This window comes from Mastigoproctus giganteus, chromosome 1, assembly GCF_048544385.1.
Source record: "Mastigoproctus giganteus isolate SK-2022 chromosome 1, ASM4854438v1, whole genome shotgun sequence".
Lineage (NCBI taxonomy): Eukaryota > Metazoa > Arthropoda > Arachnida > Uropygi > Thelyphonidae > Mastigoproctus > Mastigoproctus giganteus.
In genome coordinates this window covers 61726315-61984792 of record NC_143575.1, presented here as the reverse complement: position 1 = coordinate 61984792, position 258478 = coordinate 61726315, and the positions used below count along the sequence as shown (strand labels likewise).

The 258478-nt window shown below is 36.0% G+C and overlaps 1 protein-coding gene across 2 annotated transcripts; it reads left to right on the top strand.

Moving 5' to 3' along the window:
• The first annotated feature begins 16066 nt into the window (after positions 1 to 16066).
• Positions 16067 to 222378, top strand: Lnpk (zinc-ribbon metal-binding protein lunapark). Of its 2 annotated transcripts, none has more exons than XM_090380315.1 (9): positions 16067 to 16389; positions 49525 to 49566; positions 75916 to 76103; positions 96490 to 96670; positions 122011 to 122068; positions 126056 to 126136; positions 141902 to 142075; positions 195670 to 195822; positions 221898 to 222378. In XM_090380315.1, exons 1-9 carry the CDS (start codon positions 16363 to 16365, stop codon positions 222113 to 222115), a joined length of 1122 nt encoding a protein of 373 aa, XP_090236441.1. In that variant the 5' UTR covers positions 16067 to 16362; the 3' UTR covers positions 222116 to 222378. The 2 variants fall into 2 exon arrangements, with proteins under 2 accessions (XP_090236441.1, XP_090236436.1); XM_090380310.1 differs by having other exon boundaries at positions 126056 to 126238; positions 221898 to 222377.
• Positions 222379 to 258478: the final 36100 nt, after the last annotated feature.

The following is a 258478-nucleotide window of genomic DNA, read 5'->3' as shown; positions in this document are numbered from 1 at the left end:
AAGTAAAGCTAAGAAGGCAGCGATAGGCCGGTGAAGGCACTTCCCACTCACTGACTTCCTGCACGTTACTGGGGGATGTCACGTGACATCGCAGTATGTTGGAGCTGAAATGAAAAAAGAAACGGCAATAGGGAACAAAAAATAGATGAATACAATCGCAATTTTGTAAAAACAACATAAAAATTAACTAGACACAACTACTGATACTTCTCGCCCGTACATTACTAGATAAAGATTCTCATTAACAATGACAATTGCTCATGCACGTCAACAGAAATTCTGTTTTGGGCGGCTGTCCCACATCTCGCTAATATTAAGAGAACCTGATACTAAGAACTCGCAATTACTACGAAACAACTTCAGTACAAAAAAAAAAAAAAACGCACCTCGCACGCCGGCTCCCTTCGCAGACTAACCATGCGACATTCTCGCATTAGGGTTGAACACGGAATAACAAAAAAAAAAAAAAAAAAAAAGACCACGACGACTAAACAACAGCACGGCAAACAAAGCGAGTGATAATTTCGCGTTCATCAGAGGCGAATATGCATTCAATCAAACAATCAGAACCTCAAAATGAGGCAAATTACACATTCCCAATAATCAATCACAGAACTCGAACGGACAATCGGCCACGCCGCAATGCCAAGTACAGGGTTGCACCCGAGTTCTGGAATCAGCATTCTTTTCTTTATACAGTAGTATCTACCTGTTTGTTAAATCCTTGTAATCTTTTTAGTACTGTAAAAAGCTTACACAGAATTAATGAAACATTAGCTCATTTGTCATCAGTAACCAAATATTAAATCTTAATAACTACTCATTATTTAATATCTTTATTTGCTATACACCGCTCTATGGTAAAGTGTTCAGTAGTACTTTTATTTTGTAGAATAATAAATAAATTTTCTGTTTATAATCCGGGACGACCAAACGGTCAGAGGAGTTCACAATACTGTATAGATAGAATACAAGAAACAGCAGTCACGGGCTTGAACCCCGGTCACTCAAAGCACGTGTACTTATGCACCCTCGAGCCTGACCCCTAGGCTACGGCGGCCTAATTATATATGTATTTATTCTCATTGGGTAAGGGAAAATCCCGACGTCCTATTGCTGCATTAGGCACTCTTCACATTGCTAACTGGTCAGAGACTGACTGCTAAATCAGACCTACAGTTTCGACATACGTATACAAGGACTAACCAAAAATCAAATTTAAAAATAGCAGCTGATTATTTTTAAATATAGTTTCACGAAGGGAGATTAGTAACGATTACTTTTAATAACAATTTTATTGGTAGCAGCTTTATCACGGCACGTGGCTGAAAATAATTTGTGTGCTCACAGACAGTTCTGGGCCCACCTTTATTTTTATACTCTTACACAACCGACCTAGGGAACTTGTTAATCTATATATTTCCTCCCGTCCTCGTTTTTTTTTCCTTTGCTTAAAAAAAATGTAAACTACAGTCATTGGCAACCTAGTGCAGGATGGAAGCCGCCTCAACGATTCATGTTGAGGGAATGGACTACAGTACAATGTGCTACACTGGTTCAGTGCTGATTTGCAGATCAACCGTATTTAGCAGCCAGGGGCTTGAACCCAAAGAGCGTTTGTAACTGCACTCCCGCCCCTGACCATTCGGCTAGGGAGGCGGTCTTACTTCGGCAGGCGTTTATAAAATACAGGAGTAGGCTAATGTAACAAACTGTACTTAGCAGTCAGGCGCTTTAACCCCTGACTGCTTATACAATCGCAGCATTCCCCTACCATGCCTTGTAACTCGCACTAGTTATAATCGCTAACCTTCTACACCCTGTAATAAAGGCCTGTATACAAAGTGCATATCAACAGAAAGAACTTAGCGGAGTTTAGTCAGCCATGCATTTCTTTTTTTGACCTGCAGCTAATTGCATGCAATTTACAAACACAATGCACCTACTCCCGTAGCCTAGTGGTCAGGCGCGCGGGTGCATAAGTACACGTGCCTTGAGTGACCGGGGTTCAAGCCCGTGACTGCTGAATACGGTGTGTTTCTTGTATTCTGTCTATCTTGTGAACTCTTCTGATCATTTGGTCGTCCCGGAGTATAAACAGAAAATTTATTTATTTATTATTTTACTCGTCATGTCCTTAGTCATTTATGCATGCAATTTACAAACACAATGCATCTACCCCTCATGACCTTAGCGCAAAAAAACTAGCAGTGCCTAAAACGATTAATTAGATACGGATATCAAATTTTTTACACACCTACCTTCCCAAAATGTCCAATATATTCGTATATTAACATTTCTCTAACTAAAATATAAATAAAACAGTAAGATCGATATAGAAATTATGAATATTAATTCAACCTAACTGTGTAGTTTTTAAGGCAATTAATGTTTGTTTCCATGATGCGTGTAATTCGAAAAATTGTTTATTTAAAGTCAAATCATGAACAGTTTCAAGTGCTCATGTCTATTTATACACAAGAGAAGAAAACTGCAATTTTATCAAAAAATTAACAGGATATCGATCTATCCAATAGAATTGATGTACATAAGTATACTGTCCAATAGAAATGCTGCATTTCTTTCTGGCAACTACAGTATTCCATCCATAGCCTAATAGAGTATACTAATACAAAGTGTGGTTGGTGCGCGAAGAGATAAGTACAGAAATTGAGAGTAACTCCTTTTTATTATATTTTACAAAAGTATTGGTCCGCGACGGATTGGAAATAAAAGAAACTGCCCCTTCACCACAGATAGTTTGAGAAGCATTGCTCTAATATAGTATTATTCTATCATACGTGCCCAAATCGTGCATCGAAACTAGAGGCGTAACTAGGGTTAATGGTACCCCCCAGGGCGTTAAAAGAATGGCGCCCCTTGAAAACTGTTCTTTTGGAATTTTTGCATTTTTTAACCATAAAAAGGTATCCTCCAAATTTGGCGCCCAGGGCACGTTACCGCACCTTAGTTACATATTTTCTGTTTATACTCCGTCCTGGAGTATAAACAGGAAATATCTGTTTTTTTTAAAAATCTGTTTTTTTTTTTTTTTAACTAAGAAATACACAGACCCAGTAAAAGAATGTGTGAAATTTTATTTAATTCACCAATAATTACATATATTTAGTATTAATTTATCTAATAATAATTCTCAAAACATAAAAAAAAAAAAAAAAAAATTGGACAACAATAGGGATTGCTTACTAACTAACCAATCATATTACAGTATAAAAAATCTAGCCCTCTACCGCTTCCTTTGCTATTTCCAAAAGATAAAGTACACCATTTGAAAAATTTACAAAGTTAAAACTAAGGCCGTCTTAATGAACATATAAGTGGTAATTAAACCCAGACAAAGGACAGATTATGCAACCCACCTCACTAATAAACGTATAAATGAAACTTGGAGGTTAGTCTACTAACAGAAGCTTGAAGTGAATCGCAGTCTTCTGCGAATCCATGATATCTTTAAAAAAAAAAACAGTAATAATTTAAAACAGCAATGCATGTGTGAAAATTAAATTTAAAAAAAACGATAAAAACTTAATGGAACATTTAAAGAACACTAGCGAGTTTTCAATCTTAAACAATGCTTAATTGGCATTAAAATAATGCAATTATACCTTAAAAAGCCTTTATTCCAGACCTTTCCTCCTATTTTTTAATACGTTTATTTAAAAATAATTATTTTATTCAAAAACGTTTTATTACGATTCAAAAATTTTAAATTTACTTCTCTTTCTCTCATTAAAAGTTTCACAGAATCGAAAATAAATGTTTAAAACTTGTGCTATGTGCTTATTGCCGGGGAGAAAGTTCTGGTTAAGTGTATTCCAAAAACATAATCCTCAATGCTCTGTTTCTTATCTCTAGAGAAAAAAACTGACATGAAATTCAATCCAATGAAAATGAGAGGCAATGACTAAATTGTCCAATAGAAACTGCTCACTAGCAACTAAGTTTCACAGTATTCTCCACACATGCGCAAAGGTCATACGTTGAACCTCAAATTCATGTTAAGACTTAATTCTTAAATTATAAATTCGTGCGAATACGTAAATTTTTAACCATGTAACCAGAGATTAAATTATGTAATGAAACTCAATTATAGAAAGCGAATAAATCATAGTCAGATGAATAGAATAATTGTGCTATGAGTATCTCCCTCAAACTCCATCTTGGAGCAAACGTATGGCAGAGCATATACCTCCGCAAAAATTATAGTTCCTACAAAGCTTGCTTCGTAATGATTTCAAATATAAGTATTAATTTTTTACTGCATATAAATTAAATACTATATTTAATTCGTCTACAACTTCCAGAGAGAACTAATTATTGGGATTGGGCAGTCCCGATATACTGTTGAGGACCAATGAATTTTCAGTGTCATCAGTATAGTAACCTTCCGCATCTCTGAATTCTGTAGCCCTCAGATCTTATAATTATAGTTTACAACACTGTAGATCCATTAATCTGAAATATTTATGATTGGGTTAATTAAAACTAGATGCAATTTAGAAATAAAGTTCATTAAAATATTTTACTTTTCAAATTATGTGTTGCAATTGCATCAGAAATCCTATTTTGGGGAGGAGTAAATAAATTATAATTAAGTGTATGACAAAATTTTTTATACTATTCATACATTATAAAATTAATATCTTTCTATACATTAAAAGAAATTTTCTCCTAGTGATATTTATTCAGCCAATGGGAGAAGTGGGATGCGAGTTTCGTGGAAATACGTAACAGAAGCTTGCTTTACTGTTGTAAAACAAGTTTTAGCGTGATCATGATAGATAAACCTCGTGCAAGTGCTTTGTTTATCTAGAATAGCCACGCGGTATCATTTTTGATTTCAATATGTAACGTATTTATTCATAGCTGAAAGAAGAGACACACACAGTGTCGAAAGCTTCTGTAAGTATTTTATTCTATTAAAAGCAGGGGCGAAGCCCACTAGTAATAAATTATGTTAAATTTATAATGTGTGAATATCAGCGTAATTGTAATTAATTTTATGTCCGAGTTAATTTTGATACTGTAAAGATGTATTTCTATTTATAGCCAATAATAATTGTGTTATGACGCTCTTTGACCAACGAAATGCACGATTTCAAACTATTAGGTAATCAGAGAAACTTGAGTATTAAGATTCGTGTATTTGAAATCATAGCAACTCTTAAGAGCCTTTACTGCTCTGGGGTATCATTTTCTACTTATGCATATCCTCGGGACAACACTAATCTGAATTTGAAAAGTCTACACTCCACATCACTCAACCATCTACAGCTTCCTGAACGCTGAAAGGTCATATGGCTATTGTAATGTGATTTTATTGGTTATTAGAGATGAGCCATCTCCACTCATCGTTGAAAATAGATGCAGACATTAAAATCGATCTATTTTGCTCTGTTTCAGTCTTTCTTGAGTAATGGAAGCCAAAATACCCGTTAAATCTGCAGATAGAACAACTATTTCGTTGTGCGATTTATCCAGATGATTATTTATTTAATTTATCGAATACAATGAAACAATAAGATTTGACAGAGAAAATGGAGTAGATGGTTGGCTGTGCTATTCGGGTGACGTAAACGAGCACTGTTGCTGATGCTGCGATATATAATAATAATATGATCTTACTGTCACAAAAAGTACACATCACATTGTTATCTATTACGTTGTAAAATGGATTCTGATAAATAGCCATAGTTGCGAACTACTTTATTACGTAAGGTATAAATTGCATTTGTTAAAAGCTTACCACATCCCAGGGTGAGTATGGGCTTGGCACACCCAGGGTCCTGACCTAGATATCATCATTCTTCTCTTTCTACTTCTCTCAGGGTAACTTGGTAATTTTTTTTTTTGGCGCAGCATAAGCCTCAGGCTTCCTTGCACTATATGGCTAATAATAATTTACGATCTGTGTGCTAACAACCGGAATTTATAGTACTAACATTTGATTGGGGGATAGTGGATGAGACCAGATACGCACACGAATCAAAGAGATTTTAATGCTTCTGGTCTTGTCACTGTAATGAGCAAACCTAGGAATATATCGAAACCACTAATATGTACATTATTAGTAATAAATATTATTTTTTTTAATTCATTCACGTTCTGTACTTACAGCATATTATTAAGTGTAGATAAAATATAAAGCTGCTAATGGTTTTTGAAATTAATATGACCCAGACATATTTTTGTAAGGGACGTCAGTTCAACTCAGCCTCGTATCGAGGGAGTTCAACTCTCCCTCATATATGTGAGTAGTGTGCATGTTATGTTCTGGCTACCCAGAAGCATCAGTGACCTGGAGAGATGATTCTGGGTACTCGTCCACACCACGGGAAGTGGAGCAGTTCCGGTAAGGTGCGTAGCGTCTCAAAAGAGACTGATTCAACAGGTGTCGCCAGAAGGTGGGTCCATTCCAGAGGGGAGAAAAAAGAAAAGAAAAGAAAAAGACCGGTAATGCAGGTTATGGAAAAAAGAGAGAGAAAAACGAATTTTTTTTTTAATAATATAAAAAAGAAGGGAAAAAATAATAAATAAAAAAAAAACAAATAGAAAAAAATAAAAAAAAAAACTTAATTGGCTGTTTTGCAGTGAATGAGGACAACTATCAGTATAGATATATACACACTGATAGTTGTCCTTATTCGCTGCAATACAGCAATTTTATATATATATATAAAGAGAAACAAAAAAAAAAAAAAAAGAAATATGATCTAGAGGCAAAACAGTGTGCAATCACGAAATATTTCGAACGACTAGCAATAACGTAATCTTGAAAGATCGTACCAAATCAGTCCCCGGCCCCGTGGCTCTTCGAGAAATCCAAAGCTAGTTTAAACTAAAATAAGCGAATTACAGAGAAGGAATGCTCACTTAGGCCTACTTCTAACAAATATAGCTGCGATTTTAAACCTTCTTAGGTATATATATGCTATATATAACTTTATATATAAAATTTAGGTAATACTCCAGAGAACCCCTTACAAAATGACGTCGAGAAGAAGAGGGGGCAGCGGAGACATACGGTTTGTAACTGCGCCCACTCATGCGTTCCTCTTCTCGACGAGTCATGTGTCATAACAGTATGTCGGAGCTGAAAAACAACAAAATCAACGGCAATTTTTTCAGAGCAGCAACTAACATAAATGCAGTTTATTCCAGGAAGACAAAATGTCACGTAACATAACATGTCAGAGTTAAAATTAAGAAAAATCAACACAAAAACAGTAATTTCGCATTCAGCGTTCCACTGACGTCCGCCTGAAACGATGAGGGGGATGCGGTGAGTGGGTGGAGTCACAACCTGTCAATCACTGCTTACCCCCTTCTCACAGCCAATTAGAAGGATGTATCGTTAACTGGAATTCAACGAAAATTTAACTTTTATTACATTGGGCTTTTTTGGGAAGATTTGTCGAGCTATCCCAAATTTAATTGAAATCAGACCAATAGCAATCCGACAATTATCATTTCTTCACCCATTAGGCTGCATGCAATACCTCGATGAATTTTCCTGATATTTTATATTTTACACTTTTAGAAGACTGTCCAGCTCTTCCAGATTTAACTAAAATCTGAACAATAGAAATGCAGAAACTATGAAATATTTTTTCATACACATTACATCAATATACTGTATATGGCAGCGGAACCACTAAATGTTGTTTCTTGCTGTGCGCGCTGATTGGATGAAAGAATGGGCGCGTGGTGATATGCAGAAACGTAAGGTTGGGTGTAAAAGAAGGGGGTGGGATGAAATTTCGTTTTGCTTGTTTCTGGTGAGTTGATTGGCTATTAGGTTGTGTTTACGTGTCCTGTCAGGCTGAGCTATCTATCCCATTGGACAAAGCTTTTCGCCTCTATACAGTAGTGTGAGAGAGTGGGCAGAGTTTAACAGATATAAAATACACTGTATTGTAACTGAGAAAATAATATTCAGTGGAGTCCGGTAATCCGAGATAAATGGAATCCAGGCCATTTGGGATTATATGGAATAATAAAATAAAAAGCGCAATTTGTAATTTAATTTGTTAAAACTTATTTTAAAAACTCTTTAACCAAAAAAAAAAAAAAAACATATATATATATATATATATATATATATATATATATTAATTGAGATATGATGACTGCGCAGGCCAATAAAGTCTGGTGAAGTCATCGTCATGCTTCTGGAACTAATTCCGAATATCTGTGTTTTTTCACATGTACATTATCCTTCTGGAAGTAACCGTTATCAGATGAATAAACTGTGAAAAAAACTATTGGAAAAAATGTTCAAGTAAGCTGTGTCATTGATGAGATGTTCATCTTCCAGTACAGGAGAACCAAAATCTTCCAGGCAAACGTTTTTCACAATTCGCTCATTGGTTTATACTGCTGCAGCCATAACCGAGTCCTGGTGTTGACATGGAACAAATGAAATCAGATCTTTTCTCTAGATCAAAGCTGAAGCATTGACCTAAAGAGAATTAGATTTTTTTTTGATTTTTTTGTTTTTTCATTCCGATCTTTGTGGGCTGCAGAACAGTTAAATCCCCTCGCCCCAAGTGTGGGGCGAGGGGATTTAATCACGTCTAAATACTACTGATATGTAGTATTTAGACGTGATTAAAAAAGAAAAAAAAAAAAGAGAAACCAAAAATCACAGAAAAAGTACAATTAATCTTATGTTATTGACAAAAGTATAATGTCATGAAAGGCCCACTGACTGGGTGAAACAAATATCTTTCCAGATTTAATAATTTTTAACAGCTAACACAGTTAAGATATCACTTTCCTTTATTTTTCTCTCTCTCTTTTTTTTTTTTTTTTATTTCCATAAATTCCTAACAGTATGATTGTTACTTTCCTCCCGCCAATCAAATGACAGATAGTGTTGTCCCTGATAGGGACAACATGTGGGTGGGATTAGAGATCCAACGCATGCACACCAATAAGTGTAACAGGGTGCCTCCTTATGACCGTATAAAGCTCCACATCACTACATATTTGCAAAAACAGCTATTTTAATGAAAACCAGTTACTGTACTTTCGAATACAATCCAATGAAGCAGCAGATATGGTTGAAATTTCTTCTGTGTAACGCTATTGGAGAGATAGTGAGCATCTTACCACATTATGCGTTGTATATTTAAGCAGCCAAAACTATCTACCAATGAGCGTTACAAAGAACTTATTATTACAATTTATGATGAACATTTTATCAGTGGCAAAAGCCAGAAGGAATAATTTGTCGAATCGGGAGGATGGACTTTATAATTGTTCAGCCTTCTTGTTATGTTGATTTGATAATAAAGTTTCCATTCTAAAAAAAAAAAAAAAACAGTTTAATATTAAAAGTAATGAAGATATATTATAAACATAGTAATATTCCACTGAATTCTACGCTGTTGAAAGTGATTCCCTATTAATCATTGGGAATTCGAATGACCACCGACTCTGTATGATGCACCAATCAGATTGATGCTGGGAATGGCACTTTACCAATCAGAACTCGTCTAAGATTTTTCAGTTGAAAACGTACGCATAAACGCTACATAACCTTCTTGAATTATTAAGGTTGTGCTAAGTTACGAAATTTTCTACTCTACGCCACTGCTCGACTAAATGAACAGAACCCGTGCAGCTTGCAATGAAGTGGGACAATATTTAGTATGGTGGGGTACCATAATATAATGATGAAATGAGAAGACAGCGAGAAACTTTCACACACTGGTATAAGGGACATTTATAGGGTTTGTATTATCAAAAACGTCACATTACAGAAGTATTATTGTAATACTAAAAGGTCACATTATACGAGTCGATGCAAGACGCTTGAAAATATGGTCACATGACATCATTTAGGAAATATAGTTACATAACGAGGAGCAATATCCCAATTTGTGTGAAACGCAAAATAATGAATCAATGTATACTCCCACCATGACTTATGAAAGCGAAACTTGGGCAGTTAAAAAAATAATGGAAGAGAAGCTGAAAACTACACAGCGAAGAATGGAACGTATTATATTACGAATTAGACTGTTGGATAAGAAGGGAAGCACATGGATTAGACAGCAAACTCAAGTAAAGCACATTCTTATCAAAACTAAAGAACTGAAATTGACTTGGGCAGAACACATGATAACAGATGGACTAAGAAAATAACAGAATGGTATCCAAGAGGCGCTGGAAGACAACAACGAAGATGGATAGATTAAATTCAAGAGTTCTTGGGCGGTAAATGAATGGCCATTGCACAAAACAGAAAGAACTGGAACATTGCAATGGATTGAAAATGGCTGATGATGATGATGACAACAGTACAGCCTATGATCCCTTCCAACAGCTAAACAGGCCTGACAGCGATGAATCATGCTCGATATAAGGGTATCTATAAGATTCTGGGCAACAAATCCCATTCTTCCACCAGTCTACGGTGGTGGAAGAATGGGAATAGAAACAGATACTCAAGAAGTGACCGAGGATTTGGCTGTCGGAGTGCAATGCGACGCCCAAGGGCGCCCCATTTTGGTTATCGCGCTGGCCACGTCAGTCGCTGGATAACTTCAGCTTCAAGATATTCCTCCACCGCTTGAGCTCGATGTGAAGTGGCGTTGTCGTGAATGAAAAGAAAATCTGGGCAAACCGCACCCTAAAAGTCGCACATAGGGTTCGAAGATCTGTTCCCAGTGCAGTCATGGTACCCTATCAAAAACATGAAGTGGGGTGCGGCCGTTGATCATTATTCCGCACCACACGAGAACACCGCTTCCACCGTAAGTGTCCCTTTCTCTGATGTTAGAGGAGTGGTATCGCATTCCTCATTGTTTCCAGATGGGAGACAATGAGGGAGAAATAACGTCTAGAATCTGTTTGTAGACCAAAACGGGACTCATCAGAGAACAGAATTGTACCCCATTTGTGAGGGCTCTAAATCAGATGTTTATGGCACCAATTTTTGCAGAACTCTGCAGTGGTTTCCGGTTAATGGGAAAAAATTACTATATTAGCCACCCGTAATTTCATACAAATACCCGTATATGTATTATGTCTGTAAATTGCATGTGTTCTCTGGTCGATTGGCCTGCTTTTCTGGGCGAAAAATTCCAGTTTCTGGGGGGAAAAACCTTGCTATCTACGTCTGAGACCGACCGACTCAGCCACGCAGTGAAAAAAGCCCATTAAAGTTCCTCGTGTCATCGACGGCATTCGAACCCTGACCTTTTCCACCCGGTGTGGGGAGGACGGTGACGATACCACTGTGCTACACGCGCAGGGGTTAATGAGGTATATACCGCTGGATTCCTTGTGTTGAGTTCACTTGAACTGAGCCTGCTTAAGACAATCTGGTTGGAAATGTTTTCATCTGTGGCTGCTGCCACAAGTGAAAACATTTCCAACCACAGAGACAGTTGATGACAAGACATCGTAGAGGTCCGTCTTGCTGTTAGAATCAGATATTGGTCTGTTCTGGTTGACGTAGCTCTCCGGTGACCTTGAATAACTCTTCTTTTAATGGTCCTTGTCTCTTGAAACTGCTTCCATAGTGCCGAGACGACACTGCGGCCTCCGCCTGAGACTGCCCGGCTTCACATCATCCAACGGCCCCACCATCTCAAAGAATCATACAAATGACGACGACTTTCTATCCTCATTACTGGAGATGTGGCTATCCCTCTGCGCATGCCAAAAAAAAAAAAAAAAAAAAAGGGAATGAAGTGATGTGGTGGCAACCCGTGTTTTTTTAGGCATGTATAATTTTCATAATGCAAAGTGGTAGATCGATTTCTGTTGAATACTTGGAATTTGCATGCCAGGATGCCTAATAAATCAAATATTCGCCTTTGGTGACACTGTTTACAATAAAATATTAATGAAAAACATCTTGTTCTATTAATTTTGTTGAGCATTGGAGTAACGGATCGTAGAAAATTGAGTAAACCTGAAAGAGTATCACAAGTATGTAATTATTGTGCTGTATTAGTTGGGTGGGCCAGAGGAGTTTAGAAAAAAAAAAAAAAAAAAAAAAATGCAAGAATATTATCGTATTCCGTGGGAATTCCAAAACATAATTTGAGTAACTGAACTTTCTAATTGACCATTAGACTATGGTCTCGACCAGTATCGGCAAAAATTTTGTCTGTTAATTTTTAAAAGCTTGTCTTGTATAAATGACCAGAGAAGGCACACAATTTATGGACATAATGCACATGGGCTTAAGTGGTTACCTGAGGTACCTGTTTACTGACTCACTATGCTAAACAGAAGGAATTTTGACTACAAAGTAAATTTTCCAATTCGAAAAACGCTTATCTAGCTACGAATATTTTCAAACTTCTGTTGTCTGATCCCGGTCATACAATCGTTTCCATAAAAATTTCTCTCCATCAATGATGAGAGGAATTTTATTGGGCCTTTTTCACAATGTGACTGAGTTAGTCGGTCTCCGGCGAGGTAGCGTGGTTTTTTTTTTCCTCCAAAAACTCTGGTTTTTTCTTCCACAAACAGGCAGTATGGTCTAAGTCGCCGATGCGCCCAAAACATAAAACTGTGAATATACATTAAAAGATCGTTTCATGCCGAAAAAATGGGTTTCACACGGAATGCAAATTTATGAGGCTTAAGTCCTGATGACGTTTCCTATCTAACAAGTACACATTACAATGAAAAGCGAGCTTTGTGTCGTTTGGTGGACTAACCAATCACACCATTCTTTCAACTCTGTTATGGATATCAGGGAGGAAAAACTTGCTTATCGTTTGCTGAGTTAGGTTCCTAATGCGCTGTGAGATTTTGGACATCCTTGTAATAGAAAATGTTATTTTGTGTATTTGGATGTATATTTCAACTTTTGGTTGCTCCAAATATTGGATAGCCGTGGAAACGCCTCGTACTCATCCGTAAACACGCCATTGTTGGAAGGCCTGCATGGTTTTACCTCAGTAGCTCGGGTTTTTTGTCCGACGAATCAGCAAGCCAACCGAATTATTGAGGGTTCAATACCGGGCATGATATGGGAAACTCCTGGTGCCGTTTGATACTAAAAAATGATCAAAAAGTTCGGTAAATGAATTCGTAACTTGACATTGCGGCGTCATAGCAAGTTGTGACTTGTTGCAACATGTTCAGTGATCTATGAACGTTTGCTCCGTGGCTAAGTTAGTCCATTCAGGAATGAATAGAAAGACTCCTTTCCCGGGAAACTCGGGTTTTACGTCCAGCATAACAGGCAAAGTGACCAGAGAGCACACTCAATTTATGGAAATAATACACATGGGTAGATGAGGTTATTCTCATGTAACCCTAATATGCCAGTTTTTTTTATTTTTTATTTTTTTTTATTATCCATCTACAAAGTAACGCGTGATTGGCCCGTTTATCTTCAGTCGGTCTAAATAAGAAAGAGCTGAATGGAAGGTGTTTTATGTTTTTTTTTGCATAAAACAACGAGTTACAATGAGTGATTCATTAAACAGTGAATCTGTATAACATTTAGCATCAAACTAGCTTTTAAAAAGACTATATACGTCGCGCAAAGACTTTTTGGTGGTAGAAAAGTTGAAAGAGAAGACGCTTGTCCATCGAAAATAATCCTTGCGCTGGCCAGCCTTTATCTTCATGGACCAATGATTCGATTATTCGTGTTCGTTATCTGATCAGGAGTGATCTATTGCTAACTATCTGAGAAGTTGTTAGTAAATTGGTATTTCTTATGCTTATGGGATATGTCAATCACGCTTTGGAAATTAACGAGGAGTTTCAGACATGTTTGTACCTCGCATGTTAATTGATGATCACACAAAGTGGAGAGTTCTCGCATGTCAGGATCTTCGTGAAAGTGCTGCTGCTAACCAACGTTTTTTTTTTCATCATTCACAGTGACGAATGGTGGGTGTATAGGTATGACTCGGAGACAAAAACCCAGTCCTTTCAATTGAAGACCTCATCTTCTCCCAGGGCCCGAAAAAAAAAAGCAAGACTATCTTCATTAAATGTGGAAATGCTTATCAAATTTATTGGATCATAGAGTATTATGAGTTTGTTTCACATGGACAAATAGTGAGTCAAGAATATTACAAAATTCCATGGAGATTGCGCGAAGTTGTTGGGAGAAAACTGCTCGTGAAATGCACTTCGGGTAACAGTTGGCGCTTTCACTATGGCAAAGCTCCTGAGCACTAGGGGGTTTCCATTCCATATTATTTCTTGCGAAGTACTCCGGCACTGTGATATTCCGCAAACATCACTGAAAGGGATCGATATGGCGGTCGAGGTGTTCTTGTCTGGGGAAGCGTTATCTTGGATGGACGTACACAACTCCAGATACTGGAAGGCGGTACTGTAACTGGTGCATGCTACTGTATTGAGGTAATCGTTCCCCATGTGCGTCTGTTCCGAGGAGCCATTGGCCCCGAGTTTGTGTTTATGGATGATAACACCACACCCCATCGCACTGCAGCTGTTGATAAGCTTTTGGAAAGTGAGGACATTGTTCGTATGGATTGGCCTACCTGTTCCCCCGTCGATCTAAATCCCATCGAACACATATGGGACGATCTGGGGAGATGCCTAGCGGCACGTCCACACCCACCAGAAAATGTTCACCAGCTGAAGATGGCGCTGACAGAGGAATGGACAAGAACTTATCAACAACATTGTTCTAAGTATGGACAGGCGATGCAAAGCCTGCATCGACATTAAGGTGGCCATATCTCCTACTGAGGACCACCTTTGTTCCGTCTTTGGCAGTGATGCATCTGTATCATGGCAGCCAGTGCTATGTTGCCATTTTTGAAAGAAGTCCCCCTGTACAGTTTTGTTTCCGTTGTTGTGTCGTTGTTGTTTCCTTCATCATTTCTGTACCTCACGAGGTTCCTTTGGTATGCTTTTCCCATATCCAGGCCACTCCCATGAGAAGCTACAGGTGAAAACTTGACTGGTTCTAAAGTTTTGCATGCAATATATTAGCAATTCAAAAGAAAGCTATCAGCAGTACTTCCAGAAGTTGCAGAAACATTGTTATCGGTGAATACGATGTCAAAGAGACTACTTCAAAGGAGTATACGTCATCTATCCGGTTAGTTTCATCAGCATCTCCTTAATATTAGTTCATACCCCACACTGTTTGATCATACCTTCATATACTCTCGTGGATAGCAGAATCGATGTAATTACTGTCTTCTCCAAACCGGGTGGAAAAGATCTCAGTTGGAATCCCATGAATGACGCAAGGAATTTTTATCTGTCTTTTTCATTTCATCACAACATCTCAATTTAACTGAGTTAGTCGGTCTAAGGTGAGGGTAGCATAGTTTTTTCTTCAGAAAATAGAAAATCGACCACAGAACACATGCAAGTTACAGGCAGTATACACTGAGCGATATGGCTTTAGTCTTTGATGCTTCTAAAACCCTATTACAACAACATCTCAATGTTAATTCTATAGAACATGCTTTGGATGCACTTAGGAGATGTATTGTTACCCGCCAATCACATCCGCAATCTATCAAGGAGCGTATATGTATTTCGTTTGGGAAAGACTAGAGTTCGAGTCCCATCGATGACGTGATGAATTTTTATGGGACTTTTCAACAGTGGCTGTGTTAGTCGGTCTCATGCGGAATGGCATTGGTTTTTTTTTTTAACTCTGGAAAAATTATAATTTTCTGCACCATAAACAAAGTTATAAATTTAATTAACATTTATTTTATATATATATATATATATATATATATATATATAACTTACATTAGGTGGGTTTTCGTGCTATAAAAAATTTAAAATAATCCTTTGGCTGCATTGCAGTGTCAAAAAATCAAAAATATTTAAATATATATACCTTTGGGAATGACTGCTCAAATAACAGCTTTAATCTAGTTGTAGCTGCACCTTATACAAAGTTGTGCATAGATATTAGTACACGTAGTCGTTCCACTTCGTTTTCTTCTTTGCTGTTCTTTATTTTATTTTTTCTTTAATTTTACCTTTTTAAAGTATCTAGATTTATTTCCTGTTTCGTAGAGGGCGCGCTTTCACGAAATCTCTCTCGTGAAGCCGATTTCCGGCGGTATCGTATGCTCGATAAGTTTAACTTGCTGGTGTAATTTGTATGTTTGTAATTATGTGTTCTTCTTGATATATAGCCTAAATTATCCTCTATAATAAATGATGGATGAAAAACCAGTGCTGTAGTGAGATGGGAAGATAATTAAGGAGGAAGACGTATTTCGTTTACTTATATCTAGTTTTTTTTTTTTTTTATAATTTTTTTTTGCAGAGCGGGGCGTTTGTCTTCAACTGTGGAGGTTGTGTTTGTCATTTTCATTAGTTAACTTGTAAATAAGTGGTTTAGACATGGGAGTTATTCTTTCTCGACTCAGGGTAAGAAATGTATTAATTTATTTTATATTAATCTCCCCTTTTTATTGTATTTATCTGTAAAATAACATATTTTCATATGGCTGGACTTATTTGATTAAAACATTCTTTGCTTCAACGATCATGAGAGGGCATGTGTTCCGAGGTGTACCTTGCACGGAGATACGTGAGAATGGGCATACAGCCCTTGTGAGACACTCGCACAAAATATAAGCCTCCATTTTTAAATGTTAGGTGCATATTCTTTTTATTTACGACAACCAGTAGTGTAGCACTAAAGCAACTAACATTAGGAATATAAAAATTTGTTTATAAATTGATTTACTGATTAAGTTCTCGTAACATGAGGCTTTATACTTGAAGATTACAAATTAAGGAGAAATATATAAATAGCATTAATAGACAGGTTGTCATATTCAAGGAATAAATGTTGCGAACACAATCTCCCAAAGTTAATTAAATCAGTGTTATAATTATTTTATATAATTAACGTAAACTGTTAATAAAAGGTGAAAACATTGTCAAGCCAGGTATTGTATTAATATGCGCAAGTTCGAGGGACGCCTGCATTTATTAAGCTTTTACAGTTCATAATTCCCCTAATGTTATTTATTCCTGTAAATAAGAAAATACTACCTGTGACAGTATGGTGGATTTATTGCGTTTCCATTCATTTAGTTAAGATGAGTTTAATTCCTGTTGCAGACAAATGAATTTTTTTGTAATTCTATCCCCCTACCTACCCCTCTTCTACTTGGAGGGGCTTTGTTAGTCAGTCTCATACTGCAGGTATCCAAGCACTCCTTCCAGAAATTTGAATTTTTCCCTCTATATACGTACAGCCAAGTCTATAATACATACAACTTATCTACTGATGACACCACCATGGGGTTAGTTTCAACAGGAACTTTATTGTTGGTGGCTGGGATCATTTAATTCTTCCTTGCCCTGTGATTTTTTCGTAGTTGAAACCACCCACTTAATTGAGGAATAAAGTAAAGTATAGTGCTTACCATGGTATTTTTTTCCCACCGTTTCAGTATAAAATTCAAGGAATCTGTTGAATACAGTCAGAATGACTCTTGGTAGCATCTTGTGTATGATTCTTATGTGCTTGCCAGTCTAAACAGTGCCATGAATAATGTAATTTTACCTATAAATAAGACATTTATGTAGGATTAATATAACTATATCACCCTTGTTTCAGGTGGATAGATTATAATAAAATTACCACTGTGATGGTACACTTTTTTTTCTTTCTTATTTTTTTTTTAATGAAAACACTAAACATGAATGGTATTTGAACCTATAATACTTACTACACTGCATAACACAAAAACTGGCAAGGCTCTTCACAAAGTGCATTAGAAAAGGTGTGATGCCTAAGCAGTGGAATAATGCAATCATAGTTTTGCTGCATAAGAAAGGAGATAAGTCAGAAATTGGAAATTATAGACCAATTAGCTTGTTATCCCACATCTACAAGTTGTTCACAAGGGTCATTACTAACAGATTAGAAAGAATACTTGATGAGAATCAACTGAAAGAGCAAGCTGGCTTTAGGACAGGATTCTCAACTATGGATCACCTTCACGTAATATCACAGCTAATGGAGAAAGTAAATGAATATAAAACACCATTATGCCTGGCATTTGTGGATTATGAAAAGCCATTTGACTCCCTACAGCATAAGGCAATGTTTTGGGCACTGGAAAGACAAGGCATAGATACCCCATATATTATGATTTTGAAGAAAATATAGAAGAGTGTTACCTCCTTTATTAGACTAGACAAAGACAGTAGGAAATTTAAAATCGAAAAATGAGTTCGACAAGTAGACACAATATCTCCAAAGCTGTTTACTGCTGCCCTTGAGGAAGCTTTCAGAAGATTAGACTGGTCGCAGAAAGGAGTCAATGTGAATGGAGAGTACCTAAACCATTTACGATTTGCAGATGACATTGTGGTCATAAGCCACGATCCCAAAGAATTAGAGGACAGTCTTAATCAGTTATGCAGAGTTAGTAAGGATTTTGGACTAAAGATGAATATGGCTAAAACAAAAGTAATGATGAACAAGTATGCAACAGAAAGGGACATAATGATTGAAGGAGCAGTAATTGAAAAGGTGGAGTCATATACTTATCTGGGACAAGTTATTAGCTTTAATAATGATAAATGGCTGGAAGTCAAGAGAAGAATAAATTTTGGATGGATAGCATTCCTTAAATATAGTCACATACTGAAGAGCAATATCCCAGTTTGTCTGAAACATAAAATAATGAACCAATGTATACTCCCCACCATGACTAATGGAAGTGAAACTTGGGCACTCGCCAAAAGAATGGAAGAGAAGCTGAGAACTACACAGCGAAGAATGGAACGGATTATATTGAGAATCAGACTGTTAGATAAGAAGAGAAACACATGGATTAGGCAGCAAACTCAAGTAAAGGACATTCTTATCAAAACTAAAGAACTAAAATGGTCTTGGGCAGGACACATAGCTTGAAGACATGATGACAGATGGACTAAGAAAATAACAGAATGGTATCCAAGAGGAGCTAGAAGAAAACCTGGAAGACAACAGTGGAGATGGATAGATGAAATTCATGAATTTGTGGGTAGTAAATGGATGGCCATGGCACAAAACAGAAGGAACTGGAAAGTTGCTGGAGAGACCTTCATCCTGCAGTGGATTGAAAATGGATGATGATATGGCAAAGAGAGATTAGAAGTCGGGGTAATCCCTAATAGAGATGCACGACCTTGCTTTGAATTTGAAATCTGAGTATGATTGAAGATACTCAGATTTCAGTAGTTTTTTTTTTTTGTGTGAGAAGTAAGACAAGACTTAGTTTTAGAAGAATTGAAATTAACTAAGATTTCTTTTCCCCATTGGAGAATCACCTGGAGATCATTTAAGGAATTGATGGTCAATATTTGAGAAGTTGGCTGTTTGTGCATGGCAAGGTTTCTCAAACTGGAAAGTTACCTGCAATGTACTGTAAATTTGGTTTTTATTGGACTTGAATTGAATTTGGTTTTTATTTCCATTTTTAAAAATGTCAAATCAAAATAAAAATGCCATCTTTAACCTAGGAATTCTCCACCTCTTTACTGTGAATTTGGTTTCAGTTAGATTGGATGTAAACACAAAACTGGTTAGGAAGATTAGCAGAGGCATATGATGTGAGAAAGCAAGCTTATACAGCATCAGCCAAAACAAAAAAAAAAAAAAAAGTTCTGAGCCTCAATTATGATAATCTGATATAAAACTGTTTTTATTTTCTTTGTTTGAATTACATGGTTTCACATACCATTTATGATTGTACTTGTTTAATTTCTTATTCTGTAAGTAGCCTTCTCTACTTGCAGTATTACCCACTCTTCACTTAGACTTCTGTACTGGTTATGATTGCTACTCTACATCATGTGAAAAAATGATTGAATCTAAATTCCTTATCAATAAGAGGAACTTCTATGGGCTTTTTTTCATATTGTAGCTGAGTTATTCAGCTTTGGGCAAGTGTTGTATATATATATATATATATATATATATATATATATATGTATAGTTTTTCCTGGAAACTGATATTTCACGCAGCAAAAAAGTAGATCCACCATGGAATACACACAATTTATGGACAAGAGCCTGCCAGTTTTTCATTATCTTAATTTAGTTGCCGTGGCACTAATTCTAAATAGTTTGACTTTTGTGTAGGCTCTCTGCTGTGTTAGAGGTTCCATTGATGTATTCCTGTCTCACAATACCTATTAATTAGCATACCTGTTTTCACCATATCTTTCCATGTATTTATCCTTTCACTTTTTTTTTTTTTATTTCATAATAAAATACCGAAGTAGGTGAAATGGCATAGTTTTTGTTACATCTCATATTGAGAACAACTTTACAACAAGTTGCCTCTTATTACTACCTCGAATAAGCAATGCCTTCCGTGGCACCTCCGTAGCCAGGTGGACAGGAGCAGCAGTGCATAGCACACGCTTCTTGATTAGACCGCGGTTCGAGCCCGCGACCACCAAATATGGAGAATGCACAACGGTCAGGGAATAACCACCGCATATCCCCGGAGCAATATGGCCTTAGTTGCTAATGCTCCTAAAAAAAAAAAACTGAACAGCAATGCTTTCCCAGTAGAGAAGACTAATGTTACTTATTCTTGGCGGATGCCTCTACCTAGACTGCACCATTTTGAAGTTTGTTGGACTCTCATCGGTTGGTGACATTGGACATAAATTACTTTGGTTTTGGAAAAGCTGTAAACATAGACTCTCATAAGCATTTTGTGTACCAGTTCGAAAAAAGAAGAAATTGTGGGTACTTATTTTGTAGTAGTAGTTGTGAATGATGCAAGAAAGCAAGCTTATATAGGATCAGCCAAAAAAACTACAAACTTTACCCATTCATACCCTCCAAACATTTGTCTAGTTCTTCTTTGAATTTATTCAAACCATCCAATTCCACAACTGATGGAAACTTATTCCAACAGACAACTACCCACTGGCTGAAGGCAGACTTCCACACATCTGTCCTGCAATTATCCTTGCTCAGCTTGAATTTATATCCCCCCATGTGTGTAGTCTCAGCAAAAGGAAGAATGCCATTAACGTTTTGGCCATTCAAGGCCTTAAACTCCTCAATCAGATCACCCTGCAGTGTACTAGGCTAGTCTCCAGATGCTGCAGTTTGCAGCACTAAAGCCTTTCTAGGTAAGAGCATCACCCTTTTACTTCCTAGACCAATCTTGGCTGACCTTTGCACCTGTTCCAGCAGATCTATATCCTTCCTAAAGTGATGCCTCCAGACCTCACTTTAGGAATGATGGAAGGATGTAGATCTGTTCCAGTAGATCTACATCCTTCCAAGGTGTGGCCTAACCATGGCTTTGTACCGGGGGATAATCACCTCTTTATCCCTGCTAGCAAAGTTTCTATATATCATTGACAAAACCCCATGAACTGTTCTGGCAGCATGTGTGCATTGCTGGGAGAATTTCATATCTAACTGCACAGTTACCCCAGTTCCTTTTCATTTTCCACATACTTGAGTGTAGTACCACACAGTTGATAAGTTACTCTGGATTACTGGTACCCACATGCAGTATTTTGCATTTGTTAATGTTAAACTTCAACCGCCATTTCTCAGCCCATCAACCTAATTTTCCCAGAACTAGTTGTAGTAGCTGACCTTGATTACTGTCGTTAACCACTCTCTTCTAACCTTTGTATCATCTGCAAACTTAGACATGAAGCATAATATACCTTCATCAATATCATTTATAAATATTGAAAACAACAATGGGCCCTGCACTAAACTCTGTGGCTCTCCACTGATAACATTAGTTCACAAAGAGCAGTGCCCATTGATAACTGCTCTCTGTTTTCTTCCACTTAATCATCCCTTTATCTATAGCACTATCTTGCTCTTAATGCCACATTGCTCCAGTTTGTACAGCTGTCTTTTATGTGCAAAAGTATCAAAAGCCTTTCTGAAATCCAAGTACTGTATATAATATCAAAATTATTTTTTGCATCTAGTTCCTTTGTCATTGTATCATAGTAACCTATCAGATTGGTTAGATAAGGCCACCCCGTAACAAGTCTATGCTGTGACTGCAGTATAATTGCATTCCTGTCCAGATGGCCCTGCATTACCTCTTTAACCTAGTGACTCCGACATCCCTTGAATCCAAGGACTCATAATTATGGCAAAGGATTTGCTTACCTTCTTTGCTGCTTCTCTCAATATAATTGGATAGTTTCATTGCAGCCCAGGTGCCTTTTTTATGTTCAGCTTCAACCATTTCTATTCCACTGTCCTTTCAGTTATCACAAAGTCATTTAGCTCCCTGTTAGAATTTGATAACCTTCTAGCATCCCTTCCCCTTATGTGTGATTGTAGATGCAAAATACCTATTCAATTTGTCAGCAACCTGAGCAGAGTCATCAATAGTTAACCCATTGACATCAAGTTGTCCAATGTGATTCAATCTTTTCTACTGTTAATATAAGCATAGAAGTCTTTGCCAGAGACTTCTCATAATCTGCTTAGCTTGCCTAACCTCCTTTTTGATTTGATTGTAGACTAATTTATACATAGCATAGGCTTCTGTATCACCTGATAATTTATATGCATCCCATGCACTTTTCTTCTCTGCCACATGTCTCAATAGTTCATCTGACATCAATTTAGGCATAACAGTATTTCTTTGTTGGTATGAAAAGTCTAGTAGCTTCTATGATTACTTCCCTGAATGCTTCCCATTTAGAATTTGCTGTTGGTAACATCATCAGTTGGTCCCACTGCATAGAATTTAAAAACTGTTTGAGATCACTGTAATCACCAATTACGAAAGCAAAAGCCTTCTTCTTTACCCTTGACAGTAATTATGTCTTTAATTAAATTTCACATTGGTAAACTTTGATTACCGCCATGTAGTGGTTCTTTTACCTGTAGAATCTTAATGCTTGAAGAATCATTGCTGATAACCAGATCAAGAGTATTGCTTCCTCTTATGATTGGTATAGGGTTGGTTAGTTGTAAGAAGGCAAAATAGTGTTTATAATAAGGCAGAGATTTGCTTGGACCAGAGAATTGAGTGGCATCCCCTTGGGGTTTCTGTTCAGGGCAATTTTTTTCTGTTTTTTTTTTTTTTTTTTATTAGTGATATTAATGGTTGTGTTAAAAGTTTGAATATTGTAAAGATACATGAGAAAGGTATATTACAGAAGTACTAAAGTTAAAGATGTCTCTTGAAAGTTTAGTCACCATGCGGTTTCTGGGCAGATGTTTTGCTCCTTATAATTTATAGTTTTCCTTTATATTATTTTGGTATCTGAATCATACCTGGTGTTTAGGGGTTGTTTTAAAATACTAGCTGACATATATATGCATCAGAGTGATGTGCTATGAAGCCTGTGTGTCAAAGTGTTATAAAAATTTTGCTGATGATATCAAGGTGGGAAGGGCTGTTAATAGAAAAAAACAGTGTACATTGTTACAACAGTACCTATTTTATGAATATATTTCTTTTGAGATGGATGTGTTCCTTAGTTAGTGTGCATGGCCATAAGAAAAGAAGTTGTATCTTCAGGAATGTAGAGTATGAGTTGATCCATTGGCATCCCAGAAAATTACAACCATCATTTTCTCAGCAAATGCAACAATACAAGATTTCTCTGCTGATGAATTACTCATAATACACTTCCATTAGGCAGCCTGGCATTTGGCCTCCAGATTGAATAGCAGCAACTGTCTATCATCTGTGGCAATAATTGTGGGGAAAGCACCATTCATTGCATTATTTCACATTGAAATGATTGTTTGTTTGTTCTTGAGTAAGTATTGTGGGTATTCATTATTTTTACTCAAGAACAAATAGGCAATCATTTTGAATAATCTCTGGCTAAAACTGAAAGTCATCTATTTTCTCCTCCGTAACTCTCACTTCAACACAAGCAGTGTTATCCTTGGAATGGCTGGTGCACAGTTTTGGTTGACGTTTCATTCTTGCATAGTTTGTGTGGAATTGAGACAGCTTCACATATTTTTCACGTCAATCAGGCCTTCAGGATGCACTTTTGTATTTTCTGGTAAATACTGATAGGGCTTTCACGCACAGATACAAAAGTCTGATGACGACGTACTGCGCTTGCTTAGAAAATTATGCTGTTTTCACTGTCACACTATTTTGTTAGAGATGTTCTGAGTGGTTCTTCACTGAAATGTCTCTAACAACTTTCTGTGATATGCAAGTGCTGCCATCTTTTGGAAGTCTATCAAACAGTCAGTACACATTATACAAAGGAATGCCATTCATGTTCATAAATACATTTATGAAATGTGAATTAAGATACCTTAATAAACTGAATGCAGCTTGTACCAGTGATTTTCAAAAACCAAATAGTAGTATGCTGATTAACCTTTTCTAATTGCATTTACTTGTAATATACAAGTTGGCCTTTTAAAGTAGTGATTGAGATAGGTGTGCACCTATGATTAGGTATGACCCATTGCTTCACTGCTTTTTTTTTTATATTGTGAAGCATGGCGTGTAACTGGTAGAAAGTTGTATATGACCTCAAACAATGAATAGTATCTGAAAGGATTAGCTTTAAAATGATATTAATACAAAGAAATTCATGCAAACATTAAGTACATTTATTAGGATGGTTACAAGAGAAATGAAGAAGTTGAAACTAAATAACCACCATACCTTTTAATGACAAGGCAACATTTCAAAACTCATCTGAGTAATGTCATCAGGCCTGAAAGGGATAGCAAAGTTAGAATGAAAAATGAAAATTTACAATAAAACACAAATTTCAACTTACAATGTGGGGTATAAATTACAATTAATTAGAGAAATTTTAATACACAAGAAAATAGTGCATTGTATGTTAACCTTCTGTTGCTCACATCCTCACATTTTGCTCACATTTTAACAAGAACGCTTGTATGGCATCTGTGATCCCTTTTTTGTTTTAATTATGAAAAAAATAATTTTTAGCTTTTTTTACTGAATTGAAAATGGTGATGTATTAATTATGATTTGCCAAACCCAATTAAAAGATATTGAATGAAAATAAAGAAGAGAAATCAATAATGATAATAAAGAAAGTTTTATATCATATGTTTTAGAATTTTCCAAGTCATTAATCCCCAGAATGAAATGCAGATGTTTGCATGGCATCTGGCAGATGCAACATGGATATTTGTATTTTGTTGTCAACTGTTTGTGTTTAGCTGGAAAAATCAGTGAGAGAGCCCTATGGAAAGATTAGGCACCTGTCACTGGTGTTTAACAAATGCCTTATAGGAATAGAAGTTGCTTAGAAGGAAGGTAGACACTTTTGCTCATCTGGTGTCTGTTAAATACGAAGGAAAACTTAATGTCTCATAATTTATAGTATATTGAAATGAAAACAGAAAATACTTATAACCAGTTAGAGAATACTGGTATGCAGGAGGATTTGATTTCATTTTTAAATTTAAAAAAAGTGGTGTCCATCAGACACTACTTCCATGTTAACAATGGAAGGTTAATACAGTGCGCTATTTTCAAACAGTGCTCTTTTGTAATGTATCTTTGTAAAGATACATTACAAAAGAGCAGCAACAAAAGTACTGACATTATCTTGTCAGAGTTTAGTTCCTATGTAGTTTCTGGGTTCTCAGTTCCCTCCTTCTAGATTGGGCATCTGTCACTGTCCCAGCTGCTTTTGGGTTGGTTGTAGCCCTCTGCTCTCCAGATAAACTTTTCTGTTAGCAGATCTTTTGCTCCTTATAATGTATAATTTTCCTCTATTCAATTTTGGTATCCAGTTATACCTAGATGTGCTGAAATGTTCACTGACATGTATGTGCATCAAAGTGACATGCTGTGACACGTGTCAAAGTGAAGGGAAGAATCTGATAAAATGATAAAATTTTGAGGTTTCAAATTATGAATGGTTTATTCCATGTACATAAACTAACCTCAAAAAGAAAAAAAAAAAAAAAAAAAAAAAACAAATAAAACTGTATAGGAAGTCTTTACAGCACCATTGACATTAAAAAATGTATTGCTGCAAAAAGCACCAAGTTTGATCGGTTTGCAGATATCGAGCAGTTGTTAATTTCATGCACTTTTCCTCAACACTCATTTATTGACTGCTGAAGAATGGCCACGTGTTTCATAGAACATTTCTTGGGTGTTTACACATACATATCAGTAGCAGTGAATGTCTTAACTTCTTCCCCCACACCCTGCCTTACTTTTTACCATAGTGTTTACCCTGTGTTGGCAGAATTTTCTCTATACTGCACTTATTTTTAGTTACTTTGTTTTAAAACAATTTCTCTTAGCTTATTCTTGTGCACTGAGGTTTTTAACTGCATTCATGAAAACAGTGGTGAAAACTCACCCGTGGTTTGTCTGTCAACCTCTGTCAGGTGTTTTGTTGATAATGCCCATCTGGCTTACCTTTAATTTCAGTACTTTGTAATATATCTTTGTAATTAATGCACTTCTGTAATGTATCATTGTATTAACTCACAATGCACTATTTTTTTTTAAGATAAAAATACCTTTATTCATTCCTAATTTTAATTTACATTCCATATTGTAAATTTAAATTTATTTTGTTTTTTATTATTATAAATTGTAATTTTTCTTTCTAACCTTGTTATACCTCTTTGGCCTGATGACATTACTAAGTTGAGTTTGTCACCTTGTTAAGTGTCCGTATTGTGGTGGTTATTTAGTTCTCTTGTAACCACTTAAGTTTGCTTGTAGTTTAATAGATCTGTCTTTGTATTAATGTTATTTGCTGCATATCATCCACATTTCAATTAATTAGCTTTTAAATTTGTAAATAACTGAACTGCTATGCATTTTCATGATTATTTGGTGCAAATTTCTGTTTTTTTATAATATATTCCTCCCTTTGTGGAGGAATAATAATCATTATTATTATTCCTCCACAAATTATTATTAATTTGCATCATTATCATCACTGATAATGATGCAAATTAAGGATAATTTGCATCATTATCAGTGCAGGAATGTGAACACTGTTTCAATAGAAATCTGATCTAATATAAAAAAAAATTTCATTCTGATAGAGGAAAAAAAAAAGTAATATAATAGCAGTCTAATAGAAAACAGGAATTTTTTTGATTAGATTGTATCTCCCCCTTTAATTTCTTACTTAGAACAATATAGTTTTCTAATGTTTTGGCCAGTATATCTATAATTAGGAAGTTTGGATCAGAATTGCATCAAAAAAAAAATCTGCTTTTTTTAGTGTGAACCCAACCTAAACATAATCAGTGAAGGACATTATGTTCTTGTTTTTCTCTTTATGAGTTATAATCACAATTGTTCTGCTTTGTTTCTAATTCCGGGATGGAATCTAGTGCCCGCAGTTTTCACAGCAGGAACAGAACTCAAGATATATACTATAATTGTAAGTTACCTCATGCAGAAAATATGAAGCTATATTGCACAGATAATTATTTTTATAATTGGGTTGTATGAGGAAATATGAACTGCTTACATTCTTATCCTTGCTAAGCAAAAGTTCTTCCATTCAGTTAAGGATAATTTACAGTGCTTTAATGAGAAACTAATTTCATTTAAAAAAGTATTCAAAGTAAAAATTTAAGGAACTATAATTGGATAATTTCTTCTTTTTTTTTAACCTTTGAGTTTTTAAAATTTGTCAGTAATAGGGTTTGTAGAGAGGTAAAAGCAGGTAGCATGTACGTCGAGGTAAAAGCAGGTAGCATGTTGACTGAAATTAGATAACTTTTATCAGAAGGAAATGATAAAATTGTTGCTTTAGGGGCTGTCAAGGACACTTAGTATGATTATTTTCTGTGGAAGGTTCAAAATTCTTATTTGAATTATTTACTACTCTATATAATTTTAGACTTTAATCTGGTGATTGATATTTAATTTTTTTCTGTATTGGAAAAGTCAGGTTAATAAAAAAAATAAATTTTTAATATCAAGCATAATTCCCATAGGCTTTGATAACATCAGTGACATTGCATTTTCTACAAGTTTTTGGTTTATGCGGACTGGAATCTTGCTCCCCTCCTACTGTCAGTTGCAATTAGTTCTCTGCTTAAGCTAGAGTACCTTGCACTCTTGCTGTCAATTATTCTGAAACATTCTAAACTGTTCTCGATACTACTAGAATTTACACTGGTGTTCAAAGAAAGTGCATCACCTACGAATTTCACATTTTTAACCCTTTTTCGTGATGGTATATGTTACATTAATGGCTAGCATCACAAATAGAAATATAAACAAAAGATATTTATAATAGTTAAGTAAGGCAAAGCTAAGTAATATTTGACAGGTGCTCTCAAAAAATTCCAAAATCAGCATTTGCAACCTTGATACAACAGTTTTGGTAAACACAACAGTTATGGCTGAAATGTTATCAGAAGCCCTCAGTTTGCATCAGTTTATCATTTTAAATGGAAAACAAAATGAAAAGTTCACCAGGTGCAAACCAATATTTAGTTGAACTGCCTCTGGCCCTGATGACAGCAGCACACCGTCAAGGCAAGGCATTGACAAGATCAATTTCTTAAGAAAATCAGCTGATAGTTTGTGGTTCCAAACACGAATTATGACTTCCTGAAGTTCACAAAAGGGCTTTGGTTCCTTTCTGGCAACTGCAGATTCCACACGATGCTAACAGTTCTCTACAGGATTCAGGTCCGGGCTGTATCCTGGCCAGCTAACAGTTGTAATAGACCGTTTTTACAACTGTAACAAATGTAAACACATTACTGTCGAACCTTTAATGCAGAAATGAAGCTAAAGTAACTACAGAAGTGCCTACTTACACTTTTTGCGTGATGACAAGGAGCAGAGTCGTCCTGAAAGATGCAGTTACTTGGCAGGTTGAAATGGTCTCTAATGGTTGGCAGCAATTTTCCTTCCAGTATAACCAGGTATCCATTGGCATTTACGGAATCTTTTATAAACAGAAGGTGACCTACTCCGTGATACGAAATGCACCCCCATATCATTTGGCTGGTAGGGAATTTCACTGTAGACACCATACAGTCTAGATCGGTGTTTCCCAACCTTTTTTTTTACCATGCCCCACCTAAGTCTTTCTAAAATTCTGATGCTCCCTATGTAACGTTGGGAAACACCGATATACATATTTTTTATATTCAAAAATTGAATTATTCCCTAAATGAAGCCTAATTACAACTTGTTCAGGACACAAGACTTAGGTTTTAGGAAGAAATCATTAGGAAATTATTAAGAAAAAAACAGTAAGTAAATTTTAAAAACATATAATAGACAACTAAAATTCAAGTACAAAATAATTTATATGAAAGATTTTTCTATAATATTTTAATTTTTAGTAATTATTATTTAATTGTTTAATAATTTCAACATTACATGTGAAGTCACTTCTAGATGAGTGCACTAAATTTAGTGAGACCCTTGTGCTTGATGCTTCCCGCAGAGAGATTTTATATTGGGCTCCAATTTAGTCAGCTTCAGTCTCAAGTCTCCCCGTTTTGTGATATCCAGTCGATTTCTTTTCTTTAGTAACAAATCATTAATGGCACTAAATGCACATTCTGCTAAATATGAAGATGGAAACGGTAACAATAGCTCTCTTGCAAAGTTGGTTGAATTTGGGTATTTAATTTCTGTTTCATCACAAAGCTATGCCATCACTCCTTTTATATTGAATAAAGTTTTAACTGACTCATCATTTTGCATTTCTGAGAGTTCTTCTTGGTACTGCATTGATACATCAGACAAATCCACTAACATTGGTTGCATCATCCAGGTTGGAAAATCAATTTGTTTTAAATCAGAAAACCTTTCTTTTAAATCAGCGGACAGAATTTTCAGATGATCGACAATAACAAGTACAGCGGTATCAGTCACTTCACATTTTTGCATCAGCGAAACTGTTCCAAATTTTTGTTACAAATATATTTTTGACATAATTCAATAAATGTAATGAAACCAAATATCTTCGCTTTTGCGAAGATATTTGGTTTCATTCGATGGTAAATGTTTAACGGTCGATGGTAAATGTTTTACCATCGACCGTTAACAGATGCTTCATTTTAGGTTTGTCACTTAAAAAGTCACTAATAGTATCGAATAGTTCCATAAATCTTTTCAAGCAGTTCCCTTTCGAGAGCCACCTTACTTCAGTGTGAAGTAAAAGTCTCACATGGTCTGCATTTTGTTCTTCACAAAAAAGCTTGAAGAGACGCTCACATTTGGTATTAGCTTTAATAGCATTGACACACTTTATAACTGATTTTAGTACTTCATTAAGAACAGGCGAAATATTTTTAGCTACCAAGTTTTCCCTATGAATAACACAATGCACAAGAAGCATTTCTGGATTCTCATCTTTCATCAATTTTAAGCAGCCATTTTTCTTGCCCATCATATTAGGAGCACCATCTGCAGCACAAGATGTTATATTTTTCATTGGTATATTATTGTCATCTAAGTAATTTTTTAGCTTATTATATATATCTTTGGAGGTAGTGGTGCTCTCTAATGATTTTTACAGAATAACATTTCTTCAGCAAAATTACCTTTATCAATATATCTTACATAAGTTATCAGTATGGCTTCACTGTCTCTCAAAGTTGATTCATCCATTTGCACTGAGAATTTTCTTGTTTTCAGCTTTTCCAACAAGTTGTATTTCAATATCTTCACTCATTTCATCTATTCTTCTGCTAACAGTATTGTTATTGAGTGGCATAGCTTTCATGTCTTTGTCATCTTTTTCCAGAACTGTTTTAAGAAATGCCGATATTGATGGTTTGATTAAATTCTCTCCTTTTGTTATGATTTTTCCCAGATTTAGCAATGAGTAAAGAAATTTCATAACTAGCCTCAAGAGTACGATTGACAGTTGCAGTATGAGCAATAAACAGAGACTTTAATGTTGCTCTTTTTTTTTTTTTTTTTCAAAATTCTTCTTTAAAGTTTTAAAGTAATTTAAATCTAAATTTACACAAGCATATTATGTTTCACCTTCAAATGTGCCTCAAGACGACATTGATTCGTTGGTCAAGCATTGTTGGCATAAAAGACAAAAAGGTGACCTTTGATCGTGGACAGTGGGTATGAAACCAAATTTTAAGTATTCCTCTGAATACTGACGAACTTTTTTTTTACGCACTACTCATTTTACTGTGCAACTGAAAGAAATAAATATAAGATAAATCAAACACTAAAAATAAACTATGCATTAAAGTTAATTTTATTTTAATATATCAAAATGAAATATTAATATGCTTTTTGAATGAATAAATAAATCAAATTACTGAATTCGGCCTGTTAAATCTGTGGTCTCTGTGAACAAGCAGATAAGTATAATTTGTCAAAAATGAGATAAGTTTTTTCCATTTTTTTCCCAGCTCATGTATTAATGATCTTGGTAAAACACCACCCACCATTCCCAACACGCTCCATTCAATGCCTTTTGTGGTCTTCTGTCAAAAGGATGTTAGAAGGATTTTGACGAATATTGACGCTAAGAAAGCTCCAGGTCCCGATGGTATTTCTCCACTTGTTCTCAAAACCTGTGCTCCTGATCTTACTCCTATTCTTTGCCGACTTTTTTCACTTTCTTATTCCAAAGGTGTTTTTCCTTCTGCTTGGAAATTTGCTCATATCCAGCCAGTTCCTAAAAAGGGTGACAAATCCCTCTCATCCAATTATCGTCCCATTGCAATTACTTCTACTCTTTCTAAAGTAATGGAGAAATCAATTAACCGCCAACTCTTAAACTACCTAGAAACCTTCCGTCTGATCAACGATCGCCAGTATGGATTCCGTCAGTGTCGATCCACTGGTGATATTCTGGCTTATGTTACCCATTTATGGACTAATTCAATGGAAAGGTTTGGTGAAACACAAGTAGTTGCACTTGACATCTCAAAGTCTTTTGATCGTGTTTGGCATAAAGGTCTTCTAAACAAGCTTCCATCTTATGGTTTGCCAACTGTTTTTAGTAATTGGTTATCCAGTTTTCTCTCTGATCGCTCACTGAGGGTGATGGTAGATGGCTCTCTGTCTTCTAACTTCTCCACTAATGCCAGTGTCCCCCAAGGTTCAGTTCTTTCCCCCACTCTTTCCCTCTTGTATATCAATGACCTTCTTCCATTGACTGGAAATCCTATCCATAGTTTTGCCGATGATAGCACATTGCATTCAACTTTCCATTTTGAGAAACCTTGTCCTGCTCAATCAGCTTCAACTTCTCGAAAATCTGCTACCAATTCCTTAAATGCCGATCTTCAGGTAATTCTACAGTGGGGCAAAGACAACTTAGTTGATTTCAACCCTTCTAAAACTCAGTCTTGTCTTATATCTCGCAAAAAGGATTCTTCTGCTCCTATGCTTATCTTTAGTGACACTCCGATTTCTAGGAAAAATGATATATCACTTTTGGGGATTACCCTGACTTCTAATCTCTCTTGGCACAAGCACATTACAAATATTGCTTCCTCTGCATCTAAAAAACTTGGTTTTCTCTTTCGCTCTTGGCGTTACTTTTCTTCCAAACAGTTGCTCACTCTGTATAAATCCGCCCTGCCATGGAATATGGTTCCCACATCTGGGGTGGTGCCCCCAAAACCTCTCTCAGGCTTCTTGATTTCATTCAGAAGAGGGCAGTTAGGTTAATTAATGATTCATCTCTAACAGAGTCTCTCCATTCGCTTTCTCATAGACGTACTGTTTCTGCTGCATGCCTCTTCTACAGATACTTCCATGGGCACTGTTCTTCTGAATTGGCTTCTATAATTCCCGTTCTCTCTTTCAAAACAGTCCGAACACGTGCCGCCACCAGCCAACATCCATTTACTGTCCAACTTCAAACCCACAGAACCAACTTTTCATCTTCCTCATTTATTCATTCAACTGCCGTTTTCTGGAACAACCTTCCTTCATACGTATTTTCTGAAAATTACAATCTACAGAAGTTCAAGTCCAATGTCAACAAATATCTTCTTTCATCTTCTCAACCTCCAACCCAAGCACGGTACTAAGTACTATAGGTTCTAATACCTCTCGTGTTTGGGGTTCACATAAAAAAAAAAAAAAAAGTGCACTATAATAAAGTATTTATTATTTACTATTATGTGACATGCAGATATCTTCGTTATTGTAGTTTTAGCGTGAGTAATAAATATTTGTATATTCGAATATATGCGTGTTTACATGAGTGTGTGAAGTTTATTTTTCCTCTCCTGCAAATTCGAGTGTTTGGACTTATTTGCTTATTTGCTAAGACCGCAGAAATATACATATACAACAAATACATACCATTGTGTATCACGGTTCTTCATTAATAATAATTCTGTGCGCAGACAAAGTAATTTTTTATTTTAATCTGAGATCGCCAAACCTATCCAAATATACAGTCACGACGCCCAAACGAGCGTTTTTATGAAGGAATTACCTATTTCATATAACATGCAGAGTTTGCGGTAGGCTACAGTAGACAACCACTTTGCTTGCAATCGTCCAATACAGTACGTACTATTCGTTCACTAGGCATAGTAAGCAATACTCTCCGAGCAAATTGTAGTTGATATTACTCCAAACTTTCAAGTGCGGCTCTGTAGAAAGTACAACATTTAACGAATGCTTATTTCAAATTGAGATACCAACAATTCTTCTTTTGTACAAGTTAAATCATAGTAGGCGGTTGTTTTAAACTCTAGACAAGCGATTTTTGAATTGCCCCCCTGAACAATCAAATTTCCCCCATGTGGGGTGTGGACCCAAGTTGGGAAACACCGGTCTAGATGGTATTCTTCACCATGTCTATGGCAAATTGTTTGTCTTCCATCAGAACCATGCAGGTTGAATTTCTTCTCATCCAAGAAAATAACTGACTTCCACTGCTCAGGGTCCATTTGACATGCTTTTTACTCCAAATTAATCAGGCCTTTTTTAATTTTTTGTGTGAGGAGGGGCTTCTTAGGATGACAAGCTACAATTCCATTTTTGAAGAGGCATATTCTGACTGTTACTACACTTGCTACCACTCCTGTATGTTCTTCCCATTTTCTTTTCAGCTAAGACCAAGAAGCTTTACGGTTTTTAAGGCATATTTGCTTCAAAATGCGGTCCTGTTTTGGCTTAGAGACTTGTTTGCATCCAGGTCCTTTTTTCCTATTAGCAGAACCAGTATTCTTGAGTTTGGAAAGAAATCTACTCACTGTCGACTGATTACAAGACATGCTATAAACAGTATGATGCGAAGAACATCCTTCCTCATGGAAAGCAATAATAGTGCTCTTTCTTTGTGGCGCTAACTGCACGTAACTCGCCATCTTGACACATGCAAGGAATGACTGCAACTCTTGTAGAGCATACTTATACAGCTGAAAGTAACAGCTGATGTTGGCGCCTCCATAGCCAGGTGGGCAGGAGCAGCAGTGCATAGCACATGCTTCTTGATTAGACCGGGATTCGAGCCAGTGACCACCAAATACGGAGGATGCGGAAAGGTCAGGGAATGACCACCACATATCCCCAGAGCAATATAACCTTAGTTGCTAATGCTTCTAAAAACCAAAATAACTAACTAACAGCTGATGCAATATTACATCATCACCTACGCATGTCAATCTTATCTGATGCAATCTGTAAGAAATATTGCCATATACTTACGTCATTCGGACGACAATTACAATTTTAGGGGATGATGCACTTTTATTGAACAGAAGTGTAGATCTGGGCTGTGGACTGGAAGTGGAAAGTTCACCACATTATTCTCCTAAAACTGCTGTTACACTGACTGTGCTTTGTGATGGAATTATTATGTTGATAAAAATGTGCCCCCCTCCACCTCTAAAGAATTGCCATAGTGCAGGTGAGGAAGAATTGTTCAGAATGTAACAGTAGACAACATCATTCATGGTTTCATCAATGACCACTAATGGATTATGTCCAAACCACTTAAAACCTATAACATCACAGTACCACCACGAACTTCATTGTTAGTATAATACAGCCTGGGTGAGATCATGCTTTGAATATATGCCACAGTCAGGTGAGTCAGTGATTGGACTATATAGCATGATTCATGACCCCACATCACATTCTGTCATTGCTATAATGCTTTAGCTTAGACTCCTGCATCAGGTCGGGTACCCGTGCGTTACCTACAATGCAGGTTGGTTCTCAGCTAATTTTGTGGTTTGCAGGTTGGGTGTGGTGCCGGTTTTATAAATAATTCATTGCCATATGACATTGAAAGACTGGAATTAAAAGGTTCAATATAAAGAAAACAGTGGAAGGAAGACGATTTATTAAAATTATATCACAGTGAAACTTCCAAAACCAATTTCTGACAATGGTTTTTAATCGTTGAAGTGGTGGGAAATTTTTTTACCCCAAATCTTGCAGCTGTGGCTCATTTGAAGTTTAACATTGACAAATGCAAGGTGCTGCATATAGGGAGCAGTAATTCCAGATTAACATATCAAATGTATGGTACTACACTCAGAATAGTGGAAAATGAAAAGTAACGGGATAATTGTGCAGTCAGATATGAAGTTCTCCGAGCAGATAAGGTTAATGAGATACAGAAACTTTGCTAGCAGGGATAAGGAGGTGATTATCCCTTTGTACAAGACCATGGTTAGGCCACATCTTGAGACCTGTATAATAAGGATGTAGATCTGCTGGAACATGTGCAGAGGAGGGCATCCAGATTGGTGAAGGGAACATTGCAGCATCTCGAGACCAGGCACCTGTTAGGAGGTCTGATTGAGGTATTTGAGACTTTGAATGAATTGAGTAAGCTCAATGTCGACAGCATTCTTCCTCTTGCTGAGACTATGCACGAGGGGGCATAAATTAAAATTGTGGAAGGATAGTTCTTGATAGATGTGTGGAAGTTTCCTTCAGCCAGTGGGTGGTTGATTGGTGGAACAAACTTCCATCTGTTGTTGTGGAAATGCATAGTTTGAATAAATTCAAGGAAGAACTAGACAAATTCCTGGAAAGGATGGATGAGTGAGGTGTCTAGTTTTTTCCGGCTGGTTCTATTTAAACTTGCTTTCTTGCATCATTTGCCACTACTAATACTAATTTCATTCTTGTCATTCCTGCTGGCAATTTACTGAGTGAAAGTGTTTTCTGCAACTGGATTTCTAATCCAAGAAAAAAGAATGCAGCTAAACCAAAAATTGTTGATTATCCTCTTTCTGCATAGCAGAAATGTGTAACATCATGCTATGAATATATTTTCATTACATTTTCCTATTTAATTTTTGTGTATTATATACAATAAAAATATTAATATTGATAAATTAATATTTAATTAAAATAAAAACAATAAAATATTAATATTGTTGTTGACGATTGATTTTTGCATTATTATTTATGTGTAAAAAAAAAAGTAAGACATTTTTTAATATGTCCTTTTTTTAGTTTTTGTGTTGTGGATAGAAAAATACTGCTTGGGTTTCGTTGTGGCTCCAGTTACTGCAAGTGTGGGTCCGATACAATGGATCCATGCAAAACTATTCTGCCTTATGAGCAGCTGTGCAACCATAGTAACCCATTGTGCAAAGTGGTTTTCTGATGATTGTTGGCTCTACACTTACCCCAGCTCTGTCAATTGCCTCTCAAGTCAATACTTTTTCAAATTCCCCTTGCTATCTGTTTCGAATGTTGGCAGATTCTGGGGATCACTTGTGATGGTCTACCTGGCTTGGGATGAATGGTCACATTATTTTCTGTCTTCCATTGACATACAGTTTCAGTAGTTGACTTTGGATGTCCTACTTTTCCGCTGTCTGGTAAATGGATACGATTTCTGTGTGGCAACCATTACACCTCTTGTGCAGGGGTCTAGGTCTTTTTTTTTGTCATTAATTCTATTTGATCTATGTATGATTGAGTATGCATGCCTTTTATGACCTACTTTTAACTGATATTGCCATGTATCCTCTCGAGTGTACAGGTAGAGCAGTAACCTCAGTGATATATATATATATATATAGCTATAAGCCAATTTTTGCTACAAAATTCTCTGTGTTTACAGGGCTGCAACAGTGTGGACTGGTTTAATGAGCATTTTGGCAAGTTGTCCATCCTCCCATGGCTATCTTACTCACCCCAGTTGCACGTGTAAGATGTCTGAGAGCCAGTACCATCAAATACCTAGGCATCAAAATAATCCTCAAAGGTAGAGGTGCTTGTATGTTATTCATGCTTGCCTAGTAGGCATGAATAATACATGTTCATGTCATTTTTTTCAGTCATGACAATTAAATGAAAAACAGGCTTTCAGCAAAAGAGAGAGTTCAGTAATTTTGTTTTCATGTGGAAACAGCTTCCTCATTGAAAAAATGTCACTTTCATGTTATTCATCCTTCCCAATCACAGGTTAAGTATTTCGATGAATAGTGTTAACCTGAATACTTAATATTCTAACTTTATCATTTCAAAGAATATTTGTTTTTCTGACATGTATTAAAGTGAGAATATTTAGCTTTTCAAATGTCAGTTAGGCAAAAAAACTTTCAGAAGAAATCAATAAAAAATATAAACTTGTACATAGTAATGATTTTCTTCTTTCAAAAAAGAAAATCCATTTTTAATTTTTGAGTTTATACATACCTTTTAATATTTAGGATAACCATCTTGCTTCATTCTATAACAGCAGCTTTGTATGCTTTGATCCAATTTCTTGAATGAATTCTTTAAAATATCTGGATTTCGATTGGCAGGATTTTTTTAAAATTATCCATTTATAAAATATCAGTTTGCAAGATGGAATTGAGACTAAAACTCAATTTTTTTATGTTAATTCATCTAGAGTTATCACATGATGTTTCCAACAGAATCAAGAGATACTTTGAACCCAGTTCCTTATGGCTGTAGGATGTTGAGTGCACTCTGGTAAAATGTAAATTATAATGTTAACATCCCCAAGCATAACTGATATCTGTATATAAGTGTATTATGTCTGTAGAAGTGTGTGTGTTCACAGCCTGATTTGATGTTGTGCAGGCTGAAATACCTGCAGTAATTCAAGGGAGGAAACCTACTCTCTCCATTTGAGATCGGCCAACTACAGCATCCTTTGAACAGGACTGGAATTCCTCCAGTCACTGATGGGAATTGAACTCAGAGTGCTCCAAACGATGACAATGTATAAAAAATATTATCGGAATCCTTTTGTCTCGAAACTTGATTCTACAACATGTTGGATAGACTACTTGCATAGTTGAGACCCGCTAACGTCAGATCTCGATTACACAAGTTGTCTGTCCAACATGTCCTCTCCAAACAAGTGGCAAATGGTGAAACCACACCTACTGCCACAGAAGATAATGTACTCTGGTGCATATTTCCACGAAAGAGTCAAGTAATATTAAAAAGGTCATCAGATTTATTAGCTCCCACGTTAAGTTCATAAAATGAGGTGAGTAAGCCTTTACTCACTTTATTGCTAAAAAAATGTACATATGCATCCTTATGTATATCAGTAGCTTCAAATTATAGTAAAGAGACTGTCTTGTATTCTTCAGTCATGTGCTCATTAAGATCCTCAGAAATAGCTGTTGTATTTGTATAGTCTGAAATATATCAAAAGTGTTTATTTGAGAGTGGAATATTTTTTAGTTGTTGCGCATTAGTTTCATCCATCATAGTTGAAATTGCATCAAAAATTTCTGCAGATAATAGAAGATAATAATATTTTTTTAAAACTTACAGTTGTACAAAACAATTGAAGGATGCAATTGAAGCTTGAGGTGAAAGCATAGCAATTATAGAGTTCTCTTTTTATCTCAGTAATTAACTTCCTGACAAAACAGTCACTAGGTTTACAGGCAACCACATTTTGGTTCCGGTTGATGTCTTAATTTATTAGATTTCATATTATCTAAAGCAAGAATGCTTAGGATAACATGAAAAAGTATTCTGTAAAGACTGTTAAAAAAATAAGTCTCCAGAGGATGTACCTTACTATTTACAATTATACTTGTAAAGCCATGAGATAGATAAATGTCATAATAATTTATAGTTTTCAAGTTTTTGCCATATTTGTCTAAATAATGAAAATTTTTGAAGGTTTCGTCATGTTTCATTTTTTGTATTACTTCAAAATTTTTCCATCCTTACAGGTATTCAGAAACCAACTTGCCCCATCCTTACAGGTATTTAGAAACCAGTTACTTACTATCAGTAAGTAACTACACATAAACCCCATTCCCAAGGATAAACAGATTAACCAAACAGATATTGAATTCATGATGCAGCATGTTTTGACTGATTTATAGCTATCAAGAATGATGCCACTTATAGTCAGCTATTATGGTTGACACTGATAAACTTCTCTCAGATGCATTTGCAAAGGATGCAGATGCAATTTGACTAGTGATTTTTTTATGCAAGTTATTCTCATGTTTTTGTATAATCCTTAAATTAGTAATATCAGCTTGCATTGGTAGTGAACATTTCAGGAAAATTGATGATAGAAAAGCCAAAGGATGTTGATCTGAAACAATATAATTTCAATGTAAAGTAAATTGAAACAAGATACTAATTAATTTACTTGAAAATCTGAATTATAACTCTAAAATTCTGGTCTTTGAAGATGAAGCTCTTTCAGCAGAACTCAATTGTTTCAAGCAGATTTGATATGTTTCAAGTTTGCTTTTATAGGAAAAATATTTTCAACAAAAATACCCTAAACAGATATATATTTTACCCCAAGTTAAGCTTATTAATTAAATTGCAATGTGTAAAATTGCCCGATTTATTTCTAGATAGTTGCAACTATCATGGTTTAAAATAATCCTGCTTTTCGTAGTCATTGTCAAATGTTAATATTAAAAAAGCAAGTGAAATATACAGTTCCTAATAAGGGTTCAGAAACTTTTGTTTGTTAAGTCTACTACAAAAGGTTAAATACTTAGATCATCAGCGTGTACTAAGATGTCTTAGCCTGTGGCAGGCTAAAACATCTCCATTAAGCACAAACTAATCTTGAAGCTGTACATGGTTTTTGATTATGTTGTTGATAAATGGAAGAAATAATTCTTAAATGCCTTTTACAGACACTGTAAGAGCATTATGAAGAAATTATTATCTGCTGAAGCTGAGGTATCATATACAGTATATATATATATTAAACACAGTGTTCTATCATTTTATAACAATGTATATGAAATATTCAGTGAGGTTATGACTAGTAAGGTCAGGGTGTGTTAATGTGAAGGCTGAAGCAGCTCTTGTATAGGAAATGAGATTTACTAGGTCAAGTGAAAGTGTAGATATTTTTAGCTTGTGTCTCTACTCATTGCTTTAAATAAATGTTCTTGGACAGAAGCACCATAGTAGTTTAAAAATAGCTTAATACATTCTCTGTGTAATGTGTGTGTAGTGTTAGTATTTGATGTTACTAAATAATGAAAAATTAGGTTTGAAATATATGTAATGGCCAATGTTGGTGGAGGAGTATTGTGTGGAATTCATTAGAGAACTAAAATCAAGTAATCCTGAACATTTACTACAAAAAAAAAAAAAAAAAAAAAAAAAATTGACATATGTGTAATTATTTATTGGTAAAGAAACCTTAGCTACGTTCATCACTTGGTGTAATTATTTATTTATTTTAGTGTATATCTGTCATTTTTTTTGCTATTCTATTTCTGTTAATAGTTAACAGTTGTCACCAAATTTGAATGTTTTCCTGAATATGATGTGAAACTTTTAGTTATTTTTTAAAATTATTGGGGATGAAACTAGGTTTTTATTTTTTAGCTATAATACCGAAACAGTTTTTAATTCTTTTGTAACATATAATTTTGTTTTCTGATTTAGAAAAGATTTAATAAGATGGTTTAATATTTAAAAACATATTAACAGTGAGGCAAGTGTCAAATTGAATTTTTATGTGGAGTGGAAGGCTACAGTTAATATATTCTAGAGTTGTGTTTATTGTAATAGTTAATATAGTTATTACACAATAACAATCACAAACCACTTGTATAAATTTTGAATGTTTTCAAAAAATTTGAATTAAAAAGAATTAAAGAATATAAATATAGCTGTTGTATTCATGTGTCCATGAATATATGAATACAGTAAATAAGGCAAGTTTCCATGAGAAGGAACTTTCCATCTTGAAAATGACACTAAAAATTATCAAACCAGTATAATTTGCATATAAACAGAAACTAATTCCAACTGTCAACAAATAATTTCCCATCCCATAAATAAACTACAACAAGAAACTACAAACACATTGTATTTCAGTTACATTACTGATCTTAGTATGAATAATATAAAAATCACTAGATTTTTGTTCATGCCAAAAATTATCACAAAAAAAAAAAAAAAAAAAAAAAAGGAAAAGGAAAAAAAAAGAAAAAGCATTAAATAGTAAAATCAATAACACAATCAGAAAATTAATGACACAATCTTGTACACAACAGCTGGGGACCTTAGGAAGTTTGGTGATAGAAAAGCCGAAGGATATTGTTCTAAAATAATGTAATGACAATTTAAAGCAAAGTAAATTAAAAGCAAAATAGTAATTAATTATTTTGCAACTTCAGAATGTATATACATTTTTGGGGCTGGAGATCTTCCAAAAAGTAGAATGAAACAAGTAGAATTGCTATGATTTTTTGAGTGAACAGAAAAAGAAGGCAGTGAAGGGAGATGGAAATAACCAAATGACATTAGTTATTATTTGTGCAGACCAGTCTTTCAGTGACAGAGTTCAAATTTCACATTATACTCATGTTCTTAGTTGGGATTTTAAAAGGAAGTGAGGTAGACATTCAGCTCGCTAGTAGCAGATTTAGCTTCCCTTATTAAAGGTACCGACAGGATGCAGGATATGTCTATCTGCTTTTTATTCCCATTTTGAATTAGTAATTTTATTCTCATTCCTGTACTAATTTAGTTATCTTTGAGTTTATAATTTCTGTGCTGACATTCCTTGCACATGTAATTCTGTGTAATTTTTGTGTTGATGTATCTTTGCATTTTACTGGATTATAAAATTACCAGTAGATCTCTCTCTCTTAATTTTGAAACTTAGACAGTTTGGACTTAAGTGCCAAGCATTCTTTATTCATGGGATCTTCTATGCTTTGTGTCAAGCTCTTGACAAGTACAAATCATTTTATTAGGTTTTTAGTTCAGTTTTTATCATTATTATCATGTTTCTCTATTAACCAAATGTTTAGCACATTATTGCCTTTTTTTGCTTTCTGGCTATTAAACAGCAAAAACAACATAGGTTCTCTCTCAGATCCTTGACCACCACAACTCAATCTCATCTCCATCACTCTGTCTATAGCCCTCTCTTTTTCTCTTCAGCTATATCTCTTAAGGCACCTCCGTAGCCAGGTGGGTAGGAGCAGCAGTGCGTAGCACATGCTTCTTGATTAGACTGGGGTTCGAGCCCGTGAGCCACCAAATACGGAGGATGTGGAAAGGTCAGGGAATGACCACCGCATATCCCTGGAGCAATATGGCCTTAGTTGCTAATGCTCCTAAAAACCAAATAACAGCAACATATATCTCTTAAACTCCCCCCATTCCTTGGTATATGCCCAGTCCAATTTTTCTTTCTTTTTCTTATAACCTTGATCATGCTTCAATTTGTTTCTAACCTCTTCAGTATTTCTAATCCTATTTATTCTTTTTAGTCTCCTCCACATCCTTTTTTTAAAAGCTTCAATTCTTCTAATATTGCCCTTCTTTGGTACATGTAACACATGATGCTCCATACAAAACATTTAACTAATAGTTTCTTCAACTCGATACCCACTGCCTTGTAAATGTGAGGTGTGATCAAAAATTTTGAGGACAACTGTTATTTAGGAGATGATGAAGCTTACCAGCTGTTCAGATGGATCTTCTTTGAAGTAGTCTCCTTGGAGGACATAAGATATAAAGATTCCACTGCTTCTGCAACTCTGGAAGCATTTCTGGTAAGCTTCTTTATGAATTGCTAATAGTTCCTGTACCATGATCTGAATAATATCATTAGTCATTGTAAATCTGTGACCTTTTAAGGGAGACTTTAAGCTTGGGAGACAAAAAAAAAAAAAATCATGGGGAACCACACTGATGGAGTACTTTGCAAGAAATAATTCTTGAATGGAAAACTCCAGGTGTGTAGGGTATTGTCATGATGCAAGTGCCAATTCCTTGAATCCCACTTTTCCAGCTGTTTTCTCTAAGTAGCATTACACAATTGTTGTGGAATTATTTTGTAGCATTCCTGTTTTGCTCTTTGACCATGTGGGACAAATTTATAACAAATTATCAGCCCTGTGAGTCAAATTTCATAAACATGAATTTTCACATTTGTTCTGGATTGTTGGTTTTTTTTGGGGGGGGGGAGGGGGCTTGGTGGAGTTTTACTTCGAGAAAATATCCTTTATGTGTGGGTCATAGTCATATGCCAATGATTTGTCACCACTGATGATGGAAGAAACAAAATTTGGGTCTGCAGCAGCACATTCACAAGATCCTAACATGCAAGAACTTGCTGATCTCTGTGATCATCAGCAGGCCTGGCATTAGGGATGCACAAGTGAGGCACTTGCCACAGGCAGCATCTAAAATAGTTGCTGCACCGTTAATAAAATATGTTTTACATTTAACATTCAATACGAAATTTCTACTATCTATCTACCCCAATTCTTTCTCTCTACCTGTTTTACAACTCAAAATTTTGAAAATATGTCTAAATTTAGAAATTATTAATAAACTATTAACAAATGCTTTCTTTTAATGGTTCTGCAGAGGCTTTTCTTTGGGGGCACGGGTAAATTTACGAGGGATTTTTTAAGTCGTTAGTAATTTTCTCTGGGTTAATCCTGCAAACTGAAATGCTAGATGCGCTACTGCAGATATGTGTGTTAAAATATGATATGATTAGACACTGTTACAAGGTTTGCCTCAGGTGCCACAAACACTAGTGCTATTCCTGATCATCAGGTGGGGATTTGATTCACAAACTTAGCTGAAATGCATTACGTTCTTAAATGTTGTGTTAAAATTGATTGACCTACTCCATGAGAAATATCAGTTTCACTAACAACTTTGCAGATAGTTAAACATCAGCCACTCCTGATCAGATCACAAGTGATTGAATTTTTGAAGTTGAAGCAAGGCCAGAGTGAGGATCAGCTTTAACAGACAAGCACTCCTATTTAAACTTTAAATGACTGAAAAGTCTTTGGGTTTCTGTTGCAGTTTTCCCTAATTTGAAACAAAATTTTATGTAGGTTTTCTGCTCAGTAAAATCACATTATTTTAAAATGTGATCTTTTATTCACTGTCTGCTAATTCAGATTGACTGCAAATAAATGGGTGATTCATGCATTATGTGTAGGTGAGTCATTGAATGTTTTGTGACAAGTTGAAGCGGCGCCTCCATGCCAGGTGGGCAGGAGCAGCAGTGCACGCTTAGCACACGCTTCTTGATTAGACCAGGGTTCGAGCCTGTGACCACCAAATATGGAGGATGTGGAAAGGTCAGGGAATGACCACCTCATATTCCCGGAGCAATATGGCCTTATTTGCTAATGCTCCTAAAAATAAAAAAAAAAAAGTTGAAGCTCATAATGATGGCACAGTTTTAAGATAAAGTTATGTCTTGAACTTTTTGATAACACCTGTACCTTCCTCATCTCAGTTTTTATAATTTCTTAATAATATATACTTCTGTTTTATGAATTTTAAACTTAGTCTAGAAAGGGAAGCCACCTTTCATTTTTCCTTATTTAAAGTTAATATCTTGGATAACTTTCTGCTCACATGCAGATTATCCATATCATCAAGTGATATCGATAATTTGAAATCTGCAATAAGAGAGATAGGGCTAAATTCAAATTGCCTACTTTATGAAGAGACCATTCACCTTCAGCCTACTCTGTTGCCAATCATAACAAGGCATCAGATACTGACAGTAGCTAGTATTGCTACACTGCAATTTTCTACCTGAAAATTATGGTATTGCAATATATGTATGTCAAACACTGGTGAAAAAAGACCTGCATTTTTGCAAAGAAAGTAGAAATGAAGTATGAAATCAATTTCGCAAATCTCACCATATACCAGAAACTAAGAACAAAGGCATGGCACATAAGAAAGCAGGCCAAAAAAGAATTCTAGACTCAAGGTCTCCACAACTGATAAAGACTAAGATCTCCATCTGTTCTGGAAAATGATAAAATAACTTGGCAAATTCCCTCCCATTTTCTCCATATTTATGAAGTGGAATGGGCATGGGCACCTCCGTAGCCAGGTGAGCAGGAGCAGCAGTGCGTAGCACACGCTTCTTGATTAGACCGGGGTTCGAGCCTGTGACCACTAAATATGGAGGATGCGAAAAGGTCAGGGAATGACCACGCATATCCCCGGAGCAATATGGCCTTAGTTGCTAATGCTTCTAAAAACCAAATAACAACAATGAATGGGCATGAAATTGCAAGTTCCCTAGGAGAAGCAGGCTGCTGACTATCAGCAGAAGCTGTATACAGTCAGTCCATATTTATCTCTTTCTTATAACCAACTTCCACAGTATTTCAGTTACAAGAATCAATTAATAGAACAAGCAAGTGCTGCCAAGTCTGGGATGATATGTTATTTAAGCTGTAGATGTATTATCTGATATTGAAACATTTATAGATGACTTTGCCTTGCACCTTTAACTAAATTTCTCTAAGATTATTCTTGATCCTCATAATTACTGAGTAGTTTCTCTTAACAGTCATTGAGGGAAATCATTAGAGAAAAATTAAACTTTACTCACAATAAGCTTGAATCACAAGATTTGATGAATAGAAACCAATATGGCTTTCATAAAAATAGGCCATCCCTAGAGCTTATGATTAAAGCAGAATTAGATATATAAAATGCATATATAAGAAACAAATATTTGGTCGTAGTTTGTGTGGCAATTTGATAAAGTTTCTGATACTATCTGGCACTTTAGTATTCTTTGAGGCTTATATTCCTTTGTATTATGGGGCTGTCTTCTATGTCTATACAGAACAGTACCATTTGGGTTTATTTTAGAAATGTTCTGTCTCATACATTTGTGTGGGAGGAAGGAGTTTTTAATGTGCTTAATGCTATACTGTGCTATAGCACAGTATAGTACTTGATGCTATAACAGTGCTTAATGTTGTACTGTTTGCATTAGGAGTTAACTGTACGTAAAAATGGATATAGACTGGGTACACACACATAGAATGGATACAGACTATCTGAACAGAAAAACAATTGCCATACATTTTTGCAATAAGCATAAAATGCATTCTGAACCTGAATTTCTGATTGCTATTTATATGATACCAATTTTTTTTTTTTTTTTTTTTTAACAGCATTCAATATATGAGAGTATAAATAACCAGTGAGTCTTTGAATAAGGTGGATATTCATTGCCATAGGGATCCATTGCCACATATTCTCATTACTGCATATATTAACATGTACAGTATTAACATGTATCTTATATAACAAACCTTGGGAAACCTTAGGTTTTGGTTTATTAACTTGATAAAAAATAAAACAATCTTGATAATACAATTATAATACATGTAAACTGAACTTTCTTGAACATACAAAATGCATACAAGCTAGCTGTTTAAGGAGATAAATTTACACAGACCTCTCTCTCTCTGCTATATCATGGGAGACCTACTGTATTTGAGTTAGCTTATTTCATCTATATCAAGTTGTAATCAGATCCTATCTGAACTGAATTGCCCTAGGTACCTTTAGAATTTTCCTTATTCAAAGTTTATATATGGAAGCTCATGAATTTTCACTTCAACTTAGGAGGAAGATGCTACTGCTCAGCTCTTCAAGCAGAACTGCCCATCTCAATCTTCACCTACATTTCTTTGATTTGTATTTGATTTGATTTGTATTATATACATGCCTTACATTGCCTTATTATACATCCAAGGCATGTATTAGATGGGCAAAGCTGACTTCCCCATGGTTTAAGTATTTTATCATTTTTAACCTATCTAATTAATTGGGGAAAGCTTTTCCTTACAAGTCTAAACATTAGCTGACTTCACACAGCATGTGTGCGACTACTTGCACAAGGTGCAGCAGAAGTTTTTTTTTCCAGCTCACATCTGATGAGTATGGGCTTGGCAAACCCAGGGTCCTGAGCTGGATATCATCATTCTTTTCTTTCTTGCTTTCTTGGCGATTTTCTTCTACTTCTCTCTCTCTCCGGGTAATGTGGGAATTTTTTTTTTTTTTTTGCTGGTGCAGCATAAGCCTCAGGCTTCCTTGCACCATATAGCTAATAATAATAATATAAATAAACAGCACTCTCAGAGTGCAGTATCTACATTAGAAAACACTATTTCTATTCAATCCAATTGTCAAAAAAAAAAAAATTATAAATATATATATATATACACACTACTTCAACTCAAAGAAATGCAGAAAGTAAGCAAGCCTTTGTTAAATTCTCACTTATACGACAATTCCAGGAAATGAATGTTCAGATCAAGCAAAAAAAAACAAAAAAAACACCGCTTTAACTGACACCAATATTTCTCAAATGAAAGTTCTCATCTCTTGCTTACTGGAGAAGACCAGCCCAGTGTTTACACTGTCATGCTCCACTCACAGTAAAACATATTCTCATAGACTGTACTCATCTTCCAGACACTAGGTATGCGGCCTTCATAACCCTGTCATGTCTATAGGAATATTTAATGCTACATAGAATAGAGGAAGATGCTAACCTAATGGAATTCTTTTCTTTTCTAAAGTGAATCAGTCTATATGCCCATTTCAGACTGCAGATTTGCCCATTTCAGACTACATCCATCGGGCTTCGAACTAAGACATCAACACTCTGTAAGGAACTTTGAAGGTATAATATGGCTGTAGCAGCCCATGTACCACCAAACACTCAAATAATAATCATAACAGACAATTTAGAATTTTAGAGTGTTTCTGATACAATCTTTTATTCATTCTGTGCGTCTTGGTTAATGAACATTCTCAGTTTTCTTAATAGCCATAGTTTTTTGTTGCCAGGTTTTGTGTAAAAGTGGCTACTACTGAATACTTGAGCAGATATGAAGTACTTAAATAACTATAAACATAACATATTTAGTTATATGACATTATGGTTGTATATATCAATTAAACTTATAAAGTTGTATGTGTTTAGGTTACAATTAGAATATCATATAATACAGATGGTCAATAAGTATTTGTCCTCACCTAGGAATATTTGAGTTAGGGATTTGAAACTTGGCTAGCAATTTCATTCTTTTTTATATCTAACTTATGTATTTTTCCCATTTGTGGATAAGCTCTTTCAGGCATTCTTGGTTTCTTCATATTAGGGAAGAGGAAGAAGTCTGAAGGTGAGAGGTCAGAAGAATAAGGTGGGTGCTGCAGATTTTCAAAACCACCTCATTACAAAGTCCACTGTGAGAGCAGCAGCCTTGTGAGCAGGAGCATTGTCAGCTAGGAGGCTGACACGTTTGGATAGCTTCCCATGTCTCCTTAACTTGATAGCCTTTTTTTCCTCAGGACGTTTCAGTTGTACTCTCCAGTGATGATACTGGGTGTCTTTTGGGAGGTAATCTGTGTGGATGATAATGTTAGAGTGAGTTGCAGAGGACTAATAACATGACCTTGTTGGCAGACAGTTGAACCTTGACATTTTGGGGATTGGTGAAGCTGCATGTTTCCATTTTGCTCAACCTTTTTGTATTTCTGGATCACAGTGATGTGCCCGGCATTTATCTATAATCATAATTTGTTAAAAAAAAAAAAAATTCATAAATGTTCTCTCTACATAGCTTCAACAGTTATACAGAACACTCTTACCTATGGAGTTTTTGAAGAGGTGTCAATAATCTTGGAACAGATATGTTATGAAGTCACACATTTGCCTTCAAGAACTACCTGTTTCACTTTAGCCACAATGGCAGGGTCTGTAGCTGACATGGGTCTTCTTTCTCTTGGGGCATCATGCACACTTTTTTGACTGCACTTGAACTGTGTTTTCCAATTTTTCAGATGTGGCTGAGATGGGTCTTCTTTTTCTTGGGGCATGCTATTTTGACTGCACTTGAACTGCATATTCCAATTTTTCAGATTCATATGATGGGTAATCCTCTCCGTATACAGCTTTCATTTCCTCATTGATTTGTTTTGCTTCAATATTTTCCAGCATACCACCCCTTACTGTATTCGTGGTACTGTAGTTCTGTATCTTTTGGATCTAGAAAAGCAGATAAATATACATTTATTTATGAGACTGTATATATGTATATGCAATGTCAAATGCCTAATTCAAATATTTCTAGGTGAGGATAAATTCTTATTGATGACCCATCATATATAGTCTATTAAAATCATATTTAAACATTCCTTAAAATTGTTTCAGAAATGGTTATAAGTGTATTTGAAACAATCTATCTTTTTGTCCATTTTATGTTAGGTGGATTTTTCAATATCCCAAAAAATTTAACTGTAAATAACAAATTTAAAGTTAAATTAACTGTAATTTAATTAACTGTAAATAACAAATTTACTTCTGTTGTTTCAGAGTAAACCATCCACAAAGGATTTATTAGAAGAAATAGATAAGGTAAGGTTGTTTATATTTATACAATATAAAATAGAATAGATAAGATAAGGTTGTTTATTTATGAAATATACTGTTTTGATAATTATGATAATAGTATAAGTAGTAGTGGCATGTGATGCAAGAAAGCAAGTGTATGAGCTTATGCAGCATCAGCCAAAAAAAAAAAAAAAAATCACACCATTCCCTCCAAGTGCCTATCCAGTTCCTCCTTAAATTTATTTAACCTATCAACTTCCACAACGACAGATGGAAGTTTGTTCCAGCAATTAACCACCCGCTGGCTAAAGGCAAATTTTCGTACATCTGTCTTTTCTTAATTTGAATTTATGTCCCCTTAGGTTCGTAATCTGAACAAGTGAAAGGATCCCATCAGAGTTCAGCATGCTCAACCCATTCAAGGCCTTATACACCTCAATCAAATCACCATGCAGGTGCCTAATCTTCAGCCACTGCAATTTGCAGAACTTAAGCCTCTCTTGGTAAGAGGATCCCTTCATTCCCCTCACCAATCTTGTTGCCTTTCTCTGTACATGCTCAAGCAAATCGACATACTTCCAAAAATGAGGCCTCCAGACCTGCACGCAGTACTCAAGGCGTGGCCTAACCATTGCCTTATACAGAGGGACAATCACCTCCTTTTCCCTGCTAGCAAAATGCCTATATATCATTGACAAAACCCCATGATCTGCCCTGGCAGCCTGTCTGCATTGCTCAGAAAACTTCATATCTGACTGCACAATTATTCCCAGGTCTTTTTTTTATTTTCTCACCTTAAGTGTGGTTCCACACAGTTGGTACGTTTCTCTGGAGTTACTTTTACCCATATGCAGTACTTTGCATTTGTCAAGGTTAAACTTCAGTTGCCACTTCTTAGCCCATCTGCCCAAATTTTCTAGATCTTGTTGCAGTAGCACACTGCCATTGCTGTCATTAACAACCCTGCCAACCTTTGTATCATCTGCAAACTTCGACACTAAGCCTGATATACCTTAATCAATATCATTGATAAATATACAAAACAACAGTGGACCCAACACCGAACCCTGTGGAACTCCACTAATAACATTAGTCCACGAAGAGCAGTACTCATTGATTACCACCCTCTGTCTTCTCCCACTCAACCATCCTTTTATCCATTGTAGCAACTTACCCTTAATACCATTCTGCTCCAATTTGTACAATAGTCTTCCATGCGCAACAGTGTCAAAAGCTTTCCTGAAATCCAAATATATGATATCAAAATTATTTTTTGCATCCAGTTTCTTTGTAACCACATCATAATATCCTATCAAATTTATCAGACAAGATTTTCCCTTAACAAACCCATGCTGTGTCTGAATTATTGCTGCAGTCTTGTCTAGATGATCCCGCAATGCATCTTTAACCAGTGACTCCATTATTTTACCCGGAATAGAAGTTAAACTAACCGGTCTGTAATTAATCATGTCACCCTTCGATTCCCCTTTGTGAATTGGGGATACATTTGCGCATCTCCGGTCCATGGGGACCTCCCCTGAGTCCAAGGATGCTCTCATAATTATGGCTAAGGGTTTGTTTAGTTGCTTTGCTGCCTCCTTTAATATAACTGGATAGATCCCATCCACCCCAGGTGCCTTTCTTATGTTTAACTTCAGCAATTTCTCCTCCACTTTGCTCTCAGTTATACAAAATCATTAAGCACCTTGCTACAATTTGATAACCTTCTGCCATTTTCAATCCTTAACTCCTCATGTGTGAATGTAGATGCAAAATACTCATTCAGTTTGTTTGCCATCTGAGTAGGATCATCAACAGTCGAACCATTGATATCAAGTGGACCAATCAGATTCATCCCCTTCCTTTTAGAGTTTATATAAGTAAAGAAATCCTTGCTGTTTTTCTTAGCATCCTTTGCCAAAGATTTCTCGTAATCTGCCTTCGCCTGCCTAACCTCCTTTGTGACCTGATTACAGACTAGCTTATATCTGCCATAGGCTTTTGAGTCGCTTGATAATTTGTGTCCCATGCATTTTTCTTCTCTGTCACAAGTCTCATTAGTTCATTAGTTTTCCGACCCACCCAACACTGCCTTGATAGCATCAGCAAATATTCTTACACCCTTTCTATTTAAGTGTATCCTATCCCTGTAGAAGCAGTCTCTCCTGTTAACAAGCCAGACCATGCTGAAAAAAAATTCTACCCCTTGAGCCTTGCACATTCCCTCCAGGGCCGAATTGATTGACAAGGGTCTCATCATGTACTCCCTCCTATCGTGTCTGGGCAGAATTGCAGACACTTTCAAATTTAACCCTAACTCATGACTTTTTTGCAACATTGACCTGTACTTGTTAAGTAAATCTGCAGATCTCCTACTCTTAATGTCATTGGTGCCAACATTTACAACATTATCACCTTTTGTGCCCTTAAAAGATGAAATATGCTTTACAACATTATTAACTTTTGCCCCTGGCAGACATTCCCTGGTCCTGTTCCATCTGTCCTTTTTACACAATATATTTCCCGTCTCCCTGACAATAGAGTGACCAACAATAACTAGTTCCTTTGGGACCAGCGCATTCTGCCTTGGAGATTGCCGCTGTGTTGCCTGATGCCCAGGAGTGAGCTCTGGCATTGAGTTGGGCAGCTTGAGAGGCCCCTCATTAATTTCTTCGAGGGCATCTACCCTACACCTCAAGCTCTTATAGATGCCCAGTAGAACACGGAGTTGATGCCTAATTTCTAGACACTCTCTGCACCTGGCACACACAAAGACATCCTTCTTGGCTAGATCATGTTCTGTTCCAGAGAGTTCGGAAACATTTCACAAATTGCAGATTTTTTTAGCCTGTGATGTGTTGGAGAATCACCCCCCCACCTCAGTTCTCCCCCGAGTCACAGCACTCCTGCCACTTTGTGCCCATTGCTTTGCTGCTCTAGTCTGGGGCATGATATTTAAAATTAATAAGATCAATAAATTTAATTAATTAATTGTTAACACTACGCTATCTAATAGAATTCTAAATGCAGTGATGCGTATTACGCTATATAATTATACGTTAGAGCTACCTAGTTACCACAATTAAAAATTTGAATTCCCTAATACTCTATACAAAAACAATGGCTGCTAGATTTGAACGAAATAACGGTTTACGTATATTAAGTAGTAATCTACAAAAACTCTTTATCTAAATTAAAAATAAAAATAATCAGCGTAACTATAACTATAAGACTACGTATAAATTACAATATAAAATAACAATTAGGTAAATAAAAAGGCAAACACTTATCGCTTTTTCGGAGCCTGTAATTCACGGCTGTAATTTTTAAAGAGAGTCAGCGTTAGGTATTATTGTCTGGGGGGCAAATAATGACATTGATTCTTATGCAGTTAGCTTGCCGTAATAAAGTTAGAATTTCATTAAAATAATTAAGTTAGGGTGTACATATGACTTCTTGTAAGTACCAACCAATTCAAAAGAAACTTTATCAGAATAACCATAGTTGAAACCCATAAAATCAATTAAAATATACAGCACAAGTTTAAAAGTATATTATAATAAAGCTGAAACTCAAATGCATAGTAGCTTTTGGCTACTGTACTGCGGCCTTTATCATCTAAACTAGAATGTGGATAGTGAGCTTTTATATGTGTGATGATGATGCATGGTTCAGCTTGTGTACAAACCTCTGAGGATTCTTCAATTAAGTTAGAGCTTATTCCTGGTGAGTTGTGCCCTATGATATAATTATTGTCTGGGGGGGGGAATAATTTTATTACACAACCAGTATCTGCAATGCACCATCAGATTGTAAAATTGTCAAATTAATTTTCCTTTCTGGCATTTAGTGAATTTTTTTTTTATTATAACAACAGGATAAAGAACTTATTTTTTAATTAGTTCCCACTTAGTGTTCTTCAAAAATAGGCAAGCTATTCATTTAAAACTTTGAAGTTTTTATTGGAGACTTTGTGGTTTAGTCACTTCATTTCAACATTTAGCATTTTGTTTTCAACAAAAAAAATATTTCATGGCAATAGGCATCCATTATGTACTCATTGTCACATACCCTTATTACTGTATATCTTAATATGGAGAGTACAGTCTTGGGAAACTAAAAGTTTGTTATAGTGAAAATAACTAAATTCAGCACAAGAATAAAGATTATTGATAGACTTCATAACATAATGTAATAACTTGTACTTTATATTCAGGGCACTATTCATACATGTTGCAACTGACGCAGGTGTAACTTTTAGGGTATGCATATTTCAAGGGGAGAAAAGTCAACAGGTGCATCAAATTTTACCGTTCAGTGATTGCAACAAAATACAAGGCAGGTGCATGATCTGCACTATAAAAGTAATAGCAAGAAATAGCTACAAGCCTATGGTAAACTGAAAGATGTTATGTGAGCAAGGATATGGTACACTGTGGAAGTGATGGAGACAAGAATGGTATAATGTACTCACCCATGTATTGTTTAAAAGAAAAACATAAACATTAACAAAATGATAATTTGTATAAACCAGTTAAGTAATTTAAATTTCTTCTGATTTTAATGTGTGTTATTTGTGTTTATCTACAGGATATCTATAGTGTTTAGAATAATAAAAAATTGCTGTATAAAGCCCAAAAGGGGAGAAAGAAACCTGATTTATATACAGGCTAACTCCATGTTTTGCAATTTTGCTGAATATTAATCAGTAATATGTTATAAACAAGATAGTTTATAACATATTACTTAACAAATATAAACAAGGCTGGAGCTATGCCATTTATATATGAAGGTGCAACTATAAACTGTTCAAGAGAAAATACATGTGAACAGCTATGGTGTATAGACAGAGTTATTGCAAGAATAGAAAAATAAAACTTTAAACTAAATAGTTTGAAAGTACATTGTACATGAAAATGTTGAGTGAGTAACAAAGCCACATTGTACATGAAACTGTTTTTGTATATAAATTAATGTTTACTTTAACATTTTTACAGATTAAAAAGTGGAAAGAGCCAATTTAATAAGAAGAGATGAAGGCTGTGAATTTACAGTATGTGCATTGTATAAAATATAAATAAGACTTTATTAACTAGCAAAATGTTAAATGAGTTGGGGAAGATGGCAAAAGGATCAGTCAAGTAAAGTACTGCAGTACACATTGAAACAGATGTTTATGTAAACATTAGGTTTAATCTAAATTTTACTAAACATCCAAAGTTTAATAATTATCAATTCTAGATTCATCTACAGAGTCAAGAAAACACGCAAAAACAGACAAAAGCTGTGCATCTACAAAAATACTGAAAGTATAATTGTAAATAAAATGAAATTAATTAGCATTAGCATTAACTGAGGCTTATAATGGAAGAAAGCAAGCTTATACAGCATCAGCAAAAAAAAAAAAAAAAAAACCCCTTATCATTTCACCCATTCGGTCACTCCAAATGTTTGTCTAGTTACGCTTTAAATTTATTTAAGCTATCAACTTCCACAACAAGAGATGGAAGTCTGTTCCAGCAATCAACTACCTGCTGGCTAAAGGCAAACTTCCGCATCTATTCTACAACTGTCTTTCCTTAATTTGAATCTATGCCCCCTCAGGTTTTTAATCTGAGCAAGCAGAAGTATCCTGTCTGCTCAAACCATTCAAGGCCTTATACTACCTTGATCAAATCACCTCGCAGGTGCCTAGTCTCCAGATGCTGCAACTTGCAGAACTTAAGCCTTTATTTGTAAGCACACCCCTTTGTTTCTCTCACCAATCTTGTTGCCCTTCTCTGTACGCATTCTGCAACTCTACATCCTTCCTAAAATGTACAGTACTCAAGGTGTGGCCTGACCACTGCATTATACAAAGGGATAATCACCTCCTTGTCTCTTCTAGCAAAATTTTTATATATCATTGACAAAACTCCATGACCTGCTCTGGCAACCCGTCTGCCTGCTCGGAGAACTTCAGATACATTTCATATCTGACTGCACAATTACCCCCAGGCCTTCTTCATTCTCCACCTCCCTGAGTGTAGTACCACACAGTTGAGTTGATACATTTCTCTTGGGTTACTGCTACCCATATGGAGTACTTTGCATTTGTCAATGTTAAACTTCAGTTGCCACTTCTCAGCCCATCTGCATAACTTTTCTAGATCCTGTTGCAGTAGCATACTGTCTTTACTGTCATTAACAACCCTGCCAACCTTTGTATCGCCTGCAAATTTGGACATTAAGCTCAATATACCTTCATCAATATCATTGATAAATACACAAAACAACAATGGGCCCAGCACCGAACCCTGGGGGACTCTGCTAATAACATTAGTCTATGTAGAGCATTGTCCATTTATTAGCACTCTCTGCCATCTCCCACCCAACCATCCCTTTATCCATTGCAGTAACTTGCCCTTAATGCCATGCCGCCCCAATTTGTACAGCAGTCTTCCATGTGCATCAGTATCAAAAGCTTTCCTGAAATCCAAGTATATGATATCAAAATTATTTTTTGCATCCAGTTCCTTTGTGACAACATCATAGTATCCAATCAGATTGGTCAGACAAGACTTCCCCTTAACAAACCCATGCTGTGTCTGAACTATTACTGCTGTCTTGTCTAGGTGACCCTTTTTCACTTCCTTAACCGTGACTCCATTATTTTCTCCAGAACAGAAGTTAAACTAACAGGTCTATAATTATTTGTCACCCTTTGAACCCACTTTGAGAATTGGGGATACATTTCACATCTCCAGTCCAATGGGAACCTCCCCTGAATTTAAGGATGCTCTTATAATTACGGCTAAGGATTTGGTTATTCTCTTGCTGCCTCCTTCATGTTTAATGGAATGCAGTTATCCATTTGCATAAAATTTTAGTGTAAGTTGCTTGAAAAAGCTGCAACTGTGGAAAACTCAGTTTTTTATACTTTTACTTTTTGGTTTCAATTATTCATGTAATGTTTTGTTTCATTTCGGTTTACTGTGCTTTAGCGAGGGAAAAAAAAAAGGGTTTTACGTGAGCCAACAGATGATAATACTAATAGTACAATTTGTGCATGCTGCTCTCTTGTATCTATTGTCTACTGTGTGTCACGTTCATTGTATGAATACGGCTGTAGCTATTCTGTTTTCTACAGAATAGGAATTCTGTAGAAACTTTCTGGAAGGTTTCTTGAACTGTAAAGTTAATTTTTAGTATTTGTTATGAAAAGATTATATTGTACTTAGATTTCACAATATAAAGTTGGTAGTGTTTTACCACTAGTCATGGTACCTCCATGGGCAGGAGCAGCAATGCGTAGCACACGCTTCTTGATCAGACCTGGGCTCAAGCCCGTGACCACCAAATACGGAGGATGTGTAAAGGTCAGGGAATGACCACTGCATACCCCCGGAGCAATATGGCCTTAGTTGCTAATGCTCCTAAAAACTAAATAACAACAACAACCACTAGTCATATTTCTAATTGGTGGCTCCTTTTATAGATTGCACTTTGTTTAACAATTGTTGTTTGATTTTTATTGTTAGAAGTTACTAATAAAGTTAAATTTACCATACAATGCATGCATAGTATGATGATCATTGTTTATCATTAAAAGTATGTATAAATAGTGAGATTTTTTTAGAAATAATTGTTTGATTATAGCAGATGAACATTAGCCTGATAGTCTGGCTGAAGTAGCAACATCTGATACAGTTCAGTGTGAATTGAAAGTTAGTCACGAGACTGCTCATGCCAAATGCATAATAAGCTATTGTACTGCAAGCTATTGTATAACAAATGAAAACAGCAGAAGTGAAATTATTCTTTATCCAAACATGTGGTAAAGAACCTTGTTACTTTTCAATATGGTCTCCTCTTGCAGTATACATTTCATTACAGAGTGCTTGGATACTGTTAGAGAAGGATTTTTTTTATTGCTTGTTAAGCCACTCGTGCATTGCTTTTGAGATGTAGCCGTCTGTGCTTTTCCCCTGAGTATCTTGATTGGATCATAAACTATAACAGTAATTTCTAGCCAATTCAGGCAAATAGATAGGGTGTGGCAGCACTTCAAAATGCAAATGTTGAATAGTGTCAGTGGTTGTATAGGCAGTGTGAAGATGGCTGTTGTCATGCAATAAACAAATCTTCGAAAAGGATTTGTTTATAGCATGACAAACTTTATAACTTGTATGCTTATTGCAGTACAGTGCACTGTTGATGGATGTCCCTTTCTTCATAGAACTAGCTCTAGGAATTTAGCTGCTCTGTGCAAAAGAAATAGGGCTGCCCTTTTAAAAAATAAAAATGTTTATGTGCATGCATACATTTGTGCATGCTGCACAAATTACTGTTTATTCCAGTGTAGAAGTAGACTTTTTTTTGTCTTGATAATTTGTGTAGGTATATATTTGCTGGATAGGTTCATTTCCACCCCTCCCCATTACACTTATCTTTCACATCTTGTGTAGTAGTGTATTCTAGAAAAATTTTAATGGAAATTTAGCTAGAATAAATTAGTCTTCATTAAGTTTAATTTCCTTAGTAGCAAAATTTAAGAGCAGCATATTGTTAATGTATATCAGTCATAATGATATGGGAAAATACAACTGGCTTTAAGCTATTTTCCCATCAAATGTATGTATGTGTTCTATATAATATCGGTGTTTAGATACACCATAGACACTCTTAAAAAAACTACAAAGTAGTTGTTGTGGGCATCATTTGCTCTTTCTCATATTGTGCTCTGCCTTCACGACGAGTTGCCATGATACTGCACTACCTCAAATAAGTAACGCTTCACTAATAGAGAAGACTATTGTTACTTATTCTCAGTGAGTACCACGTCATGAAGGCAGAGCACAATATGAGAAAGAGCAAATGATGCCCACAACAACTACTCTTTTTTTTTTTTTTTTTTAAGAGTGTCTATGGTGTATCTAAAAACTGATATTATATAGATACTAAACTCTTAGGCGCCTCCGTAGCCAGGTGGGAAGGAGCAGCAGTGCGTAGCACACGCTTCTTGATTAGACCGGGGTTCGAGCCCATCACCACCAAATACGGAGGATGCGGAAAGGTCAAGGGAATGACCACCGCATATTCCCGGAGCAATATGGCCTTAGTTGCTAATGCTCCTAAAAACCAAAATAACATAACAAAATAACTAAACTCTTAAAGTATTATGCCATGTGCATTTAATTATTTTAAGTATGTGTTCTATGTACTTTCACATGTTCAACTAAATGATAGTTCTATATCAGCGAATTAGAAATATTTGGAAGATTTTTATTGTTAGTTTTATAAATTTATGATTTTTTTTTTAAACAGTTCTAGCCAGTTTTTATTACACAACCAAACAGAGCATTATAGTATGAATCAAAAGTCAGGAGTGAAAAGTATTACTCAAAACCCATAGAGTACAATTTGTTCATTTCGAGGGTTTAGTGTCAAACAATGTTAACTACAAAATCATTTTGTAGTCAATGTTTTTGTAATTAACCAAGAAAATTAACCAGTCAATGTTTTTGTAATTAACCAAGAAAAAGTTATTTGATAATTTCTTAGTTTACTGAAAATGTAGTTACAGCCCATGCTAACTTGTAAAGTTTTGACCGGGCTAGCCGGGTGGGTAAAGTGCCTGGCAACCCAAAGGTCGCGGGTTCGAATCCCGCCTCGGGCTTGAATCAGAGTAGAAAATGCAAAAACTTTGGGAGGTGCATTATGGCCACAGAAGCCGATGTGCCAACAACTAACAAAAAAAAAAAAAAAAAAAAAAAGAAACTTGTAAAGTACTAGTGAGATACAGTTCTATGACATGATATGCATTGTTATTTGTATAAAGTAAAACTAAAGTTATCTAAAAAAAAAAAAATGCAATTTTGTAATTAACGTTGTTTGCCACTAAACCCTTGATTTGTTTATTTACAAATGCAGTGGTTGTTCTTTGATGGTAGATGCACCGTTAAAGAAACAGCAAGTCATTAAGGATAGTGTTTAAGATGACAGTGGCTAATATTTGTTGACTTGTCCTGACATTTGGTTTGTGCTATGCAAGTCAGTGTACTTTCCTTTAGAAACTCTTTTTTTTTCTTTTTTTTTTTTTTTTTTTCCATTGGTTAATTTTTAAGTTTTGCAAAATAAAAAGCCCAGAGCATCTCATCAGGGAAATCTTGTATCCTGTCATAAGATCATCTAGCTACAATGACAAATGAAAGTCCTTTAAAAAAGGTTTCCCAACCGTTTATAAGAATTGGACCCATAGTGATGAATTGTCTGTGATTGGTTCTGAATTGCTAACCCTTGTTTAGCCAAGTATTGATAAATTATTTTAGACGTTCTTGTTTTGCAAATCTCATTTTTTCATTGATAAAGCACAAAAAGTTAAAGTTATCTGTTGCTTTTCAGCAATATAAAGGACATTACTGACTTCTGTAGTAAACCCTATATTGTGTGTATTAAATATGTGAAGGCATTGTCATACAGAATATCTATTAAAGTTTAAATTGAACACCTCTCACCATGTAAATATTGAACAGAATTTTTTGTTTATTGGTTCTAAGTAATGACTTTAAAAGAGGTCAAATTAATTCAACAAGTTACTACAACGTTTTTTTACTGACTTTTGGATTTCTTTTCAAATTTACAGAGTTCAGGATTATTTCCACTCTGCAGCGGGACACCTGCATTGCAGTTGTCCAGCTGTAGATAGTCCACAGAGCCAAGATTTTCTTTGCCATTATCTTCTATCAGCCTACTGAATATGCCGTACATCAGAATGGGGTCATCTGAACCTTCAGCAAGGGAACTCCAAATAAGCTTTAGTCAGAGCTTCCACTGGTACTATACAACCTGGAAAAATTTCAAGCTCTTCTGCTCAGTACAATAAGTGCACTAAATTACAGTGTTAAAACATTTAATGTTTTTATTTCTAATACAACATTTTTTCATAACACCGGCGCAATATGTCTAAAGTTGCTTTTGCACCAAAAAAAAAAAAAATCCAACCCCCCCCCCCTCTTTTCATAACATTCTAACAACTTTGACTATAACTACTTGTTTTAAGTTTCACAGACAATCAGATTTATCAGTTAGGCTGTAGTCCATTAAAGTATAGTTTTACTATATAGATATATTTTAAGTACTTCACAAATATGTTATTATATTAATCTCAATTTTTTTTTTATTTTTATAGAACAACACAAACAATATCCAACAGCAAGTAGAACTGACTTATGTAGAAAAACTTATTAGAACAATTGAACTGTATGATTGCTACCTCTTCCTCCTATCTGGTATTTTGTATTGAATTTACCTGAGATCCAGTGGTTTAGTGGAAAGTCAAGAGGCTTCCTCTGTCAAACTGATTAGGCCAATACCCCTCTTGCAAAGAAAACATTATTATATTTTATATTTCAGTAATAGAATTTTTTTAAGACATTTTGTTTTCTGTGATATTTATGAAACTCTCTCTCCACCACACACATACATTGTTGGGTCTGTGAGGTTCATTACTATGTCACTGCTGAAAACTGATCTGGCAACACCTTCCAGGCAGAGTCAAAGAAATCTCTGCCATCTAGTAGCAACTTTTGAACTCATGACACTTCATACTCTATAAATAAAAAAAATCCTTTTCCAAAAAAAAAAAAAAAAAACCTATAAATTTTGGGACTGTCACTCTGTCAGTAGCCTGTTTAATTCCCATTGAAATTTCTTGCTTTATTTTGTTCTTTGCTAATATTTTGTGTAAATTTTATGATGCAATCAATTGAATTTTTTTTTTTTTTTTTGTGCATCGTGAATTTCAGTTCATATTTGAAGCTTTTTTTGAATGTCATCTACGACTAGATTTGGATGAGGGGTAAAAAAAATAAACGTGCAAAACAAAGCTAATATTTTTTGTTGGGGGAAACCGATAAAAGCATCTAAAATTGTGAAGTATTAGCACCACCACCATCCAGAAAAAACCAAGAAAAGAAAAAAAAAACCCTTATAAGCAATAATACTAAGTAGTGAGAAAGAGGTGTGATATTTATTAAGTGTGACATATCTATGAATAGTGAAGGTATGGCTTTTAAAGAAATGGAATAATAGAATAATTGCATTTATTGTGATTATTTCTTAGCAATTTTATATACATAAAGTAATTCAAAAGTCACTTCACTACTATATAAGCTTATAATTTTTGTGCATTTTGAATTTTTATGTGTCTTAAAACACACCACGCATTGAATGAAAGCTGTAGTCTTGAGGGTTTTTTGCTGACTATTATCTACAAGTTTCACTGGAATTGCATAGACATAATGTAAATAACAAAATCGTGATGTTCAGTTTAGCAAAAAAAAGAGTATGGTGCATGCATGCATGCACACACTTATTGTGTTCATGTCTGTCCATCCCTCTGCATATAAAAACACAACTCCCAGTGGATGGATTTTTGTGAAATTTTATATTTAGGCCTTTTTAAGCCATTTCAAATTTCATTAAAATTGGACAAATAGAAATCCATCTATTGTTATTTCTTTTTTTCCATTTTGTTTTTCTCAGTTACTTGTTTCTCTCAGTTTCCAATGCAAGTTTTTGGAAAAAAGGTCCATTAGACATTCTGTTTATGACTTACTGTTAACCAAATGAGATCAGTTTTTGTTTATATGAGTTTGTACATGCAAAACTATTATTGACATGGCTTTTGTTTGAAGTCTAAGAAAATCAACATATCGAACTGATCATCAAATTGCTGCACCCCAGACTGTGTGAATAATTTTAAGAAATTACAAAATTGATAGATTTGAGTTTCTGGTCAGGTCTGCTAATGCTGATATTGTAAGACTTAATTGAGAATAGCATCATCCCAAGATAGGCGATGAAGAATTTTGTTATGGTGTGAATGTAGTGTGTTCTGGAGGGCATGAGGTGTATTCTTATAAAAAAAACTGCCTGAAAGCAACTGGATTATTCTTTAGGTCTGAGAATGCTTTGGTGCAGTGGCGGATATCCGCACAGGCGCACGAGGTGCGCGCCTGGGGCCTCTTAAATCGAGGGGGCCTCAAATCTCAGGTCTCAAAAAAAAAAATTGTTTCATTTTAAATTTTTACACTCATCTTTATTACCGTTACTGAATAAAACTATAATTTAATATGAGAAGTTAGTAAACTCTTATGCGAATATCCCTACATATTATATGAAATATTTATGCGAACTAAGTGAATCTGAAGAAGAATACATATTATCATTAATGCTAGATTTTATGTATTAATTTTATGTATTAATGTTAGGTTAGGGAGAGATGGTAGTTGTGTCATTTTTTCATTTAAACATTAGTTAAAATATGTATGAAAGAATTGCGCAACCAAAATGATTAAAACCGCAACACCAAATCTAGAGCGCATGCTACAGTAAAAATGTGCGTGTAGAATGTACACTGTAGTGGTACCGAAAATATTTAGAGGGGGGCCTCAAAATTGAATTGCGCCTGGGGCCCTCTCAAGTGCTAAATCCATCACTGCCTTGGTGGATGTTGAACGTGTGGTGTGAGATGACTAGTCAAAAAGGAAAGATGAATCTGGAAGTCCGTTACAGGCCAAATGATTGAGAAGCATGATAAAAAATCTCTTTTGGCAGTTTGAATGCACAAGCAAGTAGGGTTACTTGTTATAGGTGACAAATTTACTCTTTATAGGGCCCCGAGTGCCAAGCGAGTGATCAAAGTGAGTCTAAAAGCGAATCTCAAAGCGCCTTCTCTAGAATTAGCTGTTTTCAGAGAATTTTCAAGCTTTTGTTTACTAAGTTATTTCTTTTCTGCTCTTCTCAATAAAGAAGTAAGCTTTTCAAAAGAAAGGAAAGGTACCTTTCTTCTTCCTGTATATAGAACTAACCTACATAACACACTAACCACTAATCCCTTCTCGCTTGGTCACTGGTGGCACCGCTCCTGCCTCCACATGGTGGGGCCGGTAACCTGGGGGAAAAGTTATCCTCTGGGGCAAAAAGGAGCAACCATGGATTGCGACAACTACCCAGCACTTGAGCCCAGATGCTCATGTCATGACATTAATGAAACCGAACGTGACGCATCCCAATCTAAGAGATTACGCAAAAATGAGAATGAACAGGAATATCCAACATTCCTCATATTGCATTCTCTTTCATCCAAACCTATGAGTGCCCTTTCACCATTTCTAATTCAGAAATGTTTAGAAAGTGTGGCTGGTTCGCCGAAAATGGCGAAAAGATTACGTTCTGGAGACTTACTAGTTGAAACAACTAAACATCAGCACTCCCAGGCTCTACTGAAATTGTCAACTTTTGGCGGAATACCTGTACAGGTCACCCCTCATGCCACATTAAATAGCTCCAAAGGAGTAATAGCAGAGTGGGATCTGATGAATGTCGCTGAAGATGAGATAGTAGAAGAATTGCAAGAACAAAAAGTCGTTCAAGCCAAACGAATAATGTTAAAAAAAAGATGGTGAACTTGTTCCCACTAGGAACATTATTCTAACGTTCAGTACACCAACCCTACCATCATGTGTGAAAGCCGGATACCTTAACTGCCGAGTACGTCCCTACATTCCCAATCCAATCAGATGTTTCAAATGTCAAAAATTTGGACACTCACAAACAGTATGTCGAGGGGGACCCTACCTTCCCGAACTGTCGCTGTAAAGCCCATTCACAAACTGTCTGCACTGCAGAAACGCCACAATGTCCAAATTGTAAAGGCCAGCACCCTGCGTACTCAAAAGCATGTGAACTCTGGAGGTTAGGAAAAAACATCCAAAAATACAAAGTTGAAAAAAAGGTCACCTACCAAGAAGCTAGGAAGCAAGTTATGCTCAGTATGCCAAAAGTTAGCTATGCTGCAGCAACCAAAAAATATCAATCAACTGGTACACAAACAGCAGTCACAGTATCCCCATCCATCTCAATTGCCGATTGGGCTCGATCAGTGCTTTCGTCCCCACAACAACCATCTACAGAACAATGGAAAGTAACTTGCTCTAGCAATACTCCGCTAACAGTACCACCAACTGCAAATGATACTTTGCCAGAAACTACAAAATTGAAAGCATCAGCGTCAAACAATGCAGACCAACCATGCTCAGGAAATATAGATATAGATTCTGGTACTCTGCAAGAAGAGACCATTTTAGATTTACACGCAGAAGACGACATGGACACTGGGCGGCCTGCCTTCCGGAAAAAAGAAAGGATGAAACTAGATCGATCCAAACAGGCTGGATACAAAAAAACAGACAGAACCTTTTACAACCTCTAAAACTAAATAATGCAGAACATTATACAATGGAACTGTAGAGGTCTACGAAGCAATATTTTTGACATTTATGATCTCATCAAACAGCATAATCCAGTTATCATCTGCCTGCAAGAAACTAATGTAACTCCACAGGTGACTCCAGTGATCAAAAACTATAGTATCTACCAACAAGACAGAAGCAGCACTAACTCAAGAAGAGGCGTAGCCATACTTATTGACAACAAGGTTCCTACCAAACAAATCCCTCTACAGACCACATTAGAGGCTGTAGCAGTACGTATTGTTTTCAGTTTTATGCTAACCGTAGTCTCTGTGTATCTCTCCCCAAACAAAGAATTTACTGTAAAAGAGCTGGAGGATTTTATAAAGCAGCTTCCATCTCCTTTCATTCTGCTAGGGGATTTCAATGGGCACCATCCTATGTGGGGATCTCCCAAGATAGACAAACGAGGAAAACTCATCGAAACAGTTCTTGACAATCAGAATCTCACATTATTAAATACTGGTGCTAACACTTATTTCCACTTTTCCACCGGAGTATCTACTGCCATAGATCTATCAATATGTTCTCCAAAACTATTCCCACTTATGAGTGGTTAGTTTTAAGTAACCCGCTGAATAGTGATCATTATCCGATCATTTGCAAATTGCAAACAAATAGAACCTCACATATAACCAGCCACAGAAAATGGAAATTTTACAAGGCAGATTGGAACAGGTTCACCAATGCAATTTTCTTTGATGATCAAGTCATCAAAAGCCAGCCTATAGATGTTGTTACTGACCACATTACTGCACAGATAAAAACAGCTGCAACTTGTTCTATACCCAAAACCAGAGTTGGTCCTCATAGACATGCCAATGTCTGGTGGAATGATGCATGCCGTGATGCCAAAAAAAGAACAGAATAAAGCATGGAATCTATTTCGCAAAAACCCAACAACTGACAACCTGGTAAATTTTAAGAAACGTAAAGCTAAGGCACGCTATGTGCAGAAAAAAGCGAAAAAAGATTCTTGGATCCGGTTTGTTTCCACCATTAATAAAAATACAGAGAGCAGAAAAATCTGGAACAAAATTAAAAAGCTGAATGGTAAATCCCACCCGAAATCAACACCTATTATAAGTTGGAAGAGTAGAGACTACTCCTCTGCAATAGAAATTGCAAACGCCCTAGCCGAATCCTTTTCTGAAATCTCTGCCACATCCGCATATGAGTCAGCCTTTAAACAGATAAAAGCCAACGCAGAAAAGCATAAGCTTACCTTTAAAACAACGGCATCTCTTCTGTATAATCGACCTTTTACACTACTTGAACTAGAGAGCTCCTTAAATAGGTCAGCTAATAGTGCACCAGGATCTGATGGGATACACTATATCATGCTCAAACACCTAAAGAAGAAAGCTATGAACTCCTTACTGATATATTTCAACCGGATATTCTCTGAAGGCTACTGCCCTCTTTCTTGGCGCCACTCAATAGTCCTAGCCTTTGTCAAACCTGGAAAGGATCAATCAAATCCACAAAACTATCGGCCTATATCTCTTAGTAGTTGCCTTGGTAAAACATTAGAAAGAGTGATTCACGCTCGATTAATATGGTACCTAGAATCTCATTTGATAATAAACAGGAACCAGTACGGTTTTAGAAAAAATCGGTCAACTCTAGACCTTATGATCAAGGCAGAATCCAACATACGGAATGCTTTTATCCGTAAAGAACATCTTGTCATGGTCTGTCTGGATATAGAGAAAGCCTTTGATACCACCTGGTGCTATGGCATTCTTCAAAATCTGTATGCCACAGGACTCCGAGGTCAGCTACCACCAATCATACAGAGCTTTCTACAAAATAGAACCTTTCAAGTGCGTTACTGTAATTCTCTGTCCCGCACATTTGTCCAAGAAGAAGGGGTCCCACAAGGTTCAGTTCTTAGTGCGACGCTCTTTGCAGTTAAGTTAAACAGTGCAACAGAGAACATTCCAGTTAATGTTGACACCTATCTATATGCAGACGACCTTACAATATCCTGCAACTCACAAAATATGCGCTCAATCGAGCGTCAATTACAACTCTCAATAAACAAAATACAATCATGGGCATCTCATAATGGCTATCGCCTCTCTGCAACAAAAACAACTGCTATCCACTTTTGCAAAAAGCGTCAGCTGCATCCAGATCCTGAACTAAGGTTAGGAATCCAACAAATACCAGTCAGCAACAATATCTGGTTCTTGGGACTAGTACTTGACACTAAACTTACTTTTCAGGCGCATATAAGGCAATTACGGACGCAGTGCATGAAAAAGTTGAATATCCTCAAAGTTATCTCTTCCATGGCATGGGGAGCCGATCGCTTCATGCTTCTGCATCTATATCGAACCTTAATAAGATCTCGTCTGGACTATGGAGCTCCAGTATATGATTCTGCATGTAAGACAGCTTTGGCTTGGCTCAATCCAGTCCAACATAGTGCTCTGAGGATTGCCTCCGGAGCTTTTAAGACGTCCCCAGTACAAAGTTTGTATATAGATGCCAATGTGCCTCCACTAAATCTCAGGAGGAAAGTATTGCTTCTTAGCTATGCAGCCAAATTACGTAGCCTCCCTTCTCACCCCATCTGGACATATCTCTTTGAACCTCAGTGGGTAAACTTATACAGAAACAAACCAAATGAAAATAAACCTGCAGGTATCCGGCTACAAGAGTTAACAGAAGACTGGGGCATCTATCTTGGAAATATATCTCAAGCTGCAGATGCAGTACAAGCACCATGGGCAATGTATACACCTCATTGCGATGACTATTTTCTTCAGTGGGTAAAACACTCCCTATCGAACAACAACATTAGACAGTTACATGCGTCTCATGCATTGGCCAATGCTCGCAGTCTTCAAATATATACAGATGGCTCCAAAACTGATATATCCGTAGGAGCTGGAGTAATCAGTCCTACAACCACTGTTTCTGTCCAGTTACCACTTGAATGCAGTGTTTATACTGCTGAACTGTATGCGATAAAAATAGCTTTAAATGTCCTTAACGATCATCTAGACACCCAGATCATAATATACACTGACTCTTTAAGTGCTGTCAATGCCCTACGGAATAAATCACGAAATTTCCATCCACTTATCCCACAAATTAGATCTCAGTTATATCACCTCAGTGAAAATAAGCAAACCGTAACTTTTTGCTGGATACCCAGCCATGTTGGTATTCGAGGAAACGAGCGTGCAGATGAAGCAGCAAAACACCCTACTTGTTTCAATTACATCCCAGTGTTACAAACCAATCATACGGCAGATATGCACTGAGATATGGTCTGAAATGTGGCATCACCAAACAGATAACAAGCTCCTTCAAATAAAACAGAATCCACAGCTTTGGAGATCCAGTTCCCGATTAAACAGGCAAGAAGAGGTTGTGCTTTCTGGAGCACGAATTGGCCATACATATCTAACACACTTATTTTTACTGCTAGGTGAAGATCCTCCACTTTGCTCGCTTTGTAGTACCACACTAACCGTGAAGCATATTATCATTGAGTGTCCACATTACCATTCAGCTAGAATTGCATGTTTCAGATCTCTACTGAATTCACAAAACCCACGGCAACTAAAACATATACTAGGAGATGATGCCAATTTATCAGAATTGTTTATTTATCTGAAAATGATCAATGTATACAACCACTTCTAGACCCATCTATAATGTATTGATGAATTTTCAAAAGTAACAGGCGCAATTTAGCCATAGTAGCCCTTGCGCCAATAAATCCCACAACAACAACTCTTTATAGACTTGAAATTGTAGACTGGTAATGCACCAAGAGTGCAGTTTTTTTGAACAATCTATATGACTTATTTATTATTAATATCAAGGATATAAGTTGTATCAAAAGTATGATAATGTAGGATTCACTTGTAGGTAGTGACCACCATGTCATAAAAATGAATATTATTCAAAGCAGTTCTGGTGGCTACGGGGAAAGGCATAGGCTTCAGTTTCAAGGGAGGACTACAATAAATAAAGATTTACTGGGATAACAGCTTTATGAATTTCTCTTAATGACAGTGCATCCATCTGGATGACACAAATGCATTTGTTCAGTGGAGAAATGCCACAAAGAAAAGGATGACAAAATTGAGCAGTGGGTGGGGTGGGGGGGAATGGTTATGGATTATCATGTGATACCAATCCATATACAGGGTGTTTCAAAAATGGTCAGTAATTTAAAGGTGAAAAGTACAAACTAAAATAAGCAAAAAAGTCCCAGTGAACATCGGGCCTCAAATAAAACGTTTTCGAGATAATGCACATTTTCTGTTAAGATCTGCCACTGATTATGGGAGCACTCTGGGAGGATAGTCTGTATTGCTGAGACCTTGTACACGCTGGATATGGTGGGGTACAGTAATTGGCAATGTAAAATTCGCCACACACTACTATGATTCAGTACATGCTCTTGCAGAGCAACCCTCCTTGTCGAAACCCTCCTAAATATATGGATGAGTTGCTAGTGTAAATTTTATGCGTTTTTTTTTAATTAATTTATATATTTTATCTTTTTACAATGTTGTATTTATTTATTTTATGAAAGATGTAAGATACTCAGTTGACAGTTGTTAGGCAAATTTGAACTTACGTTCTGGGTGCTACCTTTATTTTTAATAAAAATAAAAAAAAATAAATATTCTTTCTAACACCCTTTTCTCAACATCAGGTGTTATGCTTCTTGGCCTATCTGCTCGTACTCCATGTGCGAAGCACCCATTTTCTCTAAGGCGTTGATGTACCCTGATGAATGTGCGCCTGTTGGGCTGCCTTCGGTGGGGAAAGGCTTCTTGGTACAAATGTGCAACTTCGAGTGCACTGCCATTGGCTTTACCATACATGAAGTGCATGTCTGCATACTCTTCGTTGCTGTAACCTCTTTCCATGTTGACTATCCTTTGACAAGTACTAGTATCCCTGCTACATCTCAGAGCATTGAGAAAGGGGAAAAGGAGAGAATGAGCATAAACAAACAAGTCAGTGGTGGATCCCAACTCTGTACAGTTCACCTTGTCAGTGGTGGATTCCAACTAGAAATGTGCAATATCTCGAAAACGATTCACTTAAGGACCCATGTTTACTAGACTTTTTTTGCATATTGTAGTCTGTTCAATTCACCTTTAAATTATTGACCATCACTTTTGAAACACCCTGTATATTTTATAAGAATATATGTAACAAAATCACTGATGAGGTAAAGTAAGTGAATATTCAGTATGAGAAATCTGCTGAAAAAAACCTAAGAACAGGATGGGAAGTTCTTCTATTTATACATAAATACAAAAAAAAAAAAAAAAAAAATCATATAAGTCAGGCTACAGGATCAAAATGGGGAAAATCATAAACAATCCAGCCAAAGTAGTAGATAAATTTAACAAGTGTTTTGCAACAATCTTTACAATTGAAAGTATGTTCAAACCAGAGGAAATCAATCCTGGGACTGACTGCTGTAAAATAAGCAGTATAACAATCTTGGAGCAGCATCTGTCAGAAAAACTACTTGCCTAAGGTAGGAAAAGGTCCCAGAGTTTGAAGGTGTACATCCAATTATATTAAAAAAAAAGGCAGTGTGTGATTGCATAAAACCATTAGGAATATTGTTGAAACCATCATTAAGTTCTGGGATGAACCCCTTGAATTCAATAAGTGTTAATCTTTTCCCAGTCTATAAAGATAGAAGCTGAAGAAGTAGAGGCAGTGGTCAACTATAGACCTGTAAGTTTTACTTCTGTGATGGGCAAAATCATGGAGTTTGTAGTTGAGGGTACAATGTGGGGCCATCTTGATAAGCATGGAATCATGAAGAGATTACAGCATGGTTTGTGAAGGGAAAGTCACTTGACCAGTCTGGTTAAATTGCTTATGATGAGACAATAAAACATTTGGATGCAAAAAAAGTAATCCTTACATATATACTTGGATTTCAGTAAGGCACTTGATGTGGTTCCACATGAGAGCTTATTGTTTGGTAAGTGGGGCCTTAGCACTGATCAGGGGTCAGTGGTAAGACCTTTCTTCTTTCTGATCTTCCTTAATGATATTGATTAGGGTATACAGGGGATGCTGCATTGCTGATGATTTTAAGCATGGGAGAATGATTAACAACCAGAACTGGGTATGTTTCAGCCCATATATATAACTGGGACCAGTTATATATATACGGGCTGAAAAACAGCAATTAAAGTTTAATACTACTAAATTTAAGTCTTGCATCTGGGGAACAAAATTCCAGGAATAACCTGTAGACTGCTGGGTGGGGAGATAGTTAAAGATGGTTTAGCATGAGAAAGACTTAGGGGTTTAGGGGTTACAATATAAATAGCATGGAAGGCACATGGTGTCCCATCAGTGGTGACAGCTAGAAACATTTGTGTGTGTGTTGTTGGGGGGGGGATTGAAGTCTCTAAAATCCTGAAAGGAATTGGAATATTACACTCCTCAATTCTAAGGTAGATGATATAAGAGCTAGAGGAACACAAATATTGAATTTTAGGGAGGAGTAGAAGACAAAATCTCATCAAGTTTATTTTTGGGGAGCATGTTGTGAATGTATTGAAATCCCATTATAGCAAACTTCTTGGAGCTACACAAATAATTTTTCTGCACCAAAATTTTGTTGTAGAAAAATGAATAATTTTTTTGATTCATTATGTATAAAATTTTAATAGCCCATACTTTCAGAAATATGCTATGAATATTGCTGAGAATTATTTCAAAAGAATCATTATATTTTCAAAAATTCTACTTCACTTTTCTAATACAGGCAACCCCTGTATAACACAGTACTTCTACAACATGGTTTCACTCTAACACGATTGATAAATTGCAACAATCCTCACACAACATGGTAATTATCTAACACAGTTGGAGAATTTCGGTAAACCTCGCATAACAGGGTATTTTTGAGCTTTTGTGTGTGGGGGAAACCCTGCTATTATGTTGGATGTAATTTTTCAAGGTTTCCACTCTTTTTGAATCCCCCTGTTGACTCGCTAGTCAAAAAAAAATTAGTGAGAAATCCCTGTATTTTATTTTGTTGGGAAATTCCCATGTTACGTTCTGTGCTGTTGAACTTGTGGAAGACTCTAGATTTCAAAGTTTTATTACTATTGGATAGCATACCAGTCCATCCAAACATTGAAGTTATGTTCCTACCACCACAGTTGTACTGAGTTAATATAACTTCTTTCATTCAGCCTTTAGTTCAAGGCATTATATCCACCTTTAAAACTCATTCCATCAGAAAATCGTTACAATGGATTTTGGAAAAAATTGATTCAGAATCTATTGAAGTAATGGATGCATGAAAACATTTCTCAATTGTGGACTGTATCAGAATCATAGCTTTATCGCTGAAAGAAGTAAAACCGTCAACGTTAAATGCGTGTGGAAAAATGTATGGCCAGAGTTAATTCATTCAGGAAATATGATCGAATGGGCAGAAAGCGGAATTGGTGTGATAATAGAACTTGCTACGTCAGTAGGAGGGGAAGGTTTTGATGATGTGATATGACTACTGAAGCCCTCATGGGTAGCACAGTTGATGGAATCGCCCTCCTCCCCACACCGGCTGGAAAAGACTAGAGTTCGAATCCTATCGTTGAAGGGTGGATTTTTTATGGGTGTTTTTCACAACATGGCCGAGTTAGTCGGGCTTGGGTAGCATGGTTTTTTTCTCCTGGAAACTCGGGTTTTTCATCCAGCAGAACAGAAAATTGACCTCAGGCACACAATTTATAGACAATACACACAGAGTAACATGGCTTTAGTCTGCAATGCTCTTAAAAAAAAGATATGATACTGAAGATGTTCAAGAATCACTGGTAGAAAAAGAAGCCGGCATAGTGGATTTGGTGCAAATGGCATCGGAGGTAAAATCAGATCAATTCAGATGATGATGATATCGCAGATGAAAATTCTAAACTTCCAAATTTTACACTAAAAAGCATAGGGGAAGGCATAAAGTTAGCCGAGCAATTAGCATATCAATTTTTGAATGCAGATCCTTGAATGAAAGGAGCCCAAAGTTCAAAAGGGAGCTTCAAAAATGCTTAGTTTGTGATGAAATCACAAAGATTTATCAAGCAAAAGTGAACAAACTCAGATTACTGATTTTTTTAAAGAGAGCAGAAGATGCACAAAATCTAGAATGGTGTATTTTTGTTAGTTTTGTTAACATTTTGTTAACGAAGTAGTGTATTTTTGTTAGCTTTTGGAATGTAATCCTCCCCCCCTGTACTTTTTCTTAGTCCCGTATAACACGATTTCCCACAACATGACATTTTACAGGAACTAATAACCGTGTTATTCGAGGGTTACTTGTATATAGAAATAACAGTTTTTGCTCTCCACAAATAGCTTTAAATCAGTTATAAATAAAATGACAGTATGTCAGAGTTTGTTAAGAGACAACATTTTGAAAGCATATTGCATTTATAAGAAATAGTGTATCGTATAAAATTTTAATAACCCATACTTTCAGAAATATGTTACATAAATATAACTTATTGTAACTTTGTATATATTAATACATTTTTGTGTGTAATATTTAACTTTTTTTTTTCAAAAATTAATGCAAATATTGAACATTGGTGAAAATATGTGTATCTAAGTTGCATGAAATTAAATTACAATACTACTACTACTACAAGGCTTTTCCCCAAATTGCTAAAGTAACTAATAAAAGTAGGTAGGTAGTTATGCAGATTTGTCATCTGGCATCATCTGCTTCTGAGAGTATGGGTAAAAAGGTGGTATGCTGTACCAAACTGGATTTGAGTGTAATCATTCAGAAATGTGGAGCATTTAATAGAAGGTGCAAATCTGAATTATTTTGCTGCATTTTTAAAACATTCATTATCTTTTCTTTCATTGAAACCTCCCAAATTTATATTTACAATATGAGGGTCATTCACAATGTTTGTAATTTTTATCCCTCCTTGTAATTTTAGGTGTAAGTGGACTTTGAAAATAATTCGTTATACTGAATTTTTCATTGGACTGTTTTGCTCATGCAAGATTTATAAAGCATTTGAGAACAGGAAGCTCCAGAGAGCATAACAATTGAAGGCACTGCAGCTGTGCTTCAGCCATTGGACACCAGCCAGAGGCTTCAATGTCACAAAGCCAGAGAGTGTAACCGTTGGAGGTGCTGCTATCTGTCATAAAGCAAGATCATTTCAATAATTGTATGCAAGAGATGCCACTCAATATGTGATATAATTAGGCTTAACAATAGCATACATTTTTTCTGTTTGCACCATAACTAACAGAAGTTTCTGGAATTTTCAATGGAGAAAACAAAGAAAACACTTTTGTCGATGGCTATTGGGGGTTTCAGTTGTGTGGACAAAGAATTGTAGAAACTTTATTAGATGGGGAGCAAAATTGTTGAAATTGTGCTGTCCACCTGTGACCCTTCACACCTGGGTTGGGGTTAATAAGGGAAGTCAGGCAGGATCTGGGAATATTTTCATTGTAGTGAAATCTTTGTTAAAATGGTTTTAAGTAGGATTTTATGGGATAATTGGAATAAATTAGTGGATTTTACTTCTAGCGTGGTTTCCTCTATTTCTGGCTCTGCTGTATAGGTTTTCTCTCTTTGTCCATCCTCTTCCATTTTTACATTCGGTTGCTGAAATATTCCTTACATCTTTTAAGAATCTCATCTTTGGATGTTAGGAGTTCATGTCTTGGACAAGGGTGTATGCTGGTTGGTAGCAATTCTTCCACTGGTTTATTCCCTTATACAACTGCCTTATATTTTTGTCTTTGTGGTTGTTTACTGTTTGGTCTTCCTGGAATTGTCTTTTCTTCTTTCTAAGGAGCACCTTTAGTTTCTTTGCAACATTGCTTGTACTGTTCCCATTTCTTGTGTGTGAGGCACCTCCGTAGCCAGGTCGGAAGGAGCAGCAGTGATTAGACTGGGGTTCGAGCCCGTCACCACCAAATACGGAGGATGCGGAAAGGTCAAGGGAATGACCACCGCATATTCCCGGAGCAATATGGCCTTAGTTGCTAATGCTCCAAAAAACCAAACAACAACAACAACAACATTTCTTGTGATTGGGATATCTTTGCCATTTTAATTGTTTGGATTTTTCTGTCCTCCACCTTTCGTGTACATTCCCCCTCATACTATTCCTTTTTTTTTTTTTTTTTTGGTTCTGATCCCGGAGAGTCTTTTGCTAATTCCTGGATAGCATCTTTTATGTATTTCCATGCACTATTAAGTTGTGTTACATAGCAATTGGGCAGTTGATTCGTACACACTGTGTGACCTTGGCAGTTTAAGTTTATGCTTGTTCAGTTTTGACTACATAACAATGGATGTGACATGAGAAATGTTAAATTTGTGTTCCTCTGATTGACCAGTAATTTTATTTTCTAGATTTATATGAAAATTAAGCTTATTTTCATTGTTCTTTAGGCTGTTGGTGTTGATTTTTTTGTGGAACAGTTCTTCTTTTTGTGTCCTGTTGTTGATAATCTTTCTTTTAACTTTCCAATGACTAAAAGTGGTCTGAATCAATATCAGCACCTCTGTATGATCTAATATCTGTGATTGTTGATTGTCGTCTTTTGTCAACTGAAACATGGTCAGTTTGTTTAAATGATTTTAGAGAAATTAATTTAAAAAATAAATTATAAAAATAAAAAATAATAATGAGATAAAATATCTCCCACCTTTATATTTTATTATCTACTTCCAAATATTTATCTAACCTCTCTTTAAATTTACTAAGCTGTCTGTCTGTCTTTACTAGGCAGCTTGTTCCAGTAGTTGATTTATTCTTTGACTAAAGGCATATTTTCTTATACAAACTATAATTTAACACCTGAATACTAGAAGTGGGTGTTGCATGACCAGTTGGTAGTCACATTGAGATATTATATCACTAGTAAAAACTACAAAACCTGTCATTCAATGCTTGATATCTTTTACTGAGTTTAAAATACACAATTATAACCTTACAAAGTTGACACCACCTTTGAATTATCCAATATAAAATATACATATGATAATGAATTATAGTTAATTGGCTTAATTTTTTTATAGGATATTAGAACATTAGAAGAATACAAAAGCAGTACTGAACAGCAAAGGAAGCGCCTTATAGGAGTACTCATTTTTTATTCTATCATTCTGTATATATTGGTTGCCCTTCTGTTTTTCTTCTATTATTTTCCCACCAATTTAAAGGACCGTGTAGTGTACTCATCTCCTCTCTTGATTTTCCCATTTCTGTAAGTAACTTATATTTTTTATGTTCTTTATTTCTTATGTAATAAGCTATTTGTATTCTAATGTTAAACATTAAATTTAAAATTTAACTCATTTTTTGTTTGTTTATTAGATAATATAAATTATAAAAAATGCTCCAAATTAGAATAAATTGTAAAATATAATTTATTTATTCTTTATTCCATTTTTAAATAGAATAAAAGAGAATAAAAAGTTGGTCTATAAAAGACTTTTGGGAACAAATGATCAATGAAAGTTGAACTGCAAAGAAAACTGTTCTTAACTTTGCTAGATTCATAAGGAATATTATGAACTGTTTGGAGGCAAGGTATTTAGGGAGAGAATAAAATTGAATTCGTGATAAAATTAAATAAATTTTTATACCACATTCTGAAACTTCTTACAAACTCACTTCTTCATATAAGTTGGGGTGGAATGCTTCTGAAAAACAGCTGCTACTTGGTTGTAGTGCATGAGCTAGGATTTCTTGAACTCTCTTCTGAAGTGATATGGATTGTTGCCTGTTCTGTGATGTAAATTTTTTTGAAGAGGATTTTGTCTTCAAAATATAATAGGTGTTCTTTGAAGTGACTTCTTTCTTTCGTGTTTATGTCATCTTATATAATAAACTACTTTGAATGTGGCAGTTCTTTGATCTGTCAGTTGTGAAAGGATGGCGAGTTGAGGTCCCAATCCATCGTATATTGTAGGGAATGAAACGTTGACCACTGTTGTGCTAGAATTATTTAGTTTGAAGAATTTACTTTAGTCTAAATTTTGTTAAACTAATTAGTTAAGTATAATTTACATGAATTTTCAGGCTGATTTCCATGCAAAGAACTTAAATTTTTCTCACATGTCTTTCACAAATCATATCAAACTAAGTTTGAAACATTGATGTACGCAGTGTGTTACTTTTCAGGTGCATTTGCAAATAGTAATAATTCATGATACACACACACAGAGAGACAAAGATTTTTATGCACAAACTGAGAAAATTTCTTTTCTGCACATTCAGTACATTGTCCTTTCATTCCCCCAACCAGTGCATGGCAACAAACGTAATATCCAGTACTTCAGTATTGCAATATACGATATATACATAGCCCGTGTGATATGTATGGGAAAAAAAAAAAAAAAAATTGCCTGGTTTCTGTTCTTCTGATTTGAATGAAACTTAGGGTGTGATAAATCATTTTAACAAAGCAAATAAAATGTCTGTGAAAATCCATCAACTGGAAGTCAATTTATTACATATTGACGGGCAGAAAATGAAATAACAGTTGTCTTGATTTCTGTTTATAATAATGAAAATTTGGAATGGCTTAACAAATGTTTTTAAAAGACCCAAATATAAAATTTCATGAAACCCATCCACCAGGAGCTTGAGTTTCACATGCAAACAGACTGATGGGTGGACATGGTGAAGAATGATAGGTGCATTATGCATCTTATGCTAACACACCGGAAAGTGCTTTTAGTCTGTAACTAGTTCATATCGCATATAGGCACCTCCGTAGCCAGGTGGGCAGGAGCAGCAGTGCGTAGTACATGCTTCTTGATTAGACTGGGTTCAAGCCCATCTAAAGAGAAACAAATTTTGTTTCTCTTTCAAGAACACACATGAAATATGCAGATTCACCCCATACTCCACATGCCTACCATTACATCCAAATGTTAAAAGAAGCTTATGGCAAATCTACCTTCCATATAGTACAGCTTGCAGGTGGTTTAGAATGTTTAAAGATGGATGTGATTCAATCATAAAAATTAGCGGTGCTGGAGCTCCAACCACTGCTGTAACCACAGAAACCATAAATACCGCTTCTGTGATCATGAGAGAAGCTTGTCATATAACAGTAAGGCAAACTGGCAGAAATGTTGAGAATATCAGTAGGAAGCACACATTGTTTTTTTTTTTTGTTGTTGTTGGCGCATCGGCTTCTGTGGCCATAATGCATCTCCCAAAGTTTTTGCATTTTTTTACTCTGATCCAAGCCCGAGGTGGGATTCAAACCTGTGATCTTTAGGTTGCCAGGCAAGCACTTTACCCACCTGGCTAGCCCGGTTGGCAGCACACATGGTGTTCTCCATGATCATTTATATATGACACATATTTGTGCACGCTATGTTCCAAGACTACTCATACCTGAGAAACAGCAAGTTCACATATAGAGGTTTATCAGGAGCTGCAATGGATGGTTACTGAAAATGGTGAGGTTCTGTTCAAGGTGACAGTGCCAGCAAGTCATGGCTTCATCATTTCAAACAGAGTAAGAAACAAAGCTGTCTGGAAGTCTACATTATTGCCAGCACCGAAAAATGCAAAATTTATGGCTTTTGTAGGAAAGGTTATGGTCATCTTTTTTTTTTTTTTTTTGATGATCAAGGAATAGTTTACTAACATGATGTTCCATGTCATATGATTGTTAAGGGAATTTACTACAGAACTGTACTGCACACTTCACATTCAGCGAAAACAACCACAACTGATGCAGCATTATGACAATGTGAGACCTCGCATTGCTTATACTACCATTGAGTGCTTAAGCCAGCATTAATGTCATATATGTTTCTTATCTTCCTACAGTCCTGATATTGCATCTTGCCCCCCCCCCTTTTTTTTTATTTCCAAAGTTAAAGGAGCTGCGAGGAAAAATTTCTAGTTGTCGGAAGTTGTAAAGATACTGGAGGTTGATTCTCAAATCATGTCAAAAATTACTTCCACCATGTTTTTTAAGAATGGTAGAAACATTAGAGTAATGGAGTCTATTTTTAAAAAGACCATCAAAATATGGATGATTAATAAAGATATTTGGGAAAAAAAAATTATGATCATTCTCCATTGAACATCTTTCATATTATGATTTAACTAGTTAGTATTTGTTTTTGATGACCATGTTGTATGCATAAATTTGGCATGCCACAAATCAGCTTCTCAATATCATTAATCGATATGATACCTTGCCAAAGTTATTTTTGCTTGCCTCTGCATAGAACGTTATGCATTCATTTCTGCTGAGGTCCGATGATCCTCTTAAGTGTGAAATTGCAACACCATTTTAACACTCATATTTTATCTGAGTGTCCTCTTTTTATCAGTGAATGTCTGTTTTTTAATGCTTTTAGCCAACTAATTGAGATCTATCCTCCTCAGCTGAATTCTTAATGACAATTACCTAGTGTTAGCAGTCTTCAACTTTTTAAATCTCTGAACTTGTATAGTCAGATTTAAAATGAGATTCTTAATATTTCCTAAATAAATATAATATTTTTTCCTATATCTTTTATCCTTTACATAAGGTTCTGTATATATTTTACCCTGTTATTCTGTACACATTGTACTGGATATATACCTTTTAGACATGGTGACCTATTGCAGTAGGTCACTGAAATTCCTGCTGTTTTACTTCCTATGTATGATTGTGTTTTGGCTCAGTTTTGCCTGATGCACCAATAAAACTCAAATCCAAACAGCAATAAACCAAATTTCATTAAAATTGGACAAATAGAAATTTGGCAGTTATTTCTTTGTTTTCTTACATACATAGGCTATCCATACACTGTATATTCTAGATGAAGAGCTGAATATTGTTTGTTGTCATCTGCTGAATCAAGGAATGAATGGGCAATATCACAGATGTGCAAAAATGGAATGTTTTTAGTTTAAGAAGTGCACATATGAACTTCATTGTTTTTTTTTAACTCATTTTTTGTTATCACTTTGCTGAATACAGTAGAATGTCGATTACCCAAAAGTCAATTATCTGAACGATTCCCCTTCCCCCAATTACTGTATCTACTTTTAGTGCACTGGTTGTTATGCTGAAACATTACTCCTGCCACTTGATGCATTTGTTTCTGATTATTTATTTGAAGATATATGCAGTATAGCATAAAAATAGTTCTAATTTATACACAGGAGTTAAAAAGCTTTTAAAGTATTTTCTGAAAATGGCAGAGGAAGAAAGTTTTCCAAAGATGATGTTTACAATTCAGATGAAATTGGTCTTAATTGGAAGTCACCCCCTCTTAAATCACTTGCATTGTGGTGCAAAATGGCTGCTCCTGGTTTCAAAGCTAACAAACAGCATGTTAGAGTTATGGTGTGTGTGTGCAAATGCAAGTGGACAGCATGTTTTGCCCTTGTTGGTGATTGGAAAATGCAAGAATCCAAGATGCTTTAAAGGTGTAACTCTCCTACCAGTACGATATAAAGCATAGAAAAATGATTGGATGAATTCCAACATTTTTTTGGATTTGTTTAACCAAGATTTTATTCTAAGTGTGAAGAGACATCAAAAAAATGAGAGTAAAGCTGGTCAAGTTTTGCTTATTAGCATTAGTAGAGGCATATGATGCAAGAAAGCAAGTTTATGCAGCATCAGCCAAAAAAAAAACCACTCCCATTTCACCCCTCCGTTCGTTCCAAATACCTCTCCAGCTCAGCCTTAAATTTATTTAGGCTATCAACTTCCATAACAAGGAATGGAAGTCTGTTCCACCAACCAACTACCCGCTGGCTAAAGGCAAACTTCCACACAAATTCAAATTGAGCCAAACTTTCCTCAATTTGAATTTATGTCCTCTCAGGTGATTATTCTGAGCAAGAGGAAGAATCCCATCAGCATTGAGCATGCTCAAACCATTCAAGGCTTTATACACCTTAATCAGATCACCTTGCAGGTGTCTAGTCTCCAGGCACTGTAATTTGCAAAACTTAAGCCTTTCTTCATAAGAGCAACCCTTTGTTTCATTCACTAGTCTTGTTGCCCTTCTCTGTACTCGTTCCAGCAGCTCTACATCCTTCTTGAAATGAGGCCTCCAGACCTGTATACAGTACTCAAGGTGTGGCCTGACCACTGCCTTATACAAGGGGATAATCACCTCCTTATTTCTGCTAGAAAAATTCCTGTATATCATTGACAAGACACCATGAGCTACTCTTGCAGACTGTCTGCACTGCCTGCTCAGAAAACTTCATATCTGCCTGCACAATTACCCCCAGGTCCTTTTTGTTCTCTACCACTATCAAATCTGTGGTACTACACTGTCAGTGTAGTACCACAGATTTGATACGTTACTCTAGGGTTACTGTTTCCCATGTGTAGTACTTTACATTTGTCAATGTTAAACTTCATTTGCCACCTCTCAGCCCATTGCTCAACTTTTCTAGATCCTGTTGCAGCAGCGTATGTCAGTAGTGTCCTTAACAACCCTGCCAACCTCTGTATCGTCTGTAAACTTGGACATTAAGCTTGATATACCATCATCAATATCATTTATGAATACAGAAAACAATAATGGACCCAACACTGAACCTTGAGGGACTGCACTAATAACATTAGTTCACAATGAGCAGTGTCCACTGATTACCACTCTGTCTTCTCCCACTCAGCCATCCCTTATCCAAAGCAGCAATTTGCCTCCAGTGCACACTGCTCCAATTTGTTCAGCAGTCTTCGATGTGCAACAGTATCAAAAGCCTTTCAAAGATCCAATTATATAATATCAAAGTTATTCCCTGCATCCAGTTCCTTTGTGACCACATCATAGTATCCAATCAAATTGGTCAGGCAAGACTTTCCCTTAACAAAACCATGCTGTGTCCGAGCTATAACTGAAGTCCTGTCTACATGATCCTTCAGTGCTTCTTTAACCAGTGCCCCCATTAATTTTCCTGGAACAGAAGTTAAACTAACAGGTCAATAATGCCCTTTGATCCTCCTTTGTGAATTGGGGTCATATTTGAACATCTCCAGTCCATGGGTACCTCCCCTGAGTCCAAAGAAGCTCTCATAATTATGGCTAAGGGTTTGCTTTACTTCCTTTGCTGCCTCCTTTAACTGGATAGATCCCATCCACCCCGGGTGCCTTTTTTATGTTTATCTTCAACAATTTCTTCTCCACTTTTCTCTCAGTTATTACAAAATCATCTAGCTCACTGCCAGAGTGTACTTCACCTCCCTGAATAACTCCTCATGTGTGAATGTAGATGTAGAATACTCATTTAGTATGTTAGCCACCTGAGCAGGATCGTCAACAGTTGAACCATTAATATCCAGTGGACCAATCTGATTCATTCCTTTCCTTCTAGAGTTTACATAGGTAAAGAACTCTTTTCTGTTTTTCTTTGCATCCTTTGCCAAGAATATGAGAAATCCTTGGCAAATCCTTTGCATCCTTTGCCAAGGATTTCTCACATTCTGCCTTTGCTTGCCTAATCTCCTTTGTGACTTGGTTACAGATCAGCTTACATTTATCATAGGCTTCCATGTCACCCATTAATTTATATGTATCCCATGCATTTTTCTTCTCTGCCATATGTCTCATTAGTTCATGTGACATCCATTTAGGCCAAAACCTTGAACAATATTTCTTAGTTGGTATGTAAAGCCTAGTAGCTTCCAAGATTAATTCTTTGAATGCTTCCCATTTTGAATTTGCTGTTGGTAACATCATCAGTCGATCCCACCGTATAGAATTTTAATACTGTTTCAGACCACCGTAGTCACCTTTACAAAAGTCACCTTTAAAAACCCTTAACTTTACTCTTGATGGTAGTTGCCTCTTTGAGTAAACCCCACTTCATTACACTGTGATCACTGCCATCTTTTATCTGCAGATTTATAATGCACGAAGAATCACTACTGATAATCAGATCAAGAGTATTACTCCCTCTAGTTGCCTCCTGAATATTCTGCTGTAGAAAACAATCATCCAATAAATCCACAAAAGCCTTGCTAGTGTGTGAGTGACCAACCCACAAATTCCAGTTAATATCTGGGAAATTAAAATCCCCCCCTTATAAGACTCTCTTATTTACTGGCCCACTCTATTTCTCTGTACAGTATCTTATTATACTCATCAGAGTCATTAGGCCTATAGCACACTCCTACTCCCAATTTTGATCTCCCGATGCTTATGTCACACCAAACTGACTCGACACTGCACTGTCCAGCGATGTCGACTGGCTTCACTTCCTTGGATTTTGTGTTTCTTAACTAATAGCATAACCCCTCCACCTTTCCTATCCTGTCTATCCTTCTTGTACACATTGTACTCTCCAAATTCCAGTTCTGCATTCCTTATATCTGTGTGACACCATGTCTCTGGTATCCCAACAATATCTGCTTTTGATGTTTTGAGCAATACTTCAAATTCATCAAATTTATTTACCAAACTCTTAGCATTGGTGTTCACGCAAGTGTACATGCACCTGTTTCTTTCTTTTCTTAGCTACCCTAACACAACCCATGTGTTTACTTGTACCTCAATGACTCCCAGAAGTCTCTGAAATAACCTGCATCTTGTTTAAGCTGCTGCTCATTCCAATAGAAGCAGTGCAAGAATCACTTTCACCTCTGCCAGTGGCTACTGTTAATCTATTAGTCCTTGTATCCCCCCAAGCTAGTAGTTTTCCGAACCACCTAACACTGCCTTGATAGCATCAGCAAATATTCTTACACCCTTTCTATTTAAGTGTATCCTATCCCTGTAGAAGCAGTCTCTCCTGTTAACAAGTACAGACCAGGCTGAAAAAAATTCTATCCTTTGAGCCTTGCACAATCTTTCCAGGACTGAATTGATCGACAAGGCTCTCATCATATACTCCCTCCTATCGTGTCTGGGCAGAATTGCAGACACTTTCAAATTGAACCCTAATTCACTGCTATTTTTCAACAGTGACCTGTACTTGTTAAGTAATTCCACTGGTCTCCTACTCTCAATAATGCACCATCCTACCCTCCTCTTGAAAAACTGAATTCAATTGACGAAAACTTTGTTGTCAGTTTTTTATCACCAAATGTTACAGCCCTGCTGCAGCCAATGGATCAAGGTGTTATAGAAAAACCAAAAAAAATGTACAAAAAACAAGTCTTGCGTGACTTGCTGCTACCAGAGGGAGATGAAGAAAGTATGGTTGAGTTTTCAAAGAAGCTCAACATTAAGGATTGTTGCTACATGTTAGCAGATACCTGAAACATGTTGTTGGAGGAAATCTGAAAAGCATGGCATAAACTTTGGAGTGCTGTCGAAGAGACTGTCACACATGTGCAAGATTTGAATGAAGAAGTAGGTGAGATTGTAACTTTATTTTAAGGGATTTTTGGGTTTTCTGAGTGTGGGCAAGATGATGCAGAGGCATGGTTAAACAACGATGCTGATGATCCTGGTTATCATATTTTAACCGGAGAAGAAATTATTGCATTAGTCCATGAATGAAGAACGTGCTGATTTAACCAAGGTGATTTTGATGACAAAGAGGAAGTGGGCCCATTCGTGCAGAGGCCTTCACTGCACTAGAAACTGTAATGGCATGGTGTGAGCAAAAGTCTGAATGCAGTTCTACAGAGACACTGCTATTAGAGAGGATGAGAGACCTCGCCATGAAAAAGAGTCACATGGTTCAAAGAAAAATGCTAGATTACATATTTTAAAAAATAAACCTTCCCAAGATTCATTATACTTTTATTTATGTGCAATTACTTGAGTTTGTTTATTTCTGTTTATGTAAAAAAAGCGATTTATTGTTGAAACTATGAAAAACAATTAGGTAAGTTCAAAATAAATATAATATACATTGTTTCTTCAAAATGGTTTGGTTATTGTTTACAAACCATTTCCTAAATCAGTTATTTTTTATAATACTTCATATTTCAAAATACAATAGGTAATAACCTTGCATACAATAATTTAATTGTAGGCCTAATTATGCTTTGTTTTGTATAAATTGGGTATTCTCATGTATGTTTGATTATCCAAACTATTTGATTAACTGAACCTACCTTGGTCCCAATTAGTTTGGATAATTGACGTTCTACTTTATAGAAATCACGAATTATTACTTTTTGCTTATTATATATATTAATTATATATAATTTTATATACAAATATTATATACAAATTTCACAGGAGAAATGTGAAATATGTGTTGACTATTATTAAAATCAAGGAGGAAAATAAGTAAAGTACAAAAATGTTGACTACACACCACAAACTGAGGTATGTTTTGCTGTTTGGTTACTTTTTAAGTCACAAAAGATCTGTGATATATGTTTTTTAATTTTTTATTAAAAAGTCCAGGAGGAACAAGTAAAGTATTACAAACAATTGAGGCGCCTCCGTAGCCAGGTGGGAAGGGGCAGCAGTGCATAGCACACGCTTCTTGATTAGACCGGGGTTCGAGCCCGTCACCACCAAATACGGAGGATGCGGAAAGGTCAGGGAATGACCACCGCATATCCCGGAGCAATATGGCCTTAGTTGCTAATGCTCCTAAAAACCAAAATAAAATAACAACAAACAATTGAGTGAATATTATGTTGTGAGGTATGTGCAGTGAAGTGCACATTCTTTTATATATTATTAATTAATTAATTTCTAAAAAGATAATTAGTTATTTACTTTTTACTTTTATTAATCACAGAAAAAAAAGAAAATTCAATTAAAGAAATAAAAATCTAACATACCTGAAATATTTAATACTCTTTTTGTGAGGTGCCTCCGTAGCCAGGTGGGCAGGAGCCACAGTGCGTAGCACACGCTTCTTGATTCGAGCCCGTGCCTACCAAATACGGAGGATGCGGAAAGGTCAGGGAACGACCACTGCATATCCCCGGAGCAATATGGCCTTAGTTGCTAATGCTCCAAATAACAAAAACTCTTTTTGTGTGTGTTATATAAGTTGTTTTAGACTTTCTAATCAACCATTCATGATGTATGAATTACAGGAAGAATTAAATAGATCAACCAACAACTTTGTTGATCTTGAGAGAATATTTTATTTAAGTCTCCAACATTTAAATTAAACATTGCTTTTTTTCCTCTAATTTTCTTCAACTGAATTGAAAACACCTATCCTAAATCTTGGTGTCACTCAGTTGCTCTAGCACTAAAACTAGGAGATCTATTATGTTCAGAGAATTTCTTGCCAACCAATCTCTTACAAGTTTAGATAAAACTATAGAAAAGATTATACATGAGAAACTTGCATGGTGCATTAATTCTCAGGATTTGATGAATTGTAGTTAGTATAAGTTTACAAAAGCAGTCCCTCTTAATAGCTAAAATCGAATCAAATATACAAAATGCATTCATAAAAAATTATAATGTCATAAAAAATTATAAGGTCTCCTATCGTATTGAAAAAATATTTTAAACTGTGGCATATTTGGTAGCCTTTAGAGATCTACGTACCTTAGGGCTGTTGGATCACTTACTGCTTCAATTCAAAATTTTCCACAGATATTTCCAAGTTTGCTATCAAAAAATAACTAATTATTTTTTATGATTCCTTATCCAGGAAGGAGTCCCATATTATTTGCCATAAACCACTACTCAGGATATTCCAAGTATTGTGAATGAGAGTAGCTCCTTGTGGGCAAAGTTTTCATGGCTCCAGCTAATAGACAAGTTTTTCTTAAATTTTTGCCGTTTTATTGACTTAATTGGCATATTCATTTATTTTATAGAAGTAATTATATATTGCTAGTTATGATACTTAGTTTATTTTGAATTTAGATAGAGATTTTGTAGGTTATTACTTAGTATCGGTAAAACTTGTACTGTTTAAAACTTGCCACCATTGTTGTAGTATATTAATCGATATAGAATAGCGTAACGTATATCTTGAACATGATAGCGTAAGGTATAACGTAAAACTAGATAGCGTAATACGTAGCACTGTATTAGGAATCTGTTAGCTTAGTATAGTATTGGCAATTAATCAGTTAAATTTATCTTATTAATAGTTTATTGTTAATTAAATTGTATTTAAATGGAAATCGTGCCCAAGACTAGAGCAGCAAAGCAATGCGCACAAAGTAGTGAAAGTGCTGTGGTTCGGGGGAGAACCGAATAGGGAAATTTTCCAACTCATCACAGTCTAAAAAAATGTGCAAAATGTGACATGTTTACGGTCCTATCTCGAACAGGAAATGATCTAGCCATGGAAGATGTCTTTGTGTGTGCTTGGTGCAGAGAATGTGAAGAAATTCAGTGCCAACTCAGTGTTCTGATGGGTGTCTATGAGAATTTGAATAGTCTGGTAGATGCCGTCAAAGGAATTAAAATGGGGTGCCACCAAGGTCTCACCTGCCCAACTCAATGCCAGAGCTCACTCTTGTGCACCAGGCAACACAGCGGCAATCTTCAAGGCAGAATGCACTGGTCCCAGAGGAGCTAATTATTGTCAGTGACTCTATTGTCTGGGAGACAGGGAATATATTATGTAAAAAGGATAGTTGGAACTGGACCAGGGTATGTATGCCAGAGGCAAAAGTTGACGTTGTAGAGCAGATATCTTTTAAGGCCACAAAAAGTGATATCGTTGTACGTTGCCACTAATTACATTAAGTGTGTAGGAGATCTGCGGATTTACTTAAAAAGTAAATCTGCAGATCAGTGTCGTGTTAAAAAAAGTTGCGAGTTAGGGTGAACTTTGACATGATAGGAGGGAGTATATGATGATGAGAGCCTTGTCAATAATTTCTGCCGTGGAGAGATTGTGCAAGGCTCATGGAGTAGAATTTTTCTCAGTGTGGACTGTGCTTGTTAACAAGAGAGATTGCTTCTACAGGAATGGGATTTGCTTAAATAGTAAGGGTGCAAGAATATTTGTTGATGCTATCGAGGCAGTGTTAGGTGTTTCAGAAAACTGCTAGCTTGGGGGAGGGATTCACAGACTTATAGATTAACAGTAGCTGCAGGCAAAGGTGGAAATGATTCTTGCACTGCTTTTATTGGAATGAGCAGCAGCCCAGAAAGCAAGTTGCTGGGGATTTCAGGTACTGCAGGGAGTCATGAAACAAGTAAATACATAGGCTGTGTTAAGTGTAACTAAGAGTAAGAACATGTGCATGTATACTTGCATGTACACCAATGCTAGGAGTAAATAAATTTGATGAATTTGAAGTGCTGGTGAAGACATCAAAGGCGGATATTGTTGGGATATTAGTGACGTAGATATAAGGAATACAGAATTGGAATTTGAGGGGTGAGGGGTACAATGTGTACAGAAAGGATAGGAAGTTGAGGAGGGGTTATGCTGTTAGTTAAGAAACACAAAATCTAAGGAAGTGCATCCAGTTGATATGGGTGGACAGTGTAATGTTGAGTCAGTTTGGTGTGAGTTTTTGATTGCACTGGGAAAGTAAAAGTGACGGTAGTAGTTTGTTATAGGCCTAATGACTCTGATGAGTACAATGAACAATTATACAGAGAAATAGAGTGGACCACTCGCAAGGCTTTTGTGGATTTATTGGTTTGTTTTCTGTAGCAGCATGTTAGAGTGGAAACCAGAGGTAGTAACACTCTTTATCTGATTATCAACAGTGATTATTCATGTATTAAGAATTTAGTGATAAAGGCCCAATGACTTTGATGAGTACAATGAACAATTATACAGAGAAATAGAGTGGACCAGTAAATCAAAGTGTCTTATAATGGGGGATTTTAATTTTCCAGATATATACTGGAACTTGTGAGTTGGTCACTTGCACACTAGCAAGGCTTTTGTGGATTTATTGGTTTATTGTTTTCTACAGCAGCATGTTAGAGTGGCAACCAGAGGGAGTAACACTTTTGATCTGATTATCAACAGTGATTATTCATGTATTAAGAATTTACTGATGAAGGAACCACTAGGTGACAGTGATCACAGTGTACTGACGTGGGATTTACTTAAAGATGTAACTATCATCAGGGTAAAGGGAAGGGTTTTTGCTTTCATAAAGGCGACTACAGTGGCCTCTGAGATTTTTTAAATTCTATACAGTGGGACCAATCGATGTTGTTACCAACAGCAAATTCTAAATGGGAAGCGTTCAAGGAAGAAATCTTGGAAGCTACTAGGCTTTTCATACCAACTAAGAAATACTGTTTAAGTTTTGGCCCAAATGGATGTCAGATGAACTAATGAGACTCGTGGCAGAGAATAAAAATGCATGGATTGCATATAAATTATCAGACGACACAGAAGTCTATTGTAGATATAAGCTAGTCTGTAATCAAGTCACAAAGGAGGTTAGGCAAGTGAAGGCAGATTATGAGAAATCTTTGGCAAAGGATGCAAAGAAAAACAGCAAAGACTTCTTTACTTATATAAACTCTAAAAGGAAGGGGATGAATCAGATTGGTCCACGTGATATCAATGGTTTGACTGTAGATGATCATTCTTAGATAGCTGCCAAACTAAATGAGTATTTTGCATCTACATTCACACATGAGGAGTTATTCAAGGAGGAGAGGGCCAGATGTTTATCAAACTCTAACTGGGAGTTAAATAATTTTGTAATAACTGAGAGCAATGTGGAGGAGAAATTGTTGAAGTTAAGCATAAGAAAGGCACCTGGGGTGGATGGGATCTATCCAGTTATATTAAAGGAGGGGGCAAAGGAAGTAACATAGCCATAATTACGAGAGCATCCTTGGACTCGGGTGAAGTCCCCATTGACTGAAGAAGTGCAAATGTATCTCCAATTCACAAAGCAGGATCAAATCATGACACAAATAATTACGCGCTTGGTAGTTTGACTTCTGTTCCAGAGAAAATAATGGAGTCACTGGTTAAAGAAGCATTGCAGGATCATCCAGACAAGACAGCAGTAATAATTCAGACACAGCATGTTTTTGTTAAGGGAAGTCTTGTCTGACCAATCTGATTGGATACTATGATGTGGTCACAAAGAAACTGGATGCAAAAAATAATTTTGATATCATATATTTGGATCTTAGAAAAGCTTTTGGTACTGTTGCACATGGAAGACTATTGTACAAATTGGAGCAGTATAGCAATAAGGGCAAGTTACTACAATGGATAAAAGGATGGTTGAGTGGGAGAAGACAGAGTGGTAATGGACACTGCTCTTCGTGGACTAATGTTATTAGTGGTGGCCTCCAGAGTTCGGTGTTGGGCCTATTGTTGTTTTGTATATTTATCAGTGATATTGATGAAGGCGTATGAAGCTTAATGTCAAAATTTGCAAATGATACAAATGTTGACACAGTTGTTAATAACAGTAATGACAGTATGCTGCTGCAACAGGATCTAGAAAAGTTGGGCAGATGCGCTGAGAAGTGGCAACTGAAGTTTAACATGACAAATACAAAGTAATGCATATGGGTAGCAGTAATCCCAGAAAAATGTACCAACTGGGTGGTATTACACTCAGGGTAGTGAAGAATGAAAGAGACCTGAGGGTAATTGTGCAGTAAGATATGAAGTTTTCTGAGCAGTGCAGACAGGTTGCCAGAATATGTCATGTGGTCTTATCAATGATATACAGGAATTTTGCTAGCAGGGATAAGGAGGTGATTATCCCCCTTGTATAAGGCAGTGGTTAGGCTACGCTTTGAGTACTGCATGCAGTTCTGGAAGCCTCATTTAGGAAGGATGTAGAGTTTCTAAAAAACCTTCCCATTTCACCCAAACATTTGTCTAGTTATGTCTTGAATTCAGCAACATTGATGGGATTCTTCCTCTTGCTCAGATTACAAACCTGGGGGGGGTTGTCTTTCCTCAAACTGAAATTGAGGAAAGACAGTTGTCTAATAGATGTGTTGAAATTTGCCATTAGCCAGCAGGTAGCTGGAACAAACTTCCATCTGTCATTGTGGAAGCTATAGTTTAAATAAATTCAAGACATAACTAGACAAACATTTGGAATGAATGTTTGGGTGAAATGGGAAGGTTTTTTTTTTTTTTTTGGCTGATGCTGTATAAGATTGCTTTCTTGCATCCTATGCCTCTACGAATGCTAATTTCATGTCACACACAGAATGTGTCTGCCAATTGAGAGACAATTTCAAATTGCAATAATTAAAATAGAACTGTAGACACCAGAACTACTGCTATCCACTTTTGCAATAAATGCAAGTTAAATTCTGATCCTGATGTAAGAAATTGCCATATACCTCTTATTAATATTATATGGTTCTTGGTTCAAATAATGTATTTATAGTAAATGTTACTTTTTGGTGAAACAATACACAAATTCTCTCTCTCCTGCTTGAAAGCAATGAATATACTCAAAGTTATCTCTGTCATGACATGTCTTATTTATATCAAGCATTAGTCAGGTCTCATCTTGACTGTATGTGTGCTCCTGCTTATGGGTCTAATGAAAGAGCACTCTCTATTGTCTCAACCCCATTTAGCATAGTTCTCTCAGAATAATCCAAGAAGCTGTTTGAACATCATTAAAAGTCTATATGTAGAGGCTAATGAACCTTCACTTGATCCTAAAAGAAAAAATGCTTCTAAATTGGGCTGCCAAAATCTAGAGCTGGCCTTCACACCACATTTGACCAAATCATTTTTGATTCTCAATGAATAAATCATTACAGAAACAAATCTAATGAAAATAAACCACTAGAATCAGATTACAGGAGTTAATGCTATATTAGAATCTACACTTTTACAGGAGGCTGAAGTTCTTGATTCTCCATGGTTTCCTCCCATGGAAATGGGAGGGATGCCCCTTAGCAATTCAGAACATCAGCCAATTATGTGCCATCCATGCATCATGAAGCTCTCAAAGTTTACACTGATGGTTTGAAAATAGACATGGCTGTTAGTACTTCCCACATCCACACTGTTGGTAGCCATTCCAAGTGAATATAATACCAAGCTGTATGCAATACAGCTATGACAATGTATGTTATAGACAAGTAATCAGTTGTATTTTTGATGCATAAACATCTTTGGTGGCACCTACTAAATTTCTGACTGTACTAAAACCAATTTGTCACGATTTTATGAAACAGAAATGGCATCAGCTACTTTCTGGATAGGGTCTCACACTAACTTAGTTATTTTCTAGTTCCAGAAAGTATATATATTGATTACGAAATAAAAAAGCTTTTGTATTGTAAATATTTTAGCGATCATTCACAAATTTCAATAATTTTAGCTGGAAGACAAGATATGATGGCACCTCTGTAACCAGGTGGGAAGGAGCAGCAGTGCGTAGCACACGCTTCTTGATTAGACCGGGGTTCAAGCCCGTCACCACCAAATACGGAGGATGCGGAAAGGTCAGCGAATGACCACCGCATATCCCGGAGCAATATGGCCTTAGTTGCTAATGCTCCTAAAAACCAAACAACAACAACAACAAGATATGATGGACTGCAACATATCTAAAAACCTCTTAAAAACAGCTTTGATTGATGTACCTGATCATGTAGTTGAGATTGAGGAATTAGCATTCATTGTGAGATCGAATGCAATCTGTGCCAAAAGAAATCACTTTCTTCTCATACCAGTTTGTGCAATGATGATACACAACTGAAGAGGACTTCTGGAAGAATTCCTCCTGTAGTTCAACAGGAATTAAACTTCAATTTTCCCAAACGAGTGGCAGACAGAAATGTATTGTGCTGGCAAAGCTACCACATAGGACATGCAAAAAAGGCAACAGAAATTGAAAGAAAGATGGGAAAACGCAGAGGAAAAGTTTCTGAAGTGTCTTCACTGATTAAAGGATTTAAACTTTCTGTAATGTACTGAAATTTAAGTTATCATCACTAGCTTTTTTATCCCCACCACAATGAAACATCACGTGACCAAACTATATCCCCAGGGTGGTGCACATTTCTTTATAGTGTATCCACTACAAGGAAAATGCAAGCACCAGCACTACTTTATAATTCATATTTGTAAATGAGGTTAAAGATTAGTCAGATGGGTTCACCAAGATTGAGGTCAGATGGCTCATGGTGTTGAACTCTGATTCTTCCTTGGTACACTGCCCTTGGACCATTGTGTTGACTGAAACAGGCACATTGATCACTTGGCCCAGAATGTTGTATTGTCTCTATGCGTGTCTCAGGCGCCTTATTTGCATGAACGGTAAGCGAGGAGAAAAAAAAGCCTCTCTGTCACTAAATACAACTTTGGTAAATGTGACGGAATTTCTGGGTAGACAAAGCTGTTCGACTTACATAGTGCTGGAATGGTGTTCTTAAGTGATCCTCTGAAACTATTACACACAAGAATCCCATTGACATCAACATCGGGAAATGCAGTGCATATCAATGGTACATCTTTAACAGTTGGTTTCTTTGTGTCGTTTTCGAACCATAGATAATCACAAATGTAGCATACAGAACAGAATCATTTCTCATAAATATCCTTTCAAACTCTCGATGGGTTCTTATGTAAATAGTAGTCTCCGCAATTGGAGAACTGTTCTGCTGTACATAATTGATATTCATTTTGGGTACATTTTTGTTTGATGGAGTGGTATTGCTGGTTGAAGGCTAAATCCAACGCTTGTTTTTCTGTTATGCAATCTTGATAGCCTTTGTTGTTCTTGCACGCTCATTGTTACCTCCATCTTTATTTTCTTAGGTTGACTTGCTTGATACTCTTGACAATGCTCTGTACTTGACTTGTCATCGTTGAACATAAAGGTTATAGTAGTGTGGCATTCAGTCCCTTTCACTACTCAGAAAATGATTGATGTGAAAACATCTAGGCACCTAACAATGGAATAGAAGGGATAAGGCTGTTGCAATCATACTATTAAACAAATGGCAATCAAATGGGTAATTAGGATATTGGTCTAACCTCTTCCAAACATTGATTTGGTAGAGTAAGCAGCAGGCATGTGCATAAAACATTGTTCATACTAAATATTTCAGACTGAAGTATGATGCTAATGTCACTAACATTGATTTGGTAGAGTAAATTGCGGGCGTGAGCATAAAACGTTATATCGTTCATGATTTCAGTTCTATATGTTTGATTTTAAAACAGTTCTTATTTTCGTCAAAGATGTTTACACAAAACATCTTTTGTGCGTACACACGTGATTATTTTTTAATACATTTTCTTGTTACTCCATTATTTTTATATTTAATGGTTCATATCATATTCAGAATTTTAACAGATTTCCCATGAGTTTTAATTGCTGAATTTTCTTCTGTGGAATGTATTGAAAAGGCTTTGGCAGTAAGTTGGCTTTACTTCAGCCTTAGCTGACATAAAGCTAGCAGACACATATCAGATATGTTTACTTATTCTTATTTATTATTTTTGATTAAAATAATACAAAAATTTTTAAATTCCAAACAGCCCATAGCTCTGTGAACTATTTAGAATCAGGCATGTGTTTATATGTTTTTTTTTTCTTATTTTGTGTCCTAGAATATCTGACACAATTTCTTTTTTTATATCTTGTTTCAACTAACAAAGCATGTTTTTGACCAGCATGAATACCTACTACAATACAAATAATAGTCTGCAGTTGGTAGTGTTGTTTGTGGTTCAGTTTTGCTATGAGTTTGCATAACAGTTACAATATATGTATTTGTATGTGTGGTTGTGTTTTAATTGTTTATGATTTCCTGCAGCAGTAGTAAGAGGATGCACAGAATACCTGTTTAGTAACCTGTTTAAAGGTTACCGAACATTGATGTTTTTATTTTGACTTTGCTTGTTACGGTCTAAGCTGCTAATGTACTGTCACAAAATCAAATTTGCAGTTGAACAGTAGTGGTAAGTCTACTAATAGTGACAAAAATGTTTTTTTTTTTTTTTTGTTCATTTCATATACGAGAGGATTCCGAAAAGTAAAGTAACACATTTTTTTTTCTTAATAATGGTGAAAGGAAATGAGATGAAATGCGGTGGACAGATAACGTTCAAAAAGACTGCCAATGCAGTACTGTCGCCTCACAGCAGATTCCGGTTGCAAAATGGTGGCTACCGTGCGAGTGTGGTCCAAAACAGGTGTCTGTGAAGTTATTCGCTTTTTGCAAGCAAAAGGGTCTTCACCAAGTGACATTCACCGTGAACTGGTTGCTGTGTATGGCGAAAAAGGTGATGACAAAGAAGTAGATGTGTTTTTGGTGCAATGAATTTAAAGCTGGCCATGTTGACATTGAAGATCGACATCGGGCAGGCAGGCCTTCATCGAGCAAGACAGAAGACAACATTTTGCGCATTAAGGGCATCATTCTTGAAAACAGGCAAGTGATGAAACTGCTTGAAATTGCATAAATATTGAACATGAGTAAGTCAATTGTTCACGAGGTCCTTGGCTTTCGAAAGGTTTGCTTCCGCTGGGTGCCCCAACAATTGTCAGAGGAGGAAAAAGCAAAACGCATGGGAACGTGCCTGGAGAATCTGTTGCGATACAGCAATGAAGGGGAGGATTTTCTCGCTCACATAGTCACAGCAGATGAAACATGGGTTCATCACTTTACTCCGGAGAGCAAACAAGACTCCATGACCTGGAAACATCCACAATCTCCTGTGTGCAAAAAATTCAGAACTGTTCCCAGTGTCCAAAAAGTCATGGCCACAGTGTTCTGGGATTGCCAAGGCATTCTGTTGGTGGATTTTTTGCCGAAGGGAGGAACAATCGATGCACAGCTTTACTGTGCAATGTTGGAAAAACTGAAAGCTGACATTTGACACTAACGACCAGGACTCCTGACAAGCATCGTGATTTTGTTGCATGACAATGCAACTCCACAAGCTGCCTAAACCACTTGTGAGTGGTTGCGCCATAATCATTTGGAAATCTGTCACATATGTCCCCTAAAGCTCAGACTTAGTGCCTTCAAACTTCCATTTGTTTGGTCCTCTGAAAAAAAACTTCAGGAAAGCATTTCAACATGGATGAGGAAGTTCATCAGGTGGTGTAATGTTTGTTACTGTGTGTGGGCACTGACTTCTTCAGTACTGGTATTGATAAACTGATCCATTGTTGGGACAAGTGCATCAATAAAACTGGAGACTTTGTGGAGAAGTAGTTCATGTTCACTTATTTCTTGTTGTGTAATTTCAACTTTGAATTATTAAACATTATTGAGAGAGAAAATCTGTTACTTTACTTTTCGGAAACTCCTTGTACTTACCAATAGGACCGAATAAGTGCAAAGCAGTAAAACCAAGTAAATATTCTTTGGTGAAAACTGAAGAATATTCACCCAGTTAATTTTTGACCTTTCATACTTGGTTTATTCAAGAGTGATTTTATAATACTGATAATCTGAGGAAATTTTACATGATTCATGACATTTGTAACTATGTCATGAATTTTGAATACCTCAGCTCAATGTTTGCTGTAGTTAAGATAGCAGAAAATTTTCTGAGACATCCAATAATCATTTATACAAATATTGTTTCTTTATTCCTTTGAGTGGAAATTTGTATATTTTTAAAAAGTTTCATAAAAAATTGACAAAAGTTTTAAATATGAAGACTTTTTTGTAGGAAATGTTATAAATGATACTTTAACAAATTATTTTCATTTTATGAAACTTGTGTAGCCTTAGTTTTTTTCAAGTTGGATTTTAGGATATGAAAGTATGTAACGAAGTTAATCTTATTAATATATTAAGAATTATAGGTTTATTTTTATTTTTCAATAGAATCTGGTTTCTGAAGCAGTTATTGCAATGGTACTTTAAAATGAAATTAAGGAGGAATGAAGAACAACTTGAGACATTAAAAAGAAAAAAAAGAAGTCTTATTGAATTAGCAATGGAAACAGAAACATATAAAGTAGTGAAAGAAATGTTAGAAAAATATGATCCTGAATTTCAGAAAAAGGTGAGAACAATTTAATTAAACTAAAAGTATGAACCAAAAAGTCAAAGTTAATCAATATTGGTCATATTTAAAACCTTCTTTAACAACCTCCTGTTTCTTTAATGATGTATACAAGATTATGATAACCAACCTTATTAACTATAAGACAGTGTTAGACTCTCATTTATACAAATATTGTTGATCCCGACTTCAGCATAGCATTTGACTCAATCCCACGAGTGGTTACTGTATAAGCTGGAACATGTGGGTATAACAGGTAAGGTCCTTAGATGAATTGCACATTGGTTGCATAACAAAAGGAAAAGGGTTATAATTAATGGATACTCTAGAATGGGATAAAATTAGAAGTGGGGTCTTTCAGGGATTAGTGTTGGGACCACTGCTGTTTGTGATGTTCTTAAATGCAAAGGGATACAGGATGCAGTCAAAATTTGCATATGAAGTAAATATTAAGAGATGGTTAGTGACTGGCACAAAGAAGTACTTCTTCACAATGACTAGAATTAGCTTGAAGGTTGATCAGTTAAGTGGCATCTGTTTAATGCTGCAAAATGTAAGGTGGTACCCTTGGGAGATAACCCTAAAGCAGCTTATATCCTAAGGTGTTGAATTAAAAACAATAGAGGAAGAAAGAGATTTGTGGCTACAATCCAGGTAAAATTGTTCTCTGTACAGTTTTAGAAGATGGGTGGCAAGGAGGTCCTGTAGTGTCCTGTTGACAGTTTTTTGAACAACTGCTTATAGAGATAAGGAAGATTATAATTCCACTATATAAGGCAGTTGTGACATCACACTTTTAATAGTGTCTAAATATGGAGGTGACACCTTTAAAAGGTTGAGATGAGTAACACCCCAGATAAGATGGGTAAAAGGCTGCCCGGAGAGACTATGATTGTGTGGCTGCAGAACTTGGTGGTAAAAGGGATCTGATTGAGATTTAGACTGTGAGAGGTAATAAAAAAAATGATCAGTGAAGGTGAAATTTTTATGGTTTTAAATGATACTAGAACCAGAAGAACAAATTCCAACTGAAGAGGAAGAGTTACGAACTAAATTGTAAGAAGTTTATCATTTACCAAAAAGTTGTTAAACATTTGAATTGCCTCTTTGGATAGTGGATAGTTGGGCCAATGGCTTGGTTAAATTCAAAAGCAAGCTGGATCAGTACCTATGGAAGGGGGGGATGTATTCTCCTTCCCCCACTTTTTTCCCCATCCAGTGCACAAAAAAAAAGGATCTTTTCACTGTGTGACTAGTGCTAATATTGAATACTAAAAATATGTTTGTCCATCACAAAATCAAATTGTTTTATTGGCTTTTTTAAAGTTCTCCTGACTTTTGGTTCATACTGTATTTAACCTAGGATTTACTGTTGTAATATATGATTTCCGAGTTAGTTGTTTGAGAAGTGATTTCTTCTTGCAATATACTGTACAGTATATAAACAGTCCATTTTATTAAACGCGCGCTCTCTCTCTCTCTCTCTCTCTCTCTCTCTCTCTCTCTCTCTCTCTCTCTCTCTCTCTCTCTCTCTCTCTCTCTCTCTCCATTTTTTACCCATATTGAAATCCAAATGTTCATGCTGAAATTCTAAGGTCATTGTACTAAGAATGATTTTATCATATTATTTCATCATATTCCCAGTATTTATTCCCATATAGTCCTAGGGTTCTGTTATCATTCACACCATCTATTATCATTTTCCTCTTTCTAATGCATCTTTCTTCTTAACTGTTAACTTTTTAGCATTACCTTGTTTTTATTTTATCTCACCATCTTTTATAAGCATTTCTTTTTTGGTCTTTCAGATTTGTCTTCCTCCTTGTCTTGTATGTTATCTTTTGGAATATTTCACTTGCACATTTCTTTTTTTAAAGATAATCATTTATTTCATGGTAAAAGTTATTCAGAGTATCAAGAAAATATTAAGGATATTTATTTAGAAAATCTTTCTAAATATCATTAGTATATTAATATTAGTAGTGGCAAAATTTTTGGTTCAAGGTAGCAAGCTTAAAAAATATCAGCAAAAAATCAAACAAAATAAATAAATAAAAATGTAAATAAAAAAAAAACACTACCCACTTCATTTGCTCATCCCTTCTAATATTTTATCTAATCCTTCTTTAAATTTATTCAGATTGCCCACTTCCTGTTAGACTAAAGTTTATCCCAACAATCAGTTACTTTGGCTGAAAGCCATTTCTGCACATTTATCCCTCCATTTTTCTGTTTTGTTTCCCTTGTCTATGTCTGAGAAAGAGTAAGGATGCATCAGCATTTAATTTACTCAATCCATTTAAAGCTTTAAACACTTCATTCAGGTCTCTTCACAAATGCCTAGTTTACAGATGCTACAATTTGCAGAACCCAGATATTTCTTTATAAAGCTGTTGTGCTCCTGATTAATCTTTTTTGCTCTTCTCTGCACCCATTCCAGCAGAACCTATATGCAGTACTCAAGAAGCTGCCTAACCATTGCCTTATACAACAGGATAATCCTTTCTTTCTCACTACTGGGAAAATTCCTATTAACATTGACATAACCTACGAGCTGTCTCTAGCAGCCTGTTTCCACACCTCAGAACTTCGTGTAGGACTGCATAATTACCCCTAGGTCTTTTTTCATTCTCCACCACTTTGAGTGTAGTACCACTCAATTATTATGTTATTCTGGGATTATTGATACAGATGTCTTGCATTTATCGTTGTTAACTCTATAATGAGTATTCCCTGGGATAGAGTATGTCAGAGCTGTTTTTTTTTTTTTTTAATTTAAGCAATCTATAGAAAATGACATCAATGTAAATTTATAAATTTCTCAATTCTTGTGTTTCGTCTCGATACATATCAGAGGTTTGGATATAAAAAAACAAAATAAAATGTTTTCATAAGCCTCTTCCTGCATGTAATTATTAAATTCTGAATAACAAGAATTTAAAATTAATTGCATCTTTCCAATTGTTACCAAAGCAATCTACCATCATGTTTGATCCATGCATCTCCCAATGGAAATGCTTGCTTACATCAGATGTTGTTTACCTCTGAAGCGTTTCTAGTGTTCAGTCCCACAAGTTTCACTTCTGACAGTGAAGATAACATCAAAATATGGTTATTAAAAATATATTTTAAAAAATAATTAAAAATGTACATTTATAATATAAAAAATGAATTTTTCATAGTTTTTCTACAGTCTATTTGTAACAGAATGAAAATAAATGTGTCATCATAAAGTTACCAAATTTGCTGATTTTTAAGGTTATAAATGTTACTTTTTCTCTGTACATGATTACTTCTTGAAGTAAATAGGCATACCATCAGCCTTAGTTGCCGCTTTTCAGCCCATGTGTCTAATTTATCTAGATCTTGCTGGAATGGCATACCTGATTACTATCACTGATCACCTTATCAAGCTTTGTATTATCAGCAAATTTTGACATTCAGCTTGATTTGTATTTATCAATATTGTTAATAAATATTAAACAGTAAGGAGCCCCAGCATTGAATTCTGTGGGACTCAATAATAATATTAAACCATGATGAGCTTTGGCCATTTACAAACAGTCACTCTCTCCTGCCATTCAACCATCCCTTTATCTATAGCACCACTTTCTCACTAATGCCATATTGGTGCAAATTGGATCATGCCTATGTTACACATTAGTAATATATGCATAATTTTTTACCCAACTTAACTCTCAGGCAATAGCATTAGCATTAGTAGAGGCACACAATGCAAGAAAGCAAGCTTATATAGCATCAGCCAAAAAAAAAAAAAAAAAAAAAAAAAAAGCCCTTCCCACTTCACTGATCTATTTGTTCGAAATGTTTGTCTGGTTCTGTCTTGAAATTTCTGCGCATCTGTTCTACAACTGTCTTTCCTCGGTTTGAATCTATGCCCCCCTCAGGTTTGTAATCTGAGCAAGAGGAAGAATCCCATCAACATTGAACCTGCTCAATCCATTCAAGGCCTTATACACCTTAATCAGATTGCCTTGCATGTGCCTAGTCTCCAGACGCTGTAATTTTCAGAATTTAAGCCTTCCTTCGTAAGCGCATCCCTTTGTTCCCATCACCAGCCTTGTTGCCCTTCTCTGTACTTGTTTCTAGCAACTCTACATCCTAAAATGAGGCTTCCAGACCTGTATACAATACCCAAGGTGTGACCTGACCATTGCCTTATACAAGGTGATAATCACCTTGTTATCCCTGCTAGTAAAATTCCTGTATATCATTGACAAGACCCCATTACCTACTCTGGCAGATTGTCTGCACTGCTCAGAAAACGTCATATCTGACTGCACAATTACCCCCAGGTCTCTTTCATTCTCCACTACCATGAGTGCAACACCACCCAGTTGGTACATTTCTCTGGGGTTACTGCTACCCATATGGATTACTTTGTATTTGTCAGTGTTAAATTTCAGTTACCACTTCTCAGCCCATCTACCCAACTTTTCCAGATCCTGTTGCAGCAGCAGCATACTGTCATTACTGTTATTAACAATTCTGCCAACCTTTGACATTAAGCTTGATATACCTTCATCAATATCATTGATAAATATACAAAACAACAGTGGGCCCAACACCAAACCCTGAGGGACACCACTAATGATATTAGTCCACGTAGAGCAGTACCCACTGAAATAACTGTTTTCTCCCACTCAACCATCCTTTTATCCATTTTAGCAGCGGCGCCTTAATAGCCAGGTGGGCAGGAGCAGCAGTGCGTAGCACACGCTTCTTGATTAGACCGGGGTTTGAGCCCATGACCACCAAATACGGAGGATGCGGAAAGGTCAGGGAATGACTACCGCATATCACCGGAGCAATGTGGCCTTAGTTGCTAATGCTCCCAAAAACCAAATAACAATCCATTGTAGCAACTTGCCCTTAATGCCATACTGCTTCAATTTGTACAGTAGTCTTCCATGTGCCACAGTATCAAAAGCTTTCCTGAAATCTAAGTATATGATATCAAAATTATTTTTTGCATCCAGTTCCTTTGTGACCACATCATAATATCCAATCAGATTGGCCAGACAAGTCTTCCCCTTCACAAATCCATGCTGTGTCTGAATTATTACTGCTGTCTTGTCTAGATAATCCTGCAATGCTTCTTTAACCAGTGTCTTCATTATTTTCCCTGGAACAGAAGTCAAACTAAGGTCTGTAATTACTTGTGTCATCTTTTGATCCCACTTTGTAAATTGGAGATACATTTACACATCTCCAGTCTGTGGGAACTTCCCCCGAGTCCAAGGATGCTCTCATAATTATAGCTATGGGTTTGCTTACTTCCTTTGCCACCTGCTTTAAAATAACTGGATAGATCCCATCCATCCTGGGTGCCTTTCTTATGTTTAACTTCAACAATTTCTCCACCACTTTTTGCTCACAGTTATTACAAAATCATTTAACTCCCTGTTAGAGTTTGATAAACATCTGGCCCTCTCCTCCTAGAATAACTCCTCATGTGTGAATGTAGATGCAAAATACTCATTTAGTTTGGCAGCTATCTGAGAATGATCATCTACAGCCAAACCATTGATATCAAGTGGACCAATCTGATTCATCCCCTTCCTTTTAGAGTTTATGTAAGTAAAGAAGTCTTTGCTGTTTTTCTTTGAATCCTTTGCCAAAGATTTCTCATATCTGCCTCTGCTTGTCTAAGAGATGGTGCAGCTCTACATTATATTCGTAGCACTTCTCCGAGATCTGTCTGAAGGTGGAAATATGGTCAACAGTCAACCTCCCTCCACGGAACCCACTTTGATATTCACCAACTATTCCTTCTGCTAGACTTGCTATTCTTCTAGTCAGGATGAAGGATAAAATCTTATATGTTGTACTAAGTAGGGCAACCCCTCTGTAGTTTCCACACATTAGTTTATCTCCCTTCTTGTGGATTGAGATGATTACCGCCGTCTTCCAGTCATTTGGCAATTCTTCTCTTTCCCATATGTCTGATATAAGCTGATGTAATTTTTGGATCAGTTTCTTGCCACCTGACTTTGAGTTCACCTGGGATGTTATCTTCTGTGGGTGCTTTGTTATTTTTAGCCTTTTGGACCGCATCCCGTACCTCTTTTATTGTTGGGCCCAAGATACCCTCAACATTATCTGTTTCTTCTTTCTGTTCTTTATTAAGTATGGAATTAAAATACTCCTTCCAAACTTCTGTGTTCTCCCCCCCACTATTTCTCCTTTCTTATTCTTACACAGATTAAGACTGGGTTAGGCGCCTCCGTAGCCAGGTGGGAAGGAGCAGCAGTGCGTAGCACACGCTTCTTGATTAGACCGGGGTTCAAGCCCGTCACCACCAAATACGGAGGATGCGGAAAGGTCAGGAATGACCACCGCATATTCGTGGAGCAATATGGCCTTAGTTGCTAATGCTCCTAAAAACCAAATAACAAACAAACAAACAAGACTGGGCTTGAAACCTTTTTTTTTTTTATGTTTCCTACTTTATAGAATTTCCTGATCTGCCCTCCATTGTATTCTTGCATTTTTTTCTATTCTTTTCTTTTCCCATTCTGTTTTCTTTTGTCTACATACTTACTTTGCTTTGGCTCTTTTGAACCTGTGATCCTCTGTATTCTTTCTAGTTCCTCTCTGTAACATTTTCTGCCTGGCTTGGTTTTGTTCTTCCAGGATCTTCTCACAGTCTTGATCGAACCAGTCATTTCTCACTCTTTTTTGTTCCACTCCAAGTGCCACTTCTGCTGCTATGCTCAGTGCTTCCTTAATGTCTTCCCATTTTTTATTAATGGGCTCAGCTCACCATCCTGTTGTTGGTGTTTCTCCAGTTGTTCCTTGACTTTCAAGCTAAACTTTCTCTAGTATCTTCATCTTCTTTATGCTTATCTTGTTGATATCTTTTCTTTGTTGTCTCTCCTTTCCCTCTATATACCTTTGAGAGCCTATTTCGCACACGGCACCGTAACATAAAATGGTCCGAATTGCAATCTGCCCCCCCCCCCGTAACTCTTCACGTCCATTACATCCGTAGCATGACGGGTATTAATGAGGATGTGATCTATTTGATTATGTGTGACACCATCAGGTGATATCCAAGTTTCTTTGTGTATATTCTTATGTCAAAAATTTGTGCTATTAATGCTCAAGCCTTTCCCTCTTGCAAAGTCTATTAGCCTTTCCCCATTTTCATTACTTGTTTCGTGTAAACTGTTTCTTCCTTTGGTTGGTATACGCACTTCCTCTCTCCCTACTTTGGCATTTAAATCACCAACAATTAGTTTAATATCATTTCTTGGGGCCTCATCTAATGTTCTCTCCAGTGCTTCGTAAAAGGCATCCTTTGCTCCATCCTCTGCATCTTCTGTTGGAGCATGTACACTGATCATAAATGTGTTAAAAAAGACCCCTCTAGGCCTTAGCATACATATTCTTTCATTGATTACACTGTAATTCATCATTCATGCTTTAGTGTTCTTCTTAATCATAAAGCCTGTCCCCAGAATGTTGTCTCTGCTTCCACTATTTATTAGGGTGTAGCCTCGGAGGTTTATAATGTCTAAGTTTCCCCATCTTATCTCTTGTAATGCTGCTACACTTATGTTATATCTCTTCAATTCTTTCTCCAATTTCCTGCTTGTTCCTGGTTGCTACAAACTTTGAATGTTCCACATAGCTACAAAAATCTCTTTAATCCTTTTGGCATGCTTGGGTTGAATTCCATTTGAGACATTCCGGCTATTCCCTTGAGGTTTCGTAACGTTATGTTTGTTTTCTGGGGTGGGGTTGTTAACCCCATGCCCAACCCCCAACCTGGAGGACCAGGGTATCTCTCTTAGTCTGAGTCATCATCTGTAACATGTCCAGCATGGGAGGCCCTGCTGGTAGTAAGACTATTGCTGTTTTAGTTCATAGAATCATTTGGCCACACAAGCCCCACCACTACGACAAAGTGGAGATACCTTCGGGGATGCAGTCACCTTTACGAAAGCAAAAACCCTTCCCTTTACCACTGATGGTAGTTACATCTTTAAGTAAATCCCACATCAGTGTGGCCCTGGGTGCCAAGCATTCCATGGCCAAGTGATCTCAGTGCGTTTATCAAAGCGAACTATCTAAAGAGCTTTTGCTATTACAGATTCTCTTTATTTCTGAATACCGGTTTTTTCCTTATTTTATATTGCAGTAGCTCTTTCGCTGTACAAGAAGTAGGCAAAAGCCTAGAAAGGGAAGTCACCTTTCTATTTCTTTTTCCTTTATCACTAACACAACTAACAGCCACTTGGTCACTTCGTGGCACTGCTCCTGCCTCCCCGTGGTGGGGCCGGTAACCTGGGTGGTAACCACAAACTCCCAGGGCCAAAAGGAGCCATCTTGAATCTTAACACTTTTCCACCATTAGAGCCATCAATCTCAAGACCAGAATCTCATGATAACAAATCCAGTCACCCTAAAAGGCTTCAAAGGGAAGCAGTCTCCTTAACTACCTAACTTTCTGGTTATACACTCTCTCTCCACCTGGCCTGTGGGCAAGTTATTGCCATTTATGATCCAAAAACATTTGGAAACTATTGCTGGGTCACCAGTCGTGGTCTCAATTCTAATCTCAATGCATTCTCACAATTCTAATCTCCAGATCGCATTCTCTTCACCAAAAATGGTGAAGAGAATGCAATCTGGAGACCTCCTCATTGAAACAGCCTCCTCCAAACATTGAGCAGCTATTAAGGACAATGACATTTGGTGAGTTGCCAGTATCTGTTACTCCCCACAATACCTTAAATTCATCAAAAGGTGTCATCACAGAATGGGACCTTTTTACAGTGTCTGAGGATGAATTAGTTGAACTTAGGAATCAAAAGGTAATTAGTGTGAGATGAATAATGACTAAAAAAGATGGAAATCTCATACCAACCCGATCCATCATTTTAACTTTCAGTATTCCTGATTTATCATCCGCAGTAAAAGCTGGCTATTTAAATTGTCGAATTCGCCCATACATCCTGAATCCTCTTTGCTGTTTTAAATGCCAGAAATATGGCCACTCACAGCATGTAGAGGTGTCGCCATCTGTCCTATTTGTGTATTAAAGGATCATACACAAGCAGATTGCTCAGCCTCAATTCCCATCTGCTCCAACTGCAAAGGAAGCCACCCTGCCTTCTCTAAATCTTGTGAAATGTGGAAAACTGGGAAAAAAATCCAAAAGTATAAAATTGAACATAAAGTCATATATCCCGAGGTATGCAGACAAATTATGTTGACCATACCTAGTCTATCTTATGCCTCTTGCACCCAAAGTTATCATTCAATTTCAGTTCAAACAGATGTATTGATACCACCCAACACCTCTCTAGCTAACTGGGTTAAAGCAACTTTATCAACCACTGGAAAAGATACTGCCAAAACCAGCAAAACCACTAACACGCCAGTTAATATACCAGTTGATATTTCAACTAAGGAATATAAGAAGAGTTAACAACCCACCAACAGCATGGAAGTGGATGAACACCCAGATTATGAGGAACCCTTCATAGAACTTCATGCCAATGACATTATTGATACTGGATGACCCACATTCCCAAAAAAAGACCATAAAAAATGCCCCACTCAAAAAACAGTCAGATGAATCATCCTCAGCTAAATCCAAATAATGCCTAACACTATATAATGGAACTGCAGAGGACTAAGCAGTCATTCTGATGATTTAAGGGATTTAATCGCTCAGTTCAGTCCCATAGGTATATCCCTGCAGGAAACATTTTTGTCAACGCAAGTCTCGCCAAAATTATCAAATTATACTGTTTACAGGCGAGATAGAAGCCCAGACTATCCTGCCCGTGGAGGAGTAGCTATTCTTATCAATTCTAACACACTGTCCAAGAACATTCAATTACAGATCACCCTAGAAGCTGTGGTAGTTTGTATTGCAGTGGGTATGTCAGTTACCCTTGTTTCTGTTTATATTCCACCTTCAATACCATTTCCCATTCAGAATTGGACAACCTCATTACTCAACTCCCATCACCAATTTGTCTTCTTGGTGACTTTAATGGCTACCATCCATTGTGGGGATCCACCGCAATGGATTCAAGAGGCAGATTTATTAAAGAATTTTTGAACAATAATCTTAATTTACTAAACTCTGGATCTCCCACCTATATTCATCTACCTACAGGATCTATTAATGTAATTGACTTGTCCATTTGTTCCCCGTCCATCTTTCCAATCATGACGTGGTCAGTATTAACTGATCCCTTTAATAATGATCATTTTCTGATTATTTGCTCTTTACAAACAGGGATAACTCCAAATCCTGATCAAAGATCAACTTGGAAGTTTAAAATGGCGAACTGGGATTGCTGTTCTGCTCAAATACAGATCAATCAAATCAATCAAATTCTGACTGCAGCTGAAACTTCTATTCCAAAATCCAAGAAAAATTGCATTCACTGAAATCATTGGTGGAATACAGATCAGGCCAAACAGGAGAAAAATCGTGCTTGGAATAAATTCTGCAAGTATCCTACCACCAGTAACTTAATTGCTTATAAAAGCTAAAGCCCGAAAAATTAAACAAAAAGTGAAATATGATTCGTGGATTGCTTTTGTCTCAACCATCACAAAAGACACTGACATGCAGATCATCTGGAGAAGAATACAGGCCCTAAATGGCAAATTTGTTTGGCTGCCCTCTCTAATACTTCATTGGAAAGGGAAAGATGTGTCTACTTCTGAAGGAATTGCTAATGCACTTGCAGAATCGTTTGCCACAATCTCAGCTTCTGCCTCTTATTCATCCTCCTTCCAAAACATCAAAGCAGGTGCAGAACGATATAAAATCAACTTCTTCATTCACCGTTCCTTTCTGTACAACCAAACTTTTATATTAATAGAACTGAAAGAATCATTAAATAGATTTTCCAATAGTGCTTCAGGCCCAGATGGTGCTCATTACATATGTTGAAGCACTTACTTCAACAAGACCTTTCTACCTTGTTGATTTTCTGTAATCGGATCTTTTCTGAAAATGCCTATTCTTCTTCCTGGTGCCATTCTTTCATTATTACTTTACCAAAACCAGGCAAAGACCCTTCCGTGGTTCAAAATTATAGGCCCATATCTCACGAGCTGCATAGGGAAAATTTTTGAAAGGATGGTTCATACAAGGCTCACTTGAATCCTAGAATCACAAAATCTCCTGCCTAATCATCAGTATGGCTTTCGAAAAAACAGATCAACGTTAGACGAGCTCATCAAAGCCAAATATCATATCCGCAATGCCTTTGTCATGAAACAACATCTAGTCATGGTCAACTTAGATCTTGAAAAGGCATTTGACACTACCTGGTGGCATGGTATTATTATGGATCTTTACCATCTGGGGCTTAGGGGGCAGTTGCCAGAAATAATTCAACGCTAGATGAGCTCATCAAAGCCAAATATCATTTCCGCAATGCCTTTGTCATGAAACAACATCTAGTCACGGTCAACTTAGATCTTGAAAAGGCATTTGACACTACCTGGCGGCATGGTATTATTATGGATCTTTACCATCTGGGGCTTAGGGGACAGTTGCCAGAAATAATTCAAAATTTCTTATCCTGCATTCATTTCAGGTCCATTATAAAAACATGCTCTCTACATCTCACATTCAGCAGGAAGGCTTGCCTCTTAGTTCAACACTATTCGCAATCCGGGTTAGCAATATGACACAGGACATCCCAAAAACCGTTGAAACTTACATGTTTGCGGATGACCTTACCATTTCATGCCAGTCCAAAAGTATGAACACCATCAAATGTCAGCTCCAACTAGCTATAACCAAAATAGAATCCTGGACTACACGCAATGGTTATGGTTATCGTCTGTCAGAAAATAAATTCACTGCCACTCACTTCTGCAAGTTACGAGCTCTCCATCCGGAACCTGAACTAGAAATAAACAAAACTCCAATCCCACCTGTTAATACCGTTAGATTTCTTGGATTGTTATTAGACAGCAAGCTAAATTTCCAAGCTCACATCACTCATTTAAGAACCACTTGTCTAAAGCATTTGAATATACTTCGATCTGTCTCGTCCATGTCATGGGGAGCTGATACTCTACTGCATCTTTACAAAACTTTAATCCATTCACGTCTAGATTATGGTTGTCCAGTAAATGACTCTGCTAGGAGCACTGGTTTACAATGACTAAATGAGATCCAGCACAGTACACTGAGAACTGCATCGGGTGCTTTCAGGACTTCTCCAGTCCAAAGCACTTTATATTGAAGTGCATGATCCTCCATTACATCTTCGTAGGAAAACATTACTGTTCCACTACGCTGCTAAGATCCAGAGCCTTCCATTGCACCCTAGTTGGGAGCATCTTTATAACACTCGTTGGGATTTCTTCTATGAAAGCAAGCCAAATGAAAATAGACCTATTCAGAGTTGGAATATTGATTTAAGTGATATTTTTCAGGACACGATTGCACATGTTCCACCTTGAACATATGTTTTTGCCTCTTACGATGTTCACTTTCTTCAATGGGGGAAGAATGTAATACCACCTTGCAATATTAGGCAGTTGCACTTGACTCGCGCTACTCTGAACTCTCATGCCTGTCAAATCTATACTAACGGATCGAAAACGGTCAATGTGGTAGGTGTTGCTGCAGTTTTCCATCATGTAAAATCACAGCAGCACTACCGGTAGCATGCAGTATCTTCACTGCTGAATTATATGCTATAAAGTTAGCACTTAGTAAGATTATTGAGATTTCCATCTCACCTGCTGTAATTTACACGAACTCCCTCAATGCTGTTTCTGCCATAAGGAAGAATTTCCCTTCTTCTCATCCTACATTGAAATATATTCATTCCCAGCTATTTTCCTGCAGTGTGTCCAACCAGTCAATCAGCTTTTGCTGGGTCCTTGGCCATTCTGGCATTCTGGGAAATGAAAGTGCTGACTTTGCCGCTAAACATCCTCAACCCGCTCTCTCACAACATCCTCAAGTTCCTTACTCTGACTATAAGTCTGTCATATGCAAAGTGTGCTATGATAAATGGGCACAGATCTGGAAAAGAAATACCAATGATAAACTTTACCAGATAAAAGAAGATCCAAAGGTGTGGCTCTCCGGCTTCCAACGAAACAGACAAGAGGAAGTGGTACTGTCAAGACTCAGAATTGGACATACTCATCTCTTCCTATTATTGGGAGAAAACCCACCTTGGTGCTCATCCTGTCAGACGCAACTTACAGTCCGTCATTTTCTGGTTGAGTGTCCCTTACATTCAACCATCCGATCAAACACTTTCCGGTCTTTCTTGATGTTGAACCTCTTGTATAATTTATCTAATTTCTTAGGAAATGAAGCCAATATAGAAGAATGTTTCCTGTATTTAAAATATATTGGCTTGTACAGGAGCATATAATTTAACATCTCTAATGATATGCCTGTAAATAAACTGTGAACAGACACAATTTGGCCTCAGTCGCCCTTGTGTCGTTAACCCAAATTCCACCAACAACCACATCAGTACGCTGTGATTACTGCCACCTAGTGGTTCCATTATCTGTAAATTCTTAATTCATGAATAATCATATTTAACAATATGATATATTTAAGGTAACACTTAATTTCTTAAGTTCTGATAATCAGATCAAGAGTGTTACTCCCTCTTGTTGCCTCTCTCTCTAACATGCTGCTGTAGAAAGCAATCATCCAATAAAGATTTACTGGCTCACTCTATTTCTCTGTATAATTGTTCATTGTACTCATCAGTCATTAGGCCTATAACAAACTCCTACCCTCGTTTTTGCTTTTCCAATACTTATGTCACACCAAACTGACTGAACTGTCCATCTATGTCAACTGGATGCACTTCCTTGGATTTTATGTGTTTCTTAACTAACAGCGTAACTTCTCCTCCCTACCTATCCTGTCTATCCTTTCTGTACACATTGTACTCCCCAAATTCCAATTCTGCATTCCCTCTATCTGTGTGACACTACATCTCTGATATCACAACAATATCCACCTTTGATGTTTTGACCAGCACTTCAAATTTATCAAACTTATTTACTATACTCCTAGCATTGGTGTACATGCAAGTATACATGCATCTGTTCTTACTCTTAGTGCTCTTACACAGCCCATGTATTTACTTGTTTGTTTCATGACTCATGTGTGCTCCAATTTTTAGGGCTCAATAGTGCCCTAAGAATATGAATTTCATAGTCCCAATGATTTTTCTCATAAAAAAAATTTAAGCATATATTTTTAGCCAAAAATGCAAAAATAATAGGTTGAACCTGGTAAGTTATTGTTAATTCCTTTTTAATGCCATTTGTCTGATATTGCACATTATTTTTTCTTTGCTGTATTCAGAAATTTATAAAAACAGTTCCTGATGTGAGAAAGAGTTATTGTCAGTTTTCTGCAACATCCTATTAGCACATATATAAGCAAGTACAGTTATCAATTATACAGAACATAAATGCGTAATAATTTAAATAAACTCAATTAAAATGTTTAACATTTTAATTTATTTCATGCAAAATAAATTACATAATTAATAAATTACATAATTAATACAGGTAAATGAATTGGTATTTAATTAAAAAAACATCAATATTTCATTGCCATAGCTACTACTCGTAATATAGCTGGTTCAATAGTGTTATTCCATCTTTTTGCAAATTGTTGTTTTTCTGTATCTTTTTCTTTTTGCAAAAAATAGTAAAACGATATTAAAATTAGAATTTTTAACTTCTAGGAATTTCCTATTTTTGTTAATGAATACAGGTGTGATATGCATCTGAGAATAGTTTTGCTGTAATTGTCCAGTTCGTCATTAAAAAAAAAAACAACCTTGGTTTTGCAGTCATTTACAACAATGCAAAAATCATAGCCCAGGGATGATACTCTCTCAATTCAGGAAGCGATAAAGTTTATTAAACACTAATGGGTTTATTTTTGAAGGAAATAAATTATGGATATTATCTCTAACGTACATTTCCAATAGAATCTAGAAATATGAGCCAAAACACTGCACTTCCCATCAGTAAATTAGTAAAGACCACTTTCCTTTTCATTCACAATTAGAAAAGACTAATGATAGACAAATTCAGAGACAGTATGTGATGAATGTCAAAACAAGTAGATGTGGCAGACTTTACTTTAAACTGTTTTATATATGTGGTTAAAAAAAAAAAATCTGTTAGCACAGTTCTTTCAACTTACTCTCAGTGATTTGTGTGCTGATACAGTTGAATAAAGTTTTTCAATATAATAAAGTAATTGCATTTGGAGAACCAATTTATCATCCAATAGCACTGTTTGAAGAATGGGTTTTTTTAAACCAAAGTGAAATTAATCGATTTCCTAACAAAAGAAAAGAAGTTTCCAATGCTTCTTGATATCACTTGTTAAAGAAGTGTTACAGAATCACCTAGACAAGACTGCAGTAATAGTTCAGCCACAGCATGGATTTCTTAAGGGGAGGTCTTGTCTGACCAATTTGATTGGATACTGTGATGTAGTTACAAAAGGAACTGAATGTAAAAAATAATTTTAATTTCTTGGATTTCAGGAAAGCTTTTGATACTGTTCCACATGGAAGACTTCTGTACAAATTGGAGCAGAATGGCATTAAGGGCAAGTTGCTTCAGTGGATAAAGGGATGGTTGAGTGGGAGACGGCAGAGAGTGATAATAAATGGACAGTGCTCTACGTGGACTAATGTTTTTAACGGAGTCCCCCAGGGTTCGGTGCTGGCCCCATTGTTGTTTTGTGTATTTATCAATGAAGGTATATCAGGCTTAATGTTCTAAGTTTGCAGATGATACAAAGGTTGGCAGGGTCGTTAATGACAATAAAGACAGTATGCTACTGCAACAGGATATAGAAAAGTTAGGCAGATGGGCTAAGTGGCAACTGAAGTTTAACATTGACAAATACAAAGTACTGCATATGGGCAGCAGTAACCCAAGAGAAATATACCAACTGTGTCATACTACACTCAGGGAAGTGGGGAATGAAAAAGATCTGGGGGTAATTGTGCAGTCAGATATAAAGTTCTCTGAACAGTTCAGATGGGCTGCCAGAGCAGGTCACGGAGTCTTGTTAATGATATATATATATGAAATTTTCTAGCAGAGACAAGGAGATGATTATCCCTTTGTATGAGGCAATGGTCAGGTTACACCTTCAGTAATTCTTACAGGTCTGGAGACCTCATTTTAGTAAGGATGTAGAGTTGCTAGAACGAGTACAGAGAAGGGCAACAAGAGTGGTGAGAGGAACAAAAGGGTACTCTTACCAAGAGAGGCTTAAGTTCTACAAGTTGCAGCATCTGGAAACTAGGCACCTGCAAAGCTATCTGATTAAGGTGTATAAGGCCTTGAATGGTTTGAGCAGGTTCGATGCTGATGGGATTCTTCTGCTTGTTCAGATTACCAACCTGAGGGGGCATAGATTCAAATTGAGAAGAGACAGTTGTAGAATAGATGTGCAGAAATTTGCCTTTAGCCAGTGAGTAGTTGATTGCTGGAACAGACTTCCATCTCTTATTGTGGTGGAAGTTCATAGGTTAAATAAATTTAAGGTTGAACGAGACAAACATTTGGATTGACTGGATGGGTGAAATGGGAAATTTTTTTTTTTTTTTTTTACGATGCTGTATAAGCTTGCTTTTGTGCATCATATGCCTCTGCTAATGCTCTGCAAATTCCAGCACCTGGAAACCAGGCATCTGCGATGAAATATGTTTGGGGTGTTCAAGACTTTGAATAGATTGAGGATGCTAAATGCTGATGACATACTTTCTCTACTTAAACAACACATATTTGCGTGCATAAAAAATTTAAATTGGGGGGGGGGATGTTTGCAGGATAAATATGCAGAAATTTGTTTTCAGCCAATGGGAAGTTGATTGTTGGAACAAACTTTCATCTGGTGTCATAGGGGTGGGTAATTTGAATAAATTCAAAGAAAACTAGACAAACTATTAGAGGAGATGGACAGGTGATATGGGAAGTTATGTTAGGTGTTTTTTTTTTTTTTAGCTGATGTATAAGCTTGCATTCTTGTATCATTTGCCACTACTAATACAAACTCAGCAGAAGTCAACAGATTCATATTATTTCTTATAATATCAGTGAGGCAGTCATTGTGGTACCTGAAACTCAAGTAATGCACACCTGTTGACACTATTGGTATGTACTTTATAACTGGTTACTCAGCTAAGTAATTAATAAATTCATGAAAGTGTTGGTATGTACGTTTTGGTTCTGCTTAAAGTCCATTTTAGAATAATATATTTATAAATGAAAGTGTTTTGCCATTTTACTTGATTTGGTAATTTATAATTAAGGTTTAATATCTTGGAAATACTTTTGAGACATCTATTTATAAAAACTTTTATTTTTAGCTGTAGAATATGCCCCTACATTTGTTCTGTGGTGCAGTTTGGAAACACCTTGTATAATAGAGTTTACTTCAGGTAGCATTTATTCTGCAAAACTTATAATAAAATAGCATTGCTATCCAAGTGTGTGCTGTTATTTGTAATACAGCAAACTCTTTAAAATTTAGCACTCTTGGGGATTAAGAGTTGCTCTATTTTAAAATTTTTCTGATTTTAGAGAGGTGTACCTAGTGATTGAGCAGTTGGAGAAGACATTTCAATTAATATTAAGCACTAGAAAGTGAACTTATTTACATCGGAAATTTATAATGACTAAAATGTAGTGCTAGTGGTTAAAAATGTAAATATATGTTGAATTTTTTATGTATAAACAAATGATAATAAACAGAGTCCAACTAATGTTGTCACGTACTGTAATATCAGTCAGTGTGCTTCTCAGAAAAAGTACTTTTTGCAATGGAGGGAGAAAAATCGCTTTTTCTTCCTAAGGATTAGTTATAATCAGTTATAAGCAATATTTTTTTAAGTTTCATTTTTGTTGTCATTGTAATTAGTCATGAGCTGAATGACTAGTTATATTGGTGGCAAAAATCTTGGTTGTAGAATTAAATCTATTGTTTGTGTACATCAGTTTGTTGCTGCTTATGAAAGAGATTAACTGTATATTTAATGAAGCATACATTTTCCCAGCTGTATCTACATTAGGCATTTTCTGTCTATCTTTGCTCTTAGATATTCTAAGTAATGTCAAAGTGGTCACCAACTTACACAAGGTTGTACGACTAGCCATATAGCTGTAATATGCAAGAGCAGTGTGTACTAAGTTACAAAGTTTACTTAAGTTATATCAGTAAATAGAGAAATTCCCTTGTTTGCATAAATTTTAAAGTCAAATGTGATCATTGATAATAGTGCTGGATTGCTTTCTTAATGTTTCCAGATTGAAAAATCACGATTTTTTGTAAAATGTGTCAGATTGTAAAGCACCAGATTTCATGTCTTTTATTAGAGACTGTACTATTTTTAAAAAAATATATAAAATTATGGGTAAAATTAATGTATAAACCTGTCATATAAGAAGATTGACTGTCTATAATTCTTTTTTTTTTTTTTTTTTTTTTTTTGTCCTGCCACAAAATGGGGAGAGGCGAAGGAAAGAGTGCCAACCCTAAATATTTTTCAGGTGGTATTGCAAGCATCAAAAGGAGGTATTTGATAATGCTAGCAATAATGATTTATTTAGCCTGAAATATTGATTAAAATGAATTTAAAAGGACTGAGATTATGATTTAGATAACAGTTTTATTGGTCAGCTTATTTCTGACAGCTCTAACATTGGAGAAGAAATTAAATCATTTGTTTAAGGGCTATAAGTAATTAAAAGAATATGAAACCAAATGTCACCACTTCAAATTAGATCTCTGGAAACTTATGAGGTGTAGTCCAGAAATAATCTCCATTTATTTCTTGTAGAGTTACATACAGTACAATAAGGCTTTGCTAACACAAATATGATCATTTGCTGGTTCAACATGCTGGATTTCTACGTAGTCTATCTCTTTTGCTACACAGAGTTTCCACCTCCATATTTATTTCTCATAATACAATACAGTCAACTTTGGGAGTGTATTGTGTCCACTGATATGTTGCCATCCCCACTGCATCTCTGGATTGATACTGACTTCCAACAGGTTGCCTTTCAGTTAAACAGCCAGAAGTCTGATGGAGCCAGATCTGATGAATTGAGGGAAGCATTTCCAGTGACAGATTAAGACCCACTAGGGGTCCCTAGGCACGAAGAATTTATGATAATATTGCCTCTAGCCATACTGCCCACACAATCTCTGAATCTGACAGTAGGACATATGATGTAAACAAATTTGTATAATAAAATTTGTAATATCAGTAACAGATTTGTAACTGATATTAAGGAAGTTGTATTAGGGTTATAAGGAGTATGTATAGTCTTGTGAAAAAATTTAAAACAGCTATGGAAGGAGCTGGAAAAAAGAGTTATTTCTATCACTGTACAAACAATTATATTGCACCAACTAAAATAAATTGTCAGACACAGTTTGAATTCACAGTGGGTACTATGCTATAAATATTAAGAAAACATGTTAATAAATTGTAGGAGATAATAACATTTTTGCTAACTAAACTACAAAAAAGAAAGAAAGGGAGTTATTGATAGAAGCCTTTGAGTTTGTAGGATAAAGAGGAAAAAAAAAAAGGACTTAGGAGTCAGAATTCAGTTTTCAACATTATTATGCTGGATTTCCATAGCCATTTTACAAACATTGACCTCTGATAATAAAATAGTTTCTAATCCATCCTGTCATTTCTCTCAGTATTTTTCTAAGAAATTCCAGGTAATCGGGTCAGTAGCAGTAAACTTCATTTAAGTTCAGTAATTACAGACAGAGTTGTAGTTAAAATACATTCTGGGTAGACTTCCATCCCATTCTAACACTTGTAACTCTTTTAGTGAACAGAATTTGGAATGCTTCCTCTGGTTACAGGAATTACTTGTGGTGTTGAGGAAAACACAAAACCACTTAACTACTAGCTGTTTAATTTTCTTATCAGTTGTATTTATTTTATCACCAGTTGGCATCTCTCATATTGTGGAATCACTTCGCAACTGTGTTGCCCTGTTGCATTACCAGGGTACCTGCCCACCCACCGATGATAGGCCAACAGCTTTGAAACGGTGCCGTCTGGGTGGTGGTATCCACTGAGAATAAGTAACAGTAGCCTTCTCTGCCAGAGAAGCATTACTTATTCAAAGTAGTGCAATATCTGGTATCTCATTGTGAAGGCAGCCACAATATGAGATACAGTTAAAACAATGCCTTTTACACTACATACGTAGTTTAAATTTATGGGTAAACTATGGTATATCTACACCGATATTATATAGTTAATTACTTAAAACCCATATATAATTATGCGTTGTGCATTTTATCTTTAAATACCATGCAATATAAAGCAGGTGGCCAGATATGTAAGGGTGCAGTGTGAGAATGTTCAAGATGAAAGATTTAGGTGAATTTGAATGTGGCATGGTAGATGGTAGCAGATTTGCTGGTGTGAGTATCTTGGAAATTGCAACCCTGTTGGGGTTTTTATGTATTGAGATTTTTATGTAAAACACCTTAAGTCCAATAACTAAACAAAATCCAGCCAAAGGTAAACCCATGTCAAAAGCAGCTCATTGATGCGAGAAGCCATTGGAGGCTGGCAAGACTTGTGCAGGGCAACAAAAAGAATTCAGTGAGTCAAATAACAATCCAGTACAGTAGTGGCAACTAAAGAGGCATTTCAGAGGACATAACTCATTGTACTTTGTGACTGGTGGGATATTACAGCCAGTGACTGAACCAAGTTCCACTTCTTCACCAAGAAACAAGATGGTACAGTTAGCTCAGAGACGCCAACATTGGACAATAAAAGATTGGAAAAACGTTGCCTGGTCAGATGAATCCTGGTTTTTGCTGTTTTGTGGTGATAGGAAAATCAGAATATGGCTAAAACATCTTAAGTCCATGAACTCCATCCTGCAAAGTGTCAGCCAGGGGCGGTTCGTCCGTAGGAACCCCTACCTATTTAAATCTAGATATACAGTGAACGGAGTTATATGAAATTTTGTGAAGAAAAATGCAACACAATGAATATTTTTATTAACAGGACCCTTATATAGTATGCACGGCCTCTATTTCCAGTAATCATTTCAATAATAAACGAATAAAAACATGAAATTGTTTCCAACTTTGAAGTTTAATTAACTGTAGGCTTCACTGTGCACCAGGCAGTGACACAGTGAATACATATTGGCAAGTTGTCAATATATATTTTTTATAGGTGAAACAAATTAAAGTCGTTGTAAAGCACACAGTGCAGATTTCATTGTTGACCCTGATGGGTGTGTAGCCACAATGTTGGTGTCTTTTTGTTATTTGCCTGAATTCCCATTAAGTAACTAAATAATATCAGTGTTAAGTCAATACTCAACATTCAACAGTGTAATTATGCGATTACAGCTTAATTGCAAATTGAGCTTGAACTTGGTAAGTTGAAGTTATATTATGAGGTGATGTGTAAGTAAAACATTATTTCTACGACACACGATTTTATGAAATTTGATTAGATCATGGCTTCCATGCTTCCCCATGGAGTAAATCATGTGACAGTGAATAAACTTCAGCAACTTAGTTTTTCACAATTATCTCTCCAAGAAAAAAATGCAATTAAAAAGAAGGCTACCCCACAACAAAGGTTCAAATTTCTCAGTGGGGAATAAGTAATAATAAGAAATATATTTGCAGGTTTAAAACTGAATGGTATCAAAAGAAAAGTTGGCTTTGTGGTTGTGAAGTTAAAAATGCATTGTTTTGTTTTCCCTGTTTACTGTTGGGAGGTGACTTAATGTGGACAAAAAGTGGCTTTACAAACATAAACAGAATGAAAGAAAAACTCTAAAACATGAGAGTTCGAAGAAACATATTGATAATGTGATTTCACTATCGCTTTTAGAAGCATAAATATTAAAGAACAGCTTAGTGAGGCCTACAGACTTTCGATCTGCAAACATAACAGAAAAATTACCAAGAATCGTGAGGTATTATCTAAAATAATAGACTGCATTAAATTTTGTGGACAGTTTGAAATTTCTTTACGTGGACATGATGAAAAAGACTATTCTAAATATCCAGGAGTATTCAGAGTATCCAGGAGTATTCAGAGGATTAATAAATTTTGCCTGTACATTAGATTCCAATTTAAAGAACCATTTAGAAAGTAATGCAGCATTTAAGGGCATTTCAAAAACTATTGAGAATGATATTCTTGACTGTTTGCTGCAAATATGCCGGGATGAAATAAAAAGAGAAATTAAAGAAGCTTCATTTGTAGCTGTCATGGCTGATGACACAACAGATGTTTCAGAACATATACAAATGGTAATTGTTCTGAGATATGAACCGAATGGAGACATTTTTGAGCATTTTTGGGGTTTTTTCACTCCTGAAAACCAAACAGCAGATGGAATATTGAAGTGCGTTCTAGATCAGTTAGATGTAATCCTCAAAGGAAATACTCAAATACTGGTTGCCCAGACATTTGATGGCGCAAGTGTGATGAAAGGCAAGAAAGGGGGAGTTCAAGCTAAAATAAAAGAAGTGTACAAAAATGCACATTTTATTCACTGCTATGCACACCAACTGAATCTGATGAGAAATGCAGCAAGTAGTAACCGAGATTCAAGAATACACTTGGTCGTCGACTTACGACCGGCCACATTTACTACCACAAAAAAAAAATAATAATTAATAAATTAGGAAGTCACTACTGAGGACACCCATAACCCAGGTGAGGAGGCACATCGATGATGGGAGGCCTGAGGACAGCACCAGGCACATACACTCAGTAGCTTTCAAGCATCTGTTGCGTGTGATGTATTAATTCAAATTCTACTGAAATACCCATAAAATGTTTAGTAAAAGGAAAATGCCTTCATCTACATATATGCCAGCTAAGAAGTCAAGGAAAACTGTTGATTTAGAGTGTAAAATGAAAATTATCCAGCAGTATGAAGGCGGAAAGAAAGTGAATACGATAGCACGTGACTTGAAGTTATCACATTCCATGGTATCGACGATATTTAAGGACAAAGAAAGAATTCGGGAAGCTGTGAAAGGTTCTGCACCTATTAAGTCTACAATTTTAACCAAACAATGACAGGAACCCATCCATGAAATGGAGAAATTGTTGTTTATGTGGATGGAAGATTTAATACAAAAAAATACACCCATGAGCCTTCACACAGTGCAAGCAAAGGCTAGAAGTTTGGTTTCAGAGTTTAAAATCACGCGCCGGAGACAATTACGCAGAAGATTTTCAGCTAGTACTGGGTAGTTTAAGCATTTAAAAAAAAGATTTGCTTTGTATAATGTCTCTATAAATAAAAATGTCCTACCTCAACCCAAGAACATGACCCTGACGATGCACAACCCAGCACAAGCAAAGATTAAAAATTGCTTTGTAAATTTCATTTGTATTAATTTTTACATTAATTTTAGATTGTATTTTTGTGTTTACAGTACATTCTGTACAGTATTATTTTCACATATGTACAATATAATTATAGATTGTAGTTTTGTTTTTTAATAAACAGTATGAATAATAAATCAATTAAAATGTAGAGAATTTTTGAATTTAACCTCATAGAGAGAGATAGCCTAGGCATAGAAACGAAGGTATGTACAGTATCGCTAAGTAAAAGATAAAAACATTACTGTAATTAAAATGAAAAATAAAAGATGATAAAAATTTAAAAGATTATAAAAATAAATTATAAAGATGATAAAAAGATTAGAAAGGTTAAAAAATACTGTTAATAAATATATGGCCGACATACGACCAGATCGACTTATGACCTGTCAGTCAGAACAGAAGTCGGTCGTAAGTCGACGACCAACTGTATTCTTCTCGAATCTCATGTCAATACCAACATTTTTCTCGAGATCACCCCAGATTCTCTCTGTTCTCAGAAAGTATATGGACAGCCATGTTGCCTGACCTTCCCTTACAAGATGGAACTTCAATATATGCACCGTGAACAGCGTTTACGAAAATTTTGAATCCTTAAAAAAGTGCATGGAGGAACTACAAGCGACAGCAAATGCAGATAAGATGATTTCAGAAGCAACTGGAATTTTGCACATCTTGAGTAATGAAAAATTTGAGTTCTGGTTAGAACTTTTCAATCAGCTAATGCCTCACGTGGAAGTTATAATCAAATGCAATCTCAAGAAATTGAGGCAGTTAAAATACATGAATATATAGGAAACTTTAAGAATGCCATTCTAAAAATCAGGAATTCAATGTACTGTGGAAATCCTTCAAAAACACTCATTATTGAAGCAAAGGAAGTATGCAACTATGAGTGCTGACATAGGTGAGAGATCTTCTTTTACAAAGCAATTAATTGCTGCTAAATTGTTTGACAAGAAGAACTTTTATTTTTTGTACGAAAATGCCCATGGAAGAGGTACGGGAGACTACTGAGGCATATCCCATGATTGAAAGAGAAAAACTTCTTACGGAATTACAAGTTTTCTGTAGTAGACATGATCTACACAATTATTGCAAATTAACTGACTTGCTGAAATTTATCTCAGAAAATAATCTAGCTGAAGTTCTTGGTGAACTTACAAAACTCATAAAAGTTCTTTTGACCATTCCGATGACTACTTCAGAGGCTGAATGCTGCCATTTGACATTAAAAAGAATAAAAACATTTTTAAAGAACATTATGAATCAGGAAAGGCTAAATGCTCAAGCAATGCTTTCAATAGAGAAAAGCTTGATCAACAGTGCACCAAACTTGAATGAAAAGTTATTAATCTATTTTCAACAAATGAAAACCGAAGAATGGATTTTGTTTTTAAATAAAAGTTCAAGTCTGTTAATGGTAAATGTCTAGTTAATGTTTTGTAGTATTTTTAACTTCCTTATTTTTATTACTGTGTATGTCTACATGTCTTATAACCAAGACAATTTAATGTAACTTTAAGACGCAGCACCCCCAAACATCAGTCAATGTTGAAAGCCAGTGGTGTAATAATACGGGGAGTGTTTTCATGGTGCACATTGGGTCCGTTGACACCATTACGGAGACATTTGATTCTACAGGTTATCTGGAAATTGGTTCCAGATGGGTGCATCCTTTCATAGCTGCAGTGTATCCATCTATGAATGGGCTCTTTCAGTTCAGCCTTTGTGGCACGTCACAAGGCCAGAATTGTACAAAACTGGTTCCAGGCTGTTTCGAGGACTAAATGGGGGGGGGGGGATCTACTTACTATTAGGTAGGTATACTTAATGAAGTGACTACTTTGTGTATATATGCTAATGGATTTGATTTCTTTGTAGAGTTTCGAAGAGAGGCGTGCAATAGAGGCTTCCCCAAGAGTCCAAAAAGAAGAAACAGGTAAGGATTTTTTCTTCTCTTTATTAAATTCAGTAATTGGAGGTTGCATTTATTTTTCTTCAAAAATAGTTTTTCACAATATTTTCTCCTAATGCTAACTATTGCATGGAATATTAATTGCTGTTCCAGTAAAACTCAAAGTAAACAACCACCAAACCAACATTATTGAGCACATTAAGAAATTTCAAAAAATATTATCTTCTCAGTATTAGTCAGAGTTCATTTCATTACTGTAAATTTACATGGCTTTAAATATCTTTATATAGCATTAGTGTAATGACAAATGCTTTGGTAAATATTGTTTTACCCTAATAGGAAGTGAAATGATATGATAAAATATAAAGACATTGATATTTCTTTTTTTGTAAATATAGAGAATTTTACCAAGTAATTATGAGCTCTGCCCCCTTTCAAATTTGCTTTGTGAAATTGTAAATAATATATTGTATATAAATAGTAGTTTTATTCATATATATATATATTTTTTTTTTTCCTGTCCAGTTACTGTTGCAAATGACTGTTTTCATAACAGTAGTTCTGTTTTATATTTGATTTTTCTTGATTTTTGAAAATACTTCTACAGCTTTAATTCCATGGCAGATGCAGAAGATTGAGTTTACAGTTTTAGTCCCTCCACCTGACACTTTGTTGGCTTTAATTTGGGAAGGAATTACATGGGAATATCTTAGATAATCAGTTGTTTTTAAATTATATGCACATGGATTCTATTGTTTTATAGTAAATCTTAAATTTTAATGAAAAATATTATTCTGTTTTTCTTGTATTTCATCTTTTGCTTACAGATTTGATTCTCCTAGAATCATTCAGGCACTTTTCATAATCCCAAAATTAACTAACTGTGGACTTCAGTTCACATTTTATTATTTTCGGGGTTATGAAAGGCATGTTTCTGCATTAATTTTTTGCTGAATTTGACTGACACAAAATACATAGAGTAATTCAAAAGTATCTTCACAACATGTAAGCCTATAACTTCATGTATTTTTACCTTAGTAAAACATTAATTATGTTAAAAATAGCATTGTCTTACATATCTGGGCCATATGGGTCAGTGGCAAGGCTATATGGGCTGCTTAGTTTGAATCTGATTTTCATTAACACTAGAGTTGTTTGCATGGGGGACAACAGTCCTCCAAGACATTTAAAATTGTTGCCTTTGTACTTGCAGCTGCAGGACTGAAGCTCTCAATACCTTTCCAGCTTATCCTAATTCCATATGATTAATTTCATAATTTCCATATGATTTGAGATCTGTTGTGGGTGAGTAGTCTAAGTAATTTGAGCCCAGATTGAGCTGAAGGACAGTAGTCCTTCACATGACTACTCTTGGTTCAATTCCAGTTTTGATTTCAGAGTATGACATTCTTGTTCAATGGGTAATCATGCAGTTATTTTATTCTGATCTTGTTATTATTTTGGTATGTTTCAGTTCTAGAGTTTACTGTTCACTGTGTAATCAGGCAGTTATTTTATTTATGTGAATTCATCTGCAATAATTCTTTTACAGTGTGACAAGTTGCCATGATGCATTGTAAAAGAATTTACTGCAAGTGATTTTACTTCTGAAGTGAAACAGTTGTCAGAATCTACAACCGAATGGTGCAGTTCATGAACCAAATGAGCTGGCTTTGACACCTCGGGAACTAAATTTGAGATGGAGACAATGTATAAGCTGACAGTATTGGTTGTAGTGATTGTGATTCTATTACAACTAGACACTGAAAAAAGTTTTTTAGTAAATTTTCCTGAATCGTGCTAATGATATATATATGTAAATTTGTTCAACAGTTGTCACAACTGAATCAAAATGATATAATTATCCCCAATGGCAAATAAAATTTAGTCGATAGATCCTAAACATCATTTGAGTGGCTAAATGTTTTGTAAATCTTTATTGTCCAAAACATGGTCTGTAATGATAATAGTACGTTACAATTTGCCATTTGGACAAAAATTAGAATCCAGGTTTCCTGGTTGAATTAAATACTGTTTCTGCACTTTTACTGTAATAAAATGCAATGCAGTTATTATTTTGGCAAAAAGCAGAAATCTAAGCACTTCAGCCTGTGTAAAGTGAAATCTGTCTTTAATTTCTAAAAGGAATACAGATAATTTTCAGTTGTTTTGTGGTACCAATTATTGTATGACTTCTGTAGTGACTGAATTACTGTCCTTATTACAATGTGTGAATGTGGAAGTGTAATAAGGACAGCAATTCATTTATTGAATAAGCAGCACAGGAAGTAACACAATTGAAAATTATTTGTAATTATTTGAAAATTATTAATCCTAACCTAATATGGCAACCATATCTCTATTCAAGTAGGCAAGTTGGTTTGATGTGTGCCTTTTATATCAGTTGTCAGAATTGCTCACGTGCAGAAATGGCTTATTTCACAAGTGGGGTACATGCTTATTGTTGTACATTACTTTATTATATTATTTATACTACTATATCCATATTTTTCTGTTCTGAATATATCTGCTTTTAAAAATTATTGCATTTAACTTATGTGAAACTTAAGATATCAAACAAATGAAAAATTTAGTATTGTTATTTGTTTTAAAATATCATTCAAGCAGTGTGTACAACTTGGATAATGCTCCCCATGCTGCTTAACATCAGTATGCTCCCCCTCACAAAAGGCAGAGTTAATCCACAGTTCTTTTCTTTACTGGAAGTTAAACAGCAAGATTACTGATTTCAACAGATAAGATAAGAAGGTGGAGGACATCTGCACATAATTTGTAATGAGGATACTAGGAAGATGCTTTGGAGACTTATTTTTAAGGATGCATGGCAGTCAAGATCTCCACACCTGTTATGACCAGTTTACTTTTGTAGACAATTTAAAACTGTGTGTGTGTGTGTGTGTGTGTGTGTGTGTGTGTGTGTGTGTGTGTGTGTGTGTGTGCGCTCAAATGATCCTCACTTATTAATAAGAACAACAACAGAATATTGAGAAGTTTGTTTTAAACATAACTCAGGCATTGCCGACTGGGCTAGCCAGGTGGGTAAAGTGCCTGCCTGGCAACCCAAAGGTCGTGGGTTCGAATCCTGCCTCGGGCTTGGATCAGAGTAAAATGCAAAAACTTTGGGAGGTGCATTATGGCCACAGAAGCCAATGCACCAACAACTAACAAAAAAAAAAAAAAAAAAAAAAACTCAGGCATCTCTTTTTCCATGCTTCCTCCAACATGGTGGAAAGAGTTGAAATATGCAGTAGAGAAGGAAGTGCTCATTTCTGTCATCTTTTGCAGTTGTATATACTTATACAACTGTATATGTATTATTGTTAGAGAAGTACTATACAGTATTGGTAAACTCCATATCAAATAGTTTACATCCACAGATTTGTATATATGCAATTTTTTTTTTTTATATCCTGCTGTTCTGCATCTGCAGTATGGTAATATTTTTTGTTCACTTCACAGAGGGTATCAGTACAAGAACGAAATTACTAGTGCAGAAGAAATGCACTCAGATAATAAAGAATTATGAGAACTTGCTTAATATCATTTTGCATTTTCTTGAACAAACACTATTTTGAGTGGATATAGCATGGATTTTGCAGAAAGGTTCCATTTGTCATCCAGAAAAGTGAACTGCAAGATGCTTTAATCACTTTGGGGATTTTGCAAGTGATATACAATCATAGAATTGCGCAGGCCAAGAAGTGCTTCAAAATCAGTGATATGATCTTCAAGCCATGTTAATAGGCCTAGTATGTACACACCATCCTGCTGAAAGAGACTTTTTCTGTATTTATATATGTTATCTGTATTGGTAAAGGCCTCTTGTCCCATTACCAGCACCCACTTGATGCTTGATCTTATCCCTTTATCAGGTATCAAAATTTCTTTTTAGTTAATTTACGTTAATCTATATTTCTGCAAAATAAAACTGCTATCATATATCAAACACTGATAATTGAAGTAGCTAATATAAAGCTATTTTTCTTACAGATTTACGCCAGAGAAGCAGAGGAGGGCTGCCACCTTTGTCGTTACCAGCACCTCAAGCGAAGCTTGCTCTTACCCCTGCAGGTCAAGGGATTGCATCACATTCCATTCCTTTTCCCCCTGGAAAGTTTCCTTCCCAAACTCCCTTATCTAATACCATTTTTCAAAGAAATGGGCAACAGTGGGGTGGGTAGTGCAGTATGATAATGTAGAATTTTTTCTTATTTTTCAAAGTTTAATAATTATGCGCAGTTCTAATTTTTAAAATTTAGAGTAAATTTCAATGTATATGTTCCACTCTTTTAACAGAATGTGGAACCTAAATAAGATTTTTGGCTACATTTTAAAGGCATTGGATGAAGATGAACATATGCTATCCTGTTAAAAATTATTGGACCTTCTTAGGTACAAACAAAATATGCATTTATTCAAATAAATTAATGATATGTTGGCGATCTTTTTCAATCATTTCTGGTAGAAAGTTGGTGCTCCATTCCCCCCCCTTTAAAGCATTAATAAGCTATACTAATGAATAGGACCATCTCAGCCATGCCCTTTTCCTAATTCTGTGTTCCAGTTCATCCTAAAGATGATCAGTCTGTACTGTCCACTCATTGCAATTTTTAGTGTTATTCTCTACTCTTCAAGGGTTGCATTCACAACCCTTCCCTTTTGTGACACAGAGCACTGCTATGTTAGGAAGTGTAAAGGTTCTTCCATAAAATTTCTACAGTTGTAGGGCAAAGCAACCAGTGGACTTATGCCACCAGACCACAAGAAACACTGCAGGATCATTACACCTCCCAACTTCACACTTTGGACAATGTATTTAGATAGTATGCATTCTGTGTGCACGCTTCATACTTAACCAAATCTATCAGACTGGAAGAACATGTCTAGGGTTGGTTTGCCTTGCACCATGCAGGTTGAGGGTATTAATTTTTTTTTTGTGATCAAAGCTTATGGACTCTTGTGAAAATTCACAGCATGCAGCTCTTATGTGTGCCATAGAAACGTGTCAAGGTATGCCTGTGTCTGCAGCTCCACACTGATAATCTAGGGTCTGATGGTAAGATAAGGTAACCAACCATTTCTGTTCAGCTCTTGACAGTCAATATTTTACACTCAGTTCAATATTTTTTCTGAAATGAAGCTCTCCAACTTTTATTTGGTACTCAAAATGAACCCAGCAATCTCATGGTCTGACAGTTGATTTATACAATGGGATAAATTCTTCTATCTTAATTTGCTTCTTTTTATTATCTTACCAGCCTTTTTCACATAAGTGGGCCACTTTATAGACACCTTATCATCAGATTAATAAAGTTAGTATGAGGATTAGGGAACTATTATACTTCAGTGTAGGAATCTAAATCAGTACACTTTCAACAGGAGTCACTCAACATGAAAGATGCACAAAGTTTAATATTAACTCTCTGTAGTTAATATTAAACCATGGCTGCATCATAAAATTATGCCATGGCTGCATCATAAAATTCTGCTTCCGGTCCAATTTTGCAGCTTTGACAAGAAGAAATTGAGGAATTCTTAGAGAATTTAAATGGATTTAAGGTGTTTTTTGGTGTTTTTCACATGGGACTAAATGAAAAAAACTAATTAATATAAAACAATACTGGTCTGAAGAATGGACAAACAGAATTCTATTTACCAAGGTTGTATTTTTAAGGAAGAGATTTCGGGATGTTATATCTCTATCAAAAAAAAAAAAAAAAAAAAGGAATTCAAAGTGTAGAAAATATTTTCTAGGGTAAACAATATTGAGCAGGAATGTACTATTTTGCAGGCTGCATGTGGCCTACACCTTCACATCATGTGGCCTTTGGCTACATAAGCAGCCTTCCAGTGTTGTGTGTCCCCTGAGTTTAAAACTAGTGTGTCACAAAATTTAGTTTCACATTGACTTTTGAAAATACAGTAGAACCCAGATAAGAAGTTTTCCAAGGGACTGGAGTGACCTAAGGGCAGTGATGGATCCAGAAAAAAATGACAGGAGGGGCACCATTTGTGATGCACAAACAAGGCATAAAATAATGCACATAACAAAATAAATATGACACTCAAACATAATATGACTGGCGGACACAGGCGCACAGCTAAAGTCTGAATTACTTGGATGTAAACATTATGCACAACCAAACTGCGTGATGCCTTGAACTAGAATGACGAACACATCAGTATCAGTGGTGCCAACTGTAGTCAGTTGAAAATAGCTGAGCCATGATCCAAAAATAGATAAAATAATGTTAATAATGAAAAAAAAAAAATTTTTTTTTTTTTTGTAGCTAAAGGGAATTGAAATGATTGGTGTATATTCTCTGGAAAAACGATGGGGGGGGACACGTGCCCCTACCCTGAATTTGCCACTGCCTAAGGGTATGAAATATTAACTACACAAATAAAAATGAAAAGATACAGATTCATAAGTTCTATTTTAGATACTTAATAGTATCTAAAATAGAACTTATACTACTATACATAAGTACTATTTTAGAATTTATAAATATTTTACTCTGCCTATGGGAAACATTTTTAAACTGAAGATTTCTAATTGCATAACATTCTGCTATTGGTAAACTCATTACCAAGTTGTAAGAATGAGCTCCTTTGGAGTTTCAAAATACCTTAAAAGCTCACAATTACAATAAGACAGAGCAACAATCCACTAAGTAATTCAGAATATTTCACAACCAATAGAACTTAATGCTTAACGTGGTCTACGTTTCCAAGTATGGATATCAATGAAAACAATTGCAATATGTCACTTCTTACATCAAAATGTTTATACTAGAAAGTTTTTAGTGCTGAAAGCCTCAGACTATGGAAAATTCACTAATCCAAGTTAGTGCTTAGTATCATTTTAGTTCCTAGTAAACCATCGAAGTAGTTAAAATGGTATAATTTCTGTTATATCTCATGTTGTGAATGCCTTCGCAACGAGTTAGCATTAGTAGAGGCATACGATGCAAGAAAGCAAGCTTGTGCAGCATCAGCCAAAAAAAAAAAACTGCTCTGATTTCACCCCTCCGTTCGTTCCATATACCTGTCCAGCTCAGCCTTAAATTTATTTAGGCTGTCAACTTCCACAACAAAAGATGGAAGTCGGTTCTATCATTCAACCACCCACTGGCTAAAGGCAAACTTCTGCACATCTATCCTACAACTGTCTTTCCTCAATTTGAATTTATGCCCTCTCAGGTGATTATTCTGAGCAAGAGGAAGAATTCCATCAGCATTGAGCATGCTCAAACCATTCAAGGCTTTATACACCTCAATCAAATCACCTCGCAGGTGCCTAGTCTACAAACACTGTAATCTGCAAAACTTTCTTCGTAAGAGCAACCCTTTGTTCCATTTGCTAATCTTGTTGCCATTCTCTGTACTTGTTCCAACAGCTCTACATCCTTCTTAAAATGAGGCCTCCAGACCTGTATACAGTACTGAAGGTGTTGCCTGACCATCGCCTAATACAATAGGATAATCACCTCCTTATCGCTGCTAGAAAAATTCTTGTATATCATTGACAAGACACCATGAGCTACTCTTGCAGACTGTCTGCACTGCTCAGAAAACTTCATATCTGCCTGCACAATTACCCCAGGTCCATTTCATTCTCTATTACTGTCAGTCTAGTACCACAGAGTTGATACATTACTCTGGGGTTGCTGTTTCCCATATGTAGTACTTTACATTTGTCAATGTTAAACCTCGAAGCCCATCTGCTCAACCTTTAAAGATCCTGTTGCAGTAGCATAGTCAGTAGTGTCCTTGACAACCCTGCCAACCTTCGTATCGTCTGCAAACTTGGACATAAGCTTGATATACCATCATCAATATCATTTATAAATACAGAAAACAACAATGGACCCAATACCGAACCCTGAGGGACTCCACTAATAACAGTAGTCCACGAAGAGCAGTGTCCATTGATTACCACTCTGTGTCTTCTCCCACTCAACCATCCCTTTATCCATAGCAGCAATTTGCCCCCAATGCCGCAGTGCTCCAATTCGTGCAGCAGGCTTCCATGTGCAACAGTATCAAAAGCCTTTCTAAGATCCAAATATATGATATCAAAGTTATTCCCTGCATCCAGTTGCTTTGTGACCACATCATATTATCCAATCAGATTGGTCAGACAAGACTTTCCCTTAACAAATTCATGCTGTGTCCAAGCTATAACTGAAGTCTTGTCTAGATGATCCTGCAGTGCTTCTTTAACCAGTGCTTCCATTAATTTTCCTTGAACAGAAATTAAACTAACAGGTCTATAATTACTTGTGTTGCCCTTTGATCCTCCTTTGTGAATTGGGGTCACATTTGCACATTTCCAGTCCAATGGGGACCTCCCCTGAATTTAAGGATGCTCTCATAATTATGGCTAAGGATTTGCTTACTTCCTGTGCTGCCTCCTTTAATATAACTGGATAGATCCCATCCACCCCAGGTGCCTTTTTTATGTTTATCTTCAATAATTTCTCCACTTTCCCCCCAGTTATTACAAAATCATCTAACTCACTGTCAGAGTTTAGTTCACCTCTGGCAATCCCCTCCCTGAATAACTCCTCGTGTGAATGTAGATGCAAAATATTCATTTAGTTTGTTAGCCACCTGAGCAGGATTGTCAACAGTTAATAAAATTTGATTTTCTGTATTTCTTTCTGATATTTTGTGTATCTTCCTTGGAATCTAGCAATACTATTATTATTATTACTATTATTATTTTTTTTATGTGAACCCCAAACACGAGAGGTATTAGAACCTATAGTACTTAGTACCGTGCTTGGGTTGGAGGTTGAGAAGACAAAAGAAGATATTTGTTGACATTGGACTTGAACTTCTGTAGATTGCAATTTTCAGGAAATACGTATGAAGGAAGGTTGTTCCAGAAAACGGTAGTTGAATGAATAAATGAGGAAGATGAAAAGTTGGTTCTGTGGGTTTGAAGTTGGACAGTAAATGGATGTTGGCTGGTGGCGGCACGTGTTCAGACTGTTTTGAAAGAGAGAGTGGGAATTATAGAAGCCAATTCAGAAGAACAGTGCCCATGGAAGTATCTGTAGAAGAGGCATGCAGTAGAAACAGTACGTCTATGAGAAAGCGAGTGGAGAGACTCTGTTAGAGATGAATCATTAATTAACCTAACTGCCTTCTTCTGAATGGAATCAAGAAGCCTGAGAGAGGTTTGGGGGCACCACCCCAGATGTGGGAACAATATTCCATGGCAGGGCGGATTTGTGATTTATACAGAGTGAGCAGCTGTTTGGAAGAAAAGTAACGCCGAGAACGAAAGAGAAAACCAAGTTTTTTAGATGCAGAGGAAGCAATATTTGTAATGTGCTTGTGCCAAGAGAGATTAGAAGTCAGGGTAATCCCCAAAAGAGATATATTATTTTGCCTAGAAATTGGAGTGTCACTAAAGATAATCATAGGAGCAGAAGAATCCTTTTTGCGAGATATAAGACAAGACTGAGTTTTAGAAGGGTTGAAATCAACTAAGTTGTCATTGCCCCACTGGAGAATTACCTGAAGATTGGCATTTAAGGAATTGGTAGCAGATTTCCGAGAAGTTGAAGCTGATTGAGCAGGACAAGATTTCTCAAAATGGAAAGTGGAATGTAATGTGCTATCATCGGCAAAACTATGGATAGGATTTCCAGTCAATGGAAGAAGGTCATTAATATACAAGAGGAAAAGAGTGGGGGAAAGAACTGAATTTTGTGGGACACCGGCATTAGTGGAGAAGTTAGAAGACAGAGAGCCATCTACCATCACCCTCAGTGAGCGATCAGAGAGAAAACTGGATAACCAATTACTAAAAACAGTTGGCAAACCATAAGATGGAAGCTTGTTTAGAAAACCTTTATGCCAAACACGATCAAAAGCCTTTGAGATGTCAAGAGCAACTACTTGTGTTTCACCGAACTTTTCCATTGAATTAGTCCTAGTATTAGTAAATTAATAAGAGGAGTTTACCTCAATGTAGTACGTAGAACACTTCCGTATGATACCCTCCAGAAATTAAAACGGAAAAAATGAAAAAATCGACAACTTACCGGTACATTAAAGTAAAATATAAATAATTAAATAATCAATTTAACACAATTCAAAATCAATTTAAAACAATTAAAATTCAAATTAACGCAATTAAAAGAATCTAACGAAAATATTCAAAACGATTTTTAGAAGACCTTTATGCCAAACACGAACAAAAGCCTTTGAGATGTCAAGAGCATCTACTTGTGTTTCACCGAGGAAGGAAAATCGTTTTGAATATTTTCGTTAGATTCTTTTAATTGCATTAATTTGAATTTTAATTGTTTTAAATTGATTTTGAATTGTGTTAAATTGATTATTTAATTATTTATATTTTACTTTAATGTACCGGTAAGTTGTCGATTTTTTCGTTTTTTCCGTTTTAATTTCTGGAGGGTATTATGCGGAAGTGTTCTACGTACTACATTGAGGTAAACTCCTCTTATTAATTTACTAATATTATTATCAACGTAGAACATATTGAGTATTACAGCTCTGATTCATACTATCTAATTGAATTAGTCCATAAATGGGTAACATAAGCCAGAATATCACCAGTGGATCGACATTGACAGAAACCATACTGGCGATCGTTGATCAGACGGAAGGTTACTAGGTAGTTTAAGAGTTGGCGGTTAATTGATTTCTCCATTACTTTAGAAAGAGTAGAAGTAATTGCAATGGGACGATAATTGGATGGGAGGGATTTGTCACCCTTTTTAGGAACTGGCTGGATATGAGCAAATATCCAAGCAGAAGGAAAAACACCTTTGGAATAAGAAAGTGAAAAAGGTGGCAAAGAATAGGAGTAAGTTCAGGAGCACAGGTTTTGAGAACAAGTGGAGAAATACCATCAGGATCTGGAGCTGTCTTAGCATCAAGATTCATCAAAATCCTTTTGACAGAAGACCACAGGAGGCATTGAATGGAGCGTATTGGGAATGGTGGGTGGTGTTTTACCAAGATCATTAATACATGAGCTGGAAGAAAAATGGGATGCTAGCAGGTCAGCTTTATCCTTGGCTGAAGTGACAACAGAACCATCTGGTTTTGACAGAGGTGGGAGCAGAGATGGACAAAAGTTGCAGCCAATAGCTTTGGCAAGAGACCAGAATTCTCGGCTACCATTAGGGCAAGAAGCACGTTTTCTACTATTAGCCTGTTCAAACTCTAGTTTGGACTGATTAATAACTGCTGTACAATTGTTGCGAGCTTCGGTGTAGGCAGAAAATGAAACTGAAGAATTTGAAACAAGCCAATTACGATATGCAACATTCTTCTCTTGAACAGCCTTAGCACATTTATTGGAAAACCAAGGTTTAAATAAAGGACGAGATTTTAAAGTGGAGTGTGGGATAAAGGATTCCATTCCTGCAAGAATAATTTCACTGACACGATCTGAGCAAACATTGACATCAGAAGTTTTGAAACAGTAATCCGACCAAGGAAAAGAAGAAAAGAAGTCTCGCAGGTCATCCCATTTTACATTCTTGTAATGCCAAACAACACGAGGTTGGGAATAGCCATTGGAGAAAAGACAATCACCAAGTTGTGATCTGAAGTTCCTAAAGGACCTCTCACTTCGACCGTGTACTTAGAAGGGTTATTTGTGAGAAAAGATCAAGCTTATTGGCTGTATGATTAGGATTGTCCGGTATTCTTGTAGGTAAATGAACCATCTGTGCTAGGTCATTAGTAATTGCAAAAGCCTCAGCATCTTGACCTGCTGGGTCGGTGTGACTAGAAAACTGAAGCCAGCTGGAGTTGTGAACATTAAAATCACCAAGGAAAATTACCTCACTGTTAGGAAAGTTGGACTGGAGAAAGTCAGGTTGCAAAGAGAGGAAGTCAAAGAGCTCCAAGTGATTAGTGGAGTTGGGAGAACGGTAGAGACAACAGATGAATTTGACATAATGAAGTAGAGAGATTTTAAGCCAGAGAAGATCAAAGAGAGGAGATTCCAAATTGCCAAGTCTCTGACAGGGAATATCAGAACGGATATATGCACAAGTACCACCTTTGAGACGAAAGGAATCACACAGTGAATAATTTGGGCATCTGAGATGAGCAGTAGTTGAATCAACCAATAACTGAGATTCTGTCAGAAAAAGTACATGGGGTTTGGCAGACTGCAAGTGGAAATGGACGTCGTTGAGATTAGAATTGAGACCACGTATATTTGTGAAATGAATTAGGAAGTACTTGGGAGGTTTAGATCTTTTCGCAGATAAGCTTGCTCTATTAGTTTGACAATTCATGGTGTATTCAATAGTAAGAAAAAGTGGGTGGGACATGCTGTATGAAGTAATGAAATTTTTGGATATGGCGTACATGTGGTAAGAATATACCCAGATCCTTGACATAACGTGACCTCGGCAATGCTCCCCACATACGCACTACTCGGACTCCCCCCAGTCACTGTCTGGCAGAGTAGAGGTAGAAAGATTATACACTAGCTGATCCAGAAGCCTCCTAGAGAGTTACCAATAGGTTCGGTCCAGTGTACTAACTATCGGCCGGCCTGCGAAGACCGTTTTAGAGCTGTACCCTCGAAATGTAAGGAATATTGGATCTTGCCAAGTCGTTCATCGTAACCTCAAAAGTCATCAATCATACTGCATGATGGAAGAGATAGAGAAGGGTTGACCGGAACTTAGCTCTAGAGACTAAACACGGGTTCCACCACTTCAAGCCTCCAATAAGCAAAGTGGTGGTATTGTACCGGTTGATGAGAGTCATCTACCACCTGGTACTGCCTGGTAACATAAAGGGGCGGCATTCCTCCATGTGGTGTGGGCGCCACACCTCGACCCCTGCTTACGTTGGTTCACACCTGGGTGGTCACCCACCATGTACTTGTGCATGGAGGTTATACCCAGGATTACTAACAGCCCCATCATCGTGAAGGTGCAAGCAGAGGATTTGGCAGAGGATATTATAATGATATAATAGAAATGTTATTAGTATTATGTAATAATTAGTGTATTTCGTATTTAATTATGAACCATCGATATCCAGTGGACCAATCTGATTCCTCCCCTTCCTTCTAGAGTTTACATAGGTAAAGAACTCTTTGCTGTTTTTCTTTACCTCCTTTGCCAAAGATTTCTCATAATCTGCCTTTGCCTGCCTAACCTCCTTTGTGACTTGGTTATAGACCAGCTTATATCTATCGTAGGCTTCCACGTCACCCATTAATTTATATGTATCCCATGCATTTTTCTTCTCTGCTACATGTCTCATTAATTTATCTGATATTCATTTAGGCCTAAACCTTGAACAATATTTCTTGGTTGGTATGTAAAGCTTAGTAGCATCCCAGATTAATTCTTTGAATGCTTCCCATTTTGAATTTGCTGTTGGTAACATCATCAGTTGGTGCCACCATATAGAATTTAAATACTGTCTCAGACCTCCATAGTCGCCTTTATGAAAGCAAACACCCCTCCCTTTATCCTTGATGGTAGTTACCTCTGAGTAAATCCCACTGCAGCACATTGTGATCACTGCCACCTAGTGGTTCATTTATCTGCAGATTCTTAATGCATGAAGAATCACTACTGATAATCAGATCAAGAGTATTACTCTCTCTGGTTGCCTCCCAAACATGCTGATGTAGAAAACAAATCCAATAAATCCACAAAAGCCTTGCTAGTGTGTGAGTGACCAACCCTAAAATTCCAGTCAATATCCAGGAAATTAAAATCCTCCATTATAAGACTCTCTGATTTCCTGGCCCACTCTATTTCCCTGTACAGTTTTTTATTATACTCATTAGAGTCATTAGGCCTATAACACACTCCTCCTCTTAATTTTGATTTCTCAGTGCTTATGTCACGGCGCCTCCGTAGCCAGGTGGGAAGGAGCAGCAGTGCGTAGCACACGTTTCTTGATTAGACTGGGGTTCGAGCCCGTCACTACCAAATACAGAGGATGTGAAATTGCCAGGGAATGACCACCGCATATCCATGGAGCAATATGGCCTTAGTTGCTAATGCTCCTAAAAAAAAAAAAAAAAAAAAAAAACCAAAAAAAGCTTATGTCACACCAAAATGACTTGATACTGCACTGTCCAGTTATGTCGACTGGCTGTACTGCCTTGGATTTTGTGTTTCTTAACTAATAGCATAACCCCTCCTCCCTTCCTATCCTTCCTGTACACATTGTACTCTCCTAATTCCAGTTCTGCATTCCTTATATCTGTGTGACACCACGTCTCTGATATCCCAACAATATCAGCCTTTGATGTTTTGACCAACACCTCAAATTTATTTACCAAACTCCTAGAATTGGTGTACATGCAAGTATATATGAACCTGTTCCTATTCTTAGCTACCCTAACACAACCCATGTGTTTACTTGTACCACAATGACTTGCCCTGATATTGAACTATCTCGAATAAGCAACGCTTCGACAATGGATTCTCGGCAGATGCTACCACCCCACCACCCCTGGGTGGTGGTATCTGCCAAGAATAAGTAACATTAGTCTTCTCCATTGACGAAGTGTTGCTTATTGGAGGTAGTGCAACATCAGAGCAACTAGTGAAGGCATTCACAATATGAGATATAACGAAAACAATGCCATTTCACCTACTTTGGTGGTTTACCATGAACTAAAATGATGCTTGGCACTAACTTGTTCGATTACCAAATGTTTATATCGTTTAATTTTTAATATTAAAAATAAATAATTTCTATATCTAAAAAACATGTTAAGTGGGAAAATGTCATTATAATAATACACTGTTTATTCTTTATCATGAACTTTTTATGCTGGAAAATAATACGACAACATAGAGAGATGAAATTGGGACTTAAGGAACCAAACCTAGTACAGGAGAAAACTTTTTATGCTAGAATTTCTTATCCGGGTTCTACTGTATTTGTTTAATAAAATTTGATTTTTTGTATTTCTTTCTGATATTTTTTGTATCTTCCTTGGAATCGAACAAGATTATTATAATGATATAATAGAAATGTTATTAGTATTATGTAATAATTAGTGTATTTCGTATTTAATTATGAAATGTATATAAAAGAAAACTGAATAAATACAAACTTAAATAACAAAAATTCTGTTTTGAAAAATATACAATTAGTGGTAGGGAATTGGTCTTGTGGCCTGCAATCTGCTTGCCATGATGTCCCATGCAGTCCACAGCTTTCAGATTATCCATTGTAGCCAAAAAAAGTTTGGGTATTCTGATATTGAGGGTAGTGGATTTAATTTATTCACTGATTGATTTTATACCAGTTCTTATCCTAGTTTTTATACTAGCATAAGAACTTCAAAAACTAAACGTACACCTAAGAGGCAAATTATGAGAAACATGAAGGGATTACCATCAGAAATGAGAACCAAAAAAATTGAAATGTGCAGGAGTGTTGGTTTTCGAAAAGAGGATAAAGCACAGAAAGACAAAAGAACCATACTTATGCTTTCTATAATACTGAAACTGAAGTAACAATAGGAAAAGTAGAGGAAAGACAAGTCAGTCATGATTTGTCTTTCAGTTGTGAACAGTTTCTCCTGAAGATGGTGGATTCATCTCAAAACAATTTTGTTACAATCAGTTTGAAAGAAGTTCTTTTTTCAGTTCGTACAAGGTGTCTGAAATAAGAACATTCTTTCAGAAAAGGATATCAAGTTTAGATGCAGAAGACAGATTGAATGGCTGCTCTCATTTTGTGATGAAAATACAACTAAGAAGAAAGACTGTAGTGAGAGTAGTGTTGAAGGTGTAGAAAAGCAGTTTGGTATTGCGAGACATTTTCCAAAATAACCAGGATGCAAGTTTTTGAAATATTTTTTCAAGAAATATCATGCACCAAAATCATTCAAATAATTAACGTTTCAAATGTTTATAGAGTTTTTAAACGTTTTGCCATGCAGTTTTATATAGGAACTCATAAAAATTCAAAAGTAATTAATTTTTAGCCATCACATTTTAGGTATTCAATTTTGTTCTCCAGATTTTAAGAGTTGGACTGCAAAAGGTTTAAGGGGGAAAAAGCAGTTAACATCTTTCCATTTTAATGAACATAAGTGAAAGTTTCCCTATCTCCTTTTTCTTTTACTTAAATTCTATTCTTACAATGAATGAATAGTAGCATATCAGGCAAGCTGTTTTTATATATTACTGTTCTTAATATGAAAAAAAAAAAAAAAAAAGTTTGTGTCATTGAACATATCATACTTCTATTTTCGTTTCTTTGAAGCAAAATTCAAATTTGTATTATTATTTGAGTGGCATTAGAACTTGTTGCTCATATCTGTACATGTCTATTTCATCTGTAGAAAATCCAGAATAACTCACTGTGGTAGGGATTACCAACCCTACTACTTCTACCTAACTTCCTTCAATTGTTTACAAGAATTGGACTTAGACTTCTCCAAACAGGCTGCAGTTGGCAGTGTATTGTGTCAACTTAGCTGCCACAGTGGACACTTGAAGTATATTTTTTGTTGCAAACACCCTTTTTGACTTTTAAGTGGACAGAAAAAAACCAGCTTTAAGTAAATGCATGGCTGGTTCTTGCCCACCCTTCCCCATATGAACTCAAATTATAAAACATTTTAATGTTGTAGTGGTTATTTTAAAAAAATAAATAAATAAAATAACTTGAGTCCAATTTAATATCAATACTTTAGTAGTGTTATAATATGGCCAGAAGTAGGTATTTTGTGTCAGTTATATTACTGACTGGTGTTGGTATTATGATTGGCTTTATGAAGTTGGCTTTATGAAAAGGAAATATATTCATAACTAGAAAAAAATTTTTTTTTGAAAAACACCAAAAGTATACAACTAAAAATCATGAAATTGTGGGAACTAGGTACCAGTAATCTCTCACAAATGGCAAATTTAAGTATTAGTCATTCAGATGTTATATTCCCAGTGAGTTGAAATATAAGAATATATATGAATACGTTCTCATATATTCAACTCATTGTTTAAATATTTACTCACAATATTTATGTATTTTATATTTTATATATATATATATATATATATATATAGTATAAAATGTACCATAAAAATAGTGTAAAGGTTTAATTTACTAGTAATAATTTGAAGAATACATGCAGTTTTTATTGATAAAAACTGTAGGCAACAAATGCTTGCCCAAATTTTATCTTCAGCTTTTTTTGATAAAACAGTTGATTCGTTGATGCCATTTGTATGCATAATTGGAAAATCACTATTTCCACTTTTTAATTTATCTGATATAATAAACTTTTCTACTAATCCTATAATTTTTTGCTGTTTCTTAGAAGTAGAACTCATTTTTACTAATATTTTTATTCTTCGGCATAATAAATGGTATTTAAATAATAAAAATGAAAATTGCGTTCACTGGTGACTGAACATCACTGTAGCCAATCAAAGCAGTCCTTTAAAAAATATAAACCAATCAATCAATTTATTGCCAAGTCAGTATACTACAGCCAATCCAATGATCAGAGGGACTTATATAGAATATAAAAAGGTATGTTATAAAAAAAAATTAACAGTGATATACAGTATTACAATACATAACATTAAGAATATAAATACATAAGTTTAAATACATAAATTTATACATAAGTATAAATACATAAATATTAAGAATATAAATACATAAGTTATAGTACATATGTATGTATATAATAAAATAACCATACTCACAAGAAATTTACATAGAAGTTGGTTGGGAGAAAAATGTAAATACTCGTAAATGTAAACTTGTATATAAATACTAGTTGGTTGAGGGAAAAATGGGAAATTGGACTCTTCTGGAAAAAAAAAAAAATCTTTTTAAGTTAAGCTCTTTGTAGAATAAGATTGCACACTGAGTTAGAATCTTTGGATTTTTAGCAAGCTAGATGGGATCAATATCTTAAATATATCTTATAGTAAGCTAAAGGAGGAAATGGTGATCAACTGCCCATAGTCTCTTGTACAGAGGGATGAATGGCCTGAGTTTGTACGGTCTCCTCGGGATATGCCAATTGGTGATGGCCCAAAAATCAGGACATCCTAATACAAGTCAGAAAGTTTTGCAAAATGAAGACAAGATTATTTTTAATTATGCATTGATTGAGCCATGAAGGTTCTGAATTTCATAGGCTCGGTGCTAGATTTATGTAAGGTCTAGCAGAGGAACCAATATTAAAGTGCAGCCACATAATTGATTTTTGAAATCTCTAGTTTCTAGAACAAAATAATATAACACGAAATACATTGTGTTTTATGAATTTACTGAAATGTGTAGTGATGACATTAATCAAATGATGTTTAAGCCATTGTTTTAAAATCTAGGTGGTTTTTATAAATTTCCTTCAGGGTGGTTGCAGTGCTGATAAATTAGAATTTTGTATCATAGATAACTCCAAGTTTTTATGTGAGGACCAAAGGCATATCCACATGATCTAGAGAGACTTCAAACAGAAAGGGAATCTATTTACAAGTAATTTGTGAGTGTTCTGATTTTTTAAGGGCTAATTGACAGGTTAAAAAAATTTAGGTACCCTGTGAACTCAAAATAAATGTACGTACTTTTTAATCTTACAAAGAAATCTTTGACAAAGGTAAGGAGTCTGACAAAGGAAAGATTTTATATCACTGTATAACTTAAAACATTTTTATGAATTTGGAGGGAAAGGTTGAAGGATTGCTGAAAGTGACTGAAAGAGTGAAAAACTAAGGTAAACTACACACAAGGGAATTTATAAAACTATGTTTATGGGGGAAAAACTTCTAATTTATTCTTGCATTTATCTTTTTGTATAAGAGTTGTGCATCTGAAGTATTAAAATAGCCATCTATTTTAATAATTTTCTTTAAATGTACTGAAGGTAATATTACACTTTATAATACACTACTTTTATTGAAAGATTATTAATTTCATTAATTTAACATTATTACAGTATAGATTATTATGTAATATTTTTATTTTTGTGCATTAAAGTTAGTTTAAATGTCACAAAAATATGCAATATATTTTTGTCAGTTTTGTGGCAGGTAGTAAGTACATCAAAAGCAATTACAGTATTTAATGAAAATATCTGGTAGTAACGAAGGGTTGCAATAATATTTGAAATGTTTTAAATGTATGTACCTCAATTCATCAAATAATTTATTGAACAACATTGTTCACGAATAAGTAAAAATCTAGTCACAAATGGCAAAAAAACTGGATAGTAAAAAGGAAACAGTGGATAAGCAAAGCCATGATTACAAAAACTGGGAAGTGAAAAAGAAACAGCAAATAAACAAAACCACAGTAGTCAGAATTGGGTGGATAAAAAAGTCAACAATAAGCAGAACTGTGATTGAGGGGATCACAATCAGTAAGAAACATCTGTATAATGCTTTACATATGAATATATGCAGATACAGAGATTTCTTGGACAGTTGTAAACTGCCCAAGAAACCACTATTGTGTAAACACTATTGTGTATCTGTAGTGGGATATCTTGCTAAGTGATTGTTGTTGAAATCATTGTGACTAAACTGTGCAACTGTTGTAAATTTAAGTGATTTTGCCCTGATGATGATAAAACACAGTGCTGAATGCAAATTTACAGATAGGAAAATAAAATAGAAATTAAGGAAAATTAATGACAAATGTTATTCTTGGGATTTTTCATTGGGACCAAAATAAATGTGCATAAAATCGGAAAATATAAAATTTGGATTCATAAAATTGAAATTTCATTCTGTGTTTGTGTATAATGTATCTACATTTTTTTGTCTTGTCTCTCAGTCTTTATATATGTATTTTGTAAGACTTCATCTTCTCCAACAGTTAGGCCTCCACCTTTGTCATTGCCACGTCCAGTCTTACCGAGGGAGAGGTCACTGATAGATAGAATGATTGATTATCTTGTTGGTGATGGCCCAGCAAATCGTTATGCCCTTATCTGTCGTAGTTGTCATTCACATAATGGAATGGCTCTGAGAGAAGAATTTGACTACGTTGGTAAGTTTGTAATTTTCTTCCCTCCCCATAAATAAAGTAATCAGCACAGTCATATGTTTATGATTTATAAACTACAATCCTGAAGAGTAGTTCATAAAAGTTAGAGAATGATTTTTCTCATATGCAAGGTGTTCCTTAAATTGTTTGCAAAAAATTCTGGGACATATACTGGGGTTCAAAATAAGAAATACAGTCAAACATGTGTTCAAAAGTGATTTATTTTAGAGTTATTATGCATGTAAATTATTTACAACAGTCATTTCAAGTTGTGCCCTTAACCCAGATGAAGGAAACAGAGATGTGAATATGCCAAAACAGTAGTAAATAAATCACTGCGATTTTTGCTTTGTGCATATTCAGAATCAGGGGCGATTATAATGATCTTGAATATTAAATCCTTTTCAGTGAGACCAAATGATGACTTTAAAAAAAATGCAAATATAAAATGTTTAAAGAAGTTATCCTGGAGGCTATTAAGCTTTTTATACTAACAGAAAAGTTTTTGATCAAAAAAAGTTTTCAATAAGGTATAGACCAAACTATGGATGACAGCTGAATTTATGACCTTAGTGGCAGAGAAGAAAGGTGCATGGGATGATTATAAATTATCAGCAGGCCCTGATTCCAACACTATATATATATACATACAGCAGACTCTTGATTTACTGGGATCGGATTAACCCGGACACTTCAAGGCTCGAAATAAAAAAAATAAAAAATAATAAACCAAAAATCATAAAATTCAAGTAAGTAACTAGAATAGGTATAAATAGATGTTTTGCAAGTTGTAAATAAGGGACAAGAAGCAGTCATTGACAATAAGTTGTCATTGGAAGATTAATGTGCCTATTATCTTGCAACCCTCCACTGTCTTCAGGCCCATCGCTCAAAAAAAAAAAAAGAAAGAGAACAAACGTTTAGTTTGTTTTAGTGCATCGCATCGATTGTTGTGTTTTGTCGCACCGCAAACAGACAAATTTTGTTTTGTTATTTATGTCAGGAATGTCGAAATTTTTTTTTATGGTAAATATATATAGTTTTTTGTTTAGAAATTGTGAAAATGATGGGTAAACGCAAAAGAGGTCCTTGAGGTTGTCACAGACATTCTCTCAGATATGCCAGACAAGCTGTACTTGCTACCTGGGAGTCTAAAATGCTGATGGAACTGATATTCGGGTGACATTCAAGTCAGGTGGACTTAATTTTGGTAAAGTCCGTACGGTCTGTGACAGCCAAATCCTCTGCTTGCACCTTCACGATGGTGAGACTGTTAGTAATCCTGGGTATAACCTCCATGCACAAGCACACTGTGGGTGACCACCCAGGTGTGAACCAACGTAAGCGGGGGTTGAGGTGTGGCACCCACACCACATGGAAGAATGCTGCCCTTCTGTGTTACCAGGCAATACTAGGTGGTAGATAACTCTCATAAACCAGTGCAATACCACCACTTTGCTTAATGGAGGCTTGAAGTTGTGGAACCCATGTTTAGTCTCCAGAGCTAAGTTCCGTTCAACCCTTCCTCATCTCTTCCATCATGCAGGTATGACTGATGACTTTTGAGGTTATGATGAACATCATGGCAAGATCCAATCTTCCTTATATTTTGAGGGTACAGCTCTAAAACAGTGTTCGCAGGCCGGCTGCTAGTTAATACACTGGACTAAACATATTGGTAACTGTTTTAGGAGGCTTCCGGATCAGCTAGTGTATAATATTGCTACCTCTACTTTTCCAGATAGTGACTGGAGGGAGTCCGAGTAGTGTGTATGCGGAGGACATTGTCAAGGCCATGTTATGTCAAGGATATGGGTATATTCTTACCATGTATATGCCATATCCAAAAATTTCATTACTTCATACAACATGTCCCCCAACTTTTTCTTACTATTGAATACAAATAATACAAATATTAAGACCATGTATATTTGTTCATTTCACAAATATACATGGTCTTAATTCTAATCTTAACGACATTCATTTCCGCTTGCAGTCTGCCAAACCCCATGTACTTTTTCTTACAGAATCTCAGTTATTGGTCGATTCAACTACTGCTCATCTCAGTTGCCCAAATTATTTGCTGTATGATTCCTTTCGCCTCAAAGGTGGTAATTGTGCATATGTCCGTTCCGATATTCCATGTCAGAGACTTGGTAATTTGGAATCTCCTCTTTTCGATCTTCTCTGGCTTAAAATCTCTCTATCTCATTGTGTCAAATTCATCTGTTGTCTCTACCGTTCTCCCAATTCCACTAATCACTTGGAGCTCTTTGACTTCCTCTCTTTGCAACTTGACTTTCTCTAGTCCAACTTTCCTAACAGTGAGGTAATTTTTCTGGGTGATTTTAATGTTCACAACTCCAGCTGGCTTCCATTTTCTAGTCACACTGACCCAGCTGGTCGAGATGCTGAGGATTTTGCAATTACTAATGACCTTCCACAGATTGTTCATTTACCTACAAGAATACTGACAATCCTAACCATATAACCAACATGCTTCATCTTTTTCTCACAAACAACCCTTCTAAGTACACGGTCGAAGTAAGTGGTCCTTTAGGCACTTTAGATCACAACTTGGTGATTGTCTGTTCTCCAATGGAGCCTTTATCTCATGGCTATTCTCAACCACGTATTGTTTGGCATTACAAGAATGCAAAATGGGATGACCTCCGAGATTTCTGTTTCTTTTCCTTGATTGTATTACTGTTTCAAAATTTCTGATGTCATCGTTTGCTCAGATCGTGTCAGTGAAATTATTCTTGTAGGAATGGAATCCTTTATTCCACACTCCACTATAGAATCTCGTCCTTTATCTAAACCTTTATTTATTATGTTATTTATTGGTTTTCCAATAAATATGCTAAGGCTTGTTCAAGAGAAGAACGTTGCATATCATAATTGGCTTGTTTCCAATTTTTCAGTTTCATTTTCTACCTACACCAAAGTTCACAACAATTGTAAAGCAGTTATTTAGTCCAAACTAGATTTTGAACAGGCTAAGAGTAAAAAACTTGCCTCTTGCCCTAATGGTAGCCAAGCATTCTGGTCTCTTGCCAAAGCTATTGGCCGCAACTTTTGCCCATCTCTGCTCCCACCTCTGTCCAAACCAGATGGTTCTGTTGTCACTTCAGCCAAGGATAAAGCTGACCTGCTAGCATCCCATTTTTCTTTCAACTCATGCATTATCGATCTTGGTAAAACACCTTCCACTATTCCCAACACGCTCCATTCAATACTTCCTGTGGTCTTCTGTCAAAAGGATATCAGAAGGATTTTGATGAATCTTGATGCTAAGAAAGCCCCAGGTCCTGATGGTATTTCTCCACTTGTTCTCAAAACCTGTGCTCCTGAACTTACTCCAGTTCTTTGCTGCCTTTTTTTCAATTTCTTATTCCAAAGGTGTTTTTCCTTCTGCTTGAAAATTTGCTCATATCCAGCCAGTTCCTAAAAAGGGTGACAAATCCCTCCCATCCAATTATCATCCCATTACAATTACTTCTACTCTTTCTGAAGTAATGGAGAAATCAATTAACTGCCAACTCTTACAAACTACCTAGAAACCTTCCGTCTGATCAACGATCGCTTATGTTATTCATTTATGGACAAATTCAACGGAAAAGTTTTGTGAAACTCAAGCAGTTGCTCTTGACATCTCAAAGGCTTTCGATCATGTATGACATAAAGGTCTTCTAAACAAGCTTCCGTCTTATGGTTTTCCAACTGTTTTTTGTAATTGGTTATCCAGTTTTCTCTCTGATTGCTCACTGAGGGCGATGGTAGATGGCTCTCTGTCTTCTGTCTTCTCCACTAATGCTGGTGTCCCCCATTCAGTTCTTTCCCCCACTCTTTTCCTCTTGTATATTAATGACCTTCTTCCATTGACTGGAAATCCTATCCATAGTTTTTTGCCGATGATAGCACATTGCATTCTGCTTTCCATTTTGAGAAATCTTGCCCTGCTCAATCAGCTTCAACTTCTTGAATATCCGCTACCAATTCCTTAAATGCCGATCTCCAGGTAATTCTCCAGTGGGGCAAAGACACCTTGGTTGATTTCAATCCTTCTAAAACTCAGTCTTGTCTTATATCTCGCAAAAAAGGATTCTTCTGCTCCTATGCTTATCTTTGGTGACACTCCGATTTCTAGGCAAGTTGATATATCTCTTTTGGGGATTACTCTGACTTCTAATCTCTTTGGCACAAGCACATTACAAATATTGCTTCCTCTGCATCTAAAAAACTTGGTTTTCTCTTTCGTTCTTGGCATTACTTTTCTTCCAAACAGCTGTTCACTCTGTACAAATCGCAAATCCGCTGTACCGTGGAATATTGTTCCCACATCTGGGGCAGTGCCCCCAAAACCTCTCTCAGGCTTCTAGATTCCATTCAGAAGAGGGCAGTTAGGTTAATTAATGACTCCTCTGTAACAGAGTCTCCATTTGCTGTCTCATAGACGTACTGTTTCTGCTCCGTGCCTTTTCTACCGATACTTCCATGGACACTGTTCTTCTAAGTTGGCTTCTATAATTCCTGCTCTCTCTTTAAAAACAGTCCGAACATATCCATCTTCAAACTCACAGACCCAACTTTTCATATTCCTCGTTTATTCATTCAACTGCCATTTTCTGGAACAACCTTCCTTCATACATATTTCCTGAAAATTACAGTCTAATGTCAACAAATATCTTCTTTCGTCTTCTCAACCTCCGACCCAAGCACGGTACTAAGTACTATAGGTTCTAATACCTGTTGTGTTTGTGGTTTTCATTAAAAAAAAGAGTTGTGCTTTCAAAGATAGGTAAATGCAAAAGAGTTGTGCTTTCAGTTAAACAAAAACTTGAAATTATTCAAACGTTTGAAAACAGTGCATCCGTTAAATCTTTAATGAACCTTTATAATGTTGGTGACCAAACCATACGCAACATTGTAAAAAATAAAGGGAAGCTATTAGATTTAAAATCAGCATCGCAAAAATAAAGGGAAGTATTGAATTGGACATGCGAGTAGTACATGGTAAATTTTTTATCTATCATCATAATTTTTATGTAGGTCGCTGAATATTTTTCGATACAGGAAGTCCCCGACTTACACAACTACGGATTTATGTAAATTTTTTTCACTATTTTTTTTTTTTTTTTTAGGATTGTAAAATTTAAGACAACAGCAAAAAAAAAATAATAAGCAAAACAATCACGGCACACACAAATTTCACAAGTGAGATACGGAGTTAACAAGCAAAAAAAATAGGAAAGAGAAGATTCTTACAATTTATTTATTTTTATTTTTTTATATTACCGAAGATTTCAGTAAAAGGGACTCACATTTCACCATAATAACATAAAAACCCACAGAATTCCAGCTATCAGTATTTCCGCAAATGCAATAAGATCGAGTTTACTACCTGTTTATAATTAGATGCACAAACAGAAAAGCCCAATAAACTGGAAAGTGCAAATTGTTTTTATTATTTTATGGCAGTGACCTCCAGAAATGTGATTTAGTAAAATGTGAGCTCGCACAGGGTGATAATAGTGAGTTTTTGCCTTAACCCTGTGAAGTTCTTTACAGGAAATTTCATTTTGAACGTTATCATGGTGCCGACTAAGAGAATAAGTGACAGCGGTACTAGTAAATCTACTAAGAAAAAGAAACCGATTGATTTGGATCAGAAAATTAAACTGATAAGAATGTATGAAAATGGTCAAACATTAACAAGTATTGTGCGGAATTCAGATTTTTCAATAATAATATAGTAGCAATATGTTATTAGTCATTCCCGAGTTACGTAAAATTCGATGAAGTAAGAAGTCCTGAAACATGTCTCTTACGTATGTCGGGGACTTTTGTATTTTTGGATAATTGGATAACCAGGAAATAGATTATCTGGGATTTGTTTTTTATCATCTATCCCAGAAAATCAAGAGTCTACTGTGTATGTATATATATATATATATATACACACACACACACACACACACACACACACACACACACACACACACACACACACACACAGTCGATTCCGGTTATTTGGGACACATCAGGACTAGTGCATTTTTGGCCCGATTAAGCGGCTACTCCAATTATGTGAAGTTTCACGTAAATAGTTAAAAATACAATGGATCTCCACTTTACGATTGATTTTCTGTACGATCAAATCATGATACGATGGACTCATCATAGTAAAGTACCATTCACTATATGATAAGTAGTAAAGCGCCGGTCATTATGATCACATTTAGTGCCTGCCTGGCAACCCAAAGGTCACGGATTCGATTCCTGCCTCGGGCTTGGATCAGAGTAGTGCAAAAACCCTGGGAGGTGCATTATGGCCACAGAAGCCTATACGCCAACAACTACCAAAAAAAAAAAAAAAAAAAAGTGATCACGTTTGTGAATTGAATTTTAATTCTATTAAACAGCAATTTTAATTAGAAAATATAGGAGGAAAATTATCCACAGGCTATAAAAGTAAAGATATAACAAGCACAAATTTACACTTTATTATCGGAAGAATATTTTCCACAGGTTAGCAAAATAAAAATAAATTTACGCTTACATGCATAGCTTCAATAATACGTACTGTAATATGTACATACTAACTAGTTGATATTTCTGTTTACTAACATTTTTGAGCAAGGGTTAAAATTTAAAACAGTAAAAAAGATAAGCAAGTGAGAACAGTGAAACGATTTATGAAGCATTAAAATAGGAATGAAGAGAAGATTCTGAAAATTTGTTTTTTTTATATGATTGAAGATGTCATGGAAGGAGAAACACATTTCACCATAATGTGAACACCCACAGAATTCCAGCTATCGGTATTATCGCAAATTCAATAAGGGCGAGTTTACTATCTGTTTATAATAGATTGCACTAACAGAAAAGCCCAATAAACAGGGGACTGCTTATTGTTTTATGGTTATGACCTCCACAAATCCGACAAATCCATTTCTGAATGTTGAACAGAGCAGTTGAAACAGCACCGTATTCAGCAGTCATGGACTTGAACCTGGGTCACTAAAGCACGTGTACTTATGCACCCGTGCGGCTGACCACTCTGCTACGGTGGCCTCTGTATAGTACAGTGGTGGACAAAAACACTGTATCACTTGTGAATTTTGAAAATAATGTGTTTTGCACTGCATTGTGGGTTGCAGAAATGTTCAAAATGCATTTGTTAGATGGAATATATATCTCTGTGAATGAAATCCAATAAAAAGACTTCACCTGATATACCTAATTGCCATAAATATCTTCCCAAAGGGTAAAATGTGTAATTAATGGAAATATGAGAAATCATGCAAATGGCAATCATGACAACCAAACACACATTTTATTGCATTTATGTGTACAAACTGAAATGACAAGTTAATGTAATAATATTATGTACTGTAAATCAGCAAAATAAGTCCTTAGTATTTTGTTGTTCCTCCTTGAGCTGCAATTGCAGCCTTGCAACGATCTGGCATAGAGTTAATCAACTTATGGATATACAGTTGCCCAATTTCGTGGTACCACACCCTTACAATGCTCTCCTGCAGCTGAACCTTACTTGTTGGCTTCTTCCGAGCAATATTAGATTTTTCAATAGGTTTCAAATGTGGACTGTTGCTGGGCCAGTCCAACACTGTAATGCCAGCATTTCCAAGGTATGACTGCACCTTAAGGGAGAAAAACGAGGGAAAACATTGGTGTAAGTATGTTTTAAGTCTTGTAAGACAAGAAGACAAACTCATCATTAAATCTAAATAGCATAAAACTTACCAATTTTGCTGTGTGGCAAGGTGCTGAGTCCTATTGAAAAATGCAGTTTTGGATGTCTGTGTGGTGATCCCTAATAACGGGTTTCAGGCACTCCTCCAAGATAGCAGTGTAGGTTTCTACATTCACCATTCCATTAATAAACTTAATTTGCCCCACCCCTTTGCTTGTTATGCATCCCCAGACCATCTGACCGGTGGTGAACTTTACAGTTGGTGTTATGCAGTCAGGATGGTATGCCTCGAATTTTTGTCTTCTGACATAACGCTTCCCATCCAAGCCATGCAGGTTGAATTTTGATTTGTCAGAAAAGATGACAGCGTCCCATGGCTCTTTTGTCCATGAAACATGCATTTTAGCCCAAGCAAGTTGCTTCTTTCTCATTTGTTGGGTCAGCAAAGGCTTCTTCTTAGGCCGATAGGCATGCAGACCACATTCCAAAATTTTTGGATAGTTTGTGCACTTGTTTCAACACTAGAGGCCATCTCAAAGTCCAGTTTTGGATCAAGAGCACTAGCTTGGCGATTACGAAAGCATAATATATACCGTTTCAAATATCAATCTTGGGAAAACATAGTCACTCTCTTATGGCCAGATCCAGGTCTTTTCTTCACATTACCGGTTTCATGCTTTAATTTCAGCATCCGGGATACTGTTGACTGGTGGCACCCTATTTTATCAGCGATAGCACACGTAGAAAGCCCTTCCTGGGACAGAGCAACAGCTACACCGGTAAAATTTTTTTTTCTCGGTGTCAACTGAACATATGGAGCCATGCTTACACCTTGCAAAACAGGACACTGAGCGTGTATACCCTTCCAACATTGTATTTATAGAAATGGCTGATGCAATACCTTGCAGTTACTGTCTGATGCAATAGAAGTGTTATCTGATGCAATATCTTTGCTTTGAGACAAAAAAATGACTGTAATCAAACAATATCTTATACGTTTCACTACAAATATTACTTTTTTAAGGTGATGCTTGATGAAAGCAGAGAGAAAGACAGATACTGTCTTTCTCTCTGCTTTCTTTCTCTTTTTTTTTGGTTACTGTATAATTGAAAGTGTGCAAATATGTCTCTATTCATAAAGGTGGCTCAAAGGGAAAACACTGAACTGCAGACCTATCAGTTTTGACTTCTGTGCCAAGAAAGATTAATGAATCCAGATAAGCATGCAATACAATATCAGCTAGACAGGTTTGAAATTATAAGGGAATCACAGCATGGCTTTGTCAAGGGGTAGACCTTATCTGACTAGTATAATTAGTCACCGTGATGTTTTCAGTAGAGAACTGGATAGGCAGAATAGTTTTGACATCATAGATTTCAGTAAAGCTTTTGATATAGTCCCAGTGAATGATTATTGTGTAAATTGTAATAATGTGGCATTAAGAGCAATTTACTCCTGCTGATAAAAGAAAGGTTAAGTAGTTCATTGCTCTTCATGGGCTAACGTTATGAGTCTGGTTCTACAGCATTTGGTTCTTGGTCTGCTTACTGTGTCTAATTTTCATTAATGATATTGTTGCAGATATTTCAAGTTTAATGTCTAAGTTTGCTGATGATGCAAAGGTGAGAAGGGTAGTTAATAACAGTAATCAATATGATGTTCCAGCAAGACGTAGATAAATTATTTGGATGGGCTGAGAAATGGCAGTAAAGGTTTAACCTATTCCCTTGTGTGATAATGTGATAATTTAACATGGAAAATGCAGGGGCTTGCATCTCAGTAGCAGTAATCCTAGAATAACATACCACTCGGGTACTGCCAAGCTCAAAATTTTAGATTATGAAAAGACTTGGGAGTAAAATATATGAAGTTTTCTTAATAGTGTAGACAGGATGGCTTAGTTCAGTGACATACTGAATTTTGCCAGTAGAGATGGGTGGTTATTTCATTATATAAGGCCAGGGCTGCTCAAAAGCACAGGGAATGCATGGTCAACATGCAGGCGGCAAATACTGTGAAAATTGAAAACCAGCACTAGTCTTTGTGAACACTTTTTATAACAATAGGAGCCCTAACTACTTTAACTCAGGTTTTTCATCTAGCAAAACAGGCAAATTGACCCTAGAACACATGCAACTTAAGGACATAATACACAATGCACGGCAGATGAATAAAAAATATTCGAATGGCCTAATATGATAATTTAATTAACTACGTTGTTTTTCATGTTGTGTATGATTGTGCGGAATTTGTATTAAATGATCGTGGTGCCAAGTCGCAGACAACATACTCGTGTGTTTGTGCAAGAGAGGATTCAATTGGGACTAAAGTAAGATACGCATAGACATGACCTACGAGGACAGAATATTGTCATTTAGAAAAGCATTTCCATTGCTAACCTTTTTATTAATTTAGTAATAAGGTTTTATGATTAGCACAAATAATAAAGGTAAGTGTTTTTGACTCATTAAATAAAAGAGTCAGTTAAAATTACCCAAATACACCTTAGAGCAATATATACTAAATACAGTAGATTCTCAATTTTCCAGGATAGATGGTAAAATAAAAATCCCGGATAATCGATTTCCCAGCTAATTCAAAAATATAGTAAGTCCCCGACATACATTCCAGGACTTCTTATGTAAGTTGAGTTTTATAACTAGGGAATGACTAATAAAATATTGCTCCTATATCCATGATGTGCCAAAATTACAAAACCCACATATGTCCTCAGAAGAATGAAGAAAAATAGTTATATATTTTTCAATTAGTTAGTTATATATTTTTAATTTGTTCAATTAAAACCTTTATCTGGGGACAGCAGTGAAGTTGGAGTGGCACATATGAAAAGAAAACATTAAAGGAAGAAATGTGCAGTATAAACTGATATGTATTTATGAAATACATATCAGTTTTTTTTTAAGCCTTGGTTATCATAGTTGACTTCATTGGTGCCGATCCCTTCACCGCTTCTAGTATTCTGTCTTTTTCTTTTATTATTATGTTCACTGTTGAAACTGACAAATTTAAATTCCACATGATACTTATTCATGTTTGACCATTTTCAAACATCCTTATTTTAATTTTCTGATACGAATTGATTGCTTTCCTTTTTTTTTTTGGTAGATATACTAGTACCGCTGTCACTTATTCTCTTAGTTGGCACCATGATAATGGTCAAAATGAAATTTTATGTAAAGAATTTCACAGGGGGTAAGGCAAAAACTCACTATTATCACCCCATGCGAGCTCACATTTTACTGAAACACCTTTCTGGAGGTCACTACCATAAAACAATAAAAACAATTTGCACATTCCGGGGGTTATTAGGCTTTTTTTGTTACTGCAATTCATTATAAATGGGTAGTAAACTCAATCATATTGCATTTGCAATAATACCGATAGCTGGAATTCTGTGGGATTTTATGTTATTATGGTGAAACGCGCGGTCCCCTTCACTGAAATCTTCAGCTATATAAAAAAAAACCTAAATAAATTTTAAAAATTCTCTTCATTCCTATTTTTAAGCTTGACTTCATATCCTGTTTGTGCAATTTGTTCATGCCGTGATCGTCTTTATTGATTGCTTATTATTATTATTCTGTTTAAAATTTTACAATCCTTAAAAAGAAAAAAAAAAATTGAGTGAAAAAATATTTAACATAAGTCGGGGACTTACTACAGCAGAGTACAGTCAGTCCTCGTATAACACGTGTTTACATTACACGAATTCGATCATACACAATTTATAAATAGGGGAACGATATCTTATATAACACGAACCGAATTCGCTTATGCACGATTCGCCGTTGTGTTTCCAAGAAATGGCAGTCGAACGCAGAATCATCCCAACTGAACGCAACACGATAGGAATGAAGAAGATTCTGAAAATGTATTAATGTTTTTTTTTTTTGTTTTTTTTTATCAGTGAAGGGGAAACACATTGCACCATAATAACGTAAAAACCAACACGATTCCAGCTATCGGTATAATCGCAAATGCAATTAGATCGAGTTTACTACCAGTTTATAACAGATTCCACTAGCAGAAACGCAACTGGAAATTGTTTTATTGTTTTATGGTAGTAACCCCCTAGAAATGTGATTTAGTAAAATGTGAGGTGTTAATAGTGTATCTCTGCCTTTACGGTGTTGTTTATTCAGTTGCTACACGCGCGCAGCTTTGTTTATGTGTATCAAGCGTGCCTCCTCGTTTTGTAATTGTGCTTTATTCCCTAAAAATGAGTAAAATACTTAAAAGGTGTGAAAAGGAAGCGTCCTGGTGAAGACACTGCAGATTCAGAGAGAAAAAGAAAAGCAATATCGATAAACAAAGACGAACTGGGTCAAAAATTCTTACCCGGGAAAATTTATAGTGGCCTCATACTAGCGTTTATGGCCAAAATCACACCGGCCTCCGCCCACCGGGGTTTCCCCTGGTAAGGTTTATGGCCAGTCCGCCACTGTCGATAGCGAAAAAATATGAAACTGTGAAACGCTTTGAGCGAAATAAAAGACCATGTCATATTGCACGTGCTACAGACCTAAATGAGGCAACGCCGAAAATTACAAAGAATGCAGAGAAAATAAAAACAACTTTCATAGCAGGAACAACTCAAAGTGTAATTAAAATCCATTAGATTAAGACACAAAGAATTGGAAAAGATGCAACGGCTGTCAACTGTTTGGATAGAAAATCAAACAAAAAACAAGTTTGCTTACGATAGAAGCAAAAGCATTGGCAATATTTTATTACGTAATAGTCGTAATAAAATACGTATTTTATTACGATTATTTATTGTGTTTAGTAATGTTTTGGTTAAAAACGTGTGTTCAATTTTGGGTGGCCGGCACCTAACCCTATTTTCCCCATAGGGCCTGTTCTTTATATTGCACGAGGGTTTCTAGGAACACAACTATCGTGCTATACGAGGACTGACTGTATATCCAAAAATGTTCAGCAACCTATGAAAAAACAAGGCGATAGATAAAAAACTTGCCATGCACTACTCGCGTGTCCAATACAGTGCTTCCCTTTATTTTTTACGATGTTTTAATGGATGCATTTTCAAACTTTTGAATAATTTCAAGTTTTTGTTTAATTGAAAGCACAACTCGTTTGCGTTTACCCGTCATTTTTGCAATTTCTAAACAAAAAACAAAAGTTTTATTTTATGTTATCCTTGACATAAATAACAAAACAATTTTTCTCTTTGTGGTGCAATGAAACAAACAATCGAAGCGACCCACTAAAATAAACTAAACATTTCTCTTTCTCTCTCTCTCTCTCTCTCTCTTTTTTTTTTTTTTTTTTTAGCATCGGGTGTGAAAACAGTGGGAGTTGCAAGATAATAGTCTCCCAATGACGACTTTATAACACCCTGCTTGTTGCTTATTTACGACTTGCAAAACATCGTTTATACCTATTCTAGTTATTACTTGAATTTTATGATTTCTGGTTTATTTTTTATTTTTTTTTTTATTTGGGGTCTTGAAGTGTTCCGGTAAATTGAGAGTCTGCTGAATTAATTATCCAGATAAGATGTTTCCATGGGAAAAATTAAGTGGAGGAATATAAAAAAGAACAGAAAAACAAGAAGGAAAAAAAAAAGAAAAAAGAAGGAAGTACATTAAAGTATTGTAAAAGTACTACAACTAATGCACATGCAGAATAAGGTGATGAATCAGAGCAAATTTGTGATGATGATAAAGTAATAGGGCAACTTATAGTGGAGCAAGAAAATTATGCTTCTATTGGAGGTGAAAAATCATAAGCAGTGGCTGAAAACATTCCCATAGAAGCCATCAAGGATCCTGGTCATTGGCCCAAATTTTTATCAAGAAAGTGGATAGACATGTTAGCAGAAATTGGTTCTAAACAAATGAATGATGTTTCTTATCCTTCGAATAAAAAAGTACTATTTTCAAGTGTATATTATATAAGGACATTAGCAAATAACGAAAAGGTAAATCTTGACTGGTTAATATATTCACTTTCGACAAATAGAATATATTGTTTTGTTGTAAAATATTTAAAACTGCAAATATTCAGTTATGTTGAACTGGCCTTTCTGATTGGAAGCATGCTAGTATTAATTTTCAACATGAAATATCTTCTACTCATATTTCTAATTACAATAAATGCTTTACAATGAAGTCCATGTTAACAAACAAACAACTGTAGATTAAAGAACAATGGCTCTTGTGTGAACTAGAGAAAAATCAGTGGAGTGAAATTTTGAAAAGAATTTTTTCTGTTGTTCAATATTTAGCTGGCCAGACTCTTGCATTTTGTGGTTCCTCAAGTGATTTTGTATGTTCCCAATAATGGTAATTTTTTTTTTAAAGTAATTGAAATGTTAGCTATATTTGATTCGTGCATAATGGATGACTTTTCCAATATTAAAAAAAAAAAAAAAAAAAAAAAAACATATTAGCCGTATGCCACATTATCTGAGAAGTAAATTGCGGAATGATGTTATTTCTTTAATTGCTGACAAAATGAGAAAAGAAATATTAGGTAAAGTCAAAAATAGCAAGTATTTCTCAATTGTTCTAGATTGCACTCCTGACAGCCATGTTGAATAATTAACATTTATGATATATTTTGTTGTACAGTGAAACTTCCCTTTAACGGACAGCCATGGGGAACGAAAATGTGTCCGTTAGAGAGAAGTATCCGCTGACAAGAAGTCTGAGGGAGAAAAAAAAAAAAAAAGAAAGAAAAATCGTTAAACGTTTAATGTAAAAATAAATTAAAATATATACAGATTTTGAACAATATTTTTGTAAATAATATACAATTACATACACAAGAGATAAAGAAAAATCGTTAAACGTTTAATGTAAAATTAAATTAAATTATATACAGATTTTGCACAATATTTTTGTAAATAATATACATACAATTGTGTTATGCATATTATGACTTTATCTTATGAAAAATACTTACCGTAATCATTTATTTTCTTCTGCACCTTCTTCCGGCTGATAATTTTGTTTTCAACATTTGTTTGGAGTGAAGAAACCATCGAAAGTCCTTCAGTAAGATACTTCAGTGGCGAAAAACATTTTTAAACGATTGATTTGTATTAGCGCTTCTTCTATTTTCATCGGTGGTTCGTCGTTAATGTTCTTCGACAGAATGACCTCCTTCCATTTCTTCATCCTCATGAGGAACTTCTTGAAAAGTATCGATGATAATGTCGTTGATATTTAGAGCACCATCTTCTGTACTGAGGTTTGAGTCTATATCTTTGTAGCCAGGGTTACTTGTAGCTGAAGTATCGTACATTATCAATAGATGAAGTTCTTGTTCTTCTTGGTGCTCCACATTTGCTGTTCACAACTTCAATTTTTGCGTTTGACAAGCCAGACTTTACAAAACAGTTCACGACAGTTTGTTTTCTAATTGCGTTTACTGAAGAGGAAATCCATTGAATCGCATCTAGGATGCTGATTTTCTTTGCAAGGTCACTCGCACATGTTACATCGTTCATGTTTGCAATGAGATGTCTTAAACACATTTTCTGTAGTGAAGTTTAAAATTTTTTATTATCCCTTGATCCAAGGGCTGACACTCTGCAGATGTGTTTGGTGCAGAAAAACGATTTGAATGTTGGACAATTCAATGTGCGGGTGAGATGCAGCATTATCCATGAAAAGAATAATTTTTCTGTTTTGACGAATCAAGTTTTGGTTAAAGTGACTTATCCATTCGCTCATGATATCTCGTGTCATCCACGCTTTTTTATTAGAGTTCCAGTCAACATTCAAAAGATTCAACTTTATGCCCCTGAAACAACGAGGATTTTGTGGTTTTCCTATAACAAGAGGTTGTTCAAAGTCTCCCAGCATATTTGTACACAATAGTACAGTCAAGCGTTCCTTAGAAATCTTTCCGCCCTGGCACTTTTCATTTTTTAGACTCATTGTTTTTTCAGGAAGAACTTTAAAAAAACAACCCTGTTTCGTCACAGTTGTAAATATCCTTAGCTTCAAAATCACGACATAAATCTTCCAATTTGACAGTCCACTCTGTTACAACCCCAGTATCAACAGATCCACCTTCACCACTTACTGTTTTCCTAGAAATTTTATGCCGAGTTTTGAACTTGTCTAGCCATACCACAGAAGCTTTGAACTCATTTACTCCCATAGATTTCGCAACCTCCAAAGCCTTTTCCCTAATAATAGGCCCATTAATGGGACTTTTTTTAGCACGTGCGCGACAAAACCACTCGTACGTAACATTGTCAATTTGAAGTCCAACAGTTTTCGGGAATGATTTTTGAACTTGTTCATTTCCGTGTTGCCAAAATTGTTTGAGCAGTTCATTTTTTTTCTTTAGGATGTCGCTTACCTGCGTCTTCCCGATTTTGAATTTTGCAGCGAGATTGCGAACACTATTTTTTTGCTGATGTTACGCATTAATGAGTTCGACTTTATCTTTTAAAGTTAAATGTTTACGAGAAGACATTGTGCACTTCACACGACACTGAACAAAACTGAAAAGACGAAAGGCCGACCATATTCCCCCCCCCGCCCCTTGCACACACCGAATTCATCAGAAGTTTTACACATGCCTTAAAATTCTTGAAAAAGGGTTTAGAACCACGACGCAAACCTTGATAAAATTCTGAGAATCGGAAATAGAAAATAAACACACGATTGAGGCAATACGTGGAAGAAAAGTTCCTAGAAAAAGGGCCGTAAGCTCACCCGCTGTCCGTTATGGGGAGATCAAATTAAGTGCTAATCTAAACGAAACAGTGCTGATTGCCTGTCCGCGTCCGTTACAGAGAATGTCCGCTACACAGAAGCTGCAAACGCGTTAAAACCAATGGAGGTGAGTTGGGGAATTTGAAAATGTCCGTTGTAGAGAGATGTCCGTTAAATGAGAGGTGTCCGTTAGGAGAAGTTTCACTGTATATTCTGGCAGTGATGTACAAAACGTCATTGCCAGACATGTTATGACATGTTAGGAGCATGTCATGCATCTATAACTCCTAACATGTCTATGAAATGTTAGGAGATATAGATGAATGTTTACTAATTTTTAATTTTTTAATCTAATTTTACAAATTTTTTGTGATTTAAATGATGAAGAACTTAAAATGCATTGCAGTAATTTACATATAAAATTGACAGATTCTTCTATATGTGAAAGTGATATAACCAACAAAGAACTTTTTGAAGAGCTGAAATTATTAAAAGCATTAAATATATTATTAGTGACGATCTACAGGAGTTTCTTAAAATATGTAACAATAATATAATAAATGCAGTTCCAAATGTTGTGATAGCATTGAGAATTTTTGGACTCTTCCAGTTTCTGTTTCAACTGGTGAAAGATCTTTTTCTAAATTAAAGATCATTAAAAATTATTTAAGATCTACAATGCTTCAAGAAAGACTAAGTGACCTTGCAATAGCTGCTGTAGAAAATGATACTTCACAGTGCATTGATATGTACAATTTAATTTAATGGAAAAAGTAATTGCTACAATTAAAGCACGAAAATTTATGTAAAATTAAAAATTGAGCTGAATGCATAAGTATTTTTTAATGTCGTTTTATTATTTTTTTGTAGTTTAATGTCTTTTAGTTTTATATTTTAAAACTATTTTTAAAGTAGAACGGGGACAGATGTGCGGAAGGACTCTTCAAGAATTATGTATAGGATAGGATTATTGCATAGTTTTGTATTTCAGTTTCAGTAAAAATTTAATTTAAATTTGTATCATTGTTTCATATTACTAGTAAAAACAAAAAGTTTTTCCCTTTTAAAAATATTTTGTAAATGTGCAGCAAATAGTTGCTGCATGCAGGCGACCAAGGAGCCAGGAACGGCCCTGTATAAGGCAGTGACCAGGCTGCACCTCGGATGTTGCATTATAGGCTTTAAAACCTCATTTAACTTGTTGGAGAAAATACAGAAAAGAGCAATGAGATTGGTTAAGGACACAGAGGGTATTCTTATTAAGAGAGAGAAAAACTTCAGTTTTGTGAGCTTCTATGTTTGGAGACCATGTATATGTGGAGTGATTTGATTAAGGTGTTTAAGGCCTTGAAAGATTTGAGTAAACTAAATTCTGGGGGAATTTTTACACTTAGTCACTTGAATTACAAACATAAGGGGGCATAAATTTAAATTGAGACGAGGTGGTAAACTAGATGTTTACCACCTAAACATCTAGTTTAACTAACTAGACGAGGTGGTAAACTAGATGTTTGAAAATTTTCCTTTATTCATGGATTGAATATTGAACTGTCACCCATGGAATTTAGAATTTTATATAGAAATTTAATGAGGGATCGGATAAATACTTGAAAGGAAGAATTAGGTGAAGTGAGGGAAGGTGACATTGGTTATTTTATTTTTTGATGGTTTTACAAAATCCTTACATCATTTTACCAGTACTAATACTAATCCCTTAAGACGAATGCTTTGTTCAAAATAATGCAATCTCAAAATGAAGTTTTTGATTTGTTTGTTTTCCTTTTCTCCCTTCTTTAAGAGCCAACATTTTTGAGTGCCTCTGTTCCATAATTAATAATTAATTTATAGCAATAGCTTAATTTGTCCAGTACACACCTCTTAATCTGTATTTATAACTTGAAGTTCATAAGAAAGATAAAAGTAAAAGTTTAACCACATTAAAAAAATTAAGACTGTGCCCAGGGGAAAAAGTGCACTACATTTTTCCCGGTTGTCATCCATAAAATCACTGTGTAAACAAGGACTTAAAACGTATGTAAACAAGAAAAAACTAAAACCATAGGGTTAAAAGTAGAGTCCAAATGCAAAACTCTATGTTCATTGTCAATTGGTTAAGTAATTAGTGAAGATAAGATTTATATATTAGTTCTAACTCCCATGGTGTGTCACGTTAAACACGTGGGAATTTAAAGTGTGCGAGGCTCTATATTGGTGAGAATCCTGCTGATAGTCTCGTGTTTAATATTTCAAGTGACGTATTATGTTGAAACTATTCTATTGACAAGGCTTCATATGAAATTTATGAAATTGATGCACTTTTATTTTATCCGGAAGAGGAATTATGTCTATAATCCAGTGGTATTTCAAAACCCTTAAATGCAATTTTCTTCAAAATACCATTCTTGAGCAGTTACATGTTTTTACTAGTTTCATGTAGTTTGAGGCATTTTTGAAGTTCACTATACACAGACTATGTAAATGAAGGGGCATAAATTCAAATTGAGGATGGACAGTTACAGAATACATAGACAAAAGTTTGCCTTTAGCCAACAGGTGGTTGATTGTTGGAACAAATTTCCATCTGTTGCTGTGGAAGTTGATAGCTTAAATAATTTCAAGGAAGTACTAGACAAGCTATTGGAGGGAATGGATAGGTGAAATGTTTTTTTTTTTTTTTTTTTTTTTGTGTGGTGCTGTATAAGCTTGCTTTCTTACATCATTTGCCACTACTAATACAGGTGCCTCTGTAGCCAGGTGGGCAGGAGAAGCAGTGCGTAGCACATGCTTCTTGATTAGACTGGGGTTCGAGCCTGTGACCACCAAATACGGAGGATGCGGAAAGGTCAGGGAATGACCATCGCATATCCCCGGAGCGTTATGGCCTTAGTTGCTAATGCTCCTAAAAACCAAACAACAACAACTACTAATACAGTCTTCAGAGTCATTTGAACCTCCACTACATTCTGGAAATGATAACCTAATCCATCTGTAGAAAGAGATTTATTTATTTATTTATTACAAACTTCTCACTCACAGGGCACACAGACTTTAGATAATGGTGAGAATGCTGAGAATTACAGAGAATCAATACAAAACAGTATTAATCAGAACAAAACTAGTATTGAAATGTATACAAAATTTGGATTAACAAAACGGAGTAAAGAGCAATTTCTTATACATAGATGGTTTAAGTATAAAATCAGTATTGTGATTATTCAATACCTGAAGGAAGTGGAACAGAGGACTTCCAAGTAAAAGTTGAGTATGAAGGATAGGCAGTGAGAAATTGGTTTTGTGATGAGAATTCAAGCATGATATAGTGAAATTCATTTGTTCAAGAGAGATGGAGAATTCGATAATAGAGTTATGATGTTGCCAACAAAAAGAAAACCATGCAGCTGTCGACTGGAGTGAAGAGGAACAGTTCTGAAGTGATGAAAAAGAGTTCCATAGTTTTGAAAGTGAAAGGCAAGGCGATTTTGAAAGCATAAGAATTCAATGAATTCAATTTAAATTTTCTCAAGTCTGTGAGAAAGATATTCCTGTTGTGGTGACCAAATAATATTACAATAATAAAAAATGCAAAGTATAAGCTGCTTGTAGGGAAAAATTAACTTTGTTACTCTTGAAAATCAAGGAAGAATGCTTAATTAATCCAAGAAGTTTGGAAGTCTGAGATATTACGTGATCAACATAGGAAGAAGGATGAAGGTCAGATTGAAATAAAATAGAACACCTACGTCCTTGAATGTATCAGGACTTGCAATTAGAGAATTTCCAATATAATAATCAGTAAAGACAGAGGGTTTAACTGCACGATTTGAATGAAAGTGACAATTTACATTTTATTGGGTTTAGAAACAAGTTATTTTTATTGAGCCCGAGTGAGAGGAAATCAAGACAGTACTTGAGTTCATTGCTCTCAGTTGAAGAATAAATAACTTTATAAGGTTTAATATCATATTCATAAAGTTGCAACTCAACGTTAACGGACTAAGATAAAGTTGACAGATCATTAATGTAAACAATAAAGAAGGGCAACCCCAAGGGTGAGCCTTGATGAACACCTTGCAAAACAGTAAATGGAGTTGAAATACCATCAGTTATTATGGATAGTTTACAGTTTCTAAGCAGTGAATTAAGCAAATCCAGTAAACGGGATTGTAGACCATAAGATAAAAGCTAAGAGCAGAAGATCGATGTGGACAGAGTCAAATGCATGTGAAATATCAAGGAAAAGCAAATCAATTTGATTTCCTTTGTCCAAATTAGTTTAGGAAATAAGAGAACGAGGCCAGATTTGAAACAGTTGATTTCCTGGGAAGAAAAGCATGCTGATGATTATTGATAAAAGGGTGAAGGTAGGAACTAAGATATTTATAAAGTAGAAATTCAGAAATTTTCGCTATTGTGTTTAGTATAGTAATAGGTTGGTAGTTATTAGTCATAACTTTCTCACCCTGTTTTCTATATAGTGGGATGATATAGGCCTCTTTCAATGCACTAGGGTACCAACTGTGGAGAAGACAGTAATTGAGGTTTGTGAGAATTGGAGCTAGAGATAAATATAACAGTTTGAGGTAAGGAGAGAACAGTGGCTGTGGAAACACCACAGTAGTGTGTGCCAAGAAAGTTTCTGCTGCACAAGCAGTGACCAATGCACTGGGACATTGTTATGCAAAAGCACCCAATCTTTGATTTCTCAGATTTCAGGCTGTTTCAGGCATATTGTCTTTCATAGATAAGCAAGTCCATCATTGACAGTCAAAAAGACTTCTAAGATCACTGTCATTTCAAGCAGTCCTACCAGAATATCTTGTGCTTGGTAACAGTGGCACCTGGCAAATGGCCCCGGGTGCCAAGCGATTGTTAGTGTAGCCAAGCGATTTCCAAGCAATCTATATATTGTGTGCACAAAGCAAATAGTTTTCTTTAGGTTTTAAACACAATTTTATTTATTTATTTGTATTGAGAAACTTTTGCACTACAAAAAGTAGGCAGAGTTCCAGGAAGGAAATTCACCTTTCTGTTTCTTGTTAATCTTACTAACCAAACTAACTCAGCCGCTTGGTTACCCTTGTGACACTGCTCCTGCCTCCCCGTGGCAGGGCCGGTAACCCGGAAAGAAAAGCTATCTTTCCGGGGCTAAAAGGATCAAAATGATTTCTCCTACAGGACATAGGGATCCTAATATGGCTGCTCATGAGATAGAAGACTCTAACTCATGTAGTGCTAAACGTCAAAAAACTGACAGTGTACAAAGAAGGCATCCAATGCACCTTGTATTGCATTCGACTCAAGAACAGTCTCTTGGTAGTCTCTCGCCTTTTAATATTCAGAAATACCTAGAAAATCTAATAGGATCTCCGAAAACAACTAAGCGTCTGAGATCGGGCGACTTGCTCGTTGAGGTCTCAGATGAACGGCAATCACAGCGGCTCAAAAAACTAACATCCTTTGGAGGATTATCGATTACTGTCTCCCCTCATGCTACTCTAAACACCTCCAGGGGTGTGATAGCTTAGTGGGATCTCATAAATCTCTCAGAAGAAGAGTTGAAAAATGAATTGCAAGACCAGGGAATTGTGCATGTAAAGCGCATATACACAAAACGAGACAATGCTCTAGTTCCAACTCAGAATATAATACTAACATTTGATAGTCCCAAACCTCCAGCATCCATCAAAGCAGGTTATCTGAATTGTCAAATAAAATTGTACATTCCTACGCTGTTTTAAATGCCAAAAATTTGGGCATTCCCAAAACGTGTGTAGAGGTTCAGCCACTTATGCCAATTGCTGTTCACACGAGCACAATCACTCTGACTGCAAAGCAGAGCAGCACAAATGCTCAAATTGTAATGGTCCACATACTACCTACTCCAGAGATTGTCCCCTTTGGAAAAAGGAAAAAAAAAACATTCAACGGGTCAAAGCCGAAAAAAACATCTCGTACCAAGAAGCTAAAAAATCTGTACAAGCTCAATTTAACACTCGACCCAGCTTCACTGAAATAGTACAAAAGCCAACTGCCGTAACCAGTACTGTGCAAAGAACAATAATAACTGGTACTCAAACTGAGGTAACGTTTCCCCCAGACAGATCCATGTCAGATTGGGCTCGGTCAATTTTGGAAGCTGTGCCCCTTTCTGGTAAACCATATAAATCAAGCAAGGCTGTTAACACACCAATCACTGTTCCGCACTCTACCAATAACCCAATATACTCAAAATGTGGTGATACTACTAAAACTGATTCGATAGATGGAAGGAAACACTGACCGCGAAGACTCTGTTCTCGACCTCTTCCCAGAAGAAGAGATGGAAACAGGAAGACCATACTTCCCGAAAAGAAAATCTGGTCACCATAAGCCAAACAGTACCTCGGACAGAAACCGAGGACCACACTTCACCCAAATAATGCCCAGTTTTCTTCAATGGAATTGTAGAGGGTATCGCACCAACCTTGATGACATTCGGGATCTCCTTCTCCAGTATAACCCAGTTACCTTCTGCCTCCAAGAAACTAACTTAACAGCTTCTGTTGCTACCTCACTTAAACATCATGTTATCTACAGAAAAGATCGAGTTTCTCATGTAAGCAATTCGGCTCATGGAGGGGTTGCACTTGTAGTCAGCTCCAATATTCCTTCCCGACCATTAATGTTACAAACAAATCTAGAAGCAGTAGCTGCTCGAATATCCTATCCTTTTTTCTTTTACCATTGTCTCCCTATATCTTTCCCCTAACCAAGACATTTCTTACACTGATCTTGAAACTGTTGTATCTCAGCTTCCTCCTCCCTTTTGCATCATGGGAGATTTTAACGCACATAATCCTCTATGGGGTGATAGAATACATTATAAATGAGGAAAAATACTAGAAAAGCTTTTAGATAAATTTAATCTGACACTACTGAATACTGGTTTACCCACTTATTTTCATCTACGTTCTGGGTCAAGCTTAGCAGTTGATCTCTCCATATGCTCACCAGTCCTTTTTCTGCTGTTTGATTGGTCTGTTCATGACAGTTTACTGGGTAGTGACCATTATCCAATAGTCTGTCATGTAGAATCAATTTCACCACCTTGTCATAATGAAACTGCCAAATGGAACTTCACCAAAGCTGATTGGGTAAAATATAGGCAACTAGCCATCCTCGAAAAAAACAGCTGTTTCAAATGTGTCAATAAATAATGCGATCGATTATGTAACAAATCAAATATTGCTGGCCACCGAAGCAGCAATACCAAGAGTGTCCACAAGCCATAGAATAAGATCAAAACCCTGGTGGAACAATGAATGCAATCAAGCTAAACGAGAGAAAAATAAAGTCTGGAATAAATTTCGCAAAATCCCTACTGCTGCTAATCTAGTACACTTTAAGAAAGCCAGAGCCAATGCTAGACGCATTCAGCGTGCAAGTAAAAGAGAGTCATGGAAACGCTTTGCTTCAACTATTACACGGTCCACTAAAACACAAACCATCTGGAAAAATATTAGAAAAATGTATAATAAATTTCCTCCTCTGCATCTATCAATACTCAATATAAATGGCAATGATGTTTCACTACCTCAAGACATAGTTAACACTCTCGGAGAATCCTTTGCTGAAATCTCTGCCGTATCCTCGTACTCGCCAAACTTTCAGAAATTAAAGTTCCTTGCTGAAAAGCAGACCCTAAATTTTAACACAGACCACCATCAAATGTACAACTGTCCCTTTACCATAATTGAACTACGGCTTGCTCTTAACAGCTCGAAACACAGTGCTGCTGGACCTGACGGAATTCACTATGTCATGTTGAAAGAGCTGAGCGAAAAGTCACTTCATGTCTTACTCCAGCTATATAACCGGGTTTTCACAGAAAATACCTTCCCTGATAACTGGCGACACTCGTATGCCATAGCATTATTAAAACCTGGAAAGGATCCAATCAACCTGCGTCACTATTGACCTATTGCCCTCACCAGCTGTATAGGAAAAATAATGGAAAAAATGGTAAATTCTCGTCTAAACTGGGTGCTGAGCAAATACAATCTCATCAATTCATCACAGTGTGGATTTCATACAGGTAGATCAACTTTAGACCTCGTGATACAAATGGAAAACCAGATTCGCAATGCCTTCTTAAGGAAGGAACATTTGACTACAGTTTATTTAGACATTGAGAAAGCTTTTGACACAGCTTGGCGATACGGAATTCTCCGTGATCTATATGCATTAGGCTTCAGAGGTAATATGCCAAGATTCATACAGAACTTTTTGAAGCAGCGATCCTTCCAGGTCCATATTCAATCCACTCTTTCCCGAAAATTCATCCAAGAAGAAGGTGTTCCACAGGGCTCAGTTTTAAGTGCCACTCTATTCATTATAAAAATCAACTCAATTACCAAGGTCATTCCGGCCACTGTATTTACTACTTTATATGCAGATGATGTTAGTATATCTTGTCACTCACAGACCATGAGAATGATTGAGAGACAACTGCAAGGAGCCCTTAATAAGATTACACCGTGGGCTACAGATAATGGGTTTTGCCTATTACCTGAAAAAACTGTTGCAGTTCATTTCTGTAGAAGACGTAATCTCCACCCTGACCCACTTCTAAAGCTGGGGAACCATGATATACCTGTTGTGCCTACCATTCGATTCCTTGGGTTAACTTTAGATAAAAAATTGACCTTTTCTTGACCATATTAAACAACTTAGAACCATCTGTTTCAAGAAATTAAACATTTTGAGAGTATTATCAGCTATAACATGGGGTGCTGACTGTCAAACACTCCTTCATTTATATCATGCTATTGTAAGATCAAGGTTAGACTATGCGTCACCAGTTTACAACTCTACTAGACCTAGCATTTTGAGGGCCTTGGACCCTATTCACCATAGTGGCCTTCGCATTGCTCTTGGAGCCTACCGCACATCTCCTGTGCAGAGCCTGTATGCTGAAGCTCACGATCCACCACTCTCTCTACTAAGACAAATTTTACTGCTAAATTATGCTATCAAAATAAAAAGCCAACCCCTGCATCCATCGTGGAAACATCTATTTACACCAGATTGGGAGAACTTGTATGCCGTTTATCCATCAATAAATCGACCCGCTGGCATACGTCTTTGCTCACTACTTGATAAATGGCAGCTTGACCTTTCTAAAATAGCCACCACTAGTTTCACGACTCCTCCATGGGTTTTTTGCCCTGCCACCTGTGATCTGTCCCTTCAAGAATTGGGGAAAAGTATTCTTTCTTCACAGAATGTAAACCAGCTTCATAAATCTCTACTTGAGAAATATAAATCTTATACCAGGATATACACAGACGGTTCCAAAACTGATCACCACGTTGGTGCTGCTGCTGTTGTTCTTCCTTCATCTATGATCTCTAATCAGTTACCTTTAGATTGCAGTATCTTTACTGCTGAACTTCATGCCATTCAAATGGTGCTAGAAACTATAAAGTTGCATCAGTTTAACCATAGTATTATTTTTACCGACTCTCTGAGTGCCCTTCTCGCTTTACAGCAACCAAGAAAGCATCATAACTACTTACTTGGTAATATTCAAAACTTGCTGGCTCATATAGCTAAGAACACAAAAGTAATAAAATTTTGTTGGGTTGCTAGCCATGTTGGCATAACTGGCAATGAGAGTGCTGACCGTGCAGCCAAATCTACTGTGCAACCAATTGATGACTCTTTCAAAATTCCTTTCACCGATTATAAAAGTCTTATAACAAAGCGAAGTATGATTTACTGGCAAACCATCTGGCAAAACCAAGAAGGCAACAAACTCCTTCAGATTAAACCGAAACTCCAGTCTTGGCCATCTAGTTTCCGCTCGAACCAAAAGGAAGAAGTCACACTTGCAAGATTACGAATAGGACATACACACCTTACTCACCTCTATCTTCTCTCTTCCTCAGACCCGCCTTCTTGTCCGAACTGCCATGCTCAAATCACAGTCCAGCACATCATTGTTGATGTGCTGGACTGTGATTATGGAGTACGGCAACCTCTCTATAATGGAGTACGGCAAACCACCTTCTTATCAAACTATGCAGCCCAAATCACACCTACTTTGCAACAAATATTAGACGACAGATCTGACATTGATGCAGTTTTCACTTTCCTAAAAAGGATAAAATGCTATGACAGAATATAATGCTTAAATCTCACACAATGCACATATCTCACTACCATTGTTTGGCGCATAATGGCCTATAGCTGCCACTGCGCCGTAAAACATACAACAACAACCTGGCAAATGAAAATCTTCCCTGGTCCATTGAGGGGATTTTCGTTTGCCACTGTTTGTTTTAATTTACTTTGCAGATCATAGAGGAAATGACTTGCTTTTTATATACTGATCATTCAGGAAAAATCTGTTTTGTCATCCAATGCGTTAACGAGCATGCCACCAGCCTAATGTAGTCATTGCATTATTTGGGCTTGGCACAACATTATGGTAGATGCAGTGCTTCTTCAGAGGGATGCATTGCATTTTACTGAAGATGTTATTTCAGCCCCATATAGTGGATCATTTTCCTGTGAGCAATAGCTATGATGACATTTAACCACCATGGACTCCACATCATTTTTTTCACACACTGTCTGAAACATCTATGTTACCTTGCTGATGTTCCTAATCACTGGTGAAATCTGATATTTGCCTGCTCATTAAGGTGATCCATTTTCTCATTTCAAAACACTCTCCTCTGGGACCTATTAAGCCTGATATGTAATGACAACTGAACAATTTTACTAACTCTCTGTGACAGGGATATGTATCTATTGCTGCTATACATAAGTAGGCTCCAGCACACCAACCACAATGTCTGTGTATTCACTTCTGTCCCAGAACTTTTTGAATCTATCTTCTACATTAAAAGTGTTAGAAAATTTTTCAAACTCTTAGTTTATGAGAATGATAAGTACTGCATGTATATATTAACATCAGATCACAAAAAGATTTAAATTTGTATTTTAAATTTAGCAGAAATTACAGGCAGGAACCATTATGAAATAGCACTTTTAGTTCATAATTGAGCATGAGATGATTGGCACATAATTGTAATGTTCATCTTTCATGTCTATGGTTTGATTACCAATTTTTTTTAACACATATTTTTGATAAAATGCAATTGGTCACCTCCACAGTTTTTTGGCACTGTATATTTTTTATATTTAGGAAAATTTTCCAACTTTTAGTTATGATGCTACAATTTGTTATAGGTAATAAATAACAATTTTTAAATAGCTGAAGCCACACAGGAACTATATGAAAGCTATGTTTATCAGTGACTAGTTAACTGCTTAAGAAAATTTATATGCAAATTAAATATAAATTAATATGTAATGAATTGATTAAATTAATAAAAATTATGCCACTGATATAGCTGCCAACTCATGAATTTATAATGAGAATTGGTTTTTTTTACTCTATTTAACAGCTTCTGTATCATAACGTAGTTGGTGACAGTGAATTTCTGTCTTTTTCAAAAAATCAGTTTTTCCTGTCTTGTTTTTCGAAAAAAATACTACATTAAAAGTGGAATTTTTTATAATTTTGGGAATTTTGGATTATTTTCTTAGTTGGTTATTGTGCTCATCCGTATTGTAAAAGAGAAACATGAGACAATAACATTGTTTTATGTAATATACAATATTTCATTGTACTTGTATGGTGTGAAGCTAATTAAAGTCTTTCAATTAGGCGCCAAATACAATGTAAATTTTCAGAAGACATATTCAATTTTCCATGTACGTTATGAAATCTCAAAAAAGTAATGTTTTCCTTGAGTACTGTACATAGATGTGATTTTTCAGTTTTGGGCAGCAGGAAATGCAATGTAATCAGACATTTGCAAACAAATAAACATAAGGACAGCAAGCCCTGCATAGAAAGAAATGCAAAAATCGATGTAGCACATGTGCTGAATAGTTATTTGCATCTTTTATCATAGAACATAGTCTCCCTCTAAGTTGTGCTGGTCATTCAAGGTCACTGTTGGGAAATATGTTTCCATAAAGTAATATAGCAAAAAAGAAATGTAGTTGTGGAACCTCCCGTCTCATGTATTTCTTGAAAATTAGTATTTGCAGAAATTCGAGTCAAGTGTCAACAAGTATTCTCTTTCATCTTCTCAACCTTCAGTCCATGCATGGTACTAAGTATTATTAGGTTTTGATACCTTTTGTGTTTCAGGTTGTCATAAAAAGGGGGTGGGGAGATGAGGTAGTGATGGATCTGAAAAATAGGTTATTTTTGATTGCTATGTATAGCACTAATCAAAATGATTCTAAGCAAATCAGAAGCAGCTCTCTCTCTCAGTGCCAGGATTGTAAGGTAACTACAGTATACACCATTGGGTATCTTCTGAATAATCTGAAAGCATGTGGGACTCCTTCAAAACCTGTCTGGAACCTAGCTGATAATGTGCCTGTTATTGATATGCCTAAAACTGGAGTAACAAGGGTATTAAAATAGAAGGTTGAGCATGTTATGGCAATAGGTTGTACTTGCCATCTTATTAATTTGTGTGGAAAAGGGAGCTGCGTGCCTTCCTGTGAAAGTGAATGAATATTTGTTGGACCTTTATGACTATCTAGAAAGAAGTGCTAAAAGAAAAGATAGATTTAAACAATTTCAACTTATTCATGCCACTGATGTAAAAAAAAAAAATATTTACAATTAACCAAAGACAGCTCGTGTATTCTTTGGCTAATTGTGTATCCAGACTGGTAGAACAGCATTAATATAGGTGATAACCTTTAACAAGTCTGTTTAACATGTTCTCTGACACTTGTATTTGAAAGAGCCCATTCAACATGATATAATTTTCAGAATGTTAAGAAATAGCATTCTGCAATCCCCAAGATCTATCTAAGGCACCTCCGTAGCCAGGTGGAAAGGAGCAGCAGTGCGTAGCACATGCTTCTTGATTAGACCGGGTTTCAAGCTCGTCACCACCAAATACGGAGGATGCGGAAAGGTCAGGGAATGAACACCGCATATCCCGGAGCAATATGGCCTTAGTTGCTAATGCTCCTAAAAACCAAATAACAAACAATCCCCAAGATCTAATAATTTGTATAACAGTTGAAAAAGTCCGGAATTCACAGCTAAAAGTGAACACTTACTTTTGGGCTGAGCACTGTAAATCAGAACAAAATTCAAAGTTTTATCAAAAGTTTATTCTACATACCTCAACACAAGCAATAAAACAAAAATGTGTATCAGGCTATAAAAAAAAGAGGATTGTTGATGCTAATTTCAATTAATGTGCTGACAGAATTGAGCAGTTCATTTCATGTGCCTTTACTTTTACACCACTCATATATTGACTACTTAAGAATGACTGTCTGCACGGATGCTGTGTGGTAACATGCATTACAGCACAGCACTTGGATTACTGTTGAATGCTTATATGCATTGATACAGCAAACATATTAAAGAAGTAGTGAGAAAGGTAATATTAACACTTTTTCAAATTGATTTTCAATTTGTCAAATTGAAAAGTGCAATAAGCTATCACTTGAATGCCACTGACTCATATCCAAATCTAGTTCATGATCCAGAAGAAGTTGAGAAAGAAAGCAAATTAATGAACTCTTCAAGAAAAAACTTCTGCTGACGAGGTTATCTGGATACATGGCTTTTCAGGAGTCAAGTGGAAATTTCTTTATTGCTTAAAAATCATTGCTTTTTTTTTTGTAGCTTTTTATATAAACTTAGTAGTGTAATTATTATTTATGATTGCAAAGGCCAAGTAATGAATTTGTTCATTACTTGGTCTTTGCAGTTGCTTAATAAAGCAGTTGACTTCTGCTGCCATTGTGTTGTTATTGATGAGAACATTTGAATTTTGCTGCCATTGTGCTGTATCAATAATAATGTTCAAATTCTGCCACTATTGTTACAGTATTGATATAGATGGTACTTACATGCCCCTCGATGTGGGACCTTGTATGTGATGAGGGGGCTCCCAGTGATTCTGCTGGTCGTCCAGATTATCATTACTGGGATCTAACACCCACAGCCTAGGTTCCACACTACCACCATAGGAATCCAGCATGTCTTCTTTTCCTTGTGACATGTGTAAACTTGGATAGAGGAATCCTGGTGGTTGAGGGGGGGGGGGCATCTCCAACACACCATTTTGGCCCTTACTTTGACAAGATGTATTGATACTGGACAAGTCATCCCGGGATGACTTGTCCAGTATCGATTGGCTAATGAGTTTGCATGCATGAGTCAACTGTGTTAATGCCATGCACCTACTCGTCTTGTCCAAGAGGCAGGATTCAAGCTGGCAGAGGTTCAGGTGTGGTGCTTGAGTATCCCTGGTGTCCCAATCCAGAGCAGATTTATTGACTGTTGGATAGTGGGCATCCAATTTTGGGCTCTGTGGTGTGTGTAGAGCCTGGGCACTGAACAAAAAAAAAAAAAAAATATATATATATATATATATATATATATATAATAATAATAAATAAATAAATAAATAACACATGGATCCTGATAATGCAAACTTTTCTTCTGGGACCCCAACATGGTTCCTACCAGTAATGTTGACAATAATGCTACCACAGCAGCAAAAAGACCGAGAACACACAAGGTTATCAGTACCTACACTACAATTCGTGATAATCCACTCTGCTAGTGAAAAGTCCATTCCAGAGACATCATCCTTCTTTATACAGAAGGGGTTAGAAGGTTCTGCAAGCTTTCCTAAATCGGTAAAATGGCTATGTTCTGGTGATCTTTTAATTGAAACCAAAAGTGATAAGCATTTGGAACGCTTCTTCGAGCCCCTCTATCAGGGGAATACCAATTACATTTATCCCACATAAAATACTAAATTCATCTCATGGCATGATCTCCAAGTGGGATCTTATGGAAGTATCAGTGGAAGAAATCTGTTCTGAATTAAGTGACAAGGAGTGATAGCTGTAAAGAGACTGTTTGTGTATGTATAGGTATGGGAACCTAGTGCCCATTAGAAACCTCATCCTTACTTTCAACTCACCAATGTCTCTCAATTCCATCATAGCTCGGTACCTGCACTGCCCAGTAAGGCTCTACTTACAAAATCCATTAACAACTTTCAAGTGCTAAAAATACAGACCCCTGCAAGTGGTCTGCCTTGGTGCTCTTGTGTGTGCTCAATGTGGTGCAAAGGATCATGAAATTATGGGATGTTCTGCTACAAAACCTGTACACATCAACTGCTAAGGAGAACACCCCGTGTACTCAAGAACATGCCTGCAGACAAATGTACTTTATTCGTCTGTACCACTTGTATGCTCAAAATTAGATTATGGATCTCAGGTATATGTGCCTCTGCCAGAAATAGTGTTTGCTGGCTTGATCCCATTCACCATCAGGCCATTTGTATAGCTACTGGTGCATTTAGGACATCACCTGACCAAAGTCTATATGGCAAAGCAATTGAACCATCCTTGTCACTTCAATGAAAACAGTTGTCCCTGCCAGATCATCCCAAATGGACATCCATCTTTGAGCCACAATGGGAAAATCTTTATATCACACGTCTGACTGCCAATCGCCCATTCAGCATTCACGTTCAAGAGCTATTCACTGAGCTTAACATCATGGTAGACAAGGTTGCTCAATCACCATACCAGTCCCCCCACCCCCGCATGATCAAATACAAGCATGTGACTTTTTGTTTAAGAAGCGACGAAGTCTAATACCCTGCTTTCTGTCTGCCTTCAGCTCTCTTCACAACACCATGCAGAACATACTGACTTCTTGTAAGTTTACACAGATGGCTCAAAGTCAGAATCGAGTGTGGGACCTGCGGCTGGTTTTCCAGATAATGCTATATCTGAGCAGGTTCCCCTTGAATGCAGCATATACACTTCAGAGCTACATGCTATAGAGATCGCTCTAGATTACATTAGAAATTGCCGATACAAACAGTGTATTATATATACAGATTCATTGAGTGCACTATAGGCTTTACCAGTGATGATACACTAATCATCCAACCCTATCCAGATTCAGCATATGATATTCACTCTCTATACATGTGGATTCGATATCCATTTCTGCTGGTTCCCCAGTCACATTGGAATTAGAGGAGACGATTTGGCTGACACTGCAGCCAAATCAGCAGCCATGCTGAATAAACTTGACCTGCTAGTCCCCTATACAGACTACAGGGCTCATACAGGCAAATAATTTGCAGTAAGTTACATTCTCAGTGGCAAGATTCGGGGCTTCGCCAGGTTACAAACAAACTATATCGGATTAAGCCTGTGATCCATCCATTAGCTGTCTATGCAGGGATCGTAAAGAGGAAGTTGTTCTTGCTGGGCTCCACATAGAGCACAGTCATCTGACACACTCCTTTCTGCTGAGGGCTGATGACTTTCCTATGTGTGAGCAATGCGACACCATTTTATCTATTAAACATTTCTTTACTTATATAAACTCTAAAAGGAAGGGGATGAATCTGATTGGTCCACTTGATATCGATGGTTAGACTGTTGATGATCCTGATCAGATAGCAAACAAACTGAATGAGTATTTTGCATCTACATTCACACATGAGGAGTTATTAAGGTTTGAAAATGCCAGAAGGTTATCAAATTGTAGCAGGGTGCTTAATGATTTTGTAATAGCTGAGAGCAAAGTGGAGGAGAAATTGTTGAAGTTAAACATAAGGCACCTGGGGTGGATGGGATCTATAGAGTTATATTAAAGGAGGTGGCGGCAAAGGAAGTAAGCAAACCCTTAGCCATAATTACGAGAGCATCCTTGGCTCATCAGGGGAAGTCCCCATGGACTGGACATGTGCAAATGTATCCCCAAATAAGAAAGGGGGATCGAAGGGTGACACGAGTGATTACAGACCAGTTAGTTTAACTTCTGTTCTGGGTAAAATAATGGAGTCACTGGTTAAAGATGCATTGCAAGATCATCTAGACAAGATTTCAGCAATAATTCAGACACAACGTGGGTTTGTTAAGGGAATGTCTTGTCTGACAAATTTGATAGGATATTATGATGTGGTTACAAAGGAACTGGATGCAAAAAATAATTTTGATATTATATACTTGAATTTCAGGAAAGCTTTTGACACTGTTGCGCATGGAAGACTACTGTACAAATTGGAGCAGAATGGTATTAAGGGTAAGTTCCATAATGGATAAAAGGATGGTTGAGTGGGAGAAGAAAGAGGGTGGTAATCAATGGGTGCTGCTCTTCGTGGAATAATGTTAATAGTGGAGTCCCACAGGGTTCGGTGTTGGGTCCACTGTTGTTTTGTATATTTATCAATGATATTGATGAAGGTATATCAGGCTTAGTGTCGAAGTTTGCAGATGATACAACGGTTGGCAGGGTTGTTAATGGTAGTAATGGCAGTGTGCTACTGCAACAGGATCTAGAAAATTTGGGCAGATGTGCTGAGAAGTGGCAACTGAAATTTAACTTTGACAAATGCAAAGTACTGCATATAGGTAGAAGTAACCCCAGAGAAACATACCAATTGTGTGGTACTACACTTAAGATGGTAGAAAATGAAAAAGACCTGGGAGTAATTGTGCAGTCAGATATGAAGTTTTCTGAGCAATGCAGACAGGCTGCCAGAGCAGGTCATGGGGTTTTGTCAATGATATATAGGAATTTTGCTAGCAGGGAAAAGAAGGTAATTGTCCCTCTGTATAAGGCAATGGTCAGGCCACGCCTTGAGTACTGCGTACAGGTCTGGAGGCCTCATTTTATGAAGGATGTAGGTTTGCTTGATCGTGTACAGAGGACAAGATTGGTGAGCCAAAAAAAAAAAAAAAAAAAAAAAACTACTACCATATTTTATCTGCTAGTACCAATTTTATAAATGCTCATTTTCCTGCTTTTACCCATTTGACTGAGCCATATACACTCAATCCTATTTTAAATGACAATATGTCAGCAACTTTTAAAATTTTAAAATCGATTAATATATATACACTTATATGAAATATGCTATTTGTTTTTATTGATATGTCTTTATATGTATATGAACATTTGAAGAGGTCAAGTCATCGTTTTTGAATTTTAACTTTTTCATGGCGCACTATAACCTTGTTGTTTTTGCCCCACAAAAAATCAAATCAAATCAAGAATATGCCAATGGCAGAAGGAGAGCTGAATGTATGAATGAAGGAGAGCTCAAGGCAGAGCTGAATGTATCCTATCAAGGAAAGCAATAAAGTCAATAAATATCAATATGCCAACATATTCTGAGAAAATTTCTGGGAAGCATTCTATTGGGATGCAAACTGATATGAATATTCCACCAAGAGAGTAATTCACTCTCATATCATGCTATTTATTGAGTTCATAAAAGCCTACCCAAAAAACACAGTCAGCTGCCATTCAAATATCAGTACCTCCTAATGTTCTACCACCACTACCAAAATGAAGTGGTAAAGAAAAGCCAAAAATACTGGAAGAGCCACCTGCAGTACAAGAAATAATGCATGTAGAGGCTAAGGAGGTACTGGATCAGATGGCCCTGGCAAATCTAAACAATGACTACATTCAAATTCTTACAATGGAATTGCTGTGGATTCTGTTGAAATAATGAAATCAAGGCCTTCCTGCATAAGCATGAGCCAACCTGCTTTTGCTTACAGGAGATGTATTTAAAGACAAATGAGGATGCTTACTAGTGTAACTGTTCAATTATTTGCAAAGACAGATAGGGATGGATTGGTTCACAGAGGAGTTGCCATTCTTGTGGGTAACAACATTCCTTTTCAAGCTTCACCACTCACCACCAATTTATAAGTGGTAGTAGTTCATCTACCAGTAAGGAACTGTTTTTAATTTATTTACGATTGTTGACTCATTATAGTTTATGTTGCTGATGTGCCAACATGCATAGTTTTTTTAGAAATGTAATCAGTATCAGAAGAGGCCTATGAGCTGCAAATTTATAGCAATACAGGTGTCTTCATTATATGACTTTATTAAGTAGTACATCTAAAATCTAAAAGAGCATAGTTTGTGCTACTGTTAAATAGCAGGATTGGTGTAGCATTATTCTTTTTGATCTCTTAGTGTAGTGGGTTGATTTTAAACTAAATTTACGCCAAAACCATATATCAGCAAAGTAAAGAGCTCAAAGCAGTGGAAATGCTTTGGTTCAGGGGAGAAATTCTGATAGCAGTTCTCCGACAAATCAGAACTATGTCGTGTGTTACTTATGCTCTTTTTTGCAAAGCTACTTGTAGCATGATATGATACAGCCATTGGGAGTGTCCTTGTATGAGTTTGTTGCAAAGAGCATGAGGAGGATAAGTGCAACCATCAGTGTTCTGATGGGATTATATGAAGGCTTGAAGGATTAAAAAAGAGAGACCCATTGAGCACTCATCTGGAAAGTGAGTTTTCGGGGAATTCAAGACTTACTGTGGATCCTTGTGGAACAAGCAAATACATGGGCTGTGTTAGGATTACTTCCAGTAGAAACAGCTGGAGGTATGTACACTAATGGCAAGAGCATAGTATGTAAATTTTATGAATTTGAAACACTGATCAAATCACGAAATGTAAAAATTGTGGGGGTGTCGGAGATGGTGTCACTCAGATATAAGGGATTTGAATTTGGAGAGTACAATGTGTTTAGAAAGTACAGACAGGACAGGAGGGGATGCTCTTAGTTAAGAAACACACAAAATCTAAGGAATTGCATCTAGTTGATATGGATGGCCAGTGCAATGTTGATGTTGAGTCAGTTTGGTATGACATAAGTAATGGGAAAACAAAAATGAGCAATAATGCCAGTCCCATTGTGCTATAGGCTTAATGATTGCAATGGGTATAACAAAAAACTGTACAGACAAATAGAGTAGGCCAGTAAATCAGAATGTCGTATAATAGGGATTTTAAATTTCCGATATTGACTGGAACTTGTGGGTTGCTCACTCACACAGTAACAAGACTTGTGGATTTATTGGATGACTGTTTTCTACACCAGTATGTTGAAAAGGTAATGAGAGAAAGCAGTACTCTTGATCTGATTATCAGCAGCAACTTCTCATGCACAAAGAATTTGCATAAAAGAAGCACTAGGTAGCAGTGATCACAGTATATTGGGATTTACTTAAATATGTAACTACTGTCAATGGCAAAGGGAGGGGCTTTTGCTTTCATGAAGCAAAAGCTCTTCCATTCAGTCCCAGACAATTTTTAAAGTCTATGCAGTTGGACCAACTAATGTTACCAACAACAAATTCTAACAGGGAACTAAATGATTTTGTGATAACCAAGAAGAAAGTGGAAAAGAAATTGTTGAAGCTAAACATAGAAAAGGCATGTGGGATAAATGGGATCTATCAAGTTATATTAAGGGAGGGGGCAAAAGAGGTAAACGAACCTTTAGTCATAGTTATGAGAGCATTCTTTGATTCAGGTGATGTTCCTATGGACTGGATATGTGCAAATGTGTCCCCAATTCACTAAAGGGGATCATAGGGCAACATGAGTAATTACTGACCTGTCAGATTGACTTATGTTCCAAGGAAAATAGAGTTATTGGTTAAAGAAGTAATGCAAGGCCATCTAGACAGGAATAAAGATATACTGCAGCATGGATTAGTTAAGAGGCAGTCTTGTTTGACCAATCTGATTGGATACTGTGATGCAGTAACAGAGGAACTGGATGCAAAAAATAATTTTGACATTATATACTTAGCTTTCAGAATGGCTTTTGACACTGTTCCACATAAAACACTGCTACACAAATTGGAGCATTGTCATTAAGGGAATGTTGCTGTGGATAAAGAGTTGGTTGAGTGGAAGAAGAAAGAGTTATCAGTAGGTACTGCTCTTCTTGGACTAATGTTATTAGTGGAGTGCCCCAGGGTACAATGCCGGTCCCATTGTTGTTTTCTGTATTTATTAATGATGTTGATGAAGGCATATCAGGCTTAATGTCAAAGTTTGAAGATGAAGCAAAGGTTAGCAGGGTAATTAATGACAGTGACCAGGGTATGCTACTGCAACAAAATCTAGACAAATTAGGCAGATGGGTTGAGAAGTGTCAGTTGAAGTTTAATATTGATATTGATAAATGCAAGGTACTTCATATGGGGAGCATCAATCCTACATTAATGTACCAATGTGATACTACACTTAAGACAGTGAAGAATAAAAAACACCCTCGGATACTTGTGTAGTCAGATATGAAGTTCTCTGAGCAATGGCGCCTCCGTAGCCAGGTGGGCAGGAGCAGCAGTGCGTAGCACACGCTTCTTGATTAGACCGGGGTTCGAGCCCGTGATCCACCAAATCGGAGGAGGCGGAAAGGTCAGGAAATGACCACCGCATATCCCCGGAGCAATATGGCCTTAGTTGCTAATGCTCCTAAAAACCAAATAACAACAACAACTCTGAGCAATGCAGTCAGGCTGCCAAGACAGCACATTGGTTTTGTCAATGATATACAGGAATTTTGCCAGCAAGGATAGGGAAGTGATATCTCTTTATATAAGGTAATGATTGGGCTACATCTGGAAGCCTCATTTTAGGAAAGATATGGATCTGTTGGAATGGGTGTAGAGAAGAGCATCAGGATTGGCTATGGGAGCAAAATGGTGCTGTTACCAGGAAAGGTTTCAGTTTTGCAAATTTGCAGTGTCTGGAGACAAGATACCTGTGAGGAGTTCTTATTGGGGTGTTTAAGGCCTTGAATGGATTGGGTAAGCTCTCACTTCTAATGGAATTTTTCCTCTTGCTATGACTATGCATTGAGGAGGCATAAATTCAAATTGAAGAATGGTTGCAAGTCAAATGTGTGGAAATTTGCCTTTAGTCAGAGGTAACTGCTAGGGGGATGGATAGGTGAAATGGGAAGTGTTGGGTTTTTTTGGCTGATGTAAGCATGCTTACTTGCATATTTTTCCACTACTGCAGCTATAAATAATAATTATAATAATTGCAAACTTCTGGTGAAAGCAATTCTAAACATTTCAAGCAAGCTGACACTAAGCGTGTTATTCCCACTCATGCAGATAATCTGTTCTGTTTCTCTTTTCTTGCTGTCATAAAACAATCGCTTGTTTCTTTTGAATGTTATGCTAACATTTGAAAATCTGAACATAGCTTCTCGGTTCAGTGTACCTCACATCCATGTACTGTGGTTGTTACTGTTAGATTTGTTGAATTTTATGGACTAATTTTTTTACCAACAGTTTTTGAATTTTCCACTTCCATTTTGGAAATTGATTACCATAGCATAGCAGACTAAACTAGAAGGATTATTTTGACTTAATCATAGGCATTTCTACTGCCAAGGTTGTGGAGAGTCTAAAACAAGAGAGAGAAAATTCTGTTCTTTTGTTCAATGAGGAAGCACTTTATTGCATGCAACTTACTACATTGTGCACAAGTTCTAGTTGAAAAACACTCTTTATATTATAGATGCCTAGGTAGCAGAAATTTCATCAATTGGCAGTGCATTATATTCAAATTTGAAATTTTTTTGCAGATAAGTTTCCATTACTTCTTGGTCTTATTAAAGATAAAGAAACAGATGAAGAAATAGTTGTTTTTCAGCAGCAGTTTTGTGAATTTCAGTGTGAGTATCTACAAGATACTATTACGAAAGAAGAAAGAGGTGATGTTCAGTGGTGCTTTATTGGGCAACTGACAATTGTATAAGGAAGCATGAAATATAGCAAATTATCTCAAGTCATTCTTGGAATTTTATTAATTTCTCATAGCAGTTCTTGAGTGTCAGAGAATATTTAACCAGATGGGGGGTGCACTGATTCAGATCTTTCTGCTGAAGCTTTAGAAATGCTCTTGACAGCTAAGTCTGAACAGCAGTGCCATTGTTATAAACAACAAAACTCATATTCAGTGTTTCTGAAAAGGTACAAAGTCTGCAACAGTATCTTTAAGAAATTATGATCAGTTGATGTGTAACAGACACTCCAAACAGAAATTCACAGACAGAAAAATCCTTGGTAAATTAACATTTTAAAGTGTACTACACTAGTAAATAGTCCTGTAGGTGAATTTTAATATAAAATATGTATTTTGTTGGTGAAATATAATTTCTAGTGCAGTATGGACTTTACAGAAACCACCTGTTGTTTTGCCTCTTTTGGTCACAAATATCTTGTTTTCCTCCTGTTTACGGTTGCATGATCTCCAACTTTTGGAAAGTCAAAAGTTGGTGGCTATGAGAATATTATTGGGAACTGTATTTAGCAATCACATTGAATTAAACTACAGTTCGCTGCAACTTGTTATGAAGGCATTCACAATATGAGCTGTAACAAAAACGATGCCAGTTCGTCTACTGTGGTGATTTACTATGAACTAAAATTGTGCTTGGCACTAACTTGTTCATCTAATAAAGTACTTTTGTATAAAAATATAAGAACTTACATTGGCAAGGAACAAGAGATTATTTCTATGGTTTTAAGTTTTATAGCAAAAAAAAAAAAAAAAAAAAAAAAACAAACAGAAAAAAAAAAAAAAATTAGAAATATAAAATCTTTTTCTGGTAAAAAAAAGTTCAGGAGAGCATTGCCGCTGCAGCAATTTCAAGAAAGATCAGTAAAAAAAAAAAAAAAAAAAAAAAATTTTTTAAAATTTTCTCAAAAAATCAAATCAGAATAAAATGAAAAATGAGTAATATTGGAATATTTGTTTTGCCAAATAAGAATGTTGAAAGAAGAAAAGAAAAGATGGAAATTGATGATTTTGATAAAGGAGCTATACAGTACATAGATTAAGTTCCTGATTTTTATTTATAGTAGCTAAAATAATGTCGACAATTGGAAATCTAAAGCAAGTTTTGGAGTGAAACCTTCATTTATAATGAAGGTTTCACTCCAAAGGTCTGATATATTTCAATTGAATTATTGTGTTAGGTATGTGATTGTGGGAAACTTTAAATACTATAACAACACCTAAAAAGGAGAATCTATGCATTTAAAAATCTGAGACACCACCAGGACAGCTGTTTCAAAGTATACTGGTTTCTCGGCAGGTGACCTCTATTGTTGAATCTTTGCTGAACTGAGTGAATAATATATTTTGTCTAAGTGAATAGCCAAGCAGTGTACAGAAGGGAACTTCTATTTAAACACTTAACAACCATTATGTGTGCATTCTCCTTAGAAATTGGCTGCACTAACCCTGTACAATATGATTGTGTACCTAATGCAGTAATATGCTCAATTCTTGGATGTTGACTGATATTTGTCAGCTTTTTGAAGATAATTACAAGAAATGGGCCTTAAATGGAAAAAGACAGCAAACAATCAATAAATATTGGTTGAAAGGCATAATGTGCAAAAGCAAAGAATTAATTATTTATTTATTAATTTTTTTATTATAATCCTAAAAATGAAAGTTATTATAACCTGTAGTACTTAGTACTGTATATGGTAGGGCTTGCATAAAACTGAAAAATTTCAAAACCGAGTTTAACCGAAGTTTACTCTTAAAACCGGTTTTAAAACCGATTTTCTCAGACGTAGGGAAAATAATTAAAAGCTTATAACACAGGTATTTATTTTATCTTGGGTAGATTGTACAAAATTACAAATTGTATTCAAATCCTTTGAATAAAAACTATCTTCTCGTATAGTAAACAAAAAAGTAATAAGCCCTATAATAATAATAATAAATAAATAAAAATAATGTGAAAAAAACAGCTTGGGGAAATTACTTTACTATTTATTGCTCAGCTTTTTTCTGATAGACTTGACCTTATTTTTGTGTTAAAGAGACCAGTGATCGAAAACACTCTCTCAGATTGGACACTTGTTGGTTTAATGGTCAGCAGTGCTCTATAAACTTCCTCCAGCTTTTCGCTTCTACTGCTAGTTGCCTCCAAAATTTTAAATTCTTTGCTGATTTCCAATCCACTCGGATATTTTGAAGGCTCTTCAGTTAATCTCTTTATTACACTATCATATTCTCGCATGAGTGTATCTCCAACATTGGAACTAAATGAGTCTTTGTTTTCTTCTAAAAGAACAGTTCGTTTATTTACAGTTTCTGCATTCAACGCTAAGACTCCTTCAGAATGTTTTGCAAATAATCTCTGATAAATCTCTTCAGCATGCTTGTTCAAAACTTGCTTACTTGGAAAATCAAAAGTTCTTGAACCTGAATCTTCTTTACTAAACTTTTTGGGGTTGTGTAGATAGCTCAGCAAAGCCAGTTTGGCAATTTTGTCTTGCATTGTAACACTGCAAAAGGCTTTAATGAAACTTTAAAGCAAATGGGTTTTCTGCTGTATCAAGCTTAGCAAGCAGAAATTGTATTGAAGACTCTGCTTTAAGTAAGTCTGTATCTTCTGAGGTTATAGCCTTCAGAATCATTTCAACTGGTTGCAACATTTCTTCATTATTTTCATTTTCTTCATTGTCTTTGGGAAACTCAGAGACTGTGGCACCATAATTGATTGCTTTTTCATAAAGTACATCTATAACTGATAGTTGTATACAATGGGCTATACATCGTTGATGATTAGGCGTAATTTGCTTGCCAAACTTAATCATCATCGCTGCTCCATTGGTGGTGCGGGCAACAATATCCTCATCCAAGTTCAAACCAAATTCCTTCAAGTGTCCGTTCACAATTTGCTCAGTTCTTCTGCTATCAAGTGAACCATTAATCTCTATAAGACCTAACGACCAATGATTGTCTTTTGAATGCACATTTATATTCATATACCTTTCATTTTGTATAGACGTATATTCGTCAGTCAATGAATACTGTGCACCCAAAACCAATGAATTTTTGAAATGCTGAATGAGTTCTTTTTTCTTAGTTTTATAATAATTCAGAACCATATTTTTAATTCCATTCACTGAGGCTGGTAGTAATTTATCGTATTTATTTCTCTGAAGGTGAAGGCTTGATTGTATAAACTCTTGGCAATTGAATTAAAAGAAAATCCATCTAAAGCAGCTAATTTTGAAATCTCTTCTTCCATAGATTTTTTAACGATAAAGTTTTCTAATGTTCTTACTGTTTTTACGGGAGGTTCACTGTTATCTTGTTTAATGTCAATCTGGTGCATTTTCTTTAAATGCAACATCAAAGATGATGTAGATCCTCCAGACGACTTCATTATCTTCTGACATTTCGAACATTGTGCTTCATCTTTGCTTTTTCAAGCAAAATAATTCCATACATTTGATTTTATCTTAGACATATTAAGAGTAATAAATATTAATTAGTAGGAATTTATATCACCGACAATTTTAAATAAAAATATCGAAGATAACAAAGGCACAATACTATGTGTCACTCCCGCAAGCACTGAATGAAGAGTCTAAACGAGGCAAGTTTCAAAATTTTCATGAAAGAAATTTTTTATTTGTTTACTTGCAATTTTTTTCCCCCAATTAAATCTATTGTATTTTCAAAATTACATAAAAGCTAAATTTGGTGAAGCTGCTTTTTGGAGAACATTTGATCACAAATAGGAATAAAGAAGCAAAAAACTTTCTACAATTGAAATTTGATGCAATATTCAGGGAATCTGTTTCTAGTGGGTAACCATCAATAAGGCGCATTCCATAACTTGCCTGGCGAATAAGATAGATGGAATAGAGAAATGTTGAGCATTTTTTTTTACGCTATCGCTCTGACTCACTCAGTCGTAAATGAGTACACTTGCATCTTGCCATGATACAGGTGGGAAGATAAAAGGTACCCCTCCTAGATTTGGGCCACTTGCCCATGAGATTTGTACCTAAACATAAAATAAAAAACATGTTTAAAACATAAAGCAGTTGAACGATCCAGACAAATGAACAAACAAAAGAAAATGTGCATAACAAAAAACTATATTCGAGGGCTAACTAAAAAAATATTCGAATCCAGTTTTAGAAGCTCAGTTTTGGTTTTAACAACTCAATATGAAAACCGGATTTAACTGGTTTTATAAAACCGGTTTGCAAGCCCTAGTATATGGGTTGCAAGTTGAGAAAACAAGATACTTGTTGATATTAGACTTGAATTTCTGTAAACTGTAACTTGCAGGAAATACATGTGGAGGAAGGTTGTTCCAGAAAACAGAAGTGGAAGAGGAAAAGTTGGTACTGTGAGTTTGGAGTTAGACAGTGAATGGATGCTGACTGGTTGCAGCATATGTTTGGACTAGTTTGGAAGAGAGTGAGTGAATTACAGATGCCAATTCAGAAGAACAGTGCCCATGGAAGTATCTGTAGAAAAGGAAAACAACAGATGCTGAACATCTGGTCATTAATTAACCTGACTGCCCCGTTTTGAATGGAGTCTAGAAGTTCCCACATCTGGGGGCACCACCCCAGATGTGGGAACAGTATTCCATGGTAGGGTATGTGTTTGAGATTTGTGCAGGGTGTTTAGAAGAGAGGTAACTGAGATCAAAAGTGAAAACCTAGTTTTATGGATGCATAGGAAGCCGTATTGTGATGTGCTTATGTAAAGAGAGGTCAGAATTCCATAACAATATGTGATCTTATCTGGAAATCTGAGTGTCATTGAAGGTGAAGAAAGGAACAATACTCTTTTTTTTTGTGAGAAATAAGACAGGACTTAATTTAAGGATTAAAGTTAACTAAGTTTTCTTTTCCCCACTAAAGAGTTACCTGGAGATTGGCATTTAAGAACTTAGTGGAGGATATTTGAGAAGTTGAAACTGTTTGTGCAGGACGTTTCTCTAATTAGAAGGAGGTGGAATGTAGTGCTCTTATTAGCAAAAGTGTAGATAGAATTTCCAGTCAGTGGAAGAAGGTCATTAGAATACAAGAGGAAAAAGATGGGAGAAAGAACTGAACCTTGGGAACACCTGCATTAGTAGAGAAGTTAGTCAGAGAACTGTCTCTCATCATTTGCAGTGAGTGGTCTGAGAAAAAAACTGGAATTTAAAGAATATTGAAAAATACCAAAAACAAAACAGATCATTTTTTAATATAGACAGCAATTTCATTCATAGTCTCATATGATGATACCAAAGAAGGATTCACCTATCCTTTTTCTAAAGGAAATAGACCAATTATTGTTCATGCAAGAGGGAACTTGGGATTTATTATAGATGCACTGGTAATATATAAGTTGACACAATCAAGTGGAGATTATCATATGGAAATTAATTTTGAAAATGTTCAAAATTAGATAGAAAAAAAATTGATTCCAAATTTGCTTGCAAATTTGGAATCAATTTCTGTACTAGTTGTGGATAATGCTTTATACTGTAACTGGGAGTTGTACAAGACACCTACTTTAAGTCTAAAATTAGATATGAAAAATGGACTGGAGAAAGTAACATTGCTATACAGTCAGAGCCGGAACTAGGCAATACCATGTCTGGGGCAAAAGTGTTATTAGTATGCCCCCATTATATGCAGGTAGTCAGTCTTTCAGTAGCATAGCTAGAGTTGTTGATGCCAGAGGTCAGCATGTCTTTCTGGTGCCCCTGATTGTGATAGATAATTCCTTCAGTTTGCACCTGGGGAAAATTCCCCTTCTGCATCCCCCCTTGTTAAGCCTCTGCAATCTTTATGAATTTATAAAAATTACTATTGCAATGGTCTACGATTTGTATTATTTATTAATAAAATAATTTAAATGATATAATGAATATAACAAAACAAAAATATCAAAGAAAAAGAAACCTACAGATATTCGTTTATATCTATAGAGAATTTGTCTATATAAACTACAAAGAAAATACATATAACTACAAAGACTTTAGAAAACCAGATAGTTTGTTTATATATCTGGTATAAAATCATAGAAACAAAATATTACGAAATATAGTGCCTTTAACATGCAATGAAGGTGTATTATTTTAATTGAAATTTTCTCACTTTGAAGGACCTTTCACAAGAAGCTACTGTTACAGGCAGGGCAAGAAAAATTCATAGCTCTATTTCTAGATTTAGATAAGATTCTATTAGACAATACTCATGAACAAATTGGAGAAGTTGTAAAGGGGTTACAGACTTTATATCCTGCAGAATTGACAAACATGATTTTTCAAATATCTGTCGATATAACAACAGATATTTGAAAAATTTTGTTTGTCCTCCACTTGAGGACAAACCAAAAAGCTCGGAGGTGTGACCCCACAAAACAGGCCATACTTTATAGAAGTTTGTAATTGGAGTTTCTCTGTTATTTTCGAAATTTGTAAAACACTTCCTCCCTGATATTTTTTTTCCGTAAGTGATTATAAATCTTGAATTTATAATTTTTTTCACTCTCACAAAATCACAAAAAATTTATGGAATCATAAGTAGCATGTACAAAGATAATGCAGTATTTTAATAATTTTTTAATTTTTATTTTAATCAAAGAACACAAGCTGACCAGTAGCTATTATCTGTGTTGGGAATACGCCTTAATCTTTTGACTGGCTATAGAAAGCAGTTGACTAGCATGACTTCTTGGTATGTGGGATAGGTGGCTGCATATGTTCCACTTACATTGCGGAACCATAATCCCTTTAACCCTTATTTTGCACTTTCTAATTGCTTAAATTGCCTAAAGGCCTGAGGTGGAAACAAAGCATACAAAGTTAAGTCTCTCGTAATCTGTTTCGTTGTATGGAAATTTTCTTCATTCTACAGAAACTTTTAAGTGTAATTTCCAAAAGGAATTCAAAAAATTCACTATAAAGAAGTTCGTTAAACACAGGTCCGACCGTAATTTAATCAAAAATGAAGCAATTTTAAAATATATAACTGGTCGAATGCACCCTTAAAATGCTCCACCTGGGGCTGGTGCCCTGCTTGCCCCACCCTAGTTCAGGTTCTGTATACAGATATTCATTACTAAAAACAAAATTGTGTAAACAAAATTGCATGAACTAATAAAATTAAAATATGTCAGCTGTCTTCTAAATGATCAGGGACATGCCAATCTTAGACTGTTTCCATACCATCTAGAATTGAATCCTGTTGAATTGATATGGGCAAATGTAAAAAATTGGGATACAGAAAACTACTTTTAAATTTGACAATGTAGAGTATTATGGGAACAAAGATTTGGAGAGACAAGGATAGAATGGGCTGCTTTCTGCCAGAAAATAGAAGAAAAACAGAAATTGAATATTTTGAAAATAACTGGAGACAGAAATTGAAGACATTTCTGGAGACAGAAAATAGTAATTAATATTAGAGGTAATGTCATCAGAAACCATTGATGAAGATGAATAATTGTACACTTGATGTCAATTAAATTGTTTGCACCTATTTTAATTTTTTAAACTAATAGACAGTAATTTTTTGTGCATGGCCTTTTGAATGGAAGTTGATAAACTCCCTTGGCAATTGATTTTAGGCAATTGCTGGCATAATTTTGTAAATAAAATATTTCAGTACTGAATATAAGTAACCTTCTATACCTGTGACCTTGAAATATCATTTTTTGCTATTGAATATCACATTTCAATCCAGTTGAACACCGTACTTTTGAATTGACCATTGGCTCCATCAGGTCTGTTATAATAACTTTCTTCACCTTGATAATGACATTTGAAATAAAGGTCACCAAAATTAAAAGTCATTTTAATTTAGGTAAGTTTTTTTCAAGGAGTATTTTCAAGCTCTGAACTTGTATTTTTTCTTTATTCATATTAATTTTTTTTCAACTTATATATTTCCCTTCAACTAGTGATTTTAATTTATTTCTTATCACCATGACCAATTATTACTTCACACATAAAAGTTATATTTCTTTCTTGTTTTTCAAAATTTAATCTCTTTCATATACGGAGGATGCGGAAAGGTCAGGGAATGACCAACACATATCCTGGAGCAATATGGCCTTAGTTGCTAATGCTTCAAAGAAACAACAACGATTTCTTTCATGTTTAAATCATTCATTCATATGAAAACACGTGCAAATGTTTGTCCTTTTTTAGCAGATCAAAATTACAAGCTTATGCAGTATGAACTAGAAATCAGGACAACTTAAAAAGGCAATAAAGCACTTTGTGTTGTGATGTAGATATATATAAGAAATAACAAAAACCCAAAATCTTTAATTTTTGTGGGTTATTTCTGTTTCTATTTTTCTATTATACTGCAACTATTACATTTGTTAACAGCATCATGTTCCAGAATCTTTGCAGGGTCACATGCACCACTACTCTTAGTAATTATTATGTCCAGGAAAGTAAGAGAGGGGAAATGGTGTCATAGTAATGAAAGCAATCCTGAAATGTTTAAATAACATTTGTTAAATGTTATTTTCTAGGAAAAAATTATTTTTACTTGTATAGATTTCTAATTTTCAAGTTAGGACATCATCAGTGGCATAGTTTAGAACAAGGGTGTTCTAAATTATGCCACTCAAAAACTCAGAAGTGCATATGGGCCACATCAGTGGCCCACAAGCACTTCTTGCAATTCATCAATTTAAATAAACATAACAGCATACCATAAAACTGAACATGCATGTATTCTCATATTTCTTTCATATGCGAGCAACATCATACTTTGTTAATAACTGTTCCTTTCCCTCCAGTTAATAGTGCATTGTCAGTTTTACCTATCGATGATATTACTGTACGCTGGAATGTATTATTATTTGAATTTTTGTAACTTAATTTTAACAGAAAAAGGTTTTTTCCCAATAATGTCTCAAACAAAATCCTGAAGTGGTGTTATTTCCTTCTGATTATATATACACAGTTATAGATCTTTTTTTTTTTTTTTTTTTTTTTTACCTAATACAGTGTGCCTTCTTTCTGTCGAGACAACTGTGTAAGATGACCACCAGATTTCTGATTTTTGCAACGTACATTTACTACAAACATTGCAAGATGCTATTATGCAGACAGTGTTAAACAAAGTGCTACTCTTCAGTGTGATAACAATATAAAATAGGTTCAGATATGTATATATTTGCCATCTTTAATATTCTTTGTAAATAAAATTGTTTATACCCTCAGTGTTTTTTTTTTTTTTTTTGACAAAGCCATAAATTACATGATCAGTAGTGTTCTAGGGTTAACTACTTTCATATATTTCTCCCTGCACAAAAATACGATTCATGACCAGTAACATTTATGACGAATCGTAAGTTTATGAATTTTATCTATCATTATTTTCATATAGGTTTAACACTGTTAACTGTAAAATTTTACAAAACTTGGGACAACATAACAAATGTTTGATGGTTGTCAGTTTGATATGAACTGGTTTAGAACATTGTGGTACATGATACAAGTATTAAATAGTTTTGTAAATTACGTACATTCCAAGTAAAATATATAATAATTTTCGGTAATATCTCAATTCACCTCAGAATCGCTTGGAAATTTTATTTTTTCTCAGTTACTCTATGACCCAGAGAAGATGCAACAAAACCAAAAGCATGGCCAGAGATTAGACTGTAAACCTGGAGCTACAGAAACCCTAATTGTAAAGTCAAGACAACTAAAATTTAATCTTATTTTATTAAAAAAAAAAAAAAAAAAACTGGAATTGTACAGTACTGTAATAATATCAGTGATTTTTTTTTATTTTTTATGCCAATTCTCTTGAATGGGTTAAAACTTCAGGAGATAAAATGCAAATAACTTAGGATTCAATTCTCACAAGCCAACTAAAATGACAAAATCTCAAACTTTTTTTGTATAGAGCAGGCGGAATTAATTTCATTTTCTTGTTAAGTTTTGTTATTTTTTAAGTTTTTGTAAGATATGTGACATTTCAAAAATCAGCATATGTTACACTGAATGCACTTTTCTTTGAATAGTTAATATCAGTTTATTGCATCAGGTTATTATCAATTTACCAAGTCAAATTACTAATGAGAAACTCCTGGATGAGTATATCTTTGTCAAAAAAAAATTTCTTGTCATACACAGCCAGTAGTTTCTTATTAGTAATTGGACTGGCTAAATAAATATAAAGAGTAGTTACCTCTTCAATAATTTTGAAAGAAAAGTGGTGCTCCATTGTCCAAAGTCTGTTATTGATGGGTATTAGGTAGGATTTAATTCTAATTCATCTGCAGGGAATTTCCATCCTAATATGTAAGTGTTTTGTAATAAAAGGAAATTCAGTGTTATTATAATTATGCATTTACTTGACTTTTTATAATTTTATGCAAAAAAAAGTAGTCAAGACTGACGAGTTACTTTTTTTAATAATATGAACTCCAAATAAAACTGCTGTAATTTGGCCATTCCTACTGCTCTGTTCTAGAATATAAATATACTTGTTACCAGAGCTTTCTAGTTAGCTAAGAGTCAATATTTTTTCATTGCAAATATATAGTATACAGGGTGAGATTTTTTATTTATCATAACTATTTTGTTCATTTAAAGAACGTTAAATATGTTTAGAAACATAAATTAACACGTGAACTATATTTTGCAGTGTTGAGAAATTTATGCCACAATGTATTTAGTGCCCCCTCTGTGTTTATAATTGTTTCAATCAGAGTATGAAGTTTCAAAGAACATGCCTCAATTTCCTCTGACACAAAAAATTTTATCTGCAGTTACTGTCTTCAGTGCAAGAATGGTTTATAAATTCTTCTGAAAATATTTTCTTTCAGTTAATGCCAGAGATAATAATTGCATGGTTTAAATCAGGTGACATTAGAAGCCATGCTAGACATTTACCATACACATAAGAGTAGCAGTTAGAAACCGACCTGTTGTCAAAAATTTCATCCAGGAATTCTTTCCTTTCATCTAAAACATAGCCTGTTCCTTGTATTGATCCACTAATCTCAGTATTGTTTGTTTGTTGGTCTATCACATAGGCCATAGTGCAGTTGTACCTTCTTTGAGTAAAAACAATTGAAGTGTTGCATTTTGATTCAATTATTTGTTTTACAACAAATACAACAATTACAACAATTGGTTTGACAACAATTGTTTGTTGCAACAAATGTTTTAGAGATTTGATTGAATCAAATCTCTAAAACCTTTCTCTACAAAATAATGATTGTTTTGATATGAAAAATTTGAAACTTGTGAAACTACAAAGAAAAGAAATAGTATGATGAATAAAAAATCACCTTGTATTTTAGCCAGGGCCCATGTGGGGGAGGGTGGATTCTGGGTGCCTCAAAGTTGTTTTCAGTCATGGGGCCCTAGGAGTGCTTATGCACCCCTGGGCCCCATGCTACATTATTGATTAAATAGGATTTTGTTGGCTAATCTGAGCATCTGAAGAATATAATGTTGTTTATATGCAGGGGAAAAACATTTAGAATAATTGACTTTCTGAATAAACAAACTTTTGAGACAGAATCCATCCATAATTTGTACTACATCAAATGTAATAAAAGCTGATATCTAGGATAGAATAAAATTTCTCAAAAATTTAGAGGTAAAAAGTATTGGAATAAGAAATATAGGGGTGGGAAAAGGAATAATAAGTAAGTTGAAGAAATTTCCTCCTTAGGAAATTTCTTTGAAGGGCAAAGGAAACTGAGCTGAAGTGAGCTCTGGAACAATAGCAGGTAACAGATTGATTTGGGAATATATGTGCAGCTTCTAATAATGATTTAACCACTTCAGAAGTATGAAATACATTTCCACAAATACATTATGATTATTAAAGCCATTAAACTTTGCTATGGTAAAATAACGGTAAAATTAAAAATAATTTTGGTACAATAGCTCTTTCTGTTCCTCACCCCACACTTTTGGTCCTCTTTGTGGGCCTACTTAACTGTTCTGGCTGCTTTGCTCTATTCTTTGAACTCTTTGGAAAAGTTCACTTCCCTGTCCAAATGGATTTACAGGAACTCCCCGACTTACTTTGGGGAGTTCCTGTAAATTCAGAACCCTTTTACAATCCTGTAAAAGGGTTGTGTTCTGCAGAACGCTACGTAAGTCTGAATTTTCCCCATGCTTGTGCAGCACTCGCTGAACTGATTGAATCAAAAAAGAAATGTTCGATGAACATGTAAATAGAATTATTTATTGTATTTATTAAATTTTTTATCTCTGCAGGAAAAATTACAAAAGCATACAATTTAAAAAAATTTCAAAATTATAAAATTACAAAAAAAGGAAGGAGACAGGCATAACATCAGTAAGTTTTATCTCTCTTGAGCGTCATTGCCAGAATCAACGTCTTCAGCTGATAAGTACGCCACTGTGGAAGTTGAGGGTTGTGGAGATTTAGAAGAGATCGGATGCTCAACCTTATGAAAGAACATATTAATGGATGACTGGATGATGGTTTTTTTCTTTTCATCATAGATTTATTTGTAGCAAGCATTATATTGCTACGTGCAATTTCCATTATAAATATGACCTTTTAGAGAGATAAATAGCTTAGTTATATAGCGAAATTTTCAACTTCCAAGGACTTGGAACGAATTACAAAAAAAAAAAAGTGTTATTGGATTCACATTATGATATTTTCACAATACCTCCATTTATTTGTACACGATGCAAAATACGTTCCCATGATTTTTTTAAGTTTGTATTGGCCGGCAAAAACTTACATAAAGTCGAATTTCCGTAAGTCGAGTATTACGTAAGTCAAGGAGTTCCTGTACTTAACAATCACACACATAAACGGGAACAGAGTGTGACAGTAAATCATGCATCAGTTTACTAATGCAGGGTAGATTGTTAATCTACCCTGCATTAGTGAACTGATGCACTACCTTTCACCTCTGTGATACTTGATGAATATCAATGCTGTCTCATATCCTCAAAATATTCAGTGAATAGATGACAACAGTTTTAATTCATACACAGATAACCCATACATCCCAAAATACACTAGGATTTTAAATGTAAGTCCAAAGAATATTATCTAACAAAATGTCCATTTTCATTTCAATAACTAAAGCATACAATATCAAACCAGAATCAACAGATTTACATGGCATATTTATGATGCTGACTGAATAAATTATCAGATGCAGAAACAACTCCTATTGTAACCTCAGTGACTTCTGACTTAACCTTATATATGGACACAATACATGAAAAATACACAGTGCTTCATAAACATCATCACCTCATTCCTCCCCACAAACACCTAACATGCAGTGCTTCCAAACAAATAAATTGCTATATTTGTTTTTAATTTAATATATAAGATTATTCTTTCTCACTTGTCATTGTGAATACTTCAAACTGTAAAAGATAAACTTAACTGACTGTCAATTAAACAATGTTCCTGTGGCACAAACCCAAAAACAAAAACTGTTAGGCACAACAGTTCAGAGGTATGTAGTTCTCCCCCCCCCACACACTGCAGACTTCATTCATTACACCAGTGTGAACCTGACCATCATTCCTTAGTCTTTCCTTTCATATACTCAAATGTTTATTGAAAGTAAGCAGATTTTCATTTAAAATATGTTTTGAAATAACATTTTGCCAAGATTTTTTTTAAATTCCTGACTAGGTTAGAAATTATTCAAACAATTCAACGAAAGAAATATATTAGTTATTTACAAATTGATCTGCCTTTGATCTACCAAATAAATCTTACTAGTCTTGTAGAAGTTTCTCTAAATTCTTTGGAAAAGTTCACTTCCCTGACTAAATGAATACATGCTGACCGGGCTAGCCGGGTGGGTAAAGTGCCTGCCTGGCAACCCAAAGGTCGCAGGTTCGATTCCCGCCTCGGGCTTGGATCAAAGTACTGCAAAAACCTTGGGAGGTGCATTATGGCCACAGAAGCCTATGCACCAACAACTACCAAAAAAAAAAAAAAAAAAAGAATAGTGATATTTTCAGTTGTGATTTAAAAATTCATTGCTATATCTCTATAGTTCATAGTAATATTCTTTTGAATTTTCACTGAAAATATTTCAAAATTATAAAAAACACTTACCAAAAAATTTAACTCAAATAATTTTGAAATTATTCAAAGCATTAATGAAATAAATTTAGCAGGGTGATTTACAGAACAAAAAAATTTAAATGTCTAAAACCAAAATAATAATATTTAAAACAAGGGGAAGGAGTCAAGTGCATTTTTCAATACCCAAGTATTTTATCAGGAGCAGGAAGGCTAATAATCCCTAATCATGTTATGGATGAAATAGCAAATTTTCCTGGAAATGTCATATTTTATTTTTTGTTAACATGATATTCTATAAAATACAAAGGTATATATTTAAAAGTATATAGTCTTTTAAATAATATCTTCAAAATATTGTTTTCTTAAATAGCATTCCGCTGTTGTTATTGCTTTCATTGGAATCCAGCACGTAGTCGGCAGCCTTCAGCTCCCCGGTTGCCTTTACCAGGACCAAGCACTGATTCAAGTATTCCTACAGTCACAGAACCACCATCAGGATCAGATGCTTCTGGAAGTGATCATGGTAATAGTAAAATAAAACAAGTATTATTATTGTTTTAGTTATGTGTAGTTTGCATTTGATCGTATTCTTCAAGTCTTATTTGCAGTGTAGCATTAGCATTAGTAGAGGCACATGATGCAAGAAAGCAAGCTTATTCAGCATCAGCCAAAAAAAAAAAAAAAAAAAACCCCACTCCCATTTCACCCCTCCGTTCGTTCGAAATACCTGTCCAGTTGAGCTTTAAATTTGTTTAGGCTATCAACTTCAACAACAAGTGATGGAAGTCGGTTCCACCAACCAACCACCCGCTGGCCAAAGGCAAATTTCCGCACATCTATCCGACATCCGTCCTTCCTCAATTTGAATTTATGCCCTCTGAGGTGATTATTCTGAGCAAGATGAAGAATCCCATTGGCATTGAGCTTGCTCAAACCATTCAAAGCCTTATACACCTCTATCAGATCACCTCGCCGGTGCCTAGTCTCCAGACTCTGTAATTTGCAAAACTTAAGCCTTTCTTCGTAAGAGCAACCCTTTGTTCCATTTACTAATCTTGTTGCCCTTCTCTGTACCCGTTCCAGCAGCTCTACATCCTTCTTGAAATGAGGCCTCCAGACCTGTATACAGTACTCAAGATGTGGCCTAACCATTGCCTTATACAAGGGAATAATCACCTCCTTATCCCTGCTAGAAAAATTTCTGTATATCATTGACAAGACACCATGAGCTACTCTTGCAGCTCGTCTGCACTGCTCAGAGAACTTCATATCTGCCTGCACAATTACCCCCAGGTCTAGTTCAAATAAGATTTAAATTTTTAAAAAGTTACATGATATATAATCATCTGCATGGCCAGAGCAAGATGCAAAAGACCATTGACAAAGGAAAGTATAAAATCTTTATTTTTTAAAAAGCAGAGATGCTTTAAAGGTTATTTAGTTGTGCACTGCATGTCATAGAGAACAATTCGAGCAACTCTGCCAGTTCAAAAATAAATATTTTTGAATTAATACAGATCAACAGAACATGAGTGATCTCTTGATCTGTACCTGAATGCATGATATCAGATGTGAAATTGTGTTCTTTTATGTATGACTAAACTGAAGTGTTTAGTCATACAGTGAAGTGTTTAGTCTGATAATATACATGTGAAGTGTGGGCAGTGAAGTGTTTAGTCTGATAATATACATGTAGTCACTGGGCAGAAATTTTTTTTCTACAAAAATAAAGATTTCATTTTTGTAGATAGAGGAAGGACCATTGCCTACTATTTATTTTTAATACCATAAAAGCCCAAATATTTCTGTGCCATGCTTTTTGCACTGTGCCAATTATTTGCAAGAATATGGACTTGGCTAACACTGATTGTTGGCCTGCTTGTAGTGTGTAATGTTTGGAGTACTGCACAGTACTCGGACTGGGTTTATACAGTGGTGCCAGTACAGATTTTAACAATCGTTTACATTGGTTCCATTGGTCACATTGGATTTTATTGTGATTATGAAATGATTCCAGTGGCAAAATGGATTTTACTTGTATTACGAGAGTAATGTGAATAGCACATTTTTATAATTATTTCCAAGTGTATTAATGATTATATACAAATATACTAGCATTTGAGTGTTTGTAGTCAAGTATTCTTCAGCATATTTCTATTATTTGTTTATGAAATTTTTTCCCTTTTTGGTATAATTTATTTTCAAAATCAGCATGGAAGAGAGTGACAAATCCCTTGAGGAAAGAAAAAAGTAACTTTCCAAAGAACAAAAAGACAGTGTCAGTTGCAGTGTCAAAGTCTAGAAACTCAAAATGGATAAAGAATTTGAAATATACAACAAATGGCTACTGAAAGTGCAAATGAAGCCTTGAGCAATCAAAAGTCAGGCAGTTATGTAACATTGCCAGAAGTTGATCTGCAATCAGGAATAAATGAGACCTTTTAACAATCCAGTGTAAGAAAAGAAGAGAATGCAGCCAGGAATTCTAATCAAATAGAATTAAATAAACAGAAATTGAGATAAGAAGTCCAAAATTTTGAAGAACTAAATATTGAAAGAGCACGATTCTAGTCCAATGACAACTATTTGTGAACTTAGTTACTAAGAAATTTTCTAAAAGAAAGATCTAGAGATAAAAAATTCAACAGCTGTTTCTGCAATGGCATATTAGAACTTGGTATTTCTGGACTTTCTCAATAAACTAATATCAAATCTCTATGCTGTCTACATTATAAAAATTTTAGAGAAAATGTTAGAACAGCACTTTTTTTTTTTAAGGAAAACTCCAAACACGAAAGGTATTAGAACCTGTAGTACTTAGTACTATGCATGGGTTGAAGATTGAGAAGATGAAAGAAGATACTTGTTATCATCTATCAGAAGATATTTGATAGATGAAAGAAGAAATTAAAGTTGACATTAGACTTTAATTTCTGTAAATTGTAATTGTCAGAAAATGGAAGTTAAAGGGAAGAAAGGGTGGAAAAGAAATAAATGAAGAAGAAGAAAAGTTGGTTCTGTGAGTTTGAAGTTTTACAGTAAATGGATGTTGACTGGTTGTGGCACATATTTGGACTGGTTTAGAAGAGAGAGTGGGAATTATAGAAGCCAATTCAGAAGAACAGTGCCTATGGAATTGGACTCTATGGAATTCAATTCCATGGAATCTATAGAAAAGGCATGCAGCAGAAACAGTGTCTATGAGACAGAGTGGAGAGACTTTGTGAGAGATGGGTCATTAATTATCCTAATTGCCCTCTTTTGAATGGAGTCTAGAAGCCTGAGAGAGGTTATGCAGACACCTCCCCCAATGTGGGAACAATATTCCATGGTAGAATCGGTTTAAGATTTCTACACAGTTAGCATTAGCATTAGTAGAGGCATATGATGCAAGAAAGCAAGCTTATTCAGCATCAGCCAAAAAAAAAAAAAAAAAAAAACACCACTCCCATTTCACACCTCCGTTCGCTCGAAATACCTGTCCAGTTGAGCCTTAAATTTGTTTAGGCTATCAACTTCAACAACAAGTGATGGAAGTCGGTTCCACCAACCAACCACCCGCTGGCCAAAGGCAAATTTCCGCACATCTATCCGACATCCGTCCTTCCTCAATTTGTATTTATGCCCTCTGAGCTGATTATTCTGAGCAAGATGAAGAATCCCATTGGCATTGAGCATGCTCAAACCATTCAAAGCCTTATACACCTCTATCAGATCACCTCGCCGGTGCCTAGTCTCCAGACTCTGTAATTTGCAAAACTTAAGCCTTTCTTCGTAAGAGCAACCCTTTGTTCCATTCACTAATCTTGTTGCCCTTCTCTGTACCCGTTCCAGCAGCTCTACATCCTTCTTGAAATGAGGCCTCCAGACCTGTATACAGTACTCAAGATGTGGCCTAACCATTGCCTTATACAAGGGAATAATCACCTCCTTATCCCTGCTAGAAAAATTCCTGTATATCATTGACAAGACACCATGAGCTACTCTTGCAGCTCGTCTGCACTGCTCAGAGAACTTCATATCTGCCTGCACAATTACCCCCAGGTCCTTTTCATTCTCCACCACTGTCAGTGTAGTACCGCAGAGTTGATACGTTGCTCTGGGGTTACTGTTTCCCATATGTAGTACTTTACATTTGTCAATGTTAAACTTCATTTGCCACCTCTCAGCCCATCTGTTCAACCTTTCCAGATCCTGTTGCAGCAGCATTGCGTCAGTGGTGTCCTTAACAACCCTGCCAACCTTTGTATCATCTGCAAACTTGGACATTAAACTTGATATCCCATCATCAATATCATTCATAAACACCGAAAACAACAACGGACCCAACACTGAACCCTGAGGAACTCCACTAATAACATTAGTCCATGTTGAGCAGTGTCCATTGATTACCACTCTCTGTCTTCTGCCACAATTAGTAGCTGTTTAGAAAAAAAATGCCAAGAGTTGAAAGAGAAAACCTGCCAGTTTTTTAGATGAAGAGAAGCAGTATTTGTGATATGCTTATGCTTGGTTTGGATTTTATTGGCACATTAGCAACTAAGGCAATAATGCGCCAAGACCAGCTTATGCCAAGAGAGATTAGAAGTCGGGGTAATCCCTAATGGATCGTGTCTAGAAATTTGTGTCATTAAAGATAAGAAGAGGAGCAGAAGAATCCTTTGTGAGATATGACAGGACTGAGTTTTAGAAGGATTAAAATAAACTGAGTTATCTTTCTCCCACTGGAGAATTACCTGGAGATCAGCATCTAAGGAATTGGTAGTGGATATTCAAGAAGTTGAAGCTGTATGTGCTGGGCAAGGTTTCTCAAACTGGAAGGTGGAATGCTGTGCACTATCATCAGCAAAACTATGGAGAGAATTTCCAGTCAGTGGAAGGTCATTAATATACAGGAAGAAAGGAGTGGGAGAAAGAACTGAACCTTAGGGAACACCAGTATTAGTGGAGAAGTTAGACGACAGCAGGCTACCATTACCTGCAATGAGCAGTCAGAAAAAAGTGGATACTCAGTTACAAAAGACAGTTGCCAATCCATAAGATGGAATCTTATTTACAAGACCTTTATGCCAAACATGAACAAAAGCCTTGGAAATATCAAGAGCAACTGCTTTAGTTTCATCAAGACTTTTCCATTGAATTTGTCCATAGATGATATATCCACAGGTGATATATCGGTAACAAAAAATCGATATATCACCTGTGGATTGATGCTGACAGAATCCATATTCGTGACCATTGATCAGTTAGAAGGTTTCAAGGTAGTTTAGGAGTTGGCTCCACTCTTTCTAAAGTAATGGAAAATCCATTACTTTGGAAAAAGTTCAGTGGAATGAATGGTTTGGGAGGGATTTGTCACCCTTTTTAGGAACTGGCTGGATAAGGGGAAATTTCCAAGAAGAAGGAAAAACACCAGTGGAATAAGAAAGTATAAAAAGGCAACACAGAACAGGAGTAAGCTCAGGAGTACAGGTATTGAAAACAAGTGAACTACCATCAGCAACTGGATCTTTCTTGGCATCAAGATTGTTCAAAATTTGTCTGCCATCCTTCTGACAGAAGATCACAGTAGGCTTGGAGTGGAGTGTACTGAGAATGATAGGAGGTGGTTTTACCTAGATTATCAATACAAGAAAAGTTAAAAAAAAAAAGAAAAAAGAAAAAAAAACGTAGGATGCTAATAAGTTGGCTTTATCTTTAGCTGAGGTGGCAATAGACATCAGATTTTAACAGAGATGGAGTACAGATGGCAAAAGTTGCAGTGAATAGCTTCAACAAGAGACCAAAATTTTCGACTACCGTTTGGGCAAGAAGCAATTTTTCTACTCTTAGTGTGTTCAAAATCTAATTTGGACTGATTGATAACTGCTTTATAATTGTTGAGCTTTGGTGTAGGCAGAAAATGAACCTGGATGACATTTGTTCAACACTGTTCCAGTCAAGACATTATGATCACCCATGTATTTTAGCAATTGGGTTTTCCTCCCCACCTGGTGGAGCACGTATCACAGTGAAAACTGATAAATGTGATACTGCAGGTTTTGTTGCCTGTGGTCCATTCAATGTACCTGATCGACATGGAGATTAAACATGATCTGATAGACTTCAAAAAACAGATGATCTTTGGATATTGTTTGAAGGGGGCAGTGTTATGTAAACCATGAATCTTGAGGACTGTTTGCAGAGTGCTGTAGTTGAGGTGTTCCAAGAGTGGATGGATTGGACAGAGCAGCGTCAGGCAGAGATGAGGCATGGTGATTGTAGGCTGGACCTGCCTTGTGTGAGCCAATAACAGAAAATGGTGGAACTGCTGACTATGAACTTTAACCAAGAAACAAGCAGAAGTGTTTCCAAGACCATGAGTCAATGAACCCTGGTCTGTATGGGCCTCTGGAGTAGTCTCCCAATAAAGGTACTCATGCTTACAGCTACCCATGCATGCGGTAGTGTCAAAATCACCTCAAGTTTGCACATGAATGGTGTCATTTGACCTTTATTGACCAAAAAAAAAAAAAGTTGCCACTTTTCATTCCTGCTATGCTCTGTGGACCATAGATGGAGAGTATGGTGACAAACTGTAAAGAGGAATCACTCTGGTGTCCTGTCCAACAGAAACAGGTTAGTGGTGGCATTGTTTTGATATGGAGGATGTTTTCTTGGGAATCTTGAAGCCCTCATACCCCTAGGATGCACTCTGATTGCTAAAAACTATCTATTCATTGTGGCTGAGCAGATACACCCCTTCATCATGATGACTGTCTTTCTGGGTGGGATGAGTGTGTTCCCGGAGGATAATATGATTTGCCACATTGTTGGTATTGTTCAAGAGTGGTTCACCAAACATGAAAGTTGCTACCTTGGCTACTGAATTTTCTGGATATGAATCCCATAGAACATTTGGGACACCATGGATTGGCATATCTGGCATTTGGATCCTCCACCATGGACTACTGCAGATCTGTGGAATGCAATCCTGGAAACATGGTGCAATGTTCTTCCTTCAATGTTCAGAGGCTTTACAGAGTTCATGTCTCATTGCATAATGGCAGTACTGGTGGCAAGAGGAGGATGTACTATTATGAGGCTAAGTGGTCACAATGTTTTGACTGGACAGTATATATATATATATATATATATATGGGTGTTTCATAATGTGTGGGCTCTATTTTAGGGATCATTTCAGGACCTGAAAACAAAGTTTATGTAAACATATACCCAGAATAACCCTATTTCTGATTGTCTTTTTTTGTGTTCCAGAAATTATTCAGTAAAAATTGTGTGTTGGTCTCTGTATAGACACGCCACATTACAACAACATAGATGGTGCTTGTGCATATATTTGCTGTGATATTGATTGTTGGAGACTTCCTAATTTTGATCTCCTCTGTCTTAAAATCTCTCTGCTCCATTCTGTCAGATTCACCCATTGCCTCTGATATCTATATATTAATACAGAAGCCATTTTCTTAAGATGGCCATTGTGAACGATAGGCCTAACTGATTGGGCTGAAAGTGGTCTCAAATTGGTAAACTTTCTTCCTAGGTGTGCAGAAAAATGGGAAAATATAAAAATATAAATTCTGTAAAATAGTTTTATTTTATGGAATGAGCCAGTTTTGTCTACTAGTGCTGCCTATGTTAGCCCTTTTACACTGCCATGCTACTCTGGTCATGTTGAACGTACCTTGCGGCAAAGAAGAAACACACATTTTCATGCTCCCTCAAATGCATCCAGGATCAGTCTGAAATGTGCATTTAAGGATCTGAAAGATTTAATGTCACAGTATTGGCTTACTTAGTGAAAGGTGTGTTAATTGTCAAGCCTTACATTTTAAGTGTGAAAAAGTTGGAAATCATTTTATTTTACTGCGGAATATGGCAATTTCAGGATTGATCAATGATACGAGATTTATAGTCAAAGTTATGCATCAGAATTGTTTGGATCTAGAAATAATAACAGAAGCTAAAGAAAAACGTGTACTCTTACCGTGTGTAGATTTGATTCCATCCAATTCGACTTTGCCATTCTTGTTTAAGAGATGAAAAGTCAAGGGCAAACATTTGATAGTCAGAATTTCGCTTACTAACCCTGTATTTAGTCACGACCAATTTATGTAGCAATGTCTCTGATCAAGATCATTTCAGCATGTTAAGATAAAGTTACCAGTAGGGCACAAGAATATAAAAAATGTTGTTTTCAAACAAATATTATAGAGACTGTACTACATTTTGTACATGTGAAATCGTTACGCAACATGCACATTTTGAATAATCGGAAAGATGGTGAAATCAAAGAAAATTTATGTTTCCTCAGATACAAGAAATGAGAAAGAATTTGATGCATACTGGCTTACCTGCTCAAGACAAAACACGGACTACATTTCTTTAGGACAGCTAGAGAAAAACTCTGCTACCAATTGTGAAATTTTTGCAGTGGATACAGCTAGTTTCTATTAACCCATTGCCTCTAATATTTCTATTAACCCATTCCCTCTAATATTTCCATTAACCGTTTTTCTCTGATTGGAAATCTTATCTTTGGTGGTGGTGATAGCACACTAAATTCCAGTTTCATAAACCTTGCATTATACAAACAGCTATCTGCCATCTGTTCTTTAATTGCTGATCTCCTTGTAATTAAAAAAATAAAATAAAATCTCCAAAAAATAAAAAAAATAAAATAAAAAAAAATAATAACTTCAGTCAGTCCCTAAACTGAGCCCTGTTTTTTTTTTTTTTTTTTTTTTTACAAAAAAGAGTTTTCTTGCTCCTATGCTCATCTTCAATGACTCTCAGCTTTTTAGACAAGATCACATATTTCTATTACAGCATACCCTGACTTCTAATCTTTCTTGGCATAAGCACGTCACAAATATTGCTTCCTCTGCATCGAAAAAACCTCTGTGTTTGTTTTTGTTTTTTTTTTTTTTTTTGCTGTTGGCATTACTTTCTTCTAAACAGCTGCTGGCTCTCTACAAATACTGAATCCAGCCTACCCTGTAATATTGTTCCCACATCTGAGGTGACCTCCCAAAACCTCTCACAATCTTCTTGACTCCTTTCAAAATAAGACAGTCAGGTTAAGTAATGACTCATATTTTATGACGTTTCTTCCACACTCTGTAATAGAAACAGAAAGGGTATGTAACAGAATGTCTATGAGACATTCTGTTACATACCCTTTCTATAGATACTTTCATCTGTACTGTTCTTCTGAACTGGCATCTGTAATTGCTTTGCTCTCATCCAGACCAGTTTGAACGTGTGTCTTAACCGGTCAACATTTATTCCCCATCCAACTCCAAACTCGCAAAACTTTTCTTCTTCCTCATTTATCCATTCTACATTCACTGGCCAAAAAATTAGAAATTTTCTGCAATTGCCATCAGCAGATAATTAAATATATAGTATGCAGATGTAAGTTGTTACATGGTATGATCACAAGTTTTTTAATATCAGATAAATATGCTATGCTTTTCTAGAGAGTACCTTAGTTGATCCGTTCATGGCGAAGATACGTGATCTTTCCAATTTTCAAAAAGGTGTTGTTGTTGGAGGATGTTTAGCAGGAGTCACAGTTGAGAGAAAAAAGGAAATCACTGTTGTGTCAAGATCAACCATTTCAAAAGTATACCAGTGGAAGAGAAAAGGAGAATGTAGCTCTAAAAGGAAGAAATTTTGCAGAAATTTGGTTCTCCAAGAACAAGACCATAGCAGTTTAAAGCAAATTGGACATCAGAGTAGAAGGTCCAATGTGCAACAAATAACCGAAAAATACAGTTTAGGAAAAAAAAGAAACCTATTTCCAACTAAACTAAGTTGTGGAAATTGAAGAATTTGGGATTTGGTAGTTGTGTGTGCCTATATGAAATCCAGTTATTTCTGTAAAAAAATGTAAATATTCGAGTGGATTGATGTTGCAACACCGATACTGAACAGTGGAAAAAGAACATGATGGTGTGATGTAATGAGCCTTGATATACACTTTTTTGTGCCAATGGCAGGGTGAAATTGTGGTGTAAACCTCACAAAGCCATGCATCCAGACTTCCTTGTGTCCACCACTCAAGCACCTGTAGGTGGTATTGTGGTATAGTTTGTTCTGTTGGTATGGACTGGATCTGCTCATACTGTTAGAGGATGGTGTAATACCCTCCAATGAATATTGTTTTGTAGTATTGGACTAACTTTACCCTTTGGTGCTTCATTTTTACCTGTATTGTGATGCAATCTTTCAAGTTGACAATGCAACTATCCACCATGCAAAATTTGTATCTGAATGGTTTGAGGAACATTCCCAAGGTTTCCAACATCTATCCTGGTCTCCTAATTCTCCAGATCTGAACCAGTTGAGAATATCTGGAATACGTTGGAAAGGGCAGTTCAGCTTTGCAGTTATCTGCTGACCACAATACAGCAGCTGACATATCCCGATGGAAGATTGGTCAAATCTGCAGCTAGACTCCCTCAGACACCTAGTGGAATCCATGCCACAACATGTATTGGCTGTAATTGAGGAAAAAGGTGGCTCTACTAGATACTGAATAAATGTGTCAAATTTTTTGGCCACTGAGCATACTTCTGTTCTCTGAAACAACCTTCTTTTGCATGTATTCCTCAAAAATTATAATCTACAGAAATTCCAGTGGTGTGTCACCCTTAAGTGCCTTCTGTCTTCTCAGCCTTCAATCTGTAGACTGTATTAAGTACTTTAACACCTTTTTTTGTTTGGGGGTTTCATAAATAAAAAAATACAATAATAATAAAAAACAAAAAAGGTAGCTAGGTAAAAGTTGATTACTATTCTGTTCTGCACGGTCAAATTTATTTTGAAACAGTATTTTACTGTTCCTAATTATAACTTCCTACCACAAAATCAATTATAATTGCAGTTCAGTGAGGAGGTTAAAAAAAAAAAGAAAGTGTTATTAAGTGATAATGTCCATTTGAAGTAAGAATGGTGGCTTATTCAAACTGAGAAATGACAGATGTGCATGTGAACTCATTTCTGTGAAGACCTTTCAAAGAAATGATGAGTGTATTGAAGATACAGAATAATTTGCCAAGTGAGTCTCAGGTAGTGATAGATCAGTCATCACTACCTGTTGACTGATATATCACTAGAGGGCATAGAACACACAATTGTGTGAAGAATTTTAAAATAACAGCTTATCACATTCAAAGATTACAAGGCTTTTACTTGTGCTTGGGATTCTATTTTTCTACCCACCATGTTTTCTGATGAAAGGCTGGCTTCACCAATGACCTGATCAGTTTTAACAATACTTAAGACTCTTGCAGAAGCGAAGCTGCATATCATCATGCATTCAAAGTGCCAACGACAATTTAGTGTTAATATGAGAATTAATTATTGCCAGCTGCTTAAGAAGCCCCTTTTGTTGTTTTGCTGCCTGTAAGGTTAACCAGAGAATCCTGTTTCAGTTTTTAAGATATGATTTATGTGATTTACTGTGTGAAGTTCCTCTTGCTCTCTGATGTCATATGTGGTGTATTCATGATGGCACTTCTCATTTTAGTCAAGTATTTATTTTTTATTGTATTTTTTACTCAATTTGAAGTGTACACTTCAAATTGCAGTATTGCAAAACCTCAGTTGCAAAAACAAGAAATAACATTAAAATCAAATGTATATATCACAATGGAATATAAAGGATAATATCAATGAGAGTAAATTTGATTAACAAGTTAATTAAAGGTGAATGTAAAATGGGTATATTAATATGCATTGGCAAAGCATTTCAGTATTGTCAGAGGACATCATGCAAACAGTAGATTTCAAATTGTGGATTCAGGTTAAAAGTGTGAACACTATTCAGCAGACTGTCACCCTTTGAGCCTGAATCTGTTTCATTTTTACCTGTGCGGTTATTTGGAATCCATTGTTTACATGTCACTCATTGACAATGCTGAAATGCTGATTGCAATAGGTAGAACAAGGACGCTTGCAAATCTGAATAATACTTGAAATTGTTGAATGCATCAGGTGTATATTCAAGCACAAAGTGATTATTTTGATAAATTCTTTAAAAATGAGGTGAATAATTGTTAGCATTAGTAGAGGCATATGATTCAAGAAAGCAAGCTTATGCAGCTTCAGCCAAAAAAAAAAAAAAAAAAAAAAACCCTGCTCCCATTTCACCTCTCCTTTTGTTCCAAATACCTCTCCAGCTTAGCCTTAAATTTATTTAGGCCGTCAACTTCCACAACAAAGGATGGAAGTCTGTTCCACCAACCAACTACCCGCTGGCTAAAGGCAAAACTTTAATGGAACGTGGTTTCGTAATGGGAAAATCATGTTTACCCAATCTGGTTAGCTATTTTTATAGGATCACTTGTGAGCTGGAGTTAGGGAATAATTTCGTCATTGTGTATTCAGAATTCAGCAAAGCATTTTATTGAGTCCCACATGAGCGGTTACTTTATAAGCTGGAACAAGTTGGAATCACAGAGAAAATCCTTAGATGGATAGCAGGATGGCATACAGAGGGTTGAGATAAATGGTTATTCCTCAGATTGGGTTAATGTAAGAAGTGGGGTTCCCCAAGGAACCCCACTTCTTATATTAACCCAATCTGGGGAATATGGTCCCATCAGTATTGGGACCAGTGTTGTTTTTGATTTTCTTAAATGACATTGATGAAGGGATAGAGGGCGTTATGCTAAATATGCAGATGATGTCAAAATTGGTAGAATAGTTAATGATCACCGCCAAGCAGAGCTTCTTCAGAGTGACCTAGATAGATTTCAGGGATGGTCAGACAAGTGGCAGCTATGATTTAATTCAGCAAAATGCAAGGTCTTGCACCTGGGGGAAGAGCAACCCCAAAATAACTTTTACATTTGGTGGAGTTGAACTAAAGTGAGTACTGGAAGAAAGGGACTTGGGAGTTACAATATGGTCAGACATGTAGTTCTCCGAGCATTGTGGACTGGTTGCAAGGAAGGTCCATGGTGTCTTATTGATGATTCATTGAACATTTGCTAGTAGAGATAAGGACGTCACAATCCCATTATATAAGGCTATTGTTATACCACACTTGGAATACTGTGTTCAAGTATGGAGATCTCACCTAAAAAAAGTCAAGCTTCTTGAAAGGGTCCAAAGGACTGGTAACTCGCCTGATGAGGTCGGAAAAAGGGCGACCATATGAGGAAAGACAGACTTCGAATATGTGGGTTTCACAGCTTGGAAACTAGGCACCTTAGAGGAGACTTGATTGAGGTATTAAGTCTGTGACCGGAAAAAGTAAAGTGAATGAGCACAAAATTTTCACAGTTATAAATGATTCTAGAACTAGGGGCCATAAATGAAAGTTGGTGGGGGGGGGAGAAGTTTAGACTGGATTGCAGGAAGTTTTATTTTAACCAGCGAGTTATAAATTACTGGAATAAATTCAAAAGGTCAGCTGGATGATGACTTTCTTTCTTTTTTTTTTATTAATTATTTATTTTATTTAATTTTATTATTATTATTACTATTTTACTCTTTCTTTTTTTTTTTTTTTTTTTTGCTGGTGCAGCATAAGCCTTAGGCCTTCTTGCACCATATATGGCCATTACTAATACTAAATTGCAGTCGTATTGTGTCCCACTTTGCAAATACTGAAGAACCTATGATAAATGTGTACGCCTCTGTGAAGTACGGAGTTTCAATGCTGTATCCAATTCTGTAGCTATTTCAGAATTTTGATTGCCAAGAGTTTCATCATAAATTTTATGTTAGCCTCTGCAGTTAAAAGATTTGCTTCTTTGCAGAATAAAGCATCTACTGCTAACTTTATAGGAATTAATGTAGCTATAGCTGCAGATAATAAATTAAATTCATCCTCACAAAAATAAACACTTGAATCTAAATCAATTAAAACTTTCTGCACACAAAATCTCAACTCAAAAAGCTTTCAAGCATGGACAATCAACTGTTCCCATGAGCTTTGGAATCTAATTGCATGACAATTTATATGCCAAATTTTGCTGCTGTATACTTTTGTAAATATATATAATTTTTGGTTGGTGGTTATAAAATCACCTTTATATGATTAAATCATAAACAATTATTTTTTAAATTAGTACCGAGAAACCGGTATTTTCGTATCAATACCAGTATTTGAATACTGGAAAAAAATTACTGTGATTCTGGGATCTTGGTTTTGTAAGCCCTAATTGCCGCTCACCTAACTGCTAATTAAGTATTTTTCCAAATGATTTAATGTATCTCCAGAAAAAAAGTTGTATTGGATTCACGATCCCTTTGCTTTTGATATTTCTTCATCTCCCAAAATTATTTATTTGTTTGCTGGATCACCATTCAGCAAAAATAAGATCTTATCGACCTGTCGTTTGATGAAGCATTACATGCTCTTTTCAAGACTACTTGGGAAAATTTTTGGCATTCTCTTTGAGACGAGTATCCAGCATTATCGAAATTGGCGATACAAACATTGCTACCTTTCGGGTCTACTTATTTATGCGAGGTTAGTTTCTCAAAATTAACAGCTATAATAACAAAACAGCATTCCATACTTGATCCAAATGACACGAGATTAGTAATTTCAAACATTGCGCCAAATGTGGACCAAATATTACTTGGTTATCCAGGCTTGTCCTTCTCATTAATTGTTTTGTTTTGTAATTGTTTATGTTTTTATTGTTTTGTAACCTTAATTGAAGAATAAGAATTTGATTTGTTCATTTTGCTGTATTCAATTAAAATATTAAACAATTATTTTAATGTGTAAATTAAAAAGGCAACAATTTTTTTATTCTTTTCTCTGTACTTGAATAAAATTTTTTACTACATAATTTATAAAATGTCATTTTTCTTCTCTAAAAATCTGGTAATTCTATCTCAGGGTTTACATTGAGGGGTCGTTAATTTTATATTTAATACAGGGGGTTGTGAGCGAAATAAGTTTGCGCACCACTGGCCTAGAACATATTGTACTAATGTATATTGTCTCTATAAGCGTGTGTTTGTGGACCAATTTGCTTGTTGTGTGGGCCAAAAACCCCAGAATAACTCATAACCCTACTTCCTCTGCCTGGGATTGGCCAACTTAATTGAAGAGGATTTCAGAAATTCCTTCAGTCATAGACTGGAATTAAACCCAGACCTCTCCAAACAAGTGACGGATGGTAAAACCACTGTACTGTCATGGAGGATGTTTCCCATGTGAAAAATTGAAATCCCAAATTTTTTTTCCCATTCGTGTTGAATTTAAAATGCAGTTGCTTCAGGTAAAAATATAAACTACTACAGGAACTCCCCGACTTACGTAAGGGTTGCGTTCTGAAATTATTTATTTCCCTAAATAATAATTTAGGGAAATTCTGCACCTGCAACTATGCACGCTGAATTTGATAGAAGCAAAAAAGAAATGTTTAATGAAAATGTAAATAGAATTATTCAATTTTTTTATCTCATGCGCAGGAAAAATTACAAAAGTGTACAAAATTACAAAAAGAGAGAGGAGACAAGCATAATGTCAGTAAGTTTAACATTTCGAGCATTGACTCTCCAGCTGATAAGCATGCCACTGAGGAAGTTGAGGGCTGTGGAGATTTAGAAGGGTTTTTTCCCACCACATCACAAAATTTCTCTGCAGCTGCAGAATCGGCACTAGCAACTTTACTGCATACTTTAATGTTTTGGAAACCAGCGTGATGCTTGAACTTATTAAACCACCCATTGCTTGCCGCGAACTTGGCTTGGGGTTCGCTGTACTTATCCTTAATATCTTCATAAATACTTCTTGCTTTTGCTTGAATGGCCATTGGACTCAGTGGCACTCGCTTCTGAATCTGATTTTCCATCCATATTATTAATAGCTTTTCCATCTTCGATATAGCACCTGAATGCTGTTTTGTGATCACTGTTGGGGCAGGCTGGCCCTGGTGTGAAATACATTGATCCTTTAACATGTTCTTTTATATGCGCACTGTCCCTTAAAATAGTATTCACTGTTGAAGCAGTAAGACCTAATTCCGTGCAATAAATGACAAATTTTGTCCTGCTTCGTACTTCTTAATTAATTATCGTTTCCTAGTACTGCCAGCACTTGCACTTTCTGTTGGTCACTTTCCCTTCATCATTGTAATAAGTAAATAGGAATGAAGAAAAGATTCTGAAAATTTATGTTTTTTATATGATTGAAGATTTCAGTGAAAGGGGAACACATTTAACCATAATAACATAAAAATCCCACAATTCCAGCTATCAGTATTATCGCAAATGCAATAAGATCTAGTTTACTACCTGCTTAGATTGCACTACAGAAAAGCCTAATAAACTGGAAAGTACAAATTGTTTTTATTGTTTTTTGGTAGTGACCTCCAGAAATGTTTTAGAAAAATATCACAAAGGCATTCAAAATTGATTCTTATAACGGAACATGATAACAATCAAAGTGTACTGCAATTTCCATTATAAAAATGACCTTTTAGAGAGATAAATAGCTTAGTTATATAGCGAAAATTTCAACTTCCAAGGTCTTGGAATGAATTACCAAAAAAAACAATGTGTTATTGGGTTCACATTAGGATATTTTCACGATACCTCCATTTATTCCTATGGGATGCAAAATACGTTTCCATGATTTTTTTAAGTTTGCACCGGCTGGCAAAAACTTATGCAAAGTCGAATTTGCGTAATTCGAGTATTACGTAAGTCGGGGAGTTCCTGTACTAATATGCTGCAAGTTTGAATGCTGCATGCCAGGTGGTGGGATTATAGTAGCCCATGAAAATGGAGGGTGATGTTAATGTATGTGTGAAACAGTGATATGTTATTGAGTTCCTGAATGAAGAAAACATTGTGCCCATTGAGATTTGCTAACATTTGAAGAACATTTGTGGGAGCATACAGTTTACATCAGAACAGTTAGGTAGCAAGTGGTAGTGGTCAGAAACAGGCGTTCCTCGTACCATAGTGACAGTGGATATGCTAATTTGTGAAGTTGGATGCATTAAGACTTGGAAAATGTGTTCAAGAGTGTAAATAGGCTTTTAATTTATTAAAAACAGTTCTAAACAATATGGGATTATGAAAATTGTGTATTTGGTGTATTTACAAATGGTCATGACTGGTCACAAAGAGCAAAAAGTGCAGTTGTGTGCTGATCATCTGGAGTAGTATAAGATCGTGGGTGATGATTTTCTTGACAGCATGATCACTATTGGTGAGACCTGGGTACCACTGGTACCACTGTGAACATCAGTGAATCCTTTTATTGCCACTCCATACACTGCTATCACAAAGTACCAGTCTATGGAGTGGCAACACAAGGATCCAATGGAAAAATAACTGGTCCAATTTTTTGGCATGGAGGGGGAGGTTAACCATGTGGATATCATGGAATGGAGTCATGCAATAATTCTGCTAGTTATATTAGAGACACAAACTGCAGGAGAGAGGCCAGAGAAGAAAGGAAAATTTCTCCTTCACCATAAATCCATGATTTTTCCCTGCTCAACAGTAGATAAAATTGTGGATTCAACATTTACAACTATTTCTTGTCTTTTATTTCAAGAACAATGATTTTTTTGGAATAAAGACAACATACATGCTATTTTTTTTTAATGCATCTACTAGAGAGTTAAGAAAGGCCTCCTATACTGATATAAGAAATACATAATAAGGAGGATAACCCCAGTTTATCACAGTGGAGCATGTTGATCTTCATATAAAAGATAAATATAAAAAGTGATATAAAGTTCCTTTGTGTGAAATACAGTATTAACACTCTTGTTTGTATTGTATTCCCAGCTAGTGTTTTAGGATTGCACTTAAGTGAGTTTATGTTACAGAAGGACTAGTTACAAATGTGTATGGGTCCAAATTGTGAAAGATACAAACAAGTTATAAGGAAATTATAATCTGACTTTTACAGAAATTCAATAAAAAAAAATCTTTGTTTGGAATGGAACAAGATCATAATTCACAATTCTTTGTGAATTATGATCAGAAGTAGAACAGATCATATTTATGTATAACCCACTGGTGTCTCACTGAATGTTTTGATATTCATTTGTCTGCTTACCTGTTTGCCCAAGCTGAAAGTTTTTACTATGCTCCCCATCTTACAGACAAGATATAGTTTATATATGAAGTACTGGAGGAAAATATTTTAATATTTTACCATCAAACAAGAATGCCTTGCTTGGTAACTATTGATCAGGAAGAATAATGTACTGGTGGGTTGATAAGTTCTTCATCTGTCTGCTTACTATATAAAAGATAAAGTTATGTGAGTGTAACAGGGAAATATTTTCATTTTGCACCAATTACATTTGATAATAATATACTTATTATTAAGTCAACTCACACAAGATTTGTGTGAGTTGACTTAAGAAAATCCAGCTTTATGAAAACCTCCAAAAATGAATTTTAAAAATCCAAAAGTTCCGAGATGGGAATATCACTGCCAACTTTCTCATGTTTGGTAGCATCTTAAACTCTTGTGCTGATTGTGCATAACTTGTGTGTTTTTTTCACAAAATACTCTTTATTATATACCTAATACAAGCTAAATTATTCCTTAATCATGCTTTAAATGACCTGTTCTCTACATTATGATTGTATGACAAGAAGTCTGGGGTTAACTTTATGTAATTTTTGTTCCCCATTATAATGGCTGATACATAAAGTGATTTTTTATGGATTGGAGATAAAAATCAGTGCTATGTTTCATTTTTTGCATGTTAATTTTTTTGAATGAGCTACCACAGTAAATTATAAAGTGTGTTAGGTATGTGTCAGTATTAAATTATTTTTACACTTGTAGACAAATGTATATACATATATTTGATAATTTTCAACGTGTGTAAATTTCAGCTTCCACCCATCTGTAATTTGGGTACTGTTTCTCTACAAAGAAGTTTAATATTTAGGTTTATAAAATTATATATAAAAGTATATTCAAAGAAAAATAAATAATTCAGAATTTCTGATTCTTAAAATATGTTTATTTTTAAAAAGAAGCTTATCGTGATGAACTGTTATTAAATAAAAAAAAATGAAAATTGTTGTTTTTAATAATGTGCATTTTGTTTCTCTAACAGCTCTATATAAAAATCACAGAAAGTGAATTCTCATTCATGATTAACATATCACCTTTTGATTTTCTAAAGAATTGAAGACATAATGGAAAAGTAAATTATAATATTACAAAAAGAGTCGTACATACACACTTAAGTAGTATTTCTGTGGGGAAATTTATTTTGAATTCATACGAAAATAGCCCAAATGCATCAGTTGATGTCATTTGCAGTGTGTTGTCACCTTCCTGGTTTTGATATCAGTTGCATTTTTTCCCTTATTCAGACTAGTTTTTCTGTAACAGTTTCTGCAGTGTTTACAGATATTCCAAGTCCATTTCTGATCATGTGCATGTGTTTATGGAATCATCTTCCTAAACTGCTGAAGCATCTTTCAACACAAAGTAGGCATCTCTGTAGCCAGGTGGGAAGGAGCAGCAGTGCGTAGCACACGCTTCTTGATTAGACCAGGGTTCGAGCCCGTCACTACCAAATACGAAGAATGCGGAAAGGTCAGGGAATGACCACCGCATATCCCGGAGCAATATGGCCTTAGTTGTTAATGCTCATAAAAACCAAATAACAACATCAACACAAAGTTCTGTGTCACATAGCTACAGTGGTATTGGAATTGTTTGATGAACATTCAGACAGTTTTCCAAAATTAATTTCTACATTCAATTTGTAAATGACTATGTCAGAAAAGCTGAATAGGTGACTATTAAAACAAGTGTGTTTAGAAAAACCATTATGTGTTCCCTTCAGAATACCATTTCTAATATTAGGCTCCTGTATTGTTTTCTCTATCATTACCTATGTGGTTTTTTTCTGTCATACTGACTGGTCTCTAGTTACCTTTAGTACTAGTACCTCTACTTTGCTGTTAGAACTGCATTTATGCATTGGTCATACATTGACACTTCTTGAGTTCAAAGGAATATCCAAAATTCAGTGGTGCCTACATTATTAATTTTATTGATTTTGATGATTCGATGCACTTGTTCACCACCACCTTCAAAATTGCTGGCTATATTCCATTAACTGCAGGTGCCTTTCTTGCCATTAGACTTTAAAATTTTTATAATAAATAATCTCTGATTTAGCAATCACTAATTTCATGTTGCTCAGCTTTACTAACACAGTTTCTCCTCGATATAATGGATCTTTTGTCTGTAAAGATCAATGCAAAGTGTCTATCTAATTAGCATTATTTGAGGCATACGATGCAAGAAAGCAAGCTTATGTAACATCAGCCAAAAAAAACCCCCTCCCATTTCACCCATCTCCAAATGCTTGTCCAGCTCAGCCTTAAATTTATTTAAGCTATCAACTTCCACAACAAGAGATGGTAGTCTGTTCCAGCAATCAACTACCCGTTGGTTAAAGGCAAATTTCTGCACATCTATTCTACAACTGTCTTTCCTCAATTTGAATATATGCCCCCTCAGGGTCATAATTTGAGCAAGAGGAAGAATCCCATCAGCATTGAGCTTGCCCAATCCATTCAAGGCCTTATACACCTCAATCAGATCACCTCGTATGTGCCTAGTCTCCAGGTGTTGCAATTTGCAGAACTTAAGCCTATCTTGGTAAGAGCTTTGTTTCCCTTACCAATCTTGTTGCCCTTCTTTGTACTCGTTCTAGCAACTCTACATCTTTCCTAAAATGAGGCCTCCAGACCTGTACACAGTATTCAAGGTGTGGCCTGACCATTGCCTTGTACAACGGGATAATCACCTCCTTGTCCCTGCTAGCAAAATTCTTATATATCATTAACAAGACTCCAAGACCTGCTTTGGCAGCCCATCTGCACTTCTCAGCGAACTTCATATCTGACTGCACAATTACCCCCAGGTCTTTTTCACTGTCCACTTCCCTCAGTGTAGTTACCACACAGTTGGTACGTTTTTCTTGGGTTACTGCTACTCATATGCATGCAGTACTTTGCATTTGTTACTGTTAAACTTCAGTTGCCACTTCTCAGCCTATTTGTCCAACTTATCCAGATCCAGTTGCAGTAGCATAACAACCCTGCAAACCTTTGTATCATCTGCAAACTTGGACATTAAGCCTGATATACCTAATTCATCTGCAACATCAACTAGTTTATCTAAAACTTTCCTGTAGCTGTTATGCAAGGGTCTGATCTCATTCATTCTTTTAATCTTTTAATTCATTTCATCAAGTAACACTTATTTTCTGCAGTCTTTGCTCCCTTAGCTAATTTTTCTCATGATCAACTGCCATAGTCTAACCTTTTCTGTGGTACCATTACATATCAACATATAGCTGTTATAGGTTTCATTGTTTTTATTTCTCCTTAACCCTCTGTTAGTTACACTCCTGAAAGAAGTACATCTGATTATGTGGTGCCTGTCTAGACAACATTTTTAATTATAAAAATTATTTTTAGTTTTTTGTTGAATTAGAATTTTATTGAATTGTTAAATTTTATTAATTACGATTTACTTTTGTTCTACTTTTCATCATTTATTTATTTTTGTTATATAAATAAGACTTTATACTTATCTTCTGCTGTATATCCCCCTCCTCCCCAAGTTTTTGGCCTTTTTTCCAGTAATCCCGTCTTCCCCACTAAGTTCCAGAATGTTGCATAAAAAGAAAAGTAATTTTCAGAAAATGCACAGAATGCGTATACAGAGCTAGATTATATGTTGTTGATGTGGATATCCTACTGTAATGGCACTGATAAATTACAGTTGCTGCCTAAGTAGTGGTTATATATTCCAGCTTAAAAACACACACAGACATGCATATACTTACCATCACAGAAGGATATGTTTTCATTTCCAAATTTTAATTAAAAATTTAACACAGAAAAATTTTAAAAGTGTGTCATGTGTAAGATGCTAAGTGACCAGTTAAGGATTAACTGATCAGCTCCTTACTCATCATCTGGGGGATATTGTGTTGTATGATGGTTATCCCAAAAGTGGTTAATTGAAAATAAATTTATTTTAAAACATAATTTACATTAAAAATCTTCAGTGTAGTCTCTTTTCCAGCTTATGACTGCTTCCAGACATTCAGGTAATTTTTGAATGCCATTTAACTGTCTGCCGAAATTTTGAGGAGTTGGGTCACAGCTTCACTCCGCTTCCGAAGACACAAATCTTTGTACACACAGCAGTTCCTTGAGTTTGGGAAACAGAGATCATAATCACAAGGACTCATATTAAAACTGTGGGAGGGGTAGTGTGCTTCCCACTTGTAATCAGTGAAAACAAGCTGTACATGCTGTGGGATATGAGGCCTTGCATTGTCATGGAGTAGGAGCACACCAGCTTCCAATATCTGTCTCTGCTTTTGACAAATATTTGGGCATAATTTCTGATGAAGAAATGTTGCATAGTAGGCTTTAGTTATTGATTTTTGAATTGGCACATGATTACTGGTAATAGTGGTAACTCATAATCATCACAGCCTATGATTATGAGTGCTCTCATAATCATAGGCTGTGATGATCATTTGTTTCACCTTTGATTGTTGTTGGCAACATTTAGAAAGGCTTAATGAAGATGGATGCTTCCACTGAATTGACTCTGACTTCAGTTCAGTTCAAAGTTGCATGTCCATGTCTTATCAATAGTGATAAGGAAGTGATCTTTTGTTTTTGTAACACCTTAGTTAAAATTCAGTGAACAGATAATTTTGTATTCCAGTTTCATTGGGCGCCTCTATAGCCAGGTGGGCAGGAGCAGCAGTGCATAGCACACGCTTCTTGATTAGACCGGGGTTCGAGCCCGTCACCACCAAATACGGAGGATGCGGAAAGGTCAGGGAATGACCAGCACATATCCCGGAGCAATATGGCCTTAGTTGCTAATGCTTCTAAAAACCAAATAACAAACAAACCAAACAACAACAACAACCAGATTCATTGGCTATTTTTTTGCTAGTCATACGCCTGTCTTCCTCCAAAATGGTGGTAATAATGACTGCTAATAATCAGTGTTTGGCAGTGATCTCTACATCATCTGCAAATTTAGACATCACTTCTTCTATCCTTTCCTCGATGTTATTTAAGAAAATCAAAAACAACAGTGGTCCCAATACTAATTCCTGGGGAATCCCACTTCTTACATTAACCCAATCTGAGGAATAACCATTTATCACAACCATCTGAATCCGTTCTGCTATCCAGCTAAGGATTTTTCCTGTGATTCCAACCTCTTCTAGCTTAGAAAGTAGCTGCTCATGTGGGACTGAGTCAAATGCTTTGCTGAAATCCAAATAAACAATATTGAAATTATTCCCCAAATCGAGCTCATGAGTAACCCTGTCAAAATAGCTAACCAGATTTGTTAAATATGATTTTCCCTTTACAAAACCATGCTGAGTATCCGTCAAAATTCCATTTCTATCTAAATGAATTTTCCCTACTACTGAAGTTAGAGTGACTGGTCGGTAATTTCCCACTTGACTATTAGAACCACCCTTATGTATTGCAGATACATCTGTACTTTTCCAATCCAATGGAATCTCTCCTTAGTCCAGCGATGCTATCATAATTAGCCTCAATGGTTCAATGCACTCATTTGCTGCCTCCCTTAAGATTATAAGGTATATGCCATCAGCCCCAGGAGCCTTACTGACCTGTAGGCACAAAAGCTTTTCATTAAATAATAATGTGAAATTTCACTATTATTAATTACTTGTTTTTCAACTTCACTCCCATAATTTCTCTTTGACATAAAGGGTTTTTCTTCTGTAAATGCAGATCCAAAGTAACTGTTGAGTTCATCTGCAACATCAGCTGGGGTATCTAATACTATCCGACATTTATTACATAAGGGTCTGATGCAGTTTGCCCTTCTCTTCTTTGCATTTATATATGCGAAGAATTCCTTATCTCTACTCTTTGCTCTCTTTGCAAGCAATTTCTCGTAATCTGCCTTTGCAAGCAATTTCTCGTAATCTGCCTTTGCCAGCCTAATCTTTTCTGTGGCATTATTACAGATCAATTTGTAGATGTTATAAGCTTCAGTACTTTTTTTCATGATGTCTTTTTCTGTTCAAGTAATCTGGAAACTTCATTATTCATCCAACTTGGAATCCTTGGAGTATTTTTTAATGGTCTATATGCATTCAAGGCTTCTGTGATTAATACTTTGTGATTAATACTTCAGTACTTTGTCTTTATTGATGTTAAACATCAAGTGACATTTTTCATCACATCTACATAGTTTATCTAGATTTTCTTGAAGTGAAAAAAAAAAAAGAAAAAGTAAACTGCAGCCATTATCAACCCACTGCAGGATGCAAGCCTCCCCAATTCATGTTGAGGAAAAATGGACCATAATCTGCCATGCTGGTCCAGTGCGGATTGTATTTAGCAATCAGGAGCTTGAACCCCAGTCTACTCAGAGCGTGTGCTTCTGCACTCTTTCTCCTGCCCACTCGGCTAAGGACACCGTTCTTGAAGTAACAAATTCTAATTGATATCAGCAACCTGCCTTTGTATTGTCAGCAAACCATTGTTATTTGTTTTCTGATGATCAAATTTTGGAAACCTTTACAAATTAGAAAAACCTCTACATATTAGAAGTAAAAGTCAATACAGTGAGCTTCCAGTTTATGAATGTCTGATTTATGAACTTTCACTATTATAAACAAAAATTTTTGACACCTGACATTTGATTTGGGAATTGATATCTGGATCATACAAAATTTTTTACAATTTCATATTGCACCCACTTCTGAAAATAGGTAAGAAAAATAGGTGTGGGTTACAGAACTTGGCAACCAGGCACTTTAGAGGTGACCTGAATGATGTTTATAAGGCTCTGAGAAGGGTTAGTAAAATAAATAAATAAATGAACTGGGGGACCATAGGTTCAAATTACAGGGAATAAGGCTAGAACAAGTTCCACAGGTAGTCGGTCATCTGTGTGAGAAGTGAAGTGCATAGTTTGTATTTCTTATCTACTTTTTTTTTTTTTTTAGCTGGTGCAGCTAAAGAATGTGGTATTATTTGGCTAATACTAAGAATAAAATATTTTCAGCTTTTATGTACTGTACTTGATTTGACATATTTAATAATTAGCATATACTGTATATACAGTTACTTATTTTTCATGAAGTTCACTATGAAGCACACATGATGAAAGTGTGTATTGCCAACAGTATCACCTGTTAAATAAAAGTAATTTTTGTTTAGAATGGCTTAATTTCTTTATTTCCTGGGAAAGCTGTTTGCTGTTCTCTATATCTATGGAAAAATCTCTCCCAATTTATAAACTACTTTTCAGGAACATATGGTGTTCCTTTAAAAGTAACTCAGGTCAACTCTGTCAAATTGGAAATATTAGCAGTAATCATTCAAACACCAAATCAAGTTTCATCAAACATGGTACAAACATTTTTGATTTCATTTGGGAGGGAAACCACTTTAAACATTTATTGTAATCTCTGTTACAATTATGTTTATAATAATAACTGAAATAAAAATGAAAATATAGTGTGGGTTACGTGTCTTTTGAATCACCTTGTAGTTTAGTATATTGATCAAGATGCACCAGTTGCAGGGCTTGCCATTTACTGCAATATTTTAGCTTTGCCACATTTTCAACTGCAAAACAAACAGAAAACTATACTAACCGATAGTACTGTTGGAAAAGTGTGAATGAATTGATATTTGGTCTGAAGATTGCATATAGAATAAACTTTAATTAACAGATTGTTATAATCCAAGTAAATACCTTATATAACACAATAGATGGATGGAATATTCATGTAAAATATTTTATCTTTCTACTATGCTGCTAGTACTGAGCACAGTTGACATCAAAAGGAAGGTGGGCAGAAAGTGCATGTAATCTAACATGACCTATTTAAAGGTTATTTCAGAAAAGAGTCTGTAAGATAATTTTTACTATAAATTTAATTGAAACAAAATATCTATTGTAACTCCCCCCCCCCCCCAAACTATTGTGAAGTTTTTTCTTGAGTTGTTATTCACAAAGTATTCTGAAACTGATAGCTTAACACTTTTTCTGCAGGCTTTTCTGATGAAGGTTTTGACCCATGATTGAAAACCACAGGATTGAGTCAATCAGGATTGGAAAGAGCTGAAATATTTTGAGTTTTCTTCTCACTATGATTGAATTAATCAGCCCCCAGTGAAGGTTGCTTGACAAAAGTACTTGGGGTTTTCTTCTGTCAAACTGGAAGAAAAAGTTCTAAAAGTACAGTGGTTCCTCCTTCAGGCGAATTAAAATTTGAGGGCACATATTTGCATTAAAGAAGCAGTGAATGTATTAAGCAGAAATTACATGAAAAATTTCAAAATTTTTAAAAATCTTTTTGTGTAATCCCTGCATTTATTTAAATGAGGAATTAAATACATTTAAAAAATTAAATGAATTTATATGCATATAAATGCGTAATTATATACATAATAAATGCAGGAACTACGTGGAAGCAGTTGATATTTAATTCTTTAAAAAAAATTTAAATTTAAAATTTCTTTAAAAAATTTCTTAAAAAACTAGGTTATATTACTTAACTTATTTTTATTTTTCAGAAGAGACTGAAACAGAAACTATTAGTGATGATACAGCAGAAAGTACAAAAGATGATAACAGACTCTCAAGGACAAATAGTGCCTCTGATCATGTTAGTCCAGGTTTGTATGTTGAGGAGATGGACACTTTTAGATATGACTCAGGAATGCAGTTGGAAAATGAAAATGCTGATGACAGTGAATTAAAAGATCTCTCTCAGAGCACTAAAGAATCGTAATAAAGAAATTAGAATGCTACTAAGTGCCTTATTTGCTGGTTATTGCTTGCTTTGTCAGAATATCTAATTTCATTGTATGCAGAATAGAAAGATTTAACATATTTTGCATGAGGAAATAAAGTGAATACTTTGTTACATATGTCCCTGCATCTTTCCATTCCATTCCATTTGGCTTGCATACTTGGGAAGTTGTCTCCTGGTTATTGAACTCTGTAGAGTTAACTAAATTTAATTTGAATTTTATAATTAAATGCAGTAGTTAGATATTTCTGTTTTCTGTGTAGGTTGTTTAACATTTAAATAGGTATGTATTATGTTTTTATAAAATTAATGCTATTTCAAATTAAAGACATTGATAATTAAATGCAGCTTCTTCTAATTCGTTATTTATCCAGTCTGTACAGAACAGAAATGGATTATTCTGACTTAGACTGCTTTTTTCGATGGAAAATTTAATATCTATTATGGAAAGATGTAAAAATATTCATATGGCATTTATGGTCATTCTTATTTGATGTACATTGTGTACATTTTTATGTGCTAATATATTGACATTCAATAAATGTAAATTTTTCACAAAAATAAAAATGTCACTAAGATATATTTCTTTATGATGTATATTTAAATGAATTTGTTTTATGCCATGGAGGAATTTCAGAGAAATTATATATGCACTTTCAAATAGGTAAAATTTCTATATATCTCAAAATATTTTTTTTTAATGCTTCTCTTCTACTCACCTGCAATAGTGTCATTATTTTCTTAATGCAGAATTAAATTAATCTGCACTTAACTTGAAATAAACAGAAAAAAATATTTTGCTAACTCATATTAATGAATAAATCTTGCAGTGCTATGCATCTTACTGTAAGTTACAATGGGGATGATTTAAAGAAATACAGATAAACTTCTTGTTAATAAACAAAGTTTGTGTTAAATTACTTAGTGTTAAAAAAAAAGAGATCCTTTTGAATTAAGACTGTAGAATGGTATTTTAAATTTTCTGATTTAATAATTTCAGTGGTAAATATTTTTATGATATTTGCTAAAGAAAGTGAATACTTACCATTCATTAGTAAATACTTGACATGTTTTTCTTTACATAGTTCTGTTAAGCTTTATATTGATATTTAGCATATTGTTATATTTCCCAGTTTACTTATTGTGTAAAAATGGATGCATCCCCTGTGGTGAAAGAGTTAATTGTTCCTGCTGATGTAGAAGTTTTCTGCAAAAAAAAAAAAAAAAAAAAAAACTATGTGTATTTCTTCCATGTGTATGAGGTTGTTTATTATAGTTTGTCTGGGATTTTCATCATGAATGAAGTAATTTCATTTTGTGTGTTTTAGGATGTCATCCTTTATGGCTACATTTGCTGTATTAAAAAAAAAAAGGTGTAAATCACAGGGTAAAATATGACCAGTGAAACCACTGCTGATGGCTAGTTAGGAATGTAGTATGTACTTATTCACCAAGTGCTACCTATTTTAATTTATTATGTATTTACTTTTGGCTGCTTCTGGAGCCACTTGGTAAATATATTTGGTTGCAAAACCAGTTGTGTTGTCTTAATTATATGTAAATCATAAAAATTTAAAATAAATAATTGGAATGTTGAAATTTATTTCTTTATTAATAATTCATTGGTTTTTGCAAATACCGTGGTTTTTGGGTTTTTTTTTCTCTCTCCTCTCTCTCTATCCATCACTTGTCAACGGTAATTATAAAATAAGGTTTGGCCAAAAGTTTTTTCTTTTGATTACATTATATTTGGATACTTTTTTAGCTTCCTTTAATGATTTTACTCTTAGGCGACTGCTTTGTCTTTCCTTTCTACCTATACTAAGTCATGACAGAATAGAAAAACCAAGCAGCAGCAAAATAGTGTAGAATCATTTCTGATGATGTCCCGCAACAGAAAATGTCATCCACTGTAAAAGAAAATTGCTGAAGTCATAGATTCAGTGCAAGCTAAGAATGTCATGGATATAGTTTACCTCCACAGTTAACCAAGCAACTGATCCCCAACATAAAATATTTTATTTTACCACTACAGCAACAGTATATAATGGTAACTAAATACTGAAATCAGCAATATTAGTAAATTAATAAATTAATAAGAGGAGTTACTCCTCTTATTAATTTATTAGAGGTAAACTCCTCTTATTAATTTATTAATTTACTAATATTATTATCAACGTAGAACATATTGAGTATTACAGCTCTGATTCATACTATGAAATCAGCAATATATGTTACTTTAGCAGAATAGAAACTCACAGAACCCATGGGAATTATAAGTGCGCTAGGAGAAAGTTTAGCCATTGTGTTAAGCAAGGGCTTCTCTATTCACTACACTTTCATAGCAAAAAAAAAAAAAAAAAAAGTCAAAGGCTTCGTTTTCTTTCTCAACTCATCCTCACTTCAATATTCAATAGAATAAGAATCATACTGGTAACCTTTCACAATGAATGAACATCATTTCAGAGTGTAGTTGAAAATAGTGCAGAATCACTAGTGTCAGAACTGAATATTATAGAGTATCACATACTTGGTATCATAGTCTTAGTCTTTTCAAAACCTGGAAAAGATTACAACAATCCATATAACTACTGACCAGTAGTCCTCTCTAGGTAAAATTCTAGAGAAAATTGGTAACAGATGTCTGGCATTTGGAAAATTTCTCTCCAATGCCTATTGTGGCTTTAAATATAACAGAATGACATTAGATCACTTTTTTTAGAATGGAAAGTAATTGAGAATGCCTTTCTATGGTTTTTCTTCTAAATTTAGTGCACTTTTATTTAACATGAAAAAGCTTATGATACAGCATGAAATTATGGAGTCATGCATAACTGGTCATGGAGGATATCTGTAAACTGTCTTGAAAGCAGTTTACAGATGTTGTATACCATTGATAAGTGCATAATAAGTTTATACATAAAACAGATGGACTTCATCTTTCACTTCTGTGGTGATATGAAGGGAAGTTTGTGGTGCAGAACTTACTAGAGAAATAGATGAGCTATAAATATGAGCATTTGTAGTTCTTTAGAGGTCATGAAAAAATTAAACTAAACTAAAAAGAAGTTATCTAAGTTATTAAAAGATTACTTATTAGAAATGTACTTGAAAGAAAGGAATATGACAAAGAAATATGACAATCTTTAGGTCAATCTGCAAGAAATAGACCCATTGTGTCTTATTTATAAATTGGTAAATTACAATATAGCAATGTAGAAGTTTAAATTTAGATGAAATATTTGCATATTTAACAGTAAGATGTTTTTAGCAGTGAAATATTGCAGTATAACTTCAGAACACGGAGGAGAAGAAACTACATGAAGTTTTGATAAAGATATTTTGAGTTATGTTAACCAACATTTATTTATTGGGATACACCTCCCGAGAAGTAATACAGTAATCTGTAATCCAGAAATTCCCCCACCCCCTCAAGAAGATTACTTCTCGGGGTAGGGGAACATACTAAAATATGTGGTCAGTGCAACACAAATCTTAAATGTGTTGCACTAAAACTGAAGCTTGGATGTGGTAGTGTGGTGGAACAGGTGCATTTTGCATGGTCATGGACAGATGGCAGTACCAGTTACGGTAGAATATAAAAGGCATACACACTAAACAGCTATGGGAAACAGAATGGGACAAGAAAGGGACCTAGAACCCTTCATAAGAGTGAGTTTTCATATAACAGAATGTCTGTTTGTCAGATAGCAGTGCAGAGCATCCAAAAGTAAATGCTGGGTACATCATATGCAAATGGAAAACAGAAGGTAATGTGACTATTCCAAGCAAAGTAGACACAAATGACCCCAGATCATAGACTGTGAAAACACTGTTGACCCGAATCAAGAGATAGTTAAAATAACTGGAATAAATGTTAGGACCAACAACCATCACAAAAATACTTCATAGAATGGGTTGGCATGGTTGCACAGCTATTCATAAGCCCAAGTTTTCTCCTAGCAATTCACACAGGGCAAAGAGCTCTATAGGTAATTGTGCAGCAGATATGAAATTCTCTGACCAGTGCAGAACAGACTGCTAAGACAGGCTGTAGAGTTCTGTCCATAGGCATGTGCACAGGGGGGAGCTGGGGGGACATATCCCCCCTGAAATTTTGAGGGGGGCCTTCGTAGCCTCATGTGTCAAACATTTTTGTTAAATCATAAAAACATGTTGAATTTTAAAACTAAAGAATTGAAATAAATAAATATTTAAATAATAAAATAGATTTTTTTCATTTTATCCATGTTTTTTGTGTAAAACATATTTCGATGTTTGAATTTCCACGCTCGTTTCATTTAAGACAGGAGCGCCACCGTAGCCAGGTGGGCAGGAGCAGCAGTGCGTAGCACACGCTTCTTGATTAGACTGGGGTTCGAGTCCGTGAACACCAAATACGGAGGATGCGGAAAGGTCAGGGAATGACCACCGCATATCCCCAGAACAATATGGCCTTAGTTGCTAATGCTCCTAAAAACTAAATAACGAGCATTTAAGACATGCTGTGTGGTGGTAGCCTCCAGAACATATGCAATATATTGGTACTGTTCGCAGCGGCTTCCCTTGCTAAACATGTAAACAATGCTTTTCATATATATCCCTACTTTATGCTTATTCTTCTATTTTTTTTTTTTTGGTGATTCACGGAATTTGCAGGTCTTGTTGATCGCAAAACATAGGGGTTCACAAATGAGTTTATAATAATGAATAAACCAGAAAGCGGAGCTCAGAAAAAGGTTCAAAAAAAAAATATTCAACCTGAAAAGGTTGAGTATTTATTAGTTATGAACTATTATAATGTATTTTAATGTATGTTTTTTAAATAAATTATATAAATTTATTTTTTAAATAAATAAAATATTTTATTTTATTTATTTAAAATAGGATTTAAACAATTTCTTGTTGAAATTGTTTAAAAAATTGTTAAAGGCATTTTAACTGTGAAATTGAAAGGGAATCTACCTTTTCTGTTTCAAGAAATTTAACTCCAGTTTGCAAACCAGCAAGTGCCCACCAATGGATACAAGTCAACAAGTAAAGTACAAGTCGTTTTTTATTGTTCTTACGGAAATTAAAGGATAATGCACATCACGGATTTGCGTTAAACTGAAAATATCACCACTTGTTCACAAGGAATCAAGGTCAACATTTTGTTCCAAAGTGTTGACCTTGAGTGACTAAAAACATGTTTTAACTGATGAAAAATGGGAGCCAAATAAGTGGAAGCGCATCCTAACGAATCGCATTTTAATGGGTTTAAGCTGTAATTTTTTTTCTATATTCTACAACATGTTTAACAGTAAACTCCCTAAGTTTTTATTATGTTGCTCCCTAAGATTTTATATTTGTGATCCTTGGGTCTTGTCTCTCTAGTGAGAATGTATCCCCCTCCATGTCACTAAACCTGCAGAGTATTATTGATATGATTAAAACCCATGGGGTCGTGCATGATTTTAAAATTTTCCCTTTGTAAACCAGTTATTTTTCATTTAGTGTCCCAATATATGTTGGAGTATAGTGTATTTAATTCTGGTGAACAATATTGAGATTGGACTTGTAGAACATAACCAATGAGGAAAGAAACTAATTGTACGTAAGTGGTGAAACAGAGCATCCTTTTGAATGAAAAGAGATTGTTTCAGGTTCAAGTTACCAAAAATAAAAGGCTAATGGATATGAAAATAAAAATTAAAGTTATAGAAAAAGTTATTTGGGGGTGAGGAATTAGTTTTGTTGCATTTATAGTAGTTCAATTTCCAGAAAATTGCAAAAATTAAGATTCTTTTGAATGGGCTGGCAAACACGATAATGAACACTAATTCACTTAAGTCAGTTGCTTCATTAAAGTACTAGGTAAGATTTTGGGAAAGTTAATTGCAGAAATAATTTTACTTAGTATCTGTGAGTTGTCACCAAGTCAATTTAATTTGAAGAAGGGGAAAATCCATAATTATGCTTTACTTTATAAGTACAATTGCAACATCAATGGTTAAAAAAATATTAATTCAAGGCACAACATGATGCATAGATGGGGAGCTTTGGTAAAATATAAATATGAGGTAAAGTTTTAAAAAAATGAAAAAGACTAGATAAAAGGATTCAGATGAAGGGGACCATATTGCTAAACCTTTTGGCTATTTCCATTAGCAGTATAAGAGATAATGACAAAACTAGCTCATTCTAAACAATTAAAAAAAAAGGTGATCACATTACTCCTCACTATGAGCAATACAAGCATGTATTAGTAGTTGCAAAATGATGCAAGGAAGCAAATATACAGCACAAGCTTTTAAGGAAAAATGGGCCTTTATTTAGACAAGTTAAAAGGAAGAGCAATCGTTTAATTCATCCTGCTAATATGAGTATGCATTTAGTGGCAAATTATCTAATGAAGCAAATATATAGAATAAAAAGTTTAAAGAATAGTTGGTCCACTTTGGACAAATTAAAATGGCAATTCTTTAAAAATACTATCCACTTCCACATCCTCCTAAATTTATTCAAATTATCTACTTCCACAACATCAAGTGGAAATTTATTTTCCAACAATCAGTTATAATGTGGCTGAAAGAAAATTTCTGCAATCTATTCGGAAACCATCATTTTCCAATTTAAATCTGGCCCTTGGTGCATTGTCCAAGCAAGAGCAAGAATGCCATAAACATTGTTTATTCACCCCATTTTAGGCCTTAAACATTTTAATGAGATCTCATTGCAGATGACTAGCACAAAAACATTCTTTTGAACCCAAAACTAATCTTATTGCTCTTCCCTGCACATGTTCTACAAAACTGCCTGGACTTTATTCCAAAAATCAGTTACTCTGGCTGAAGGAAATTTTTCTACATTTAGTATTAGTAGTGGCTAAATGATGCAAGGAAGTAATCTAGAATATGTAGTATTCATATGTGCAATCTATAATATTGCATATGTCAGTGAGCTCACCTAGCTGCCTGTCTTTGCAGTTTTGAGAATTTTTTGTCAGACTACAATTATCCACGAGTATTTTTATACTCAACTGCCTTGAGTTTGGTATTACTGAAATGATATGTAATTTTGATTGCATTTATCAATTTTAAAACTCAATTTCTAGTTTTTAGCCTGTCTACTTAAATTTAATCAGGTCTTTTTGAAGTAGAATACCGATTACTATTATTAAATGTGTTCATCTTTGTGTCATCAAATGTAGATGTTAAACTTGATATGCCTATGTCAATATCATTAATAAATATTAAAAACAGTAAGGGGTCTAATGCTGAGCTTTGGGGAACTCCACTCAAAACAACTCACAACAAGCAATGGTCATTCATAACCACTGTTTCCTATCACTCAACTGTCCCTTTATCCATTACAGTAACTTGCCCCTGATGCTGTCTGCTCCAATTTGTAATGTAGCCATTCCTGTGCAACAATAGCTTTTCTGAAATAAAGTATGTGATTGCCAACATTTTTTGTATCTAGTTCCTTTGTAACTACATCGTAGTAGCTAATATTGGTCAGCCAAGATCTACCCTTAAAATTCATGTTGTGATTGTTCAACTTTTTTATTTATTGACTCCATTATTTTATCTGCACAGAAGTAAAATTTATAGCTCTGTAATTACTCATTGCCCACTATTGTGAATAGGAGAGACATTTGGACATCTCCAGTTTCTAGGTATATTTACTTGAATCCAGTGATGCCCCATTATTATAGCTGAAGATTTGCTTACTTTTGCAGCTTCTTTAAGAAAAATATTACTGGGATTAAATTAAATAACCAACTCCCTCAGGTTTTTGCTTTGTATTTTTGAATAAAAATGTACGTTTGAACTTTTACACTTTTGAATAAAAATGTACAGGTTTTAGGTGCATCAATGACTGAGACCATATTGTACCATATGCACTGAATGATCACTGAATTATGACCACCTACCTAATACTTTGTAGGTCCTCCTTTTGCCCTCAGTACAGCAGCTATCCGACATGGCATTGATTCAACAAGATGTCGGAAGCGTTTGGTAGGTATGGCGTTTGGTAGGTATGGAGCGTTTGGTAGGTATGGAGGTGATTGGTGTATCCAGATGCCTGATATGCCTTTCCATAGTGTCCCACAAGTGCTCTATGGGATTGATATCGGGGGAGTTTGGAGGCCAATGATATGCTGGAAGCCAGAACTGTGTTCCTTAAACTATTCCTGCACAGGTGCCCGATGGCTTGTCATCTTGGAAGACACCATTGCCATACTGTTCAATGGTCAGTCAATCCCCCCCCCCCCGTCCTTTACAGGCTGTGGTTAGTCTGGATGGCTAACTTTGGGTGGTGTTGGCAGTCCCTGGTCATCCTGGTCGATCTGAATCTCCTCCAGCTTGGTGTTGGTCCAATCTATGACGCCAAAGGAGAACATTAGGACTGGGACTGCGTGTTTATGGCTGTGAACATGTTTCCGCTCATTCAGCTTCGATTTTATCAGGCTTCTCAGATTCTGATGACATTTCTCTGTGAGGTGAGCCTTGAGCTTGTGTTCTAACTGGTGGGCCTGCATCATCCCCAGATATTTGTATATCTCTTTCTCCTTCTGTTGTGGTTTCTATCTCTTCACCAGTCTTCAGCTGCTACTTTCATCCATGGGTTTTGCATTTTTCTAAGCTAAATGGCCGCCGCCGTAGCCTAGTGGTCAGGCGCGCGGGTGCATAAGTACACGTGCCTTGAGTGAGTGGGGTTCAAGCCCGTGACTGCTGAATACGGTGCTGTTTCTTGTATTCTCTCTCTCTCTCTATCTTGTGAATTCCTCTGACCGTTTGGTCGTCCTGAAGTATAAACAAAAAAAAAAAAATCCTGATGTCAGTTCTGAACTCTTTTGTGATACGGAGTAGCTGTTGGAGTTGATTCTCAGTTGTGGCATAAAGTTTGAAGTCATCCATGTACATCAGGTGAGAAAGTGTGTACAGGTTCTTCCTGTACACACTTTCTCGTACTTGCTCTTATTGAACATGGTTGAGTGCTAGACAGAACCATAGTGGGTTCAGGGTATCTCCCTGGAAGTTTCCTCTTCTGGGGGGTATCAGTCTGGTTGTGATATTCTGGACCTTGATGGTGGTCCTCCATTTTTTCGTGGTTGCTTCTAGGAAGTGTGTCAGGGTTGGGTTGACACTGCAGATCTTTAGTGTCTATCAGCCAGCTATGGGACATGGAGTCGAAGGCCTTACGGTAGTCAATGTGTTGTGTATAGGTTGCAGTGCATCTTGTAGGCTTGCTCCATAACTGCATCGTCAATAGTCAATTGTTCCTTGCATCCTCTGCTCATGTGCCTACAACCCTTCTAGCCGACCGGGATAGCCGGGTGGGTAAAGTGCCTGCCTGGCAACCCAAAGGTCGCGGGTTCGAATCCCGCCTCGGGCTTGGATCAAAGTACTGCAAAAACCTTAGGAGGTGCATTATGGCCACAGAAGCCGATGCGCCAACAACTACCTGAAAAAAAAAAAAAAAAAAAAAAAACCCTTCTGCTGCTTGGCCATGATCTGGCTCTTCCAATGGTTTGATGTCTATTTAGTTATGTAGCTGGTCTGGTCAGTATCATCGTTGGCAGACAGGTGATTGGTGTGTACTATGCCAGGTTTGTGGTGTCTTTGTCTTTATTCTTAGCCTTCATTATTATTATTATTTATTTATTTTTTCTCCTTATGGGAATTTTTCCACCCTGCAACTAGTATTAGTATCAAGTGCACGAGATGGGTGTGTCCAGTTACTATTATTATTACTGTTGGTCGAGAAACTCACTGACTATACTACAGCTGTTCAGGACCATGGCACTGAAGAGTTCCATGTAAGTGTTCTGTGGGAGGCCTATTGATGCTTGATTCTTATGGAGGCTCTTTGGTACAATGCCGGTGGTTAACATGATGATCGGGATGTACCTATACATTAAATGTGGCCTATACATTACTTGTATAGGTCACATTTTTTTTTTACTTTCTATTTTACGTCTATGTTCTTGATCTTTTCCTCGTAGGTTGCTGGTGTTGGGCACTGATAGGATAGAAAAAGTGATAGGGTAGGCACCGATAGAAAAAGTGACTCTAATGCTTAACCCTTTTAAATTGAAGTGTGTAAAGCTTCATACACTTCAATTAGGACACTATGCAGACGCCTAGCTTCCAGACTGGAATTGACGGAATCTCAAGCTTCCATGGTAAAAAAATCCTTTTTTACCCCAAACTAATCTTGATGTTCCTCTCTTCATCCTTTCCAACTGATCTATGTATGTCCTTACAAAAATAAGGGTTCGAAAGCTGTAAGTAATATTCTAGATGTGATCATAGCCTTATACAAAAAGATAATCACCTCCTTCTACTGGCAAATTCTTGTATATCACTAACAGAACACTGATCTGTTCTAGTAGCTTTAGGGCTTTAGCATTAGCATTAGTAGAGACATATGATGCAAGAAAGCAAGCTTATACAGGATCACCCAAAAAAAAAAAACTTCCTTTACCCATCCATTTGCTCCAAAAATTTGTTGATTTCTTTCTTGAATTTATTTAAACTGTCAACTTCCACGACGACAGATGGACCTTTGTTCCAGCAATCATCGACCCGCTGACTAAAGGCAAATTTCAGCACATCTATTCTACAATTGTCATTCCACAATTTGAATTTATGGCCCCTCAGGTGCGTAATCTTAGCAAGAGGAAGAATTTCTTCAGCACTGGGCTTGCTCAAATCCAGGGCTGGATTTACACTTAAGCTAAACAAGCTACAGCTTGGGGCCTCATATTACAAGGAGCCTCGCTCCACCTTAACATTTCTTTTTTAATATTGTCACAGTGAACTGGTGAAGAGCCTCATACATGTTATAGTTTAGGGTCACAAGTTTAAATCCGACTCTGCTCAAACCATTCAAGTCCTTATACACCTTAATCAGATCACGCAGGTGCCTAATCTCCAGACCCTGTAATTTTCAGAATTTAAGCCTTTCTTGGTAAGAGCAATCCTTTGTTCCCCTCACCAATTTCGTTCTTCTTCTTTGTACTCTTGCAGCAGCTCTACCTCCTTCCTAAAATGAGGCCTTCCGACCTGCATGCAGGCCTGCCCTTGCCGTGTACAAAGGAATAATCACCTCCTTATCCCTGCTAGCAAAATTCCTGTATATTATTGATAAGACCTCATGACCTGCTCTGGCAGCCTGTCTGCATTGCTCAGAAAACTTAATATCTGACCGCACAATTACCCCAAGGTATTTTTCAATCTCCCCTACCCTGAGTGTAGTACAACACAGTTGGTATGTTACTCAGTGTTACTGCAACCCATATGTCGTACTTTGCATTTGTTAATGTTAAACTTCAGTTGCCACTTTTCAGCCCATCTGTCCAACTTTTCTAGATCCTGTTGCAGTAGCATACTGTCATTAACAACCCTGTTAACCATCGTGTCATCTGCAAACTTGGACATTAAGCATAATATACCTTCATCAATATCACTGATATATATAGAAACCAACACCGAACCCTGGGGTAGTCCACTGATAACATTAGTCCACGAAGAGCATTGTCCATTGATTACCACTCTCTGCCTTCTCCCACTCAACCATCCCTTTATCCGTAGCAGCAACTTACCCTTAATGCCATACTGCTCCAATTTGCACAGTATTCTTCCGTGTCCAACAGTATCAAAAGCTTTTCTGAAATCCAACTACAGTATATGATATCAAAATTATTTTTTGCATCCTGTTCCTTTGTGACCACATCATAGTATCCACTCAAACTTGTCAGACAAGACTTCCCTTTCACAAATCCATGCTCTGTCTGAACTGTGCTGTCTTATCTAGATGATATTGCAGTGCTTCTTTAACCAATAACCTCATTATTTTCCCAGCAACAGAAGTTAAACTAACAGGTCTGTAATTATTCTTGTCACCCTTCGATACCCCTCTGTGAATTGGGGATACATTTGCACATCTCCAGTCCGTGGGAACTCTCCGGAGTCCAAGGATGCTCTCATAATTATGGCTAAGGGTTTGCTTACTTCCTTTGCCACCTCCTTTAATATAACTGGATTGATTCCATCCACCCTAGGTGACTTTTTTAATTTTAACTTTAATAATTTCTCCACTTTTCTCTCCATTATAATAAAATCATTTAGCTCCCTGCCAGAGTTTGATAAGCTCCTGGCCTCCACTTCCCTGCAGAATTTCTCATGTGTGAATATAGATGCAAAATACTCATTCAGTTTGTCAGCTACCTGAGCAGGATCATCAACGATCGAACCATCAATATCAAGTAGACTAATCTGATTCGTTCACTTCCTTCTAGAGTTTACGTAAGTAAATAAATCTTTGCTGTTTTTTTTTTTTTTTTTTTTTTTGCATCCTTTTCCAAAGATAAATTGTAATCTATTTTCGCTTGCCTGACTTCCTTTGTAACTTGATTATCATATACAGACTAGCTTATGTATAGTGTCCACTGATAATTTATATGCACCTTATGCATTTTTCTTCTCTGCCACGAGTCTCATTAGTTCATCTGGCATCCATTTAGGTCTAAACCGTGAACAATATTTCTTAGTTGGTATGAAAAGTCTAGTAGCTTCCAAGGTTAATTCCTTGAATGTTTCGCATTTAGAATTTGCTTTTGGTAACAACATCAGTTTATTCTACTGTGTAGAATTTAAAAACTGTCTGAGACCATTGTAGTCACCTTTACAAAAGCAAAAACCCTTCCCTTTACCCATGATGGTAGTTACAACTTTGAGAAAAACCCACCTCAATACACTGTGATCACTGCTACCGAGTGGTTCCTTTATCTGCAGATTTCTGATGCATGAATAATCATTGCTGATAATCAGATCAAGAGTATTATTCCCTCTGGTTGTCTGTCTAACATGCTGCTGTTGAAAACAATCATCCAATATCCACAAAAGTCTTGCTAGTGTGCGAGTGACCAACTCACAAGTTCCAATCAATATCTGGGAAGTTAAAATCCCCCATTATAAGACATTCTGATTTACTGGACCACTCTATTTCTCTGTATAATTGTTCGTTGTACATCAGAGTCATTAGGCCTATAACACACTCCTAATTTCAATTTTGCTTTCTCAGTGCTTATGTCACACCAAACTGACTCAACATTGCACTGCCCACCCATGTGAACTGGTGCACTGCATTAGATTTTATGCAGTTTCTTAGCTAACAGCAGAACCCCTCCTCACTTCCTATCTAGTCTACCCTTTCTGTGAACATTGTGCTCCCGAAATTCTAATTCTGAATTCTTTATATCTGTTTAACACCATGTCTCTGATGTCCCAACAATATCCGCCTTTGATATCTTCACCAGCACTTAAAATTCATCGAATTTATATACTATTCTTCTAGCATTGGTGAACATGCATCTGTTCTTATTTTTAGTTATTCTAACACAGCCCATTTGTTCACTTGTTTCATGATGACTCCCAGCAGTCCTTGAAGTCCCAGCACTTTGCTTTCCAGGCTGCTGTTTATTCCAATAGAAGCAGTGCAAGAATCACTTTCACTTCTGCCTGCGGCTACTATTAATATGTATATTATTCTGTGAATCCCACCAAACTAGCAGTTTTCCCACCCACCTAACACTGCCTCGATAGCATAAGCAAATATTCTTGCACGCTTTCTGTTTAAGTGTATCCCATCCCTGTAGAAGCAGTCTCTCCTGTTAGCAAGCACAGACCACCCTGAAAAAATTCTGCCCCATGAGCCTTGCACAATCTCTCCAGAACCGAATTGATTGACAAGGCTCTCATCATATATTCCGTCCTATCGTGTCTAGGCAGAATTGCAGACACTTTCAAATTTAACCCTAACTTGGGACTTTTTTTCAATATTGACCTGTACTTATTAAGTAAGTTCGCAAATCTCCTAATCGTAATGCCATTAGTGCCAACGTGTACAATAATATCAACTTTTGTGTCCAGTTGCACAGTTTTTTAGGATGTGATGCGTTGGAGAATCTCTCCTCCCCTTTCTGTTTCCCCCCGAGCCACAGCACTCTGGCTACTTTGTGCGCCTTGCTGGTCTGCACCAGTCTGGGGCATGAATTCCGTTAAAATTCAATTTAATTGATTAACAACGAAAATCAATAGGATTAATAAATTTAATTGATTAACTGACAATAAATTTAAATGATTAATTGAAAAAATTAATTGACGCACTACACTAAACCAGTCGATTCCTAAATGCAGTAATTCGTTTTACGCTATGTTGTTTTACGTTATACCTTACGCTATCAAGTTCGAGATTACGTTATGCTATACCATAACGATCACAATGATGATCACAAACGATCTAATCACTTGTTGTGCATATGTAGTAGTAGTAATTGAGGCATGTGATGCACGAAAGCAAACGTATGAGCTTATGTAGCATCAGCTGAAAAAGAAAAAAAAAAAAAAAACAATTTCACACAACCATTCCCTATAAAAGTTTGTCCAATTCCTCCTTGAATTTATTTAAGCTATCAACTCCCACAACGACAGATGGAAGTTTGTTCCATAAATTAAGCACCCGCTGGCTAAAGGAAAATTTCCGCACATCTATTCTACATCTGTCTTTCCTTAATTTGAATTTATGCCCTCTTAGGTTCGTAATCTGAGCAAGCGGAAGAATCCCATCAGAATTCAGCGTGCTCAACCCATTCAAAGCCTTTATACACCTCGATCAGATCACCTCTCAGGTGCCTAGTCTCCAGCCGCTGCAATTTGCAGAACTTAAGCCTTTCTTGGCAAGAGGACCCCTTCGTTCCCCTCACCAATCTTGTTGCCCTTCTCTGTACACGTTCAAGCAACTTTGCATCCTTCATAAATGAGGCCTCTAGACCCGCACGCAGTACTCAAGGCTTGGCCTGACCATAGCCTTATGCAAAGGGATAATCACCTCCTTTTCCCTAATAGCAAAATTCCTGTATTTCATTGACAATACCCAATGACCTGCTCTGGCAGCCTGTCTGCATTGCTCAGAAAACTTCATATCTGCTGCACAATCACTCCCAGGTCTTTTTCGTTTTCTACCACCCTAAACATAGTACCATACAGTTGGTATGTTCCTTTGGCGTTAATTCTACCCATATGCAATACTTTGCATTTGTCAATGTTAAACTTCAGTTGTCACTTCTCAGCCCATCTGCCAATTTTCTAGATCCTGTTGCAGTAGCGCACTGCCATTACTGTCATTAACAACCCTGCCAACCTTTGTATCATCTGCAAACTTCGACACTAAGACTGATATACCTTCATCAATATCGTCCATTGATTACCACTCTCTGTCTTCTCCCACTCAATCACCCTTTTATCCATTGTAGCAACTTACCCTTAATACCATACTGCTCCAATTTGTACAGTAATCTTCCATGCGCAACAGTGTCAAAGTGTGCCCAACAAGTGATTGTTTGTTGTTTGTTTCTTTGGGAATTTTTTAGGCGCATCGCCGTCTGTAGCCTTCGAGCTTTTTATATATCACAATTGAAACCGTACTGTTCCTCTGCACTACTGATTACGTCCTACGATATTCGCGCCTGATTTTTCAAAGATTATCTCAGATTGAGTTTGATATCATCTAAATGCAAGGCATCTGGGTAGTACCAAACTCAGTTGCTGCCCAGTATCATGCATTTCGCTATGTTAAATCTCAATTGTCATATTTCAACACATCTATCCAATTTATTTAAATTTTATTTAAGTAACAAACCCTGATTAGCATTAGCAAATACTTGTCTACCTTTGTATCATTACCAAATTTAGATAACAAACTTGAAATATCTTCGTGAATATCATTAATAAATATCGAAAAGAATAAGTAGTTAGCATTGAACTCTGTGGCACTCCTCTTACAACATTAGTTTATGAACAGCAATAGCATTTTAAACTACTCTGCTTCCACCACTTAACCATATCTTTATCCACATTAGTAATTTTTCTTTAACCCCACATTGCTCAATTTTATAAGACAATAGAGAAAGAGTATCAAAACTTTTCCTTAAATCTAAGAATAAGATGTCAAAATTATTTTTTGCGTCCAGATCCTTTGGTGACCGAAGGAGTTTAGCATGATGCGTTGAAAAATTCAAGTTTCTTACTAACTCATTGAGTTCATCTTGTTCTATCAGGTAAGATGCTTGCAAAATAAATAAATTTCCAATAACTCAATACAAATAGGATTTGTAATATGTCAAAGGATGTATATTCATTTATAACATAATATTTCTTAGTTTAAAATAGCTGGATAATTTCAGTCATATCGATAATCGTTGGTGTATTATGAGGAAAGTCTTTCCATAGCAACATCTCAAAACAACAAAGGGAATTTCAAGAGAATTCTCTTACATAATTCTCTTATATTGATTTTCTTACGTCTTTAGTAACGTCTATTGGAACATTAAGCTTTAATTTCCAGCATGTTGGCATAAACAGCAATCATAGCGACAAAAGGCACCACGTCAAATACTACTGCTTATTTTTTATTGTAAAATAGACTAGTATAATATTATTGTGTGAATAAAGAGTCGATACATTTCGAAACTTTTTTGGATATTGTAAATTTTGTTCAACGCTTTTCAAACCTAACCACCATTTTGTAAACGTTGCAACTACAGTACAAATTAGAAATGCAGATGCTAGAAAGTGCAGCAAACTTGCCCAGTTCAATGGACTTAAGATGATCAGAATTACTGATACTGGTATCAGACTAGTTTAATATCCCAAACTGCACGTTTAGTGATGTATCACTCATTGTGAAAGATCTACCTTTTCAGTGTCATAGGGTCCGCCGTACTTTTTAAAGGTACATAGGATTGATTTTCTTTTTCTTTTTTTTTTTTTTTTACCTCGTGCGGATTGGCAAGGTGGAGAGCTTAAATTAATTTATGTCAAAATGAGATAGATTAATGATGACAGGTGAATTAGATGTGTTGCAAGATGTTTCCAATGAGCCCTATCTTCTCACTTTTTGAATGAGATTTTAAACTGAAAAGCTGAGCATGATGGAGTACATTATCTTCCAATTATTCGTTTCAGGCCAGAGGTTTATGTCCTGCTATTTAGTCCACTGGATATTTTCTTATGTCGACAGTTTAAGTAAAGAATCCAACCTTCTATTGCAAGCACAGATGAATCCAATCTTTAAGGAATTTTTAGTAAGTACGAAAACTGAGAACAGAGCTAATTGTCAATACTTGTAGACCATTTACCAGATTTTGTAATCGCAATGTGTTTAGAAACGAATTATTGAAATATCATGGCGGGGAGGCAAAAAAACGCTGATAAATATAGGGTCATCGAAAAAGGTGTCCGTGATTTCCCTTTTAATTATCTTCGGAAATATTTGATCGATTACTGTGATCGTAGCAGCAGCAAACAGTATGGTAACTCACTAAGTTTTATTTGACATCTCAACAATGACCTTGGCTGCGCCGTGGGTGTGCGCAGAATGACTCTTACGCGCACCGCCTCAGTCAGTGTCAGTAAGATGGCGACTGCCAGTTTCCTTAAACTGATTAAACCAACGCATTATAGTCTTGTCTGTTGGCACACTTGTCTGTAAGTACGTCGGTATTGACATTGCACTGTTATGACAGATTTAAATTCAGCGTACCACAACACACTGCGCTTTCTGTTGCACGGTCGCCATATTAATTTACTTATAAAAAGTAAATTAATATGTTTACTATCAGGGGTATTTGGAACTATTATGTATTCCTCGTTTTGCATGAGAAAAGCCATACAGCTCTTTCCCGAGACCATATAAAGTCCGAAGGGTTTACAAGAATATTGCTGTATTTCCTGAGTCCTCCGTCGCAACTGATTCGGCACGATACATTGCCGTATGTCACTCGTCTGAAGAAGTTTGTATACAATTCCAGTTGATGACTGAAGTTATTTCTAAAAGTCCTATTCAATCGTGGCTGTAGTTGGCCGATCTGGCAGACCGAGAGTTCTTTGCATTGTTTTGTTATTTTCTGTACTTTTATTCTGACCATTCAGCTATGGTCGTACCATACCCGAATGGTAACATACTATAAATGCCATGAATGACATGCCATATCATAAATAACATGTCCTGAATGATAGCCGGGGATAACAAACATTTGGCATTCAAATGGCAGAACGTTATCATCATAATATCATTTATCAAAGCCGTGGTGGATGTGAGGTAGTAAACTATTTTGCTTCCTGATATAGTGAAATCTCAATCTGGTTGGTTGTTGGGTTTTAGACACATCGGCAACTTAAATCATATTGTGGCTTATATATTATGTCTGTAAATTGCTGTGTTCTAAGGTCGGTTTTCTGGACGAAAAACCCGCGTTTCCGGGATAAAAACCATGCTACCCTTTGCCGAGACCGACTAACTACACACGTTGTGAAAAAGGCCTATTAAAATTCCTCGCGTTATTGACGCGTTTCGAACTCAGGTCTTTTCCACTCGGTGTGGGGAGGACTTTTTTTTACAGGTGTCATACATTCTGAATTGTTCTGTATGGACAATAAATTTCTTCCATATAAGATTCAACTGATCGAAAAATTGGTTCAAAGACAGGATATTCTTCGATTGGAGTAGTCACATAGATCTATTATCCGAATCCGACTTAGCATGCGGAAATGCTTTAGAGAGACGAAATGGGTACGTCTGCCTCCTCTCAGAACCCTTCATGCATCATTTCTCTTTTGTATAGTAACGGAATTTATTGCTATAAGAGCTCTTATCACCAGCTTATTATTATTATTATTATTATTAGCCATATGGTGCAAGGAAGCCTGAGGCTTATACTGCACCAGCTAAAAAAAAAATTTCTGAATTACCCTAAGAGAGAGAGAGAGAGAGAGAGTCAGAAGTAGAAAGGAATCACCAAGAAAGAGAAGAATGATGATATCCAGCTGGGGACCCTGGGTGTGCCAAGCCCATACTCACCAGATGTGAGCCCCTGGGGTAGCTTTATAAAACATCATGAGAACTAGTTGTGAAAATTGTCTGACTCTGGATATGATCTCCTTATTAAACCGGTGACCGATCCAGTAGGGGGTGATCACCTCTTCCCAGAGCCTGACTAAATTGAAAGAAATACTTCGGGCTTTATGATATTAATTCAGCTACTCTCAATCATATATATATATATATCAGCATCGTTATGTCGTTTCGATTTAAAAACAGTTTGAATCCGACCATGTATTAAAACCCTGAATGATGCACGACTGGCCTCACAGTTTGGGTAATCATGATCTGATGATTGTGATTCATGAAACTATAGGCATATTTCATTTCAAACTCAGTATAATCAAGTCCTACAAATAATACAGTTCTACAAAAAAGCCTTGATTGAATTCCATCAAGTATACATTTTTCTTGATATTTCAGCGTTTATGGCTGTAATTTAATTTTCCAACACCACTGTATATGGATGTATGATTTATAGGCCTCGAGAAATTTCTAGATGGGCCATATCATCAATAAAGACAGAAAAACGCTGCTCTGGACGAATTGAGTGTCTGCTTCATTTATGCAAATGAACTAACGAAATAGCGAAGTGGTTATAATGGCTGTTTTTCTACACTTGTGGCGAAGACCTGAGTTCGAATCCTGTCAAGAAGAGAGAAATACAGTATTGATGGGCTTTTTATACGCCGTGTGTTTTTTTTATAAACAAAGTTAATTCGTTTTCGAGAAAAGATTGCACGACTTTACCCCGGAAATCGGATTTTTCATTCAGATAAACTAAAAAAAAAAAAAAAAAAGGAAGGAAGCGACCACCTACAGACAGATTACGTCAGGAACAGGATCTTTGAACGTGGTCGATTGGGATCGACTGATCGATCGCAAAGCATATTTTTATCAATCAATAACGATGCGCGGAAATAAAAACAAAATAATATTTTTGGCAAACCAGTTCCAGAAATCTCATTCATTACTTGCCTGATTTGGTTTTAATGTTTACCTCAAATATTTATTTATCTATCTAATATGCTTCGTATAATAAACGAATTATAACAATTCCACAACTAGCGTATTTTATATAAGATAAAGCTATAGTTCTTAAAAAATTGTGATACATTGATTTCGAGTCCTTGATTATTGTGAGGTACCTGATTACACTAATGCTGGCGCAAAAAAAATATAATAAAATAAAATAAATAAAGATGAAGAACAGCTGATAAATTACGTGTTAAACTCAAAAGAAACTAAGGCTATGAGGCGTCAATATAGTACATTGCACTCGTGATTGAGTGTATTCGGTTTATGTTTGTTGGAATAAAAACTTGAGTTTTCGAAAGAAAAACCATGCAATCGCTGAGACCAATTAACTAAACTCAACTACGTTGTGAAAAAAAGACCTTAAAATTGTTCGCTTCACTAAAAGTCAAAATCAGGCCTTTTCCATGTGGTGTGGAAGAAAGGTGATTGTAACTGCTGAGGTTACGATCACCGACTGTGAGGGCGACTGTGGCTATTCATTGAAATACTGTATTTAAGCCATTTTATCCTAACAGTTGCAACTTATGAATTATATACTCATTTAGTTCCCGGCCCCCAGTTAGACTGTGCAAAATAAGCAGCGACGCACCTAAGGCAATATGGATCAATGCCGTTGTTGTTGTTGTTGTTGTTGTTGTAGGGTTTTAGGAGCATTAGCGACTAAGGCCATATTGCTCCGTATACACTCTCTGTAAATTGCGTGTGTTCTGTGATCGATTCTCTGTTTTTCTGGACGATAAACCAGAGTTTTTGGAGAAGAAATCATGCTACCCTCGCCTGGGATCGACTAACCCAGCTACGTTGTGAAAAGGCCATAAAAATTCCTCATGTCATCGACGGGACTCGAACTCAGGTCTTTTGCATCCGGTGTGGGTAGGACGGCGATTCTACCAACTGTGCTACCCACCAGAGGGGTACAGTGCCGTAGTCGAGTAGTCAGCGCGAGGGCGTTATATTACACGTGCTTTGAGTAACCAGGGTTAAAACCGGTGGCTGCTAAATGCGGTTTGTTTCTTGTATTCCCTCTTTCTTGTGAATTCTTCTGACCGTGTGGTTGTCCTGAAGTATAAACAGAAAAGTTATTTATTTAATTTTTGTTCATGTATTTATTGTTAAATTTGTTTATTTATTTATTTATCGAGTCTATAAAATGAGCGTGTTTTATGATCGGTTTTTAATTTCAGGGATGAAAAACCATATTTTCCTGGAGTATAAAACCGTGCGATTCTCATTACAGACCAACTAACTCGACGACATGGTCAAAGAAATTTCATAAAAGTTTCTGTCTTCCAGAGAGGAATCGAACCCAGACCTTTTCCAGACCGGTTTGTCGGAGTCACGAAGGTGAGCCCTTTCTTTAGGATGTTATTATTTACAGCATTTCGTTAACCATGAGCTCCCAGGAAGCCAATATAAGAAATGTAGGATATTTATACCTATACATGTATTTCGTTTATGAACTTCTTACGCATAAGGAGGATTTGCTAAATTATAAGTAAATTATGCTTAATTTAAAAGGATACCTGTGAATATCAGACCTGCCTTTTCTGGCATATGCGTGCATGTTTCCCCTGAAAAATCAGGTTCCCGAGTGCTAATTTAAATACAGCAAACCTTCGCTAATCCGGTTACAGTTAATCCGGATCGAAATATGAAAAATTCTGTTCACAGTTGAGTACTTTGAAGGACAAGCGGGATTTGGGAAGGCAAATGAGTAACTCGCACTGCGCGCTGATTGACTGCACAGAGAGAGAGCGAGAGAGAGAGAGAGAGAGAACATACATTACAGTGTTATTCAGTATCGTTGTTGACTCTGAGTCGGACGGATACTATTGCTTATATCGCTTCATTTGTGTACTTCTTTATACGTTACATAAGTTAACACATTTTATATAATTATGAGTTCTAAAGAATTAAAAAGTGAAATAAAAAGAAAACATTTTACTTTGACTATCATTAACAAGCTCAAAGTGATAGAACAACTTGAAAATGGTGTTCCTGGGGAAAAAAAAAATTGCTGAAGAATCTGGTATTGGCCAACAAGCTGTGTCAGATATTAATAAACAAAAAAGAATCTGTAAAGACATTTCCTTTAAAATTCGATGTGGGGAGTGATAAAAGCAGTGTATCAAATAGACAAACATTAAAAAGCCAAAAGAAGTGTTGCTGTAAGAAGCTGTATTTAAGTGGTATTCCTGTTCACAGAACGATCAAGTGGCGTTGGTGTGCGACGTCAGCGCCACCTGATAAATGTATAAAAACACAATAGATTTATTCTTTTTATAGTTTTTAAATAAAGGCTCTACAGTTATTTTTTTAAAATTTATTTTCATCTGCACTACATATATCATTAGATTTTCCATTTATTTGTGTTCTCAGGTTTTTTTTGCCTTTTAGGGCTATCTTTTGGTTTACTAATCCGGATTATCGCTTAATCCGGATGATCTCTCCCTCCGGATTAGCGGGGTTTCCTCGCTATACCGGAGTTTACTGTACTTGTAAATTCAAGAGGTTTTATATTACGAAAAGAATCATAGCAACCTAAGAATTATGTAATGTGAGACTGATACGAGAAAACAAATTTAGGCGCTGTAAGACGGAATTTTACTGCAAAATATTTTGATAATTGTTTTCTAAACCACCCATAGGCGATCAACCAATGAACTCCTTAAGTATAGCTGAGTGTGAACTCCGACATTATTTAAAAGTGGAGTGTCTCTAAGTACATCTGTAAGCGTTACTGCGTCATTTATCATGCTTCGCGGACCACAGAATGCCGAGGCAGGTTTCTTAAATTAGGCGAACCTCGGGCGCAAACAAGTGACTCATTAGGATACTTAAATGCCTATTGGTGTCTTGCATGAAGGAAACTTCAATTAATTTTCCAATAAGCCAATAAGCGCTATCTTGGCTTGCGTCTAAGGAGGTTCCAACTAAATTATAGAGAAACGAAAGACGCTCTTATTAATCAGAATTGATGTGCTGTTCATGTTTTGCAAAACTTGAAAGCCCTTTCATCTTCATTAATTATCCTAAGGTATTCGCAGGTGACATTAACCTTCGCTTCTCGCTTATCTTCTGCTAGTTATTATCGCTATGGCTGATTCGTCAGTATTTCTCATCAGTTGTAACTTTGTATTTTTGAACTGTCTTTCGACTGTCCTTACATTTTAATAAATGGTTCGCCTTTTTCGACTTAAAAAGTTGATACTTCGTTATATGGTGAGTTCTGAGAAAATTCACCAGTTGCTTAACCATCACGTTTTTATTTTCTTTCTTTTTATTTTAATATTACGTTGGAACTCATTTAGGAATATCCCGAATGGTGCATTTGAACTAATCAAAAATGTCATCATTTGAATTTTTCATAGTCTTTCTGTCTTAAATTTCTTATCAGATTAGGAGTATCCTGTCTAAGAAGTTCAAAGTTCTGTTCCTGAAAAATGTTTCATAATGTATTTTTACTCGTTTAAAAAATAATTTTTTTCATCGTAACCGACATTTTACCCCACTATCATCGATTTTGATTTTATTAAAATTTCTGACTTGTACAAATCAAGAGAGGGCGCAGTCAATCGCTGATTACGCATATCCGTACATGCGCAGATGCAGACAAGTACTTGAAATACACGTGGTAGAGTTTAAAGTTCTTAAACCATCTGGATTGAATAAAAATGAGATGAAGTTTTAATTACTTTCTTTTCAGAGAATTATCAAAATAACCCAAGTGGAATTAAAGAATATTATATTAAACCGGACTTAGATAATTTATGTGAACAGCATTTTATGCTGATAATAATAATCACTTATTCCTAAAAACGTTTATTTACAGCAAACAGAATGTGTTAACAGTTAATACATGTTGTATAAAGCATAGCGCTGTTTTAATTCAATGTTAGGTTGAGTTTCGTGCACGAGCTATCGTATGTAGATTGGGAAAGCCCATCTCATGCACGCAATGCTGCTACTATTTAGACAGTGAAGCCATTAGCATTTTTATAGGTGCGTGTGATTTTATCGTTTCTTTTTGAAATTACTTTTTCGGCTGCAATGATAATTTACAAGTAACGAACTCCCGACAGCTAGATGGTGGTCTTGGTTTAATTAACCAAGACAAGTAGTTATTACTTTTACACCTGTGTTCGACACCGTGCCTTTAATTGGATGTTATATCATTCAGATGCTGATTGCGTTCTAAATGATTTCATTGAAGGAAAAAAAAAATAAAAAAAGATGAAAATGATGAATCGTTCTTCATATTAAGGATGTTTTGGGAGAGGGGAAAAAATGACAGAATCACGCCACTTGGAGAAAGTGCTACAGGGAAGTCACATTATTTTATCATTAACTGTAACGTACATTGGTAATTTTTTTGCTATGAGTATGACAGAGGAGTCTGGCGTGACTTGCGTGTGTTTTGGTTGGCTAACAAGTATTATTCTAATTCTGGAAACCCTGTCGTATAACTTTGAACGCTTAACAGGCGGAAATAGTGCATTAATACGGCCTGTTTCGCAGGGAATTTTCAATGTCGTTGCTTACTCGGAGAACAGGAGCTTTCTCTTTTATTATTATTTTTTTTTAAATGCTTTTGCGTGAGCTATTTTAATGCGCCCCTCTCTCTCACACTGTTTTGTGTAGCTGTCCAAGCATTAAAAGTTTCCCTCCACCACTTCCGCTCAATGAACTGCATTTATACATGCAAATTTCTGGGTCATGAGACATATTCCTACTGTGGTTTTCGATACAGCAGAACTCACAACCAGAAGCGTACGCTATGGGGGGAAATAATCTGCCCTTTCCTCAAAAATTAGAAAACATATTTTTATACATTGTTCAAAAAAGTGCTTAGAGTTCTGAGGTGAAATATTGATGAATTTTTCCTCCATACTCAATCAGTGTACATATTTATCTATCTGTCACTCCCACTCCCCTCCCCTTGATTAAATTTATGGTTATGATCCTGATCATAACAAATAGTCTAGACAATTTAAACGCAATCGGACATTGAGGGTATGCTTTGTTTATGTTTCGGCACCAGAATCTAAGCCAGAGGATTTTACCACTAATCATTTTTGCAATAATATAGTTAATACCAGTAATTATATTAGCCCACGTAATTTAGCAATCACGTGGGGTTTGAACCCACCGCAAATATAAACGCACATACTACTGTATACCTCTTACCCTGTTGGCATAATATGTCCCTCATGTCTACTCAGTGTTTATGATTGCTGTCTTTCTATTTGAAAGGAATCCTGGGGGTTCGAACCCAGAAAATTTTTGTTGTTACCTGGCCCAGTTATTAGGACTAAGGCTGCATATGCCCACAAAAACATTAAGGTTTTTTTTTTTATCCTGTAAAACAAGCAAGCCGATCATAGAATATATGCAATTACAGACAGAATATACTGGCTCTTCATGCGATGGTTACATCTTAAGAAAAATAAAGAGAAACAACAAGTACATCGGTCGGTATTCTATGGTCCGTTTAGTGGGATGAAAAACCCCAATATTTTATTATTATTATTATTATCTGTTTATTTCCATAAATAAACCATCCCGGGACGGCGAAGTGCCAGGAGGGTGCTAGGTACATATCAGGGTACGAGCTACTACGTGCAGTGGGTTACATATACTGAACACGTAGTCTCTTCCTGAAATATTATATACAGTATTTACACATTAATGATTCTGTACATACATTATACAAATCATATATTTAGAATTGCCTAATAATTCCATCTATAACTTATATATTTACACAACTGTTAGGGATTTTACCAGTCAATAGCTTACGAAATTTTTATTGTTCTTAAAGCAGAAAGTTTCACTTTTACTCTCAATTCTTTGGTACTTTTCAGCCGATTCATTTTTCGGTAAGTCTGTATGAATTCTGGAAGATATCTTTCCGGTATGTTGCATCCTCACACAGTTTTTCGGCATCTATGTGCAGAGAGTTAACTATTTTTGCTGCATTTGATGGAAAGAATCTTTGCAAGCTACTAAGATTGTTCAAGACTGGACGCAGTGGATCATTTACTCCTCCGTAACGTCTAGTAGTGGCACGTGGTTTGACTAGGATATTATCCAAGGCTGGAGCATCCACTCTGCCTGTGAGCATTTGTGCAAGAGTGTGTATGTTCCTGTTAATTGTCCGCTGCATCCAGGGTGTGAAGTTAAGGTTTGAGTAGAGAACGGCCCTTGAGATAGTAAAAGGGTGGCCAGCAACTCTGTTAAGCCATCGCAAGAACCAATACTCGATCCCAAGGACGGACTTATAATGTGAATCGGGAGCTGAGGACCAGATTTGAGAGGCGTACATTGCAATAGGCAGGACACACTTTAAAATATACTTGGTCGCTAGCTGGGGATCTCTAATTCCTACCAGTTCTTGTCTAGTAGCCCATAGAGCACCGAATATTTTTGTCTTCATATGGGCGAAGTGTTGAGCAAAGGTGAGTCTGTCATCCCACTTAAGACCTAGGTCCAGGTGAGAGTGCACCTTTTCCACACTAGACCCGTTCACAGAGATCGAGGTCTCATTTTTATTCTGCTTGTAAGTTATGGTCATTAGGGCAGACTTCTGTGCATTAATACGGAGCCCGATGCAATAGAGATAGTTCTCAAATTCTCGGATTGTGCCATTCGCCATCTGGCAAATACCTTCTGCTGATTCGTAGTCTTTGGAAGTGATGAAGAATTTTACATCGTCAGCCTACGTTAAAAAAATTGCAGTACCGTGCAAGAAACGGCTTCAGAGCGGCCGCAAAGAGGATAGCCGAAAGAATTCTCCCCCTGTGACTCTCCTCGCGAGATGGTAAAGCAAGATTGTAGCTTTTGGTGCTTAACAGTAAGTTTTCTGTGTTCTAGCAGGCTGCTTATTATAGTTAACAAATTTCCTCTTACATTAAAATAATTCCTTAAAATCGCAATGAGCGTTGGAATTGAGACGTTATCGTAGGCTGCAGAGATATCCAAAAAAATAATATCAATTTGTTTTTCTCATTTAGTGCTTTCTGGAGAAGAAACCAGAATTCTCGTCAAATAAAAAACAGAAAAGACCAAAGGATTTACTGAAGTTTTTGGAATCTAATCCATGCTTTAAGTTAAAACAGTGTGCGAGAGAGAGAGAGAGAGAGAATAAGTAACAATGCTGTCCATTGCGCTACCCATAAAGGTGCGGACGACATTTAGGAATCCCAAAATGACTATATCATTGCGTAAATTGCGTGTGTTCGCATTTGCTGCGTATGGTCGATTTGGTGGATGAAAACCCCAGTTTTCGGGAGACAAAACCATGCTACTCTTAAGGTCCCAACTACTAAATTTTTTGTTTAATTTATTTTCTCAGTGCTCCTGAACGTTGATAACAGAAACAATGTAAACTGCGATTCATTCAAACTGCGATTCATTCAAACTGTCTGCTAAACATCAAACGATGAGAAATCCGCTTCTAAGATCTGGAAGATATCCACTTCTGCAGAAGAAGGACTCAAAAGTGTTAAGAGAGAGAGAGAGAGAGAGAGATTCATATCCTGGAGCTTCGAATGTTAATGAGATCATCATTAGACTTCGGGACGATCTCCTTCGGTGGAAGAATCACAAATGCAGTGTTTTTCAACCGCTGTTCAGCAAGCATGAAATATTATTATTATTATCTGTTTATTTCCATAAGGAAACCACCCCGGGACGGCAAAGTGCCAGGAGGGTGTTCCCTCTAAAATTTGTACTTGTCTACATTTCGATATTTTCATGCATATTAAAATTAAAAAAATGTAATATACCCAATGTTTCTATACTAAAAATTTAAATAAAAATTTTGAATTATGTTGTCTCAAATCATGAATACAGAGACTTTTTGTACTTTCTTCAATACTTGTGTCCGTAAACCTCTGACATTTCTCTCACAGTCTCTGTAGTACTACGTCGAATACAATAGCGAATAACACAACGCTGCTCAGTCTTCAGATCTTCCATCATGCAGCTCACAAAGGAGTTCACCCTAACAGTACTTAACGTAATATCCACTTTGCTACTACCAGACATGTTAGAATTTTAAACTCCGTCAGCGCACCTTGGCACAAAGGACCATTTGGGTAGGAACCGTATCCCTAATAGGTTGTAGCGTGGGTTCGTGATTGTGACAGAGCAGGTTTCTCCATCTTTACATCCCCTCATGAATCGTTTTAGGTTTGTTACCTCTTCGAGAAAGCGCAATGGTGATAAACCCTCATGTGTGGAAAAAGCATGGGTTCAAATCTCATCTTGATGAAAGAAAGTTTTATTAGCTTTCTTCTTTTTTTCAATAGAATGCATGTTTTTTCTCCTGGTAACTGGGGCTTTTCATTCACCAAACAAATCATAGAATACATCCAATTCACAGACACATTACACCGACGCTTTATGGCAAACAATCAATCAATAAATCCTGGGAAAATCAGGAATCGAATTACGAATCTGAACTTCACTTTGTCTACAACCATCCTTCCGTCTATGGCAACTCTAAAAAATAAAATTTATATAAAAGAATATATTTATTGAGCCAACAAATACTGGGCCAACATCATAGAGGGCTTCGTTATTGTTTAAATTTGTGGAATAGCGGTATGATGTCAGTGTATAAACTGGTTTAGTATTAGCACCATTGTCTTCGGTGCGAAAAACTGAAAGTTGTAAACAGATAATGAAGTAGAATAGGTTGTTTTTTTTATTTGCTGTTTGGTTCACAGTGAAGTGACAGAAATATTGTCAAACATAGGAACAGCCAGTTACTCAGAAATTTGTGGGACCTGTTGCACTTTGGACTCGAAACACGTTGATAGAGATGAAGCTTAGAGCATAAAATGCAAGGTAAGCTTAGAGAACAAAATTATATTTTAATTCTCTAAACATGGCTCTTCGTTTTTTTTCTTAATTTTGATGATTTTGGTGTCAGAGACTGCTTTAATATTGCTACTTCATTTTAATCGCTTACTGAACACCAAAAATGTAGTCCGCAATTGTATTGTTCCTCCCCTGACTTTGTTTGTACTTTGACCCCATTATTGTGGCAATTACGATCTTTTAGCAGTAAACTTTGGTTGTACATGGCGAGCAAATGTCATTTCCTACACACATGCCCAACTATAGTAAACTGTGTCCAAAGCAGGTAGGGGAGAAATAAAACAATCGTACTTGAGCTAATTTTTGACCCCAACCTCCCGCCCGCCACCTGTTTGCCACAGTAAAGACATCCAGGAGAGAGCGAAGATATTTCATTGGTTATTTCCTATTGTAAAAGTGCCTCTTTTTTTCTCAAAAGGACAATTTATCTTATTTGTAATGATGACGGGGTTGTAGAAGTGAGTTGTCTCCGTCACATAATGGTTTGGTGATTTATAGGAGAACAGCAACCCAGTTAGGCAATTTTCGTTTGTTGTACACAGGCCTGCGGTCTACGGAAGCAATTTAACGTGCTCACCCCTTAAGGGTGTATAGTAAGAACCCTCATTCTCGTTCAACTATCCGTTAGTGCTTAGAAGGCAAAGGAAATGGAGTTGTGCCGTCAAGCGAATCCATAGAATTGGATTACACTCGTGTGCCAATTTATTATCCATCCATGGATTTACCTGGCTATGCTAATAATCGCATTCACTTGGACGTGTGTGTTAAGGAGTGATAGACATTATTTTCAATTATTTTGTTATTGAAGTCCGTGAATTAAATACAGATATATGAGGTTTCTGTGGGGTGTGGTGGAGCTGTAGAATAGAAGTTTATTCTAAACCTTTTTGGGTACCAACAGAACATATGCTGGAAATTTGGTATCAATCTGACATTCTCTTGTCGAGTCAGTCAAACATCCAAAACATACTTCCATTTGAGTTATTGAAGTAACTCGAAATTTTATGAAAAAATAAACTGCCATATTTTTATTGGGACGATTTTAATGAAATTTGGGATGGCTCAATTCTTTCTAAAGGTACTAAATATAAAATTTCATGAATATCTATCAACTGGCAGTTGAGTTGAGGAGCTTTACCGGTGTACGCTAATGAGCCTAAAAAATTAACTCCATTTAGCTGACATTTTAAGTATACTACACTACAAATTTACAGTACACTACACTGTACAGTGGTTCTCAAACTGAATTACGTTTAGTGGTATTGTAATTTTCTTCTTGAAGACTAGTTTTTCCCCACCTGGTTTTGTGGCCCCCTGGAGTAAAGGGGGCGTATCCACACTCAGAGAAACACCGTTGTAAATGAGATACTAATCTTGCCGTTACATCAAAGCGGTTACCTGTATAAATTGAGTGGACGCACCCTAAACTGAAGAATAGTGTAAGTTTGTATTATGTGGGAGAAGTCGAAAGCCTGGGAGAGAATGGAATAAATGAAAGGCGAAATCAGTACGCGCTATCTCTACTGGGAAGGATGTGGAAGTAACTGTGGGTGTTTATCTCTGCGAAAATGGGTTAGAACTAGGGTTGAGTGTAGATAATGGCTGACTGGAATAAAACATTCCAGGAATGGAAAAATTCTCGTTAAAGAGGTTGAAAACCGCTGTCCACTTATGGATAATTAACTTCGACATTTCGTACTGAATTTTTCCACAGTTTCGCCCATGAACTACAGCAAACCTAAGAAGCCATTTAGGTCTTTGTATAAGTTTGTTAGCCGGGGTTCTGCTCAAAATGCGAGTTAATTTTTCGTAGAGAAATGCTAATTGCTGCCATTTTTCTTTTGTGACGTGTTCAGTGATGTAAAAAGGCTTTGAGTTCAATTTGCATGCGAAGTAGTATTTCAGATGTTGTCTCGCTGTAATTAGTGGTGAGTAGTCTTTCCCAAAAGAGTGTCCTAGGGCTTTGCAGTCAGCCAGGCGCTTAAAATAGTTCCGCTTACATTACGTGCAGGACAGGAAGCAACTATCGCAGACAGCTGACCTTTTACAATTGACCTCGCGGAAAGGACGCCCTTTGTGGACACTGAACGTTGTAGTAAGTTCACCTTCACGGTCGTCATTGTCTTGCAATCATTAGGTGCATTGTGATCATGGGAATGCTTGTATTTCGTATACATCTTCCATGCTTCGTTAACTTTGCCGAGTTAAATAGTTGATCTGTAACTAGTCCGGTTTTTAAATATTCTTTGTTTCATTACATTCTTCACCACTTTTTCAACGGCTTCTTGCTTTACTTGTAGAAATAATCTATAGAAAGCTGAAACATCGGTTTCAGTTTCAAAAGCTTAGGAGTTCTTCATCTGTTGGTGTTACAGAATTGATTTTAAACTTTTCGGACTTGAAGTAATTTCTGTATTAAATAGGGGATTGAATTATTTTTCATCCAACCCAACTGTCCATACAATACATGACGTACGACACCTCACATCCTCAAATTCTCTGCCCTCGCTTGTAGCACAAAAGCTGTTTCAGTAGCTTAGGCTTAAGTGCTTGCCCTAGAACGTATTTACTGTAACCGAGTGGTGAGGGTACAGGAGTATACGCATTTCCGTGACCACGGTTCAAGTCCTTATGACTATCAGATACTACGATGTTCTTGTATTATGTCTTGTGAACTCCAGACCTTGTGTTCATTCCGATGTATGAATGGAAACTGTATGTGCCATAATACATAAATTAATATAGCAAATATACACACTTCACCCCACAATGGTTTTGGACTGCTCCCTTAATTTTATGTGTAAAATGGAACAATAACCTCTTGAATAGATTATTGTCCCTTCTGGTCGAAATATTTAATTAATAAAATGGATTATCGATTCTGTTGAACGGCAAGGATAGTCTGCTAAAACTTAAGAATTGTATTTTGGGCTTAAGAATTTTTTCCCCCCATTCTTGTTTTAAAATTGTGCTTTAATCTGCCATGATTTTTATTAAATTCTCCATGATCGCGCAAAAAATAAAATGAATAACCCTTATGAACTCGATAGCTCATTGCACGTTTTTAGCAGCATGACGAGGTCCATTAAAAAATAATTTAAGACCAACTCATCATTCTTTGAATGATCTATTAGGGGAAAGATATTTCTCTATTTGTGAATAATGAAGAGACGTATGCTGTTATTAAGTAATCTTAGTTTGATGAGGAACGTGAATTAGTGGATGAAATTTCAGCAAATTGAGCCGATTACTTCATCAGGATATCAACAGACACGTGCGAACATGCTCGCCTTCATTTGCATATTAACGTACTCGGTCAAACATGGAATAGCTCCCGACAGATTTTGAGTTATAATTAAGGGATTCCACACGCAACCATATAATCATTGACGAGATCTTCTGTTGGGTGCTTATTTTCTTACTGAGGCATTCGTTCTGTTTGGAGTGGTAATTATTCCTTCAACACGAACTCAAAGATCTGTGATGTACGTGCAGCACGTTTTAGCAAGTCGAAATATTCAGTTTGTTTGCACTTATCAAAATCATCCGTGGTATAAACAAAACAGAAACCTGTCTGTACAATATACTTCTATTCATGAGCAGTGCTCTTTGTTCGTAGTACAACGCTGAGACAATTCATTTGCTTTATAAAATGTGGATAATGCCAATGTAAAAACCCCCTTTTCGTTGCAATCTTAGATTTGTCCAAAATCTGTTTAATGGCAAATGGATGCGACTTGTATTTTATATAATAAATTTTAATAGTACACTGGTGTTCAAAGAAAGTGCATCGCCCCTTAAAATTGTAATTGTCGTCCAAATAACTTAAGTATATGGCAATATTTCCTACAGATTGCATCAGATTGACACGCGTAGGTGATGACGTAATATTGCATCAGCTGTTACTTTCAGCTATACAAGCAGGCTCTGCAAGAGTTGCAGTCATTCCTTGCTTGTGTTAGGATGGCGAGTTACTTACAGTTGATGCCATGAAGAAAGGGTGCGATTGTTGCTTTATGTGAGGAAGGATGTTCTTCCCGTCATATCGCTTAGTGTCTTTTAATCAGTGGACAGTGAGTAGATTTCTTTCCAAACTCAAGAATACTGGTTCTGCTGATAGGAAAAAAGGAACCGGACGCCTTAAACAAATCTCCACGCCAAAACAGGACCGCGTTTTGGAGCACTTATGCCTTATAAACCGTAAAGCTTCTTCGTCTGAGCTAAAAGGAGAATGAGAAGAACATACAGGAGTGGTAGCAAGTGCAGTAACAGTTAGAAGACGCCTCTTCAAAAATGGACTTGTAGCCCGTCGTCCTAAGAAGGACGACGAACACAAAAAATTAAAAAGGCCCGATTAATTTGGTGTAAGGAACACGTCAAATGGACCCCAGAGCAACGGAAGTCAGTTATTTTCTCTGATGAGAAGAAATTCGACCTGCATGGCTCTGATGGGAGACAAACGATTCGCCATAGACGTGGTGAAGAATACCATCTAGACTGTATGGTGTCTACAGTGGAATTCCCTACCAACCAAATGATATGGGGGTACATTTCGTATCGTGGAGTAGGTCACTTGCAGTTTATAAAAGGTTTCGTAAATACCAATGGATACCTGGCTGTATTGGAGACCATTTCAACCTGCCAAGTAACTGCATCCTTCAGGACGACTCTGCTCCTTGTCATCGGGCGAAAAGTGTAAGAAGGCACTTCTGTAGTTACTTTAGCTTCATTTCTGCATTAGAGGTTCGACAGTAACGTGTTTACATTTGTTACAGGTGAAAAAATGGTTGGAAGAACGGTCTATTACAACTGTTAGCTGGCCAGGAAACAGCCCGGCCGGACCTGAATCCTACAGAGAACTGTTGGCATCGTATGGAATCTGCAGATGCCAGAAAGAAACCAAAGACCCTTCGTGAATTTCATAATTCGTGTTTGGAACCACGAACTATCAGTTGATTATCTTCAGAAATTGGTCTTGTCACTGCCTCGACGGTTGCTGCTGTCATCAGGGCCAGAGGGGGTTCAACTAAATATTAGTTTGTACCTGGTGAACTTTTCATTTTGTTTTCCATTTAAAATGATAAACTGGAGCAAATTTAGGGCTTCTGATAACATTTCAGCATAATTGTCGTGTTTACCAAAACTTGTATAAAGGTTGCAAATGCTCATTTAGGAATATTTTGAGAGCACCTGTCAAATATTACTTAGCTTTGCCTTACCTATTAATAAATATCTTTTGTTTATATTTCTATTTGTGATGCTAGTCATTAATGTAACATACCATCGCGAAAAAGGGTTAGAAATGTGAAATTCCTAGTGATGCACTTTCTTTAAACACCAGTGTATTTTAATTACTAAGATTTTATCGGTATCTGCAAGTTATACGAGTATTTTTTTTCTTATTTTTGATGGAAACATGAAACAGAAAGGCATTACGACTCGTACTTGATATGATGCATTGGTCGAAAGCTGGGATGACAGAAATACTTGTTGACATTAGATGTGAATTGCTGTGCATTTCTAATTGTAGGGAAATATGTACATATGCGAGGAAGATTGTTTTGGAGAAAATAAATAGAGGTGATAATGAGGAAAAGTTTGTTCTGTGAATTCGGACTGGTTTGGAAGTGACCATGGAAGTATCTATAGAAAAAGGCATGCAGTATAAACTGAACATCTGTGACACTGAGTGCAGATTTGTAAGAGATGGGTCATTAATTAACCCGACTGCCCTGTTTTGAGGGGGGCGGCAGGCACCACCCTAATTGTTATTGTAGTGGGGGTTTTAGGAGCATCAGCTACTTAGGCCATATTGCGTGTGTTCTGAAGTTGATTTTCCGTTTGCTGTCAGCAAAACCATCGCCTGAGACCGACTAACTCACGTTGAGAAAAAGGCCCATAATTCCTCCGGTCATCGACAAGATTCGAACTCTGGTCTTTTCCACCTGGTGTGGGGAGGACGGCAATTCTACCAACTGTGCTACCCAATAGGGCCACCATCCCAGATGTGGGATCAATATATCAAGAAATTTTGATTTGAGATTTGTACAGAGTAATTAAAATTAACGCCGAGAGGAAAAAAGGAAACTTTTTTTTGTTTGTTTTATTTTCCTTTATTTTTATGCAGGAAGGAATATTTGTGATATGCTATTCCAAGGCACATTAGAAGTTGAGATAATCCTTAATAGAGATGTTATGATCTTGTGTAGAAATCTGAAATTCAACCAAGACGTGCACTAGATTCTTTCTTGTGAGAAATAATGCAGGCTGAATTTTAGAAGGATTGATGTTAACTAATTGTTTTCGCTCTAGTGGAGAATTACCTGAAGATTAGCGTTTACAGACACTGTGGTGGATGTTGAAGTGGTTGAAGCTGTAATCGGTCTCTAGCGAGGTTTTCGTAGTTTTTTTTCTCCCGGAAACTTGACTATTCATCCCGCTAAACATAAAATAGAACATAGAGTAGACCCACTTCAGACATGTAATGCCTAAACTGCTTCAGTTTTAATTCCAACCAGGTCAGCAGTCGCAGCAATCCTCTTCCCCCATACGGTATCCGAGCCTGGGGCAGTTAGCTTTCCTTTCACTTCCCTCCGCACGACCCTGCGTGGGGTAGATTAGTTTTCGAACTTCAAAACTTGCTTGTTCATAGGTACAATAAAGAAACTTCTCGATACTAAACATTATTTCTTATAATTTGAAGACACGCGCACTACCTAAAGTAAACTTGCTCAACGGTATCATTATTCACATCAATTCGTCCACTACCCATTCTTTATTACAGTTGACTTCCTCCTCCGCTTGGAATTCTTCCTACTAAAGATATCCAACTCGTCCCCTTAACTAATTCATCGTATTAAATACCGGCTGTCACCGATACATTATTAATGTCACTGTCGAGAACATCATTACATTTTTTAAGTCCTAATGAGACTTTACAGGCCTCTAATGTCTTCACTGTCCTTTTGTTTCTTTACTTATAATGAGGTAAGTGCCACCCCCATTGCCATTTCAGATCTCTCGGCAGGTGATTACCTACATCTTCTTCACGTACTCGCACATCGCATTAACTTTCTTAATGTGTGTTTATCTACTGAAGGAACTAATAAAAAAAAGAAAATCTATTTGAGAATTTGTGTTCTTTATTGAGTAGAATTAATATCCACGCTCGCAGTGGCAACCGGTCTAATGGATTACGAAGATAATGTACTACCTTCGAAGATTACAATGCAGATTATTACCCTAAGTAGTCATTAACCCTTTCTAACCTCACCTGCTGGCTTCTAGGCAGCGCACGGGCCCATAACGGTGGTCATTAAGATCCCGCGAGGTGTCCCCCCAAAAATCAATCATCCGCAGAAGGAGCAGCGGTGTTAAGGCTCGGCAAGGCGAGCTACAGCACGTTGTTGCCTGTCAGCTAGCTGTTCTCACGTGCTATCAATGCAGCCTCCACGAAGGATGTTCTACTTCGCTGCAGTTCTGTTG

Bases quoted from the DNA above. Each gene is read 5' to 3' on its own strand.
- Lnpk (XM_090380310.1), top strand. From the start codon at position 16,363: ATGGGAGTTATTCTTTCTCGACTCAGG. The intron at 142,076-195,669 runs GTAAGTTTGTAA...TTTCTTAAATAG, and splicing joins AGAAGAATTTGACTACGTTG to CATTCCGCTGTTGTTATTGC. The intron at 195,823-221,897 runs GTAATAGTAAAA...TTTATTTTTCAG, and splicing joins TGCTTCTGGAAGTGATCATG to AAGAGACTGAAACAGAAACT.